The sequence below is a fragment of the Ictidomys tridecemlineatus genome, chromosome 10 (genome assembly GCF_052094955.1).
Source record: "Ictidomys tridecemlineatus isolate mIctTri1 chromosome 10, mIctTri1.hap1, whole genome shotgun sequence".
Taxonomy (NCBI): domain Eukaryota; kingdom Metazoa; phylum Chordata; class Mammalia; order Rodentia; family Sciuridae; genus Ictidomys; species Ictidomys tridecemlineatus.
Genome location: NC_135486.1, coordinates 57431796 through 57702680, shown reverse-complemented (window position 1 = coordinate 57702680; position 270885 = coordinate 57431796). Strand labels below are relative to the sequence as shown.

General features: G+C 35.8%; 3 protein-coding genes and 1 non-coding gene across 8 annotated transcripts; 3 read left to right on the top strand and 1 right to left on the bottom strand.

Moving 5' to 3' along the window:
- The first annotated feature begins 3598 nt into the window (after window positions 1-3598).
- Window positions 3599-53703, top strand: Kmo (kynurenine 3-monooxygenase). The gene is made up of 15 exons (XM_005326575.5): window positions 3599-3758; window positions 15740-15809; window positions 16114-16211; window positions 23426-23515; window positions 26740-26788; window positions 30911-30998; window positions 37905-38070; window positions 41327-41398; window positions 42157-42278; window positions 44347-44494; window positions 46535-46592; window positions 50111-50193; window positions 52148-52249; window positions 52339-52398; window positions 53358-53703. Exons 1-15 carry the CDS (start codon window positions 3705-3707, stop codon window positions 53466-53468), a joined length of 1371 nt encoding a protein of 456 aa, XP_005326632.2. The 5' UTR covers window positions 3599-3704; the 3' UTR covers window positions 53469-53703.
- Window positions 53704-54566: 863 nt separating this feature from the next.
- On the bottom strand, window positions 54567-97628 carry Opn3 (opsin 3). 5 transcript variants are annotated; one of them, XM_040278715.2, is made up of 5 exons: window positions 97123-97628; window positions 76000-76107; window positions 63592-63911; window positions 57714-57965; window positions 54567-56530 (listed from the first exon to the last, which is right to left on the bottom strand). In XM_040278715.2, exons 1-5 carry the CDS (start codon window positions 97493-97495, stop codon window positions 56267-56269), a joined length of 1317 nt encoding a protein of 438 aa, XP_040134649.1. In that variant the 5' UTR covers window positions 97496-97628; the 3' UTR covers window positions 54567-56266. The 5 variants fall into 5 exon arrangements, with proteins under 5 accessions (XP_040134649.1, XP_005326631.1, XP_040134650.1 ...); XM_040278716.2 differs by having other exon boundaries at window positions 56401-56525; XM_005326574.5 differs by lacking the exon at window positions 76000-76107.
- An 11502-nt stretch (window positions 97629-109130) lies between these two features.
- Window positions 109131-250324, top strand: Wdr64 (WD repeat domain 64). Its single transcript, XM_078022992.1, has 30 exons — window positions 109131-109294; window positions 115241-115371; window positions 130553-130652; window positions 133143-133246; window positions 136340-136369; window positions 138010-138120; window positions 142134-142348; window positions 145904-146038; window positions 168031-168110; window positions 178260-178399; window positions 192408-192534; window positions 195381-195529; window positions 198008-198131; window positions 202214-202389; window positions 203694-203870; window positions 211762-211892; window positions 215137-215238; window positions 216286-216355; window positions 217480-217516; window positions 218748-218884; window positions 220130-220235; window positions 224334-224392; window positions 228280-228389; window positions 231251-231439; window positions 233454-233559; window positions 235597-235677; window positions 236460-236564; window positions 241273-241397; window positions 242411-242748; window positions 248451-250324. Exons 1-28 carry the CDS (start codon window positions 109150-109152, stop codon window positions 241354-241356), a joined length of 3261 nt encoding a protein of 1086 aa, XP_077879118.1. The 5' UTR covers window positions 109131-109149; the 3' UTR covers window positions 241357-241397; window positions 242411-242748; window positions 248451-250324.
- LOC120887769 (U6 spliceosomal RNA) lies at window positions 214968-215074 on the top strand. Its single transcript, XR_005731095.1, has one exon. It is a non-coding gene; the product is annotated as a U6 spliceosomal RNA (small nuclear RNA).
- Window positions 250325-270885: the final 20561 nt, after the last annotated feature.

Genomic DNA, 270885 nt, shown 5'->3' with positions numbered 1-270885 from the left:
ATATGATGTTTTGGCCAATAACTATTCTCAAATGGGCCATAAACATTTCAAAGGAAAACTATTTCAGAGACAGATAAATTTCACTCATATACCTCACTGAATCACCCACAGGCATATGGCAAAAACAAAAATAAATCATTTCTAAAGCCATATACCAGTGTCTTAAGCTTCAAAGTACCTACAGGGTTTTGGTGTTTTTTTTTTTTTTTTGAAACGTGGTTTTTAAAAGATTCATTTAGACAAGAAAATGTTTTTTTGAGCACTGCACTTAAAATACTGACATGGAAAGTAGATAACATGAGTATCTACAAGAAGATAAATAACCATCAAACAAACCCACTATAGGAATTCTCAGACACAGATTATAAGGCAATCATGTTTTTTATTTTAAGTAACAAAACACAAGGTTGAGAATATTAGCAAGGATACAGAAAACTAAAAGCAATTTAGTATTTATAAAAAAAGAACCAAATAAAAGTTCCAGGATTAAAATTTCTAAAAATCAAAATGAAGAACTGGGTTGGGGATGTAACTCCATGGTAGAGCACTTGCCCTGCAGGTGAGAGGCCCTGAGTTTGATCCCCAGCACAGAGAGAAAAACAAAACACAACCAAAAAATCAATATATGAGTTTGTCAGCTAATAAGACACAGGAGAAAAGTGAATTGGTATATTAAGTAATACATTAAAAGAAACTAGCCATAATGAAGTGCAAAAGAACAAAGGATAAACATATGATAAAAGAATAAGATATATGGAACATTGAAGAATATTTAAAAAGGTGGTGGCTGAGAATATTCTAGCACTATTGAAAGAAACTGATCCATGTTTAAAAAAACCCACTGATTCTCTAATCAGATTCATATAAAGAAATCCTTACCTAGATACATCTTAGTGAAACTACAGAAAACCAAAGACTCAAGTTCAAAGATAAAGATAATAGACTTGATTTTAAAATATTTTATTTTAAAGCTATCATAATTAGGCTGTGGAATAGGCATTGATTTAGGTTAAGTATAGACTAGATGGAATGAAATGGAATAGAAACCTAGAACCAGACTTACACATATATGAACACTCTACCTGCAATAAAGGTATTTGTGAGAAGAGCGAAGCCTTTCATTTAGTAGTACTGGGAATATTGGGTATTCATTTAGACAAGAAAATAAAATTTTGGCTTCTATATCACAGCACGCACAAATACTAACTCCATGTTGATTATGGACCTAAAATGAAATGTAAATTAAAAATCTCTTAGAAGACAATATGGAAGAATATCTTCATGACCTCAAGACTATAAAAAAAGTAAAACATGACATTAAAACTATCATACAAAGGAAAAGACTGATAAACTTGAATACGTTTAAGTTAAGGGTATCTTTCAATCAAAAGACCCTGCTGAGAAGGCAAAAAGGCAAAACATAGCACACAAGAAAGTATTTGCAACATATATAAACAATAAATCTCATATCCAATGAGAATTTTTCAAAGACATCCTCCCACCAAAAAATGAGTACTAAACACAAAAGAAGAAAGCCAATTTAAAGAAAAAAAAAGTTCACAGGAGTTCAATTTCATTGATTATCAACTTTATTAATTATTATTGCAAATTAAAAGGAGCATGAGATACAGTCCACACCAACTAGACTATCCAAAACTAAAAATTCCAATAGTACACGTGTTGATGTAATGTAGCAGAAGGAAAACTTCTAAATACCTTGTCAAGTAAAAATTAGTATACTACTTTGGAATTTAACTTTGGTATATTTTGGAAGATCAAAAAAATGCATAACCAGCATATGAATCCCAAGGAGATGATACACACACACACACACATACACACACACACACTCACACAAAATAGCATTATTTGTGATATTAAAATTGAAAACATATAAGAATCCATCAACTATAAAATGAAAAAGTAGTATACAACAATGAACATGAATGAGCTAGAGCTACTTGTAACAATACAGATGTATTATTATTAGAAGCATAATATTCAGAAAAAGAAGCAAGTTGCAAAAATAAAAAACCAGTATGAGCTCATTTATAGCAAAGTTTTTTAAAAAAAGGCAAAACTAAACTATTTTAGAGACTAATGCACGCCACTACAATTATGAATAATAGTAAAGAAGTAATAAAGTAGGAATATTGGTAACATCTATGAACTATGAATGATAAGCAATGGACTTGTAGACTTCTGGGATTTGGGTGATATTCTTTCTGGACTGGAAAGGTAGTTACATAGGTGCTTGTTTGACAGAAAGTTGTTACTCTTTACATTTGTGCTTTATGTACTTTTTGTGCTAGAGTCTATAATTTTTAAAAGCTTTTAAAAAGAGTATTTTCTATATACTGATATTGAAGTATTCTTGAATTGCATGTTGTAAATTGAAAAAATAGAATGGGAAAAAGGTCTTAATTTTGCTACTCATTATATTTTTAAAAGAAAGGAGGGAAGAAAATGAGGGGTAGAGCAAGAGCAAGTGAGAAAGAAGCAAGAAAGAAAAGACAGAGAAGGGAGAGATAAAATAAGCTTGTAGAAGAGTAGGGAAAATCCACACACATAAACCACTGCCCATTGATTGTCTCTGGGCAGGGAAAGTAGGCTGCCAAAGAGACGGTGTTAGAATTACTTTTTTGCTGTATATCTTTTTTGGCCTTGACTTTCATACCGTGTAAACATATTACCTATTTAAAATTTTAAAAAAATTAAAATACCTAACAAAAAAATTTGTCAGTAATTCTCACTATACTTATCCACAAGGGGTCACTATTGAATGAATTTTAGGTCCTACAGAAGAAAAAATCATTTTGAATTTTTTGTACTCTCATCAAGAAGTGAGAAAGCATCTTCATTTAGGTTCTTAATTCATATAACATCATGTTCCAGAAAAAATTGCATCTTGCAAATATGCAAAAATAAATAAATAAATAATATGCATTTCACCTGAGGTGAAAAGGACAAAAGACTAGGTAGATTATAAGGTGTGAAGAACTAAAGTATGTCAATTATATAACTAAAAATCTTGTACAGGAATATATTAATTCCTGAAAAAATTTTCCCTGTTAGCTTCTGCTAAAGAATCCATAGTTCCCTTTAAGTGAAATTACTGATAAGTCTTCGTTATAAGAATAATTCATGGATAAATTTTTAAAAGTGCCATCTTATTTTTTTTATTTTTAAAAAAATCTGTGCTAGTTATACATGACAGTAGAATGCATTTTGACACATAGATGGAGTATAACTTCTCATTCTTCTGTTTGTACATGATGTAGAGTTACAGCGGTCATGTACTGTGTCTTCTTAAATACAACATGTTTAGAGGCTTCAAACGAGGGAAGTTCCATTCATAGTTAATTATGAATGAAAATGAAACTAACAAATGCATAGAAAAAGGGGAAGAACACAAGACTGTTTTAAAAACCCCATGTCTTATACATAAGATAGTGTCTTCACTTTGCCAGATTTTTCAAAATTTGGTTATTGCAACAAACCCTGCTTTTTCTCAAAGTTAAGTTGATTAGACTTTGGCTACTGATGGGTTAAGTGCTAGCAAGGGACCTTAGCCCTGACCAAACATTTTGGTTGGTTCACAGAGAACTGGGATTTCAGCAGTATAAAGACCAAGAAAAATCAGTGTATAGGACAGAGCTCCCTCAGTGACAGAAGCAACAATTGTGAAAAGTGCTTTGGCAGTTATGGACTCATCTGATATTCGAAGGAAAAAAGTAGCTGTCATCGGTGGTGGCTTGGTAAGAATCTATTCAGATGTTTTGTTATTGTTGGTGTTGTTATATTAACTGTTATTACTCTTAATAACTGCTATTCATCATTTGTACAGATTGTTAATTTTCTTATAAAACTTTTCTAATATTTAAATTTGCCTGTTTTAAATATACCATTGATTTTTAACTTGTTTTTTTCCAGGAAAGTTATTTTATATTCATTAAGTACAAAGATATCTATTTCCCTTCATCATTTTGGTGTAGAATTTAAATAAATGAATAAATAAATAAATAAATAAACCAAATTGAAGTTGATTTTCTTCCCAAATAAGCTATGTTTTAATAAACAGATATTAGTCTTAATAGTCATTTTAATTAAAGCATTGGCTTCACTTTGGTTAATAACACAGTTAATACTGTTTAATGAGAATTAGAATTAAGAAATGTGAAGCTAATGTTTTAAATCCTGTTGGATGGTCAGTAGTTATTTGAGTAATTGGGAACAATACTTATGTAGTTGCCTGACTTATTTGACTGCTCCAATGCTGCACCTAGCATAGAGGAGTGAGGTGCTCACTGGTTACCTGAGCAGGTGAGATAAAAGTGCTGGAACTTGGCCCACACCTAGAAAGAGAGAAGTGTTGATTTTTTTGTTTCCTTAGTTATAGGTCCAAAGCTGGTTCTCTATTGAATATGAAACAGCCTCCAGAAAACTAAATTTTTTCTTCCCTCAGCAGAGTACCTCTTTTAGAATAAAAATATTCCAACTAGTTAAAATTTAATCATTTTTGTTTTCACCTTTGGTCAAATCATTTGCAAGCCTTTAACTCATAGGTATTCATTCCTTCACTCATTTATTTACTCAACAAAAAGTTATTGAAGGCTTAACACCATATGAGACTATATGGAGATTGATAGATTTATGCCACACAATATCCAATGAACGCTAATTTTGGCTTTTGTTCTGCTTTCTTTATTGTCTTCTCCCCCAAGTGCTAGGACATTCCTTTCATATTTTGAAATTCAAATTTCAAAATGGTAAGGAATGTTGTCACATGCCGTATGGGTCACCGGTTGTGACATATGATTTTATTGCTTCATACCAGACTACTGTCTAGTTCTTTTCTATCAAAATACAAAATGAGAATCCATTAATTTAACAAAATCATATTGTGTATTTACTCTGTGTGAACATTGTTTTCAGGAGTAGGGATACAGGGGTGAACCAACAATGAAAACAATGGAAGAAAACACATAAGATAATTTCAGATAGGAATGAAAATCCAGACAGGATAATGTGGTTGTCCTGAGGGTACCTGTTTAGAGTGTGGTCAAGGATGGCCTCTCTAAGGAGGGGTTTTTTGTCCAGAAATATGAATGATGAGAAGGAACTAACCATGGAAGATCTAGAGAAAGAGCATTTGGGTGAGAGGAAACTGACAGAAGAGAAACCCTGGGACTTCAATGAGCTGCAACTGTTCCAAGAGCAGAACAAGACCAGAGGAGCAGCTGGTCAGGCTGGAGAAGCTGGCTCAGCCAGATCTTGTAGGATCTGGAAGGCCAGGTGAGAAGATCCAGATTTTATTCCAATTACAATGGAAAGCCATGGGAAGATTTTAGGGGGAAAAAATAGCTGACTTTAAAAAGTCCTTTAAGCTTTTACATAGAGAATGACTAGGGAAACTTTAAGAAGATAGACCAGTTAGAAAGCTGCTGATCCAAGACTTGAACGAGGGCAGCATTTAGAATGTCTCTTAAAATGTCTCTTAGAACTTCAAGGGGAGAGATAACAAATTTGTGATTGGATATATGATTTTGGAAGGCACAGATATGTGGGTGTCATCCTCATTATGGAATCACTTCATACATGTGCCATCGAAAGAGCTCAGCTTTCATTCTGAGAGTTTGTGTCTTACAGCTGTAGATGTTAGATTCTGTCATGGATTTACAGGCTAAATGGTATTGATGGCAAACTGGCCCCAAATGGTGTTTCTGTATTGTCCGCATGGCATTGCATTAAAAGAAGCAATTGTCCTTCAACTGAAGAGAAATTAGAAGCAGTTACAGTATTTAATGTGGTCTGTCTAAAACACTGAATCTGGAATCTAATCAAAACTCACTACAAAACCTTCTAAAAATAATCTTGCCCTCACCAGTTTGAATCTCTTTTTTACATGCTTTGCAACTACTCCAGGAGCAAAACAAAGGAAGATCAAGCAGGTTTCTTCTGCCCTAGGCTGTCACATTTCTCTTCTCAGCTCACATAAGACTCTCTTCTTTCTCCCTTCTCTTGCTTTCTCATTCCCTCTTATCCTTATTTCATTCCTATCTGGTAGGTAGCTAGGCCCAAGAGCCAATGGGGCAGGTAGAAAGATGGTGTGGATCAAGAGTTGCTGAGTTTTTGCCCCACTCATCAGATTTGACATTTGGTGGACTACTTCCTTACTAGGATTTTAGAAAAAGAAATCAATGTGCGCCATATAATTGTTCATAATGCTAAAAATAAAATAACTTGACTAGCCAAATAGAAGTGCATTGCATACAATTAAATGTAATGCGATTCTTATTTTTATTTAATATATTTTCTGACGCAGAAATATATTCACAATATACTATACACTTTTTAGGTAAAAAAAATGATGATAAGAAATATACAGACTGATACAATTTTAAAAGAAAATATCATAAACTTTATATATACATACAAAAATGTGACTACTTGACTCTGGTGGTAAGATTGTGGAAGAATGCCATCTTTTCTTTAGCAATTTTTTACCTTTTGATAGCACTTTATTTATTTATTATTTATTTATATGTGGTGCTGAGAATCAAACCCAGTTCCTCACACATGCCAGGCAAGTGCGCTACCACTGAGCGCCAGCCCCAGCCCACAAGAATACTATCTTTATTCATGTTTATCTGTACTTCCTAATTTTTATTAAAAATTTTGGGTTCTTACTATGTATCAGGTATTGTAGTTTGTGCCCCAAACAGAAAGATGGATGGAAATATCATTTCTGCTGGGGGAGTCGGATTAGAAATGCAAATAAATAATTCAACTCATTGTGAGAGATGTTACTACACATATTGCACATATGTGGAATTGCAGAAGAAAAGTCAAATAAGTAATTCATAGGAGGTGAGAAAAACTGCACAGAGAACATGAGTCTTGAAGGAAAGGTAAAAATTTTCCAAATACATAAAGCAGGAAAGAATAGTTCAGACAAAAGAAACGCTATATTTAAAGGCAAGAAATAAAAAAGTGCATGGCATATTTAGTTTCTAGTGAGGCAAATGACTTGAACAGGTAGAAACTGGGGAAGGAGAGGGTTAGTAGAACACCCCTGCAATAGCCCAGGCAAAAAGTAAGGACGCCCCATGTAAGAGGTGAGTAGGAAGAGATCTGTTTTGAAAAAGATTCAAGAGGAACAACTCATGGGCCTTATTGCCTAAGTATATTATAAGTAGAGAGGGTTGTTTGACATTACCTGAGCCATCCTGGTAGGTAAATTACTGTACGCTGTTGCCATTTCCAGAAGATAGAGAATTCAGAAGGAGAGGAAGGTTTATGAACACAGCATACAGGAGAAGGTTGAGGGACAAGAACAAGTGAAGTTTTAGTCATGTGGAGATGGAGATGTCTGTCAGCACCCTAGTACACAGATTCTATAGTCAGAAATCGAGCTCAAGAGAAAGATCAAGACTCTTAGTGAACCCCAGAATCCCCACAGAAAGAATGTAGGAGGTTCAAAAAAACAGATCATGAAGATCACTGCTTGGTTTTAGAGACCAAGTGCAGATGTTTTAGATCAGAAAGGTTTAAACAATAAAATAGACTTGGGCATAACAGATGCAATTCTAGCCAGGGCTATAGTTACTAACAAAGTAGGAAGATATTTTTATGTGCCTATTACATAATAAGTAGAATTATTCTGATTTTTTTCTCTAATATGTTCAAAGATCACTTTTTTTTTTTTTTTTTTGAGCGAGATCGGGTAACCAGGGATTGAACTCAAGGGCACTCAACTACTAAGCCACACCCCCCAGCCCTACTTAGTATTTTATTTAGAGACAGGGTCTCATTGAGTTGCTTAGTGCCTCACTTTTGCTAAGGCTGGCTTTGAACTTATGATCCTCCTGCCTCACCTCCAGAGCTGCTGGAATTAAAGACATGCACCACTGCACCTGGCTTAAAGATCACATCTTGAGAGACGAAATTATAGTTCCATGATACAACATGGATTTCAAGAGATATAAAACATGTTTTTAAAAACTTTGATAATAAACTTAGAAACACCTATGATCCTTAGGGAGATTTTTAACAGTAGTGACATGTGTTTAAAATCATATTATCAGATTAATTTAAAACATATTAGAGGGCTAGGGGTGTGGCTCAGTGTTAGGGCACTGCCTAGCATGTGTAAGGCCCTGGGTTCAATCCTCAGTACCACATACAAATAAAGAAAAGTATTGTGTCTATCTACGACCAAAAAAATTTTAAAAATATATTACAAAAAAAGGAATGAAATGCATGAATTTTAATAATCATTATTTCCCTTTCCCATTAGGGTCAACATTTGTAAATTAAAAGGTATGGTGTATTAGTTAGCTTTCTGCCACTATAACAAATACCTAAGATAAATCAACTTACAAAAAGAGAAGGTTTATTTTGCTTCGCAATTTGGGCCTGTGGTGAGGCAGGGCATCATGGTGGAGAGCCCATCGCAGAGGAAAACCTCTCATCTCCTAGCAGCTGGGAAGTGAAAAGAAGAAAAAGAAGGGGCTGGGTTCTATAACTCCAATGATCTAAAAACCTCCCACTCGGTCCCACCTCTTAAACATTCAACCACTTCCCAAAAATACCATGCTGGAAACAAAAACATTAATACATGGACGTTTGGGGGACATTCCAAATCCAAACAATATGTATAATGTTCCATCATCATTGGCAAGTTGAATAATCACTATTGGAGGGGTCACAGGCGAGTCAGTCGGAAAACCATACAGTGAAATACATGATGAATATACTTCCATGTTTACATAAAATAAATTTACAAATAATGTTTTTTTTAAATTGGTAAATGAGACATCCATACAACAGACTAAGATGGGTTCAAAGCACATGACCCATAAAGAGGGAAGTATAAGGAGTGAGAAAAAGAAAGGAGATAATGACAAATTGGGTAAATCCATAATTATGTAACCAAGGAATCTCCTTGAAGCTCATCTTATGCACAGATGTGCTAGATTGGGTTGTTAACAGAACCTTTAATTTACAAATTATTTTGTGATCAAAACAGTTCAGGCTTTGGTGCTTTAAAACAAATACAGAAACTCTTCATAATTGTTCATCTTCTTAATGGAAGCTGTTTTATTTCTCCTGGGTGTTTCATTCTGCCCAATTTCTTTCCCCCACCCCAACAACCTCTTCCCTATTTATGGTCAGGAACCCAGCTGTGCCTCAACCAAGAGTTTGTGGGGGCTTAGAATGGTTTACACACCACATTTCCATTTATATCTTTTTATCTTAGTCTATTTGCCAGTCTAAGAAGTAAACTGGTTTTGACAGTTTTTCCCAATTAAGCATATTTTACAGAAAGTGAGAAATAGAAACAGAGTTAGAGTCTAAAAGCTACATTATTAGTCACATTACTATCCCTTCCAACTAAACATATATAGCATATAGAAATATTTTTTTCCTCTTCAGTCATTTGAGTCTCAACTGCACAGAATAAGACTCATTAAAACCTTTGACACATTCTAATGACTAGCCTTGGAGAATACTTTTATTTACTGCTTTGTTTGTTTATTAAGTATACCACCGAACATCTGAAAACCCACATTCAACACAAAAATTAACACATTCCAACCTTTATGCTTCTTCTCCACCCTTTAGAAGCATAGTTTTGAAGTGTGTCATTCTTTTGTCTTTTTATTTATACTTTTATCATATGTATTATGTAGACATATACAAATAATACATATATTTTTTAAAAATTGGATGCATACATATACCTATGGTTCAGTTTTGTCTTTGTAAGAATATCATGCAGTTTGAAATCATCTGGGATTTACTCTTTTAACTTACAGTATTGCTGATATATTCATATTATTGCATTTCATCATGTGACTCTACCATACTTTATTCATTCATTCCTCTGTGTGGTGGTCATTTTGGCTGTGTACAATATATTTGCTTTTTCATTTAGTTATGAAAAGTGCTGTTATGAACATTCTGGCACATGTATCCTGATGAACAAACAGCAGAACTTTCTCTTGGCCTTATTCCATGAAGGGAAATTGCTGGTTTGTCAGACATGTGAAAATTCAACTTGACAAGATTTAATTATAAGCAAAGCATAAGAGATCTCGTTGGCCCTAATCCTCTCTAGCACTTGATATTTTCATGAACCAAACATCAGATTTAATTTTATTGTGTTTACACCACCTGAAGTTCCTTATTTTCTCCTTCTGTCATGAAGAATCATGAATACATGTTCAATTGCAAATACACAAAAAGGCTTTGCAGAGACATGCATCTACACTGTACTTGCCAGCCTGTCATCAGCGATCAACCTCTGGGCCACTTCTCTCCAATACTAAAGACTTCAGTATTGACACATTTTTCCCCCCTGTCTTCCAGCCCTGCCATTATCCTGAGTGACTATTGAAGTTCATAATGTTGACCCATCCAGATCCCCAGTCCCTCAGTTCCTTAACCTTCCCATCTCTCCCACTCTCATGACTTCAGACTCCATGTCCTACTGCTCCATATACTTGACTGTCACTCCACCAAATGGTCACATTTGTAGTAAGAGTGTCATATCTAAGACTGTCTGGTTAAAAATTCCCTAACATTCTAGCTTTCTCATTCAGGTACCATAACTGTTCTTGCTAAAGTCATCCTACTTCTCACTGTTCATTGGCCCTTCTCTATCTTCCTTCAGTCCTATTCAGCATGGTGGTGATGGTCTGTTAATTCAGCTAATATTCTCAACACATTTTCTTCATTGACCTTCCATCTGACCCAACTAGCTAATTCTCCTCCTACTTGATGTCATAAGTCTTCTTCCTCTGCATTAAAATCCAGGTTAGTGCTACAAGAAAAAGAAATTGCACAACCCTACACCTTGGTGCCATTTATAAATTCATGGTCTCTTTTGTAGTCAGCTTTTTCACTGCTGTGACCAAAAACCTGAAAAGAACAGTTAGAGAAAGATAATTTTATTTGGGGGTCTCATGGATTCAGAAGTCTCAGTCCACAGATGGCCAACTCCATTCCTGGGGGCCTGAGGCAAGGCAGAACATGATGGCAGAAAATTGTGATGAAGGAAAATGGTTCAGGACATCACACCAGGAAGCAGAGACTCCCCTCACACAGACAAAATATATACCCCAAAGGCATGCCCCCAATGACTCACTTCCTCCAGTCACACTCTACTGCCTACAGTTACCACCCCGTTAATTCCTATCAGGAGATTAATGCACTGATTAGGTTAAGGCTTTCCTAGTACAATCATTTCACCTCTAAACTTTCTTTCATCGTCTTACACATGAGCTTTTGCAGAATACCTCATATCTAAACCATAATAGTCTCTATCCTAAACTGAATCTCCAATACTATTCAGCTATACCTCTAGTTGATTAGGTCATGTCCTGGAATCAGATTGGATATGTCTGAATCTCAATGTCAACTCTATCACTCATTAGTGCTAATTTCTTTGTGCTCCAATTTTAATATCTCCAAAATAAGATAATAATAGTATTTAATTAGTAAGACTGCAGTGAAGTTTAAATGAGTTACAATAGTGAATGGTAAATTACAAAATATAATTTCATGAGTATTATATGTTATTATTATTATTTCTTTAATAAGATTTCATTATTTCATTCTTTCTAGTAGTTATTTTAAACCCATGTGATGTACTTCTCAGAGCCCTCTTTCTCTTGACCCTTATTTGGCTACCCTGCTACTCATCCTGCTAGGTTTCTAAGTTTGGCTTTCCTTTTTTTTTTTCTAATAAGTCATATCTTACCCCACTCCATACTCCTGAATTTGAGTTAAGGATTCTCCCTCTCTACTCTCAATGCTGCATTCCCCCATCATTCTATGTATCATGCTATTGGTATTAGTCTGTGATCTCCTTAAGAGGTCTAGGTGTAATCTTGTTCTCTGTTGTATCTCTAGCACCTAGCATGGAGGTGGCACACAGGAAAAAAAATCAATATATATGTGGTAAATAAATATATAAATAATAAGTAAAAAAAATGAAGACTCAAAAAAGACTTAAACTCCCTGAGAACAGCAATTGTATATTACTGTTGGATCACCTTAACACCTAGAAAGAAATTTTAAAATACTAAGGAATCAAGAAATATTTTGCAGGGCTGGGGATGTGGCTCAAGCGGTAGCGCACTCGCTTGGCATGCGTGCGGCCCGGGTTCGATCCTCAGCACCACATACCAACAAAGATGTTGTGTCTGCCGAGAACTAAAAAATAAATATTAAAATTCTCTCTCTCTCTCTCTCTCTCTCTCTCTCTCTCTCTCTCTCTCTCTCTCTCCTCTCGCACTCTCTCTAAAAAAAAAAAAAGAAATATTTTGCAGATGATCATTTTTTTTCCTCTCTTGAAAAATCACTTTTAAGTTTCCAAAATAATTCATATTCTTTGTCAGCTTCATCTCTACATGGCAAAAGAGTCTCATCTCTCAAAGATCAACCAAAAGTAACATTATCAACAAAGGTTTTCCAGTTTTCTTGTCCTAGTCATCTATTGCTGTACAACAAACAACCACAAAACTTAGTGGCCTAAAATGATAATCTATTATTATATCTCAGGTCTGTGGGTAGTCTGTCATATGGCTGGAACAGCAACCATCTATAAAGCTTCACCAATTTGGATATTCAATTTGACACTAGCAGTTGGTGCTGGCAATTGGTGGATGAGACTTTTGATTGGAATAACTACACATAGACTGTCCAGATGGCTTGGGTTTCTCATAAGACTTGGGCCTCCAAGTATTTACTATTCTTACGTGATAACTGGCTTCCAAAAACAGGAAGCAGAAGCTTCCGGACCAGCTAAACACTATGCTTAGAAATGACTCAAGTATCACTTCTTCTTTCCTTTTTTCTAGTACAGAGGATTGAACCCAGGGAGTACTCTACTACTGACCTATATCCCTAACACTTTTTAGTTTTTATTTTGAGACAGGATCTAGCTGAGTTACCCAGGTTGGTCTCAAATTTGCCATCCTCCTGCCTCAGGCTCCCCAGTAGCTGGGATTACAGGCATGTGCCACCATGCTTTGCTCAAGTGTGACTTCTGCAGCATCTTACATATTTATTTATTGCACTGCTGGGGATGGAACCTAGGGCCTTTTGCATGCTAGGCAAGCACTTTATCGCTGAGTTACACTGACAGCCTCTAATGAATTTTATTGGTCAAAGCTCTCACGAGCCCTCCTGAATTTAAAAGAGTGAAAAAATAATTTGTCTCTTGTTACATTACAGAGGATGATAAAAGGTATTGTTATGACCATCTTTGAAAAAATACAATCTGTTATATTTCTTAAGGAAAAATTAGTCCCCCCCCCTTTTTTTGGTGTGTGTTCATTAGGACTTATATTGCCTGCCTGCCTTTTTTACCCCCATTTATTTTTAACTGAGCCAAGAGTTCTTTGCAAGGAATTTCTGATGTTAACTTATATGCACACCAAACTTTGAATAAATGGAATAAAATCACAGTTCTCAAATATATATGTCTTTAAAAAATGTACTTAGAAGTTTGTGATGGATTTATTATGCATTTTTAAATAATCCATATTAGAAGTTTAAATATTCAATATTTAAGCATGGGAAATATTCAATTTTTATGTAAAAAGTGGGCTTTCATACTCAAAAATGGGCTATTAAGCATTAGTTCATACATTTTTCTCTTTTTAACTTAAATTGAGTGTTCACTGGGCACAAAAACTTGTTTTGGTAACCTTTAGATTCCTAAAGTTTAGCATAAGTTTTGCATAGCAATTATTCAATAAAGTTTGGTTGTGAATTTTACTTTAAAATATATGATAGAAGCTGGGAATTAAAATGGTGAGCAAAACTGGTCGATATAGCCTAGTGGGGTAAACATATTGATTATAGATTCACTTTAAAGACATAAACTTTCCATTGTGACAAGCTCTTTGTATTGGTTTGCTAGGGTTGCTAAAATTAAGTACCATAAACAGGGTGGCTTAAAGAATACAAATGTATTTTTAAACAATTTTGGAGGCTAGAATTCCAAGGTAAGGGCATCAGGATCTGCTCCAGGTATCTTTTCTTTGGCTTGTAGATGACCATCTTCTCCTTACGACTCTTCTTCTATTCATGTCTGTGTGAGACCACATTCCTCCTTTTATAAGAATGGTGGTAGTAATATTGGATTTGGGTCAACCCTAATGGTCTCATTTTAACCTGATTATCTCTGTCTACACTTTATCTCCAAATAAGGTACTGAGGGTTGGGACTCCAGTGTATGAGGTTGGAAGGATGCAATTTCGCTTATTACACTTCTCAGAGGAAAAGTCCACAGCACTCTGAGAATTCGTTAAGAGGGGAATCTGAGATGGAGAGACCAAGGAAATCTTCCCTGAGGAAGTGAAACGAGTAGAAACCTGGAGGTTGGGTGGGAGCTTATGAAACCAAGATGGAAGGGAATTTCTGATCATGGAAATAATATATGGTAAATTCCCCTGTGAGAGAAGGCATTGTGAATACAAGTGGCTGAAAGAAGTCTAGCAAGACTGAGGCAGAAGGGGACATGATTGAATCTGTATAATAAACAAATAGGAGAAAATCTGAGTCCTATTAGGGTGTAACTTTTTCCCCCCAGAGAGAATTTGTTTGCTTCTGTTAGTTGGCTGTAGTTACAAGCAATCCCAGACAAACAGAATCCTCTCAGGAACAGAGATCATTCCCAAACTTTGATCCCTTTGACCACTGGTTCCTTTCCAGTTTACCCTCCTTCTCTTTTGGGTCCTTACCCAATGGTGGGGGTTGGGGTGGTCTTAGTCATATATCTCAGAACTTGCCCTTCTCAACAGAAGTTTGTGTGTTCCAAACTCCAAATTTTGGGCTTCCAGCTTCATGAGTCTATCAAAAATGCTGCTGAAATTCTCAGCTTCTTCTACCATCAGCAGATGCCTATGATGCTTAGGCAGAGATTCCACTTCCATGTATAAAACCTTAGAGAAAAATTATCTGATTGGTAACAGAACACATGTACCAAAATGTTCTCTGAAACATGTGAGTCATATTCCCAGACTAGAAACAACTCAAATATCCACTGAGAGTAGGATGGATGAATCACATCTGTGATATTTCATGCAATGAAGAATCAGAGAGGACTAAAAATGGATGACTTGAAGCTAACACCTAATTATATGAATGGAATTCATAAATACAATGCTGTGTTAAAGAAGCAAAATGCAAAAAAAAAATACAGAATGATTTTAATTATATGGTTCAAAATTGGGCAAAAGTAAACTATATTGCTTAGTCACATATACATAAATGGTAGAATTATGAAGAAGCAAAGATAGTTATTACAAAAAATCAGAGTAATGTTTACACTAAGTAAGAGTATTGTAACTGGGTGGAGGTGGCAAGGGTGGTGTTAGAGGGGACTGGTAATTTTCTACTTCTTGATCTGAGTCATGATTTTAATATAAAAAATTTTTTTCCAATTATTCTATAAAGTGTACAATGTACATTGTTTCATGTTCTTTCCATATGAAAGTTATATTTCACCATAAAAAGTTAAAAAACAAAAACAAAAAAAGTACATCTAATACTACACCACTAAATCTTGAATTAATCTTACTATTTTTGCAACCAGTATTCTCTAGCAGTAACTGAGTGAAACAATATAACAATCGTGACACCAATATTTTGTTTTGCCAGTAAAAATTTTCTATGTGTGAGATTATATAAAATTTTAAAAATAAATTGTTTTGATTCTTAGGTTGGATCATTAAATGCATGCTTCCTTGCAAAGAGGAATTTCCAAGTTGATGTATATGAAGCTAGGGAGGGTAAGTCAATAGTGAAAAATGGGAGATGTGACCCTAATTCTTTGACCTCTTTTTTTTTTTTTTAGATTTTTCTGAATACAAAAATGTTTTTAATAAAATAAATTAAAAAATAAGAACAGTTGGATTATTTTTAAAGCCTCAGTGATCTACATTTAATATAATGCTCATTTGCTATTTGTAATTTTTAGAAGAGTTTAAGAGTCTTTGAGTTTAATTCTGAATGTAATAGTTTCAGGTGCAACAATATGCTCATCCTCTGCCTATATAGTGTAATTAACCATGGTGTCTGCTTCCAATGTCTTAGATATCCGAGTGGCTAACTTTGCACGTGGAAGAAGCATTAACTTGGCCCTTTCTTATAGAGGACGACAGGCGTTGAAAGCCATCGGCCTAGAAGAACAGGTACCTTGTTATTGTGTTTTCTTATAGAAGATAATATTTAACGTTTTTCAAAAAATTCTGTGGTCTTGTTTCTATCCTGGTTTGAAGAAACATTTAATGTCAAGGACCTCTGCATGAAAACTCATTCTACAAAAGTTTTCAAACTTCTAAATTTGACATTTTTGACAAACCTGGGGGATTTGAGATGACAGGAGTCACTACAACCTCACCTGATGACTGCTTCTGACACTGGGCTTTCATAGATTTTGGATCTTTGCCTAAGAAAAAAAGAGAGTGTGGAAATGGCATCCAGGATGAGAGGTGGCAGATAAAATTCAATTTTATTTTTATTACATGGGACCATAATCTCTTATTCTGAACTCTGCACCCCAACAGAGCTTAGAAAATAGAAAAGTTTTCATCACTTATTTAACCACAAAACTTGACCGGACACAAGCCTTTATGGTCTAATTTTAAGATTCTACTTAGTATAAATGTTGTTTTAATTAGCTTTTCTTCAATGTGACCAAAATACCTTACAAGAACAATTTAGAGGAGGAAAAGTTTATATTTGCTCACGATTTCAGAGGTTTAGTCCATGGTTGACTGACTCCATAGCTCTGGCCCCAAGGTGAGGTAGAACATCATGGCAGAAGGGTGTGGTAGAGGAAAGCACCTCAGTATGTAACAGCCAGGAAGCAGAGGGAGCTCAGCTCACTAGGGACAAATACCTATCCCAAAGGAAAATCAACAGTGACCTGCCTCCACCATCAACAACCTACCCGCCTATAGTTAAAACCCAGTAAATCTGTATCAGTGGGTGGGAGTCGAGACGCAGCCCAGACTGCCCACACCAGCCTGTGTAGGACTCAGGCTCACAGTAGGCAGGGTCTGCACCTTCACTGGCAGGGCAGAACCCACCAGAGCCTAGTCTCTGGCACAGGACTGCCACTTCCAACCAGCAGACTACCAGGGGAGGTCAAGCCCAGATCCACCCACATTGGTCTGTGCAGGGCCCAGGCTCACAGTAGACCTGGGTCTACCCCTCCACCAGCAGGCACCCATGGAGCCCAGCTTCTGGCACAGGACTGCCTCTCCTGACCAGCAGACTACCAAAGACATCCAGGTAAAGGGTTGGGAAAAATTATACCACCCACATGGACTGTGGAAGCAAGCAGGAGTTTCCATCCTCATATCAAATAAAATACGCTTCAAACTAAAGTCGATCAAAAAGGATAAAGAAGGACACTACGTACTGCTCAAGGGGACCATACACCAACAAGACTTAACAATCATAAATATATATGCCCCAAACAATGGTGCAGCTATGTTCATCAAACAAACTCTTCTCAAGTTCAAGAGTTAAATAGACCACAACACAATAATTTTGGGTGACTTTAACACAACTCTTTCATCACTAGATAGATCTTCGAAACAACAGCTGAACAAAGAAACTGTAGAACTCAGTGACACAATCAATAACTTAGACTTAACTGACATATATAGAATATTCCATCCTTCAACGAGAGAATACACTTTCTTCTCAGGAGCACATGGATCCTTCTCTAAAACAGACCATATACTATGCCACAAAGCAACTCTTAGCAAATATAAGAAAGTAAAGATACTACCCTGCATTCTATCAGATCATAAGGAATAAAATTAGAAATCAATAATAAAATGAGAAATAAAATCCACTCCAACACCTGGAGACTAAATAATATGCTACTAAATGAACCATGAGTTGCAGAAGACATCAAGGAGGAGATTAAAAAAATTTTAGAGATGAATGAGAACACAGATAAAACATATCAAAATCTCTGGGTCACTATAAAAGCAGTTCTAAGAGGAAAGTTTATTGCATGGATTTCATTCCTTAAAAGAAGAAAAAGTCAACAAATAAATGACAACATTACACCTCAAAGCCCTAGAAAAAGAACAAATCAACACCCAAAGCAGCAGAAGATAGTAAATAATTTAAATTGGAGCTGAAATCAATGAAATTGAAAAAATTGACAGAACAAAAAGTTCAAAAAAGTTGGTTCTTTGAAAAAATAAATAAAATTGACAGACCCTTAGCCATGCTAGTTAAGACAAGGAGAGAGAAAATTCAAATCACTAACATACGTGATGAGAAAGGGAATATCACAACAGACACTATAGAAATACAAAAGATAATTAGAAATTATTTTGAAAACTTGTACTCTAATAAAATAGAAAATATCGAAGGCATTGACAAATTTCTAGAATCATATAATTTTCCCAAATTGAATCAGGATGATATGCACAATTTAAACAGATCAATTTCAAGTGATAAAGTAACAGACGCCATCAAAAGTCTACCAATCAAGAAAATTCCAGGACCTGATGGATACACAGCCAAGTTCTACAAGACCTTTAAAGAAGAGCTAATACCAATACTCTTCAATTTATTTCATGAAATATAAAAAGAGGGAGCACTTCCAAACTCATTCTATGAGGCCAATATCACCCTGATTCCAAAACCAGGCAAAGACACATCAAATAAAGAAAACCTCAGACTAATATCTCTAATGAACATAGATGCAAAAATTCTCAATAAAATTCTGGCAATTCAAATATAAAAACATCAAAAAGATTATGCACCAAGATCTTGTGGGATTCATCCCAGCAATGCAAGTTTGGCTCAACATATGGAAATCAATAAATGTAATTCATCACATTAATAGATGTAAAGATAAGAATCATATGATCATCTCAATAAACATAGAAAAAGCATTTGACAAAATACAGCATCCCTTTATGTTCAAAACACTAGAAAAACTAGGGATAACAGGAACATATTTCAACATCATAAAGGCTGTCTATGCTTAGCCCCAGGCCAACATTCTAAATGGAGAAAAATTGAAGGCATTGCTGCTAAAAACTGGAGCAAGACCAGAATGTCTGCTTTCACCACTTCTATTTAACATAGTTATTGGAACACTGGCCAGAGCAATTAGAGAAACAAAAGAAATTAAAGGGATACACATAGAAAAAGAAGAATTCAAATTGGAACTATTTGCTGATGATATGATTCTATACCTGGAAGACTCTAAAAGTTTCACAGAAAACTTCTAGGAACTAGTAAATGAATTCAGTCAAGTAGCAGGATATAAAACCAACACCCATAAATCAAAGGCATTCTGTATATCAGTGACAAATCCTCAGAAAGGTAAACGAGGAAAACTATCCCATTTTCAATAGCCTCAAAAATAAAATAAAATACTTAGGCATCATTTTATGAAAGAGGTGAAAGATCTATATAATAAAAATTACAGAACCCTAAAGAAAGAAATCAAAGAAGACCTTAGAAGATGGAAAAACCTACCTTGCTCTTGGATAGGCAGAATTAATATTATCAAAATGACCATACCTCCAAAAGCATTATACAGATTTAGTGCAATTCCATCAAAATTCCAATGACATTCCTCATAGAGATAGAAAAAGCAATCATGAAATTTGTCTGGAAAAATAAGAGACCCAGAATAGCTAAAGCAATCCTTGGCAGGAAGAGTGAAGCAGGTGGCATCACTATATCAGACCTTAAACTATACTACAGAGCAATAGTAACAAAAACAGCATGGTATCGGCACCAAAACAGACTGGTAGACCAATGGTACAAAATAGAGGGCACAGAGACTAGCCTACAAATTTACAATCATCTTATATTAGACAAAGGTGCCAAAAACATGCATTGGAGAAAAGATAGCCTCTTCAATAAATGGTGCTGGGAAAACTGGAAATCTATATGCAACAAAATGAAATTAAACTCCTATCTCTCACCATGCACAAAACTCAACTCAAAATGGATCAAGAACTTAGGAATAAAAACAGACATCCTGCTTCTCATAGAAGAAAAAGTAGACCCTAATCTATCATGTGGTATTAAGCCCCAACTTCCTTAATAAGACTCCTTTGGCAAAATAATTAAAATCAAGAACAAATATATGGGGTGGACTCAAGTTAAAAAGTTTCTTCTCAGTAAAAGAAACAATGTGTGAAGTAAATATAGAGCCTACATCTTGGGAACAAATCTTTATCCCTCACACATCAGATAGAGCACTAATCTCTGGGGTAGATAAAGAACTCAAAAAATAAACACCAAAACCCCCCACAAATAACCCAATCAATAAATGGGCCAAGGGCCTGAACAGATACTTCTCAGAAGAGGATATACCTTCAATCAACATATATATGAAAAAAAATGTTCATTATATCTAGCAATTATAGAAATAAAAATCAAAACCACTCTAAGATATCATCTCACTCCAGTCGGAATGGCAGCGATTATAAAGACAAACAAAACAATAAGTGTTGGCAAGGATGTGGGGAAAAATATACACTCATACACTGCTGGTGGGACTGCAAATTGGTGCAATCAATATGAAAAGCAGTATGGAGATTTCTTGGAAAATTGGAAATGGAACCACCATTGACCCAGCAATCCCTCTCCTCAATCTATACCCAAAGGACTTAAAAACAGACACTACAGGGACACAGCCACATCAATGTTTGTAGCAGCACAATTCACAATAGCTAAACTGTGGAACCACCTAGATGCCCTTCAGTAGATGAATGGATAAAAAAATGTGGCATATATACACAATGGAATATTACTCAGCAATAAAAGAGAACAAAACCATGACATTTGCAGGTAAATGGGTGGAGTTAGAGAAGACAATGCTAAGTGAAGTTAGCCAATCCCAAAAAACCTAATACCGAATGTTTTCTTTGATATAAGGAGGCTGATTCATAGTGGGATAGGGAGTGGGAGCATGGGAGGAATAGACAAACTATAGATAGAGCAGAGAGGTTGGAAGACAAGGGAAGAGGCATGGGGTTAGAAATGATGGTGGAGTGTGATGATCATTATTATCCAAAGTACATGTATGAAGATACAAATTGTGAATATACTTTGTATACAACTAGAGATATGAAAAATTGTGCTCTATATGTGTAATAAGATTTGTAATGCATTCCTCTGTCACATATAAATTAAAAAATAAAGAAATTAACTGGGAATATGATGAGGGTTGTTCTGCCTTTTTGAGAGGCTGCCTACAGGGACACACGGTATTTTTTTGTTCCCTGCATGGTGAATACTGCCCTAGTCTCACACTGCTTAGGGGAAGGTAAGGTGCTTCTGGCTCCAACACAAGCCACATCCCTTAACACCCATTAGCAGTGATGAAGGTGATGTTTGGCCTCTCTCACCCTGTCACCTTGCCATTTTGTTCAGCATGTGGGTCGAGAAGAGGATGCTCTTTATTGAGCCAACATAAAGACTTCAGTAATAAACAACAGGAACACACTAAAGGTTTACCAATGGAGGGAATAAAAATTTTCCTAGCTATTGGGTAGAACCAGATGAGCTCATTAAACAAGTGTAATTACATGACGAAAGGTGTAATATACTGGACATACTATTTTCTGTCGTTTTAGCCAGGGGTTACAAACTTTCTGTAAATGGCCAAATAAAAACATTTTATGGTAACTGGACTATATATTGTCTTTATTACATTTTTTTTACCTATTGAAAATGTTTTTAAAATCCCTACCTTGCATTGAAGAATTTTTTAAAAAATTATATCCTTGCAAAAATTACTAAAAAATTCCAATAAACAAATATTAGCCAATTTCTTTCACTTGGTAAAATTGCTCAGTTTAAAACACTAAAGGCTTCGGTCCTTGCCTAGTAATAGAGTTAGTCTCTCAGCTATTGTTAATAAGACTTCTAGACACACATGGAGCCACATTGGTTATTGCTTAAAACAACCATTAAATCTGGAGGTTTGTGTAATGCTTTGCCAGGAAAGCCTCATGTTTACTTGATGACTAATGCTAACTAACCATCATTCTGTGTTGCATATGCTGCCAGAGAATTTTAGTGTACCTGCTGGTTCAAATTAAAATTTAAAAAGACTAAATACCATGTAAGAGATGATATAAATTTTATTGGTTTCTACATTCTTGTTATTTTCTTCTGTCAAGAAGGTCTTTGGTACAGATAAGACTGTTTTATGTCAAGCTGGATATAAACCATTCAATTCCTTATGCTTTCATTTACATAAATTTTCAAGAAGTCTCTCTTCTTGCACAAGTCTAGTCACTGAATGTAAACGGTTTTGTATAATAAGCATCAAGTAAACAACTTCTGCAAGGAGGAATTGTTTTTTCTTCAACAGAAGTCTTTCTAAGGGACTTGCATCCTACGAAATTGAATCTTTAACTGCAGTTATTTATGAGTGTTAAAATGCCCATGGGCTAAAACAAAACAAAAATCTGTATCAGTGGATTAATCCATTATTAAGTTACAGCTCTCAAAAACTAATCATTTCACCCCTGAACATTCTTGCACTGTCTTACACATGAGCTTTTGGGGGACATCTCATATCTAAATCATAACATGTTTTGCTACAAAAATAGTGTTTGATTTTGAGATGATGCACCAGACCCATGAAGTGTTAAATGATATGTAGCATTTGTGCCTTATACTACCTGATTAAAATTTGAAAACTCCTGAACTCTGAAACCAACAAGCCCCATGGTTTGAATAAGGGATTGTGAACCTATAGTAAAATTCCCCCACATGGACTTATTATTATGTAACCTCCCATTATCATGAAATTTGTAAATGTAAAGAGAAGTGGCATATTTTTTTCTTGATAATACTATTACTTCCACTGATAATATGTCTTTCTTTTTTCCTGTGGTGCTAGGAATCAAACTCAGGCCTTCACAGGTGCAAGGCAAGCATTCTATAATACCCACAGCTAGACAGTGTGTCTTAGAATTGATCATATAAATAAACATGAGTGCTATTTTGCATTCCTACAGTGGTTATCCAAATAGCAACAGCCTTGCATAAGAAAACCATTTGCAATAAACTTCAAGAGTCCCAAGTTTTACCCCTCAAGATGCCCCTTTATGTCATTATGAGGAAATCACTTACTCTCTTTAATTATAAAACTTTCTCCCTAATCTGTGATGTTTGGTTTGGATCAGATCAGTCAATTAAAAGATCTAAACTTGGAAAAAAAAAACAACTAAAAATTTCAGGAACAGTTTTCACTGCATGTGTTGTTATTTTGCTGGGTTTCAAGGGTCCTTTGTAGTTATTAATATTTGAAAATTACATTTTAAATTCAATGTTTATCTTATTTGCATGAGGTCATGTTATAGTAATTGAAATCACTATTTCTGGCTCATTTCAGGTTATATCCCAAGGTGTTCCCATGCGAGCAAGAATGATTCATTTTCTTTCAGGAAGAAAATCGGCAATTCCCTATGGGACAAAGTCTCAGGTGGGTTTACCCTGAAGATAATGATTTTCACATTGATCAAAACTAGGCCTAATATGAAACCTGCCATTTGCTGGTTGGCTCCTCCTTTTCCTCTCCAGCCCTACCTTTGACATTGCCCACTTCAGTCTAGACTCCAGAAACATATATACTAGTTAATAAGCTAATTCATAGGAGATGCTCAAAACATGACCCAGACCATAATGCACATTCAAAAAGAATTAGTTATGATTACTGTTAGGCCATTTCTTGCCTTTATGCTTTGCTCCTGCTGTTCAGCTGCCTGGGATACCCTTTCCCTCCCATGTTTCTTTACAATTAGAGAAAATTAGTATGTTATTTGTTGTCAGTCATAATGGACAAGAACAACTCTGGAGAGTTTTATAATGCTGTTGCCTTTCCCTAACTAACCTTCTTGCCCCAAAGTTGCTTATAATGGAATGTATAAAATGAACCATAAATGCTTTCAGTACTCCATAATTTCTAAAACAACAGAGGCCAGATGGTAATGAAGAGTTTATAAGTGAAAATTCATTTTCCTGCCTTGTGTTTTTCTTATTTTTCACATAGTAACAACAACAAAAAAAAAACTGGGGAAAATATATATTTTCATCTAATTATGCCTTCTGAGTTTGTTTTCTCAAGATAGAATGAATGCACTAAAACACACATCAGCAAGAGAAAAATTCCAACTTGCTTTATTGTTACCCAAGATTGTCTTATTAAGCACAGAGTGAGGTTCGTATTGTTCCAAGCAGAATTCCTGTTGCAGGTAGATCTCAGACTCACCTGGGACCTTGTTAAAATGCAGAGTCTGATTCAGCAGCGATGGAGTGGAGGCTGAGGTTCTGCAATTCTAAGAAACTGCCAGCTGGTGTTGATGTTGCTGGTCCACAAACCACGCTTTGAGTAGAGAGAAGTGTGTGTGTATTGGGTGGTGGGGAGGGGGCGGTAGAGGAAAAGAAAAAAGAGAACAATAAATCCACAAGAGGATAAAAGTGTTGGTGAAAGTTCCTGTATTGGAGGCCTTCACTGTATTATTAAGAAGGAGGAAATGTCCCTTCCCCCATCCTTCCAGCTACTTCTGGAATCGTAAGAACTGAGTTAATACTAAATTTACAGCCACCCCTCTCCCTGTAGTTTTTGCATCATTATATCTCATTCTAACATAGGAGCCTCCTTGGCTTGTAAGAACTACATAAAGTTGGTATTAACCCCTCAGTTGCACAACCTGTGAAAGTACAGAGCCATTTCCATGAACCCAGGATTTCTTCTCAGGGAACCTACCTTTCCTTGGCCTCCTCTGCCACTTGGCACCTCTCATGTGATATTGGCTGTGTACCACAATAATCCAGTCCTGAAATTCACCCTTTCACTTACTCAAAAGGCCTGTGAGTCTGCTGATTTATGTGTCGCGGAGGGACCACTTTGTTCAAGGAACACAAACAATTTAGAAATCTTCCATGTGCAAAATCTGACTTATAAAACCTTTCTGACCCCCTTCTCTGGCTTTCCTCCTCCATCTGTATTTTATTGTTTGTTCATTAGTCCTTTTCCCCATGAAGCATTCAGACTCTTCCTGTCTGACTGCATCTTGCTGTCTTCCTCCCAAATTGCCCTGGGAACTGTCAAAATACTGTCGAATATACAGAACAGATCAGAGCTCACTCCCAAATTTATATTTCTAAGCCCCTACCCTCAAAGTAGAGAAAGGGTACCCTGCACCTTATTATGAAGCGTTCTCTGTTGGAGGCATTGGGGATGGAGAAAGCAAACACTTTTTTTCCCTAACATATTTGAAATAGCACCACAACTGTTGTCATATAAATTCCCAAAGGAAACTTTTTTTTTTAACTTTTTCTAGGTTTTATTAGCAGTATCTTTTTGGTTGCAAAAAACCACCTTATACCTCTTGATTTAATTATTATTATTTGATCTTCAAAAATCAGCATTTCAGAATAGGTAGTTATAACACAATACTATTCAAAGATCTGAGGTAGACAGGACAGGAACATCCTGGTGTCCCTGCAGGACTGATGTGTCTGTCAGTTCTCAAATAATGCAAGAATCAACCAAACCTGACAACTAACATGGAAAGGATTTTTCCCCACATTAATGTAAATGAATCTTCATAATTTGAATGTTTCTTGACATACTTTGAACACATTTGGTTTAATGACATAAGAAGACCAGAAAACACAACCATACGGCAGAGAATGAAGAGGTTCATTTTAATTTACAGCAAAGACAGGAAGCTCCTCCATTATCATTACCACTGTGGTATGACAACAAGTTTAGATTCAGCTGTTAATGTTAATTTTTACTTTGGGATAAGCTACAGATACATAAATTAATATTTATGTGTTAAAAATATTGTGACATCTCAAGAAAAATTATATGCTTTAAATATTTAAAGCAATAGATTTACCTTGAATTCCAAGGATACATTGTAGTTAGCATAGGCTCTAAGTAGGTACTTCTATACAAAATAATAAATATTAAAAAATAGATTTTATAAGTGCATTATATAAAGATGAATATAAACCAAGATGAATTTGTTACTATATATTTATTATTGTACTTACTTTATTTTTTTCTTCTGTTTCTAAACTAATCTAAAATTAAAACACTTTAACAGTTGCCTTAAAGTGTTGAGGGTCCTAGACCTACCTTGTCTCATGGGACTGTCAATCCTGCTGAATTTTCCTATGAAATCAGAAATAACCAACATATGTCCCAGTGAGGTTTAATCCTGTCTCTGCCAACCTCCAGCCTCACCACAACTAAATCTAACACACACACACACACACACACACACACACACACACACACACACACACCCTTTTTATATTCAAATGAAAGCCTTAGGTAGTCTTTACATTTCTTCTAGTGATGCTATTATTACTAAATTTAGTTACCTAAGATGAAAATATTTCATTTATGACTCATTGTTAAAGTGAAATTACCTTAGTGAAATAATATTTCTTGTACCTACAAGAGAAGGATTTAGTTTTTAATCAAACTTTGAAAAAAATCCTAGTTAAAACTTGGGCATGTATTAGTACATGTATTTGGTTAAAGTGCTTTTTTTAAAAGATCACTTAACTCAATGACTATAAAACTAAGCTTGCAACCTATGCTAAATGATAAAGATTTCCTTTTGCTGAGTAACTTAGAATTATATTTTTTAGTCTGTAGAAACAGTTTCTACTCTGTTTCTCTTGCAGTATATTCTTTCCATAAGCAGAGAAAACTTAAACAAGGATCTACTGACTGGTAAGTCTGATGCTTTTATTTACCAGGTTGAGGACAGCACACTCATCTTGTCACATGATTTTGGGGAATTTTCTTACTCTTGCTTTTTATGGGTTATAAAGAGAAAGGTTATGTACATTTTAATGTCCTTGAAAAGTAGAAGTAATGCAGTGTCTCTTTTTGCTCTTATCAATTATTTAAAGAAAACTGTTTGTTCATTGTGCAAATTCCTGTTGTCTCTTAGGCACTAGCATGAATGAGTGCTCACTCTTGGTGAAGAACTCACAGTCAAAAGGGACAACAGGGGGCTGGGGTTGTGGCTCAGCGGTAGAATGCTTGCTTCACACGTGCAAGGCCCTGGGTTCAATCCTCAGCACCACATAAAAATAAATAAATAAAGGTATTATGTCCAAAAAATAAATACTTTTTTTTTTTTTAAAAAAAAAACAGGGACAACAGAATGGTCAGACAATTTTGCAAAATGACATGATTAGATGTGCATTTCAGAAAGACAAGAAGCAGTGTGGGGGCTGAGAGAGGGTTGCAATCTTGAGGGCGTTGCCATATCCCTGAATGAAAAAACAGGGCCTTGGTTAAGCAACATGTTTGGAGGGGAGGGTGTAGATTAATGATATCTGTAGGAAACCAAAAGAGATAAGGGATAGAGGAGGCTGAAAAAGAGGAACGTGTACAATATAACCCTGAGGTTTCTAATTTGAGTAACTAAAAAGGTTTGCTCATTAATGGAAAAGTCACTGGATTATAAATTAAATTTGTAGTTTGGATAACCAATCCAATCATACCCCACGTACCTTTTGGCCTTTACTAACTTTAAGCATAGATCATTATAGTTTCTTCTCTTCAGCATTTGTACTAAACGGATTCATCTCCAGAAACACATGACGCTTAAGTGTTTCTTTTCTTTTAAACCAATTCCTTTTGCTGTGGTCCAGCAACCTCCTATCTTCAGGGGGCAGAGGCTCAACATGATCTCTCTTTGTTTCCCCACAGTCCCCTCACAGAGAGTTTGTAACATGCCTGTCAGGATGAATTGAATTGAAATGAAATGAAATGAATGGAAGGATTGAACAGATTCAATTGAATGATTTGGGAGAATCATTCTAGCTAATTCATCAAGAACTTTGGAAACAGGGCATGGAATTCTTATTCCCATTCCTTTAGTTAAATTTAGCAGACTATCTTTCGGATAGATAGGTGAGTAAGGTGGAACTGCTTGGTGTGAGATGTATTCATAATGAACCTAAGAAAGCAAATAAACTACAAACCAGTTTTTAGCAGTATAGTAGACCTAAGACAACCTCTTTACAGAAACCTCTAGTTTTACTAAGATAAAAATAATAATAAACATTCTTCGAAGCATCAGGCTTATGTTCATTGATTTATATAACTCTGTCAACAACTATGTGAGATAGGAATTATTTTTTAATCTCAATTTTATACATGGTGAAATGGAGGCTTAGAGATATTAGGTCACGCTGTTAATAAGTAGTAGAATCTGGATTTGAACTTGAGTCTGTTTATTCCAAAGTCCATGCTTTTAATTACTCAGTTTCCGCCTCTAATATCAATGAAACACCTGCTAATACTAAGGTGCTAAAACATGGGGAAAGTACAATCTAGTGGTGCACAGGACATAATTTTATAAACACCACGAATATATTAATAAAATGAATGCTGATTCTCTTAACTCAATCTTCACTTGGCATATAAAATTCTGCATTTCTTTGCAAGGCATAAGATGTGTGAGCCATACGTATTCAGTCAATTATACATGCTCATTTCTCTAACTAAACAACCTCCTGTTGGAAAGGATTGCAGCTAACTGTATCCTTGCATCAACATTTCATGCAGGATTGTTTCATGGTTCACTGTTCTCTGGAATGTTATTAATTGTTAAGCAAAACAAGACAGAAAAAGAATGTGTGATCAGGAAGTGTGATTAAATCCTTCATCAAGCCTGTTGAAACTGGCTTTTCTTTATTTGCAGTATTTCTCAGGGCCTTTATTATACTAATTAGCACTGTGGAGTTTCTAAAGCAGCTGGGGTCACAAATATCAACCACAGGTGTAATTTGCAGCTTTACATAAACAACACTTAAAAAATATTAAAAATGAGTGAAATAAAATTTAATAAGACTTACTGTATATGTATTTTTTAATGCTAGGAATTGAAGCCAGGGTTTTGCATGCCACTGGGCAACACCCCCTGACCCTTAATAAAATATATTAACCTAATATGTTTAAAATATTTTCATTTCAATGTATAATCAATATAAATTATTCATGAGCTATTTTTATTGCTGTATGCATATGTATGTACATATATATTAAGTTGTCAAAATCCAAGGCATGCAATATATCTCAATTTGGACTAGCCACATTCCAAGCATATTTCATGTGACTGGGGACCAGCACAGGACAGCTCAAGGGTGTTCAGTAAGGGTGTTCAGCTAGAGTGTTCAGTATTTCTCTACGTCTTTGACTACAGAACCGTTTTTTTTTTTTTTTTTAAAGCATCATATCCAAAACCAGCATTTGGTGGAAAAATTTGAGTTGCACAATGCTATAAATGTATGTAGAAAATTAAATTAGTAAAAAAAAAAAGTTTATTCTATGAATACCCTTTATATTTGTAAAATGGCTTCTCGGCTATCAGGTAAACTCTGATTTCTGTCAAGTTATTTACCAAAAGATTTTTTTTTATACATAGATAAATTTCTTTGGTTTAGCAACTCTCATATTTAAATATTCAAAAACTTCCAATCTGATATTCAAGACTCCTAAAATCTTCAGACCTTAAATCAATCCAACAAAACACAGCGGAAGAAGACATATTGAGATGAAATGGAGAGACAAATTAGAAATATTGAGTTGGAAGTCAGAACCCGTATCTCATTTTCTCTAAGTTTTTTCAAATTCAGTATTTTTAATTTAATTTTTGACACTCAAAACCAGTACTAAATTAATGTATACAATTTGATGGACTTGTACTTAAATTTTTATTATGTGTGAACTCAAGGATTTTACCTTTTCTTCCAGGATTCTGAGTACTCTAAGATGAAGGGTTTTGAATAAGTCATCTCCAAGATTTATTCCAGCTCTAATACCTGTATTCTGATTTGTACTTTTAAAAACAACAAATAGCCTACTTATAGATCTTCTATTCATGAGCATTAATAGGGTCAAAAATCATTATTGGACTACTGTAATAAAATTTGATTGTTAGTTCAGAAAATAAAATTCACTCTGTTTTATAGATTATTACCAGGCAAAGAAAAAAGCAATAAAACAATTTATTTATTCAACCGTGTTTCATAACTTCTTACTCTTTCCCCCCCTTTCATGTTTCAAAGCTTCTTACTCTTTACTCCTTTTTCCCTTCTAACAATTCCAGTGGTTCCCACTGAACCCCAGCACTAGAGATTGAACTCACTATCACTAAATTATACCCCAACCTTTTTTCTTTTTTATTTTCAGACAAGGTCTTAATAAGTTGCTTACGCTGGCCTCAAACTTGGGATCCTTCTGCCTCAGTCTTCCAAGTCACTGGAATTAAAAGCATGTGCCACCAGGCCTGGCAATATGCCAGTGTTTGATTCCAAAAAGACTTAACAAATCAATAGTCTGTCTATACTTGTGACAATTTGAATTAGAAGTCCAGAGGACTTGCTAAAAAGAGATAGGAAGACATGTATAATATGAGGAAAGGAGTTTGGCTGAATATCTCTAATCATAATAAAACCTTAAATTGGAGCTAACTTTTGAAATATGATGCCTGTTTCGTTACAAGGGCACTAACAATTACTAGAATGCAAGAGTTTGCAGAAATGCAATTGTGTGTGTGTGTGTACATGTGTATGTGTGGGTGTTGTGCTGGGAATAGAACCCAGGACCTTGTGCGTGCTAGGCAAGCCCTCTACCACTGAGCTCCATATTTTTAAAAACTGTGAGCATAACTGATTTTTATTTTGAATTTGCCAAAATTTGTTGAACTACCACTTTAACAAATTTGTTTTACATTGTTAAGAATAAATATATTCTTCCCAGAAAATGATTAAGATTCAATTTGATCAAGTGAAACGATTGAAATGTCTGTTCAATTTCCCTTCTTTGTTTCCTCAGCTGTTGAGAAACACTCCAATGTGAAAGTGCATTTTGGCCACAAGCTGGTAAAGTGCAATCTCGAGGAAGGGATGGTCACAGTGCTTGGGTAATCAATGGGGCAAGTTCTTGACTGGTAGGAGGTGGAGGGGTGGAGGCCTGGAATGGAGAATTGTATCTGTAAACTTTGTTCTTTGTCTCTTTTGAAAGAGTTAAATGATTACTAAAAGGGTAATTCACACAGTTTCTAGACTCAAGAAATTTTAGATTGAAAATAGGCTCTGGGTGCCTACTGATTTGTCTTAATTTTCATTAAGATTTGTCTTAATTTTCATGCTCTCTCATCTTCCTATAGTCTTTGACACTGGAGACCACTCTGCTTCCAATTCGCTCTTTCCTGGAAATAGGTGGCCCTAGCTGCCCTGTTTCTTCTGTCCTCTTTCTGGGTACTCTTCCTCTGCCTCACCTTGGCTGATTGTATTTTTTCTACTGTTCTAAGCATGGTAGCTCATTCTTGGGATCCCCATTCATGACTTCCACAACAACTCATAAAACTATGTGGATTTAAAATGAGCATATCTAGTCTGGGCCTCTGTTTTCAAATTCTCAATCCTAATCAATGAATGTTAATTTCTCAACCACAGATTCATCTTGCCATTATTTCAAATAATCCATATCTTGATCATCTATTTCTCCCCAAACCTTTCCCATTCCCATCTTCCCTGGTATCATTACCAACATAATTAGAACTATTCTTTTTTTTTATTGTTGGTTGTTCAAAACATTACATAGTTGTTGATATATCATATTTCACATTTTGATTCAAGTGGGTTATGAACTCCCATTTTACTCTGTATACAGCTTGCAGAATCACATCAGTTACACTTCCATTGATTTACATATTGACATACTCATGTCTGTTGTATTCTGCTGCCTTTCCTATCCTCTACTATCCCCCCTCCCCTCCCCTCCCCTCCCCTCCCCTCTTCTCTCTCTACCCCCTCTACTGTGATTCATTCCTCCCCATTGTATTATTTTTCCCTTTCCCCTCACTTCCTCTTGTATGTAATTTTGTATAATCCTGAGGGTCTCCTTCTATTTCCATGCAATTTCCCTTCTCTCTCCCTTTCCCTCCCACCTCTCATCCTTGTTTAATGTTGGTCTTCTTCTCGTGCTCTTCTTCCCTAGTCTGTTCTTAGTTACTCTCCTTATATCAAAGAAGACATTTGGCATTTGTTTTTTAGGGCTTGGCTAGCTTCACTTAGCACAATCTGCTCTAATGCCATCCATTTCCCTCCAAATTCTATGATTTTGTCATTTCTTAATGCAGAGTAATACTCCATTGTGTATAAATGCCACATTTTTTTTATCCATTCGTCTATTGAAGGGCATCTAGGTTGGTTCCACAATCTTGTTATTGTGAATTGTGCTGCTATGAACATTGATGTAGCAATGTCCCTGTAGCATGCTCTTTTTAGGACTTTAGGGAATAGACCGAGAAGGGGAATAGCTGGGTCAAATGGTGGTTCCATTCCCAGCTTTCCAAGAAATCTCCATACTGCTTTCCAAATTGGCTGCACCAATTTGCAGTCCCACCAACAATGTACAAGTATACCCTTTTCCGCACATCCTCGCCAGCACTTGTTGTTGTTTGACTTCATAATGGCTGCCAATCTTACTGGAGTGAGATGGTATCTTAGGGTGGTTTTGATTTGCATTTCTCTGACTGCTAGAGATGGTGAGCATTTGTCCATGTACTTATTGATTGATTGTATGTCCTCCTCTGAGAAGTGTCTGTTCAGGTCCTTGGCCCATTTGTTGATTGGGTTATTTGTCATCTTATTGTCTAATTTTTTGAGTTCTTTATATACTCTGGATATTAGGGCTCTATCTGAAGTGTGAGGAGTAAAGATTTGTTCCCAGGATGTAGGCTCCCTATTTACCTCTCTTATTGTTTCTTTTGCTGAGAAAAAACTTTTTAGTTTGAGTAAGTCCCATTTGTTGATTCTAGATGTTAACTCTTGTGTTATGGGTGTTCTATTGAGGAATTTGGAGCCCGACCCCACAGTATGTAGGTCGTAGCCAACTTTTTCTTCTATCAGATGCCGTGTCTCTGATTTGATATCAAGCTCCTTGATCCATTTTGAGTTAACTTTTGTGCATGGCGAGAGAAAGGGATTCAGTTTCATTTTGTTGCATATGGATTTCCAGTTTTCCCAACACCATTTGTTGAAGATGCTATCCTTCCTCCATTGCATGCTTTTAGCCCCTTTATCAAATATAAGAAAGTTGTAGTTTTGTGGGTTGGTTTCTGTGTCCTCTATTCTGTACCATTGGTCCACCCGCCTGTTTTGGTACCAGTACCATGCTGTTTTTGTTACTATTGCTCTGTAGTATAGTTTGAAATCTGGTATCGCTATCCCACCTGATTCACACTTCCTGCTTAGTATTGTTTTTGCTATTCTGGGTCTTTTATTCTTCCGTATGAATTTCATGATTGCTTTATTTATTTCTACAAGAAATACCGTTGGGATTTTGATTGGCATTGCATTAAACCTATAGAGGACTTTTGGTAATATTGCCATTTTGATGATGTTAGTTCTGCCTATCCATGAACAGGGTATATTTTTCCATCTTCTAAGATCTTCTTCAATTTCTCTCTTTAGGGTTCTGTAGTTTTCATTGTATAAGTCTTTCACCTCTTTTGTTAGGTTGATTCCCAAGTATTTTATTATTTTTGAGGATATTGTGAACGGAGTGGTTGTCCTCATTTCCATTTCAGAGGATTTGTCGCTGATATACAGGAATGCATTTGATTTATGCGTGTTGATTTTATATCCTGCCACTTTGCTGAATTCATTTATTAGCTCTAATAGTTTCTTTGTAGACCCTTTTGGGTCTGCTAGGTATAGAATCATATCATCTGCAAATAGTAATAATTTAAGTTCTTCTTTTCCTATTTTTATGCTTTTAATTTCTTTCGTCTGTCTAATTGCTCTGGCCACTGTTTCGAGAACTATGTTGAACAGAAGTGGTGAGAGAGGGCATCCCTGTCTTGTTCCAGATTTTAGAAGAAATGCCTTCAATTTTTCTCCGTTCAGAATGATGCTAGCCTGAGGCTTAGCATAGATTGCTTTTACAATGTTGAGGTATGTTCCTGTTATCCCTAGTTTTTCGAGAGTTTTGAACATAAAGGGATGCTGTACTTTGTCGAATGCTTTTTCCGCATCTATTGATATGATCATATGGTTCTTATTTTTAAGTCTATTGATGTGGTGAATAACATTTATTGATTTCCGTATATTGAACCAGCCTTGCATACCAGGGATGAATCCTACTTGATCATGGTGCACAATTTTTTTGATATGTTTTTGTATCCAATTCGCCAGAATTTTATTGAGGATTTTTGCATCTAGGTTCATTAGAGATATTGGTTTGTAGTTTTCTTTCTTTGAAGTGTCTTTGTCTGGTTTCGGAATCAGGGTGATGTTGGCCTCGTAGAATGAATTTGGAAGTTCTCCCTCTTTTTCTATTTCCTGAAATAGCTTGAAAAGTATTGGTATTAGTTCCTCTTTAAAGGTTTTGTTGATCTCTGCTGTATACCCATCTGGTCCTGGGCTTTTCTTAGATGGTAATCTTTTGATGGTTTCTTCTATTTCCTCAATTGATATTGGTCTGTTTAGGTTGTCTATATCCTCCTGACTCAATCTGGGCAGATTATATGACTTAAGAAATTTATTGATGCCTTCACTATCTTCTATTTTATTGGAGTATAAGGATTCAAAATAATTTCTGATTATCTTCTGTATTTCTGAAGTGTGTTGAAGTCTCCCATGATTATTGTATGGTGATCTATTAGACTCTTGAACTTGAGAAGAGTTTCCTTGATGAACATAGCAGCACCGTTGTTTGGGGCATATATATTTATGATTGTTATGTCTTGTTGGTGTATGATTCCCTTGAGCAGTATGTAGTGTTCCTCTTTATCCATTTTGATTAACTTTGGCTTGAAATCTATTTTATTTGATATGAGTATGGACACTCCTGCTTGTTTCCACAGTCCATATGAGTGATATGATTTTTCCCAACTTTCACCTTCAGTCTATGTATATCTTTTCCTATCAAATGCGTCTCCTTTAGGCAGCATATTGTTGGGTCTTGTTTTGTGATCCATTCAACTAGCCTGTGTCTCTTAATTGGTGAGTTTAAGCCATTAACATTTAGGGTTATTATTGAGATATGGTTTGTTCTTCCAGCCATATTTGTTTATTAATGCTACTAAACCTGATTTGTTTTCCTCTTTGATTATTTTCCCCCCTTTACTGTCCTACCTCCCACTGTTGGTTTTCATTGTTGTTTTCCATTTCCTCTTCCTGTAATGTTTTGCCAAGGATTTTTTGAAGAGATGGTTTTCTAGCTGCAAATTCTTTTAACTTTTGTTTATCGTGGAAGGTTTTAATTTCATCTTCCATCCTGAAACTTAATTTCAGCGGATACATGATTCTTGGTTGGAACCCATTTTCTTTTAGTGTTTGAAATACGTTATTCCAGGATCTTCTAGCTTTCAGAGTCTGTGTTGAGAGATCAGCTGTTATTCTGATTGGTTTGCCCCTAAATGTAATCTGCTTCCTTTCTCTTGTAGCTTTTAAAATTCTCTCCTTATTCTGTATGTTGGACATCTTCATTATAATGTGTCTAGGTGTGGATCTCTTATGATTTTCCACATTCGGCGTCCTGTAGGCTTCTAGGATTTGGGATTCTGTCTCATTCTTCAAGTCTGGGAAGTTTTCTCATATTATTTCACTGAATAGATTGTTTATTCCTTTGGTTTGGAGCTCTGTGCCTTCTTGTATCCCAATGACTCTTAAGTTTGGTCTTTTAATATTATCCCATAATTCTTGGATGTTCTGGTCATGGTTTCTTAGCAGACTTGCTGAGCTGTCTATGTTCTTTTCAAGTTGAAATACTTTGTCTTCATTGTCTGATGTTCTATCTTCTAAGTGATCTACTCTGCTGGTAGTATTCTCAATTGAGTTTTTAAGTTGGTTTATTGCCTCCTGCATTTCTAGGATTTCTATTTGTTTGTTTTTTATTACCTCTATCTCCCTGTGAAATTGATCTTTTACTTCCTGGATTTGTTTATGTAGTTCCTTGTCAATGTGATCTTTCATTGTCTGATTTTGCTGTCTCATGTCTTCCTTGAGACTCCAGATCATCTGAAGCATGTATATCCTGAACTCTTTTATCTGACATTCCATCTGTTGCAGCTATTACCTCTTCTAAAGTTGAGTTGAACTGCATTGCTTGTGGTCCTTTCTTTCCTTGTCTTTTCATACTGCTCGCGTTTCTTTCTGCTTGGTGAAACTGTTGTGTTTTTGAAATTTTCCCTCTATTTATTTATATTGCTCTTGTATAGTTGAAAAATCTCCCTTGCAGGGCAGGTAGTGGCTGTGATCCTCCTCCAATTGGGGTGATCTGTCTACCACGCTGGCGGGCCACTAGGTCTGCTCTGCAGGTAGGTCGCAGGTCCGCCTACCCTGCAGGTGCGTGGAGCAGCTCTGTCACTTCGCAGGTTGCTGGGCCTGACCTGCCCGTGGGTCGCAGGACCGCCTTACCTTGCAGGTGCGGGGGGAGGGGCCGGCTCCGCCCCTCAGCAGGTTGCTGGGCCTGATCTACTGGTGGTCACAGACCCGCCTACCTTGCAGGCACTGGGGGAGGGGGCGGGCCTGCCCCTCAGCAGGCCGCTGGACCTCTCCTGCTGGTGGGTCACAGGTCTGCATACCTTGCAGGCGCTTGTGGCAGCTCTGTCACTCCTCAGGTTGCTGGGCCTGACCTGCCCGTGGGTCGCAGGTCCGCCTACCTTGCAGGTGCAGAGGGAGGGGGCGGCTCATAATTAGAACTATTCTTGATGTGACCTTTTTCCTACTTTTACCCATTAAAACTATAAACACACTGCAGTCTGTCTTGAACCCCACTGACTTACAGGTCTGAATTCCTTCTTCCTGCTGCCCAGCAGTGTCCTGCTCTCATCCTGCACATGTAAGCTATTGCTATTACCTGCATTTTGCCTCCACTTCAAATTTTCTTAAGTGAGTTTTCTTAAATTACCACTCTTAATACATTATCCTTTTACTGGAAAAAATTATTTTTCCCTCTGCAGTAAGTATTTAAACCTTTTATCTTTGCATCCTGATTTTTTTTTCTCCCCTCCACATATTTGACATTTTACAGATATCCCTACAAATCTATGGGCTCCTTATCCACAGATTCAGCCAATTTCAGATCAAAACTGAAAAAAAAATTGCATCTGTACTGAGCATGTACAGACATTTTTTTGGTTATGATTCCCTAAACAACATAAATCTTTACATAGAATTTACATTGTTTTAGGTTTTATAAGTAATCCAGAGATGAACTAAGAAGATGGGAGGATGTGCATCTGTCATATGTAAATCCCACCCTATTTTACATAAGGAAATCAGCAGATTTTGGTATCCTGGAACCAACACTGAGGAATAAAGAGGGACAACTGTATTCTAGTGTTAAGCTTATCTTCTGATACCCTTTGCTCAAGCCAAACTTGTTAATCCTAGAAATTCCTGATCACATCCATGCAGTTGTTCATACATTCATTTACACATCTGGAATGTATAAAAGTACTGTTCATTCATGCACTTGGAACACCTTACCCTTTTCTCAAGATTCTCTTCCTTCATGCAGAGAAACCAACTCCTTGTCACACTTTCATGGGCTAATAGGTCTTCAATAATCAGTACGTTTGTCTATTATTCTCATTCTCATAAGCAAAACCATTACTGGGATAAATGTTTTCACTTTAATTTTATATCTGCTAACTCAAAGCTCTACATTAGGCACATGAAAGTGAATTTTTTGATTTACCCATTGATCTACTACTTTTCATACCTTAAGAGAAGTACATCATCATTTTCACCAGATTATTTTTGTGGGTGGATGTGGGGGGGAGGGAATGGTGATGATTCATTCTGTTTTTCAGATCTGACAAAGTCCCCAAAGACATCACTTATGACCTCATTGTAGGATGTGATGGAGCATACTCAACGGTCAGAAATTACCTCATGAAGAAACCGTGCTTTGATTACAGTCAGCAATACATTCCTCATGGGTACATGGAGTTGACTATTCCACCAAAGAATGGGGATGTAAGTCCTTTCCCTTTCCACATCCCTCTCCCTAGGAGCGAAGGAGAGTATTCTAGTGTAGTGGCTCTTAGTGACATGTCTTGAGCAGTTTTGAGGTCTACCACAAGAACTTTGTAATCGATAGCAAATCAGATGTACAGGTATCACTTTAATAACATCATTATATCACTCTCACTCAATCTTTTGATATGCTTTCTTGAGTGAGAAAGAAAAGTGTGTAGTTTTAACCACTCTACTGGAAACACACATCGAATTTGTATGATTATGATAATGTCATTTGTCTATGTTCTCTTGGGAAAAGAAAACAGATTGGGACCCAATTCTCCAGTACACTGACAATCCAAGATATTTATAACCATGATTTAATTAAATTTTAAATAATAAATAAACTATTGTAAAGAGATTTTCATTGTGTTTTCTCATTCCCTAGTATTTCTGTTAAACAATAAGTGTCATCAGAGGCAAATAAGTGTATGCAAATTTTTACATAAAATTTGTTTTCATACATTTTATTTTTAAAAATAAAAATTTTATTTTAAAATATTTTAATATTTACATGTGAAATGAAATATGTCTTTAAAGTATAAAATTAAATTTAAAAAATTTAAAACATTCTAATATTTTAAATATATAATAAAAATTTAAATTTTATTTGCTTTGTCATTACCAAATAAAAATAGGAACCTGTTAAGGATAATTAAAATATTAACAAAAGCAATAAGAATTTTGACTTCTAAAAGGTGTCAGTAAATGCTTGATTTGCCTACAAAATAGTCATTATAAAGGTGCTGACTTAATCTATCCTAGCTAGTCAGTTTGGGACAGCTAGTCAGTTTGGGACAGCTAGTCAGTTTGGGACAGTGGTGTTGCATACCAGCCAACTGTATAGGTCAGTCAAATCCATATTTCAATGTTTTATTGCCTTTTTATTTCTTACTCCTGGTCAAAATATATTCATTAATTTTTCAGTGATTACTTTATGGTTTTCAGGTAGGTCCTATTCTGGATTTTTCAGGGTAACAGAATTCTGTTGAAAAATTGTCCTAAACTTAAGTAGAATAGTTCCTACCAAAGTAGATTTAAGACAGCCATTTATTTTCTAGCTGTAGATAATTAATAGCAATGATTAGTGCATCCTTTTTTTTCAAACACACTCTTTTATGAAAAAGTGCTTTTTCTCTTGTTTGTTTGCATTTGTTTTTGAGATGGGATCTTGCTGTGTGACCCAAGCTGTTTTTGATCTTCCTACCTCAGCCTTCCAGGTAGCTGGGACTACTTAGCCATTTAGAAAGTGCTTTGACATGGCAATATGACTCAGACATGGGAACATTTTTACATGAAACCCCCAAACCCATGAAAGTTTCTCACTTTTCCTCTCCCCTGCCCTTTTCTTTCTTTTATCTAATGTAATGTATACAACAGACATTTGTACTCTTATCTCTGGTGATTAGAGTGGGAATGAGAGATTGGTTAAAAAAAAAAAAGGTCTTTGGGTTCGTGTGTGTGTGTGTGTGTGTGTGTGTGTGTGTCTGTCTGTCTGTCTGTCTTTGGGTTCATGTGTGTGTGTGTGTGTGTGTGTGTGTGTGTGTGTCTGTGTGTGTCTGTGTGTGTCTGTGTTTTGTGGTGCTGGAGATGGAACCCAGAGCAAGTTCTCTAGCACTAAGCTATACCTCCAGCCCTGGAAGTTCATCTTAAAAGTTGTTTTTGTATAGATAACTATTTTGCCTTGTCCTTTTATGTTTGGAGGGACTTACCGTGAGTGGACTAATGGGATTTTTCTGAGTCTGACCTGGGAATTGCTATTCCTAAGGATATCTACTGAGATCATGATTTGGTAATATAGAGGCTGAATATTTAAAGGATTATTTTCTAGGATCATGGAGTATGTGTGAATATTAGTATGTTCTTGGCATCCTACCCTCTCTCTATCTCAATGACATAGAAACCATTTTCTGAGGAAAATAGAAAATATATATTATATTCCAAACTATTTCTAATTACTGTTGCAGTGAATGACAAATAAAATTGGTTTCAGTTGTTAATTCTCCTCACTCCTTAGCTTTTGGAGTTTTAATGGTAACATGGTCACAGATACAAAAGATAGCAGGAAGGGAAGGCAAGGATGTTTTCTTCTTGCAGGCTGGCCTCCTCAGGACCCTCCTCAAATGCTAGGCTCATTTATGCCCCCCTGTCTGGTTGTGCACAAAGCCACTGTCTTTTACTTCTTACCTAATCTATGTTTTCCCCTTTTATACAAATCCCTTCTTTTAACCACACCAGCCCCCAAGTACTTCCCTGCCTGGCAGGCACAGACCCTTCTCCTGAGACACAAAAACCTTAATACAGTGTGAAAATGCCAGGGTGGACACCTAGCCTGCCTGGACCCTAGCTGACCTAATCCAGTCATCTGCTTGCGTAAGAAATAAGCACAGGATGGAAAAAGGAAAAGTAAATTTTATGCACTTAAATCAAACTTGGAGAAGCAGCTAGATTGTTTCTCCACCAGTCCCACACAAATGGTTAAAGTTTATACAAATAAAAGTCAGGTGACACATGTAGATTTTGCAAGGCTGTTCTTAGCCAGAGAATGTGTCCGTTTTAATTTCCTTGGCATCTGTCCTCAGCATGAGGAAGATATTATTCTTCCTCAACTTTTGTTGAGGAAGTTTGGGAGCTCTCTGTTTCAATTACACTGTTCTTTTAGTATTTATTCCACTAAAGAGATAAGACTCCTTCCTACTATTTATGTTGTGGGAAACAAAATTTTGTTAGCCTTGTGAAATTTAAGCTTAAAATTTTCCTAGACAGTATAAAAAAGTACCAAAATAAGGTCTAAATTATTATGTATACATATATATATACACACACACCTATATATCTACCCTCATATATATTTTGTTTATTTGTATTATATATGTTTGTTTACACAAATATATGTGTATGTGTATATATATTATATATATATGCATATGTGTATGCATGTATATGGAAAAAGAGAAAGAGAGAAAACATTATAGCATGTTTTCAATCTTGAATTATACCTGGTATCAAAAACCTACCTAAGGTTGAGCTTATAAAGACAGAATGTAAAGTATTTTCTAACCAACTTCTATTTTGTGTAGCAGCAGATAAGTGTATCACAATGTATATTATATTGATTGAAATTACTGTGAAAACAATATAAAGCAGAGTCAGTTTTATAGATGTGTTATATCCAAGAACTAATCAAACATATATATGCTTTTTATTTCTGCAGTATGCCATGGAACCGAATTATCTGCATATTTGGCCTAGAAATACCTTCATGATGATTGCACTTCCTAACATGGTACCAATTCTCATTTTGCATCTATAATTAATGTTTTTTGTACCTAGTATGTGAACACCTAATTGATCTCTTCATTGTTTAATCAATTTAGTGATTATATCTGAAAGCTTAAGATTATTGCAGAAAAACCTGGGAAGGAAGTCCAATTATTTATTTTGGAAAGGAGGTTTAACTTAGTTTAATGAATAATGGGAGTTTATGTGTCATCTCCATCAAAAACAGTCTGGAAGAAAATGCCACCCCCAGTAAGGTGAAAGAGATTTAGGTTACATATTATGAAGAACCTCCAGCTTTCAAGGTCTGTAAGACATTGGAATATACATTATCAAAAAAGAGCTTGGGTTTTCTTTCATTAGACCCTGAGGCTTTTTTCCTATGTAGATGTCATCATCTGTTCTCTGGTTGGTCTTTTTCCTCCTGTTGCTGTCTATCCTGTGGTCCAGTGCCTTTGATACTATCTTAAAAACATGAAAAAGAAAAGAAATAAAATCAACCAATCTATTAGTAATCTAAGGAGTGTAGTGTTTGCTTAGTGAACATGGAAAGTTTAGATGGTAGAACTTCTGCTAATCAATAAGCAAGGAAGCCCAGAGCACCCCTGGAACTTAGCAGAGCTTTCATCTAGAGATGGGGACAAAGTGATGATGCCTTTTCTGTCTGATTGGACATTCCTTACGGGAGCTCCTTGGTCCTTAAAAGAAGCCCTGCAATTTAGGAATCTACTTGCCTTTCTCACTCTGTTTCTCTTCTTCTCACAGAACAAATCTTTCACATGCACTTTATTCATGCCCTTTGAAGAGTTTGAAAAACTTCTAACCAGGACAAATGTGCTGGATTTCTTCCAGAAGTACTTTCCGGACTCCATCCCTCTAATTGGAGAGTAAGTTTCAAAATGCACAGTTATGCCTTTTGCTTTATTGGTTTGAATTATTCCAAAGTCAAATAAAGGTTATGCAACTTATTTGTTTTGATTAAGCAAGACGGATTATGAAGTAACCTGGACAGAAGTCTACATAGAGCAAAAGTCTAAGTGAATGTTCTGCTGTGAGCAGGAATTCTGAAAAAGTTCATGCCATGTCCAGTTTCTCCTGGAAAGACAAGCCACCAGTGTCCTAGGGCTGTCATGTATCTGTGCAGGCTCCTCAGGTTCCTTGGGCTCCTTGGACTTGGCTGTGTTTCCTTCTACTAGGAGACACAGAACAGATACATCTAGCAACCTCAGTCTCAGATCCAACACTTACTGGTTATATCAGTTTTCCTGTCTTGGGTTCCTCATGGTAAAATGCTGATAAATAATAGTACCTAACCTGAAGCATTACTATGAGGAGCCAATAAGATCATGCTTACAAATCATTAGACAGGACCTGTAGACATTAGGTTATATACAATTGACAGCTGATTGTATTAGCTTTCTGGCTTTAGATCTGCTGCTACTCTTCCTTTATGTCTTAGTCATCATGTTGCATATAGGTCCAAAGGAAGGGTATGTCATTACCCTTCTTCATTACCCTTCCTTTGGACCAGGTTATGTACTATCGGAAGGGCCCCTCCTCCCACTGACTTTTCCTCCTGGAAACCAGCTCTGTTTGTGCACTAATGATATCTTTATGAAGGCAACCCAGTGCTGCCAGAAGAATATATGTTACTCTGTTCAGACTGCTGTAACAAAAACCCCTTGACTAGGTGGCTTATAAATGTCAGAAATCTATTTCTCAGAGTTCTGGAGGCCTGGAATGTCCAAGAATAAGGTGCCAACAGTTTCAGTGTCTGATGAGGGTCTGCTTCCTAGGTCATAGAAGGCAGTTTCTCCCTGTGAACACACACCGTAGAAGGAATGAGGGGTCTCTCTAGGGTCTCTTATGAGGGCATTAGTCACATCTCATGGTGGCTCTGCTATCATGATCTAATCACCTCTCAAAGGCCAAACACCATCACATTGAGGATTGGGATTTCAACATATGAATTTTACGGAAACATAAACATTCAGGCTATAATAGAGCAAGATTTTAATATTGCTTCAGCCCCTTATTTTCTCTAGTTTCACCTTTAAAATGGTATCATAATTCCTACTTTTTAGGGTAGTTAAGAAAATCCAATAAACAAGGAGAAAGGGATAGTTTACTGTTGGCCCTTAGTAAAAAGGATCTTTTTAAAAATTGCTAGTTTACCTTCTTTTCCTGTAGACAAAAATCAGTCTGTATTGATCTCTCCTCAAACATGGAATGTGTCTGCACATCACATTTAGCCCTTATTACTTTTAAATTTTTTCCATGGCTATTTCTTGCCTCTCCAGTCAGATTTAAGATACTTGAGGGTATGTACTGTTTCTCTATTTATAGTTTTCACAAAGCCCCTATAGATGCATTATAAATGCTAGAGTTTTGTTTGTTTTTGTTTTATGTCTTAGTCATCATGTTGCATAATAAATCTCTTGAATTTTTCCTTCTGAAATTTTGTGCCCTTTGATTAACATATTCCAGTCCCTCTAAATACTATTTTGGTTGCTATTGTTCATTTCCAAATACATAGGATTTATATTAATTTTAATTTTGGTTTGTTGTAGACTAATCAAATGCATAATAGTGTTTGTTCAATATTTCCATAGAATACTAAAGTATACCAATGCATTTAAAAATTCCATGACTTATGTGCATGATAATGTCTTCATGACATCACATGTGACACAGAAATATTTCAAATTGTTCAAATGTGGTCAAGCTTGTTCTTTTGGGATATGATTAATATTGTGGTAAATCAAGAAGTTAATTAGAACAATGGAATTTTAAGACTGGTAGAAATTTCACTTTTCCCTTTCCTATTTTCTTCTTGACATTCTTGTATGTTTTTCAGTAAAATCTTGTATTTAAAAAGCCAACAACTTTGAAAGAATCCAGCAGAATTTAATACTAAGTTTAAAGTCTTTTTATTCTGCTTACTTTCTTCTGAAGGCAAGCCCTGGTGGAAGATTTCTTTTTGTTGCCTGCCCAGCCCATGATATCTGTAAAGTGCTCTTCCTTTCACTTTAAATCCCATTGTGTGCTGATGGGAGATGCGGCTCATGCCATAGTCCCATTTTTTGGGCAAGGAATGAATGCGGTGAGTTTTTTGTTTTGTTTTGTTTTTCCCCTAGGTAGGTTCTAGAAATATTTCCAGGTTAGTCTCAACCTAATTGTCTTAAATAAAAGATAAATATAAGATTATCCCCATATGATAACCAAGAACATAGTCAATTAAACAATTGTACCAATTGCTTAATTAGATCAATTTCCTACTCTAGTCAGGATTTGGATTATTTGCTCCAATATCCAATGTAGAAAAAAAAAAGCATAATATAGTATTCTGTTCAGTTGAAAAAATATCAATAGCTCAACATTTGGAAACTTGGTTCTCAGTAATTGAAGATTTCATTTTTTTATTAAATTTTAATTTTTTAGTTGTTGATAAAACTTTATTTTTATTTATTTATATGTGATGCTGAGAATTGAACCCAATGCCTTACACATGCTAAGCAAGCACTCTGCCACTGAACTACAACCCCAGCCCTCAAGTCTTAATTTTTAAAATAAAGTTTGCATCTGTTTCTTCTCTACTTTTTCTTTCTAAAGGAAAGAGAAACATGATTGACAGGGTTAACTAAAATTCTGAAATGAATTAAATGTTGAATACAACTGCCATCATGGAAATTTTAATAATCTGACCAGAAAGAAATTTCTGAAAAAAATAGTGCTTAAATACTGAATGTTATTTACAAAATTCTAATTAATTTTCTGTATGTGTTTAAGTATGTATGTGCACACACATGCATGCTAATAGTTTATTAATCATTAGTCACGTTTTGTTTTAGTGATTAGAATATATTCTAAATTTTAAAAGAGCTTTTTTTGTGGGGGGGGGGAGAAAAAGCATTCATTCATTTATTTTTTAAAAAAAGAGCCTTTGAATGTAATCTACTGCATTTTCCACAGAGCAGTGGTAAACATTTTGTATTACTGAAATTTAAGAAGATATCAACTGATAATGGATTAAGCATCCAGGTATTAGAAAGTCTGTGTTCAAATCTTACCTCCAAGGTGTATTATAGTGTATTCTTGAACAACTAACTTACTTTATCTTTACTTTCTCATTTATAAAACTGGTACTTTAATAGTATCTACCTCAGAATTTTGTGGAGAGTAAATGCATTATTTGAAATGAGAAATTAAAACTGTTAGGTGAACCTTGTATGCTATCTTTCATTTCTAAATTCCTATGCCATTAAAATCCTGTATTCTGAACTGTAATTTATTTGACAAATAAATTTACTTACTTTAGATGTGATTTCTATAATGGATGTTAAGTATATTTTTAAATGTTTTTATATCTTCTCTAAAATTATAGTTTAATTTGAGCCATGCATAATGATGCAAACCTGTAATCCCAGCAACTCAGGAAGCTGAGGCAGGAGAATCTTCCTGTTTGAGTTCAAGTGCAGCCTGAACAACTGAGGGAAACCCTGCCTCACAATAAAAATAAAAAGGGTTGGGATGTAACTCAGTGGTAGGGTTCAATCCCTAGTACCACACACCAAAAAACAAACAACAACTACAACAACAAAAATCTTATAGTTTGAATTCCTGGAAAACAGGAAACAATTTTTTATTTTTCTTATTCCTCACTACATTTAGCATAGCACTTTATCAATTTTGATTTAAGAAATTTACTTTAATCTTGAGGTATAGGAACTCAATTAATTTTATCCTATCATTAAATTGTTCTAAATATGAATCTTAAAGAACTGAATGGTTTAAATATTAAATTCTAAACTTCATGGTAGAATAATATGGTTATTTGTTCTTTTCAAAGGAGAACTGGAACCCATTGACATTATAGTAGTATAATTTAAATATTTGGTCCTACTCTCTATCACTATAACCATATAAATATGAATTGAGCAAAGACAGCACCATCAAACATGCCGTTGATGGTCTTTTATCATCCTAATTCAGTGCCAGGTAATAACTGAAGTGCTATGTACTGGCTGAAGATAAACAGCTTATACATTATACTCACCGATGCACCTTCTGTTTGAAATTGAGCAGTTTGTAATTTTTAATTTATCATTTCATTTATTTTTTCTCATTGTTTTTCTTGTTTCAGGGATTTGAGGACTGCTTGGTATTTGATGAGCTAATGGATAAATTCAATAATGATATTAGTAAGTAAAATTTCTCAAATGGTCATGGACTAGCCCTACTGACTAATTGTAAGCCTAATTTTGATCCTCAGTGATCACAAACCCATGCTGTGTATTCCTCATTCAGGATCATAAACTGTTTAGTTAGCAATCTCTGCTATTATTGTTGCCCATATCAGACAATGGACACCCATCTCCATTTGTTCATGGAAGTCTATCTTAGTCAGTTTTCCATTACTATAAAATATACCTGAGATAATCAACTTATAAAGAGAAAAGCTTTATTTTGGCTCATAATTTTGGAGGTTTCAGTTCATAAGCAATTGGCTCTGTTGCTTTGGGCCTTTTGTCAGGCAGTATATCAAGGCAGGAGCACATGGCAGAGCAAAGACTGCTTACTTCATGGCTGGAGGACAAATAAGAGACTGGAGTCCCCAGGATCTCTTTGATGGGCAGGTTCCTAATGTCACAAAGATTCCCCACTAGCCCCACCTCTTAAAGGTTCAACCACTTTCCAATAGCGGCCTCTTTGCGGGCAAGGCTTTACTATGTGGACCTTTGAGGGATACTTAACAATCCAAACAGTACCAAGCTCATTGCAGCCATCTATGCAAAGATAAAAGTTCAGAATACCAAAACTAGATGGAGTCGTGTTCCTTTTTCTTCCTTTTCAACCTAAGTAAAACCCCCTGCCTGCAATCCCTTACAGAGCATCCTCAGAAACACTCCAGTGCTTTCTTGCTTTTTTCCCTATCAAAGTTTGCAGCAAATGAGTCATATCTAATGCTTTTCCTGATACGAGGCACTCTCCCTGGGACATTGGCAGCTCTAGTGGATTGGTTTTATATGATACTATGTGACATAATTGCACCAAGCCATGCCAAAACCAAGGGAAGGTTAGGACTACAGGCATAGATTTTTGTTACTGTTGTATCATTTCTTTCTCTAGCTGGGTGCCTAATTTCACCAGGAAATCTCCAGATTTTCCTCAAGTCTCAATTCTTTTATAGTTGTAAAACTCATGGTCCAAACAAAGTTGATCAAGACACCAAAAAGAAAGGAAGGTTGCAGCTGATACTTGCATTTGTCTTTTTTTTTTTTAAGTTGTCAATGGACTTTTATTTTACTTGTTTATTTATTTATATGTGGTACTGAGATCTGAACCCAGTATCTTACACATACTAGGCAAGTGCTCTACCACTGAGCTACATTCTTTTGATTAATTAGAAATTGATTCAGTCAATGTATTAATTTTACAAATATTGAAGTTGTAACTTTTTATGTAAAATTATGAAATTAAATGTATACATAAAAGGAATTGGAAACAATAGCCTAGGAACTGTACAAACTTTTCCTGCTTCCCAGCATCACGTGTTGTCAAAAGGTACCTCTGAATTTAAACCTGTTTCGGATAAGAGGTAGACTAGAAAACTGACCTTGAAGTTTATACCCATATTTGAATAGTAACTCATAATCTTAGCTGTGTGATCTTGAGCAAGTCACTTAATCTTTCTAAAACCATCATTATTTTTCACCCATAAAGTAGGAATAATAATATGAAGGAGTTGAAGAATAAATAGAAGAATCTATGTAAATCATTAAAAAGAAAAAAAAGAGAAATCATGGTATAAAGTAAGTTTATAGTAAATTGTTATAGTGTGAGTCATCAGACACTGCTGCATGGGTCTAAAGGAATTACAGGATGTTAGGGAAACCTTCTCCTTCTCTTCTTCCTCCTCCTCCTCCATTTCCATCTTTCTTTCCCAGTCAGCACACTCAGATGCTCAGGAACCAGAGGTATTTGGTTTCATTCCTTCTTAGCCCTTGTTTTGCATGCAATAATGAAGGTGGATGGAGAATTCATGGATCAGAACACACCATCATTACTGGTTTTGGATACTAGAGAACAAAGATAAAACAATAGTAATCAAGAATAATAATCCTAATTAACATTATTGAACATTTAACACACACACACACACACACACACATATATATAATCTTTTTTTTTTTAAAAAAGCATTCCCTTGTTTGATCCTCACAGAATACATGGAACATCAGTACTAGTCTTATCTCCATTTTACAACAGTGAAATTAAAGTTAAGTAACTTTCCCAAAAACATGTTATTAGGAAATGGTGAACTGGGACTTGAGCCCAGATTTCCTGACTTTGGAAGTGGCATCTCTAACAACTAGAGTCATTCAGCTATGTGAATGTAATCTCACTCATTCACCTTTCAAATATTTCAATATTTCTTCTATACCAGGTTAAGATTTTATATATGAAAACATGGAGCCTACCTTCTAGGAACTCACAGAAGAATGGGGGGCGTGGCTGGCGTTTAAGATAATAAGGAACAGTGAGACAAGTGTGCACAAGAGCCAAACAAACTAGAAGAAGAGAGTGGCAGGTTCTAAGCAGTGCTGAGGGCCATTTGTAACCACTTACATGGGCTGTTCTCCATTTTTTTTTTTAAAGAGAGAGTGAGAGAGGAGAGAGAGAGATAGAGAGAATTTTTTTAATATTTATTTATTTTTAGTTCTCGGTGGACACAACATCTTTGTTGGTATGTGGTGCTGAGGGTCGAACCCGTGCCGCACGCATGCCAGGCGAGCACGCTACCGCTTGAGCCACATTCCCAGCCCCATGTTCTCCACAACCCAGATGCCCTTCAATAGATGAATGGATTAAAAAATGTGGCATCTATACACAATGGAGTATTATGCAGCAATAAAAAAATGACAAAATCATAGAATTTGCAGGGAAATGGATGGCACTAGAGCAGATTATGCTTAGTGAAGCTAGTCAATCCCTAAAAAACAAATACCAAATGTCTTCTTTGATATAATGAGAGCAACTATGAACAGAGCAGGGAGGAAGAGCAGGAAGAAAAGACTAACATTAAACAGAGGCATGAGATGGGAGGGAAAGGGAGAGAAAAGGGAAATTGCATGGAAATGAAGGGAGACCCTCATTGCTATACAAAATTACATATAAGAGGTTGTGAGGGGAATGGGAAAATAAACAAGGAGAGTAATGAATTACAGTAGATGGGGTAGAGAGAGAAGATGGGAGGGGAGGGGAAGGGGGATAGTAGGGGATAGGAAAGGTAGCAGAATACAACAATTACTAATAGGGCATTATGTAAAATTGTGGATGTGTAACTGACGTGATTCTGCAATCTGCATTTGGGGTAAAATTGGGAGTCCATAACCCACTTCAATCTAATGTATGAAATATGATATGTCAAGAGCTTTGTAATGTTGTGAACAACCAATAAAAAAAATAATGACTTTACCAATAAAGAACTATAATATGTATTACCTTTATTGTAAGTCTTATTTAATCTCAACAAGAAATAATCTGTAGACATTTCTCAACAACCATAGACTGTTGATCATACAGAATTGTTATCCATAGTTTTAAAAGGTTAGAGAATATGTGGGTAGTGAATATACTATTTAATTTGACCTAGATAGAGTCTAGCATGTTTTTATAGACTGTTTTGAAAACATGTATTATTTAACTTGGTTTCTAGGTATGTGCCTTCCTGAATTCTCAAGGTTTAGAATTCCAGATGACCATGCAATTTCAGACCTGTCTATGTACAATTACATAGAGGTAAGCTTTGGCTCTAGTCCATAAAATGGCTCACTGATACACTAGCAATGATTTTATTTTTGTGTGTTCCAGCCCCATCTCATGCATCATGTCTAAAGATAGGTACAGACAAGAGCACACACAGTATTCCTTAGACATGGGTCAGTTGTGACTGTATTACTAGCAACAATGACCCACAAACATTTTCATCTGCACTTCAGGGACATTTAGGAGATAACAAATGAGAAAATCTCTAATAATCCATTCTCAAATATTAGACATTAGAGTTAGTAATAGGCTACTTTAATGAAAATATAATGTGGAGATGTACTAATTACAGAATATAATAAATGTTAGCTGAGCTTTCCAACCTTAATATTATGAACTGTATATTTAGAGTAGTACTGCATATACTTTAAAGCCTGTGTACTGAATAAAATGTATAATTATACCAAAGAAATTTCTGGTCAGAAAGACTAGTGCTTTGAAAAAATACACATTAATTCCATAAACCAATTGCATCATTGTTACACGGCTAGTGCCTTATGGGAAACTGAGGCAGCATGAAGGCCCCCCTCATCAAACCCCGATTATTACAATTGGATCAGAAAGATTTGAGACATGTCACTCAGAGTATCAGGCATGAATTTATTAAAAGGAATAGGAAAGGGGACATTCTCAAGGGAGAGGTAGGTGCTCTCAGAAAGAAAAGGGGTGGTATGCTTCTCGTGCCCTCCAGCTTTATTGAGGTTCCAGAGAAATTTCCAGAGAGCTGTACCCAAGTCCACCTCGTGACTTTTGACTGACAGCAGGATGACATCAGACTTTCAAGTCCCTACTTCCATGTCAACTTTGGGTCACTTTGGCCCAGGCTGACCAGTTCTAATTGAAACTTGTTCATACAGATTTTATGCATAGGGAGAATTATCCTTATCACTCTGAGTTCTGGGATCTGGTCTGTTAATGGTCACAAAAGTCTCCCATTCAGGGTAACTTGGGTTTTTTTGTTGGCTCTTGGGGGCCTGCATTTCTCCTGCAGTCTTCCTTTCTCAGGTAGTTTGCTGATGAATATAACATATCTTGTGGATTTGGGCTACGCATACCTGCATATGCATAGAATTTTATAGAATTAGTGCCATAACCTCACATCATCTACCTTTATCCTTCTCTATACCATGGTAAGGTCTGGATTTACATTGTTTTTTAAAAGTGAAAGCATATGGGGATCAGCACAGTGGGCCCATTTTATAGAATTAGTCCCATAACCTCACGTTCCCACTGCTCACATCTCTCTGTTCCCTATCAACATGAAAAGCTTATGACAAGTGATTGTGATTATAGTTTTCAAATAATGGAAAGAAAAATTTACAAGACAAATTGAAGGAAGAGTATTACTGTTTTCCACCTCTTCTGAAGACAAAAAGAAATAAAGGTACTTCACCTTGAGCCCAATTCCATATATGGTGAAGGAAGTTCTAGGAGATACTCGAATACTTCATTGATGTATCTTGCCTGAGTCTTTAAAAACAGATGGCTTTGACAACACAGTATTTGTCCTCTATAAGGAATAATAGATAGAGACAGACATAACTTTAAACAATCACTTGTTGCCATAAGCAATATTACAAATCAACCAATTGCAATTCAGAAGCAACCGAAATTGATTAATCTCTGAGTTCACAGATTACCCATAGGTCTGATTACCCAAGCCCTTTGCTGAAGTAGAGTTCCTATATTGACCCCTTACCAAACTAGACTTTCCTAATAGGTTTTGTGTGATCACTGTACATTTTCAAGATAATGTCTTGTACTACTGAAATTTCTTAAAAGAGATTGGGAATGACCACTATGAAAATGGGAATTTATTTGTGTCCAGCCTTGTGGTAAGTGGAATGAATAATAATAATAAATGTAGTAAGGAAAGACATTTTGTTCAATGTTTTTTTTTTAAAAAAAAAGACTTTTATCATTGCAGATGCGAGCACATGTCAACTCCAGGTGGTTCATTTTTCAAAAGAACATAGAGAGGTTTCTCCATGCAATTATGCCATCTACTTTTATCCCTCTCTATACCATGGTAAGGTCTGGATTTAAGACTTCCCCTCATTTTAAACTTCTGTTCAGCCATTAAAGAATCACAAGAATACTTTTAAAATTTCTCTACAGGTCACTTTCTCCAGGATAAGATACCATGAGGCAGTACTGCGCTGGCACTGGCAAAAAAAGGTGGGAACAAATTATACTATTAAAAAAAAATCCTGCTGATGTGTTGAAATGTCACAGTGTTATAGTTATCTTTATTTCATGAAAATACAGAAATGATGGGACAAGTACCAACTGTTTGCTTTCCAAACAAAAACTGTCCTGAGTACTCAGAGGGCAGAGTGCCAACTGAACAACATTACAGAGAGAGCTTTTGAAGGGAAGAAATTTGAAAAAGAAACTGAGACCAATACTTTTTGGCTTTTTACTTATTTTAATGATGTGATGTGCTCTTGACTTTTTCATCCTGCAATATTCCTATGGGTTTAATTTGTACAATTGGACAGAACTGAAGCACTTATAAAACACTATCAAATTCCAATGCAATGCTATGATACATGAGTTTTGGGCAATTCACCCAGAGATACCATTAAATGGAATTCAAATTCCTGATGATCTGTTTTGCATGGGTGAAATTATAAAAGTTCATAGTGTATTGAATACATAGATATGGAACTGGGCATGGTGATGAGGTTAGCAAGAGAACACAACTGGGCCAGAGAGGAGAAGCCTGGAGACACATGAGGAACACAGAATTGGGAATAGCAAGTATTTAAGTAGAGCCGGAAGGCAGCACATAGGTGTGAGAATGGCTACATGGCCACGGGGGAAGCTGGAGAGGTAAGCTTGAGAGAATCCGAGGGACCAAAGAAGGCTCATAGATTTGGATTTTAGAAAGATCACAAAGATAAATAAAATAGGATCTCTGACCTCAAAGAGATAGAAGTATGAAAGGGAGAAACAGCGACAGACTGTTAGAATGCAGGACAATAAGTACAGAGAGAAATCAGGTCATACAATTTAATTGATTCTTCGGGTTAAAGAACAAAAAGGAAACTGTACTCTTGTGGGGTGTGAATAAAGTCTATTTCATGATTTTAATTTCTAGATAAATGAATTAAGAGTTTTTGCTGTCCTTACAGGTGATAAACAAAGGACTCTTTATCTTTGGATCGCTGATAGCCATTGGTAGTACCTACCTACTCCTGAACTACATGTCACTGAGCCCTCTGGACTACCTGAGAAGACCATGAAACAAGAATAGCTTATTTCCAGAATATGGAGCAGGTTTACCTGCAAACTCTATGGAGTCACTAAAACAAATCCCTATTTCATTAGCCAGTAATGTAAAGGTCCAAAGGTAGCAAATGTTTGATTTCTTTGTGACCAAAATTCAGTATCGAAAAATATATCTCCGTTGTGTTGTCTTATTTAATTCACTATTGAAAGATAGTTGTTAGCATATAATTAAACTTAATGTTGAATCTCTCTGTGTTAGTTGCAATTGCTCAGGAATAGGGGAAACATTACTTTTTTAAAGTTGCAACATGTAGCTTCCCCATCATGTTTTACACCCTCAGATTGGGTCATTCTACATTTTAAAATTCAATGACAAAGATCTCTTTCACTTCTCAAAAAATAAGGCCCTGGAGGCCTCTGGGAAGGCACTCATTGTGTGTTTTTTTTTTTCTTTCTTTAAAGGACGTAGTAGGACTCACAATAAGATTGACAACACTTGAGACTAAAAAAAAATAAAAATTAAAAAAAAAAATCACAGCTTTGCCTAACATGTTAACTGAGCTTTTCCTCATCTGGATGGACCTTTTCTAATTGCAAGGCTCAGATTTACTTGATAAAACCGGAAGTATAAGTGAAGTATAAATGAAGTATAAATGATTCAGCGGAGTTCCAAAGAGTTACTGAATGAATCTATTTCATTTCCTGGTTTTCAATGCTACGTATGCCCTTCTGAAGATTAAAAAAAAAAAAAAAGGCCATTAATGCAATAATAAGTGAAGGATAAGAAAATATTTTATTTATAAAATAAACGCTTATATAAGAGAGTAAAAAGTAAACAAGGGGAGACAGCTTTTATAGAAATATGAAGCCATATTTTATTCAATTTCAGACCCTTAGAAACAGTTTAGTAACTTGTTCTTGAACTATATACTACAACAGAACCAGCATTGAACTCGATTTTTTTAAAACGCATTTAATGAAATATTTTCTTTGGTTTTTTCCTTCTTCAATAGGCCAACTGAGCCATTTAGAAGTCCTTCAAACACAATTAATTATAAAGCTGTAACACTAGAAGGAGAGTCATCTAGGAAATAAAAAAATAGGCAGTAAAATAAAATGATTCAGTATTTATTTTCTCTATTGTCAAAGACATTCTCAAGTTCTTGATACACTAATAATCCATATTTAGTATGTAGGGGAAGAAAGTAATAATTTTTCCTTTTACCTATGTTAGATCCATTGGCTGGGGCCCCTACAACAAAAGACAGATTAACAAGAGAAGAACAAACACAAACAGAATTTTATTAACATATATTTCATATATACAAGGGAGATGCCCAAAGAATGAGTACATCTCTAAAAGCTGGCTTAGAACTCCCTGGCTTATATGGCATCTTCAACAAACAGCAAACTGCTAGAGAAGTAACAAGACAAAAGAAAAAGACTGAGTCTCTAGGGGCAGTAATAGGCTACTTTAATGAGTATAGAGGTTAGTAAAGGGAATTTGTTATAGGAATTCTTCTGGTGTGTCTATAGGCTGGTAAGTGTCTAAGTTGTCTCTGTGATGGACCTTCTCCTTCCTGGTAGAAGAGAGGAGGATACCTCTGTAAAAGTATGTCCCAGTTTTAAGCAAATAGGTGGAAGCCAGAGAGCTTTTCTCTTCTTTCCTTTCCTTTTCTTTCTTTTTGTACCAGGGATTTACCCAGGGGTGCCTAACCACTGAGTCACATCCCCTTTTTTTCCCCCTTTTTATTTTGAGACTAAGTTGCTTAGGGCATCACTAAATTGCTGAGGGTGGGTTTGCAATCCTTTCACCTCAGATTCTAAGCCACTGGGATTACAGGTACCACACCTGGCTCCAAAGAGCTTTCCTTATATCACTTCTTCTCAACTGTCTTCAGGTCAAAGTAATGCTTATGCAAAATGGACATATGCTACCCAAGAGTAGCAGATTCTGGTATCCTATAAGTCTAAACAATGACCCATGGAAAAATGGCCCCTTCACTAACATTGACCATCAGTTATTCAGTGGAATAATTGATGGGCAATGATTATTAAATAATATATTTTATGGATACACTTAAACACTTATTTTCATCCTTATTCAAATGTAAGTTGTTTGCTTACTTGGAACTCCTTTTCTAAATACAGATCTCTTGGCAAATTGTGGGAAAGAATTAAATATATGGAGATACTTCTCTGCCATCAACATCATCTCCACCATGTGTGTTTCCTACTAGTGCATATTAACCCCACACCATGATTACCTTGAAGTCATCTTATTCTCTTTGCTATGATGCTTCCTAGTTGTATCTTCTGGCACTTACTATGGCAACATGTTAGTGCCATACTACATGTGTAACAGCAGTTTGTTTCAGATTGATTTTCATCCTAGAATTATTCCCTTGATAATTTAATTTTATCATATGACATGACTGAATAGAACCCAACACTACAGAGAATTCAAGAAGGTCTAGCTATTTCATACATATGTATGAGACAAAATTTACTTTTACAGTGTGCTTTGGCAAATATAGTCATTTAAAAATACATTTGAAATGAAAATTCTCAACACATTAGAAGATGATGGTGCCAGATGCCCATCTTGTGCCACAAACAGTTTTTCATTATGTAAAGCACCCATTGAATTAAAAGAATTTGTCTTGCTTGTTGAGGACAGAGAACATATGGGCAACTCAGATTTCCTGCTGTGTCACAGAAATTCCGTTGATATTACATAGAAAATGGGAATTCCAGAACAATCCTTATAAGTCCAAATGTGCTGACCCATCTAAGGCTCCATCTTTCATTTCTATAAAGGACGAACTTGGATTACATCGGCTTTGGACCCACTGGTTCTATTACTGTCATCAACTGATAGAGATTCGTCACTGGTGATGATAAAAACAATGGAAGAAGAATTAAAAGTCACTTTCTTCTTTGGCCTTTCCCCATCTTTCTGTGATATCACAATGGGTCTGATCTGCATTTCATTTCCAACTGCTGGTAGGTCTTTAGCGGGCTGCTGGCACCTCAGCAGTCGGGAACATAGGAGCTGCAAAAGGGATCTTCTAAACTGGGTAGAGGGGAAAAAAAAAAAGAAAAGAAAGTTGATTTAATAAATAAGGGCCAAATAAAAACTTGGCCTTTAATCTAGGTTAACATTCAAGAAAATTAGCTGAGCTTAATTTGTTGTTGTTGTTTGTTAGCGGATGCAGGGTAAGCCTCAGATCTACCTACAACATCCTAGAGTTCTATGTCTTTTATTTATTAAAATTCTTATTAAATAGACCACATAGGACTATTTAATACCATATAATCCTTACAAGTTCAATGTTTATGCACCTTCTGTGAGGGTGAATTTGTCTGTTTATTTAAGGGACTTTGAACATGAATTCAGTCCACAAACATTCAGTCAGCACCTTCTACTGTACTATAATCTACAAATAATATAAATAGAAAAGACAGAGCCCTTCCTGGTAGAATTAATAACCTAAATGATTCAAATATTCCTTTAACCTATTAAATCCTAAGTTTTCAATTCTGCAAACATAATAAACATTCTCAAATATTATTTCAAACTTACCATATGTGGTACACCTATTGCTTAATTTAAGTTTTTATGTGTTGCACATTTAGAACAATGGGTTAATTAGGTGGAGAGTTTTTTTAAAATAAAAATTACTAATCAGTAGGGTCACACACAGTATCTGTGCCAAAAAAAATGTTTTCTCATATAAAACATGGACAAGAACCATTGTCTTATTCATTCTTGTTTGTTGTACATTTAGACTTTCTGTTTAAAGCAAGTTCCCAGGAAACAGAAACAACATCAGGATCATTTGGGAGCTTATTAGAAATGCAGAATATTGGACACAGAGACATATTGAATCAGAAGATGCATTTTTTACAATATTTTGAGATGTAGTACACACATAAAAAAGTTTAAGAAGCACACATCTATAGTCCATTGGTTGAAAGAAAGGGTACAACAAGTAATTGTTAGTGAATGCATTTATAATTTGACTATTGAGATTGTGGTCCCTCATTTCATAACACATAAATAAAGTAAGGACTAAGACTAGAATTTATTACTTTCTTTGGAAATATTCAACATTTATTTTGGCAATATTCAACATTTCTTTCTATAAAATCCTTGATTTGGATTTTTTATCATTGAAGCTATTCTGAATTACCTCTATAAAAGTATTATATTTTTCCAACCCCTCCCCCATGGTAAAATCAATTACAAAGCTTACCTTTCTGATCATGAAGATATAAATAACTGGATTGTATACAGTGCTGGATTTAGCAAAGAGATTAGAAACAATAGATACTGTTGGAGTGACGCGTTGTCCATAACCATTAGCCACTAAGAAACAGACCACAATATAAGGCATCCAGCAGATCAGGAAGGTAAATACCATCACAAAGCACATTTTGGCCAATTTCTTTTCATATCTTAAAATCTTGATCACCTGAATTGTCTGAAGATCTTCAACACAGCGAAGCTACAGAAAGGAGAAAGAAAAGGGTTGAGAAATGAATCATCTTCTTTTGCTGCTTTTAATAAAATATGCAACTAGCATTACTGGCCCTGCCTTTATGGTGAGAACTAAATGGGATCCTGGGAGGCTGACTTGTGATCCAAGCCCTGCAGCTGGGCAAAGCCTTCATCTCTCTGGATCTCAGTCTCTTCAATAGTATCTTAGATTCTTTCATGGTTTTTAATACTTTTCTAATTTGTTCAGTGAGAATAAAATAAATTATCCTGCCTAGACCTTCGAAAGACAGCATGAAAGAGTCATGATAAAATGGAAACAATTTCTCCATGATTCTTAATGGAGCTTCCATTTAGAGCATTAATTGGCAAATTCTCAAAACAGGCAACAGACCCATGTCATGTCAGGAGCTCTGCACAGTTAAGCCCACAGCTGGTCTTGATGAGAACTTAATCCCCAATGAATTCTTGCTGGAAACTACTGTGCCTTTCAATTCACTGCTAATAACTATAAACTAATAAGTAGGATTTGGTGAGGAATTTCTTTATGGTTGGTTTCATCAGAAGCTTGTTTGCAGAGAATGGCATTTGATAAAACTCAGGGTGCCTCATTCCTCTAAAATCAGCACATTTACTAGCTTGTCCTCGTTAAAAGTATTGAGGAGTAATGATGTAAGTTAGAAAGTTCTTTGAGTTTCTTGGGTAACATTTTGTAGACCTTCTCTTATTGTTATGAGAAATGTGTTATTAAGGAGATTAAAAGAATATTTCTGCATTCCAAAAATATATTCTTAAGTGGTCACTGTAAGAAGTTATACTGATTTTGCTACAAAAATATAAGTACTTTATACATTGATTTTAAAAGAAAAGTATCTGGCATACTATCAATACTTCATAGAGATAGTTTTAAACTGGGAACTTTATTATATTTCAACAAACTCTTAAGTGAATCTTTTAATTCTAATATTATCATAAAAGCTAGAAGAAATTATAGAAATCATTAAGATGTGCTTATAGTATTAAAGCATATATTTGAAATTATATCCTTAAATTATTGATGTCATCTAAATTTTATTTAAGAAGCTATATTCACATTAAAGTCACATATTCAGATTGACACAGAATAGAGGGAAACACAAAAAATTAAAATGTTTGATTACTTATAATAGAATTCTATTATACCATCCTGTGTTAAAAGAAACTATTTTATTGAATGTGATAGGATATTTTTCTATTTTTCCTAATGCCACTCTTTGGAGGGAAGGCATGCTTCCTCCAGTTTACAGAAATGTTGTGAGGTTCTGGTAGAAGCTTTAGATTAGAATCAGACAATCTAATTTTGCTCCCAGTGTGATTTTGAACAAGTCAATTACATTCTCTAGGAATAAAGATGAAAAGAAGTTTAAAACAATCTATGAGAATTAACAGAAACAGAGTTTCAGTTTCATCACATGTATGTAGAACCAAATTGTGCAGTTGCCTTTGAGATTATTTATTTACATATGAAATATTATAGAAACTAATACATGCACTCTTATGTTTCTATAAAATATTTATAATCATCATTTTTTGATTCTTCAGAGTTTCAATTAGCTAGTTTATAAACATATCTGATTATCTTTTCTCCAAGCCCCCACTGTCTAGGTCCTAACAGTTTTATTTGTACTATTCTCTGGGCAAATTAGTTTTTCACCATTTATCAAAGCAGAGTAATTATTTATTATTTTGAAATTATATGCATGCAAGAGAAGTTAATTTAAGCAAAGGTCTGTATTTCCCCACACCCTCTTTAGTGTAAGGAGAAGGTCCTGACCAATATTTCAGATTATTAGGGTTTTTATTTGTGAAATTTCTATAATCATTTCTCAGTCTTTTTGACTTTTTTTTTTTAATTTCATCACTCTCATTATTCCTTGACTCAACTCATTCAACATTTTTCAAATTAACAGCTCTACTTCAGGTCTCACCTTCTTTATTCAACCATTTGTATGTATTTTTCAAAATTACTGTGGATGAAGCAAAAGCACATGTACAAATTTGTCCTAAAAAATAACCACTTAAGAAAAATTCTCCAGAATTTCCTCTAACAGTATTATGTTCCTAAGATGAACGGCTGATGCCTTGTGCCCATTGACCCAGACACCTGAATATCTTCAAAAACTTCACACAAGCTCTTATTCTCAATGAATAGCTATGTCACCACTACTATTATGAGTCACTTCTTTCCGAACAGGGGAATAGAGGAAAATTACATGTATGCACTGTGTTCTATGTTGAGGTAATATCACAATCTAAAATCAAATTTCTTTAAATTTTTATCACTTTCCCTGTCTTCCCTCTCTATGCCCTCCATAATTAATTTCAACAATAGTGATTGATCACTTGTTTCAGGCAGGTACAGTTTCAGTTTTAGAGATCTGGCCTTTGCTCTTTGTTAGAGTCTGTAAACAAGTCTGGATGGCACCTGGCATTTTGCCAGAGGGAGTGGTTTGTGAAAAAATGCCAGTGAGCCATTAAGTGTGGAGATTCTTGATTGGTTGACTGCTGTATCTAGTTTATGTTAATTAAGATAAGCTGTATGGAATGTATATATACCGCTCTGGTCCTACAATAAACGGCTCCCACTCCAGCTGTATCAATGTACACAAGTTGTTTGTCACCCACTGGTTATGGCGCCATCCAGACTTGTTTACAGACTCTAACATTCAGCTCTAGAGAATCTCACTATTGGGTTAGGGTGACAGGTGTACAAACACTTGCTTTAGTATAAAGGAGGGAAGCAAGGAGGGTTATGAGATGCACCAGGCTGGATAACCTGTCCTGAGGGTGAGTTAGAGCAAGAACACCCTGATTGCAGCCTTTTGGGGAGAGGAGAAACTGGCCAAGTAAGGAGGAGTGATGCTATAGAAGCTATAGAGGGAGGGAGGGAGAGGGGGAGAGAGAGAAAGAGAGAGAGAGAGAGAGAGAATGTGCTAAGGCAGAGAAGAAAACACCATGTGTCAGGTTCTGGGAACAAGAAATGCTGCAATTAGATGGAGGTGGCAAGGAGAGGAGTGTCAGGAAATAAGGCTGAACCAGTAGATAGGAGATGCCACCCAAGACCTGCTAGCCTTACTCAAAGGCTTCATTTTCAATCATGAAAGCAGTGGAACCCCTGAAGGTAATATTTAAGAACAAGTACTCTGTTGGCAGTGGGCAGAATACAGGTAAGAGGAAAGCAAGAATAAAAGAAAGAGAACTAAGATTCTTTTGAATTGAGTCTGTGGCAGTGAGAGAGGCAAAAATGGATATATGGGAAAATCTAAGTAGAATAGATAAGAATTGATTCACTAGTTGGGAGTAGGGGAAGAGATGAATGACAGATAGTCAAGAAAACTCCCTAATTTTGGGGTTAGGTAGCTAGGAATGGTGATCATTCAGTGAGAAAGAGAATGGAGGATAGGGGATTTGGTAGAAAAGATGGCAGATTAATCTCTGTATATGTTGAATTTGACAAGCCTGTGGACCATCGCAATGAAGGTGTTCAATTGAGTGTGAGGACTGAACAGAAATCAGAAGAAAGACCTACATTAGAGATACAAGTTTTGAAGTCATCAAACTTTTGTTAGAAAAAAATCTTGGCAGTACATGAATTTACCGAAAGCCATTGTGTAGCAACAGATGAGAACCAAGCAGAGAATGCTGGGGAGAAACAAGAAAGAGAAGCTCTTAAAGGAGCCATAAGAAGATGGGGCTGGAGAGTCAGGAATGAAGGTAGCAGAGAAAAGCATCCTTGAAACAATAAGGGGAGAAAGTCATAAGTAAGTAGACGTCATCAACAGTTTCATATACCACAGATGCCAGAAAACAATATAAATAAGAAATGTGCCCATTGGATTTAGGAGATAATCAGTGACTTTAAATGAGAGCTATTTCAGAGAGTGTGTTAGAGGAAGGAGGTACAAATTTGCAAAGAGTTGAGGAATAAATACTGTATGAATTTACTCAGCTACTGACTCCTTGAGCTACAATAGAAATTTATTTCTCACAGTTCTGAAGGGTAGGAAATCCAGGTTTAAGGTGCTGGCAAGGCAGGTTTCATTCTGAGGTCTCTTCTCTTGACTTGCAAGTGGCCGTCTTACTATTCGCTCACCCAGAAGGGGAGTGAGAGAAAGATCAGGCTTTTTGTTATCTCTTCTCACTCTCATGACTGGATCTAACCCTGGTTATTTTCCAAAGGTCCCACTTCACAGGGGGTTAAGTCTTTGACATCTGAATTTTGGAGGGCACAAGGCAGGAGAAGCACATTTTATATGCTCAATAAATAGAGGTTAAATAAATATTTATTGAGTTACAATATGGTACAAAAGTCACCAGTGGTTCTTTGAGTTAGAAGTGAAAAGAAAGAAATAAAGTAATAGGGAGAGGAAGCTGAGAGTAAATTTTGCTTTTATTTTAAGTTAGCATAGCTATATGCTAAAGAGAAAGAGATAAAAAGAATGGAGAGATTGAAAAGTTAAAAAATAAAATTATTACACTTGAGAAAAGACCCTAGGAAAGAGAATGTAATGGGAATTTAGAATTAGCTTTGTCCTGGGAGACTTCCCCTGTCACTCAACAACTAAAGAGAGACACTTAAGAAATAGTGTTAACATAGAGGTTTTGATAAAGGAAGGCAGGGAGAAGTCCTTGCTAATTGGCTTTATTTCTTCTAACAAATAACAAGCACAATTATTTAATGATAAGGGATAATCGGTAAAAAATTAAAATGAAAATTGGTGATTTTTAATAGCCATGGTGTGAGAGAGTGCACCTATAGGGATACAAAGATTGCTAGACAGGCCTCAGAGGACATCTAAGTACTTTCTTTTTTGTCTAGCAACTCTCTACATTTTGACTATAGCCTTGGAGAAAACAATTGGATTGGTCCAGGGATTTTTTTTTTTCCCCCAATGAAATGAGTGTAAATAAAGAAAGTAAAAATGTAGGACTTGAGGGTAATTAGTTAGGATTTACAGTGATGCCTGGAACTAGGTTTGGTTTAAAACAAAAGGTGAAAGTTAGAGGTGTTTGAAAGAGTGAGCAAGAGACTAGAGTGTTTTGATGAAAGAAGAGAGCAGATGGAGTAGGAAGAAGCAGTAGTTAAGGAAACCATCCATGGCTGAAGTGGGAGACTGGGACATGGAGCATGCCTAGACTGTTGGTTAGTTCAAATGTGCCTCTGCTGCCTTGCAACATGTAATCTATTTGTGGTCAGCTCTGGTCCTTTATGGCTCTCATGGGATTTCCAGTGTCATTCTGTAATAGTGATTCCATGGTGATCTTTGGGGGGGAAAAATCATGAAAAGCATGCAATTCTCTTTTTAGACTTTCTAAATTCTAAGAATGTCCCACAATGTAGGGCTGTGTTGTTGTTGAGTTTGTCTGTCCAGAATCCCTTTCTGTCCTTCTTTTGATGTGCAGAAAGTAAGTGTTATTCCTCATTTATCTTTTCATGGAGTGACTCAGAGTGCAAAATTCTGCCAAATGGAAAGTCTCCTAGAGTTTCTGCAACTCTGGGCAACTACCAATCATGTAGGAAGTGTTTGATTATTTTTTTCCATCCAAAATATTCTGGACATGTTTTTGAGGAAAGACATTTGTGGACTTCAACTCACCATTCGAATGGAATATAGAATATGGCCATAGCAGTGGGCTATGACACCCACAGGCACCACCAAGCAGCCAAGAAATAAGAAAAGCACAAAGGAGGAATCGTTGGCATCTTTGGATTTCCACTCCACAGTGCAGCCTAGTCCATGGACGTCTAGGATGTATCTGTTCCAGCCCAGGAGAGGTGCTCCTGCCCATGCCAATGAGTACAGCCAGATGTAGGTAATGGCCCTCCAGGCCCAGGAAAAATTGATCACTCTGGCATGGACCACACGAATATAACGTTCATAGGCCAGCACAGTTAGGGTGGTAATGGAAACAATGCCTGCAAGAAGAGAAAGTAGAAAAGTATAGCATACTGCAGGGGGAAATCAGACATAAGAGGAATAACACAGTCTTAACTGGAAATACCATATGGAATATCTGAGACCAATGGAGGGCTCTAGAAGTTAAAAGATCCAAGAGTACTAATGCCCCGGATTCCCCCAGGAAATTAAATCAGAAATGTATTTATTTCTAAAAGAAAATGTTGAATAGAAAATGGCCTGTGAATTGTAGTGGGACAAAAATAAAAGCCCTAAAAATCAGCCCTGTCCTAATGATGTCACTATTGTATCAAATTTTCTGCAAAAGAGAAACTAGAGTGAGACAGGATCAACTATATCTTTTAGTTCTGCCTTCTCTCTGCTATTAAAGTCAAAATGGGTTCCCCAAAGCTCAAAATGGCCAGTCAGGGTGAAATTGTTCAAAGGACTCCTCAACCTCCCCACTAACAGATGTCAGCAATAGGAAACTTTCACCTGCAAGGCTTGCTGACGAGGTGGGGGAAGTCTTTGCTCTCATGGTCTTCATTTATACCTCTGTTTTACAACAAATGCACTTTAACAATATTATTTATGTTTTTCTCTGTTGCTCCTCAGAGAGTGATTTATTTGCTCAACAAGAACCTATTGAGCATCTACTGTGTATCAGCTACTGCACCAACACTGGAGGTCCAAAGATGACTAAGAAGCAGAGCTCCAGATGTTTGAGGGGAATGTATGCTACAATTGTGAAACAACATATGGGAGTCACAAAAAAAGGAAAAATCTGTGCACAAGGCAGGAGAAGCACATTCCAGGAAGAATGAAGAATCAGGTACCAGAGAATGAAGGTGTAAAATAACAGGAAGAGTCCATTAAAGATGACAGTTTTCATAGATGTCCTAGATGAGAGGAGACAGAGAAATTAGAGAGGCAGAGGTGGCCACTCTGAAAAAGGCTCATAGTTTCTAGATGAGATTTTTTAAAAAAAAAAACAAAACTTTTCCTATATGAAATAGTCAATTATAAATCTGCTACTCTCAGTAGGAATGTTTGTACACTGTTTGGAGGGATAGAAATCAATAAAGGCATTGTTTCTACTGTTAAAAATAAATAAATCTGCTACTCTCTTGTCCTATTTAAGTATGAAAATAACAGTTAAATTCTCTTCCTTCTTGAGAAAAGATAAGAGAGGAGGGGAGGAGTAGGGAGGATAGGAAGGGCAGCAGAATAGAATAGACAATATGATTGATGTATGTACATTCCATGTATGTATTATATGTTAAAATACATTCTGCTGTCATGTATGACTAAAAAAATTTTTAAAATAAATTAAAAAAAATTCTCTTCCTTCTTTTGCTTCAGAAAGGATACTCATTCCAATAGTAGTGTAGAACTTGAAACTTAGCCCAAGGCTATGGGAACCAGCTTGAAGGCTATTGCCAAGTAGAGGCAGGATGTATGTGCCCCAGGGTATCATTAAAGGCAATCAAAGTGAAATCTGGGTTCCGGAGACATTTAGCAATTAGTATCAACCGAATCATCTGCTTATTAAATGAATGAAATGAAGGAGAGAGTAAAAAAATAACTTGAAAATTTCTAACCTGCCCAATGAGTAGAGAGTGATTATATTAACCAAGATAAAAGTTACAAGATATATGAACAGATATAGGGAAGAAAATAAAATTGTGAGTTCCCTAGAACACATCAACATAAGTGTTTGTTGGACAAGTGGATGGAGAAAAGTTGAAGAAAATTGGCTCTAATAGAGAATAAGACTGGTCTTCCAGAAGCAGGTAAGAGTATGTTGGGGGATGGGGTTGCTAAGAGGCCTGGAGCAAGTCCAGCTCCTAATAAGTAGCTCTGTAATTTCTGACAAATCATACAACCTCTTTAGGCCTTAGTTTTTATTTTCATAAAATTGAAGGTCCATTCCCATTATAAGATTTTGTGATTCTGCTATTATAAAAATATGAAATGAAGAGGCACTTGACTCAGAAAGAAACTGGTAAAACAGTTAATATTTCATTTATACATGATAGATTTGTTTGTTTTTGTTTTGGGGGTACAGAGAACAACATTATTCTCAGAGTTCAATATACATGTTATACCATAACTATTCATTAAAAAAATAAAAGAATGTTTACTAAATAGTGAATAGAAGAAGGTTGAGTTTTACAGCACAGTGAAAGAAACACTTTATAAAGTAGTGATAATAGCAAATAATGGACTTAAATTCAAATTATAGTAAGTAATTGTGAGGACAAGGAAAGCATCAAATTAGATGTTCTGCCTTTGGAAATATATTTTTACTTTATAAATTTTTTATCTAAATAGTGATATCCTTTCTTTATTTGTTCCTAGAAGGATATCTAGAAATCTAAAGTTGGTGACATAATGACTCTAATGAAACTTTTTTATTAAAATATAATGGCATTTACTTTTATAATTCACTTTAAATGCCCAAACATGGTTTGGCCTTCAACTTTAAGTTAATTTACAATGAATATTATTTAGTCCTTCATAAGCAAGAAAACATTGCAAATGATTGCACTATTGTACAATATTATATAATTTTAGTAAATCTCAGTGCATATTAAAGATAAATAAATGAATTCTTAGGGTTAGAGCAGTAAGCTGATATAATAAGCTTGTGTGAACTATAATTACACTAACTTATTCATTCATTCATTTAGTTATTAACTATTGCTTATCTACCTGTCAATTATTATTCTAGAAAATACATATAAAGAGATAAATAAATCCCTTAAGAAATTTGAAGTCTAGAAATAGAAAGATAATTTTGAAAACAAATAAATAATTAGTGAAATATTAATAAGAAAATATAATAAAGAGATAGAAAATAATTTAAGGCATGGCGGAAGAATACAAATTAAAGGATACAATAGTATTGTCAGGGTGCCAGAACTGAATAAGAAAAACTCAGCTTTGTGATGAGTTTTTTAGAATAGTTTTTGCCCATAATTATGTGCAACAAGCACAATAAATTTCAAGTGCCTGACTGAAATCACCTTTATTACTAATCATGACAAGTTAAAACCAAACTAAGAAGAATGAACCTTGAATTTCTGAGGCCCTTCTGATAGCATGGGTGTATAAATGAATGACAATGGGAGACTGATTTGGTTTTCAAGGGTTATCCATCTGAAATTATCTCAACTGCATCCTCCTTGTAAAATATGCAGCAGCTTCCCTCTCCTCTTGAACACTTTATTTGGGTCCTCAGTTAAAATTACTTGCTGTATTTTATTTAGTTTCCAGAACACAGCTTGGGAAGATGAGAATGAGTGGACTGTTTTACAGCAACTTTCTTCACACACACATTTTAGTCAGCCTGGGATCCCTTTTATTCCATGTGTACATCTGTTTCCCTTAACACTATGAGAAGAAAAAGGAAAGATGACCACTACAACAGGGCACTAATTGCATACCAGGCTCCAGGATAATCATTCTACATATGGTAACCCCCCTTCTGGAAAAAGAGGTCTGTGGTTCAAAAGGGCTAAGGAACTAATAGGTGGTGGAGACAGTTTTGAGAATCTGGTACTGATTTCAAAATTCATGATTTTGCCTTTACACCACCTTCTCCTTTCCCACTGATTTCACTAGGGGTGAAAGCAATGTTCCTATTCTTCTGAAAAAGCTGCAGAATAATCAGGTATTTATGAAGTGCCCATCACTGTGCTGAGTAGGTCCTGTAAAAGGAATTAGAGATGCATAGTCCCTACCCTGGAGGAGACTACAGTATTGTATTTTAATAAATCCAAGACTAACTCATACACAACATTAGAGGACAATGTAAGAGAATACATTGTTAAATGTCTGCTGACAGAACAAATCAGGAAAAGTAGATCCTGGTTACTGTGTTGTGGGGGTGGCTTCAGTAAGGGATGAAAGTTTAAAAGGGCCATAAAAATGACAGAATGGTTGTTATAACTAGAAAGGATAAGGCAATCATTTCTGGCTAGAAGAGCAACTTCTACAAAGGCAAAGTAAGTTGCCTTGAATTCTTGCAACAATGCCTTGGTATAGGCATGGAGCTAAGCCTGAGAGGTGAGAAGGGGTGGTGAGAAGCTGATCATATCTCCCATGGCTCTCAGTGGTCTACAGCAGGAATCTTCAAATTGTTTTCCTAGCATTTCCCCTAGTCAAATTTTGAAAAACAATGTACATACTAAGATATTTAAAGGGTGGCATCTATATTTTTAAAATATTAAATTTAAAGTATTATGTAATATAAATATCAGCATTTTAAGATAAAACTATTATCTGACTCTTATAATTATATCCAAATGCATCTAAGGATTCATAAATATATTAGTGATTTCATATACATATTTTATGTGTTTATAAATAAATATATATAACAATGACAAATCATTTAAACTTACATATTCATTCTAATTGTCTCCTCAAATTTTTATCTCAAAGAAACATATTGGTGTGGCTGAGAGATTTTAAATTATTTGTTGAATTCTGCAAAGTTGTACTTTGAAACTGAAATTTTAAAATTTCCTCTGCAGTATGGCAATATGTAAATCAATGGAAGTGTAACTGATGTGATTCTGCAATCTGTATACGGGGTAAAAATGGGAGTTCATAACCCACTTGAATCAAAGTGTGAAATATGATATATCAAGAATTATGTAATGTTTTGAACAACCAACAATAAAAAATAAACAAATAAATAAAAATAAAATAATAAAATAAAATTTCCTCTGCACAATAAGGTTCTAAGTCTTTAAAAAATTGTCTTTGGGCTGGAGGTGTGGCTCAACTGGTAGCACGCTGCCTGGCATGGGCGGGGCGCTGGGTTCGATCCTCAGCACCACATAAAAATAAAAATGTTGTGTCCATCCAAAACTGAAAAATAAATATTAAAAAATTCTCTCTTTAAAAAAAAATTGTCTTATAGATTAAGTTTTCAATTTATATAGCTAATTAAACTGAGTTATAATTTATATTACTATACAATTGATAAAAATATTTTGTTACATACTACAAGTAAAAAAAATTAGTCAGAAATATACTTCTTAGAGAGATCATTGTGGTTTCCCTCACTGCAAAGGCTATATCTATCCATGATTATAGTATTACTACTATCTAAATGGATGCAGGATCAATTCTACTTCTATGTTTTTCTGTTTGTAAAGTTAAAGAGAGATTTCTTGACACCACACACACACACCCTCCCCAAGGTAGTGTAAGGGGACAAACAGATAAGGATAGTGGGAACATGAGGTTAAGAGAATAATTTGATAAAATGCGCCCACTCTATTGACTCCCCACATGCTTTCTTTGTGAAAAAGCAATCTGCCTGTAGCCCCATCTAGCCTGAGAGACAGGAAATGTCACATTCCTGAACAAACTGAGGCAGGGAGGCCTAAAGTTCTGGCAGTCAGTGTAGGTAATGAATTATGGGGATTGGTTATCAAAGAAAAGACAATGGGTTGCTAACAGCTACCCTCCAGGATCATACTTCCCAGCATAAGGAGTTGATAAAGAATACCTGCTGTTGCTCCTACTCCTTCTGCCCTTAGGCATGTACATGGAAAAGAAAGAGAGACTGGGGGATTCTGGGGTCTATGAAAGAGCAAGATACATCTACTCCCACTGACACCCAGCCTTGGGCCCCCTTCTTTTTGGAGAAGTCTGTGGTCTCTGTCTCTTTCTTAAATAAAACTTGCTTTTTAGGCTTGCCTTGGTGTTTCTTGGGTGTTTAATCTTCAATGCTGGGGGAACAAGGACCTGTTCCTTATCTCTAAGACTGGTGTCAGTAGCAATGGAAGGAGTTTCTTTATATTCAATTCTTATTAATTATAGGAACATTCCTTCTATATTGGGTTAATTAAACTCTCTGAATTTATTTGCTAAAAATCATAGTGCTTATTGCTAAAATTATTTTTAATAATCTGTCATCTAACAACTTGCTCTTGTTAAAATCAAATAATTGGAAACCACCTGAGTGATCATTCATTCTTCCATATTTTCATCAATATTTAAAATGTTTCTTTTGTTTTTCAACTTGGAACTCCCCACACCCACTCATTGGCAATACTCCACAGAAAGATTTTATCTTATTTGAGAAGCCTGTGGAGTTTGCTTTTCTTTTTGGTGTAAAGTGGTAGGATGATTGAGGAAGTGCCTTGAAAACAGGTAACTGATCTCTTGGAAAACTCTGAATGGAAATTGAGAGTTAAAAACTGAGGATTGTAAAACTCTCCTTGCATAGCCATTGGAAAGAGTTTATATGCCTCCAAGCTGTTCTGAAGATAGTAGGCTCTAAAATCAAATCTCATCTTATTGTGTGCTCACATCAGGATGCATGCTGCACCTCAAACTGCCAGGTGTGTTCAGAGCTGGCTCCTTTGATACTGCTTTTTTCTCTGCCTGAAATGCTGACAAAGATCTCTTAGCCTGGAGAAGACAGCTGTGTAAACAAATAATTACAGGAATGTGATAATTGCTGAAACAGCTGTGTCCAGGGAGCTGGAGAATGCAATGGAGAAAGTACTTATTTCTGTCTGGGGAAATACCCGGGAGAAGGGTTTAAGAGAAATAATGTTTGAATTGATGAATGGAAGGAGTATATCAAGTTGATAAGGGTGAGGATACTTCAAGGTCAAGGATATGGTATTTTCAAAAGCAAAGATTGAAGAGGCATTCAAATTTATCTCCGTGCATCAATTTGAGTTAAATAATTCTGTGTGATATAATGTGATGGTTATGCATTAACATATATCGATGAACATAGATAATACACATATATCGTGGGAGGCACAATGCTAGACGTTGTGAAAACAAAAATGAGTAAAAAAACAGAAATAATTATGAAACAATATGATAAATTCTTTACTAGGGAGGGGAATATGTTTGAGGCCAAAGTCCTGGATTAAATTTCAGTTTCTTTAATCTTTACAAAATTACCATGTGACTCTAGGAAATTCTTTACATAATTATCATGTGACTTTAGGAAAATTACACACTTGATCCTCAATTTGCTCACCAGTATAATAGAGATAATAGAACCAAAATGGTGTTTCATCGTGTGTGTGTGTGTGTGTGTGTGTGTATGTGTGTATTAAATGAGAATGTGAACATGATTAGCAAATAGTAACGCTTATATAACATTACTTTATAGTTGGTTGGAAGCAAAATTGTTTTAAGTGGTAGAAAGTGGGCAAGAGGCATAGGAGTGGATAGAGCTCTAGAGCTTAAATATATGATGAGTCAATATGCAATATGTACAAATACCCAAGAATAAAGTCATTTTCTTACTTTGGCCACTGGGTGGCCATATTGAATAGCTTATTTATAGTTCAAATGTCTAGACTTCAGAAAAGCAAGTTAATACTAAATAGAATATGTGCTCAGAACAGGTAATGCTTGGTTCCTGACTCAGATCTCTGAATCCCAATCTGTTAAATTAAAAAGTTACCATAATTTGGCCCATCCTTCAAGGAGAAACACTTAGACCAGAGAAGTGAGTAGAAGGAGAGATTCCATCTAAGAGTGGTAGGAGGAATATCCAGCTCATGATAAGACATTTTGTGGGAAGCAGGTATATAACCAGAGTCTTAAAAAGTATATTTTAACCAGGCAGAGAAAAAAGGAAACAGCTTATGTTAACCCATGAACACCTGACAAAGTGTGCACCATTTGGGTTTCTGCCAAAAAAATTCAAAATGGTAGAAACAGAGAGTTCTAGAAACAGAAGTGATAGCCAAGACTCTCCCAGGAAGACATATCAGTATCATGTGAAGAGTTTGGAATGCATCTGCAAGGGCTCCCAGAAGCTATTCAACTGCTTTGTTCACTTCTATTGTTAGGCAATTCTAGAGAATTTTGTTTATCTCTGATTTTGTGTATTTTTCTTATAAAAAGTTCCCTCTGACTGCAATGAGGAAAAAGTATTGTAGGGAGGGACAAGTTTGGCTATAGGTAAACCTACTGGAGAAATGCAATTATTATGATGAGGAATGGGAAGTACTGCAGTGGCACTGGGGAAGGAGAGACAAGAGGACCCAATAAAGTTAAGGCAGTGAATCTTTGTTGTCTGTGGGAATGAATGAAGAAGAATCACAGGAAGTCTTGTGCTGTTGGCTTATATACACAAAGTAATGGTGTCACATTGAGTTGGAAAGCAAATGAGAGAAATAGATTTGGGGAAGATGATGATTAGGGAATAATTGACTTCATCATAGATTAGCTAGGTCATTTTGAACAAATGACTGAATGGACTGTTTCAAATTCTCTCCCTGCAAAATGAAGCAACTATAAGCCTACCTTGTGGTTTTTAAGAGTTGACCAGGTGATAATGTGTAAAGTCTAAACTGAGCATGTGCACATTTTCTCAAACTAGTCAAAATTCCAATTGTTCATCCCAGACATATATGATTGGTAGATAATTTAAGGATGCAGTTGAATCATGTTTATCCACATAGAATAATGGAAACAAAACTATTCAAGAGTTTTTTTTTAATAAAGATGCTACTTTATTATCAGTAGCCTCTACTCAACATTAAAGAAAAATGGTACATTTACTATGCTTGAAAAAGATCTTAGGTAAATAATTCTTTGAAATCTTTTTTGGTTGGTTTTTGCAAAGCTTCCTCACTTTTTTTTTCCTTTTTTTTAATGAGCAATGCCAATTCAAGCCCACCAACACATAGAGTGTACTTACAATGTGTCGGGCACTATTCCAAGCAGTTTCCCTGTGTGATCTCATTTAATCCTCACAAGAACTTTGTGAGATGAATAGTGGAAACTGAGGTAAAAGAGTTAAGAACCTTGTCAAAGTTATGAGCTAATTAACACAGTCAAGATTCAAATCCCATAGCTGCTTTCAATGTCCATGCTATGCTGATTGCTAATTCTCCTTTTGGAATTATGAAACATTTTGTACTAGTGAAGTAGTCTCTACAGAAAGAAGATTTATTTACCCATTTACTACATATTCTATAACTGTGTTTATCTTTGATATCAGAAATTATCACTCTATAAACACAAAATTTTATTAAGCTGAAGAATTTTGGGGGAAATTTGAGATGACCAACTTCATTTGATAATGTTTCCTGACTGCTGGAATGAGAGATTTCTATTTAATCAATAAAATAGTTCTGTAAAACACCAAAAAGATGGTTATATTTTAGCGTGTGTCTTTTAGTACTTGCTAGATGTCTATTCAGGCAGAAAAATTAGTTCTAGTTAACAATTTCATCTTTATTATTTGCTGCCTTCCCTTTATCAAATTCAATTTTTCAATGACTTATTTAAAAAACAAATTCTTTATGTTTGATATTCTTTAGTACACAAGGTTTCAGCTCCAACACAGCATGAAAGTTAAAACCTTCTCTATGGGTTAAAAATTATTATTTCAGGTTAGTTTGAATGGATTTATGGTTGCCATTTGCAAATACAGTCCCAAATACTTGTAGTACATCAAAAACTGAGAGCTCCCTTAACAAAAGGACCAATGAATTTCCAGAAGAGGATCAATGAGAGGCAGTCCTCATGGTAAATTGCTAAGAGCCATCGACAAGTAGTATGATGCATTTTTGGTTGAGGAGTGGCGCCAGCAAGCCATTGAGATGATACGATTATGTTAAAATCTGCATTTATATGGATATTGGACTCCTGCTGTCCATCTCGGCCTGCTAAGGGACTCCTGGAGAGTTCCCATTGGTTGGGGAGGTGCGGTAGGAGGGAATTCCGGAGGAGGGACTTCCTGTTCGGACAGCATGTGTCGGTAGGCAATTTTCCCGGGAGTGTATGGGGCATTGGCGGCAGTTTCAAAAATAAAGTTTGTTCCTGCTTGAGTGGCTCGTGATTTTGTGCCCAGCCAGACTGCAGCAGTAAATCTGTGGGCTAGCATCTCCTCATTCAAATGTCTCTATAGCTGACTCAATTGTTCTTACACTACCCTCCAATGGTATTTCTTGTGTATTTAAAAGGAAGTATCTTTTTTCTCATTAACTTTATTGATTTTTAAGTAGCAGGGGCAAGGCAACTACCTGTTGATGTAGCTGGTAAAGCACATGGTGTGGGCCTCCCTGGACACCAGTGCAGTGGCTCAGAAATCATTCTAGGCATCTCTTCCCTCTATTATCTTTATTTTTTGTAACCAGATCTCACAATCTGTGACCCCTCCAGCTTCTTGTCTTCCTATAGTCCCATTTGGACAGATATTATAGTTTTAAACTATTTATCTTGCCTCTGAATTGACACATTTTAGCCTCCTTTTTCTCTAATAATTGGCTAATTCCGAACACTCTAAACAAGGGAAAAGTTGGTCTCTTCTCGGGATGAGTTCCCATTAGAATCTATTCCTTATTTCTGACTCTGCTTATCAGAGAAGGATATTGAACAAGCATGCTCAAAATGGGGTAGAAGGAATGAGTAATTATTACACTAAGGGACATGTATTTTTTTCTGTTGCTATAACAAAATGCCTGAGTCTAGGTTCTTTATAAAGAAAAGAGGTTTATTTACTAGCTTCACAATTTTGAGGTTGCAAGTCCAAGCAACATGGCACCTGTTCTGGCAAGGGTCTCCATAGTTCTATCACATTATAGCAGATGGCATTTGTGATGGAAATGACACAGAGGGAGAGATTACTTGGCAATATAGGAAGCCAGAGTAGGGGGACAATCTTGTTCTTTTATAAAACAGTTTCTCTTGTGGGAACTAACTGGGGCCCCATGAGTACTGCCCTAGTAACCTAACTTTGTGCTAGGCTCTACCTCTTGAAGGTTCCACCACCTCCCCAACATTGCCACACTGAGAATGAAGTTTCTAACACATAAACCACTGGGGAACAAACTACATCCCAACCATAGGAGGACCCAAGGAATATCCATTGTACCAGAATCTGCAACTCTAGTAGGAAAGGGTGGTTTGAAAATAGAGCAAATTTTCTATGGTATTCCTTAGGTTTAGGAAGAATGGCACACATAGGCACAGAGAACCACTCTCAATTTTTTTTTTTAAAGTACCAATCGAGATCTTATGGTAATCAGAGAATGCTTTTCTAGCAGGACCTGGTCTCTGAACCACTTTAGGAACATGTTTGCTTCCTTAATTTTCCTTTTTGTCTATTTTCTATATCATGTTCGCATTTAAAACCAACAGGCTTTTCTTTTGAAATGTTCATCTCTATGCCTCAGACCATTCCCACTATTTTTAGTGCAGGCTCACATCCCATAAATGACTGCTATCATCCTATCCTTACTCCACCCCCCCTTATCTGACCTCTGTCATCCTCTTGTGCACTAAATGCTAGATTAATAATTGATGACTCAGTTTATCTCAGATCTCCTTGACCCAGTTCACAAACCCCCCCTCACCTCACTCCCAACTGTGGCCTTGAGCATTTGTCTCACTTCCCAGAAAATGATGGTTCTATGACTGTGATCACAAAGCTCCAGCTGCTATTCCTGTAACCATAACCACAGACTTACAGGTGGTTGGTTCCAACCTGTACCTGTACCCTCACTGGACTGGACCCAGCTTATTCAACTCAGAAGCAAAGGGATGTTGACCTCTTGGAGCCAACTGAGGTCAATGTGAGTCAGGAAACAGAAATACATTGCTTGCACTGCTCTCCCACCACTTGGGCTGTTTCAAGCTACACTGGTTTCACGTAGCCTTATTGAAGATAACCTGCAAGATCAAGCAATCCCTGTTTTTTTTTTTTGTTTTGTTTTTTTTGTTGTTGTTGTTTTGTTTTGTTTTTGTGTGTGAAGCTATGGCCAGATCAGGGGTGTAGCCTCTCACGTTTGGCCTCCTCTCTTCCTTGCCTCTTCCTCTATTCCCTCACTTTTGATTCCCTAGGATTATGCCCCCAAAATCATTAGTAGTATGCTTTATCTTAGGCTTTATTCTGGGTGACTTATGCTAAGATAATCATCTTATTTCCATAGGATTCTTCTGCAGAGTTCCCTCTTCTTAATGAGCTAGCTTTCAAGGAACTCTGCCTATTTCTTCCCCTACCTAGACAACCTTGTTTTATTTCTAAGTGCCTTAGTGCATGCAGTACTCTACTCATACATAAAACAGACTATATTTTCATGACTGCTGTTTCCTACTTACTATATTTTAGTATCATTCTATGTATTCTTGTCTTGTTGCTCCAAATAAATTGTAAATACCTGAGGGTTAAAAACCATGTCTTTTGTATTTTGACATTCTCCTTGGCACCTGGAATAGTTGAGAAAGGATTAGTTTATAACGGTTCATTATGAACTTATGTATGTGTAAACCATATTTCTATATACTGAGGTAAACATGGTCACCTCTGTAATCATACACTAAGGTGAAATGCTGCTTAGAAAAAGCCATCGTCAGATTTCAATGAAAAGGAAAAACAGTACCAATGGAAAATAGCAATATATTAGAAGAACATAAGACCAATTTCAATATTTTTCCTAAGGGATCCCTATTTCAACTAAAAATACTATTTCACAGTTATTACATTATAATTTTTGACTATTAAAAAATCTTTCCTCATTTTTATGGATGATATAAAAAATGTTTTTCCTATTAGATTTGTCATTTCTTATTCTCTAAACACAATAATACATTATAACACCTCATTTCATTTCTTTTAATTTTTTAAGTTCTATTTCATATATTTTTCTCATCAGATCTTTGTAGGCATGTGAGACAAAACAGCTCATTGTTCCCAGTTGATTATGATAGTTAACTAGCCAAAGGCTACAAGATTAATAAGGATCTGCTTGGATTTTCTGATTGCTGGTCCAAAGCTCTCCTAAAAAATTTTTCAAGAAAGATTAGACAAAGCAAATTAGTTGTGATCAATGGAGGAGCTTTAGGTCTTCTTAATTCCATGAAAAAAATTCAACATATGAATAAATTATGCAATAATCCTGTGACTACTTGCCTACGATAAGTCTATTTTCTAAGTATTCCTTCCTATATTATTATCTGGCACCAAGAGAAGAAAATTTGATAACACAGAAGAGCAAATTTTAAAATATTAGGAAGGGCTGGAGGTGTAGTTCAATGGAAGAATACTTGCCTAGCATGTGTCAGACCCTGAGTTCTATCCCCAGCACTGAAGGGGGGAAAAATGAACATGAGTGAATCTAAGAGATACCTAATTAAATTTTTGTTCAGTCATTTTATAATTTATAAAACTCTCAAGAGAACCCACAGCTTAGGTTGTACAGCAGGTGGTACCAACACCAATTTCATTTTAAGTCACTTTCTCTTACCATGCTGACTCAAGTGGAAAGTATTGAAACAGAGGATCAGTATTATTTCTTTCCCAAAGATGAAAAGCTTTTTGTGTGTGCATAAGCAACTAGAAAATATGATAAAAAGAGAGTGGAGATAAAAGGTAAGAAACTTGTGAGAAGATATAATTGCTAAATAACATGGAGAATGCAATACTGGAACAGAATGCTTGATGTTTATAAAACTAATTTGTCAGGTAGTTGTGCAAGAATAAAAATAAAACTTATCTTCTTGGTGACCATGGTTGGGTATTTTGAATGGATGAGAAAATATAATTTCCTTAAAAGGCTTAGTCATCTTGATCTGACAATGCCAAAGGAAGAACAAGAGAAAAATTCCAGGTTGGGGAGAGAGGTTTACAAAAAGTGAGGTCTATTGCCCAAGGCCAGAAAGCAAAACTTGTAGGTGTTAGAGTAAGGTGGATTCCTTGAACTACTAGCATTCTACTATTTCTAGCTTATTTTTCATGTTGTCTAATTTGGCTCAGTGTGGATTTAACTTTCTCTCAACCCTGAATTTAAAAACCTCTAGATCAGAGCAGTAGGTCTCTTTCTCTTGGTACAAATACTACTTCCAAAGGCTAGCTCTTGAAATAGCCAGGTACCAAATCTCCCAGGAGATTGTTAAAAATGCCAGTTTCAAGACTTGACCCTCCAAGACATTGATCCAGTAGGCCTGGGATGGAACTTGGGAATCTGTATATAAGACTCCATTTTTTCTTTTTTTTTAGTCAGTTCTGGGGATTGGACCTAAGGCCTCTTGCCTGCTAGCTGTACTACTGAGCCACATCCATAGGCACCATCTGATTTTAACTGACTTTGAGAATGATTGGTCAGATCTCCTAAGTATTATCTCATGGCTATTTGCTCATTTCCCAGCATTTTTCTCCAGTGCAGACATAAAAGTAATCACAACAGGTGTCTCAGAATCCTTCTACGTCAATACTTCCCCAAGATGCACTGCAGATTCCTTTTGATTGTGCAGTCAGCACCTAAACTAATCAACGTAGAGGGGTGGTCCCCCCCTCATCTCTGACAGCACATTTCTGTTCTATCCCCCCGGGAGTCTATGCATCATGACCTCTGTCCTTTGCAGTAGACCAACAACATTGCTATTCTCTGTTTGTATAGACAGTGCTATAGGACTAGAGACATTTAAGGACCTCATTATTCTATGGAATTATTCTCCTCAATAAAAAGGCTTTCACACATGTGGCAGTGTTTCAGTGGTTTAAAATTTCCTTATTTTCTCATTGTGACATTCTTTTCTTTGCACATTTGGGTGTTTTTTGTTTGTTTGTTTGTCTGTTTCTGTTTTGGCTTTTCTTTTTTATCCTAAGAAGTCTATAAAAGATACAAATTTGGGTATGGTGGTAATCCTAGCAGCTAGGGAGGGAGACTAGGGCAGGAGGATTACAAGTTCAAAGGCAGCCTTGGCAATTCAGCAAGGCCCTAAGCAACTTAGCAAAACCATGTCTCAAAGATAAAAAGAGCTGGGTATGTAGCTCAGCGGTAAATCTCCTCTAGGTTCAATCCCTGGCACCAAAACGGGGAGGGGGGGAGAAAGAAAGAAAAAAGAAAAATAGGAAAATAAAGGAATTTGCCTCAAGCCCCCAGAAGAGAGAACAGTGTCTATATATATATGTGTGTGTGTATATATACATTTTCATTTTCATATACAACTGGAGTTTACCCCCCAAGGCAAGGAAATAGCACCTATACTAAAAATCAGTGCTACCTGCCTTTTATGTATTAAATCTTTCATTATTTAGAGATCTTTCTAAATCAACATTTCCTTATCCCTTGGCACCTGAAGACTTTCAGGAAAAATGCTTGGTTGCCTCAGTCTGGGCTCTAAAAATTGCTTGCCTTTTTTCCTATCATGCTCAGGACCTGCCAACGAGGAGCTTGTAAACTGCCCCCACTTAAAAACCAAATTGAATGGTGGGTTTGAGGTAACATTTCATAAATAGTACTGCAGAGAGTGTCATGCACAAAGCTACCCAGTGAGAAAGCCAGTGAGGGTGACAAGATAAAGAGTAGTTTTCCAGTTTATGTAGGCAGCTCTGATTTTCACAAGATTTTACTTATTCAAAGCTTTCACTCCTATCTTTCCCCTTGTCTTTTGCAAAATCTTCTGTTTCTTACAATTCAACAAGCTATAATAATGCCACGTTTTTTGGCACTGGAGGCACAACATTTCAGTAAATGGCTGAAAGCAAGGTCATTTGAAAACAAGGTCTCAGAAATCTGAGAAGCCTTGTTTGCCCAGGAGTAGACAATTACTCCGACTCCAGAGCCCAGTGGGAAGTATTGGGCAGATAGTTTCATCACGAAAAAGGAGGCAAAGTGGAAACCTATGATACTTCTTCATTTTCTCCTATGATGGAGAGCAAATTGAAGCCTGATGCACATTAAACTTATGGCATTTTCTGCATGAATAAATGTTCTGGGACAAATCACAGCTTAAAAGCAGACAATCAACAAGTCAGAGGTGTCTAAATCTTTGTTAATTATTTGAGTAGTCCTAATGTGTAGGTCCCTGAGCTTAATGCTGTGAAAGCCAACTCATAATCTATCGTCCTTAATGTAGAGGGGGAAAAGCAACACAAAAAGACAAACCAGAATACAAAATTGGATAGTTGAAATGCCTAATGAGACATACAGATGGAACATCATAGGAACTCAGGGAGAGGGAAGGTCTGAGAACTGGAGAACTGGGAAAGCTTTACATAAAGGAGTAGGACTAAAGAAGGTAAAAAACAATTTAAAATTTTTCCCAGCATATATATGTCTAGTAATTCTATATTTACTACTTTGAGCAGTGCTGTTTAGAAAAATATGCTATGTACCAAATAGATTACTTAAATTCTACTAACAGCCACACTTAAAAAAATATAAAGAGGGCTGGGTTATGGCTCAGTGGTAGAGCACTTGCCTCACCTCACATGTGTGAGGCACTGGGTTCAAATCTCAGCACCACATATAAATAAATGAATAAAATAAAGGTCTATCAACAACTAAAAATATTTTAAAAAGTATAAAGAAATCTATTAATTCTAACAACATTTAACAGTTGCAGACAGCATGCTTGTGTCTTCGTCTTTCCCCAAATGCACATGTTGAAATCTCAACTTTCAGTGACATCTCAGTATAGACTGGCAATGTTTCAAGAGCTCCAGAGATCTGTGTGACTAATAGTTACTATATTGATCAGTATAGCCCTAGATCAATTCTGTACTTTGGGTAGGAAGAGATATTATAAGGATATGCTTTGAAACATTGATTATATTAGAGTGAAAACCAGGAAATAACCTGATGTTTGTCAAGAGAAGGAAATGGATAAAAAAAATTGAGCAAAAGGACTGAAGCACTGCTTGGACTCAAATTAAATTCATGTTTGTGGTGACTTCTGGGAAGGAAGTGAGATGAACTGAAAAAAGAAATACGTAGGCATGGATTTTATCTGTAATACTTTAATCCTTAAAAGATGGATTAGAACATATCTAAAAATATTAATACTTGTTCGTGTTGCAGGGTAGATATGTGGGTACTTGTATTATCATTTGCACTTTCCTGTATTTAAATAATTTATAAAACAAAACATTGAGGATATGGAAGTAGCAAGTAGAAGACAATTCGAAGGCTGGCTGTTTAAATAAAGAATAGAAAAAGGAGTCACAAGTCAAGGGACAGTTGGGGATGGTGATTAGATTTCCAACTGATGGAAATGATCCAACACTGAATGAGAGAAATGATAGCCAAAAAGCTTTTATATTCCTTGCATATCTGTGATAGTTCAACTTTGCAGCCTCATTATGGGGGAATGTTGATGAAGCAAAGGGTTTTATAGAACAAGGGAGTAATGCTTTGGAAACATCAATGATACTCAATGTGTACCTATTCTAGCATCTGGTCCTGGGGTATTTGGTGTGTTAAAAGAAAGACAAATGGGAGAGGTGGAGAGTTAGGATCCTGGGGGACATCCAGAGTTCAATTAAAGTAAGCAGGTAGAGAAAATGTTGAGATGTTGAAGATTTAGAAGAGTTTATAGTTTCTGAGGTGAGGCTCTAGAGGTTACATAGGAGGAGTTCAAGATTGGACCAGATCAAAATTGTGGATGTGTAACCGACGTGATTCTGCAATCTGCATTTGGGGTAAAATTGGGAGTTCATAACCCACTTCAATCTAATGTATGAAATATGATATGTCAAGAGCTTTGTAATGTTGTGAACAACCAATAAAAAAAATAAAAAATTTAAAAAAAAAAAGAAGTACATGAGCCATAAAAAAAAAAAAAAATGTGAGTCCAATCATGGCCGACTGGAGAGGTTTTCCCCTTTGCCAAGGAGGGACCTCAAGAAAGATGAGAGATATGATGGGATTCATTCTGACCATCTTCTAGAGAGCAAAGTGTTTGCAAGGTCTGAGTCCTGAATGAGTTGCTCAGTGGTATTTTGATTTCTAGAACATATGCTTTTTCTGATTTCACACCATGCACATTTGGATTTCTTTCAGTTTATCACTTTTCTAACAGTACTGTGAGGAGGGACAATAGAACATTATGATCATGGACATTACGTTCAGGTTCTATATCTACTTTTTGTGTGATTCCAAACAAGTAAATATCTTGGTATTTTAAGTTCCTTACTATAAAACAGGGTAATAATAATACTCAAGAACCCCACAAAGTTGGGATGAATACTGAGGTAACTGATATGCAATTACCTTATAATAGTACACTTATAATAGTACCTGCCATATAGCACTCTCTAAGTGTGGCAATGGATGTTATAATTCATTTATATACATCCTTGAGAGAATTCTTGGCAATATAATGCTAGGATGAGAAAGTACATAAAATTTTAGTACTTTCAATACAAAATTTTAGTACTTTCAAAATAGCCACCAGAACAGAAATTAAATCCCCAATCACATATTATTGGATATTCACTTCATTCCTTCTTATATATGTCACAGTATATGACAACTCATCTCTAGCCACTCTGCAACTGATTAAAGTTGTCCTCTATATACCTACTGACCCTGAATGCAACTGATAAATCATTAAAACATTAGTTCACTCCACCTCTTTGCAATATTATCACTTTGAACCTGACTCTTGTTGAAATTCCCTGTGGTTTCTATAACATTTTTCATATATATGTGATATGTGTGGTGTGTTTGTGTATATACATATATATCCCTTCTACCCCAGTACTAGGAATTGAATGAAGGTGCACTTTTTGAGACAGGATCTCTCTAAATTAGAGATTGGCCTTGAACTTGGGTTTCTCCTGCCTTAGCCTCCCAAGTCATTGGGATTACAGGCATGCACCACACAACTGGCTCTTCCTCCTATATTATATGCTATTTCTATTCTATATTTATTTTCCTTAAGGAAAAAAAATGAATTATCTATGTAACCAAAAGTTCAAAGTGGCAATTGTTTTAGCCATAGTTGCCCAATAGAAAAAAGATGTGAGGCACATAACTAGGGCCTGAAATAACGCCATCAGGACTTTGTATTCTTTCTTGCATCATTGGCTTTTTTTTTTTTTCCCCCTATTTGGACAGATCTTAAGACAGATTCTCTGGTAGTCAAGGTATTGGCAATACCTAATTCAAATCCTTGATTCTTCATAAGCCTAGGAGAAAATAAATAAATAGAGTGTACTTAGGAATTCTAGAAAAGGAATCTTTCTAACCCAGAACTAATCCAAAAGCAGGAGTTACTGTGTTAAATTCAGGCTGGGCACTATGTCTATATTCCCCCTAGGTCTATATCTACCAGCTCTTTTTAAATTTTCCTGCAGCATTCATGTGCGACCAACCATTGAGTCATGCTGAGTTAATCTTCTCAATAATTCTCAAACCTGTCCTTCGCTCTCCAACTATTGACCTAATTTAGATCCTCACCATCTCTTGCCAAACTACTATAATAGCCTTATGTCTAGACTCTCTGTCTGCAGTCATGCCTCCTTTGTAATCCTCCAAACATAGTGGGTGGGGGTGTGAGGATAGGGAAAAACACACACACACCCCTCAAATGCAACCAGTTCAATTCCTTGTTTAATAACATTGTTTCTCTACTAGGATAAAGTCAATAGTCCTTAGCTTGACATGCAGAGTACTCTAAGACCTTCCAAAACCATATACTGATTATCTTGTATGAGCAAACCCAAATCCTTTTGCTTTTCTTCAAAACCTGTTCCCAGTCTTGGTTAAATGTATCACTCAATCAAATACCAAAGATGAAATTTTAGTCATTTTCAACTTCCTATTCTCTCTCTCTTATGTGGGACATATAATCATTCTCCAGAAATTAGGTATGGAACCACCATTTGACCCAGCTATCCCTCTCCTCGGTCTATACCCAAAGGACTTAAAAAAGAATATTCTACAGGGACATAGTCCCATCAGTGTTTATAGCAGCACAATTCACAATAACTAAACTGTGGAACCAACCTAGATGCCCTTCAATAAATGAATGGATAAAAAAAATGTGGCATATATACACAATATGAATATTACTCAGCAATAAAAGAGAATAAAATCATGGCATTTGCAGGTAAATGGATGGAGTTAGAGAAGAGAATGCTAAGTGAAGTTAGTCAACCCCAAATAACCAAATGTTGAATGTTTTCTTTGATATAAAGAGGCTGATTCATAATGGGTTAGGGAGCAGGAGCATGGGAGGAATAGATGAACTCTAGATAGGAGGGGAAGGGAGGAGGCATGGGGTTAGAAATAATGGTGGAACATGATAATCAATCATTATTATTCAAAGTAAATGTATGAAGACACAAATTGGTGTGAATATACTTTGTATACAACCAGAAATATGAAAATTGTGCTCTATTTGTGTAATAAGAATTGTAAGCATTCTGCTGTCATATATAAATAAAAGTAAATAAATAAACAAAATAATCATTCTCCAGGTCCTGTATTTCTACCTCCGAATTGTTCTCTGCTTCTTTCATTTCTATTACCCTGCCCTACCCAGGTCTTATCACATGCTTCCCCCTTACCAATCACCTGCATCCAGTCTCTGTACCTTCTTCCCAGCCTCCTACACACAGCCACCAGGGTAGCCTCTGAAATACAGGTCTTAGGAAGAAAACACGTGCACAGTGTGTTATCCACTGAATAAAAGTCCCAATCTCGTTGGCCCCTATCCCATATGTCCTGCCTCTCCACATCAGTGCAGGCTCTCCTCAAGCATGGCTTGAGCCAGGCACGCCATGTCCATGATGCCTGTATGCTTTGTTTCTGCCATTCTTTTTGCACAGAATGTTTTCCCACACAGCAGTCTGTGGAAATCCTGTTCAGGGCCCTGTCCAAATACCTTTGCTTTTGTGAATCATCCCCAGATTTCCCTAGTCAGTCAAAAGTCATTTCTCTGTGCATCCATTAAAGTTTATCTACACCTATATTATAGTGATTACTACAGCCTGATTAAAACAGTGGTTACTTGTGCAACAATGTCAGTCCCAATAGATTGAAAGTTGCACTACTTAACTAATTCTGTAATTTTGAGAAGTATGTATTGAGTCATATTTTTCATTTTACATGAAAACATTACTACCCTTGTGGGGTTATTTGAAAACATGAAACAATATAGTGAAGAAATACCAGTTTCTGAAATATTGGACTTAATCTGATTGACAACCAGATTTGACAACTTTCTGAAAATACCACGTCATATCTCTGTCACATTTGGTTTATGGCATCAGACTGCCTGAATCTGAAGTCCCTTCTACCACTTACCAGCACAGCATGTGATCTTGGTCAAGTTCTTTGTCTTGTGTTTGTTTCTCCAACTGCAAAATGGGAATAAGTACCTACCAATTGGATTCTTATGAGGACCAAATAAAGATAACAAGAACTTATAGTTAATATGTAGCATATGGTAAGTGCTCTGTGTTATAATCACTATCTTGTATTCCCAAAACTGAACATAGAAACTAGGACATGGAACTGAGGATTTAACCCAAGTTGTTATGCACTCTTATATAAGCAATAATTCCCTCTCTTGTGATGGAGGCAAAATGGAATAGTAGCATTTCAAGTCTTACTAGTGGATCTAAAAACTAACTAGGAGTGAGTTCAGGCAAGTTACTTTGATTCTTCCAGGTCTCAGCTATAAAGTAAATATAAATACTTGCCCATTCTTACCTTCTGCAGTTATTCTTCGGATCACATAATAGAGTTGTCAGAAGAAAAGCATTCCTATACATGCTGAAGCAGAATTGTCGTCACAATATTCATGTCAGTCAAACTTTTAGGTGAACCATGTTCTGTATTATTAACGCCTGATAGAAAATTGGAGGAACTGCACCCCCTGCTGTTGCAATGTGAATACATAAGGTGGTTGGTTAAATGAAAAAGAACTCTGCTAGAAACAATGCCTCTTTATAATGAAGGTACACATTTAAAAATCTTCAGAGGGAACAACTCAAGGCAAATGGGAGCATGACTTGATCCATCCAGATAAAAGCAAATTAAACTAATCCTTACTAGAGGATTTCTTGGTATTAAAACTGATCTGCTTGTCTCACTTAGATTACTTTACACTTCGTACTCTCCAAACCCCCAATGATTTTTGAGTTTCTGGACCCAATTTCTTCTACCTTCTCTTTGCTCTTACCCCAAGCAGGACACAAAGCTTATAACTGCCATACTAATAAATAATTAGTAGCTGAAATAGATTTCAGAAAGTGCTAGCTGACCCAGATTTTAACCCTTTAACTACCTGTTTCCAAGGGTGTAACAAAAGATTTGGGCACCCTATAAAATAAATGCCATGCACTTTTTTCTTTGGTGAATTAAGGGAAGGGGAACAGTGGTATTTACAACTGAAATTGTGATGTATAGAAAAGGTATAAAGTACTCATTAAGGTAAAAGAGACTTTAAACTAAATATTCTAAACAAAATGTTTCTCAGGTAGAAAGAATTTATTCTATTCATTTTTATATTTCTGGATCTTAGAATCCAATTGGTGTTTAACCTGTTTGTTGAATTAAATCACCTTGATTTGGATCTCTAGGGACTGGGAGAAATGGTCTGCCCGCATCCTCAGTCCTGAAATCTGTCCTCAACCTAGGTCTCCCTGCAGACCCCACCCAGCCACTTCTATGAATCCAGCCTTCTTCTCTCCGCTCTGACACTCCCATATTATGTCTGTTCTTGGATTTGGGGCTATGAAAGTATGCAATTTCTAACTGCTAAGGTCCTGGAACGCATTACTATTATTTTTATTATCATTCTTTAATGCTGGGCAATTAAGTTACAAAAGATACAAAGTCCACTGTGACCAAGAATTCCTTTCCACCAAGACTTAGAAAACTTTCTGCCACACATTTCTGGAGATTAACTTTTTGAACCTTTATCACTTAGAATTTTTTAAAAAATTTTTAATTTAAAGTAGAATCTGAGGAGTTTCCAAAAAATCAGTAATTTTCTCAACAATTCAGAATTCCAACTTACAATAAATCTTTTATTCTTTATTTTACACATCAGTATTTTACAGAAAAAAGAACCCCTTATTAAACTGCAATTACTTAAATGTCTTCTGATTCTTTTCAACACAGATACATACAAATTTATACAAATATGTAAATATATGTTCTAATTAACATTTTTTGATCTCAGTTTTGCATACAATTTTACATATATCAATATTAACTAATGGCTATATGTTTATGATAGCAACAACAATACACCAAAATTTTTCCATTTCTGAATTAATAGGCTTTTTTTCTTTTAAATTTGTATGAAAGGAACTGCTACAGGTAGCTTTTTCTTTCTTTCTTTCTTTTAAGTATTTTCCCAGGCATACATGTGGTATTCAAAGTGATCTGGTATATTAAAAAAAAAAAAATCAGTTACAGAGCTCTTGTTAGTCTTGTTAGTTCTTTAAAATGACTACTAATATATAGTGCTATTGGTATAGACAAACACAAATTTAAAAGTTTTGCTTAATAGCAAGAACTAGGTCAAAGTCATTTAAATCTCCTTTTAAAATATTTAACTTGAACATCTTTCTAAAAATTTATTTTTACTTATATCTTCTCATTTGTAACCTATCCCTTACTAAATCTACCTAGTAAAGAGGACAAAGCCTTAAGGATTTCCATCTACTTTTAAAAACATTATTAAACCACTTATATAATGCAAACACCCTTTTTATTCCACCTTTTCTTTTTGTTCATTATAATTTTTCATCTTTTTATTTGTTGATCTACCTTGTCAATATTTCTCATTGCCATGAAGTTCCTTGGCACCAATATTGGAATGAAAATTGTAATATTTTCGTTTTTACTTTTATAGTTAACATTTTAATTCAACTGGCATAAATTGCATTATCATATGATGTTAATCTATGTCCAAAATGAAACAACTAGTCTTTCTACCAATAGTTATTAAATACTTTCTGTCAGTGGCTATTAAATACCTCTGTTTATTCATATTAGCTAAGCTTTCTGCTCAGCATCACAGAATTTTTAGATAAGTCACTCAAAGGCATGCTTCAAAGACTTAAAAGGCAAAGCTCCCACTTTTTCTCGTAATTTAAAAACATCTTTACCTGTTTACTTGCCTAGGTAATTTCTTTCAATTCTGTCAAGTTACATGAAACATCCAGTAGGAATGTTAAATGGTATTAAAATAAATCTACACATCCATGTTATATATTGACATTCCTTTGGACAATAATTTCATGTTCACTAACTCAATCCTCACAATAATTATTAATTCTAATATAGGTGGTAAAATGGAAGCTAAAAGTGTTTTTCCCTGAGACAACTAATAAGATGTGATGCTAGGATTCCACATGTACAACTTTTCCATTATATCAGGATGTCTCTCGTGAGAGTATGCACATATTTTAAATTTAGCTCCTTCAACCTGCTTCTATTTAAGCATTTTTCTTAAATTGTCTCAATATAGTTGCATAACATCCTTTATATGGTTCATATATATTAATACCCAAACACTGCAGTCACTGTTGGCATATAGAAATTAGATTTTTAACAATGATATATCCTGCAACTTCCTGAATTAGTCTCATTAATAGATTTATATGACAGTATAAGATTAGCTAGCTATAAAGCCATGTAAATAGAAAATAAAATTTGTGGTGTTTTCTTATCTTTCTTATTTTGTGAATTTCTTTTTCACAATGGCAAATTTCTTCAACCATATATAAAGAAAATGGTGCCAGCATAGTTTAATTTCAAACTGAGAAATATTTGTTTCCTCAATATGAATATTAATTATTAGTTTCAAGTAATTATCACACTAAAAAAATGAAATCATTACCAAAGATAATTAAAACAAAGATGAATGATAAATTTTTAAAGAGTTGAGACTACTAACTTTGGCAGTAGCTAATACTTTGAATTTTTTACCATTTTATTCTACTTATGTTGATATAATGGCTGCTTTGCTGAACATCAGCCTTCTGAGTCACAATAAATACTTTTGTTGATGTATTATTTGCCAACATTTTCCTTTTCATATTGCATTTGCTAAGAATGAGACCTTTTAAAGAATGTTTGAATTTTAATATTGAAGCCGTATGTACCTCAAAATGCAATTAATGTTAGTATATCATCTTTTTTGATACACATTTTCCTTAAACATTTAAAAAAGTTAATAAATCCATTGGGTCAAATTCTAATTTGTCAGAAAACTATACTAGATTATAATATCCTCTATATTTTTAAATGCTTTTTACAGTTTATAACTTGTCTTATTTCCAACTTGCTATTTTGTATTGATTTAAGAAAGTAAGATATTCATTGTTAGTTTTTTAAAACAATCTCTTTTGTGGCCTCATATAATACTTTTTATTTTTATTTCCATTATGTCTGTTGATACCATATTTTGCAACTTTTCACTGTTATTTTTCTGTATTTCTCATGAATAACCTGTGATACTGAAAAACTTTAGTAAGTCTGAATTACTTTCACTTTCATTTTATTTATCTTATAATTTTATTCATTTTAATTAGTATTTTGTAGTAATTAGGCATTTCAACTTTTTGATAGGTTTAAACTTTAGTATCTACTTACTAATATACCACTTTACTGTATTTTAAAAGTCAATATTAATATCAGCCCATGATTTTTATACTTCCAGTATGCTGTCAATTACTTAAATCTGTCTTACTTAAATCTGTCAATTACTTAAATCTGTGATGAAGGACTGAATTAGAACATATTTTGGTCTACTAACATTTTTTAGAACTTCAGACCAAAAGATGTCACCAAAGAGCATTATTTTGTTAAACTTAAGTCGAATTCTGCTTCAATGAGATTCATAGCTCTAATACATTTAATTAATCTTATTCACATTTCTCTGACTTAACAACAAGCTGCAAGACCAGGGTCTGTCTACTTTTCTTGCCCAGCAACATTAGATTTTGATTTTCATGGGCACCTTTTCATTCTCATTCTGTACCTATACGTTTCTAACAATGATTGCAGATGGAAAGATGAATGGTTTATGGAATCATGAAAGAATGGGTTCCAATACTGGCTCATCCACACATCAGAATGAGTAATGATTAATAACTGAGTTTCCATACTTCTTTGAAAATGTATGCAATAGTATCTGCCTTATATTATTGAGAAACTGTAGTGAGAAAGCACAGTATGCCCAGCACATAGTAAATGCTATTTTGAGAACAAACACGGTTATGAAATAGTTTGGGTTTCTATAGGATTATCATTCTCTCTGCCTAAGGATTGGAAATGGAATTAATCATGGAAATTCATCTCCTCTGACAGCTTCCCAAGCTTTCACCTTTATGAAGGCTGTTGTTACCTATTTGTGGGATGGGACACAACCATAGGGGCACAGTAAATCCTACTTTGACTCAGTATCTTGGTTACTATTGCTAATTAAAGTGACAGAGACAAAAAGGTGGTAGTTTCATCCTGAGAAAACTGGGATAAGAAAGTCTATTTAAGCAGAAAATTTTAAAATAATCTATAATCCTAGGTTAAAAGTGTCCCACTCAGTTTTTCCTTTGGATCCTTTTTAGGAATTTTGGAATGGTCATCCTGAAATATCTTTTTTCTGGGGTCATTTATCTTTTATTTTGGCCTGAGTTACTTGTTGGAAGATCTTTTGTTTTAGATGTCAAAGCAAGGTTTTACAGATTTTTTTTTTTAACTACTCTAACTTCTAAATTTCCTTGGAGTGTATCTCCCACAAATGAGCTCTTCAACTACAAACTCTTGACTCTTTAAAGTAGAAGGCTATAATGGTCTCACTGCCTCATGGGTTATAAGGGTCAAGTAGATAAATTCACCTGCAAAATGTATTGTTAACATCAGACTTAACAATTAGAAACAATTGTATTTTATCATATTGGTATTTGTACTATTGCTATTCCTACTACCAAGCCTACATGTTTATATTATTTACAAAAGACTCACAAAATTTATTATTTGTATGTGTTTCACTATTCAAGCAGAGGTGATAGCAATTTTAGTAGTTGCAATAGTAACTAGAGTGTTTCTTAAATGATATTAATTATTCTATAGATAAAGAAAATTTAAAGACCAGCAGTAGGCACAATATTACTTTTCTTTAGCAAAGCTGCTAACATGGAATCCTCACACAATACCCAATATTAAAATAAAGCTAATCCTTTTTTGATATTCTGGATCATGGAGCCGATTCTGAAATTTAAAAAAAAAAAAAAAGTCCAGTGACAAATAATAGGTTCACAAAGACACCCAGTGCCCAATGTCTCAAATCATGTTAAAAAAATCTGCATACCATTCTTTTATGTAGGAAGATGTCCTTCAAATAATAATATATCGATTCCAGGATGAAGAGCATTTTGAGTTCTTTTCTAATTCTGAAGATGCTTCCCCGGGCTTTCCAAGTTTTGGCTTTCCTCGGGGGATTCAAGCTTGGCCATTATTACGTTGGTTCCAGGAGCTTCTGGTTGCTTATCATCACCATCAAAGATAATGTCTTCTGGATTTGGAGGAGGAGGACAGAATTCTTCACCAGGAAACATCTCCTGAAACAGAGTTTCTGCTTGTTTGACTGCATGCTCATTTCCCAGTCCACAGTCAGGCCCAGAGCAGACATAAACATTTGAAGGTAAGCCATCATAGGAGCTTCTGCTGATTCCCGAGGAATCTCTCATATTAAAATATAGAGCCCACAAAAGTCTTGGCTTTCTAAGTTCTTCTTTTTCTTCTTTTGTTTCAGTAAAAGGAGTGAATAATTTCTTCACCACGGATTCTAAGTCTTCTCTTGCTGTTTTTGAAGATGCACAGATCAGATGTACTAGATAGGTGTCTTTCATGCATGTCATGGTTGATGAACATAATTCCGTGACCCGAACAGAACAGGTTCCTGATTCCATTGGAGGCACTATCAAAATGGAAATCTGTTGATCTGACTCTGTCTTTAGTACAGACTGATCTGTAATGAGTATTGCCCTTGAGATCTGTTTATACTGCACATTGGAGCATGTTTCCTGAGAAAGGTAACTATCCTCCACAATAAAATATTTAGCATTTATTCTTTGACCCAAGTGATCTATAATTGCTTTACATCTACCAGATTCTTTGTCAACTACAAGGCATTGTACTTTATGGCGAAGACAATAGATTCCACCAAAAACAGCACACATCCTGCAAAAACACTGGGGAATTTCTCCTTGGCCATATAAGGGAAATAAAAATGGAGTGTTGCCAAACCGTCCAAGACACTGAAGGAAGTTTTTTGTTGCTTTAAGGCCATCTAATGTGCTACATGATGATTCTGATGTCATTGCAATTGAGTGTAGTATAAAGTGTTGGAGGCTGGGGGTTAACTTTTTAGTTTTTAAGAACTCTGAAAATGAACATTGCTTGAAATCTTGGTATTCATCAGGTTGTTGTTCATAGTCTAAACAAAAGGTAAGAAATTTCATCAGCATCCTTTTTTCAACCATAGTGAGTTCTTTGCTATTAAACACATCTGCTCTGGAGCAAGGCACCTGTTCTACCTTTCCTTCCCGAAATGCAAGAATCCTAGTTACATTTTTAAATTCTGCATAACGACTAACATTTGATTTGATTAAAAGATCAATCAGTGATCCTTGGGAATATAGCAGCTTTGATACCAAATCAATATTAAATCTCCTGCCTTCTTCAACTATTAGAGGATAAGTAATCCTATTTCTCTTTGGCTGATCAATGTTATCTTCTATTGTAGGTTTGTTTTCACCTTTACTCCCACCTGAAATTGTGTGTATACAAGTTTTATCTTTCTCTAATGATTCTTGTATATCAGTTACTTCTAGTGAAATATCTTTATCACTTTTTTGGGTATGTTGGGCAGATATTTCAGAGCTAGTGAAGTATGAGGAGTCCCTTTCTTTGGGCAAGCACGCAGAATCCACAGATTCAATGAGGGTACTAGATGCCATTGAAGAGGGACTTTTCTGAAGAGCACCGATCTCTTGAACATTGTGCTCTTTATCTTGACTGGCATAGCAAAAAACTTCTATGTGTTGAATGGTTTCATCCTTCTTGCAAAGAGTGATGCCTTCCTCTGTTTCATGAATCAAGTCTTGCCAGGCAGTATTTTCTTCCTCAGTATCTCTGTTTTGCTGATACTCCTGCAACCAGGATAGCAATCCTGAAAAACTGAAACTAGCCCAATTCCCTCCATAGTAGCTTCTTGAATCAATATGTAGAACCCTCTGTCCACTTCTTGAGCATGCAGCAGCAAGGATGGATTCAGGCAGACCTGTCCCTATTATAACCACATCAAACTCTGTGGGGAGAATGTCTGCCATTCTAGGAGGCAAAGTGTCTTGTGACAGCTGCTGATGAAGGAAATGTGTATAAATCTAGGCTGAGGGCTCTGCTGAGGTCTGCTTATGCATAATAAAATCTCTCCTTGTGATGTTCCAGTTAATCCCAGAAGCATTGGGTTTGCAGGTCCTAGTTGTTTAACTGTTTCCCTTTTTTAATGTATTTTTTTTATAAGCCAGTAGCATAAAACCATGATAAAGTACATCTAATCACATTTGAGAATATTAAAACGGACGTGTGGTTTTCATTTCTGCATTTCGGCTTAGCAGTAAATGTCAAAATGCATCACATATGCATTTGTGACTGGAACTCTTCTCTGAAAGAAGAAAATTTAAGAAAGAATACAACTGTAAACAAATAAGAGAAGTAATTTCATGCAATACCAATTATAATCTACTGGAACCTGACTTAATATCTGGATACAAAACTCTACTAAAGCAAGTCATCAAATGCTTTCTCACATATTTTCTACTTTCTTGAAAATGAACAATACAGGCATATCCCCCTCCCCAAAATAACCAGAATAATAAAGAATGAAAACAGTGGCCCACAAAAACAAAAAAGAATTAGCATAACTTAATTTTGGCTTTTAAGAAACCACCTGAATAAAACTATATACAGCTGTGAGTTTAGACTAAATGAAACGTGTGGCTTCACTGTGCTTATGGAAACAGATCATGTTCTATACAAATACTGTCACAATTAGGAATATTTCTGTGCCCAAGAATCTACAGGTGATTTTGGTAAAGCCAAGCATAAGACTTTTTCTTGCCCCAACCACCCTTAGAATCTTGTGATAGCAACAAGCAACTATTTTGACTGAGTTATTAACCAGTCAGATTACTACATAAAAATTAATTCAATAAAACAGCTGGCATTTAAAAATATTTAGGCACAAAAGAACAGACCGAGGGGAAAAATGTACATATAATCAGTCTTTATATGAACGTACATATGCATGTGTGTATTTTATAATTTTAAAAAATCCTAGTTTCACATATTAAAATATCTTAACATAAATATCACCCATTTCTAACATTTGAATAAAATAATGGTTTGCATTTTTGCCAAACTCTAACCCTGAATCTCTGTGTCCCAAGAAAAAAGGTTTTTCTAAACATCCTCAGCTGAGGATAACAATAATATGTTATGTATTTAATTTTGAAGGTGTGGTGCAGGAAGTCTCCCCATTAACCTCCAGCATGATGCTGGTTATAGTCTATCTGTAGAGCAAATGTTTGATGCTAGGTGTGGCCAGAAGTGGCATAGCAACGGCCTAAAGACATACTCACCTGGAAGTCTTCAGGTTAAAGATATACCCTACAGTGCTCTTTTCTATCCATCCTGGTATAGTAGCAGTGAAAGTTCTTAGACCTTTAATTTTTACTACTATTAATTCTATCTAAATCTAGACTGGCACAAGCTGGACCTGCCAAGACCAGAAGGACTGATTATTATTATGGATACTGGTTAAAAAAAAAAAGCCATTCAATCAGAACTTAGATTAAATTGACTAGGTTACTGACCCATTGCTCAGTTTAACTGAAATGGTGATCCTAGCAGTCCTATTTAGTCAAAAGTTTCTGCCTCAAGAACATCAGATTTCACTTATATTCAGAATTCTCTGAGAAACAGGATCTGACAAAATAAAACAACTGCCTGATATATTCATGCATGCATATATATACCTGATTTACTCTAGTAAAAATATACTGATTTGCTTATTTGGTCTTCTTCTAGTGGGTTGTAAAGAGTAAGACAGAACCTATGGGGGTATTGAAGAATAACAACCATGGTATGTGCTTATTCGTGGCTTAGAAGGGAATAGGGCTGAGAGTAGGAGATGAGAATACAAGACATTAGCACCAATACCCAGCACCATCTAAACTACACATATCAAAGGAATCCTCAAAATACAAAGTAAGAGGATGATCTTAAAGAACATTAAGCTCAATTACTCCATAATAAAAATGAAAAAACTGATGGCAGGGGAGACTTGAGAAAGCCCACAGGATCAAAAGCAGGACCCATCTTTTTACCCTAAGGCCAGTGAATTTCCCACTGGATGGGAAAGTCTCTCCAAACCCTAAGGAACAAGCAGCTACTTACTTCTGGTATTTTTAAATTCCCTCTCCCTTCAAAACTTCATGGTCGATTAGTTCTTGCTCAGGGTAACAACAAGGGAAAACTTTCATCTGTAATCCTAATCTAGAAGCACAATTCAGGCAAAGAAATTCTTAATCTTTACTAAGAACTTTTAAAACCCCACAGTAATCTCACTCTTGTTTCCAGTGTTTAAGTCTGACTCTTTAATCTCAGAGCGTCCACCTCTAATTCTAAAATGAGGATATCATGGTTGAAAGCACTAACTAAACACCTTGAGAAGTAGAGCAGCCATCAGGTAAAATATTATGTGGCGAATGTTTCTAGCATCTTAGAAAAATCACTTCTGATTGATATGTGACCTGATCAGGAATGGTAAAAGAGAAAAAAGAGGCATACAAGAGTGTGGGGGCCAGCAAAGAAAATGGGTGAGGAAGCACAAATTAAAAACAAAAACAACCACCACAACAAAAAAACTAGATACATCCTTGTTTTCAAACTCCTTTGTGCACAATTTTCCAGCACAGAAAAGGCACTTCATGGAAATAAGAATTTTCATTTGTGTGAACCAACAACCGTTGCCCACCTTGGAGAGCTTTACTGATACCTTAAGCTTAGGCTTGAATCACCTTCTTCAAAGTTCAGTGGGGCCTACAAAACTGCCCAATAGATATCTTTAATTAACATAAAGAGTGTAATCACAGAGTCATCTGTACATTTACAGTACATTTGCAAGCTTCAAATTTTTGCATTAAGGAAATTCTCAGATTAATCCTTATTGGGGAGGAAGAGAATACTAAAATCATTGAGGCAATCAAATAAATGAAATCACGACTTCTCTGACATTTTCTTGTTTCTTTTGAAATATTAAGAAAATTAACCATGAAAAATAGCATAATATTTGGGTTTGCCACAGCATAGAGGGTTGGTGAATAAGAAAATATTTGTAATGGTGTTATAAAGACTTTTGATCTCTAATATCTGCCAAGATAATAGTAGTAATAAATCATCAATGGATTTCAAGACTTAGAAAAGAAACTTCAAGACCTCAAAAAATACACATTTCTATTTCAACTCTTTGTACAAATGAAATTCCTGGAACACACAAAGTAAGTTCTTTCCTAAGCTTAGAATATGTCTTGAATCATATACTGGGGTTGGGCATCCTTCAAAATGTCATCTCAATGAGACCTAAAAATCTTCCATAAGGATTAGGAATACTGTACAAATAAATCTTCAATCAATTGTCAAGTTCCACCTTTAATGAAATATATTGGCTACATAGCTAATTATTTGTTCACCTGTTTTGGGATTCTCTGAGCCGTTGATTTTGGTATGATGGAAAGTATAAAGGAGGAAAAATACAATATAAAATACCTGATAGGACACATGCCAATCTGCATTCTAAGAACCTGAATGAAACTTTCTCATTCCTTAGGAAACAAAGGTTTACAACTGCTAATGAGCAAAAGAAAAAATAATAGAAGCTGCCACAATTTTAGGTCGTCACTTCTCATTTTAGGAAAAAAACAATATATGAATTAAATGTCTTGTCTCTTCCTCCAACTTTCATGAGATAAGCCTTTTTTTCCCTCTTGGATCTCTTGACTCTACAGGCCCTCGTTTCCTCAAAATGTAAAACGTTGTGGTGAAATAAATGCCCTGTTGAGTTTTATCAAGAGGTGAAAACAGAGACCTGAGATGAAAGATGAGCTTGCCTGAAGCCAGAGACTTTATGCAAGGGCTGGAGCCTGAAAGAGCAGCTCAGGATGAAGCCGCTTTAGGGTCAGAGAGCGGGGGAAGAGGCGGGCCACGAGAGCGAAGTCGCGGCAGCGCGGGTGGAGGAGACTAGGGAAGGTGGCAGACACACCATGCACTGGGGGTCGCGGGGGGCGGCAGAAGGGGTGGTGAGGCTCTGCAGCCGTGCAGGAGCGAGGGAAGCCAAGCAGGAGGGAAGTGTCAGTGCTGGGAGTGGGGAGCTGAGGCGAGGATGCTTCCTCCTCGTGGTCCAACTCACCGAAGAGGCTGCTGCTGAACCCGTCCCACACGCAGCCCACGGTGTCCCACACCCAGCGGTTCCTTAGGCAGGACACGAAGGTAAAGGTGACCCCGAAGAGGGACATCAGCAGGTCGCCGAGGCTGATGTTGACTAAGAAGAGGTGAGTGGGTGTGCGGAGCCGCTGGAACTTGTAGTAGAGGACGAGCACCAGCAGGTTGCTGCCAGCGCCCAGCAGCCCCACGGAGCCGAACAGCAGAGCCAGGCGCTCATAAGTGCCGGGACTGAAGAGCGGTGTGGGGCTCAGCGTCCCCTCTGGCGCCGACCCCTCGGCGCCTGCAGGCCCGTCGCCCTCCCAGGAGCCCTGGCTGCCGCTGCGGTTCCCCGAGTACATGGCCCGGCGCCGGCGCGCTCGGCAGTCGGAGGCGCTCAGCGTCCGGGTGGGGCCGGGACACGGCAGTCGGCTTTGGCCATTGCGCCGAAGGCTGCGCCCAGCGCGCGCTAAGGCACGCCCTCCCCGCCCCTTCCGCCCGGCGCCCCTCCTAGCCCCGCCCCCCAAAGCGCGTCCCGCCCCTGGCGCGCACTCGTAGCCTCGCCCTCCTGCGGCGTGTCCTCGTAGTCCCGCCTCTACTCTCTGGTCCCCTCTTCACTCCTGCCCCCGCGTGGACGCGCATGGTAGGTGAGTCTGGAGGACTCGAAGGAGCACAGGGAGGCAAATCAACATCATTCAATGGTTCTGCACATTCCCATCTCCCCGCGCGCATTCAGCTTAAAAACATCATGTCCTCTCACCCATTCACTCACATACTTATGCATTCATTCATTCATAAATATTTATGAACGCCTCCATCCACCACGTGCCTGCAAAAGGTTTGGATTAAGTACATCCACACTAGGCTTCTCTCCCCCCCACCCTCCCTTCCACCCCCCCCCCCCAATGAAAGCAAAAGAAAACAAAATGTTGAAAAGATTGGTAAACGGTACCAGCCAAACAATCTTACAAATTGGGAAACTGAAGAAGGAAAAAAACGTTAAACTGATAGATAAATTGACAAATTTAACTGCCTGAGTGCTGGAGGACATATTCAAGGACTTTAAAGAATGTGCTGCAATGGCGAGGGATAGGAAGACAGAATCATGATAAAGAGGGAAATGGCATTAAAGTGAGACTGAGCTTAAGCACCAGGCTGTACCCCAAAACCTTTCTGTCCTGATATAAGTAGTGTAGCTGAAGCCCTTCAGTGAAGGTGACTGCCTGGGCTGTGCCCCATAGCTTCAACCTAAATCTAGCAGGTATAGAAAAGTAAGTGCTATATTTAGAACAGGACACATTTTCCACTGGGCCTTTTCCCTGGTAGCAATGAAAATATAGTACATTTCAAATATAGATTGTGAACATGGTTACATTCTTCAAGAGCTGCTTTTGCCTCTATTCCTGCAGGGTCTCTAACAAGACCTCACAGGAGGATGCACCCCACAGCCACACCCACAGGCTATCCTGGGCCCTGGTAAGTAGGCTGAGTTTGTAGAAGGGAAAGTAATTGCTCTACATGGAAGTGTTTATCCCTCTAGCTTCAAAAGATGAGTCAAGAATGGCTAGCTTCAAGGAATTCCTGTTCCAAATTTCCTAGAAATAGAATCTAATCTTCTGGATGGTCAGCTCTCCACCCTGGTGTGTTGAGCAACAATCAAGAGGCGGTGTGCTCTGTCCTCTGACCTTGATTTTCCTTTAAGGGTTCTAAACTGGACTTTCCATTTATGAGATTATCTAGCGCACCCACCCTTTAAAACTTTTTAATTTTATATTTCAATTTTATTATTTTATATTTTAGAACCTATTCAATTCTGTTTAAAATCCACTGTGTTTTCACCTTAGTGCCTTTTCTACTGTAAGTTCACAATAAATATTAGTTGAATGAATGAAAAAAGGACACACTATATTTTTTTTTCTAAAGCATTCATTCTTTGGTGCTGAATCCCTCCCTCAAAAAGCTTGCATTCCAGTGTTTGTTTAGAAAGTAGATGATAATCAAATTAGTACATATGTAGGATATCATATGCTAAATGCCATAAAGAATTATTAAGCAGAGAAAGGGTATGGAAGAGGGAGGAACCTGGTTATTATTTAGACACGGTGATTACAGATAGTACTTTAGGTGCAGGATGCATGTACTGAAGTGGGCCTGTGCTGGTGTATTTAAAGAACAACAATAAAGCTGAAGCCAGATTCACAGATAGGTAGTTAGTGTAGTTAGGTAAATAGGGTCTAAAATCGAGTAAGATAAATAAAATGGAGGCCATTATTGAGAATGGAGTCCAGGAAACAAGAGCAGCACTTGGGGAAATTGAAACGTGAATGTCCCCAAGGTCTGGAGCCCATCCTAAGGAAATGTTAATGAAGCAGCTCCCAGCAAACAGGGAGATGCTAATCTAAAAGCCAGGCCCTTCCTGACCAGATTATTCCTTCAGCCCACTTAGCCCCTATCTTTTGGGCCTTCCCATCTGCATTCTATCATTGTAAAATAACAGAAAACAAAGGACAGGGGTGTGGGAAAGCTGAAAGAAGACCTAGCTATAAAAAAGGGAAGACCTCCCCCTTCCACCGATTCTGCCTTTTGGGCCCCCTTCTTCCTCCAGGAGGAAGTCTTTTCTGCTGTCCTTTAATAAAGCCTTCCACTTTCCACTCTAAACTTGCCTGGCATGCTTCTCTGGTGTTATACTTCAGCATTCCGGGAAGCAAGGACTCCTCACTGGTAAACAGTGGTAACAAAGCCAATGTGAGTGGGGCAGAATGAAACTAGGAAATGTAAGACTGGAAGACACTGCACCACATGACACAGATCACCAAAGAGGTTCCACTTTATTACCAAAGACTGTGTGTTTATATAGGTCTAAGGAGAGTCGCAGGGCTGAGGTAGATAACAGGTCGCCTGTTTATTGGCAAGCTCTTCCATATGTCAGTTCTGGAGCCCAAGAAGTTAATTCTAATTGGGGCTAAGGCTTCCCACCAGCAGGATTTGAACATTGGTGCCAGAGGGAACCTTTCGCGCCAGTGAAAGAAACAAAGAGGAGAAAGAGGGTCGTTAGATGCCATGCTGGGGTTTTTCTCTGGGGTGCTGCTGCTGCCGTTATATGTTTTCCCAACAGGAAATGGGGGCAGAGAGGTGGGTGAGCACTGATTGGCCTGATCATTGCCGAGTCTTGGCTATTGTAATAAAAGAACTTTGGGTTTTATTTTATACAGAATAAAGCCCACGGAAATACCATGTTCTAGTCAGCTTTTTCACTGCTGTGACCAAAGAGCAACAAGAACAATTTTAGAGGAGGAAAGTTTATCTGGGGGTTCATAGTTTCAGAGGTCTTAGTCCATAGGCAATTGGCTCCATTCCTCCGAGTTTGAGGTGAAGCAGAACATCATGGCAGAAGAGTGTGGTGAAGGAAAGTGGCTCAGGGCATCACATCAGGAAGCAGAGAGAGAGAGACTCTACTCACCAGATACAAAATATATAATCCAAAGGCATGAACCCAATGACCTACCTCTTCCAGCCACACCCTACCTGCCTTCAGTTATCACTCAGATAATCGTTGTGATTACCACGACCCCCCCCCCTTGCCGGTTACAAGTTCTGCTCCCTCACATGTTGAAGTATAACATTAGAGAAGTATGCCAAAGCAAGCATATAAATAACATGCAGGGTTTATTTAAAAAGAGGTAACATAGATTTCTCCCAGGAGGGAGAAGGGGGCCATAGCTGGTATCCCAAGAAGCAAGGATGTTCTGCCTCTCTTATAGGTCTTAGGCTTCCTTTGTTCTCCTGCTCTCTCCCCCTTTTCTCCTTCCTGCATAGAGATGCTCTGTGGGATGGCCAAAAGGTAAGAAGCAGGTGGACTGGATAAGGGCTGGATACTTTTACAACTCCCTGTAGCTGGGGGGCAGGGGCAATTCCTGGAACAGGTTACTTTAGTAGGTTATCTTGATAGGGTGGAGGAAAGACTCTGAAGTCTTTTCAGTCCCTCAGGGGGCAGTCTCCAACTTCCTGGACTTACTCAAATTGGCTTCCTTGATCCGCCATGACTCAGTTTACCTATCTATACTGATTGCCTGTCTAATTCTGGCTTCATTTATCAGGGATTAGTACATTGATTGGGTCAAGGCTTTCCTAACCCAATCATTTCACCTCTAAGCCCTCTTGTACTGTCTCTCACACATGAGCTTTTGGGGACACCTAACATCTAAACCATACACTATGCAAGAGAAATATGCAGTGAATGAAAAGGAAGAGTAAGAGCCTTTGGCAAATGTTTAAGAATGTTGATTCTGTTATTTTTTACAGTACTGAACTTGACATAAATAGGCAAGATATCACACCTACAATTTTCTTTGTTAAACATAAAAATGTTTCTTTGTCAATTTCTGAATTATGTATTGATGGAATAATGACAAAGTATTACCACTTAAAAGTAAGCACAGTACTAGAATAAGAATAAACACAATGATCTGTTATAGTTAAAGCTTCGTCCTGGGTTTCATAAACTGACTTCCAGATCACTCACGTATAATCGAATCAAGACTTTATTGAAGCACACTGGTGACGGCTGACCAGAACATAAAGCTGTTCCCCTGATCAGCCCCGAATAATAGCAAGGACACTCCTTATAAGCCTGAAAACTGCAAAAGGGATGGGCCAGTGTGGGATACTTTACTCAGAGTCTAGCCAATGCAAGCAAGCCAGGAACAGAAGCGGGACAGTACAATCAAGCGGAGAGAAGTCTAACCAATTACAGTTAGCCCAGTCACCCCAGTTACAGAAACAATGTCCCATTAGGTAGTTCTGTGTTCTTTAAGGTTTCTATAGCAAAAGGAAAAGAACATCTTGCCCCAGTCAAGGGGCAAGATGTTCTTTTCCTTCTACTTGGCATGGTTGTTTTACAGGATGAAGTCATAAAACAAAATGGAGTCACATTTGCTCCTACTATCACAATCAATGGTATAAAGAGCCAAGATATGAACTCTCAAATATATGGTCAATTGATTTTCAACAAGGATGCTGATAGGAAAAAAATAGTCTTCAATGAATGTTGGAGAAACTATATATCGATACACCAAAGAATGAAGTTGGACCCTATGTCATATACAAAATTAACTCAAAATGGATCAGAGAAATAACACATGGATCAAAGACTCAAACAGATTATTTGTACAGCAGTGTTCATAGATATACTATTTGTGATGGCCTAAATAACCCAAATGTCCATCAATGGATAAATGATAAACAAAATGTGAGACACACATACAATGGAATGTTATTTAGCAACAGAAAGGAATAAAATTCTAGAACATGCAACAACATGGATGGACTTTTAAAATGTTATGCTTAAATGAAATAAATCAGACACAAAGGACAAATATGATATGATTCCACTTATATAACATACCTAAAATAGGCAATCATAGAGACAGAAAGTAGCATGGTGGTTTCCAGTGACAGGGAGTTAGAGGGAATGGGAAATTTACTGGGCACAGACGTTCTGTTTGGAATGATGCAAAAATTCTAGAAATGGATAGTGTTGATAATTGTACAACCTTATGGATGTCTTAATGCTATTGAATTATACAATTAAAATAGTTAAAGTTGTAAATTTTGTTTGGTGCATTATACTGCAATTTAAAAACAAAAGAAAAAAGGCGGGTGATGGGGGAGCATGTGTAAATCATGCTTGTGCCTCACTGTCTCAGAGTAGAAGTAAACTCATGTAACCAGTTGATCAAACAAGCTGGACTGGGTATGATGCAAACAAAAAGTAACTTTAGTCTTTTTTCTCCCATGATTCATTTCAGATATCTTTTTTCCACTTGCTTTATTTATTTATTTATTTGGTCTTTTGATTAAAGTTTGGCAGATCCCAAAGCTTTTATGACCATTTTCAATTAAGACAAGTCCTGGACATTATAATACTAAACCATTAAAATCTAGGTAAAACTCACTGTGCACCCTCCAAAATAGTTTGCTTGGAGAGCTTCTGTGAGGGTGAGATAGAAAAACAAGCTTAGCTTCTCCCATTTTCTTGACTCATGACCTACAGATGCTGCTGTTGGCCTGTCTGGGCTCAAGGGGAAAAAAAAATCTTAATTGGTAAAGTTGTCATCTCATGTTGGAGCCCTCTGATTTTATCAGATTTTAAATGCTGTGCTTTTCTCTTCTGGGATGATTTTTGGATTCTCCAGAGAACCTTAGGCCCCTGAGATTCTTCTTAAACACTTCCCTTGACAGAAGCAATGCCTTCATCTACCAGGTGCTTGGGTTTCCCTCTCAGGTGATGCTTAGGGTTCCCCAGATAAAAGAGGCTCCATCAATAGAGCCCCTCTGAAGATGGGCCAGTGTGGGATACTTGACTCAGAGTCTAGTATATCACTTTCTGCAAATATGGTATGCATCCTTTCACCATTAAATTCTGGAAGTGCCCTCTATCTCTCCCCATCAGTGCTCATTGGATGGAAAGAAACCAGGGAAAGTTAGTGGCCCCTCAAAGTGCTCATTGTCTCCGCAAACTCCTATTAAACATGTTGCCTTCTTGCAAATAGTTTGGAGGTGAGAACGTGCACATATATGCAGATCTGGCCCCTCCCCCACCTCCTGCATGGATGTCCTTTAAAACTGGGGAGTTCATCAAACCTTTTGTGGGGTTACTCCCAAGGCAAAAAGTAATTTAGTTTAATATTCTCCTGCATTGGAGCATCAGTCACAATCTCTTTATGTTTCAAGATTGTCCTTTGCAAAGTATTGGGGAAGAGAGACAGAGACATGTTTTATCTGACATTTCTGTTTGGAGTACTCAATAATCCCTAGCCTTCTATGTCATAAATGTGTCAGCTGAGAAGGAACTTTAACCTTTACCCAATCAAGTTATCTCCTTCCCAAAACTGGGAAGACATCCTTCCTTGGCCTCTCTAACCCTGGTCTCTAGTAAAAAGTAGAAGGGCCTTTGCAGAAAATCTTGCCAACCATATCTGTACCTTTTTCTGCCTTAGGAATGTAATTTTGTGAATATTACTGAACATTTTTTAAAAAAGAGAATCTAGTATGCCCTTCAGGTTCTGACTATAAAGTCTCTATATACATACAATTCCTCAGATGGGTGAGATATAAGATCACCTTAATGAATAAACTATGCAAGCTACCCATATTCCCCCAAAATATATACAATGATTTTTAAAACAAAATCTTATTTGTAACCTTGCTTTTTTTTATTAGTTAGCTTTCTATCACTATAACAAATGCTGGAGATAAGAGAAAAGGTTTATTTTGGCCAACAGTTTTGGAGGTTTCAGTCCATGATCAATTGCCCTTGTTGCTTTGGGGCCTGTGGCAAAGCAGCACATCAGGGTTTAGCATAACCACTCACCTCATGGCCAGGAGTGAAAACGATTAAGTGGAAGGGGCTAGGGTCCTTCTGTCCCCTTCAGGGGCATTCCCCAATGACCACAAGGCCTCCTACTGGGCCTGATCTCTTAAAGTTTCTACCACCTCTTGATAGTGCCTAACTGAGGACCAAGCCTTGAACACATGGGCCTTTGGGGATCAGTCCACATCTAATCTATAGCACTGTTAAAAACAGAGTTTAGGTGATGAAGGATTTAGGGAGAGGTAACTATTCAATTTCTTAAAGAAACTGGTTAGTGAAGTTGTGATTAATTAACAATATATATTTTTCCCATTAATATTCATCATAGTGAAAGTTTGGTAAGCAGGAAACAATATTTGTAAGCTTCTTAAAGGAAAAAAATTAAAAAGTTATGCATAAAGAATTAGGAATCAGAATAATTTAGCAACAGAAGCTGGTCAGAATGAACTCCTTAAAACAGTGTAATAATACCTTAACAAGTTTGAAAGAAAACAATTTCCAAACTAGAACTCTATACACAAATATCCTCAAAGGCAAGCAAAGATCAGGATATTTTTAGACCTGCAAATATCAAAAAATTTGTCTTGGTCTGGGATGTAATTCAGTGGTGGAATACTTGCTTGGCAAGCACAGGGCTCTGGGTTAAATCTCCCGAAACCCTTCCTCCTGCAAACATATCTTCCTGCTATTTCTGGATATGAGCCAACAAAATTAGGGTATAAATCATGGAAAAGAAAGACACAGGAAATAAGCCAAGGATAAAGGAATTCACAAAATGATGGTAAAGGGTTATGGCTGTAGGACACCTATGCCCCACTGTACCTAAAGTCCTGGCTTCAGGATTGTGACTCAAGAGATAGACCCATGGAGGAGTGTTGTTACCAAGATATGTCCCCCTCATGCGTTGTCTTTCTATTTTGAATCTGCCTGGCCCAGGTTCTTGGCAATCCCTGGTCAGCCATGGCCATACACTATTGAAGCTCCTGCCTCTCTCAGTGACCTGTCAAAGGAATCATCTGAGAACTTCCCTTTTATCCCAGAAGAGTTCTTCCTTGATGTAGCCTGAGAATTGGAGTTGGCCACAATGCATTAGGAACAGAGAACACAAAGCAACCTATTGTCCTAGCAGGATTTCTGTCAGAGGCTGCTACCTGGCCCAAAAGATAGACAGGCTGAGAATCCAGCCATGCACCTTATATCACAGTCTGACCTGCCAACTTCCACACATGGTTCTCATTAATACTCATGGAAGCTGAAGCCAAATTAGCTCAGAGAAACCATTCCCACCAATTATTTTGCTAGGGACTTACCTCTGACAGTGGCAATACCATTTCTTTTCTTGAATGGCTAAGGATGTGCTTGCTTCTAAATATTTTTCACCAATTCCTTTCACAGTCATTTACATGTAAAAAGTAATTGATAAAATAACACATTTGACAAAATAGATGAAAAAGAAAAAGGAATAACTATGCTAACAAAAGCTACTAGAATCCCAGAGACAGATTTATAGAATAATACATACATTGAAATTTAAATAATGTACATAATTATATTAAAACTATTAAAGTATCAAAGTGTAGCCTGATTTTCTAAAGTTAATAGCCTTGTAAGAGCAGGAGGCAAGGCATAGTGGCGCCCACCTAGAATCCCAATATGTTGGAAGGTTGAGGCAGGAGGATTACAAGTTCTAAGCTAGCCTCAGCAATTTAGCAAGACCCTAAACAACTTAGTGAGATCCTGTCTGAAAAAAATAAATAAATAAATAAACAAATAAAAAGGTGTAGGGATGTAGCTCCATGGTAAAGTGCCCCTGAGTTCAATCTCTAGTACAAAAAAAAAAAAAAAATGTGAGGAACATAATGGATTTCTTTTAATATTCTTTAAATTCTTTAAATTTAAAGAATATTAAAATATATCATCTTTGCAATAGAAAAAATACAAGTACAGATACATCCTGTATCTTTATAAATGGCCATAATAGTTGTAAAAAATGCTCTAGCAAACTCCTCTAAGATGTTCCCAAATGGCCTTGCCGTAATATGCATTTAGTATACATTTATACCTACGATCTCGGTGCCCACCCCCCATGATTCCACTGATGAAGCATTCCTCAAGATATAAGACACATTCCAGTGGTTACTTTTCAGTCCTTACTATGTATGGATGATCAATAGTACTTTGCACAAGTGACTGCTCCTTTAACTTCAATGCTTATCTGTAAATATTTCCATATGTAGCTCTAAAATATAACATTAAATAATAACAATGCTTTGATATTAACATTTCTGTCATGTGTTGACATCTAACCACCAAGGTGATGGTGTTAGGAGGATCTGCCTTTGGGAGATGACTAGGTCAGGAGGTCTCCATTCTCATGAATGGGATTAGTATCCTTATAAAAGAGGCTTGGAGGAAGCTGCCTTCTACCATGTGTGGAAACAGAGAAGATGCCACCTCTGAGGAATGGGGCACTCACAGATATTGGATTTGCTGGAGTTTTGGTATTGAGCTTCCTTCCCAGCCTCCAGAACTATAAGAAATAAATTTCTGATCTTTATAAATTATTCAGTCTAACACATTTTGTTATAACAGCACAAATGGAGAAAGACAAACAACATAAAATATAATTAGAATGTCTAATATAATGAACAACATTTTCTTAATATCATCAAATATCTAATCAGCATTTCAATTTCCAATTGCTTAGTAAGTATTATAATTACTTTCAGTGTGTTCATGGAGTCAGGCTATAAATATAGTCTACACACTAATTGAAGCTTCTGTCATCTCTTAACTTGGATTATTGAAATTGCTACCTAATGGATTTATCTATTTCTATCTATTCTTTCTCCCTTCTAGTTGTGATTCATAGAAAGCAACTAGAGCAATGCTTTTTAAATAGAATTCAGATCATGTAACTATTCTGCCAACTCCTGTATGTCTCAGGGTAAAAGTCTTTACAACAATAGACTATAGAATCCTCTATGATCTGCCCACCTCACCACCCTGAAACTGGCTCTTATCTCCCTTCCTCTCTCTCCCATCCCATATCATCTTAGACAAGCAACTCATTTCGCTTTTCTTCAGAAATGTCAAGCAAATGTGGATCTCAGAACATCATTCTTGCTCTTCCCTGGAACATCCTTCTACCATCTATCCATGTGCCATGCTACCTTTACTTCCTTCATATTTCTGCCCAAATGTCTTTTTATTAATGTAAAAATAATTACTTTCCCTGAACTCCCCTGCTCCAATACATACCTTTGTTCTTTCTTCATAACACTCACCATCTTCTGACATATAACTTGCTTGTTTATTTGTCTACCTGTCTTATTTTAATATTAGATTGTAAATTCAAGAAGCTAACTTGCTCATTGCTATATCCTAGTGCCTCTAGCATGATGTTGGTATTCAGTAAATATTAGCTGAATGTATAGATGGATGACTATAAGAATACATGCATTAGGATCATAGGAAAGGTGACTCTTCAGATGTTGCTGCATTGTATTTTGAAAGCTTTAAAGGAAAGAAAAGAAATAACATTTTTAGAGATCATAGAGAGTGAAATTAGAGCTAGGAGATTTTTCTTTATATATGATGTTAGAGATTTTCTTTCTCATAGATTGTAGCTAGAGATGGATGTCAAATAAACAGTATTGAAGCTGAAGGTGTTCCTCAATGTCATTTGCTTTATCTCTGCATTCTTGCAAGATGTTTTAAAAAATGGACTACCAAAGGGGTAGGAACCTCATCTAACTCACCTAAACCATAGGAAGCTAATGAGTTGTTGATAAACAGACAACATCTCCTTCCCATAAAAAATTGTGAAGACTGAAAAATTTGATTCGATAGCAATTGGACTAAATGGGATTGGAGATTGGAATTAGAGGGAAGGGAGCATACAGAAAGGTCTTTTATTCCACTGACATCTCGAAAAACTTCCCTAACAGGAGCTATTCCTGCCTTATCCTTAGTTCATTTTATTGTTTTAAATGAAGGTCCATGCATGAAGGAATAAGAGGCATTTTTTAAATTCTCTGTGATCTCTAAAAATGTCTTCACTTGAGGTAGAAATAACAGGTGCTGAAATACATTTTCATCTGTAGAAGTTCAAGCTTCCATATTCAGTGTAGCTACAAAAAATGAGCGTGAACTTCCTTCAAAGCACCATGAGGGAGACAAAAGGTATGAGGTGAGAAGAGAAGGGAGAAAGTAACACCTACTTTTCTTACTTGGTATTTACCCATTTATCTTCCCTCTAAAGAGTTATACACCCACATACAAAACCTGTAGGAGAAACAAATTTCAATATCCTCCTTGTGAAAAAAAGCAAAATGTTACAGAGACATTATGATGCAATGGGGACCATCTGAAGGACACTGCTAACATTATGAGGTCAGGAAGTTTTGCAGAAATGTTTGCCTGTAGGAAACGCGTTAGACCTAAGCCAGCCTTCCTCCCTACTAACATCCTATGGTAACTCTTACTCCTATCCATAGGCTGGAATTTTGAGATCAAAAGAATGAGACTTAGAGCAAGAATTGAGACAGCAGAGCAGCATTTCAGGAAACGGAAGGTTTTTCACATTGGCAAATAAAATAACTTTTTATTTCTCTACAGAAATAAAAGATTCCCTGTGTCCATATGGATATCAGAGACAAAAAGCATTTCAACCCTGCAGTTTTGATTAACAATTTCAGAATAGCCGTGAATGGGTTTCAAAAATTGGTTGAAGAGACAGCACTCCAGAAAAAAGGTGAAAGAGCAGGCTTGTTTTTCCCAAAAGAAGGTAAGAACAGTGATTATAGGGAAGTAGAGTTGGGGAGGTTGATAAGAACTGGGAAGTGTCTGAAGCCATCAGAGAAAACCAGTGTAGCTTAAGAGCAAGGACACCAAATGTGGGTCCTGAAGATCTGAGTTCTTGTTCTTTCTTTGTCTCTAAATAGCTAATTTGACTTGGGGAGATGTTTTTCCCAATTCTCTGAATCTTCATTGTCTCAATTTTAAAGTTAGAGGATTGGATTAAATGACATCTCGGGTTTTTTTGTAGGTACTACGATTTGATTGCTCACTGGTTGATCTGGGATTCACAGTAGTTAGAGTATAGTGACCATGTGGAAAGCCATATGCACTACTGTGTTAGCTTTCTGTCACTCTAACAAAATACCTGAGATGATCAGCATAAAAGGAGGAAAGGTTTATTTTTGGCTAAGAGTTTCAGAGGTTTCAATCCATGGCCAATTGGTCTGTTGCTTTGGGGCACACCATATGGGGAACACATAGTAGAGGAAGCTGTTTGCCTCTAGGCAACCAGTAGGTAAAGAAAGAGAGAGAAAGGAAGTTGGATGTGGTCCCAAAATCCCCTTTAAGGCATATCCCAATGACCTAACTTCCTCCCACTAGGTCACACCTCTTAGAGATTTCATTACTTCGAAATAACTCCACAGGCTCTTGACCAAGTTTTTAACACATGGGGCCTTGGGGGACAGTATTTAAACCACAGCAGCCATCCTTCTATATCTAAGGCTATCATGATACCATAAGGACTTTCATAAGCAATAAAAAATGTTCTGTTTCACTATCATTCCATTGTCTGGGACAGTCCTCATGTCTCTAGGCAGGAATGATTTGAGCATGCTAAGATAAGGTGAATGTAGTGGACAGTGGTCTGCCAAGAGTATGACTGGCAGAGAACCCAATGCAGAGCCATGGCCCTGTTCAAGGGGATTAGTATAGTATGCATTTGGGGGGGCCCAAGGACAGTCATAAAGAGTAAGGCTGAATAGCACAGTCAAAACCCAATAGAACAAACGCTCTTATTGAAATAAAAGGAACAAGGGTCAAATAATTGCTAAAGGGACAATGTGGCCTGCCTTATGTGTGCCAGGTTACATAATCATATGTAAGTAAAAAATATTCATTTTGGGTGTTTGAACCCAAACCAGTATTATTTGAATAGCATTTAATAATTTATGTTATTTTAATAAGTATGATTTTCTTGGCAATCTGAATAGACAAAGATTAGTAACATGTCCATTTTATTTCTGAAAAGACAGGAGGTAGAGATGAGTCACCTGCCTAAGTCACTCAACTTTTAAGTATTAGAGCTAGGTGGTGTAAGTCCTATTAGATATGCACTTTGGGTAGTTTTGTACTTGGCCAGGCTTTCTAAACATCTCAATAAAACTTAATTTCCCCCAGTCAGTTTATTTCGTTCTCTGTAATTGATTTTCCAAATTCTTACCATCTTTTCTGAATCTTCTATGGGATCTCTGCCCCTCCCAGCCAAGTTTCCTATATTATACGGGGAAAGCATGGCCCCAAGACATGAAGTCTCTCAAATTCCCTTTCTTTCACTTTCAAAGTACCTAAAGCAGCACCTGTCCTCCCTCCACCCTTCCAAGGCTGTCACTTTGCTACAACAGCCTCAAAAATCTCCTTTCACTGGCTTTGTCCTCTCAATCTAAAAATATACTCAAGTGCCCTGACCTTGACTTTCTCTTCCCTTTAGCTACCACTGTATATCTCTCCTTTGCTTTTCCACTAAATTTCCTTACAGCATTACCACTTCATTGTCAACCTTCTCCAGCCTGGCTTTCCTCATCACTTTGCTGAAAATGCTCTTACTAAGGTATTTGAGAACCTAACACAGTTGCCAAATTCAATAAATTGTTTTTCCCCTTTGCAGCCCACTTAGCCATTTTGCTGCATTGACACTGTTAGCTGCCTCTGCTTCAAGAAATGCCCTCCCACTACATCTTTTGTCATAATACTCTCTTCTGATTTTTCTCCTTTTCATTTTTTTCTGTGCTTCTTTTTCTCCTTGAGCTTTGCCTATTGTGTTCTCACTGGGTCTTATGGTGTAAACATCATTTGCCATGCCAGTTTATCTGGTATAACCTTTGACTGGGTCATCGTATTTTTCTCTTGGGTTATTACAACAGCCTGTTAATAATCTTCTTGACGAGAGTGATTCCTTCCTCTATACTTTTCAAAAAGCTTTTCCTTTTACAAAATTAGATCTGCCATATTCCTGGCTTATTAGCTGACCTCTGAAATTCAGGTATGTTAACTTGGCATGCAGGCCCATTAACAATCATGCCTCAACTTACCTTTCTGGTCTCTGTTCCTGGCACTTTCTTTCCGCACCTTCTGCCCTATCATAAACTTTTTAGCATTGCTAAGTATGTCATACTCTTAATCATTGATTTTGCTGCATCATTCCCCCAAAGTACAATTCCTTTCCTCCTTTTCCTTTTCTTTCTTTTTCTTTGATACCTGTAAAGTCCTGTTCATCTTTTAAGATCCAAATAAAATATCACTTCTTTGCAAAAAGTCCCAAACTTCCCCTAAGGAAAGGCATCTTCAGACTGCTAATGCACTTATTGCTGTCTTAAGGAATTTACCTGATGTATTTAGCCTGCTGAAATTTATATATATATTCCTGTCCCTTTTCCCCCACCATTGACCTATGAGTGTTTTGAAGGTTTTGCAACCCTAAGGCGAGCACAGTCTGATGTCCAGGAGGTTCTCCTTAAATGTGTGCTTCACAAATAAGTTAACCTTGCATCCACTGAGAGGCTTGTAATCACAAACCTGCATTGAATATGTCCTCCCTATATAGTTTTTTTAAGATTAGATAAAGAGTAATAACTGCTAGACAAATGACTGTGACCAAGGACTACTGTAACTGAGTCACCGGTCTGAAAGATTGAGAAGGAAAAGTATAATTGTAACATATCAGGATGCTAATACTGTCTGAAATAAATTCATAAACAATCATTAGAAAATTAGGCCTACTGTTTACTATAGGCAAGAAGCTAAGAATGAGAGAATGTTTTTAATGGAATAGTTGTCTATCTCAAAATTGATATTAGGTAGACTGCAGTAATTTGTCCCAGCAATATTTCTCTTAAATCTTGCCAATGACCTGATAGAATCCAGAACATCCCAGGACTGGAAAATCTGATCAAACTTATTACATGACATTTACAAAGAAACACATATGTTGTCCTAGTTAGTGTGAATTTAAAATAACTAAATAACTATTTGTGTGTCTCAGAGTAATTTCAAGTTTAATATGACCAAAATGGAATCTTTTATTTTTCCCAAGAAGCATAGTCCTTTCCCAGTTACCCGTTTGGTAAATAGTACCAACATTTGCTGAGTTCTGAAACCAGAAACCCGAATGTCACTCTAGAACAAGTTTCTCAACCTTAGCACTATTGAACTTTCGGTCAAATAATTTTTTTTTTTTTTTCTGTATACATGTACTTGAAGGTGGCATTGGGCTGTCCTATGCATTGTAGGATGTTTAGCAGCATCCCTGGACTCTATTCACTAAGTTCCAGTACCACACCCACCCCTAGTTTTGATAATCATAAATGTCTCCAGACATTACCAAATGGCTTTTGCACAGTTTTGCATGTGCATGTGTGTGTTGTGTATGTGTGTTGTGTATATATGTATGTGCGTGTGTTTGGGGGTGGGAGTGGTCACAATATCTCCTCTGGACAAGAATCAGTGCTCTCAACTCCTGCCTTTACTTTACTCACCACTTTTGTCCACAACAACTTTTATTCCATTGCAAGTCCTTGTAATTCTACTTCCAAACATATCTTACCATGTCCAATGGGATCTCTAGGGTACTCATATCACTTATCCTCCAACTAGGAACACTTTCAAGAGCAAAAGAGAAAGAGTATGTTATTGATAATTAAGTCGAGAAGAGAAGTATAAGTAAGACTCTCTATAGCAGTGAGACATGTACAGTCAACTGCAGTATCATCATGGCCCAAGCCTCTGAAGCCTGGACCAATGCAATTGCCCCTAGCTGGTTTTACAGCTTTCAGTGTCACCTCCTCACAGAGGTGACATTTAAAAAACAAAAATTAGCCAGAGAACATTTAAAAAACAAAAATTAAGTCAGATTATCCTTTCCTTCTGTGAAACTCTCCAGTGATAGCCTACCATAGTGCTTAGGATAAAAGACCAACTCTGACCCTAGTTTAACCCTCCGGCATCTCTGGTCTTAGCTCATAGCATTTTCCCAGTACCCACTAAACTATACTCACTCACCTTCCCAGAACACACAGAGTTCTTTCCAGCCTCAGGGCTTTGTGTTTATCAGCCTTTGTCTAAACATTCTTGTCTTCTTTACAAATGACTGACTCCTTTTTTCTTAGCTTGATATTAACTTTTCCTCAGCTTAATAGTCTTATCTTCCTCCTTAAAGAAGCCTTCCCCAAGGTCCTCAACATCATATAATTCTATCACAGGTCCCCACTGATTGCTTTCTCCAACTTATCTCATTCTATAATGCCATTTAGTTTTACTTTGCAACTGAGGTTGACATACCCATAAAGTCAACAATCCACAAACTGCAATTATAAGCTTAAGTATGGAGGTTCATAAATTTGAACATTGGTCAGTGTACCTATAGCACCAACCAGACCAAGACAAAGAACATTTCTAATCTCCCAGCAAGTTCCCTCATGCCCTTTTCCAGCAATACTACTTCCTACCTTATGAATAGATAACCGCTAACTTAATGTCTGTCTCTATTAATGAGCCTTGCCTGTCACCGTCTGTGAATTGTTTGTTCACTTTTTCATTTTCTGATCCTCTGCCTAGAATATAAGCTCCTTGAGAGCAGGAATCCTGCTTACTGAGTGTTCATTCTAAGTCACATGTCTAGCTCAGTTTTGACACACAATTCTCAATATAGTTGTGTGAACTAAATAAAAGAATCTGATCTCTGTGTACAGTTCGAGAAATCTTGCATCTAACTCTTTGGTGACCTTAGAGTCAAGAGTCTTACTGAAACAGACCTCCTATGGAATTGTTTTAGCATCCTGAACTTCCTCAAGCCGAGAAGGAAATTGAGAAAGTTTCCACAGACCCAGGAAGGCACTAAGGAAGCTGAAGCTGTGACACATTCTCTAACTAGAATAGCCTAGTTAAATCTACATATGTGTATCTCCTGGCTTTTGTTTCTATAAATTGTTACTCCTTTTAGTAAGACTGAAGGAGGAATAATCTAACTGCTTCTCCCCAGGGTGCTCAAACTGCATTAAATTCATTTTTCCTTTCTGTATCACTTCTTTATTTCCTACATGGGTGGGTGACTGAATCCAGACAGCTGGGATCCACACAGTTTTCCTAGCTTGGCTGCAGGTAACATAACCCCAGTAAATTAATATATTTGGCAAAATGAAGATTCAAAATGAAGATTCAAAAAATAACAAACAAAAAAGGATGTCTACTAAGGCTTTAAGGAACACATAATTCACAAGTTATATTGATTATTTTTATAGTCTGTGTGTGTGTGTGTGTGTGTGTGTGTGTGCAACCAATAATAGTTCTTTGCACACTCTACCTTTCATTTAAGATTAATTCTAGCAGAGACTACAGTTGGTGAAACTTTTCACAATAAGAAAGAAGTAATTCTTTTTCTTATTTTGGGGTTCCTGCCCCAAATTTCTAAGATAGCTGAAACAAAGGCTGTAGAGAAAGCACAATTTATCAAAAACAAGATATTTTCTACAGACTTTAGTATTATTTTAACCAAAGGCCTAGTTATGTTTCCAAAGACAAGATCTTTAAAATGCAGATAAATTTGGTTTTTATAGGTTGAAATAAGGAAATGGAAGGTTAGGAAATAGATAAAAAGTTGAAATGTGAAATATAGGCCTTGGAATTTGATGAAAATGTAATTGTGCTTTTTCCAATGCAGATGTCATTGATTATAACAAGTTTTATTCGTCGGTTCAGGAACTCTTTGGTTCAGAAGTGAAGACTCAAGATGTGAAATGCTTTTATAGGAAACTGTGCAACAATCCCGATGCATCTATAGACTGGTGTGAGGTAGTCATTTTTCATGTTTACAAGAAATTCAGTAGTTGTCTTTGTTCAGAATAAATAATTAAATTAAAGTGTTACTTCCAGAGAATTTAAATCTACAATATGTATGTATCATGTTTCAATATCTATAATCACACAATATAAAGTGAGTAAACTAAGTGCCAGTTTAACTGTAATACTGATGAGTAACTCTTAAATATTTTTAGGCCAACCAGTAAATTGGAAGAACTATAGCTGCCATTAACAACAATCAAGACTTTAATAGCCTTAATTGAAAATTTTTTTCCTTTCCATTTCTTTTTTTCTTTCCTTTCTTTCTTTCTTTTTTTTTGGGGGGGTAGGGGTGGGTGGAAGATTGAGCTCAGTCCTTTTTATTTTGTAATTTGAAAAGAGATCTTGCTAAATGCTAAGACTCCTTGAACTTGTAATCTTCCTGCCTCAATGTTTCATCACTGGGATTAAGGAATGTACCACCACACTTGGCAAAAATATTTCTTTTCAATAGCACCAATATATATAATTGTTCAGTGTGTCTACATTCTTATATATAAGAAGGTGATTGATTACCTCTGTCATTCCTTGAGTTTTCTGGTTGGTACAATATTAACTCTTGAAACACATGTATATAGAGTAATTAAATAATTTTTTTTAGAGAGAAAGAGAGAGAATTTTGTAAATATTTTTGTTTTTGGTGGACACAACATCTTTTTTTTTTTAAGATTGAGAGAGAAAGGGAGAGAGAGAGAGAGAGAGAGAATTTTTTAATATTTATTTTTTAGTTTTCAGTGGATACAGCATCTTTATTTTATTTTTATGTGGTGCTGAGGATCGAACCCAGCGCCCTGCACATGCCTGGCAAGCGCGCTACTGCTTGAGCCACATCCCCAGCCTCAGTAATTAAATAATTTAAAAAATTACTTATCTTTCAAAAGTCAGTAGATACAGCAGACCAAAGAAAAAGTAATAATTTAAAGAATTTGATGATCACATTTAACAAGCTGATGGATATGTATAAATGGAACTTTGAACCTAAGACATAATACTCAAACTACATATGTGACTATCACAAAATTGAACATCTGTTTGTCTAAAAAGAACACACCAACAAACTCCAATAGAACAAAATGAGAAACAAAATAAAAGATAGTCCAAATCCCAAAACCAACAAAATAAGATAAATAAAAAATTAACAATTAACTTTGGAGAAAAAAATAACAAAAAAGGATGTCTACTAAGGCTTTCAGGAACACAAAATTCACATGTTATATTGATTATTTTTATAGTCTAAGAACAGCAGAAAATCTATCCAACTCAACTTTAAGAGGCTAAATCAACACTGAATTGAACAAAGGAACTAAACTAATATTATTTGTGAATATAAATACTAAAGTCCTAAATAAAATGCTAACATGTTGACACCAGTTGTGCATTTAAAAATCATTTCCAAATAGAATTTACCCCAGAAAATGAAAAGGATAGTTCAATATTAGAAAAGCCACTAATATACTTCTTTTAATAGGTTAGGAGTAAAAAAAAATACAAAAATCTTAATCAGAGGTCAACAAACTAAGGCCTCAGGCCAAGTCTGGACAGCTACTAGTTTTTTCAAATAAAGTTTATTATAGCAGGGCACAGTAGTACATGCCTGTAATCCCAGCTAGTCTGGAGGCTAAAGCAGAAGGACTTCAAGTTTGAGACTGGCCTGGGCAACTTAGAGAGACCCTATCTCAAAAGAAAAAAGAAAAAAGGCTTGAGGGTAGAGCTCCCTGGGTTCCGTCCCTAGTACTTAAATATATATATACACACACATATACACACACATATATATATACTAGAACACAATAATACCAACTCATTTATGTATTCTCTAGAGCTGCTTCTGCCTGATAATACTAGGATTGAACAGTTCTGATAGAGACCGGATGGTATGCAAGTCAAACTGCATAGTCTTTTTCAGAAAAAGTTTGTTGACACCTGATCTTAAAGTAAAATAAGAATAAGGAAAATATTTGACAAAAGTTCAATAGCTATTCCTGCTCTTAAAAGAAAAAAGGGGCTTGGGGGATATAGCTCAGTGGAGTGCTTGCCTAACATGTAGGAAGCCCTCAGTTCCATCTCCAGTACTATGCCAAAAACGAAAACAAAAACAAAAAAACTTAACAGAATAAGACTAAGAGGACATTTCCTTAACTTGATGGTTTCTATTGCTACTGGAGCAAATTACTGAAAGTTTAGTAACTTAAAGAAATACGCATTATGTCAAAACTTCCATGGATCAGGAGTTTAGGAATAGCTTAACCCTTAACTAAGGGTCTTGAAAGACTGTGAGGTGTTGGATTATATTTTCATTTGGAGGTTCCAACTGAGAAGAATATGCTTTTAAAGCTCATTTTAAAGCTCATTCAGGTTAACAGAATTCTCGTTCTTGCTGTTATTAAACTGAGGGTCTCAGCCTTTGAGTGGCTGGAGGCTGGAAGCCACCCCCTCCTCCTAAGGACTGTGTGCAGTTCCCTGTCACATGGACCTTTACAGGGGCAGTTCACAACATTTCTTCCTTAAAAGCCAGCTTGAAAGCTAGCTTCTTTTATTGTAGGCTAAGACTAAGTCTTATGTAACATAACATTAGAGAAATAGTTTATTACATTTGCCATACTTTGTTGGTTAGAAGCAAATATCAGTTTTGAACATATGAAAGAGAGACATTATACAAAGTGTGAGTCATGTTTATGAGTAGAGGAGAGGCCCTTTTAAGAATGTGTCCACCATAGGAACTTTCCAGAAGTGTATTTAAGTAAATATTATATTTAATGGTGAAACACTAGTAACATTCCCATTAGAGTCAAGACCATGAAAAAGATGCTTCAACTTCAGTGTTTTGTTGAAGGTTACAATGCAAAAAAAAAAAAAAAAAGAAAAAGAAAAAGAAAAGGCTAAAAATATCCAAGAGAATCCTACAGAAAACTATTGGAAGTGAGATGAGAGCTGAAGAGAGTCCAAAGAAGATGAACATGTCAGAATCAATAACTTCCACAAACCACAATAACCACACCTCTGCTCCACTAAAACTATCAGGAAAAAAAATTCATTCAGAAGAGTAACAAATAGTACAGAATATCTTGGGATAAATCTATTAAGGAGTATGTAAGACTATGAAGCCCTACTGAAGGAGTAAGAACAGAAAAATAGAAAAGCTTAAATTGTCTCCAAATTATACATTTAATAGAATCTCAATAAAAAGCCATTTTATAATTAATGTGGCTAGAACTAATAGATACCTCAACATACTGGTAAATCAATTTTAGTACATCTTATGTCTATTTGATAATTCCTATAAATATTTCAGTTTGCATATAGAAATTGAAAACTATTCTCGCAAACTTCTGTGAGTACTAATAAAATTTAGATTATCTACAGATTAGTTTGGAGATTCTTCTATGGAGCATATATCTAAAACATGTTCATTTTTACAAGAAATGAAAGTAAACACAGGATTTTCACTTAAATTTTTGCTTGACTATGATATCTAATTGAAATCAGAATGTGCAATTTATATGAAAATATAAAATCTGGCAAAATAGAAATATACAAGTCATTAGAAGGATCATGTTTCAAAGGTAATGAATTCTGATTAACAAGCTTTACTCCCTTCCCTTCCATGAGCCTGTTGCTTACATACAAATGATGTTTTACCAGAGACTGCACTATAAATATTTTAGTCCTACATTCATGACTAATTTCCTAAGATGTCTTGGATTTTGAGTTGTAGTTTTCTGAGAGGTTTTCAGTTCTATAATAGAATTTTATACAGTGATGATCTATTTTTCTAGAACATATTAAGAGTTATTATTTATATTGTTAAAATTAGATTGAATTGTACTCAGGATACATTAAATAGAACTTCTAAGTATCTGCTAGATGTTACTAAGGAAGGGAGACCTGGTATACTGAACAAAGGTTGGGCTGGAATTTAGATATGAATTCCTGCTTAGATTGTTTAGGTAAAACCAGACAATCACAAACAGCTGAGAAAATCTGGATTTATCCTTAGTGAAGATAATATAACAAAACCTCATAAAAGCTTTTATAGGAAAGGTCATCATCATCCTTGAGGCTGAATTCTTATACACTAGAGACCTGCCCGAACCAAAGAGTTGCTATTAGTCATGTGAGGCTAACTGAATGCTGGAAATATGTCTAGTCAGAATTGAAATGTTCTGTAAGTGTAAAATACATATCAGATTTCAGAAGCATAGTATGAAAACAATGTTTAAGTATCTCAAAAACAACTTTTTGTGTTTACCTGCCAAAATTATATTTTGCACTGGCCATGGTGGTGCACCCCTGTAATCCCAAGTGGTTCGGGAGGCTGAGGCAGGAGGATCACATGTTCAAACCAACATCAGCAATTTAGTGAGACCCTGTCTCAAAATAAAAAATGGGAGAAAAAAAGTGGGCCGGGGAGTTTCTCGGTAGTTAAGCATCCCTGGGTTCAATTCCTGGTACAAAAAAATGAAAAATGAAAAATAAATGTGTGTATATGTGTGTGTGTGTGTGTGTGTGCGGGTGTGTGTATGTATTGAATCTATTAAGTTAAATAAAATTTATTAATAAAATTGATTTCATCTCCTTCTTTTCACATTTTTAATGTGGTTACTAGAATATGTAAAGCTTTATATGTGGCTCACATTTCCTTTCTATTGGATAACATAGAAAATGTCAGAAATAGAAGTAGAATGAATTCCTCTTGATCAGAAAGGACAAATTTTTGTGGGCAAACAATTGAAAAATTAAGAGACCTTGTCTGACCATATCTGATAGAAGGAGTCTAAAATTTTTAGTTTTTGGAATTGCCTCATTCTACATAATGACTTTTGTAAAATTCCCTTTCCTACGTAATTAATTGGGCTAACCATGAAGTACTCAAAATCAGTTTTAATATAAAAAGAATAATCAAGTCACCTATGAAAGAAGACATGTGACATTTTCTCTGAGAACACAAGCTTGAGAGAAAAAGTTAAGCTTTGCATTTTCATATATAATCAGGGAAAATGACACAATTAGCCCTGTGATTGGAAGTACCCATCTGAAGAATGTGATGTCAAAGACTTTTTAGTTTGACAGGGTGAACGTGCAGGCCCATCTCTTAAATTTGGGCAAGAGTACAAGTAGAGGTTCATATACCATACTTCCAAATATTTTAAAATTATAAATCCAGTAAATTGTTAAACAAATGGGTTCTGTCCTCCAATTTTGACAAATGTAACTTATCAGGCCCTGGAAGTCCAGATTAAAATTTAAAACTTGATCTCACTCCTTATAGTTTCACACTGAAACATAGAAACATGGTGACAGCTGGTCCTGGCCAGCCTCCCTTTATTATCACTACTGACTCTATCCCACATCTTAAGGGCTATGTGTGCACATATAAGAGCACCTGAGTCTACAAGACTAACTCTTCCATACCCTCACCTCCTCCAACTCTATTCCTTGGCCACCTCTCAGACCTAAGGTTTACTCAGCTATGATTTTCAGTCCCCCTTCCTGGAGATGGACTTGAGTGAAAGATTTCATGGGCTCTGGTAATAGAGTCTGGGCCCTTTGGCGGGGAATTCTGGGATCCCAGAATGTAGGGCATGATTTTAAAAGTATTGGAATAAACAATGGTCCTTAAACTTGCATGAAAGAACTAGACTAAAACTGTTCAGTCCCAACATGGTAGCCACAAGCCACATGTACTAAATGCATTTAAATTAAATATAAAGACAACTGCTCAGATGTGCTAATTACATTTCAAGTGTTCACTATTCATATGTGACTAATAACTATTTTATAGGACATGACAACTTAGAGAATATCCCCATCATCACAGAATGTTCAATCAGACAGTATTGATCTAAAAGTGTAGGTCCCAGGGTATGGGTCTAAAGGCAATCCTGCAAGTATAAGTATGACTGTTTTGATGCAACAAAGTAGAAAACCAATAAATAATCAGGGAAAACGATACAATTAGCCATGTGATTGGAAGTATCCATCTGAAGAATGTGATGTATTTGTTAACAAAAACTCTCATCCAAAGAAAAGTGAAACTGTCAGTGACTATACAACATCATATAGAAGCTTCCCCCCACTCCTTAATCACATAAGGGTGCAACATGAATGTATTTTTCCCCAGGATTTAGGCTTTATCACACTGTGCAAATCCTTTGGATATTCTTCTGTATATTGGTAACTTGAATTCAACTAAACGTTGAGTAATGTGATTTGAGAATCACATATCCTCAATGTTTTCTATTTTCTTGTAACTATTTCTCATACATCCAGTGGTTTATGTGCTTGAATATCTAATGTAATAGTTTTGGTCCATTGAAATAGAAAAAGGTGTGTATAACAAGTCTTTCATGCAGAGATCCTAGAAATTCATTGATACTATACACTTATATGGAGAAAGTCAGTGCTCTCAAGATGCCCCATAAATGCCAACAAGTGAGACATAGTGTTCACAAAAGGACACCTATGTATACAGGCCTAGAGTCTCCGTGTCAGAGTCTCTATGTGCTTGATGGTAAATCCATTTACTTGGAGTTCCACAATAACTGAGAATCTAGCTTCCAAATGCAGTGAAGTACTATTCTAAAGCAAGTCTGGATGATTTTGATTATAGTGATGAGGAAATTGAGTCTCATTCTCTCTGACAACTCCTTCTCTTTCTTTTTCTCATTCTCTTTCCATTTAGAAAATCAAAATCTTCTTACATTTGTAAAATGTCTTCTTTTTTTATATATACATCCCTTTCAGGTTTTATTTAATCTTTACAACAGTTTCATCATATAGGTTATAGAAAATAATGTTATTATAATAATAAGGATGAGGAAAACAAAACACAGAAAGCCACCTAGAAAGTCAGGTTTGGTCTTGGAGCTGAGATTTTCTCATCTAATAACTCATGACATTATCCTGTTCCTTCACTTGGGTTATAAATCATATTCAAGTTTAATAGGGGAATTGTGACCAGCCTTTGACAGACCTTATGTTTATGAAGAGTCACCTGAGGGTTGAGAAAATGATGCAAGAAGATTCTTCTTTTATTGTCCTGACATTTTTCTCACAAACTATCTGTGCCAATGCATTTCTCTTTTAACCCATGTGCCCTAATCTTTCTGAGTTTCAAATCTGTCATTTGTAAAATGGAAATTCAATGCTGGAAGACTAGCTTCATTTTAATATGGTTTGCCTGGTTTGTCTCTTTAATCTATTAGCTAATAATAATCTACCAAGTAATAAGAACTGAATTTATTCTTTGAAAGTCAGCCACAGACATATAAATCTTATTCCAAAAGATTTGTAGGAATATTGCTATTCATTGTAGCAATGCCACAAAAAAATTGCACTTTCGAGAATAATGAAATCTTAGAACTCAACTAAAACATTGTCTGGACCTTCCCTTTCAATTTCTAATGAGAAAAATTAGATGTAAAGGGAACTAAAGAAAGATGATGGCCTTAAGTTTACAAAGTGAATCAGCTTGGTACATCATGATCTACTTTCTCTAAAATACTACGTGAATCTGTGTTTCCAGGCAGCTTGTAAAAATTTTTTATAGGAGCACATTACAAATTTATTTGGAGTCATACAGTATCATTTGGATTGGCTATAACAATTATTATAAAGCTAAAATTATTTTTGCTAACTTCAAAAATGTTAACAGAATGTTCCAGGGTAGGTTAAAAAATAAGCCACATGCAGATTTTTGTATTATTCTGCCTGCTTTTCATTTTCTCTATATGTTCTACAATGAACATATATTCCTAATGTAATTTCAAAAACAAATCACTTAAAGCATGGAACAAAGCCTACAAATAGCACATTTGAAAGAAAATCAATACTCTAATAATGGTAATATATCTGATAGTCATAAAATGCTCAAACTATTTCACATTTTACAATGACTAGACTAATATTTGAAATGTTGAAAGAGAAATTTGAGATCCTCGAGGTAATAGGTTCATTATAGGAAAAAGAGATATGTTTTGTTCTTTAACATTATTTGCTTGAAACATTTCCTTTCAAAATGTAAAACTTCAGCTATCTCTCCTGAAGTACTTCTGCTGTTTCTTCTGAAGTTTATCTGGTATAATCTTAAAATTTTACTAAAATTTTTTTAATAATTTGATATTTTTAGTTTCCTTCAGAAGTTATTTTGAGAAGCATTGTGATACGGTGTTATTACCAGTCGAAGTAGCAAAAATGGATCATTTCCGTAAGAGCAGATGTTCTGCATGATGGCATCTACTTGCATGTAGAGCACATAGATACAACTGCAAGGTGCACTTATGACGAAGTGCATGGCTGATGTGTGTCTGGCAGGCAGCATGGGTGATTAGTGGACAGTTTTGAACCAGCAAGGAGGACACCTGAGTTCTGTTTTTTGTACTATATCTGGAAAAATTAGGAATTATATACCTCAAATGTTAACGATGGTGTCAGTAGCTTTTTGTTGCTATGACCAGAATCCTGACAAGAAACAACTTAGAGAAGGGAAAGTTTATTTTGGACTCAGGGTTTCAGAGAACATCATAGCTGAAGGACTTGATGAAGGATAACTGCTCACCTTCTGATACCAGGAAGGAGGGAGAGGGAGGAAGAGAGAAAGGAAGAGAGGGAAAGAGGGAGAGAGAGAGGGAGAGGGGGAGGGGGGAAGGAGGAGTGGGGAAGGGATAAGAGGGAGGAAGGAGGAAGAAATCAGGAATAAAATATAAACCCCAAAGATGCACGCCCCAGTGATCAACTTCCTCCATGCCACAACTGCCTATAGTTAAACATCTATTAGTCCATTTAAATTAAACAGATTAATCTACTGATTAGGTTACTGCTGTCATGATTGAATTATTTCACCTCTGAACATTCCTGCATTGTCCATCATGAGCTTTTGGAGGATACCTCACATCAAAACCATAACACTGATTGAACTCTTTCCTACCTGGTACTTGGTGTCATCTAAGTACTTCCTAACCTTTCTAATCACAAGTAATTTAATTATATATTTTATCATTTAATCTTTACATCAGTGCATCAGATGGAGGTTATTACTGATATCCTTAGTTTCCAGATGGAGAACACTCAAGCACAGAGAAATTAAGGAAAATCGCCCGAGGTTGTATGACCAGCTGATAGTAGAACTAAGAGTTGAACCCATTTCCAAGTCCTAAAACACCTTATACTACCTCACATGAGACATTGCTCATGGATTTCTTCCCATATCTGTTCTCAGAAACCTAACAGATATATTGTAATTATCTCCATGAAAATTAGAAATCAGATTAAATGACTGTCTGTAAACTGCTTTTTGAAATTAGGTATCATAGACATATGACATATTATTTCAAATTAAATGACAGCACAAACTGGAATTCTCTTATCCTGAGAAGCATTGGAATTCATTCGCATAGAAACAAAAAAGCATTTTTATTCCCATTGTCCTTTCACATTATCATCTGAAAATTATTATTTCATACTATAATCTAAGGTTAAATTGGCTGGCAAATGTTCACAATTTTAAAAAATTTGTAGTGAATTTAATTTATATTAATAATGTTTATATGTTTATATGAGGGTATCATAGGCAGAATTTTTTTGGGGGGGTGGGTACCAGGGATTGAACCTAGGGGTGCTTTACTACTGAACCACATCCCCAATCCTTTTTATTTTTTATTTTGAGACGGAGTCTCACTAAGTTGCTTAGAGCTTCATTAAGGTGCTGAGACTGGCCTTGAACTTGCAATCCTCCTGCCTTGGTCTTCTGAGTTGCTGGAATTATAGGCAAGTGTGATAAGCAGAATACTAAAGGTGCTCCCTTTCCTAAGATTCCTATTTCTGGTTATTCAGTCAAGCTCTAATCTGGGTAATGCTGTGAATGGACTTAATGGATTGATAAGGAACAAATCAGCTGAACTTAGGGAACTTGTTCAAATTATCTAGGTGGGTCCCCATCACACGAGTTCTTAAAAACAGGACAGGAAGGAAGGAGATTTCAAGCATAAAGGCGATTTGAAACTCCATTACTGTTGTTGTATATATGGCCAAAAACTTGAATGGATGTGAAGCCTAATCTTCACCCAAAGACTTCAGTAAAAATCATGTCTCTACTAGCTCTTTGATTTTGGTCCAGCAAGACCCCTCTTGGACCTATGGAAGTGTGAGTTAACACACAGTTGTTACTTTAAATCACTAGGTTTGTGGTCACTTGTTTTGGTAGCAATAGAAAAATACAAAAAGGAAGTTGCAAAGTTCAAAAGTAAACATCTGCTGTTACAACCAACAGAAAACAAAATGTCACTTTAAAAGGAATCCAAGCTCAACAGTAATGTAAGGAGGTGAGATACTTGGAGAAGGAAGCTGGACAAGAGACGAATGAAAAAATAGGACTGAGGATTATTATCTGTATTGTGGTTGACTTTAAAATGTTTTTTAGTGCTCTATTTGTGTTTTTACAATGGGAAATATTTGAATATGCTTGAATGTTAAAAAGTCAGTAGAAAGGGAGAGATTGAAGATGCAGGGGAAAGAAAAAAGGAGATAACTCTAAAAAGATGAAAGCAAATGGGATGCAGAGAACAGGTGACAGAGAAAGAGAGACATAGCTTCCTTTCAAAGGGAATGAAGGAAGGAAGAATGGGGACAAGAAGCTAGAGAAGCTCTTGTCTTTTGACCTCCATCTTTGAAGAAGAAGGTGAGGTCAGCTGTTGAGAGTGAGCCGGAGGTGCAAGGACTTAGACCCTTCAGTTTTCCCTGCATCTCTGCCTCCATTTGCTCCTGTCACCTTTGCTCTGAGTTAACCTTGGATTCCAGGAACAACAGGTCTGATCCATAAAAATCTTCTGATGTATTGAAACTGCCCACCAGACAACAGCAACTTTCTTATTGCTGACAAGTCCCCACCTGACCCATGCTGAGGTAAGAAATGGACCTGACCAGGTCTGATCAAGATCACCTGCTTTGACAGCTGTGCTAAGCCTTCAATTCTGCAAATCCCCAAACCTTACCCTCATTTCTCTTTCTACAAAACCTCAAGTCATTTTCAATCCCTTGATAACAGGGCTAAAAACACAAGACTCTTTTACTTCCTAGCATAGCTACACTGATTAAAGTTCTTTTCATGCTTTTCATCATTAACTTTTTCTGTTTGATTTTGGAGGCCATTAACTTGACCTGATTTGTTGGATTACCAGAGTCAGGCCTCTAGCCTAGGTCTCTGGTAACAGGTAGAGTCACATATTTAATGGGAGAGGAGAAGGTTTTCCATTGCTCCTGTGATCAATGCAAAAGATCACCGAAGGAGACGTGGAATGATAGCCAAGAGACTTTGAGACCCACCGAGGCTGGAGCTCCTAAGGAATTGTTTGTCCTGGCTGCAGGGCTGGAAGGCTTTCCCCAAGTTAATCAGCCATAGCAACATGACCGCAAGGAATGCAGCAGCTGGGATTCCCCCAGTGGTGAGGTTTCTTGCCTGGTCAATGCAGTGGTGAGAAAAGGACTGGAAATGTGTGGTTGAGAAGACAGACCACACACTCTACATAATATAAGAAAGGAAACAAAGGCTGCAGGGATCTGATGAATTTGGATAGGAAAAGAGCTGAATTTTCTTTCTGATTCTGGTTGACCATAAGAGTCATATAACTTTATCCCAGAGAGTTTCCATATATTATCAGTTTAAGTCTTTCTTATGGGAGAAACAAGTTCAATCCCAAAATAGACGTATGGTTTTAAAGTAAAACGAACCTTATTTTCTCACTAGTGGTTATAATCTTCATAGTATTTATAACTTTTTCTGTCCCTTCCATAATGCCTTCTAATCTAGGCTCTCTAATGATAATAACAGCTAATTAATTTTAAATAACATATGTGTCAGGTGCAATGCAAAATGCTTTACAGGAGCAATGTCATTAAAAAAAACGCATAAGTTTACCCTTTTATTCTAGTGAGGAAGAAACCAAAACTTAAAAAGGTGGGTATTTGTCCAACTAATTAAGCATCATAGTACAGGAACTCAAATACTGAGCCATCTGACTACACAGCACACACTCTTTTTGGTTTTGTTTTTTACAGTACTGAGGATTGAACCCAAGGCCTTGTACATGCTAGGCAAGGGTTCTACCTCTGAGCTACATCTCAGCCCATAGCACATGCTCTCTCCATAAGACTATGTTGTGATTCAATGAGACAGGGCAAAGGGGCAGATCAATACATGACCATTAACTGGATAATGCATCAGTAAGTGATGATAGAGAAATCACAGCAACACAGATTTTTTTTGGTGGGGGGAGAGTACTAGGGATTGAACTCAGAGGCATTCAACCACTGAACCACATCCCCAGCCCTATTTTTTTGGATTGTCTTTAGATACAGGGTATCATTGAGTTTCTTAGCATCTCACTGTTGCCGAGGTTGGCTTTGAACTCACAATACTCCTACTTCAGCCTTCTAAGCCACTGGGATTACAGGTGTGTGCCACTGCGCCTGGCTCAAAACATAGATCTATTAAATGCACTTTATTTCTCCTTCATCGGTCCTTCAGAGAGAATTAGATGTTAAACCCAGAGATTTTATGTTCATTGATGAACAATGGGGCTAGGGATGTAGCTCAAGCGGTAGTGCGCTTGCCTGGCATGTGTGCGGCCCGGGTTCGATCCTCAGCACCACATACAAAGAAAGATGTTGTGTCTGCCGAAAAACTAAAAAAATAAATAAATATTAAAAAAATCTCTCTCTCTCTCTCTCTCTCTCTCTCTCTATCTATCTATCTATCTATCTATCTATCTCCCTCTCTCTTTAAAAAAAAGATGAACAATGATTTCTGAAAAATAATAAATTAGTTATTTTTTTATTGAGCACTGGCTTTGCTGGTGGGAAGAAGGGAAAATATAAGAGGAAATCTTGATGATCGAAACTTTCCCACAGAGCGAAGTCTAGTGGTAAGAAGGGATTAGGGCAGTTGCCACCTGTTGTAAGATTTGGATGTGGGTATGTAAAGGTAGAAGTAGTTACATGTGAAGCAACTAATGATAAGATATATGATAAAATATAATGCTGAGCCATCCTTTAACATTGAAATAAATTGTTATTAAAACAAAATGATAATGGATTGGTTTCAGTCTACTCTCAACTGAGTCAGCTTACTCTCAAAGTTTGATCACCCATGGGCAGCTTGTTTCAAATGCAGCCTCTCAGACCCCACCCCAGACATGTGGAATCAGATCTGCTATTGAGCAGGATTCTGGAATGGCCGGTGATCAGAGTTCTCCCTAGTTTCTGCCATTCATTTATTAACAAGGATCAGCTAGTCTCAACTTTGTGAGAAATAGTGATATATTAGACATGTAAGAATCTAGTTTTAAGTAATTAAAAAAAATTTTAAATCCTATTTCTTTAAAAAAAAACTCATAAGTTTATGAGAATTTTGTTTCTGTTTTTTCATAAGACAATTGAAGAACAGTGTGTTTTGAGACAGGCGTCTTGCTAGGTTGTCCACGCTGACCCCAATCCTTTGGGTTCAAGTGATCTTTCTGCCTTAGTCTACTGAGTAGGTGGGACAGTAAGCATATGCCACCATACCAGGCCTATTCAAATTCCTTGCAGTTTAAAGTTGTCATAATTTGACAATTATTCATACATAAAGATTACTTTTCTTTCAAGATATTCTTTTTATAGAAATTTATTCTCATGCAATGCCTAGAGAGTAAGATTTAGAACACTTAAATAGATACAGTCTCTTAAATTCCCAGAAAGCCAGAATGAAAAATCTGGCCCAGAAAGATCCATAGAAAATGGGTATGAATAGTCATTTGAGAGTAACAAAGTTCAGTGTGAAGATTGCTAGCTGAGGACCTCCCAGATGAAGGCAATTGGATTTATAAAAATAAGTGCCAGATCTTAATAGATCTCTCATCTGAACAAGGACACTGGCCTGGGACATTGGTGGAAGCACAGGGGTTAAAAAAAATCAGTGATGACCCAAAAATCATGCATTATGAGCATACAATTTGTTGAATATATTAACAAATATTTTTTTTCATATGAGGAAACCCCTAGCTATTAATCTAAATTAAATTTTAGTCAATATCAATAACCAAATAAATGGGTCCTTGGCCCATTTATTGATTGGGTTATTTGTTTTTTGGTGGTTAGCTTTTTGAGTTCTTTATATACCCTAGAGATCAGTGCTCTATCTGATTGTTGTGTAAGAGTTAAAGATTTGCTCCCAAGTTGTAGGCTCTCTATTCACCTCACAGATTGTTTCTTTTGCTGGAAAGAAACTTTTTAGTTTGAGTCTATCCCATTTATTAATTCTTGTGCCACAGGAGTCTTATTAAGGAAGTTGGGGCCTAATCACACATGGAGATTAGGGCCTACTTTTTCTTCTATTAGATGTAGGGTCTCTGGTTTTATTCCTAAGTTCTTGATTCATTTTGAGTTGAGTTTTGTGCATGGTGAGAGATAGGGGTTTAATTTCGTTTTGTTGCATATGGATTTCCAGTTTTCCTAGCACCATTTGTTAAAAGAGGCTACTTTTCTCCAATGCATGTTCTAAACAGCATACTACAGGGACATAGCCACATCAGTGTTTATTATAGCAGCACAATTCACAATAGCTAAACTGTGGAACCAACCTAGATGCCCTTCAATAGATGAATGGATTAAAAAAATGTTCCTCAGCATTAAAAGATAATAAAATCATGGCATTTGCAGGTAAATGCAAATGAGTTAGAGAAGATAATACTAAGTGAAGTTAGCCAATCCCAAAAAATCAAATGCCGAATGTTTTCTTTGATATAAGGAGGCTAATTCATAGTGGGATAGGGAGCAGGAGCATGGGAGGAATGGACAAACTCTAGATAGGGCTGAGGGGTTGAAGAGGAAGGGAGGGGGCATGGGTTATTAATGATGGTGGAATGGGACAATCATTATTATCCAAAGTACAGGTGCGAAGACATGAATTGGTGTGAATATACTGTGTATATAACCAGAGATATGAAAATTGTGCTGTATATGTATAATAAGAACTGTAATGCATTCTGCTGTCATAAATAAAAAAATACATAAAATTTTAAAAATATATCAACTATGTTATTACTCTGCAGTTAATTCTAAAATATTATGCATGTCTATATGTGTTGTTTGGGATTTTTAGATCTTTGGATACTTCTCTGAAGATGATGCTCTTGCTTCCCACATGGATGAAGAAAATTTGGTTTTCCTTGTGTCTAGAAAACAGCGAATTATTATTTCAGGTGATATTTCTTAGTTTACCTTCTGGTATGAGCTGTAATATTTTTTTCAGTACATAAGTATTGGGAACTACTGTTTCCATTGAATCACCTTTCATTTTATTTTCTTGCTCATTTTTTCATAACTGGGGTTTGGAAGTGACAATTTCATATGAAGTTGTAGGAAGAAACTACACTTGCAGATAAAACTGAAATATCATTTCTCCAACAACATTAAGTATGTAAGGTGAAAAAAAAATATAAGTATTCTTGAATAGGCTCAGACCTCAAGTTAAACCTCTTTACATTAGCAGCTCAATAATGAGCTCAATAATGCATGCTCTAGTACCAAATGGAATCAGGTGTCTTTAAAATTAATTCTTGAAATTACGTTTTCAGTTTAGAAGTGCCCCCATACTTTTACTCTCAATTATCTTAGGGAGGTTTTCTGACATGTCCAAAACTGAGTTTGCCCAATCATGGAGAGAGATATTAATCCATTTAGAAAGTTACCAATTGACATGGGGCTTCATAGTTGAACCTGCGATTTGGGGATTTCCAATCCTCTCTGCTTTTGACATTTTGGGTTTTTTACCCTTTATTTCATCCAGGTTGGGAGAAGTTCAGGAAAAGATATACCCTTGAATATACTGTCTTCTAGCATTCCATCACATATTTAAAGATGAACTGGGTAGTCCAGGTTGAGTCTAAAGGTCCTTTACCAAAGCACCTGGATTTACTTCAGTCCTTTGTGAACAAAGCCTACTTTTGGCTTTTACCCTTCCTTAGCCCAGCCTCTACCCTGGGAACTATTGCCAAATAAACAGATGAAAAAGTTCTATTCTGGCCATCATTGCTCTTGAGCTGAGGAAGGGTCAAAGTGCAGAGAAGTGTTGCACATCCTTAGTAAGAACTTTGAAAGCATTTTTCTAGATGGCAGATGTAGTTCATTTATCCCTCAACCAATCTGTGTTAAGATCCACAAAGGTGCACTGGGTACCTCTTCAAGTGCTGGGGACACAGCAGTGACAGATACAAAGTCCCTGACCTCATAGAGATTACATTCTCATGGGGAGAGGCAGACAACAACAGAAAAATCAAAGTAACATATACAGTATGTCAGGTGGCAATAAGTGCCAGAGGAGAAAAAAATAATCATATTTTAGAGAAAAATAAAACAGGAATGTAGGAAGAAGAAACTGGGTTAGGGTTGGGAGCCAGAAAGGTGGTTGGGAAAGCCCCCACTGAGAAGTGGATAAAAAGAGAGAACAAGGAACATGTATTTCAGGCAGATATGAAGTGGAATGGTGTGACAAGGCAAGAATAGCGGATAGTGAGGTTGAAGAGGCAAGAGTGGACATTAGGATGGATGTACAGGAATCTGTGGACAATACACCACATTTAGTTGGAGAGCTCTATATATTCAGATCTATTTCTAAGTGAGAGGGAAAGCTATAAGAAAGCTGTAAATAGAGAAGAGGCATGATATGGGTTGTTCTTTAAATGCTTTTCTGCCTTCTATGTAGAAAATAGTCTACATCAGGGAAGGAGTAGAAGCAGAGAGAATCATAGGGGCATGGAATAGTGTGTTTTTCAATCTTTTTTTCATTAATGATCCTAAAGGAACCTGTTTATAAAATGATTTCTCTAATATCCTTTTCTCCCCCAGCAACTGTGCGACATGACATTTTTAATACCTTAGATATTAATTACTATGTATATCTGATTATATACTATATGTACACCTGTGCTTTGTACATAGAAATAGTACAATTTATTTACAACCCCCCAATGACCAATTTGCATCCCTGTGGGGGCTTCTCTGTGGATGCATGCATGATGTGGTAACACTGGAGCATGAGATTTGTTCATTTGCCTTTCCTAAGAGTTTAACAACTATAAAAGCTAAATCATCCAAAAGAGTCCAATATACATGGCTTTATCATTCAGTATGTGGCCATAGAAACCACATACTAGAGTATGTGAAGTTGGTTTGGTTTTTTCCCCAAAACGTACACAATTTTTAAAAAGACTTAATAATAGCACTGAAATAGTTTCATTCTTTTATACAAGAAATTCTGAAATAGTATTGAATATCCAGTCTGTAAATTTTCTTCTGTAAATCATGATGGTGACAGAAAAGATTCCTGAGATGTGAAAAATCTCAAAATAGAAGTGATTTCAAAAGATGTTTGGAAAACTCATTCTCTGTGAAATGTGCACACATAAGGGTATATATATATATGGTGTGTGGGTGTGTATCTTACATTTTCTCTGTGAATTCATGCACCACATTTAGTTGGGAAGCTCTATATATTTAGATCTATCTCTAAGGATAATTAAAAAGCTACAGTTGCTGGGGTTTATGGTTTTATTCTATTTTAGTTTTTAAGTAATTTAGGACTTCCTGGCAAAACATTGTTGTCTTTTCTTTCTCTTTTTAAGATTGATTTAACAAATGAATTTTAGCGTCTTCAGTGCTGGAAATTGAAATTAATATTATGCTATTGACAGGTAGTAGAAGACGGGATGTGATCAAGTGCATTGTCAAGGTTCCTCAACTGGATTTATTAATAACTGCTTCACAGAAAGGCCTAATAACTATCTTTAACAGCCAGGTAATTTGAAATCTTAGATTTTTCCCTCCATCCCTCTTTTCTCTCTTAGGCTTTGTCTATGCATTATGCAAATGTTTCAGGTAAAACAGAACCCAAAACTTTAGAGTTATTCCAAAAATAAAGCCAAATACTTAGTCATAAGGAGCACTTGGGCAATTTTTGAAGTTTTGATAATTACATTTGACATGGTTACTCAGGGTGTCATATTGAATCATGTGGCATCAACACAATTAAAGGTTGATCAGAAGCATTTCCAAGCCAATCAATTTTGTCATTACCTGACCAAGTAAAGTCCCATCAAAAACCTTGGTCATGGAGGAAATAAAATGGCTAAAATTCTGTCTCCTCTGTTTTATTAAACATAGGAAATTTAAAGAATAATTTTTATCTTTATATTCTATTTTTTGTTTCTATAAAATGAGGGAAATAGAACCAGTTCTTTTTCTCAGAGGACTATAGTGAAGATTAAATGAAATAGTGAGCATAGAAGTACTTTATGAATGATAAATTACTATACAAATGAAAGGCATTGCTATTATCAATGTTATTTCTTTCTAAATTTATAAATCTTAGACTTCTATTTTTAAAATAAGAGATTTTAAAAGAATGTATGATGATATATCCTATATAACATTTAACTATGAAAAAAGGTGAATTTTTGGTGTTAAATATATTTAAAAATCTATTAATTGATTTCCAATTAGTGACAAGCTGTATACAAGTAAAATACATTTAAAATAATCAATATATGACTAAAATTTTCACAATAATGTTCATATTTCGTTAACGCTCAACTCAAGGCACTTTTTTAAACATTGAAATCACAATCAGCCATATGATGATGATGAGTCTTCCTCCTCTTCTTCTTTTCCTCCTCCTCTTCCTATTTTTTGTTTGTTTGTTTGTTTGTTGCAGTACTAGGCATATCTCTGAGCTACATCCTCAGCCATTTTTATTTTGAAGCAACACTTCACTAAGTTACAATCTTCCTGCTTCAACCTCCTGAGCTGCTGAGATTGCAGGGGTATGCCACAACTCCCAGCCCAGGCAGTCAGTTTCTGTCAGAGGAAGGGGCCAGCTGGGCCCTGAAGCTGGTACACTGGGGATATGGAGTGGGTGTGAAATCTGGGTTCCAGCCTAGTGCAAAGCCAGATGTTCACAGTACTCCATATTTCCCTGCTCTGGTAGTTGTATTGGTTAGTTAGATGATTTAATATACACAAAGGGCTTAACATCATTATAAGCACACATTAAGTGATCTCTTTTTTTCTTTGTGCATTTTTTATGCTTTTTTTTTAGTTGTAGGTGGACACAATACCTTTATTTGGTTTATTTATTTTTATTTGGTACTGAGGATTGAACCCAGCGTCCCACACATGCAAGGCAAGTGCTCTACTGCTGAGCCACAACTCCAGGCCCTTCTTTGTGCATTTTTCCCTCTCATTTCTCCTTTATTTTCTCAAAAACAGAATGAAGAAGGTATCTAAAAAACAATTGAAGAGGAAAATAATGATCTGACTATGTGAAATAAGGTGGCATTATCATATTTCCAGAGATGCTTCATACATGCACAAAAGTGCACACACAAGCTTATAAGTGCACATATGCATACTCACAAACACACTCTCACATCAATTTCTTATAAGATAATGCAATCGGAATAAAATGCACCAGGAATAAAAATTATTTCCAGTGTTACATGCCTTATGAACAATATGTATATTGTGCAAATAAAGTAATCTGGAGGTATAGATTATGGGGACAATTTTGTAAAGTTAGCCATAAATATTCTTTATTAGGTTAAATGATAATTTGGACTGTAGCTTCAAATATCTTTTATTAGTTTAATTGATAATTTAGACTCTAGCTGAAATAGAACAAATATAGTTAAGAATGTTCTCGGTGATATAGACTGGAAATGTCATTAAGAAAAATTCTTGAAACCAAAGCTAGATTTTAAAAACTCAGAATATATAGGGCTGGGGTTGTGGCTCAGCAGCAGAGTGCTCTCCTCGAATGTGTAAAGGCACTGGGTTTAATCCTCAACATCACATAAAAATAAATAAAATGAAGACATTGTGTCCAACTACAACTAAAAAAAATTTTTAAAAAGCTCAAAAGATAGTCATAGGATTATGAGAATTTAAGAAAGGTGAGAGAGCTTTAAGCAGGTGACTTCCACTAAAGATGGATATAGATGAATAGGAGAGGAAAACACAGGGATTCTGTTCTGCTGCTCACCAGTTTCCTTTCAGCACTTTCTTTTTCCATCTAGAAATAAGTCCCTGGTTGGAAAATCCTTTTTTTAACTCTTCAGATGAAAGTCTCTGGATGGCTATGACAAACAGCTTTACAGCTCTCCATGACGCACTTTTCCTATTTCACATAATCTACTCCTTCTGAGAAGCCATATCCTAGATATTTCCTCCCCCTCAAAAAAACAAATAAAAAAAAAACTGGGTCATTAAGATACTTCAACTCCAAGTCCTCATCTTGGGAGCAGTTATCATCCCTCCAAGATATGGAGGAGTCTTATATCTACCACTTCTCTGTTTGGAACCAATCTATGATTCTCAGCCCCTGGGCATAATATTCACTCTGCAGATACTTACTGAATAAACAAGGAGGTCCCCTCAACAGAATGTTCTCTAAGTCTCTCAATAACTTGGAGAGAGATCTTCCAAATCAAACAGTGCTAGATTCTTCTATATAACCCTATGTTCCTATTGATCTCATTAGCATTATTTGAATTACTCTTGTCATTGCTGTTAGAATTTACATTTCCAACTTTTGGTATCAAATGTTGCTCTAAATAAATAAGAATGTGAGGTAGATTGCAGATAGAAGGAACAAAATAATTAGTCAAATGTAAGACTCTTAAGAGGACAGTCACCAGGCCTAAGGACAAGCCAAAGAAGTATAAGCCTAGCTCAATGCAAACTGAGCTACATTATTCAAGGTCAAACAGAGAGGTAACTCATGGCAGATAAAATAAGTGAGATTAATCCAAGGAGACTGTGTTTTCATAGACAGCATTCTCATTCTTAATTGTAGGGCCAACTAGGTTTCATTATTCTCTTTCTTCATTCACAGATGAGAGTTCAGACTAGCACCAGTGTTACAGTAAGTACATTTTAAAAATTTCTAATAAAGTCCAATTAGGGCTATAATGATGAATCCTTCATAATTAATCAATATCGCAGTGAAGTACCTAAACAGGCTGTGACTATGTTTTATAGATTGTTTTTTGACTAGGATCAAAACTAAACCTGGAAAGGTAGCAGAATACAACAATTACTAATTGGGCATTATGTAAAATTGTGGATGTGTAACCGACGTGATTCTGCAATCTGCATTTGGGGTAAAATTGGGAGTTCATAACCCACTTCAATCTAATGTATGAAATATGATATGTCAAGAGCTTTGTAATGTTGTGAACAACCAATAAAAAAATAAAAAATTAAAAAAAAATAAAATTTAGATTTCAATTAAAAAAAAAAAAAAAAACTAAACCTGGAGTCGAGTGTGGTGGTGCATTCCTGTAATCCCAGCTACTCTGGAGGCTGAGGCAGGAGGATGAGTTCAAAGCCAGCCTCAGCAACTTAGAGAGGCTTTAAGCAACTCAGTGTGACCCTGTCTCCAAGTTAAATCTAAAAAAGGGCTGGGAATGCATCTCAGTGATTAAGTGATAAACCCATGGGTTAAATCCCCAGTACCAAAAAAATTAAAATTGAAAAACCCTAAACCTGGAAAAATAACAAAGACAACTCAGGTCTTGCTTCCTTATCTGCAGAGAATTGCTTGGAAGCTGATTACTCCTTGGAAATTTCAATTTAAGAGGTTCTCCTGAGTTTTTCTGAGCACCTACTATGGAAGGAAATAAAAAATGATGCAACACAAATTATAAAAACAAGGAGGCAGCCAGTGGAAATAATTAGAGAGCACTTTATTTTAAATTTAAAAATAACATCAAAATTCTAGTGCAATTTTGTAATTATTTAATCCTTATCAGTGAACTAAACAGTAATCTTCAGCAGAAATAAAATACAGTGATTTGCTTTCTGAATCCTACTATAGGTTTATTAGAGACAGGGAAAAGCTCTGAATGAATGCACTGAACTATGGAAGCAGGGTGCCATGCCGTGTGGCAAAGGAGAATGGATTCTCTTTAAACCTCTGAGATTCCATTCCTTTAAACCTCTGAGCTTCCATTTCTTAAGTGGGATAAGCCCATTAGAATTCCTAACAGGTTTTACAGAATTCAAGGGCACATTTGAAACTCATGGAGCAGTTTCTGGCACACCAGGCATTCGTAAGTGGAAACTATTGCTTCTATTCCCCGGGGTGTTGGTGTTGATATTACAGATTCCAGCTATGCTAGCTTCGTGACTTTTAGCAAAACACAAGACAAACTCCTTGGCCTCAGCTTATCATTGTCCAGTGATCACTAGTTAATAGTCTGAGCATGCGCCAGGGCGAGAAAACCTGTGTAATCAGTGCCCCAAATCTAGCTCCCTGTGCTCACTGTGAAGAAGTCTCAAAAAAAAAAAAAAAAAAAAAAAAGTGAATAGCGCAAAAATTGGCAGCTCTTTCAGCTGCAGTGTTCTTCCAAGAACAGCACCTACACTAGCTGAATCACTCTCCAGCTGATGGCTTCTCTACAAATTGGGTTTTTTAAACATCAATAACTTACTCTTTAATATCTACCACCATGTCACAGGAGGAATTGCATTATGACCCCTAGTTCTGTGCTTTTCTATCAGGATACTTCCTGGATTACAGGATGCGATTACCTCTCCCAGCTGAAACGAATTGTTGCCACTACAGAAAGGACTATCATTGTCTGGGATTATAAAGCTCAAGGGAACAGCCAGGTACTGTGCCAAGAGAAATACTCAAAAGAAACGAGAATGTCAATTTGTATTGGTGAGGATATGAACAACACAGTTTCCGTAGTGAAGGTCACCTTCCTCATATACAAAATCAGAGGACTTAACTAAATAACCTCTCAGATCAAGTTCCATATTCACATTCTGTGATTAAAAGGAAATGTTCTTCCCATTAAGTGCATATTTAATTCAGGGGTTTTTGCCTAGTTTTGGTTTTGAGGAGAGGGTAATTCCTTTCCTCTTGTATGCCCATTCTCTTAATCTAAGCATTATTTTTCTGGTTATGCTTTCCAACACTTTTCTCTCCAGTCCAGCTTCATTAGGTTAAAAAAAAAATTACAAAAATCAAATTGCCTAATTCTGGAAAAAAGTCTAATGAAGCAGCTCTTTTGTGACTGAGCAATTTGCAGACATTTAGAAGTAATGAACATGTTCTCTGCCTTCAAAAACCACTCAGTCTTGAAGGACCTCATGAATAAACACAATGTATAACATAAAAGGACATCAAATTCTACAGTAAAAAAATAAAAAGATGCAACTACAATAGGGGCTCAGGGAGAAGTAAGATTGCTGAGCATTAGGACTATAAAATTTTTTTTTTCATGGTTCAGGCTGACTCTGAAGGACATGGAAGATGAAGTAGTTATTTAATCTTCTTCCATTCCTTACATTTTCCTAGCTTCAGTGAGATACTAAACTATTTTGTGCGATTTGTCCTGCTATTGTAACCAACTACTGATGCCAGAAGGCTGGGGCAGGGGCTGTAGCTCAGTGGCAGAGCCCTTGCCTAGCATGTATGATACGCTGGGTTCCTTCCTTAACAATGCATTAAAAAAAAAAAAACTAAACAAATAAAGTCATGCTGTCCATCTACAACTGTAAAAAAATTTAAAAATAAAATAAAAGGCTGCTGGTTGCTTAGTGTGCTTTGTCACATAGTATGTCACTCTCTCCAAGTTATAGACCTAACTTTGTTAATTTCTGAAATCCTGAACTTCAGTACCCTGGACTTGGGTCCTTTGAGCTTTCCTGTTTTCACTCTTTTTCCATCCCATAGAAGTTTCCAGTCCCTTTTGAAAGTTTCTTCTCCAGACTTCACTTCCTCTCACACTTCTCTTTTATTTCTGCCTGTGCCACTAGGAAGATCATCTGGGCTGGTCATCTTCGCCCTCCACTCTCTTTAGTGTCTGCCTATCAACGTGGATAAACGTTACATATTCTCTGTCCATTCACAGGAGCTAAGCATTGCTGTGGAAAAGCACAAACCACACTATTTGGCATCATTTGCAACTCAGGGTCTGCAGACATAGCTCTCAGCAGCCACTGTCTGATCTCGTTCTTGTCCTTTGTCAACTCACTCAACCATTCCTCACAAGTATTCCAAAATTTCATTATTTTCTCAGTCCCCTTCCCTCTCAGCAGATGGACTTGCTTTTACTTTCCTGAGTAAACTAAGTCTATGACTTGTTCTTTTTCAAATTCAAGCCCTTCCATACATAGATTTAACTGGAAACACACACCCCCTACTTCTTACTCTCTGAAGGCAAAAATCCTTGCATCCGGCACATCATCTCCCACTGTCTTGGCCAGGACAAGGTTCCACAGTTTCTTGCCTTTCTACTTTTTTGGCATTAATCTTCTTCGAGGGCTCCTTCCTCTCAACCTCTTCTTTACATTTCTCTCCATCAATTCTGGTCCTAAATCAAAGGTCATTTTTCTGACCCTGGGACTTATAGTGGGCTATTCACGCTGTGTGCAGAGCTATAATTCATTTCCTTAGGTGCAAGTCCTGTTGCGTGCTCTGTTGTACTCTGCTGTCTTCCTACTAGCCTGCCAGCTCCACAAAGTCAGAAACTTTGTTCTATTCATCACTGTAGACCCCATGCCTGGAATAATTCTTGGCACACAGGTGTCCAGTAAATATTTGTTTGTTTAATGACTGAAGGAGCCTCTGAACATGTTCCACTCTCATTCATTCTAAAGAAGATGGAACAAATAACAAAAATTTAAATTTTTTTTCTTCTCTCTTAGAGAGTTCTCTGGAAGAGCAATCGTAGCCTAGATTAGTGAACCTATTGGATAGTTCAAAGTCAGCTTAACTAATGTTTGTTGATTATTTCTGGATCAACTTGAATGTTAGGATATTTTCTTCTCCCGATGCTGGGGGCCAGCCCCGGCGGGGTCCAGGGAGTCCTGAAGGAGGAGTGGCATCGGCGAAATGATGAGACAGGAGTCGTTCCGTTTGAGCAATCTTCAGAGAGAGAGCTAAAGCTGCTTTCTCTGGGTCCCCTTTTTATTACAATTTTTCTCATCATTATAGATTCACAATACGTCATTGATTATATAATTTAAAACTTTGCCAAGACATGACATTTCCTTAACCATGATTGAGAGCACACTGATCTACATTCTTCCAGGATATGACCCCCAGCCATACAATCATCAAAAGTACAGAATCATCAATAAAACATGTCACCAATTTACTTCCTTCAGATTTTCCCAAGATTTACTATTTTTCTCAAGATATGTTATTTTCTTATTAACTAATGCCAAACTACGTAACCAGACTCTAAGTCTCCTAACTAATCATTAACCTAAAGTACACTTGTACTTTATTTTTAATCTAAAATTCCCATCTAAAAAAGTCCCTTTAAATCTTATATTTAAAATGTCCTAAAGTTTATGAATCATCCTTAAAGCATATCAGAAACCTATATAACTAAAGACTTAAGAATTTCTAAACTTAAAAATCTAAATAAAATAATATTTCTAACATTATTCTAAAACTTTGTCTTATAAAGCTATTTTAATTGATTCCTAAATTTATTCTCATAAAACTGGTTGAGCTGCTTTCTCGAAGAGTTTCTTTGTTTCTCAGTCAAGGTACACTAGTTCTCAAAGAATTTGTTTCTCAGTCAAGGTACACTAGTTCTCAAAGAGTTTGTTTTTCAGTCAATGTGCACTAGTTCTCAAAGAGTTTGTTTTTCAGAGGATGATTGTTGTCTGATATTAGGTTTGTCCACAATGTACTAAGATAGAAGAATAGCCTTTCTCTTTGTCCTTGATATGCTGAGGGGTGGGTAACAGAACAGCTTCCAAGGCATGAACTACCTGTTCTGTTCTAGCCATCTGAAATTTAATTTGTTTGGCATTTAACATACTCATGCTTCCTGTGAGAAACATAAGCATGAAAATGCAAAGTCCCAATTACATAAAAAAGGGTCTCATGGTTTCGGTTACCCACCAACCAGCGTGGCTTTGCCAGCATTCATCCTTACTGTGACCCTGTCAAGACAGTGGGAGAGCGGCTTTGCCAACACTTTTTCTCACTGTGACCCTGTCAAGACAGTGAGTGGGGGATCGCCTTCACCATCCCGATAACTCCTTATAAAATACATGGAACTTTGATATTTAGTTTTTCTGTTTTACTACCCAGTTTTATGTCAATGGTATGCAACCCAGGGTCCTGTTTTCACTCTTTTTTAAGTGCTTCTGGCCACTAAAACTTAGATACTTGAATGAATTGAAGAGTTAAATAAAACATTTAAATCAAGAAAAGATATATTTATAGAATTAGAATTATATGTACATGTATGACATTTTACTGAACCTTTTTATACTTCTTGTTAATATTTCCTTACAAATCCAGGAGAAGACTATTCACAGTAATGCATAATAAAATATCATTATGAGACACAGGTACCTCCACCTTTTTCCCCACAAAAACACCCAAAAGCACAATACTGGGCTCATGATAAGTGTTCATTAACTTCTATTTGGTGAACTTTTTTTTTTCTTTCAAATTCTTTTATCAGTGTGGGAGAATTTAAGATGAAAAATATCAGAAAATAAAACTTATCAAATACTAAGGATAATAGGAATTTTTGGGATGGGGGTGCTGGGGATTGAACAGTGTCTTATGCATGTTCACATATTCTCCCAGCCCTATTAGTATTTATTAATACTAATGCTCATTAAAAGCATTCGTTTGTTTATAGGAGAACTACTATGTCATAAAGCCCGTAGATCACTGCCTTCTGTGTGTGTGTGTGGCATCTCTGCCTGACCAGCTCTGCCGGGATGACATCCTTCTAGGAGATGATGGTGGTTTTGTGAACAGATTCACAATTAACAGTGATGACTTTGGACTAAAGCAGGCAAAAACCAAAAAGAAATTACAAACTCAGGTCTTGGACTCAAAGAACTTTAAAAGGTAACAAGTAGTCCATTTGTTTTAATAATTGTAGTCATTGTTCAATTATATGCACACACTTATAGTGAAAATAAGATACCGGCCCCATAAAAGAGATTTGAGATTCAAAGCTGAACAAAAAGCATTTCTTGGCTCAAGAATCTTCCAATATAATAGAGGAGAAAACAGGAAAATTAACCATTCAAATTCCCTGTTTAAAAAAAATAATTAATTAATTTGTTACACATGACAGTAGAATGCATTTCAGTTCACAGTACACAAAAGGAGCACAATTTTTCATTTCTCTTGTCATATACAAATTTGTGTCTTCATACATGTACTAGGGTAATGATGTGAAATTCCTATTTTAAGTGCTTCTGGCAACTGAAACTTACAGATACTTGAATGGATTGAAGAGTTAAATTAAAAATTTAAATCTAGAAAAGATATATTTATAGAAATTGAATTATATGTACATGTATGACTTTTTACTAGCTCTTCAAAGAAGATTCTAAACATAAAGCAATTAACTTAGAATTTAAAGAAAAAGTTTGATAGACTTGACTACCAAATAAAACCTCAAAGACATAAAAAATATCCTTTTAAAAGGTAAATAAAAACAAATAAATTCTGCCATAAATATTATAGACAATAAGTCAACGTTCTTTAATGTGTCTTAAAATTCAATTAAAAACAAAAATTCTCCAAGAGAATGAACAAAGGATATGAACAGATAATTCATGCATATGCACACATCTTACAAATAAACACTTCAAAGTGATTTTCATACTAAAATGCTAACAGTTATCACCAACTAGTAAGATAATGGTGATTATTATCATCTTCCTTACAATTACAATGTCCATGTTTTTGAGTAGGGCATATAATACTTTTATTAGTAGAAAAAGTTAAATTTTGAATTAAAATTTGCATTTCCTTTTTCATCAAGTGAGTACAACTTAAAATCTGATTCATTTTTTTCATTTTAAATTAGAAACTATTAAAAATGGGGAAGTGTGAATTAGATCAAATTTTCCAGAAAGCAGTTGGAAAGGATATATCAAATGCCTAATAAACATTTATACATTGGGACCTGAAATCCCTGGGAGTTCAGAATATCAATATAGTTTTCACAGCATAATTTCTAACATTAAATTATCTCATGTCTATTATAGGGAAATGATTAATTAAATTATTAATTTTCATAAATAATTCAGATATAAATGAACATTTATATTTTTAATAAAATGTTCATATGTATGTAATAAATTTATGTCAGACTCTCAAAAGCTTTTATGGTATCAAAGATGTCCACTACATCATGGGATAACTATATTCAAGAATGCCATGTACCCATTAAATTATATTTTGAAAAATGTTTATGATGTAATATTAAGTGAAAAACAATTTATCTGGGACTTAAGTTGTGGCTCAATAGTAGAGTGATTGCATTTATGTGATAACTCCTGGGGTCAGCTGGGGATATAGCTCAGTTAGTAGAGTGCTTGCCCTGCATGCACAAGGCCCTGGGTTCAATCCTCAGCATCACAAAAAAAAAAAAAAAAAAGAAAGAAAAAGAAAAAAAAATTGGGGGCTGGGGTTGTGGCTCAGTGGCAGAGTGCCTGCCTTGCACATGTGAGGCACTGGGTTCAGCCCTCAGCACCACATAAAAAAATAAACAAATAAACAAATAAAGATATTGTGTCCATCTATAACTAAAATATAAGAAAACTCCTGGGGTAAATATCCAGCATCATACCCACACACACAAAAATTATCTATGAATGCATCAATCCAGTTTTGTAAATACATTGCATATCTGTGTTCATGAATATGTATTTTTATTTAGACAAATATTAAGTGTAATTATCCAAAATATTAACAATGAGTCTCTATGATACTTCAGAGATATGATTTTTGTTTTCTGGTTTGTTTTTTGCTTCCTAATTTTTTTTTTATAAAACATCTTTTTTAAAAAAATATATATATATTTTTAGTTGTTGATGAACCTTTATTTTCTTGATTTATTTATATGCAGTGCTGAGAATTGAACACATGTGAGGCAAATGCTCTACCGATGAGCCACAATCCCAGCCCAAACATCTTTCTTTTATAATTGAAAAAAATTTAAAATGTGGGATCATACAAATAAGTAACAAATAGGGTTAATTTGTAGGGTTAGAATGTGCAATTTACCCTACTCAAAAACATGGACATTGTAATTGTAAGACTAACCCCATTGCTGTAACTGACAGAGAATGACAGAGTCATTAGGAAACTGGTTCCACTTTCTTCCCTTTATATCTGAGCAGTGTAAGCCTCACCAATGGTTCACCAAAAGCTGAGACATGAATCTTTACTGAGATCTATTCCACTTGTCAGAAAACCCATGACCCATTCTTCAGTTCCTATTTCCATTGGGCATAATCAGAAATGAAATTTGGGAATCTGGGGAATTTGAGGAATCTGGGTACAGTTAAATGAATGATAATAATTCACACTGGTTCTTGTGGATCATTATTTACATGTAGACAATCTAATCGTAGATTATCTAAATCTTTCAAAACTCAGATGTATATATAGGCTGAATGTTGAGACAGTTTCCCATACCAAGAGTTCCTGAAACTTGACAGAATGAAAAATATTAAGGCTTAAGATAGTTAAGTTCTAGAATCATCAAAAAAGCTTTCTTGTGGTTGACATCTACAAGAATTCATTCATGTCGAATGGGTGGGGACATAGTAGCAAACACTAATACACAAAATAAAGAGAGAAATAGCCAGCACCCTGAGTTCAGAATTAAACAAAATCTGGCACAGAAAAAGAAGTATCTCTCTCCTCTTCTTAATCCCATATTGTAGAGCTTTTATACCTTGAGTTGTAAACATGTCTGTTCAACTAGAATCTAAGCAACATGGTGAGAAGAATTTCATCTTCATCATCACTTTATGTCCTTGATACCTGGGATAAGTAGGTCATTAATATATGTGAATGAGGAAACAAATCATTACATGTGAATAACTATAACACCTAAGGATAGCTTATTCCTGGTTAAGACAACATGTTTGAGGCAGAGATTTAGACTTCTGATTTTAAGCAACGAAGGACAATCCTTGAACAAGAAATTGAATGGGTATTCTAGCCTCCCCTTCACCAATGGTTGGGATTTCAAATTTTCCATTTCTCCAATTGTGAAAATTAATGGAAAATACAGATGTATTTTTCAGCTGAATTGATTCATAAGCCATAAACCAATATGAAATGTACTGCACCACTTGGATGATCAGAATTTTTTCAGTGAAGTAAGGATGATATTGCCAATTAGAGACTGAGATCTTTCCAAACTGTTCCTTTAGTTCTGAGTTTATAGCTTAAAAGTTGATGAGAATCTTTTAATTTTTTTTTCATTTTAAATAGGCTAGAGTAGGAAATTTTAGTTAGTTAAAAGTGGCATAACCCATAGAACTGTATTCTTAGCATGGCTCAGAGTTGCAACTCAGTTACTCAAATTAAATGCTCAATTGAAATGTGTTTGTGTATCTAACATAATACTCTACCCTCTTTTTGCATTCCCAGTGTTAAAAGGAAGCTACATAATGACTGGGTTATGAAAATTAGATATATCCCATCCCTAAATTGCTTTGGATCCTGCTCCTTAGACAGTGTTCATTCATTAGTTTTGGAATCCTTGAAGAGACTTGAGGACAATTTGTAAGTACATGGTTTATATAAGTGAACATTTTGTGGCTTTCAAAAATTTTATCATGATAAAACATCACAGTCTTGGAACTTTCAAACTTGTTTTCCAAAAAATTGGATGTTAAATATTCCATTTGCTTGACAAGGTTAATCAGATTTTTCAGGAGGAAATTGAAGTTGCTCAAGCAAATCTGAATATGACGTGTTCTCTTCACAGCAGTTTTGCTCATTTGTCATTTATCACTGTGATCTACTGCAATAGATCAATACAGCTACATCTATAACTAAATTTGAAAAATGTTGGTCTGTTAATCAAACTTCATACTTTAAAAATTATTGTTTAAACTAACCAGTAGTTTGTATTGGCCATAGCACAACCATAACATTTTGTGTATAATACACCAGATGGCAATGTGAACTTGAATAATGGGGTGATTTATTTTCAATCTGGCTAAATGCTTGTTATTAACTAAAGAACAGTGATTGCATTTTAATTTTTAACTTTAAAAATTCATTGAGATCTGTGCTACAGCAGACAAACTTCAAAAACATTATGCTAAGTGACAAAAACTGGACAAAAACCCTTGCATATTTTATGATTCCATTTATATGAAATGTACAAAAGGGCAAATATATAGAGGCAGAACAGTGGTTGCCTAGGAGCTGGTGGTAGGATCAGGGATACCAAATGGGCACAGAGACTGATGAAACTGAGTGTTCTAAAACTTGTAGTGGTGATGGTTACATAAATGTATCATTGAATACATAAATGTATCGTTAGACACTTATACATGGTAAGTTTTATGGCACGTGAATTATACCCCATGAAAGATTCTTAGAAAAATATATCAAGACTTCTGGTTCCCAGTATGACAAAAAGGAGTTTGGAAGTTGTCATTCCATCCTAAAAACAATTTTTTTAAAAATTGAAAAAATTGAAAAGTCAATACTTGAGTTTTTCTTAGATATGTGAGGTCACAGGGTAATTCTGCCGCCTTCAAATTGGGGAGATAGGTAGGTAGATAATGAGAATCACAATATACTGAACTGAAATTCATATGCAGAAACATCCAGAGCACCTGATACCAAGGTAGAATGACCTAAACTTTCAGTAACAAATTTCTGGAGGCTCAGCATGGGTTACTGTGAGTGTTAAAACCCAAGGGCCCAGGCACAGGGGGAGTACCCTACATTGTGTAGATTTTGTCTCCAAGAGCTCACCAAGTTCTCAAGTAAAAATTAGAGAAAAATCCTCTCAGGCTTCTGGCAGGGAGAGGAAAAAGGGAATTATTGAAATATACCAGAGTATTCTGTTCTTAACAAGGCCTACTTTCCTGAGAAACTATAATACCAAGTCCTAAACTTCAGGGTTTTTTTTCAGAGATTAACCAACCTGAGAGAAGGGAAATATTCAATTTCAGTTCACTCTAGCCATCCAACCCCAACTAAGGGCAAAAGGAGAAGCCCTGTGAAGTTCACAGTTCAGAGACGTAGACTCACTAAAAGACTGACTCCTGATTTTAAGACTAACGGGCACATAGTCTTTCCCATAGCTTACCACCATATTACTAAAGCCCTATTTGCAGCAATTCTTTTTTTACCTCTGTTATCATGGCTGACATTCAAGAAAAAATTCAAAGGCATACTAAAAGACAGAAAATATGGCAGGGGTATTAGAATTATCATACTGGGAATTTAAAACTACTAGGATTAACATGCGAAAGGCTGTGACGGATAAAGTAAACAACAGGCAACAACAGATGTGTAATGTAAGCGGAAAGACAGACATTCTATGAAAGAACCAAAAAGAAACACTAGAGATCAAAACAATAGCAAAAATTAAAAAATACCTTTGATAGGCTCATTAGAAGACTGCACATGGTAGGAAAGAATCTATGAGCCAGGCACCGTGGCACACGGGAGGCTGAGATTATAGGCCAGCCTCAGCAATTTAGCAAGGCTGTAAACAAATCTAGTGAGACTCTGTCTCAAAATAAAAATGAAAAGGGCTGGGGATGTGGCTTAAATTAGGTTATGTGTGCCCTTAGGTTCAATCCCTAGTACAAAAAGTAAGAAAGAAAGAGAGAGAGAGAGAGAGAGAGAGAGAGAGAGAGAGAGAGAGAGAGAGAGAGAGAGAGAGAGAGGAAGAAAGAAAGAAAGAAAGAAAGAAAGAAAGAAAGAAAGAAAGAAAGAAAGAAAGAAAGAAAGAAAGAAAGAAAGAAAGAATCTATGTGTTTGAGGAAATGTGAGTAGAAACTTCTTCCAAGACAGAAAAGTAAAGAGCATACCCACGAACTGTGGCATAACTGCGGAAGTGGAACATTAATAATGGGCATGCAGGAAAAAAAAGGGGAAAAGGAGAGAAGAAATATTTGAAGTGACATTCATTAAGGATTTTCCCAAATGAATATAAGACAAAACAAACAAACAAACAAACAAAAAAATGAACTCTGGAATCTCTGAAAACAGGAACAATAAATACCACACACACACACACACACACACACACACACACACACACATCTATAGAAAATAATTACATCTGACTTTTAAGATACTCTGTAAGTAGGAAAGTAATGTGAAATATTTAGTGTTGGAGAAAAAGAAAGGAAATTAAAAACCGGTCTAAAATTCTGCACCTTGCAAAATTACTCTTCAAAAGGGCAGAAGAAAAAAAACTTTTTCAAGACAAGTAAAAATTGAAGGAATTTATTGTCAGTAGGTTTGTCTTGCAAGAAATACTAAGAGAAGTTCTTCAAAGAGAAGGAAAATCATATATGTGAGATATTTATTTTTACCTTAAAAAGAATCAAAGAAAGAAAAAGTAAAGATGAAATGACTTATTTTTCTTATTTGTAAATGATCCAACAATTAACATACTGTTCAAAATAATATCAATGGCATCTTTGATCCTGTGTAGATGTATGTGCATATTATGTATGCATATATGTAAGTAAAATAATAAAGCAATAAACAAGGGTAAGAATTAATAGTATCTTTTAACTATAAGCTATCACATTACTCATGATTTTGTTTTTTGTTATTTGAAAGTTTAGTTCAGATTAGTTGTAAATGTATATTATAAATTCTAGGGCAATCTCTAAAAGTAGTTGAAAAAGGAATGAGAAGGAAAAGGAGAGAAAGAAAAAGAAGGAGAAAGAGGAGGAGGAGGAGGAGGAAAGGAGAAGAAAAAGGAGGAGAAAAAATATATTTAAATAAAATGGAATTATAGAAAATGTTCAATTAAATCCATGAGAGCAGAAAAAGAGTGAAAAGACAAAAACAGGAACAAAGGGTAAGGGCAAAGAATAAAACCCAGTAATAAATATAGTAGATATCCAATTACATCAAAAAGCTCTTTAAATGTCAATAATCTAAATATACCAATTAAGAGAAAGAAATTGTCAGAGGGATAAAAAATAAGACCCAATTATACAGTTTATGAGAAATATATTTTATATATATATATATATAAAAGAAAGAGACAAAGAAAGTATAAATATGTCATATTATTAATCAGAAAAAAATTTTAGGGAAAAGGAAAGGAACTAGCAATTAGGATGTCAATTCTCCTACAAAACATAATAATTTTTGGTGTGTATGCACCTAATAACTCAGAGCATCAAACTACATGAGAAGAAGACTGATAGAACTTCAAGGACAAATAAATGAATCCATTTTTTATTCTAGTTGGAGACTTCACCACTTGTTTATTTTAAAAAAATGAGCAGATCTAGTAGGCAGAAAGTCAGTGTACACCGTTGAACTCAACTGAAGAAAATGGGCATCTATAGACTACTTCATCCAATGACAGGAGAACACATTCTTATGCTCATATGAAATAGTCACCAAAATAGACTACATTCTGGGTATAAAACATACTTAAACAAATTTAAGAATATAGGAATAATTTATTGTTCACTCTGAAGATTATACAGAATTAAGCTAAAATCTATAACATAAAGATTATGGAAAATCCCAAAATATGTGGAGATTACACAACACATTTCTGAATAATGCATGTTAAAGAAATCTGAAGAGAAATTAAAATATGTTTTGAACTAAATGAAAATGAAAATGTAACAAATTCATGCAATATTGAGAAATCAGTTCTTAAGAGGGAAATTTTTGGTGTTGAGTGCATATGTTAGAAGAAATAAAGATCTGAAATTAGTCAGCTAAGCTTTCAACTTGGGAAAGTAGAAAAACAATGTAAATGAAATCCAAGTAAGGAGAAAGTTAGGAATAATAAAATGTAGAGCAGAAATGAATGAAATTGAAAACAGGAAATTAATAGAGAAAACCAACAAAAAAACAATAGCCAGTATCATGAAAATATAAATAAAATCAATAAGCCAGTCTTAGAAAAAAGATAGGGCACAAATTACTAACATCAGAAATGAAAGGGAGAAACTTTGCTTCAGATCTCAGAGATGTTAAACAGATAATAAAGGAACATTATGAATAACTTTATGCCTACAAATTTGAAAACTTAGATGAAATGGACCAATTCTTTGAAAGATACCATCTACCAAAACACAAAAGAAGAAACAGACTATCTAAAAAGGCCATATCTACTAAAGAAATGGAATTAAAGACACTTCACAGAAGAAATATGATTTGTCAATAAATATATGGAAAAAATGTTCATCATCACTAGCAATTAGAGAAATGCAAATTAAAACCACACTGAGATTCCATCTCACTCTAGTCAGATGGCAATTATAAAGAATATCAGTAACAATAATGTTGGCAAGGATTTGGTAGGATTGCAAATTGGTACAACCACTCTGGAAAGCAGTATGCAGATTCCTCAGAAAATTTGGAATGGAACCATCATTCAACTCAGTTATTCCACTAATCAGTCTTTACTCACAGGACTTAAAATCAATATACTACAGTGATGCAGTCACATCAATGTTCATAGCAGCTCAATTCACAATAGCTAAACTATGGAACTAGGGTTCCCTTCAATAGATAAATGAATAAGGAAAATGTGATACATATTTCACAATGGAATATTACTTAGCCATAAAGAAGAATGGAATTATGGCATTTGCCAGTAAATGGATGGAAGAAGAGACTATCATGCTAAGTAAAAGAAGCCAATCCCCCCAAAAAACAAATGCCCAAATATTCTCTTTGATATGCAGATGCTAACTCATAATAGGGTGAGGAGTGGAAGTTCACCGGATTGGACAGGGAGGAGTTGGTGGAAGGATGGGGGATTGGGAATAGGAAAGAATAGAATGAATCTGACAAAACTTTCCTATGCTTATATATGAATATATAACCAGTGTAACTCTGCATCATGTACAACCACAAAAATGGGAAGTTATTCTTCATGTATATGTGATATATCAAAATACATTCTATTGTCCTGTATAATTAAAAAGAACAAATAAAAATAAAATTGATTTTATATAAGAAAAAATTAATTGACTTTTCACAGAAAACACCAAGCTCAATGGATTCACTGACGAATTTTATCAAATGTTTGAGAGAAATTATATCTATTCCCTTCAATCTCTTACAGAGAATGGAAGCAGAAGGAATACTTCTAAACTAGTTCTATAAGGCCAATGTACCCTAATACCCAAACCAGACAGACATTATGAGAAAATAAGGCTAACAACAAATATCTCTCCCGAACATGAAGGCAAAAAATCCTCAAAAATGGTGAATCAAATCCAAAAAGGTAGAAAAAGAATTACACATTATGACTATTACAGATGAATGTTTGTTTCCTTTGAAATTCATATTTTTAAATTCTACCTTAAGAAGGTAATTTAGATCATGAAGATAAAATACTCACCAAAGGGATTAGTGCCCTTATAAAATAGAGTCCAGGGAGCTCCCAAGTTCTCTTCCTGCCAAATAAGTATACAAGGAGACAACAGCTATCTACAACTTGGAAAAGGGACTTCACCGGAACATGGCAATGTTAACACTTGAATTTTGGATTCTTAAGTTTCCAAAAACTGTGAGAAATAAGTGTTTGTTGTTTATGCCACTCATCTATAGTACTTTGTTATAGCAGCCCGAGCTGACTGAGACAATGACCAAGTTGGATTTATTTCATGTATACAAAGCCAGGTCAACTTCAAAAATCAATTCAATGTAATCCATAATGTCAATAGGTCACAAAGAAAAATTACAATTACGTGGTCGTATAATAAATGCAGAAGAAGAACTTGACAAAATCCAACACCAGGATATAAACTCTCAGCAAGGTAGCAATAGAAGGAATATTTTCAATTTGATAAATGTCATCTACCAAGACCCTACAGCTAACTAAAATTCTACTTAATGTTAGTTAATGGCAAGAAACTAGAAGCTTTCTTACAAAGACCAGGAATAAGGCAAGGATATTCCTTCTCTTCACTTCTTTTCAACATCTGTACACTCTAGTTAATGGAATAGGATAAGAAAAAATAAAAATAAAAAAGGAAAGAAAGAAAGAATACCTACTTATTGGTAAAGAAGAAATAAAACTGTTCACAAATGATATACTTCTCTATGGAGAAAATCCGAAAGCATTAACCAAAAAACTGTTAGAATTAATAATCAATTAAAGCAAGTTTGCACAGTATAAAGTTAACATACAAAAGTTAGCCACTTTTTTCTATATCACAATAAAGAATAATTGGAATTTGAAATTAAAAATACAAAACTATTGACAGTAGCATTTAAAAGAACAAAATACCTAGATATAATTTAACAAAATAAATGCAAGATTTGAATGAGGAAAACTATAAAACTTTGATGAATTACATCAAATATAAATGGAGAGATATTTTGTGTTTAGAGACAGGAAAACTCAGTCTCATCAAGATGTCAATTTTTAACATCCTGGTCTCTATTTTCTTTTGGGGGGTGGGGCTGAACTGAGGGGCACTCAGCCACGGAGCCACATCCCCAGTCGTATTTTGTATTTTATTTAGAGACAGGGTCTCACTGAGTTGCTTAGCACCTCGCTATTGCGGAAGGCTGGCTTTGAAATCACGATTCTCCTGTCTCAGCCTCCTGAGCCGCTGGTATTACAGGCATGTACCACCATGCCTTTCTTGGTCTATATTTTCAATGGTATTTCAATCAAAGACCCAGTAAATTATTTTGTGGATCTCAAAAAACTTATGCTAAAGTTTATATAAAACTTATGCAAAAGACTTAGACTTCACAACACAATATTGAAGGAGAAGATCAAAGTCATAGGGCTGACATTACCTGACTTGAAGAATTACTATAGAGCTGTTGATATCAAGACAGTGTGGCACTGGCAAATGCATATGCAACTAGATTGGTGAAACAGAACAGAGAACCCAGGAATAGCCCCACACAAATAGAGTCAGCTGATCTTTGACAAAGAAGCAAAGGCAATTCATGGAGCACAGATATACTTCTGACAAATGGTGCTAGAACAAGTGGATATCTAGAAGCAAGAAGAATCTAGACACAGACTTCACTCATTTCATAAAAAACTAACTCTAACTGGAACATAGTTCTAAGTTTAAAATGCAAAAGTCTAAAATTCTTACAAGATAACAGAAGAACATCTAGGGGACTTGGGTATGGCAACTTTTTAGACAAAACACCAAAGTTTGGATCCATTAAAGGAATAATTGATAAGCTGGACTTTATTAAAATAAAAACCTTCTTTTCTTTTCTTTTCTTTTGTCAATAAATTATTTTTTATTTTATTTCTTCTATTTTGTCAATAAATTATTTTTTATTTTATTTTTTTAATTATATGGGATAGCAGAATGCATTATAATTCTTATTGCACATATATATCACAATTTTTCGTATCTCTGGTTGTGTACATAGTATATTTACACCAATTTGTGTCTTCATTCCTGCCGCAGTCTGGCTGGGCACAATTCAGGAGCCACTTGTCAAAAGAAACTAACTTTATTTTTAGAACTACAAACGCCAAACAAAACAGCTCCTCAGGAAAAAACCCTCGGAGCCCAACTGCCACCACCGGCTTCCCACAAGCCTCTCACCCCACTCAAGCCTCTCCACCTCCCACAATCCTCCTGCTCTTGAGGCTGATTGGCTGGGTTGCGTGGGTGGAGCCAAAGAAGTCCCCCAATGAGCAGCTCCATGGAGGAGCCAATCAGCTAAATGTTGCTGGGGCCGCTGTGAGCCAATCATCAGCTGGCAGTCTGAAGGGCGGGGAAATAGCCCAATGAACATCACTGCAGAGGAGCCAGTCAGCTAGATGTTGCTGGGGCCGCTGTGAGCCAATCATCAGCCAGCAGCTGGAAGTTTGCTGGCAGCTGGAAGTTTGCTGGGGCCCCTTTGGCTGTGGCTCTCAACACATTCCTGTACTTTGGATAATAATGATCGTCCCATCCTACCATCATTAATAACTCCATGCCCTCTCCTTTCTCCTTCAAATCCTCTGCCCTATCTAGAGTTCATCTATTCCTCCCATGCTCCCGCTCCCTATCCCACTATGAATCAGCCTCCTTATATAAAAAGAATTGGCATTTGGCTTTTTGGGGATTGGCTAACTCCACTTAGCATTATCTTCTCTAACTCCATCCATTTACCTGCAAATGCCATGATTTTATTCTCTTTCATTGCTGAGTAATATTCCATTGTGTATATATGCCACATTTTTTTATCCATTCATCCACTGAAGGGCATCTAAGTTGCTTCCACAGTTTAGCTATTGTGAATTGTTCTGCTATAAACATTGATGTGGCTGTGTTCCTGTAGTATGCTGTTTTTAAGTCCTTTGGGTATAGACCAAGGAGAGGGACAACTGGGTCAAATGTGGTTTCATTCCCAATTTTCCAAGAAATCTCCATACTGCTTTCTATATTGACTCACCACTTTGCAGCTCCAGCAATGTATGAGTGTGACTTTTCCCCCACATCCTCACCAATACTTATTGTTGTTTGTCTTCATAATAGCTGCCATCCCGACTGGAGTGAGAAGAAATCTCAGAGTGATACTGATTTGCATTTCTCTAATTGCTAGTGATGATGAACATTTTTAAAATGTATTTGTTGATCTACTGAGAATTGTCTCTTCAGGTCCTTGACCAAGTTATTGATTGAGTTATTTATTTATTTATTTATTGGTGGTTAGCTTTTTTAGTTCTTTATATACTCTAGAGATTAGTGTTGTATCTGATGTGTGAGGGCTAAAGATTTGCTCCCAAGATGTAGGTTCTCTATTCACCTCACAGATTGTTCCTTTTGTGAAGAAAAAACTGTTTTTGAGTTCATCCCATTTATTGATTCTTGATTTTAATTCTTTGGCAAAGGAGTCTTATTAAGGAAGTTGGGGCCTAATCCCACATGATGGAGATTAGGACCTACTTTTTCTTCTATTAGGCGCAGGGTCTCTGGTTTTATTCCTAAGTTCTTGATCCATTTTGAGTTGAGTTTTGTGCATAGTGAGAGATAGGGGTTTAATTTGATTTTGTTGCATATGGATTTCCAGTTTTCCTAGCACCATTTGTTGAAAAGGCTATCTTTTCTCCAATGCATGTTATTGGCACCTTTGTCTAATATATGATAATTGTAGTTTTGTGGGTTAGTCTCTGTGTTCTCTATTCTGTACCACTGGTCTACCAGCCTGTTTTGGTGCCAATACCATGCTGTTTTTGTTACTATTGCTCTGTAGTATAGTTTAAGTTCTGGTTTAGTGATGCCACCTGCTTCACTCTTCCTGCTAAGGATTGCTTTAGCTATTCTGGGTCTCTTATTTTTCCAGATGAATTTCATGATTGCCTTTTCTATCTCTATGAGGAATGTCATTGGAATTTTAATCAGAATTGCACTAAATCTGAATAGTGCTTTTGAAAGTATTGTCATTTTGATAATATTAATTCTGCCTATCCAAGAGCAAGGTAGATCTTTCCATCTTCTAAGGTCTTCTTTGAGTTCTTTCTTTAAGGTTCTGTAATTTTCATTACATAGATCTTTCACCTCTTTTGTTAGGTTGATTATTTTATTTCATTTTATTTTTGAGGCTATTGAAAATGGGGTAGTTTTCCTCATTTCCCTTTCTGAGGATTTGTCACTGATATACAGAAATGCCTTTGTTTTATGGGTATTGATTTTATATCCTGCTACTTTGCTGAATTCATTTACTAGTTCTAGAAGTTTTCTAGTGGAACTTTTAGGGTCTTCTAGGTATAGAATTATATCATCAGCATATAGTGCCAATTTGAATTCTTCTTTTTCTATGTGTATCACTTTAATTTCTTTTGTCTGTCTAATTGCTCTGGCCAGTGTTCCAAGAATTATGTTGAATAGAAGTGGTGAAAGAAGGCATCCCTCTCTTGTTTCACTTTTTAGAGGGAATGTCTTCAATTTTTTTCCATTTTTAGAATGATATTTGCCTGGGGCTTAGCATAGATAGCCTTTATGATGTTGAGATATGTTCCTGTTATCCCTAGTTTTTGCTTTGAACATGAAGGGGTGCTATATTTTGTCAAGTGCTTTTTCTGCATCTATTGAGATGATCATATGAGTCTTATCTTTAAGTCTATTGATGTGATGAATTACATTTATTGATTTCCATATGTTGACCCAAACTTGCATTGCTGGAATGAATCCCACATGATCATGGTGCACAATCTTTTTGATATGTTTTTATATTCAATTTTCCAGAATTTTATTGAGAATTTTTGCATCTATGTTCATTAGAGATATTGGTCTGAAGTTTTCTTTTTATGATGTGTCATTGCCTGGTTTGGGGATCAGGGTGATATTGGCCTCATAGAATGAGTTTGGAGTTGCTCCCTCTTTTTCTATTTCCTGAAATAAATTGGAGAGTATTGGTATTAGTTCTTCTTTAAAGGTCTTGTAGAACTTGGCTGTGTATCCATCGGGTCCTGGGCTTTTCTTGGTTGGTAGACTTTTGGTGGTGTCTGCTATTTCATCACTTGAAATTGATCTGTTTAAATTGTGTATTTCATCCTGATTCAATTTGGGCAAATTATATGACTCTAGGAATTTGTCAATGCCTTCAATATTTTCTATTTTATTAGAGGACAAGTTTTCAAAATAATTTCTAATTATCTTCTGTATTTCTGTAGTGTCTGTTGTGATATTCCCTTTCTCAACATGTATGTTAGTGATTTGAGTTTTCTCTCTCCTTCTCTTCATTAGCATGGCTAAGGGTCTGTCAATTTTATTTATTTTTTCAAAAAAACAACTTTTTGTATTTTTTTGTTCTGTCAATTTTTTCAATTGTTTCTTTTGTTTCAATTTCATTGATTTCAGCTCTGATTTTAATTATTACCTGTCTTCTGCTGCTTTTGGTGTTGATTTGTTCTTTTTCTAGGGCTTTGAGATGTAATATTAAGTCATTTATTTGTTGACTTTTTCTTCTTTTAAGGAATGAACTCTATGCAATGAGCTTTCCTCTTAGAACTGCTTTCATAGTGTCTCAAAGATTTTGATATGTTGTATCTGTGTTCTCATTCACCTGCAAAAATTTTTTAATCTCCTCCTTGATATCTTCTGCAACTCATTGTTCATTCAGTAGCATATTATTTAGTCTCCAGGTGTTGGAGTGGATTTTATTTCTTATTTTATAATTGATTTCTAATCCCATTCCATTATGATCTGATAGAATGCAGGATCTTATCTCTACTTTTTTGTACTTGCTAAGGATTGCTTTGTGGCATAGTATATAGTCTGTTTTAGACAAGGACCCATGTGCTCCTGAGAAGAAAGTATATTCTCTCATTGAAGGATGAAATATTCTATATATGTCAGTTAAGTCTAAGTTATTGATTGTATTATTGAGTTCTACAGTTTCTTTGTTTAGCTTTTGTTTGGGAGATCTAATTAGTGATGAAAAAGGTGTCTTAAAGTCACCCAAAATTATTTTGCTGTGGTCTATTTGACTCTTGAACTTGAGAAGAGTTTGTTTGATGAACATAGCTGCACCATTGTTTGGGGCATATATATTTTAGATTGTTAAGTCTTGTTGGTGTATGGTTCCCTTGAGCAGTATATAATGTCCATCTTTATCCTTTTTGGTTGACTTTAGTTTGAAGTCTACTTTATTTGATTTATTGATGGAAACCCCTGCTTGCTTCCACAGTCTATGTGAGTGGTATGATTTTTCCCAACACTTCACCTTCAGTCTCTGAATGTCTTTTTCTATAAGATGAGTCTCTTAGAGGCAGCATAGTGTTGGTTTTTTTTTTTTTTTTTTTTGATCCAGTCTGCTAGTCTATGTCTTTTGATTGGTGAGGTTAGGCCATTAACATTCAGGGTTATTATTGAGACATGATTTGTATTCCCAACCATTTTTGTTTATTTTTGGTATTTAATGTGACTTGGTTTCTTCTCTGATTAGATTTTCCTTTAGCGTAATCCCTCCTTCTGCTGATTTTCATCATTGTTTTTCATTTCCTCTTCTTGGAATATTTTGCTGAGGATGTTCTGTAGTGCTGGCTTTCTAGTTGTAAATTCTTTTATCTTTTGTTTATCACAGAAGGTTTTTATTTCAGCATTAGATCTAAAGCTTAGTTTTGCTGGATATAAGATTCTTGGTTGGCATGCATTTTCTTTCAGAGCTTGTTATATATACATTGTTCCACGATATCCTGGCTTTGAGAGTCTGGGTTGAAAAATCTGCTGAGATACAAATTGATCTCCCCCTATATATGATCTCATTCCTCTCTCTTGTAGCGTTTAAGATTCTATCCTTATTCTGTTTGCTAGGCATTTTCATCATAATGTGACTTGGCGTTTATGTGTTGTGATTTTGGTGTCCTGTAAGCCTCTTGTATTTGGTTTTCCAATTCATTCTTCATGCTTGGGAATTTTTCTGATATTATCTCATTGAAGGAATTGTGCATTCCTTTGGTTTGAACTCTGTGCCTTCTTCTATTCAAATAACTCTTATATTTGGTCTTTTGATGCTGTCCCTCTTCTGTTCATGGTTTCTAACTTTCTCCACTGTGTGATCAACTTTATTTTCCTGATTGTATACTTTTTCTTTATTATCTGATGTTCTTTCTTCCAAGTGATCTAGTATGTTGGTTATGCTTTCTGTTTGTTTGTTTTTTTCCCAGTGTCTCTATCTCTCTCTTGAAGTAATCTTTTGCTACCTGTATTTGCTCTCTTATCTCATTGTTGGAGTGATCCGTTTTTGCTTGTATTTGCTCATTTAGGTCATTCTTTAATTCACAGATTATTTTAATTATGAAACTTCTGAACTCCTTCTCTGACATTTCATCAACTCTGCTGTCCATGGGTTCTATTATTATAGTGTCCTGGTTTGTTTGGGGCACTTTCCTCTCTTGTTTTTTCATGTTGTCTATGTGTCTTCCTTTCTTGCAGTGTGGACCTAAAATATTACAGTTTCTTCCCTATATTCTTGTAGTAGCTCTGCAGATTGTCTGTACCTCACCTTGATGTTGGGCTTCCAGACCCTGCTGGTGTCCCTCAAGGAATGCTACTGCATCCTGAATCTGGGTCTTGCTTAAGTTGGAGTGGGTGAATCTGGGCCACTGGCTTGAAGTCCTGTGGTAGTTTGCTGGTAGGAAGGGGTGGTCCTGTGCCAGGGGCTAGGCTCTGGCAGGCCTACTGGATCCCATGGGCTGGAGTGGGTGGTCTGGGCTGGATCTGGGATCCCATGAGTAGTCCACTGGTCAGAAGAAGTGGTCCTGCACCAGAGTGTCTGCCCCTCCAGGAAAGGGCTATCAAGAAATTATTGTAACATTTATTTAAATAAAATAAAATTGCAAATCTTGTGAGATGAAAGACAGAGAGGTTTCCTTTTCAAAGTCATCATTTATTTAAATTACCATTTACACTGTTAGCAGTTCAGAGTCAGACAACAGAATGAGAGAATTAAATTAGAAATGTAAAACCATTGAAAATATATTATAATAACAGTAATGAACAAACACCTGGTAACACTTGTAATGTGACTCATGATTGACATGAAAAAAAAAAACTTTTTGTTTTTGAAAGATGCTGTCAGGAGAATGAGAAGACATGCCACCAACTGGGAAAAAATATTTGCAAATAACGTATCTGATAAAGAACTACTAAGCAAAATATACAAAGAACCTTAAAAATTGAACTTATTGTACCTTTTATATATGAACAGTGAATGTTGAAATTTAATTAAGATCCTAGGTAGATGACTTGGCTTCTTTACCCCTTCATACTAAGTATAAAGCAGTATATTAGGAAAAAATGGAAATAGTCATTTATACCCTTAACAAAATATAATGATGCCTTCTTGATCCTCTTGATCTATTTAACAACATTCACACACAAAAAGGAAAATATAGCATTTGCAGAATTTCTTTAAATTACAAGATTTTAATTTAAACAATGAAATAACCACTATCTATTTAATGGAAGAACAGACATCATATCTCTAAGGTGATTGACTACCTCAGATTTTTGGAAAATTGTACATTTTATACTCATTTAGAAAAAGCTGAAAATGTTTATGTTGGTATATAATACATTGCACTGAGAGATGAATTAAAAAATTTTCACAGTAAGTTAAAAATAGTTTCATTTCTTGACACCAAATCTGATTCCACAAATGTCATTTATATGGCATAATTAATTACAGAGTTTCAGTAATGTAATTAACTGCTAATGATTAACATGATGACATTTTAAAGAAGTGCATTTCTGAAACATTTAATTAAGAAATAGATGCAACTTTATATTCAGTTTGATTTTGTACTCTGAGGGCAATTCATGAAACATTTATAACCAAACCATTTGTTTGGTTATAGGGAAGCATTGTGAAAACATACAAGTACTGTGTGACCTCGGGTCCTATAAAAGACATAACTTCTACTTCAACATTTTCATTTCGAAGGGACTCTAACAAACAGCAATGATTTTACCAGTACAAATGTTTCCAGTACATATTTAGCAGGATAATTACAATGGATAATGTGGCAACTAGTAATGGATACTGGTCCTGTAGTTTAGCCTTTAATCCAGAAACATACCAATTAATAATAAATAATTAGTAAATATATTTAAGTCATGACCTTTGCCTCTAAGTGCATAAAATCTAAGTGTGAAAACAAATACAGACATAAAATCAGTGGTATGCTGAAATCAGGGTGTGTCGGCATATGAGAGCTGATTGCCAAGCCTGTTGTTAATCACTGCCATTAACAAAAAATAAATTTATAAATAAAAAATTTATTTATATTAAAAATATAGGCAGTAAATATCCTAAACCCATCATTTCACACCTATTTTACTTTAATTTACTATTATTTATCTTCTTGAGGTTTTTGTATCCTCCAGAACATAGAAATCCTGTCTAATGGTGTATAGCTATATATCTTTTCCCAAAACCATGTTCAAAGATATCAAATTGGCCAGTAGGAATAAATAACCCATGGAAAATAGCAAACACACCAGAGATGGTAGTGCACACCTGTAATCCTAACTTCTTGGAGGCTGAGGCAGGAGAGTCACAAGTTGAAGGTCAGCCTCGGCAACTTAGTGACACCCTGTCTCAAAGTAAAAAATTTTAAAAGGATCAAGGACTGATTTCAGCATACTACTGATTTTATGTCTGTATTTCTTGTTTTCCCACTTAGATTTTAAGTACTCAGAGGCAAAGTTCATATTTATTAGTTATTTGTTATTAATTGATATGTTTCTGGATTAAAGGCTCAATGCTTACCTTGCATGTCTGAGGCCCTAGGATCAGTCCCCAGTACCACAAAACAAACAAACAGACAGAAAGCAATGACCCTTTCCCCTTCTTGGCCCCCGATGAATATGAAACATTTACTAGCACTCTATCACATAGGATAATAATTAACAATGGAAATCATTGTATTAAAGGCCAACTGAATTTTTTATGCTTATAGGCATGGAATAAATTCAGAAAAGGTGGTGATAAGTGATAGCCCTCTGGCAAGTTCAAAAAGATAAGAATGAGTTTTACAGAAGGTACAAAAAAAAATAAAGTTGGCAATGATTTCATTAACAAGAAAAATTATAGCAGCCAAAACTTATAAACATGCCAAGTCTGAATTTCGATGGGTGAAATGTCTAATTTCTTCTTCCTTAGAGTATCTTTACATTGGTGTGTTAGTTGCCCTAGTATCAATGCAGACATTTTAAAATAGAAATAAAAGGATTAGTCCAACAGCATTGGCAGGTACTAACTCACAGCACTTGGAACTAATCTCTTCAGAAATTTCCAGTATCTCTGAGACTCTGTGCCTTACCTTTAGAGCTCTTGAATGCTCTAATTCCCACTAAACCTCCCAATGATCTCATTGAGTTCTCTCTTGATACTTGGTTCTCTCAATTGCATGCATCTCGTCAGTCTTGTCCTTGACCTTTCTCTCTTTCCTCCTTACTCACCTGTACCCAAGGCTTATCATCTGAGCTTTATGTCAGCATTCTTCATTGCCCTCAGTCCCTGTCTGCCTACTTACCAGCCAGAAACACCTCAATCCCTCTGCTGAGCAGAGCCTGAATTACACTCCTTTTACATACTTTTGGTTTATCTGCTCTTCCATGCCCCTTGGTAACTATTCCAGACTTCACCTCCTTCCATTCCCCACTGAAGTCTTCTCACCCACCGTCCTGTATGACACAAAACCTTGAGATTCCAAGAGGAATTCTCCAACACACCCTACCTTTCAAAATTATGTCTGGTCACACCTATCTTTACTGTTTTGTTTTTGTTCGGAGGTTGGGGTATCAAAACTTTCCATTGGTAACCTTGTGTTCAACTCTTTCTATTTTCCCCAGGATCTTGCTCTATCAGTTTCTCCCACTCTCCTTATTTTCAACCTATAATGCTTTAAGTCTCTTTAGATCTGAGTAATTCTTTCCTTGGACTACAATATCATCTTCCCAATGACTATGCTATACATTTTCTTGCCTTCTAACTTTTGGAAAGGACTCTGCATTAATTGCCTCCCCTTCCTTGATCTTGCTCATTTCCTCCATAATCCTTCCTAACACAGCTTCTCCCCACCTTGTTCTGTGGACAGGTTTGGCTTAGGGCATTCAGTCTTACTCATCTCACTCAGGCAGACACTTTTCTCCTGGCTTCTGCAAAGGTAGATTTTTCTCCTGGTATCTTACTGTTTATTCTTTTTCCTTCTGATTCTTCTTTTTGTGTCTGTCCTAAATAGTGGCATTTTCCGGAGTTCTTTCCTTAGTCAACATTTTGTCTCACTTTCTATGCTCTTCTTGGGTGATGTGCCTCTTCTTCAACACACCAATATCCATGTACTGGTGAAACCCAAGCTCTCTTGAAGTTTGAGTGTAAGTATACCTGTGCACCATGTCCACCTGGATATCGCATAGCCTCTCAAATTCACATGACCATATTTGAAATTAACTTCCCCTACTTCTCAATACATACATACAACAGCATATTATATTTTGTTTGGTGACAGCATGATCTATCACCCCAGCCAGAAATTTGGTGATCTCACATGACTTCACTCTCAACTCCCACAAACCATGGATCACCAATTTGTCTACATTGCTTCATAAACACTCATTGAATAGGTCTTATCTTCTTTATCTCTTTCCTTCCCACTCTCCAGTCTCTTACCTCCAATTGGTCTCTTGTTTCAGGTTTTTTTAAAAAAAAATTTATTTATTTTTAGTTTTAGGTGGACACAATATCTTTATTTTATTTTTTATGTGGTGCTGAGAATCAAACCCAGTGCCTCGCACATGCCAGGTGAGCACGCTACCATTTGAGCCACATCCCCAGCCCTCTTGCTTCAGTTTTATTGCTGTCAAAACTGTTGTCATCTTTCAGCATGTTTCCCTGAAGATGACATGGAGCTGTCTCAACATCTTTCACTTATCTCTATCCTCTGCAAAGAGCACATCTGTGGTCTGGCCCCTGCAACCCCCCCCCCCAATCTTATCTCTCCCTCTCTTGAAATTAGTTACTTAGATCTCTGAACTTGTTGCTGCTTCCTGGATACCCCATGATGGGACTTTGTATATGTTTGGGACCTGACACAGTCTCTTACCCTCTTTTTCCTATTCCCCCACCTCAACGACTGATTAAGGATCAGATAACACCTGTTCCAGGGAATTATTCTGACCTTTCTATAGCTTCTCCCTTTCATGACTAGGTAAGATATCCCTTACCTAGTCATGCTTCAATTTTTGTATTTATTGCAAGTTAATTATGTTTTAGGGTGTGTCACTACAAGGTACTAAATTTAGTAATGTATCCAACATTCTCTTTCTGATTGTTTCATAATTTGAACAAGTCTACATAGATGACTCCCAAATAAGTTCTAGAGCAAGAATCTGAATATTCATTGTTTGAGAAAATTCATATTGATGAGTTACTGTGTTTGGGGAACCACACTAGGTGCTGGAAATTTAAAGATGAGTAAGATGAGGTCTTTGATCTTTTGCCTAATGAGAGAGAAAACTAATAAATGATTCCCACAAAGGGTGATAGTGCCTTGATGGAGATGTAAGAGAGGAATGTGGGAGCAGAAGAGAATGCCAAGAGCATCTTCAGGTAGGCTGTGGGGGGAGAAAAATCAGGGAAGGCTTCCTGAAAGAGTTGTCACACATGCTGAGTAATAGAGAATTGGTGAGAGTTATCTAGGCAAAGCAATTAAATGGCAGTGGAGTAGATGAATAGACAAAATGGCCTTACAAAGTATGGAAGTAAAAAAGAAGAAGGTGAGTTGTGGAAATTGTCAATGGTTGATGTGATTGGAGCACTGAGAGAAGAAGAGTAGGGGAAGATAAGGCGAGACAAACCAAACTTGAAAATACCAGGCTAAAGAGTTGGAATCTAAAACCAAAAGCTATAGGAAGCCACTAAATACTTTAAATGGGGAGATGATAATGTATGTTTTTTAATAGCTTCTCCTAGCATCAAGGTTGGAAAAAATGGATTGGGAAAAGACAGATAAAAATGAGGGAGACCAATTAGTGACTCTATGGTATACTTCAGAAGACAAATGATGAGGATTTCAACTTAACCAGTGGAAATAAGAATGAAAAAAGAACAGATTCTTGCAAAATTTATAAGAATTGTAACCCACTGGATGAGAATAATTGGTTACCTACTGGATGAAAGGGAACTGCTTCATTTTTTTTATTCTCAACAATATTGATTGCATATTTATGAAAGACCAGAAACTAGCTATTCCAAGTAGGGATATAATGGTACAAAGGACACTAAATCTGTTCTCATGGAGCTCATGTTCTAGTGGGAAGCAGATAATAAACTAATAAATAACACAAATTTAGGTGATTGCATGATGGAATGGGGATGGAGAGATATTGGAGACAATATTTGATGTTGGAAGGCAGGAAAAACTGCTCTGAGGAAATAAAGTTTAAGTAGAGATAGCATGAGGAGAAGATAGACTCATGCAAAAACCCAGAGGAAAATATCCATGCTTCAGGTGACTGCCAGGCTTCTGATTGGGAAGACTGTTTACATGGTACTATTTACCAAGATAGAATATGCGTGAAGGAATAAATCTGTGAGATAGGAATTCTAATGTCATTTCTGCCATATATGGGTTGGGCACATTACTTGAGTTACTTGAACCTTAATACCCTCATTTAAATGGGAAATAGTCTTAACTTTCTTATCTCACATCTGTGGTGCTCAAATACTCTGAGATGGGTGATAGTGCTTTGAAAAGTATAAAATGCTGTAACAATTGAAAGTATTATTGTTTGCTTTTAGTTGTCTAAGCCTTTTCATGAAGAAAAGAATTTTTTTTAAAAAAACAACTTTGAATTCTATGTGCTGTCACAATCCATGAGAATAATAAATATTCAATACTGGAGGAAAAGGAAAGAACTCTCTGTTTTCCTTTGGAAACAAGTGATGATGGTTTCCATAGTCCCCTTTATCAAGCATTAGTATTTGTCAATCAGGTTGTGAATTTTTGTATTAAGTTTTAAATGAGGTAGAAACCTTTTTTAAAAAATTAGGTAGAAATTCATATACATTTTAATCACCTTCTCTTTTTGTATAGAAAATATGCCCTTCAACTAATGTGATTCCAGGCAAATCTAATTCATGGAGGGGTAGCTCAAGAGCAGAGTTAAGTTAATGATACTCTCACACTATTCCTATCTTATTTAACTCCTTTTTATTGTTTACTCCATTCCATTCATACTTGGGGCAGAGAGAGGAGTAACAGCCATTCTATTGGGTTTAATGCATCTTTTGGTTTATATGTTTCCTTCAAAGTGCATGTTTGAATGTATTTTTAATTTGTAATGGTATCGTAGGGCATTTAAATTCTTACTATTCATAGTATTCTATATATTTACTATTTAGTAGTTATGAACAATTAAAGTATCTAGAAGGTTTTAATTTTCTAACTAACCAGTATATTCTAGTCTTTGCTCCAAAAGAGCATCTATTTTGCAATAGTTTGGAGTCTGTCTTTGAAACCAATTCTAAGCTTCCTAGTATTTACCCTATCTTTTGGAATTTGTTGGTGACATAAGCAGCTGAGAGTCAGGAAACTGTGAGATAAAAATACTCAGACAACCTCAGCATACAGTGATCATTGAACTGATCAGCCGGATTCTGTCTGAGCTTTTCAATGACTTCCTCACTTAGATCACTCTCTTTCTAAATGTAGAAACTGAAGAGGTTTGTTGAGTGTTCAGCATAATCATGTTTTCCTGAACTGCCATGGCCACTGGAGAGTCATCGCAGTAGAATAAGAGTTGGGTTGCTTCCCTCTCCAGATTCAACATGTTCCCAGTTCTGCAGTTTCCTATAATGAGTTTCAAGTTGAATCAGATTAAACTGCATTTATACAAATACATAATTGGCCAGCTGTTAAAATCGAAGCCAGCACAACTCCCAAAAAGGCAGAAAAAAAAATTCAAAAAACAATTTCCATTTCAGAAACGATTACCATTCTGATTATAATTTTTCATGGAAATTTCAGAAATGGGATTTTGTACCAGAAAGAAAATGAACATCTGGAATGAATTACACTATATGGAACACATTGGCCTGTTGTAACACATAAGTTGAACTTTTTACCCTTTGATAGCTTGACCGTTTCTGAGAGATGAGCAACTAACCACTCAGCACTACTTTTCATTAGTCAGCCAACTCAGAGGCAGCTTATGTTGGAAAGATATAGTGTCCTTCCATAGAACTGCTGTGGAGCTAGACAGAACTGGCATCTGTCCCAGCATTCACTAGTTCTGTGACCACTAAATACATTACCATAACCTCTTCTTTAGCCCAAGCTTTCCCATTTGTGAAGTTAATTTGGGTTAACTCACATAAAGTGCCTGGTTTATTGCATGGCACAGTCACAGCTTATTTGTTCATTTCTTTTTCTTGTTCCCCTAAGAACTAAAAAATATGCTGAAAGCATTAGGGGCAAAAAAAAAAAAATGTCAGAATACTGAGGAGATGAGATGGAGCTATTTTAAGTCTGTACTTGTATCTCAGGCCCAGATTAGAAAATCCTGTCCTAAGGGCCAAATCCAATGAGCCACCAGTTTCTATAACATCAGTAAACTAAAAATGGTGTAACAAATATTTGAGGTAAATACACTTTAAAAGAAGTTTATTTGGGCTCACAATTTTGGAAGTTTCAGTCTATGGTCAGTTGACCATGGAGAGGCAGCGCCATGATAGTGAGAGCTTATAATGGAACAAACTGTTCACCTCATGGCACCTAGGAAGCAAAGAGAAGAAGAGGATGGGGATGGGTTTCTCCAAACCCCTTCAATCACACACCCCCTTGACCAAAAGACCTCCCATGAGGCTCCAACTCTTAAAGGTTTCAGCACTTCCCAATTGCACCAAGAGCTGGGGCCCAAACCCATGCCACGTGGACGTCTGCATGGAGTAAGTAGATCCTGTAGATCAGTAATGATTCAATCATTGTTTACATTTTCTGTGAGCAAATGGATTTACAATCCATTTAGTAATGAGTATGTTAAATAGAATTTATAAGTTGAAATTAGCTTTATAAAGAAAAATGTGGATATCTTATATCTGTTTTCCAGGCCTGTCAGAGAGTTTGCTATGCCAAGAGGAGCAAATACATTTTGCTACTGTATAAAAGCAAATGTGGTTGTCACTGGAGGTAAGAGGACAGTTCCCATCATAAAGAGATTTTCTGCCTTGCAAAGAGTGCTCTCCTATTTTACTGCTGGGAATAACCTTTTAGGGAGTTTATAAAATTTTATGAAGTCAAATCTGTATGTCGCATTCTGTGTGGCTTCTTGACTTGGGGACACACTTAGAAAAGCTTTCCTCAGCCTAGGCGTCGGTGAAACAAGATTTTCTAGATTTTATTTTAACTTGCTTTTATTATTTGGCTTTATGTTTTACTTTTAGAGCTTTAATCCATGTAAAAACCTATTTTTACAAATGAGGGCATCAGTTCCTAAATTTTAAAGCTTCCTAAAATATAACAAAGCTTGTATCTTTATTTGCGTATTTGGGGGGGGGGAGAAAGCCAAATTTGTCAAATTCTTAAAAGGATTCCATGACCAAAAAGGAAAAGAGCTAATGACTTTGAGTTAACAGAGAAGAGGACCAAGTTTAGAACCTTGAATACCAACTATCTAGGGGCAAGTAAGACGGGAAACAAGGTCATCTTCTGAGAGTAAGGGGAAAGATGACATCGTGAGAAGTTTTAGGGGAAAGATAGAGGACCAAAACACTCTTTTTTTTTTTTTTTCAGGGTTTAAACCCATGGGTGCTCACCCACTGAGTCACATCCTCAGCCCTTTTCATTTTTTATGTTTGAGACAGGGTCTCACTGAGTTGCTTAGTGTATCACTTTACTGAGGCTGGCTTTGAATTTGTAATCCTCCTGCCTCAGCCTCACAAGCGACTGGGATTTCAGGTGTACGCCACCATGCCCAACCTGAAACACTTTTTGAAATGCAAACTCCTCCTCTATAACACTGACTTTTTATTTTACTGCACTTTGGAGTCAGATTGTCTAGGTACGAATTCACTCACAAGCAGTGTGGTGGGCAGATTATTTATTTCCCTAAAATTTCAATCTCATCTGTAAGTAGAGTTGATTGTAGTATCTGCTCAAAAGAATTCAAGTAATTTAAATAAAGTACTTAGTACCATGTCTTCTGCACAATGAGTGCTCAATGTATGTTTGCTAATAATATCAATGGTAAGAAAAAACATATCATGTAGTGTTTGAGATTAATTGAGCCAATACATGCCTGGCACGTAGTAAGGTCTCAATAAATATCCATTTGGTCCACTTATAATACATAGGCAAAATTACTTTGGCAGATGTGTGAAGGTTTTGTTGAAATAAAGAAATCTGAAGTTGTGTTTAGAAGGCAGTTACCGCTGTCATGAATGAGATGGAGAGGGTCTAAATTATCATAGGTATCATGGAAAAAGAAAAGAAAAAGCAAATTTCAAGGACATTGAAAGTGGGGCTAGGGGTGTAGCTTAGTGGTAAAGTGCATGCTTAACATGAGTAAGATCCTAGGTTCAACCCTTCCCTCCCCCCGCCCCGCAAAAAAAAAAAATAAAAAAAAAACAAGCAAACAAAATAAAAATCCAAAACAAAGCAAAAAATAATTGGAAATGAATGATTCATAAGGCAATTCATGCAGAATGATATTGTAGATTAGAAAAGAAGGATCAGCCAACTACAATTTTGTAAGGTGGGAAATGGAAAAACATCATTGTGTTCATAGTGACACAGATATGAGGAAGAAGATGCTTAGGTAGATTTTCCATCTAAGCAAACAAAAGCTCAATTTTGAACCTAAAGTTCAAATGTTAATTAAACACCCAAGAGAACATTCCTTCTGTTGATGGGAAAATATCTAGTTAGAGAGGAAGGGTATTGGGGATCCCAGACTGCCTTCAGGAGGGGGTAGACAAACACACTTTATAGGTAAGGAGACTTATAGGTAAGATGCAAGTGAGCAAAGCAGAAATACAAACAAACATACATCAAGAAAATGTCCTGTATTGCAAAACCAAAGTTTAAAAAGAGTAAGAATAGAAAATTTAAAAAAACTCTTTCCTTAAAAAATAAAATAAAATTTAGTAAATATACCATTTGCCTAAAGACATTAGAGCAAAAATACCCATTAAAAGAACCAAGATGTTAAATGAGTGAGTGCTGTTGGCCCCTACCAGGTAAGATACCTTCAATTCTTATTCCTAAATACTCACAGCAGGCAATGCCTGACACCTCTTTAGAGTCAGTTACCTCACCCTAAAGTGCCTATTTTGCAAACTATGAAGTGTAAAGATAGCTATCTATCTGAGATATACCCTGAGAGCACAAAGCTAATTTTTTAAAGTATACTATGTATTCGAAGTTAATACTTAAATTAATGTTTTGTTTTCTTGAGTGAAAGCAATAACTATTTATTATAATAATACTTAATTAACAAACTGGTTCCCAGATTTTTCAAAATATATTTTTAGTTTACCTTCCTAAGAACAGGCAGTTCTTGGAAAATTGTAACCATAGTATTTTAGGTCAGGAGGATATCTGAAAGCATGTAGTTCAATTTCCTCATTGAGGAAAATAGAAGCAACAGGGAGAGATTAAATATTGAAAATTAAACAGTTTATTAGTAGCCAGGCTATGACTAAACTTATGAATAAGTTTATAACTAAATTTCTAATACATTGTTTTTACTTGTTTTGCTATCCACAAGAATGCTATATTTTTTTAAAATTATAATTTAACTATATGGTAATTTCAAGTAAATATTGTAGAAGCCCTAAAGTTGAGCACAAATTTAAATATTAAGTTCTAATGCATAGTATACTTGGAAAAAAAATTAGCTTTGTGCTCTCAGGAGAGTTATTCTTACCCCTGAAGTAGGAGTTTAGCTGTCTTTACACTTAATTGTCATAAGAAAGCAAGGAGCTGAAACTCCAAACCTCAGTTCTTGTGCTCTAGTGAAAGAAGATTTAAAGACAGACACCAAAAGTCATGCAGGAGAACTTTATTAGAAGTGAAAGTGAGATGAAAATAAAATAAAAGTGAGGTTTAAATAAAAAGCACTTTAAAGGGAGAGAGTAGACTGTCTCCAAGCACAGAACAACAAAGAAGAAAATGCTATTTTTTTCCCCAATTTTAATATTGTTTGGTGTTTACCAGAACTGGGGACCACCTTCTGTACTCTTCACCAATTAGATATTCAACTCCTTCACATCGGGCAGTGGAGTTTTTGACCTTAGTTGGTCCTCTCTGGAACTGTCATGGTGGCCATCCTATTTAGGGGGGCTTCATCTACAAGTCAATCCCATGTTAATATGGTCATTGGGGTCAATTGCTGGTCAGAAGTTACCTTAGTGCACCTAAGCTACAAAAAGAATCTTCCTTCCCAGATAAATAGAGACACCTTTAGCCATAATTCCTAGCTTCATGTCAATATCAATGGACCCTATCAAGAGTTAGTCCCATTAATCCTTTTCTTTTGACATATTTCCCAATTAGCTCCTTTTGTTTCTATTTCCTTTCTACAAATTAACTGTCACACTTTCTTGTTTACTTTGGACATAGTTTAAAGAAGAATCTAAAGTAATTTAAAAGAACACTTGTGACCTTGCCTGCATTTCACTGCTCATTGCTAATTATTACCCAACAAGATGTATGATCTATCATGGGCAATGGAAATGGACACATTTCCTGCCTGGACTACAAGACAAAGAAGTAGTGGGTGCCCCAAGAGATGAAAGAAGGATTGCACAGTGTGGTGGAAATGGAGCACCAAACATGACTGAATCAGTCAGCTTTCTATCACTGTGACAGAATACCCGAGAGAATCAACTTTAAAGGAGAATGGATTTATTGTGGCTATAGTTTCAGAGATTTCAGTCCATGGTCACTTGGCCTGTTGGTTTGGACTTGTAGGGCTCAGTATGCCATGGTGGGAATATGTGGCAGAGGAAGCTGTTCATCTCATGGCAACCAGGAACCAAAGAGAGAGACAGGAAGGGTCTAGGGACCCAATATCCTCTTCAATGGCATGATTCCAATGACCTAACTTCCTCCAACTAGGTTCCACCTACTAAAAGTCCCACCACCTCCCAATAGCATCACAAGCTGGGGACCAAGACTTTAGCACATGGGCCTTTGGGGAACATTCCAGATCCAAATGAAAGCAATGCCTAAGAATGAAACCACTAGATTCTGCCCCCATCACTGCAAGTCTTTTTATTAGGAAAAATTTTAATATTCTATATCAACCCAAATCTCTCCCCACCCCACAAAAACCCTTTGACAAAATAGTACTCAAATATGTGGCCAAATTGAGATTTAATTTTTAAAATATAATCATCATATGATGCTGTCACATTCATCTTAACCAGGTGCTTTGGACAGCCCTTTGTTCTCACTTAAAAGAAAGTAAAACTTTTTAAGAATACCAGCCTTGGCTACATACTTGTAATCCCAGTGCCTTGCAAGGCTGAGGCAGGAGGATTGCGAGTTCAAAGCCAGCCTCAGCAAAAGTGAGGGGCTAAGCAACTCTGTGAGACCCTGTCTCTAAATAAAATACAAAATAGGAGTGGGGATGTGGCTCAGTGGTCAAGTGCCCCTGAGTTCAATCACCAGTAGCCCCATACACACACACACACACACACACACACACACACACACACACACACAATACCAGCTTGAATATAATCTTAGCATTTTAATCATGTCTGGGGGAAACGTGTTTAGTAAAGTTCTGGAACTTAAATGATTTCATTAAACTCAGTGTTCATTATATTATAAAATCTTGCTCTACAGCTTTGAAAACTTATTAGTTATAGGTTTTCTAGCTTTCACAAAAGAAATCAAACATTTAACAGCATGACCAGCAAGAAACTAATACATTTCACCATGCATAATTTATTAAATTTCACAGTTTTGAAGCCTCTATTAGTAGAAAATGCAAATTCTCAATAACTGAAAACATGTTTTTCCCAGGAGAATACTCTTGTTGATTAGTGACTCAGCCAAGCACATGTTGAAGAGTACAGTACGTACTGGCCAATGACTCAAAATATACAATAAGAGCTGTTTTTCGAAGCATATTTGAGCAGGTTAAATATGCAGGGACACTTATAAACAATTTTCCACAATGGCACAACTAGTTAGCTCGTTGAGTCAGTTGTCTTTGCTCCCAGCCTTGCATTGTTCCTGGACCACTACCATCTGATTTGTTAGAGGTGCTCTCTCCTCTGTATTCATCTCTGAACTGAGCCAGCTCATTTCATGAAAAGCAATGTACTTGGATCAAGTGACTCACCAACTGAGATAAGAGCTTACTAAAAGAAAGAAAATCCTCTGGTGAGTGGCTTTATCTAAATTTTGGCTTAGTTAAAAAAAGAGAAGAAAAATAACAAAGAAACAGGACATTAGCTCCTTATGAGTCATAATATATTATTTGCAATATAAAATCCTATCTTCATATTTGACATTTTCTGTTAATACCTACTTTCCTTCTATATATTTTGTGTGCCTTACTGCTATTGTTGGATTATAAACACTCAAAAGCAGGGACCTTGCTTCATATATCTATAAGAGTTTCTCTCACTCTCTTCCAAAACATTTTATAGAATGCTCTGTTCAAGGCAGGGATTTAGAAAAACGATAATAATAGTGGTAATAACATTCAACTTATAGTCCAAGATCTTTTCAGTTGCATATATACAATCTCAATTAGTTTCATGATAAAATTATGACATAAGTTCATTTATCCCCATTATAAAAATAAGAAAATGCAGACACTTAGGTGAGGCAACTTACTCAATATCATAGAACTAGTGAATGATGGAGATAGGTTTCAAATCAAAACTGACTTACCCAGAGTATGCATTCTTAACCACTTCATAAGAGAATCTGCTATCCCACTCATTTTACTTAGCAAATAAGAATCAAGCACTTAATAGTTGTCAAGGATTGTCATAAACAGAAATACAGGACTATTATAGTTTGGATGTGAGGTGCCCCCCAAAAGCTCATGCTTTCAGTTATTGAGACAATGCAAGAAGGTTCAGAGAAGAAACGATTGGGTTGTGAGAGTCTTAACCCAATCCTCTGATAGGGATTAATTGAGTGGTAACTGAAGTGATGGGGTGTGGATTTAAGTATATATTTGTATCTGGCAAGTGGAGACCTCTCTCTCAGCTTCCTGATCACCATGTGAGCTGGTTCCTTATGCCACACTCTCCTACCATGATGTTCTGCCTCACCTTGAGCCCAGAGGAATGGAGCCAGCCTTCAATGGACTAGGACTTCTGAAACCTTGAGTCCTCAATGAAACTCTTCTTCCCTAAAATTGTTCTGGTCAGATCTTTTAGTCACAGCAGTGAAAAGGCTGACTAAAACAAAGACTCATTGGATAAACAATAAGCAAGTATGTAAACATAAAACTATAATCAATCAGGATTGGTGCTATAAAACAAGTCTGATGAAAACACTCTGAGAACACTGCATCACGGCCTGGAGAGAGTGACTAGGGAAGGTGCCAGAGAGGAAATATTAAAATTAAGTCTAAAAGGATTTTTTTTTGCAAAGTAGATTTTTTTAAAAAATATTTATTTTTTCTTAGTTTTTGGCGGACACAACATCTTTGTTTGTATGTGGTGCTGAGGATCGAACTCGGGGCCACACACATGCCAGGCGAGCGCGATACCGCTTGAGCCACATCCCCAGCCCACAAAGTAGATTTTTAACAGGGAATTTGTACCCTTAACATTTAGCAAAATAGCAAGTGTACAGTAATTTCTCAAGAAATTTTTATTCTTGCTATTAATAAGGATAACATGAAATTTTAAATTTGAGAAATATCCCACTTACTCATCTACCATAGTCCTTAAAATATCTGGATTGATATTTTGAGTCATCTTGGGCGGCTATAATGTAATAAGAGACTGGGTGTCTTAAACAACAGAAATTTATTTTCTTATAGTTCTGGAGGCTGAAGTCCAAGGTCAAGGTGCCAGAATGGTCAGTTCCTAGTGAGGGCTATTCACCTAGCTTATAGGTGGCCTTCCTCTGGCTGTGGCCCTCAAAAGGCAGAACAGTGGAGAGTTGTCTGGTTCCTCACATACGGACCATCATAAGGACTCCATCCTCATGAATTCATCCCAAAGGACTCATCTACAAATACCATCACAGTGAGGATTAGGGTTTCTACATATAAAATTTGAAGGAACATGATTCAGTCCATAGAAGTTACTTGAGAAACAGAAACTAAGATTCAGATGTGCCCTGCTTTTTTCAGCCTGTTTCTGATAATATTTCAGGATCCGAGAGTCTCTGAAATGAAAGCAGTTCACTTTCCCAGAGGAGTTAGACAAATGTTCAACAAAGATTCATTTTCAATTTACATGCATGTTTCCCCTGTCCTTTAGCCTTTGATAGTTAAAGCTTCTGATTTATATCCACACTGAAGTTACTGAAATTGTTCAATAGATATTAGTTGAACTCCTACTATATGTTACATACCAGAAATGCCAGAGTAAACAAGAAAAAGTTCTGGCCTCAAATCACTTAGAGTCTAGCAGCTGGAGTTGTGTTACTATACTAACACTGGAAGGATGAATAGAGAAGGAATAGGGTAGAAAATATACCATGCTTCTTTTTCATGGGACCCAACAAAATAATCCGAATTACGGAAGCATCTGAACCTATCACATTTGGCTGGCTTCTGAATATCTGACTATCTTGGTGTCCAATTGTTCCTCTACTGGCTCTTTCAACATGGAGAAGTCCATTTACATAAATAGCCCAATATAGCTCCTTTGCATGGTCAAACACATTACCAAATTAAATAAGATTACCATGTTGGATTTCAGGTGTTCATGTAAATTGTTATTCTTAATAACTTAAGTTTTATATATATATATATATATTATAATTATAATGCTATTATATAATCTTTTTGTCTAGTAGCCTAAAGGTCCTTGGTAATTTGTAAGATGCTCAGGAATGCAACACAATAATCCTAACTCAATTTCATTTTCTGCTGTGTGCTTCTGAGCAGATTATATTTGAATCACTAAATTAAATCATTTGATTAGAATAACTTAATCTTTAGGAGTCAGTTTCTTATAAGAAGTTTGGATTATATAATTTCTAGGATCCCAACTTGAAATTATTTGCTATTTTTATGACTCAACTTCCAGGATGACATTTAATGAGTTGTTGGTAAAATAGAAAATCCAATATCTTAAAAATATTTCATATTTTAGAAACTATTACACATAGATTAAGTTACTCTTTTTAAAGACATAAATGGAATACAATCATGTTAGTTCTGATAATGCAGGCTGCTGTAACAAACTCAAATTTTATTTTTCATACCATTGGAATTGTAATAGATCAATGGTAAAAAGATATGGTCAAACAATCTACAGAGTAAGGAGAAGATAATACTATCATAAATTAAGTTGAGATAAAAATAAGATATCATTTTAGATCTAGTAAAATACCAAACATTTTAAATCATGGTAATATTCATGTGCTGGCCAGAGTCTAACAAAACTGGTAGCCTTGAGATTTGGTACAACTATTTTGGAAAGTAACCCATCAGTATTTTAAAGTCATAACAATGTTTATAGCCCTTGATATAATGATCTCACTCTTGAGGATTTATCCTCAGTGAATAACCCAAAAGAAAAAAAAATATCATGCAAATAAGTGTACATTACAGTATAGCTGAAAAAAATTTAAAAACTAGAAAGATCTAAATAATTTAATGGTTAAGAATGGTGAAAGAATAAATGGTTAAGAAATTGTAAAATAGCAATGTAAGGTTGTGCAGCCATAAAAAAAGAATGGAATCCTGTGATTTGCAGTAACATAGATGTTCCTGGAGGCCATTGTAACTGAAATAGGTCAGGTACAGAAAGACAGATGCCACACATTCTCATTTATATTAGGAAGCTAAAATGTTAATCTCAAAGAAGTAGAAAGTAGAACTGTGCTTACCAAAGCCTGTGAAAGGTGTGTGAGGGGTGGGGTGGGGTGAATAAAAGATGGTTAATGGTTATGGAAATGCAGTTGGACAAGAGGAATAACTTTTAATGTTCTCTAGCACAGTAGGATAGTTTTGGTTGACAAGTAATTGAATATTTCAAAATAGTAGAGAGGATTTTGAATGTTTCCAACACACACAAAAAATATGTCTGAGGTGTAATATATGACAATTAGCCCAATCATTTCAAACTGTATATATATATACTAAAATGTGACAATGTAATATGTATATATACATATGTAGTCATATATATGTATATGTATATATATAATGTATGATTACTCTGGATCAGTTAAAATAAGAATAATTTTTGAAAAGCAGAACAAAATGGTACAATTGCAACTAAAATGATAATTATGAGGCCATGGACCCACAGTCGTCCATGAGCATAAAATAATACATAGTGACAGCTGGTCCTAGTAGTGTACACCTGTAGTCCTAGTCACTCAGGAGGGTGAGGCAGGAGTATCACTTGAGCCCAAGTTTTTCAGGCCAGCCTGGGCAATATAGTGAGATTTTTATCTTAAAAAAATTGGCATAAAAACATATCCAGAATCATATATGAACTTATATTTTTAAAGTTGACACTGATTTCCTAGAGGGAGTAGAACTACGGATTATGGTAATTATAGGGAAAAGACTTTATTTTGCAAAAATTATACTCTTTTCTACTATTTAACTCTTCTACCATGTACCCAGATCATAAAAAAAAAACTGTCTGTACCATGATAGTAATTACCTATAAATTATATGAGCTTATGGATGTGTGTTAGAAGGGAAGATGGAAAAATAAAAACAGTTGATTTGTTCTAGTGGTAGATATTATGTGTAGTTTTCCCATTCCCTTGATTTTTTCTTATTATTATAATGTTTGCATAATTTAAGAATGTGAAAATAAAAGAACAGCTGCCTTAAATACTTTTTGGAAATACATAAAGCATAAATAACACATTAATGCATGAAGGAGTAGGGAAGTATTGAATCAAGAAAAATTCTTATCAAATATTTATGAGAACTCACATTTGTATGTATAAATACAATTACAACAAAACAGCCTTGACAAGAAACAGCAGATACAGATCAAGGCTAGGCCCTTAGCAAGTCAATCACAGAATTTGTCCTGGAAGAAATGGGCTATGATTACTTATTAAAAGAAGGATAAGGATGTGATTGAATGGGAGAGATACTTTTTAAATTTTGACCACTTGAGAAAATAAATAATCTTTCACTATCCTCCTTTTTAGGAGATGATAAAGTCCTCCGGTTGTGGCACCCCAATATCAGCACCAAGCCTGTGGGGAAACTGGTGGGACACATGTTCAGCATCACCGAGATGGTAACCAATGAGAAAGAGCAACACCTCATCAGCCTTTCTTCTGCAAAGGTAACAAGAAGAAAATAGCGAAATCAAAATGAAATCTGTTTTTTTTTCTTTCTTTCTTGAAATCACCTCTTAGAAGACCTAGGGTGCATACAATATTTGATGAAATAATGGATAATCACTGAGAAAAATATTTAGTATGAAAATAGAATTAATGAGCTTCTATGTTATTTCTGTTGATTGTAGCCTAAGAAAGGGCAGGTTTAAAACAAGTGTAAAAGGAGACAATATTGGGAAGCCAATGTTATCTCAGTAGACAAAACAAAAGAGACTGTCATTAAAGAAGGGAACATCACCATCAAAGAAAGAAAAAAATAAACGTTTCTGTCACTGTCATCATGAAACTATTTTAAATGTTCTAGCCAATGTAATACAAGAAAAAAATGAAGTATAAATATTAGGTTTGAGAAGATCCAATTACTATATTTGTAAATGATGTGATTGCTTGAAAAAGAGTAAAATCAACTTAAAATTTTTAAAAATGAAAAGCTCAATAAGTTGTCTTGTTATAATAGCAATTTATAAAAAGATAAGTTTCTATATAAGACCAATAACTAGTTATGAAAAAATGGTCAAAGAAACAGTATTCTTAATTACAAAAAGTATGACATATTTTGGAATAATGTTAATAGGAAATATTCATGATTAATAATAAGATAACTATAAAGTTTTACTGATGTATTTAAGAACATGAATGTTTCTACATGGAAATATTATACAGTAAAAGAGAGTCTTCATCAAATTAATCTATGTACTTGATATTATTTGGTATTAGTTAATATATTAATATACAAGAATATCCTAGAAACTTTGAAAGATAAAACTAAAAGATGACACTTCTCAATTGGATATCAAAACATAAAGTCACAATGAATAAAACAGCAGTAGGTAGACAATGCAGGAATTATTAATTTCATCTCATGTATGAAAGAAAACAGAGATTTCAGGAATTAGTAAATATGGGTGTGGGAATTTGTATATGATAAAGATAACATTTCAAATATGTGAGCGATGAATGATTTATTCAATAAATGTTGGATAAACTGATTAACTATATAGCAAAAAAAATATGTAATCAGGTCCTCACTTCATAATAATGCAGCGAAATACATTCTATATGGGTTATGGATAAAACTAAAGATGTTCTAGAATTTTCCAGAAGAAAATATAGGTGAATATTTATATAGTTTGGGGGTAATTTCTAAGCATAGCATCTATAGCTAATGGGAGAATAAATTTAATTACATTAGTATCCAAGTTTTCTATAAATTATGATAATTATCAAATACCAAGTTCCATGTACTGTGCTAAGTATTTTGTAAGCCCAACTCATTTAATGCTAATAGTGACCTTAGAGGACTAGGGACTAATCCCTTGAGACCCTCAGAGGACTAGGCTTGCTTAGCCATGTAAGAGGCCCTGGGCTCAATCCCTAGCACCTATGTGCAAGTGCACATACACACAGAATCTATATGAAATGATTCTATCAATTTTACACAGCTGAAAGAAAATGAGACCTAAATAACTTGTACAAGGTCACATGGCTACATAGTAGCTAAGTGTAGCCAACCTGGCAGCAGCTTCTTCCTCAGACTGTCTTTCTACCTTCATAAACAAAGTTAAAGGCAAGCAGTAGAGAAGACAAAAGTGCAATTTAAAGGAAATATACTGGAATAATACCCATAAACAAAACAAAACCTTGATAAGTAGGAATTAAAAGGAGGAAACAGGAGTAGAAGGAAAGGCTTAAAAACAGACTGGCATGTTCACATAGTGCTGGGTAGGAGTAAAAAAGAACATTGAAAAGGGCAAAAGTAGGGCAAGTTCAATATCCTAACCTACTTCTCATGTATTTCTTAATATTTCATGTTTAAAATAAAACTTATTACACCATGTGACATGTTGCTCAATGTATATAGAGAAAATAGACAACTGTATTTTAAAAATAGGATGATTAAATGGACCCAAATGAAAATAAGGGTTCTGCACTTCATTCAAAGTGGTAAAAACACAGTCATCTAAACTGTGCATGATCCTATAAATGAAGTAATGCAGAGATTATAGTAGTGCTCCCTATCTTCAGGAATACAGTCCAAGGCTCCCAATGGATGCCTTCTCCATTGTATATACAAAAGACTGTGCTCTGTCCTTTTTGTTGCTTTTTTTTCCCTATAAGTAAACACCTAAGATAAAAAAATTAATTTGTAAATCTGGCACAGTAAGAGAAATAACAATAATAATACAATAGAACAATTATAGCAATGTACTGTAATAAAATTGCCAGCATCACTCTCTTGTGTTTTATTTATTCATTTGCAGTACTGGGAATTGAAACCAGGGATGCTTTATCATTGAGCTATATCTGCAACCCTTTGTTATGGTTTAGATGAGGTGTCTTCCAAAAAGCTCATGTGTGAGATAGTGCAAGAAAGTTTAAAGTAAAATGATTGGGTTAGAGAACAATCAATGCATTAATCCACTTGAATGGATTAATCCACTTGAATGGATTTACACCACTTGAATGGATTGATCCCCTTGAATGGATTAACACTCTGCCTAGGCAGGTAGGGTGTGTCTGGAGGAGGTAGGTCACTGAGGGCCTGACTTTGGGGTACATATTTTTGTTTCTGGTGAGTGGAGCTCTTTCTGCTTCCTTTCCATATCCTGAGCAGCTTTCTTCCACCATACCCTTCTGCTGTGCTGTTCTGCTTTACCTCAGGCCCAGAGCTATGGGGTTGTCCATCTGTGAACTGAGATCTCTGAAACTGTCAGCCCCAAATAAACTTTCTCTCCACTGTGTTGTTCTTGGTAGGTCTTTTGGTCACAGCGATGACAAAACTGACTGAAACAAGCTTTTAAAAATATTTATTTATTTATTTATTGATACCAGAGATTGAACCCAAGGGTACATAACCACTGAGCAACATCCCTAGCTCTTTGTATTTATTTATTTATTTATTTATTTATTTTTGAGACTAGTCTCATTAGGTTGCATACAGCCTTGCTGAGTTGCTGAGGCTTGCTTTGAAACTGTAATCCTCCTGCCTCAGTAGCTGAGATTATAGGTGTGCACCACCATGCCTGCCTATTCTCTTGTGTTTTAGAATCATTATAAGAAATAATGGTTCTAAAACATAATAATGTCAGCGTTGTGAACATAAGCAGTGTGCTACCACTACAATGGATCTGATAACTGATATAGCTAATCAGTGACTATGCAACTGGCAAAGGGATGATTCACCATCTGGGCAGGATAGAGGATGATGGAAGATATATTTCTGGCATTTTCCATTAAATAATTTTGTTGTGTTTCATATTTTTGGACCACAGTTGACTGCAGGTAACCAAAAGATCAGGTAACTGAAACTGGGCAGTAATACCTCATATAAAAGGGACTACTGCTCAGGTTCATCTTTTGTATATACAAGGTGCCTATTTCAAAGATTTTACTCGACTTTGTCCCCTTCTAAAAAGAGAATTAGAGGGCTGGGGTTGTAGTTCAGTGGTAGAACGCTTGCCTAGAACGTGTGAGACCCTGGGTTCGATCGTCAGCACCACATAAAGATAAATAAATAAAATAAATGTATTGTATCCATCTAAACTACAAAAAAATTCAAAAAGAGAGAGAGAATTAGAACTTTCTGGAACCATCTAAAACAGAATTACAATAATAGTGGCACAACTGTTTAAATGTAATAAAACTCATAGAAACTTACACTTAAAATGGATGACTTTTACAGCATGTGGATTACACCTCAATATTGTCGAAAACAGATAATTAATGTGACATGCCAAGAAAGTAAAAATTCAAGAGAAAAAAGGCTTTGATTTATGGTATCTCCTTTTGCATAACAGAAATTCCACTTACACATTTAACATTAATGAATACTGATATGAAAATATCTAAATAATATATGAGATACCATGAAAGAGGATATAATTAATCTATTTTAAAATATATATTTGTATATTTTACATTATCAGTAATGATTACCAGCAAGATGTTTGATGTTTTAGAGGTTATTACTATGAGACAAGGTTGTGAATGGATTACAAGTATTTTCTTTTGTTTTTTTGGGGTTTTTTTCCCTTTTATTTTCTGTTCTCTACAGTAAATATTCATTGCTTTTGTAATAATAAAAAATGAAAATTTTTAAATGGTACTGGAAAGACAGTGAAGGATTTTGAGAGTAAAACTAAAACATTATGGGAGTCTTCTCTAGAAAATTGAAAGGAAAATAAGATGTCTGCTAGCAGAAATTGAGGTCATTTGTGCTCAGTGTGAAGAGACAGAAAAGATAACCTTTCCAAAACCTTCTAAATGTAATGGGCACATTAAGATGATGCTCATTCACCATCCTGGCAACTCCATTCGAGCAAATTACTTAATATCTTTCCATTTGGTTTCTTCATTTATAAAACATAGGAGTGTTTAGCCTAGAGGGTTGTTATAAAGATGAGATGAGCTCATTCGTTTTATTATTTGGCCAACACTTATTTCTGGGTTATCTACTCAAGCATCAGGTTCTGTTCTGGGATCTAGAGATAGAACATCCAACAAGTAGGGCAAGGGTCATGTCCCTGGAAAATTTAGATCCTAGGGGAAGAAAAAACAAGAAAAATAATAATAAATGCATAAGAAAACTGTATGGTAATGTCTGTAAGAAATAGAAAAAACAGCGGGGTGAAGTGATTGAACATCACTGGTGTTTTCTTCTGTATTTATTATTTTGAAATGGGCATAAATTCACATAAAAGCAAAAGCCTGAGTGACCAGAGGATCCAACCCCATGAAAATCTGGCAAAAGAATAACTGAAGCAGAAAGGACACCCAGCAAGATATACACACGTCTTTGCTGAAGCTGTCTTTACAGCTTCACAGGAATAATTCACAGCAGCACCGGAATAAGATCTCCATCGTCATCATTGATTACAACACAAAACAACAGATAGTCTTTTCACATCTAACATTCCTTCAGATCAATTCACATAAGTCAGCTTTCATCAGACCAACCTGAAACAAATCACTGTGTTTAGCTGTGTGGAAACTACCTGCCTTCTCCTAAGCTTTTAAAACAGATTCCCATCTTTCCTCCTATTTTGCAGTATTTCCACAAGGATATTATATTCTCTTCCAACTGTTAAAAACTATTTCTCTGCCAACTGCTAAAATTACATGTCTAGTCGCAGAGCTCAAGTGCTGAACAGCTAGGCCACATCTACTGCTCCAGAAGAACTGACAAATGTTGGAAGATGTGAAGACAAATATAAAAGCCACTTACTTTCATTTCATTAGCAAAACCACAGGAATAAGGATTGGCAACCTTTTCTTGCACAGATCTAGCTATCAAAAAGCTGGGTTGTTTTTTTTTTTTTTTTTTTCCTATGAAGAGGAGAAATATACATGCTTTCGTGATTCGTAACAGATTGCAAATGGGCGTAGAAGTTGTTATTTTTCTTAAATTTTCACTTTGGAAGTGATATGTAGGAACCTGAGAAAAGGCAAAGCTTGACTAGACAGGGGTTTGCCTTAGAGAAAAAAAGCCCTGTTTGGAAATTAGGTATCAGGTGATTGAGGTCAGAGCAAACACAACGGATTGTCAACCTTGCCTGCATGTTGGCTTGGCTTCCATTTATCCACAATCACATCTAAGATATTCTCATAGATAAAGATAATGCTACAGTCTCCCTTCCAGGCAGCATGGCTAAATGAATCACCTCTAGAATCAGGTAAATCTGAATTTAACTCTTGCCTCTGAAAATAACTATTTTTGAATTTGGGCAAGTCCTTTGAGATCCTTAAGGAGCATAACACAGTATCTTCCTTAAAGAGAGAATTAAATGAGATAGTATGACAGACATCACAAGGCCAGAAAAAGAGCGGGGAACAATCTCATAGCAGCACAGGAATAATAACATTGTGCAAAAAGCCTGCACAGAAAATAAAGGAACAGCCCAAATGCAGTGTGTTAGAAGAAGTAAGAATGTCCTAAGGAGAATCTGAACACCAGCAAATGGAAGAGAATTTTAGGCAGAGGCTGCTTTGGTCTCTTAAAGACTTTAAAGAGGACATAGACTGTAGGCATGTTAAGGATGAGAAAATGATAAGAGAGAAAAGGAGTGAAAGGTGTTTGTAAGAGATAAAGGTGTCTGGGGGAAAAAAATAAGGCTCTGAGCATTCTTGGGACTTAATGCATTTGCCTCTGAATTCATTTATTTCCTGTCATTAATAATGCCAATTTATTTTTGTCTGCATTTTATTACTAAATATTTTCTATCATTTTACTCTAATCCTTCAAATTAGCTTAGATTTGCATACAACTCTTGTCTTGCATCTCATCTTTTGACCCGATCTTTTTATTAGTGAGTGCATTAATAAAAAGTCTCATTCATTTGCATGGGAAGATACTCATTATATATTACAAAGTGAAAATAACAAGTGGCATAGATACCTTTTATGTACATTTATACATGACATGATGCAAAGCAAAATGTCTGAACCATGATACACCAAAGAGAAAGAGTGAATCTCTGTTCTGAATTATTTATCTTGTGTATTGCCATCTTTTCCTTTTCGCAAACAAAGGAGAATGTAGGTTTGGGATGTATATTACTTGTGTCACACACTCAAAAAATTCTAAAATAGACACTTGAGATAATTTAAGTCAAGCATGCAACACAGCACCTGATATGGAGCCAGGCCTCAGTACACATTCACAATTATCTGGAAGGCTTGTGCTCCCTCTTCTCTCCAGTTGTGGTGGTAGGATTTTTGTGCTGATCTATCCACACTGGATCTGAACCATCTTGACCACTCAAGTAGAGATTATAGGTGTGGTCCATGGCATAGAATAAAGTGACACTTTCTAGAAAAATCCAGTGAGTCACATGGCATTGATGCCTAAACATCAAAACTATGTAAAAGTCAGACTTTTCCCTGCTGTCCTTGAGTGGCTGATACCACCCTCCTTTCTCTCTAAGCTACCTCATCTTCTACTGATTTTTTTTTTTTTTTGCATTACCAGGGAATGTACACAGTGGTGCTCTACCACTGAGCTCCATCCCCAGCCTTTATTATTTTATTTTTAATTTTGAGACATTGTCTTGATAAGTTACGTAGTTGGCCTCAAATGTATGGTCCTTCTGCCTTAGCCTTCGGAGTCACTGGGATTGCAGGCATGCACCACTGTGCCTGACTGATCAGTAGAAACTGATCATTTTGAGGTCATTGTGTTAACTTCCCTCTTGTCTATCTCAAAGTCTTTTGGTGTTTTTACCTTCTCTCTTTTTCTCTTGCCCCCAAACAAGCAGTTCTCTTCCTGCCTAAATCAAATTCCTCTTCTATGTTCTTAATCAGAGCCCTGAGCCATCAAGAACCTTGTTTCATCAACGATGCTTCTCTTCTTATGCCAAATATGTTGATCACCAAGGTTCCTTTTCCTCAGTTGTAAACAATTCAGTTCTAATTTATCTTTAAAATTTATTTTCTGCAGATCTACAGTTGAATTTCTCTTCATTTCATATCTCTTTTTTCTGACTTCTGATTTTCCTTTCATTGTTGTTTGTATCATTTGTTTCCCAGTGAACAGTGACCTACCTTCAAAGTCACTTTTGATCCTTCTTCTCCCCAACCCCTACCACCCATGGGTCAGTCTCTAAGACTGTGATAAATAACTCTTTTTTTTAAAAATTTTTTAATATTTATTTTTTTAGTTTTGGGCGGACACAACGTCTTTGTTTGTATGTGGTGCTGAGGATGGAACCCGGGCCGCACGCATGCCAGGCGAGCGCGCTACCGCTTGAGCCACACCCCCAGCCCTAAATAACTCTTTTTGATCTCTCATTCTCCATCCCACAGTCATGACCTTAATTCAGACCACCAAGGGGCTTCCAGTTGAAGGTGCATTTGAGAAAGGTATTGGTGGTCTCCTATCTTCAGTCCCTGCACCCCCCAAACCACCCAAATATTACACTGTCACATTAGCCCTCCTCAACCCCACTTCCAACCTTGCCACTGCTTTCTTTTGGATCAGAAAAGGTAGCTTACAAATTAAGTCCAAATCCTTTTTTTCCCCCCAGTTTTTAAGGTTCTCCATGGTTTGGGACCAGAATGCTTTTTATCTTTGCTTCTATTTATCCACCTTCAGACATACTAAGCTTCCCAAGACTCTTCCCCAAAGGCTTTGTGCTTTTTGACCTTTTGTCTAAAACCTGTTTTCTACTAGGCCCCATCTCTTCAAAGGTTTAATTTCTTCCTCCCAATAGCACCAAGCTGGAGACCAAGACTGTATCATTCCAAGATATTGCATTTATCTTTTAAATGTAAATGAAATATGTCCTGAGTGAAATATTACCATCTTAAAGATTTCCTTGGATCCCTTGCGCTTGCACGCACATGCACACACATTTACTACAGCCACTGCTGACATTAACCTTTATCTCTCACACAGCGGGGCCCTCCAAAAAGCCTCCATTGTTCCTTGGCTGTGGCTCATGGCTGTAGTAGGACTCCTGACTTCCTACTGTGCAAATATGGGCCAACCAATATATGAGACCTACTAAGTGCCTAATACTCAATAGAAAGGCCCTGTGTCTCTATATATATTGACATAATCTCTGACCAAAGGAGCTACAATCTAGTTGAGTAAATAAAGTATAACTGCCACAGATCTTTCATGACAAATCCTAAGAATGAAGAGAAACCAACTTCAATTTTTTTAGAATTGAATATAGAAAAATAGAATATTTGTGTCCAAAGATATGAACATTAAGTTCATATCTTTGGACACAAATATTCTATTTCTAAAAGTTTATCACACAATTATATTTAGACTGCTACCCAGAACAGTGTATTTTACAAAGTTACATGTACAGGACAGTCCACTATCACTTTAATAAAAGAAAATGGGGAAAATGAGTCTAATTTCCAATAATAAGGAGCTAGGTACAATAAATTATGAAACATATAATGGAATACTGTGTAGCCATTAGAAAGAATGAGGCAAATCTCAGTTGATTTATATATCCTAATAGAGATATAGGTTGTTTATATATGCAACCTCATTTAATGTTCATGAAAATTCTAAGAGATAAGTACTTCAGAGTCACTGGGATTGCAGGCATCCCAGATTGCAGTTTATCCCCCTTTAGAAATGTGAAAACTAAGGCTTAGAGAAGCTAAATGATTTTCCCAAAGTCACACAGATATTAAGTGATAAAGCAGGAGTCATTTGAGGCAATCTATCTCTAGAGCAGTATTGAGGATCCCAGAAGAAGTGACAGGTGGGAAGAGGGATTTGGTTTTTGTACCATGCATATTAGTTAACTTTCCATTACTATAACAAAAAACTTGAGATAATTAACTTATGAAGAGAAAGGTTTATTTTGGCTCATACTTTTAGAGATTTCAGTTCATGATCGATTGGCCCTGTTGCTTTGGGCCTGTGGAGAGGCAGTACGTTATAGTGGGAGCAAATAATACAGCAAAGCTGTTCCCTTTTTGATCAGGAAGTAAAAGAGAATGAGGAGTGGTCAGAGTCCTACAGTTTGTTTCAAGGGCACACCTCCAATAACCTGAAGACTTCCCACTAGGCCTCATCTCTTAAAGGTTTGATTTCCACCTCCCAATAGCACCAAGCTGGAAACCAAGCCGGTAGCACACGAGCCTTTGGAGATATTCAGGATGCAAGCTATAGCATACTACTTAAAACACATAGAATAATTTTGTCATTAAAAAGTTAATTTTTTCAATATTTTATGGATGCATTATAATTATATATAATGGTGGGATTTGCTATTACATATTCATACATGCACACAAGTTAATTTTTAAAAAACATGTTAGATATCCTCATCTCATTTTCCATTTGCTAATTATCACAGAGGAAAAATGTGAGAATAAGATTAAAAAATTAACAAGTTTAGTTTCATGTTGCTAAAATGTTTTCTCATTAAGTTACTTGGAAGAACTTAATAAATACATTTTTTTGCATTAAATTTACTAAACAGATAATGTTGAATGTCTTTTATTTCTCCTGCACTGTTAAAACCTTAATTTTCAAATATACCTTTTGTCTATAGTGTTAACTCTCAAACAAGTTTCATAATCTCATATATCTTCAAGTTTTTCTTGTGAAAAATCATGTAATCCATGGAATGACCTGATTTGATTCATTTGGGGACAAAAAAAAAACCCCAAAATAATCTTATTAACCTCTTGTAGCCATTTGGTAAAATTAGGAAGGCAGGTCAATTCCCAGCTTTCCCTGACAAATAAGAAAATGGAGAATTCTCCACTTCTCTCATTCTAACCTAAATGATAGAGAAATTCTAAAGATTTTATCTAAAGATGAAATCTAACAATGCATTTTCTTTCATCAAATGTTCATTTTACCATTCAAATAATTCTTTCAATGCTATCTAACTATTTGTCCTATACTAAGTCCTTTCGGAAATGACCTGCCTGCACATGGATTTTCCCACCATAAGAATATTGTCAGCCCCTGGTCAGGATAAGTGAATGAAGATGACTAGCATCCTCAGAACCTCATTAATAACATTACTTCCTTTTCTCCCAAAGGAACTAATATATTATAACCAACTAAGAATAAAATGGATTATGCTTTCTGCAAGTGTTCCATTGATTAATTAGATTAGTAAAAGGTATTGTGTGTCTCTGCAGTGCTGAGCCACTGTACAGTTCTCTTGGACCAAGACAGAATAAGCAAGTAACAGACCCAATACCCCATAACCAACCAACAATAAAGGAAATTCATAAGACAATCAATTAAGATGTGTTTTCTCCCTTAATTAACTTCTGCTCTAGAAGACAAGGCTACTCAGTAAGTCATCATATTATGATTGCTAATTGCTACTAATATAAACAAGAAATATGGGCATGCAATGGAAGAATGTGTGTGTGTGTGTGTGTGTGTGTGTGTGTGTATCCCCTATTAAAATCTCTTCTTTTTCTCCTCAACACTGTATTTTGAAGTTTATATGGTATTCTGCATTACATCTTGGCTTGCTAATGAATGTTTGAATGTTTTGTTTTATTTTACCCTTTGTGTCTTTGTGATTATTGCTTTGGTTGAACCGAGGTTAATTTAGTTAAATTCATCAATATTTTATGATTCATTATTTTGGGGATCATTTAGGAAATTCTTTGCTACTCTTAAATTCATAAGGATAATTTTTCTATTTTTCTAAATTGATAGTCTCCTTTTAATATTTATGTCTCTCCCTCTCTATCAGTCTCTGTATCTGTGTGTGTGTGTGTGTGTGTGTGTGCGCATGTGTGTATGAGTGCACCGGCACACACATCTGTATGATCACTCCTCCCAATCTACACTGTTTTACTTGGTCCGTTGGCCTTGGCTCCACGTCTCTGAGAGGCGGAAGTAGGTCTGGTCCCTGAACCACAGAGGTTTTCATGCTTTAATTCCTAGTCAGGCAGTGCTTTTCTCCCAACCCCCATCTGGAACTGGTATATCTTTTCCAAAAGGTACCTCCACATAAGAACAAAGCACAACTTACTGTTTCTCACCCTGTTCTCAGGAGTGGATGTGCAGTGTTTCTAGTGCTGTCTGTTCTTCTGCTTCTGCCTGCTCTCTCTGACTTGGCAATCTATGTATCCATCCATCAATCTATCTAGTTGAAATCTTTCTTTGGAGACTTTCCATTTCTTTCTGCTTTCTCTTTTTATAGTTGTACTGTGTTTAGAGAAGAAAAGATACACCAAACTTAAACTTCTAGCACTATTTCGACCTGGCATCTAACTCTTTTTCTTTATCAAAATTTATAGGAAGAGTAGACTTTGTTAGGTAGAGAAGGCTAATGAGAGAAGAATCTATGCGAATACACAGAGATGGGGAAAAGAGAGACATTTGGGGAATTGGAAGTACTTTTTTACAACAACAAGGGCATCTGGGGAGATGACAGCAGAAATGCCTAGAGGATAATGATATTCTTGGAGAGGAATGTCTTATCTTCCCACAGCCCCAGAAATTGCCACTCCCCTAACACACATGCAAAAGATCCAAAGATTTCACAAATGGTGTGGCCCTACTTCGTGTACAACCAGAGAAGTGAAAAATTGTGCCCTATTTGTGTACAATGAATCGAAGAGCATTCTGCTGTCATGTATAACTGATTAGTATGAATGAATGAATAAATTAGAATTACTCTATAGAGGACACCACAGATTTAAAAATGTATTTATATCGATTCAGTGAGGCAGAGGGTACTGGTATCTTTATGTTAATTCTAGAAACAAGAAAATTGAGACCCAAGAAGTTTAAATGATAGATTAGAATTAAAACCCAAATTCTTTTTTGCCTATTCTCTTGTTTCCAACAACTACAATTCAGAGTGTATGCACACACAGCAAAAAGATGCCCACTTTGGGCTATCTCACTTAAAGCAATAAAATCAGAAACAAAATGAAAAGAGAAAAGTTTCTTTGACACTCCTTGAATTTGCTTTTTTTTGCCTCTATCTCCTGCTGTTCTTCATTCTAGGTTCTGAACGTAAAATCATAGGTAGTCCTTTATACTTGCTTACTTTTTCATACAAAAGACTGAAAAGTTCAATGTTCTATCTTCTCTGTGTATTTGCATTATTTTACTATGACAAAGGAAATAAATCCTATTTTAGTAATATTAACATACAAAGGATACATATTTGGGTAAAATCTCCTTAAATCACCTGACTTCAACAATTTTGTGTTCTTACATATAAAGAACCAATCTGTTTTAGCAATAGATTTCAACTCAGTTAACTCAGTTTTAAGGGCCTCAAATTAGAAGTTAGTATCTTTGTTAACAAAATTAATTCTCAGAGTTAATACATAGTTCTGAGAATAATCACTCATTTACTCAACAAATATAAATGATCTCCAACTTACAATAGTTTATGATTTTTAAATTTTATGATTATATAAAAGCATACCTACTGTTGTGGTTTTCACTTTCTGTACAGTATTCAGTAAATTATATAAGATCTTCAACCACTCTATTATAAACCAGGATTTGTGTTAAATAGTTTTGTCCAATTGTAAGTATTCTGAGTATATTCAAGGTAGGCTAGGCCAAGCTGTGATATTCAGTAAATTAGGTGTATTAAATATATTTTTACTTGCAATATTTTCTACTTAAAATGGAAATACCCCCATATAAGTCCAAAACCATTTATTGTCTAATTTAATTAGTTAACAGCAATTGCTATGATATAAAAATTTTATTTAGAGCTAATGCATATCAAGGAATGTAATCCTTGATCAAAGCACACTTATTTCTGAAATTCTGTTACATTGTAACTTACTAGAAAAAAAATACAGCATAATGAAGAAGGCTAAGACCAGTTATTTCAGGTGACAAAATGTAAACTTGACATAGTTTTCTGAACTCAAGTTTTATTTGAATAATTGTATAGTTCCCTGTCCCCTCTCAAAGCAGAGCAATAAACCATTTCCCTATTTTCTTACTCTATTTATATCATCCCTAAAAACTACTTTCCATAATTCTTACATATCTGTACACAGAGAACGAGAGGTTCTTAGAAACCTCACTTAGTAAGATGTTCCCATCTTTATAAATCACGAAAGAACAATTTGAAGCCTCCCACCTAAACTATGAGTCTCCCTATTTTCTTATTCATGGCAAAAAGAGAAATGTGGCTTCAATTCAACAGTAAGTTATGATCCGTCTATTATTATTTCTCCACATTTTTAAATAGTAAAAATACTATTCTCCCCTCCCCACTATAACAATAGAAAAAGTCCCTTCCTCAGGTATAATTCTGAGCAGGGCTTTAATCACTGTTGTTGTTTTCCTCTGATATTAATGAACAATAAATGAGCCAAGAACCAAATTGGAGCTTTGTAAATGTGTGCTCATGAAATAAATTGAACTTCCCTGCAGACTTTACAGACTCTGAAAATGCTTTCCCTAAATGTCTTGAGTGAGAAAGACAAAGTATAAACAATGGTGAATTCTGTGCTTTATTCCCCCAGGTTTTCAGGGTGTGGGATATACAGACTCTCTCCTTGTTACAAGTCTTCCATGACAGCCAGGGAGGACCAGGAGACATGCAGATTTATTCTATGATATATGATACCAATCATGGCATGCTTATTGCAGGTAAGCATACCCAAACACAGGCAAATAAAACTCACCCCTTGATTTTTAACCTTTAAAAAAATTAATACTTGAGCACTTACTATGGAACAAAATGAGAAGGGGAAATAACCAAGCATCATTTACCACAGTAGATATTTCTTTTTATTCCATTCTTTCTTATTATTATATGGGTAGATGGATGAAATGTGTAACTGCACTTTTCTGAATATATCAGATTAGTTCTTTAAGTCCTCGAAGCTAAGAACACATAGCCTGTGTGAAGCAGCAAAGAGGACTGTAAACTGTTGCTACATCTAGGGGAAATCCAGTCCCATATGCAGCTCTGTTTTGACCTTGGATAACATGAATGTGATCCTGACTTAGAATGGTGACCCCAGCATGCACCAGCATTAGCCCCTTTTCCACAGTGAGACAATTTGGCCCCATGAATTCTGGTAGCACCCAGTTACTCAGAAACGATACAGACCCTCCCAGCTGCATTTGCTTCTAAACAAATTGCAGTGGAAAGAGAGACTAGGATCCAGTGCTGATGCCAACAGATTTGTTACCAATTTTTATTGTGCCCTCTTAGACACACTATATCGACAAGATACCCTGCTAGGCATTTAGTTGAACACTGTTCATTTGCGCATCCTTAGGCTTTAGAAGAAAAACTGAATGATATTAATAGTAGTCCTTCCTTCTGGAACACTAAGCCAGAATTACATTTCCTAAGCATATTCTCACTGACCACCTGCTCTGAGTTCCTGTGGGATTAATTAAAATAGGGAAATGACTAGTGCTATCTCTGATGGAGAAAATAATTATTTTTAACCTTTGTGTTGATTTTTCCTCTCTGGATTAGGAGTGACCTAGCACCTCAAGCTGGATAAGTAATTTTCCACCTCATAAAACAGAACTTATTTCCAGTTGTAAGCACCCTTCTTTTATATGACCTCCTCTAAAAACTGCTGGCAAATTTTCTTAGTGTCCCAACTTGCATGTTTGACTACTGGATTTGGCATTTCCATCTCACTTACTATCAGAGTAACTACTAAGTTTCAAATCAGAGTATAATATACCAACATAAAAGAAGGAATAAAAGAAAAATCAAGATTCTTCCTAATTTTATGTAATTTTGGTAGTATGTCTGCTTGTAAAAACAGAACTCTATGTGTATTGCTTAGCCACTAAAACTGCATGTGTTGACTATAGCCATGAACTTGACATAAGAATTACATGAAACTTATTAATTCATGCTTTATTCACATGAAGCTTCCCTATATAGTAGTCTTCTAAGCTACAATGACAGCAGTACCACATTCTGGAAATGCTTTGCAGAATATGTTGTTACTGGCACTGTCATTATCATTATCATTCTTATTAAGGCAATGACAACTGGTATACTCTTTTTTTTTTACTTTATGCAATTCCATATGAAATGGAAATTATTAACTTTTTATTTTGTAAATAGCAAGATAATCTCAAACAGTTCAGTTCAACTGATGAAGGCTAAAATATAGTACTATAATTTGATCTTAAAGCTTCTGACTCCTAAATCCATATTCATTCTCTGTACTGCATTGATTCCATAGTTGTAGTACAACCAACCAAAAAAGTAGAAAATTGCCCCATGTCCATAAGCATATATAGCTTTGTTGCTGTGAATTTTAAATAAAGTTAGTTATTGTCACTGTAATGTTAAGAAATCTACCAAGAAGTTCCAAATGTGGTTTGATTATCTGGTTACCAGATGCCTCTCACATTTCCATATTGAAGTATTCAAATTGAGAAATATTTCCAGTTGAACCATTTCAGTCTTTCTTCACACATAAACAGATTTTTTTCTTAAAATGTAAGCACCTTAGGAAAGTGTTTAGTAACTCCTGCTAAAACTTTTAAAGTGGAGATTTCTTTGGAAAGATTTGAAAAATTAAATGAAAAATAAGTCTGCTGATGATAACTTAATCTCCACCTCAATAAAATGGGGAAGAAGTTTTATATTTATCTTAATGACAGAATGCTTTGATATTGTTATTAATATTTCTATATATTACACTAAAACAGAACATAACATTAGTTGATTTTGAGAGTCAATACTTGAAATTTATAGTACAGCTATAAAACCAAACCAAATGCCCTCTTAAAAGTGCAAGAATCCCTGCTCTCTATCTCTTGGCCATACTAACTGCATCTGTCACTATGTCATTTTGGAAATTAACCTTTCTTACCGATATTGCAAGCACTGGCTTACAATTATTCCCATTCATTATATTTAGTAAGATGGCACTCACGGAGTGATTTATCATTTGTTGGTTGAAAAGGACTCTCTAACACTAATTTCAACCACTTATTAGAAGTTCACCTTCAGCAGAAAATTGGTCATTCCCATCACTGCATCAGTGCACCAAATGGAAGGACATTAATAGGCATGATAGAGAAAGGAAAAAGTGTACTATAAAACGCTAACTGTTCTGAATTCATAATTAAGGTGAGTACATATCGGCTCTTTTGAAAGATAAAGGCAGAGCAAACGTAATTTTCTCTTCTTTGTGTGATTACATAAATCATCGAATGACTAAGTAAATATGGTGCATATGATGAGACTGTACATTGGAACTCCTTTTAAGCTTTAATTGGGGATCACTAAAAAAGGTATGCCAGTGAAGTCCAAATGACCTGCACTTGAAAAAATAATGAAGTTCAAAATAAATGCTTTATTTGTCAAAAATGTTGTAGAGTAATTGGATATATTTTCACCTTCTTAAGTTTCCTGGGTGTTGATATTATTAATCTCACTGATTGTGGTTGGGTAAATTCCAAAGGTCTAATATTGAATACTTATGAGATGCTTACTTCTGTTTCAGGATCAAGTGTTATAGATATGTATCCTTTAACTAAGATGATACAGGATACAAAACAGGTTCCTCACACTCATGATCGAGAAATCAACGTCATACTTTATAACACATATTTTGCCCAAGTACTCACTATCTGTTCTGAATCCATAATTAAGGTGAGTACATATGGGCTTTTTCAATAGATAAAGGCAGAGCAAATGGAATTTTCTCTGCTTTGTGTGATTATATAAATCATTGCATGACTAAGTAAATGTTGTGGTGCATATGATGAGATTGCACATTGGAACTCCTTTTAAGCTTTAATGAATACATGAAAAACAAGCATTTTAAGCCAGCTCATATTTCTTGCTACCAAGTCACATGCTTATTTGAATAAATAAGGCTACTTTCACTATCATTTTAGAAATGTAAAAAGGAAATATAGCCCGATTCCATTTTTCCATTCACAATTGAACTGTGAGTAGACAGTGTATGCTGAGAAGGAGGGAAAGAAAATTGATATATGTTTGCTATGACCCCTATAGGAGGATGCCAAGAGCATATTGTCCGTGATTCATGAAAGTTCTCTGTGGACAGATGAAAACCCATTTTAATGAAGTTCAGCTCAGAGCTGAAGTGACTTCCCCCAGATAATATAGTTAGTAAACACGAGGACTGGGATATGAACCCAGGTTTACCTGCTGTAAATCCTCTTGACTTTTATGCTCCACCCCGGTAGCTCCACTGCTGCTGTGTGCAGAGGCTGGGATACCTGCCTGTGCTAACCATGTCTGTCAGTAATCACTGCTATTGCCTGGCATCAATAGCTAGAGTTTTTTGCAACAGGTATTTCACACATATTCTCTAAGAGGAGAGAGACACATGAACTGGTAAAATGCATTCCTCAAGAAACCCTTCAAATTCCCTCTCAATTTTTGATATTTTGTGCACATCTGCTGGAAATTTTCACACCAAATAAAGGAGCTCCTGAGCCCAGTTAGTTAATTATCACTTAAGATAATTTTAAAAGAAAGTAACTAGACAAAAAGTAAAACTAAGATCTATCCTGCTCTCCTACAATAATGGCCTCTTAAGGGGAAACTTTCCTCCCTGTGCAGTACAAAAGAGGGAAAAGGAATTCATCTAGGTAGTGTTTATACCTGATTGGGTGGAGAGGGACTGTACTTTAGGCTGGAGATGGATGACCTAAAAACCCATTCATGCAGTGACGGAGATTTCTCTTTTTCCTTTGAAGACCTTATCTATACCCAGGGACACTCAGAGGTCGAGAACATGAGCTGTAGGACCAGGGTGACTTTACTCAAATCCTGGCTGTACTACTTCTCAGCCAGCTGCCCTCCATTTTCTGGCTCTCAGATTATTTCATCAGTTACATCTCCTCGCATGGTCTCATCACTTAACTTTAACAGCTCTCTTTCCCTGGAGGAAAAATACAGTTTCCCATCTCTGACCTTTTGTACAGTTGCCCACCCCCCAAAAATCTCAAGTGTAATCACCTAGTAGTGCTAGCTAAATTTTGTAATTTAGTTGGAAGTCTAATTTACAAGGGGGAGAAATTCAGAAAGCAAGTCTACAAATATAGGTTTCTTGCTTCTTCTATGTTACCAAAGAGAGATAAAGATGAATTTTGACACATTTCTGGATTTTCTAATTACCTCCAGCCTAATTTCACAGATGGCCCCTTCTGAGTCTTGCCCTACCCTTCTCTCTCTTTGCTTCTCCCTCTAGGTTTGTGTCTCTAGTCAGAGAACTACTTAGAACAATTAGCGAGCTCTTGCCTTAGGACTCTCTCACATAGCAAGCTGTTCACATATTCTGTCCCATGATCCCTGGCTCATTTGTATGTATGTCATGGAAATACATTCAATTTGATCTTTTTGTCTGCCTTGCTTTTGTTACATCTTTATTTTGCTGCTAACCTTACTTCCCATTTACAGTAATGTGTCAATCAGCTATCTATCGCTATAACAAAATACCTGAAACAGCCAACTTATAAAGAGGGAAGGTTTATTTTGGCTCATGGTTTTGGAGGTTTCAGTACAATGGTAGGTTAGCCCCATTGCTTTTGGGACTGGGGTAAAGTAGCACAACATGGGAGGAGTGGAGTGCAAGGTAGAGTAAACTGCTCACCTCATGGACACCAAGAAGCAAAAGAGAGAACGAGGAGGATCCATGTCCTACAATCCATTTCAAGGCACATTCCCAAAGACTGAAAACCTCCCACTAGGGTCCTATTACCTCCCAATAACACCTAGCTGGGGACTAAGCCTTTAACAGATGGGCCTTTGGGGGAAACTGTAAACCCAAACTAAAGCAAGTAACAACTGACCACTTTCCCCACAGCCAGAGACTGCCTGGAATGGAAGCCGCTGGCTGCCTCTGCCACCTACATTTATAGCGGGCCTACTGCATGATAGCATAATAACATTTAAACAGCTCTGCGTTTATTCAGAGCAAACCAACGTCCTTTGATCAAACCAGCCCTTAGGGCAGAGGATTGGGAAAGGTTGGAGACAGGCAGAGTACAAATTTGGAGGCTGTCTTGAATATGGTAAAAATTTGTTAAGAATTGAAAAGCATATGTATTTATGTATGAGATTACTTGATTTTGTGGTTGTCATTATTTTCTGTAGGTATGGGAACTTGAGACTGGCCTCCAAATATACCAGATTCTAGACCCTCATGGCTTCAGTATTGAAGTGACTTCGGCAGCTGTTGACGAAAGTGGATATTTTTTTGCCACAGGAGCATATAATGGTCAGACTAATATCCAGAATATGGCCTCCCTGCTTAATGTCTTGAGAATTTGTGCTAGGAATGCAAGTTTGGGGGGGTTGAAGAAAGAACATGAATCAGGCTGGAACATGTAAACATGCCAGAGTTTGCTCTGCCTCAATGAACAATGATAGAGTGTCTTATGTGTAATAGACATGTCTTGATATTGATGTTAAAAATAATATTGCATTTGTATAGTGCTGTAACTAATTGCAAAAGTCTGTCACATACAGTATCTCATTTAATCTTTGGTAGGAAGTATCTGTGTTGCACTGACTCATTCTATCCTATTTTTGGGGTACCATCAGCTAAAAACCAGACATTAGATCCAATTTTTTGGACCAGAAAATATCCAGCTAACCTTGACATAGCATGCCTAGAATTTTATATTGAACTTGTTTCTATGTCTAAACTCCTTAAGGGCATATACCATGTCAAACTTAGGAAAATGTCAGGCTCCAGATGTGAAATTTTATTTTGTGTTTCTCAAGCTGTGGAGCACTGCATAGAATTTCTAGGAACTAGAAAGCTACTGACTGCCCAAACTTTCATCTTACCTTGTTCTGAATTCCCACAAAAGTGTGCTTTATGTGCATGGCCAACTGAATGTGCAACTCAGAATATGTTGATTCTAGGGATATATTTACTAAACAATTGCTTATTTACAAGCCAATTGATGGAATCTAAGTAAGTAATCTAATGGAAAAGTTTGATTTTTGAAAGTGAGCAGAAGATAATGCAGCATGAAATAACAATCATTAATACGGAGACAAAAGGTATGAATAAATGCAACTGGTTTTCATATGGAACAGTACATAAGAAAGCAGTGTGAATAAGCCATAAGCTTACCCTACATACATAGAAAACTTGGTAATAATAGAAATTCTGAATGACATACACAATTATTATCAGGTATAAGGATCAAGCAACTCAATATCTGATGGAGAGTCATAGTATTTTCATGCACCCACGTTCATTAGTCCTATAATGCCACCCCTGACCAGCATCTGAACTAGGATTGCGCCTGTGAATTTGCAGGGATATAAAATAAAGCACAGACACAATTTACCTTTACACAAGCTTCAGGACGGCTTCCCTAGCCCTCCTTCTAACCATAGTAGGGCAGAAGGGGAAGGACTACAAGGGAACAGGTTAGTGTAACTCAACCTTAGGGGCACACCCACAAAGAAGACCTCCTTGCTATCGAAGCCAGTCTCCGACCAAGCCACAAGAAATGTAGTGGTTGGTCAGAATCTGACACATCAGGACTGCAGGGCGTAGTCAATTCAGTGTGGCTCCCCACACTGTAATCTAAGATTCTTTTAAATATTGGCAATTTCTATTTCACAGAGGTATGTTAATTAAATTGACAAGGATTCTCCATCTAGGACAACTCAGAAAGTAGGATTCTTTGACTTTCTATGGACTTCTGCCCCCGAGCCATCAGTTGCTTCTCACTATTGCCCCAACCACCACTTAGGAAGAGTTGTACCTCTGCCTGCTCTCTGCATCCCTAAATCTGATGGCTCATATCCCAAAGTAGAAGGAAATCTGGGCCATAGGACTGGGGTCTGCCTAAGCCAGGAATGAAGGAGAACATGATAAGTCCTTAATTGTTTGTATGACCATTTTCCTATGAAACCATAAACTCCTCAAGGACAAGAACAACGACTATTCACTTTATATCCAAAGTTCCTGCCACAGTACAGGGCCTGTAGGGAAGCACTTAATCAGTGTTCAATGTTGTTAGTGAACAAATGATAGGGTTTGAGTATCACTGATTGGGGAAGGAAAATAGCACAGGGAAAACCTTCTGGATGTCCAAGAGGATTACAGCCGAGGGATAAGAGCTAGAGGGATAGGGAGAGGTGATAGGATTAAAGGAAGGGAGGAAAAGTGTTAAGAAGGCAAGTCCAATGGACTTTAAACTGTGGTGACCACCGTGAGAGCCCATTAGGAAGATAATTTGCTACTTGTAATAAATTAGAAATAGGCATTCAACACGACACTGATTATCATCCCTCTGGCTCCTTCATCCCTAAATCAAATGAACAAAGCTGATCATACAGAAACTGAGCTGATATAACAAAATCCCATAGAATGGCTTGTAAATATCAGAAATTTATTTCTCACAATTCCAAGATCAAGGTGAAGACCCACTTCCTGATTCATAGATGCTGCCTTTTTGTTACCAACATGGTGGAAGGGATGAGGGAGCTTTCTCTAAGATCCTTTTTTTTATAAGGGTACTAATCTCATTCTTGAGGACTCCACCTTCATGACCTAATCACCACCAAATACTATTACATTGAGAATTAGGTTTTAACCAAATGTATTTCAAATGTAAAGGGGAAAAAGTCAACGTTCCTTTTTTTTTTTATTTCCCATGTAACAAACAGATCTAAGCTCGATAGTTTCTTATCTGCTGGAATTCCCTCAAACCTTTTATTAATCAATAGGAACTAACATCCTAAAACATGTTAGTACCTTAGGAAATGTGACAGATTATTGTAATTCTCTAACTATTAATAATAATTGTGGTGTGATAGTTCAAATGCCTGTATGGGGGCCAGGGTAGCAAAAAGTCCTGGGAGATGGGCCCTGCCTGCCCTGCTTTGAGAGGCATAACAGCAGGGTTGGGTGAATTGGTATGACTGGAAAACAAGTACTTGCAAAATGGCAGCTGAATTAAAGTAAAAAAAAAAAAACTGGATATTTGTGGTGTCTGTCATTAACTGTCACTGGTTTGTAATTTTCTCCAATAAGATTTGGAAAATTGGATGTGACCTCCTTCTACGTGTTAATGTTGGAAATGAGTGACAGTTATAATTTCATAAGTGCAATGTTAACCCAAGGTTATTGGAGAAAATTTTATGATCAGTGCATACCATCTGATTGTATGCACAATAAAAAAAAATGTTTTCACCACACGTAGAACTATGAAAAATGACATGTATCCTAGCTGACACCAGATGTTTCAAAAAAAAAAAAAAACAAGGAGACTAAATTAGGCCATTGCTGTAATAACCCCTTTAATATGGTGTGGGGAAGAGGGTAGTTGTTAAAAAATTGCTTTCTAATATCTTTAGTATTCCATGGTTCCATTTACAGAAGTTCAAAAATAGGCAAAACTATTCTATGATGATAGAAAAAACTAATAGTAGCTGCCTACAAGGTAAGGATTAATTGCAAAGCATAGGGAATATTTTCCTTGGCAGATGGAATGTTCCATTTTATAGTTTAGACATTAGATTCATGAGGGATATATTTGTCAAAACTCCTAAAATTATATTTTTATGGTATGTGAATTTCATTGTATGTAAATTTTACCACAATGAAAAGTCATAACATAAAAAAAAAAGCACAGGGAGAATCAACAGAAAAGAAAGAAAACTCAACAGAAAGGAAACTCAAATATAAGAGTCTAAGGGTTTCCACAGAAAACAGCTTTCTGTTTCTGTAACAAACACCTGAAATAATTAACCTATATGGAGGAAAGTTTTGTTTTGGCTTGTAGTTTTGGAGACTTCAGTCCATGGTTGCTCGATTGGGACTGTGGTGAACGAGCTGACATCATGGCAGGAACATGTGTTAGAGGAAAGCTGTTCACCTCATGGCATCCAGGAAGAGAAAAAGAGAGATCAAAAGGGTCCAGAGTCCCACAGTCTCCCTCAATGGCATCCTTCAGTGACCTATCTTCCTTTCCCCAGATCCCATCTCCTGAAGGTTCCACCACTTCCCAGTAGCATAGTTGGAGATCAAGTCTTCAACACATGGGCCTTCGGGGCGGGGGGCACTTCTCCAAACCATAATAAAAACTGTCATAAATTTAGAGACTCTGCCATATCCTATTGGGGTTTTATCAGCCTGTGACAAATCAAGGCATACAGAAATATATTTCATACATAGCAAGCCTGGGGAGCTTCACTTATCAATCTTAGTAAGAAATAAATGTAGGATAAATTGTTGGCAGACAGCTTTCAATCAGATCAGCTTGCTCTGAGTTAAAAGCCAAGCTTTCCACAAATTATGTTATTCATGGAGTCTTTTCCTTGTGTGCTCAGGGACAGTTAAAATCTGGGACTTCGGCAGTGGGCAAGAGATGAAAGCGTTGCCAGAAGGGAAAGACTGGAAAGAGGAAGAGCATTGGATGAAACGCCTGATTTTTCTCAAAACTCAGGAAAAACGCCAGTACTTGATCCTTGCCTTGGAGCTCAGTGGAACTATCAAAATGATCCAGGTTTATAGTTATATTTTTGTATTTGTGCTATAGGTGATCTTCTTGGGAAAACCAAAGTACGTAGTGAATAATATCATGTAATTCCTCCCTGGTCAGCCAACTGAATATAGTGTTAATCCATCAGACTTTCTGTGAGACTGCTAATTAACTGTGTCCAGGTCCAAGCAAAAAAGCAGAAAGAACAGCTGTCCAGGCACAGCATCCTGTCCATCAAGCTTCTGCTGCAGAGTTAGTCATGGTCCTCTAAAGCCAGTATCAGGAAGGTTAAATTTACATACAGCTACCCACCTCTGACATTGCTTATATCCTCTTTTGGGAATAATTCATTGCTCCTGGAACTGCTCCTCAGCAGGCTGTGTCCCTTATAACCCATAATGCATTCAGAGATGCTCAAGTCACTTTTTCCATTTGTCACCAAAATTGCTTTGTTTATTTTAAGGTTAATGATGCAATCTGCTCAGGGCTGTTTTGGGAGAATTGAGATAGGCTAATTTATTTTTCCTGTGACTCTATTACCACCTAGGATTACTAATGCCTTCTTCACATTTAAAATGAAGGCTACATCATTTATCCTTGCTGAGTGGATCTTACCCTGTCAGTTAGAATTCAAGGACTCATTGCCTTTATTATTTTCTTTTTGGAAGCTAAGATCACACAAGTCTTGAATAGGAAAGCAATCATGCAGTAGCAACATTGATTAAGATGACTAATAATCTTTTGGCTGGGGCAAGGAATAAAGCAGTTCCCTGATTCAATACTCTTCCTTTGTCGTCTTCACAATCCAAAATGGTACTGTAGAAAGGAATTTCTTAGTAACATACTCTAAAGCACAAGGATATGTCAACTTTATTTTGAATAATACAGTTGATCAATTATTAAAACAAATAGTCTTCAGGATACTCTTCTCCTGCCTGTTGTCACAAAGATTCCCCTTTCAAGAGCTTCAAAATATATATAGTACTCTGCCCACATCAAAATTGTTTGGGGTTCTACTGTACCATTTTTCACTTTGATTATTCTGACTCTTCATTCAGAACCTATAGATTAAGCTTGATAAGGACTGAACATGTACATGTAGAAATATCAGGACATTTGACTAACACCATGTTCAGTTTACTGGTTATTCTTGGTTGGAGGGAGAAAAGAAAGAGGAACTATATTAGCAAGCGATACACAGGGCTTAATATTTGATAAAGCTGGATGATGGATATAGCAGTATATGTTTTATTTTTCATTATTTAAAGTAGCTCAAAGTAAAACCAATTAACTAAACTTTCTATGTCCTCCCTGAATTTCTACTAAAGGGTAGGGAAGATGATGTTTTCCTTGTGGTGATATGGGAGCTACCTGATCCTATGCCTCACCTACATGATGGAAACCACATTATACATCTGAAGACCTTATCTAAAAATAGAAACATGGATATTCCTTTCCCAGATGTTGAGTTAGTTGTTCAGAGAAAATTTTCTCAACATACTAAAGTAAGTTTCAAGTTTTAACATTTTTTTAGTTTTTACTTTTTGTTATGGAAAATCATAAATAGTATATATACAAAAGTCCATAAGATAATACAATGAACTTCTATGTACTATTGCTCAGCTCAAATATTTTCTGTGAATGGCCATTTTTTTCTTTAATCTTGCCAATCTTCCTATGATCATCACCTACAGATTTTAAAACCAATTCCAGACATTATGTCATTTTACCCCTAAATGTTTCAGTTATCTGTTTCTAAACAATGACTCTTTCAAAAATTACAATACCACTATTTTCTAAACTAATTTACAAAAGGTCTTTAAAATCTTCACATATTCTTTTGGTAATCAAATTTCCCACATGTCCTCATAAATTCTTTTTTATTTTACTTTGTTTTAAAGTAAACAAGGTTCAAAACAAGGCACCTCAGTTTCATTTGGTTGAGAATCTATTTAATAACTTTTTTTTTCCAGTACAGGGGATGGAACCCAGGGGTACTTACCCACTGACTACAATCCCCAGCTTTTTTCTTTATTTTTTATTTTGACACAGGGTCTTGATAAGTTGCTTAGGGCCTTTCTTGCTAAGTTAGTTGCTGGCTTTTAACTTTTTCTCATCCTGCCTTGACCTACCAAACTGCTGGGATTACAGGTGTGCACCACCACACCCAGTTTAAATATGTTTTAATATATAAATGCCTTTTGGTTTTTCTTTTTTCTCCCCTAATAATTTGTTTTCATATTTTCTCACTTTCTGGTTTTTTCTGGTTGCATCCTTATGATATTGTTTTAAGTTCTGAACTTCCTGCAATCTGGGAATTAAAATTGGTTAATTTCATATGACTTTGTTTTTTTTTTCTTTAACAAATCTCTATGGAGTATGTTGTGATGATGATATTATTCCATCAAGATTGACAGAACTACTGGTTGTCTTTGTGTCAGAATCCATTGATGATCATTACCTAGGGCTATTATCTCATTTCCAGTTGCCTCTCTGCCCTTAGGCTTTCTTTATTACTGAAATGTGTATTTAAAGAAAAACCCTCCCTCATCACATATTTGATTATAGTGAAGATGCAATTCATACAGGAAAGCAAATTAACTCTTTCTCTGTATTTTTTTAGTATTCAAAATAAGGAGTGGGTTTCCTAGCATCTTCTGAAGTTGGCCAGTGAATTTTATTTGCTTAATATCATTGTCAGCTCACAAGTTTAAATGTTTTTGATGTGTTTCAGTTAGACACACTTACTATTATTAATGCCCAGATTGTCCTATTTCAACATGGTTGGAGCTTTGGATCATGTCTGGATTTCTTTTGACATGATCCCAGAAGTTCTGGATAGCTTCCAGGTATGAGAAGATAATCCAGGCTCATCCGTGTATCTCTTGTTCCAGATCTATAAGCTACTCCAAGAAGCCTTTCTTCTTTTTTAGTGGGAAATAGTATTAAAAAATCATAGTCTGGAATTAGAGATGTCTTTTACCACTAGTCTGATTCTTGCTTTTATAACTTTTCAAAGGTCTTCAGCTTTTTATTGGACAGAGCAAAGAAAAACCTTTTAAGAGAAAATACATCATGAGCTCAAACTGATCTTTCCAATTCAAGTTGAAGAATAGATTGTTTTGGCTATTTTTATTTTATATCTCTGTTACACTGGAAATCTTTGTTGCTAATGACATTCATGTAATTACATATTTGCTTTATCCTATTGTTTATATACCATACTTTATATACTATATAATGCTTTTTATGTCATATTTCATTGTTATTGTATTTTGTGTTACATTTTAGTTTCAGAAAAGCAATAAAATTATTAGAAATTTGATAGATTGAAAAATTTAAGATCTTCCTTTTTGAGTTCTTTTTGTCCTAAGGGTAGATATAATTTGAAATGTACTGTGTTTTTAAATTATTTGAAATGATTCCTTGTGCTACTAACACTGCAAACAGTTAAATTTACTTTTCTCGTTTCTTTTTAATGTATTGCTTTATTTTTTCAGTATTGAAAATTGAACCCAGGAGCACTCTGTCACTCAGTTATATCCTCAGTTCTTTCGATTTAATTTTTTAAAATTTGAAACAGGATCTTGGGACATTGCTAAGTTGTTAAGGTTCTTGGTAAATTGCTGAAGCTGACTTCAACTTGCAGTACTCCTTCCTCAGACTCCCAAGTTGCTTTTTAAAGTTAACTTTTCTTATTATTATGTAAAACATTTAAATAGTTCCAAAATCAAATCTATGAAACAACTTGTATTCCAAGATAAAAAACAAGGTCTGATCTAACTTCTATGTCCTTCCACCCTACTATTCCCTCCCTAACCTATATTATTAGCTTTTTGTTTTTAATTTAATGTTATTTTTTTAATATAACCAATATTTATCCATACTTGGTTCTCTACCATCCTTTATTAGGAAAATAATAGAACAATATATATATATATATATTCATATTCCTTTGTTTTAGTTTATTAGTTTATTTTATTTAGTTTTATTTTATTTTGGAGATTATTATAAACTCTATTTAGGAATCTTGGTCTTTGTTTTTTTAAAAAATTATGGTAAAATGCATATAACATGAAATATAACATGAAGAAAAATCACATCTTGACATATTTTATATGCACTTATTTTGTATATAGTGAGTAAACTTTATATATATATATATTTATAAAATAATCTGATATTTTTTCCTTATTTATAATTTAAAATAGCATTAAAAAGGGCAACAACATATATATGTGTGTGTGTGTGTGTACACACACACACACACATACATGGACCAATTGTTTATATCTTCTGCCCATTTTTCTATCTAAATTGCTTCTTTTCTTCTGATGTAAAAGCTTTTCATTTAATAGAAATTATATATAACATGTGTGTGTATGTATGTGTATTATCCCATGTATAAATCATTAGGGATATATATTATGGATACTAGTCCTTTGCAATGTAAGTTCCAAATGTCTTTCCAGTTTCTTATTAGAGTGTATGTTTTGTGTATGATAATTTTTGCCAAGGCAATACTAACTTTTAGGAAGCTAGGTAAAGATGAGTTTCTTGTATCAGGAAGTACTTAAAACAATTGTAAGTGTTCTTCACTATAGAATCCTGTCTGTGTGTCTGTCTGTCTATCTATCTCTCAATCTATCATTTCCATCATGTATATCATCTGTCTGTTTATCTACCTATTTAAACTAATCTTTCTAAAAGTAGCAAGGTCATGGAAAGAATGGATGAATTCTAGATAGGATAGAGGGGTGGGAGGGAAAGAGAGGGGGCAGGGGGTTAGCAAGGATGGTGGAATGTGATAGACATAACTATCCAAAGTATATGTATAAAGACATGAATAGGTGTCAAAATACTTTATATACAACCAGAGATATGAAAAATTGCGCTGTATATGTGAAATAATTGTAATGCATTCCACTGTCATTTATTTTGTTAAAAAATCAATAAAAAATAAAAATAGCAAAGTCTTTTAAATTCTCCTGGATTTTAATAGGAAGTAAGTTTGGGACCATATCAAAAGATCATGAAATGGTAATTCACTTTTTTTGGCCAATTATTATTTTTATACCATATATTTTCATCTAGATTTTTTTCAATTTTGACAAAACTTTATTTTTATACTTTTCAAAAGTTTCATTCCTTTTAAACTTCTCATCCTGCTCTGTGGCATCATATGGTTAATTATAAAGGCCCTGTTTTGTTTTGTTGCCCTTTTTAATGCTGTTTTAAAATATAAATAAGAAAAGAATATCATCAGACTGTTTTTCTCAAGATAGTCTAATACCAAAATTGTAAGCATAATGAAAGGAACCAGTCTTATTTTCCCTAACCCAGGAGGAAAAAACATGTTTATCCTAACATGTACTTAATGATAGACCTTCAAGTTATAGAGCCAGAATGCTTACCCTGGGATTCAGGAGCTTCCTGGCCATGGGTAGACTTCTGGGAGTCTAAAAAGCCTGTGAAATTGTCTGCAAATTCTTTTCTCAGGAGTGCAAGGTTCATAGCTGTTTTCCCCCAACATTTTAATACAAAAAATTTCAAATATAAAATCATCTCAGTGAACACCTCTATATTATTTCACTTAAATTTAACCATTAACATTTTACAATATCCGTGATTCCTTCAGGCCATCTTATTTTAAAAATATATTTTGAAGAAAAGATGAAGGCAAAGGTACATATAACCCCTAAACACTTTGGCATGTGCATCATTAGCTGGAGTTCACTATTTACACATTTGTTTTTAGTGAAATTTACCTAAGAGAAAATGCACAAAATTTAAGCATCTATTCAATAAGTTTAAAGAGAAATACGTACAACCCAAATCCTTATCAAGATAAAGAACATTACTACTATCCCATAAAGCTCCTCCATGTCCCTGCCTACTCAGAATCTGCCTCTCACCCTGAGGAAACCACTGCTCCAATTTTTTTCACCATAAATCTGTTTTTCCAAATGCAACGTAAGCATAATCCTATAGTTTATATGTAAGGTTTCTTTCATTTAGCATAATGTTTTTGAGGTATGCCTGTATCACTGCATGTATCAGTAACTCTTCCCTTTTTATGGTGAGTAAAATTCCACCTTGACTTTTTAAGATTCTTGAAGTGTTGTGATCAAGAAAAGGTTTATAACTACTAACTAGAGTTCAAATGCATTTCAAAATATCTCAGAAGTGGATGAATGTATTGAATTTGACAACTTCTTAAAATCCCTTTAGAAAGAGATTTTATGAGGTGTTTGTATCTCCTCAAACAGGCAGATGCATATGTGCATACCTGAGCTATGAAGTGTCCAGGGCAGATGCTGGAGGTTGATGGATGGAGAAGCAAGAAAACTGTCCCTTTGTTTCTATAAAAATTTAGACCAGAGGGGAGAAATGCTGGGGAGCAATATTGGCCAAATTCTATTGTTATATTGTGTGCATGTACAAATATGTAACACCAAATCTCACCGTTCTGTGCATCTATAATGCACCAATAAAAATGTAGGGAAGATAGAAAAAGAATCAAAATTTTTAAAATTGATTTTTTTAAAGTAAGAATCTTAATTAGCCTCATTTATTTAATATTAGCTGAAGCCACTCATATTTTTCAGCTTTTACAGGGATAAATGGTCAGTCAATAAAAACTGCATGCTATAAAATAAGAAATTGATGGTAATCATAAGTTTTCCCTGCTACCATTAGTGAATAAACTGTAACATAATTTAAGAGAGAATAATATATCTTGTTTTATAGAACTGAAATATTATAGGACAAAAAGATATGATTTTTCTTCATAATGAAATAAAAGTCAGGATAGTACTGCAATTTGAATTCCAGCCATTGCTCGTTTAAATAACTAGGTTTTGTTATCTAAAAGGTCTTTGAAATTAATACATATAGTGCCTAGATCATAATATCATTATCAAAAAATGTGTGCAAAAAAAATAGAACAAAATGTGCCTCCACATAAAGTAATTTTATCCCACTTCTTCTTCCAATGCTATGGATCACTGAAAACACTAGGTTCAATCATATGTAATTGATGTATGAGACATTGTTTATAGCTAATAAAAACACAATGAAGATCAATGTACAATAAGTCAGAACCAAAGGAGATGGCAAGTAATTGCATAGGTAAAGAAAACAATTACCTTGAAAAAAGTATTGTATTGTATAAATTATATAATAAATTGTTGAAGTACAATGGAAGTACCTCCTAGGATTTTATGCAAGTGTCAGTATCTCTGATTTTGAATTCTTACTTTGGGTATGTATCAAATTAACATTATAGTACCTCCTTTTTGCAGTGTATTTTAAAATTACTCTTTAGAGAAAGTGCAAAAGTCACCTCGGAAAAAAATTGGAGTCTATGTGGAAATTCTTTCCAAAAAACTCTTTCACTTATAAAGCATGTTTTTACTGAGCACTTACCATGTATCATGTGGTTCTCTTAACACTGGAGATATCAAGATTAATGAGATATAGTACCTGGGCTATGGGAGTACAGCAGAAATCTTGGAGGGCTGTGGTGAGAGAGGAGCTTCTGAAGAAGATAATTGCCAAGTTAGATATAAAGAATTATTGGGAGTTAGCTTGGCCCAGATAGGGGTTTCTAAAGGGATGTGAAAAGATAGAGTGAATCCCAAGTGAAGTAGATAACATGATCAATTTATGGAGGTACAATATTGCTTAGTCAGAGAAAGATAACTACAAATATCTCAGTGTGGCTGAAGCAAGACTGGAGTGGTAGAAGATGAAGATTTAAAAAGAAAAAAGTGGATATGGACTGGATGGTGCTCATGATGGTAAAACGCTTGAATATCTTTTAAGAGATGAAAAGCCACTAAAGGATTGTATGTGGGAAATGGCAGGATCACATACATTTGTGTTGTGGATTGCTCACATTTGATGCTGCTTAGGTGGCAGATTTGAATGACAATTAAACTACAAAAATTCAGGCAATAGGCTATTGTTTGACTTGAAAGTTACAAAATCATGATAGCATGGTAAGAAAGGGAAGGTTTCAAAAAATATTTAGTCAATAAAAGTAGCAGAATTGGCCATCAATTAATTAGTGATGAATGCCAAATAATTGGGAGAGGGGCTGGGGATGTGGCTCAAGCGGTAGCACGCTCGCCTGGCATGCGTGCGGCCGGGGTTCAATCCGCAGCACCACATATAAACAAAGATGTTGTGTCCGCCGAAAACTAAAAAATAAATATTAAAAAAAAAATTCTCTCTCTCTCTCTCTCTCTCTCTCTCTCTCTCAAAAAAAAAATGGGAGAGGACTCAAGGACAGCGTCAGGAATATGCTTAAATCGGGCAATAACTTAGATGTATTAACTTTGAGATATCTGTAAAGGTTCAAATTGGTAATTAAATATTCAAGCCTGAAGCTTGTAGGTCATTAACATGGTGATAATGATTCAAACATAAGGTAATAAGATTGCCCAGAAAGAGTTGGATGTATTGGAGGAAAACCTTAATGATATTGACATTTAAAAAGTTGGCAGACTAAGAGGATACCAAGAAGAAAACAGAAAAAGAAGGACCATAGAGACACAAACTGTATTAGTCAGCTTTTCATTGTTGTGATAAAGTACTTGAGAAAATCAACTTCAGGGAGGAAGGTTTATTTTTAACTCGTGATTTGAGAGGTTTCAGTTCATCCTTGATTGGCACTGTTGCACCAGAATATCATGGTGGAAGCACATGGAGAAGGAAACTGCTCACCTCATGGCAGGAAGTAAAAGAGAGAGGAAGGGGCCAGGGTCCCAATATTCCCTTAACCATCAAGTATTATGCATGTCTCTGGTAGAGTGCTTTAAAATTATGTGGTAATCAATACTTCATCTGAATACATTATTATGCACTTCTCCAATCACCTATTTGACTTCATATTCTATGAACATAAGATGCCCAACAAATACTCAAAACAAGATAATTGAGAAGTATCACAGAGAAATGGAAATAATGGTAAATCAAAAGGGCCACACAATGGTATGGAACAGAAGCCAATTAGGGTTGCTGAGTGAAAGAAAGGTCAGTCAAGTGAAAAATAGCTAGTGCAGAGTATTCTTTCAAGATGTTTGAAGAGAAGAGAAAGATAGAAAGGTAATCTAATGTTTGGTAAAGAAGAATAAATCAAGGCTGAGAGAAAGGAACCAGCATGAAGGAGAGCATATTTGGTTGTTTTAATGAGTTTTTCAACTTAAAAATTTCAGATTGAACATCGAACTTTAGATTAGATTATACTAAATTTCATTAGATTTTACTTAAACAGTTTTAAGAAGACATTTTGTTTTAACTTGACGCCAATTACAACTTGTTCACACGGAATTCATACTACACTTAGATATTGTATTCTTAACTATGAGTCCATTTTTCTTCTTTCTTTAGAATCCTGCTATCAAAACTGAGGTGAGCTGCATGGATTTATTACAAAGAGAAGGATATAATTTGATAGTTACTGGTACCTTAAATGGTATAATCATCCTATGGAATTTTGTAGCATCTACTGTCAAAGAAGTGTAAGTTGCATTTTTGCCTTAAATAATATAAAAGGTTTACTAAATAATAATAGTCAAAATAACTGGAAATGCTTAACAAATCAAAACAAAACAAAACAAAACATAATGGATAAAAGTGGTGATGACTCTTAAGGGAGGCTTTCCTGGAGATTATGGTCATGAAAAGACTATGTTCCTTACGTTCCAATTCTAGAAGGATATATACACAGTAAACCTTAAGTATCTATATTCTAAGAACTTTGACCTATGCTCTCCTCACATGCCTATATGATCTTTTCACGTGTGATCTTGTCCAAACTTGTCACCTTGACAAATACTTAAAATACATAATAACTCCAAACACAAATATCCCCAGAATTTCAAACACACGTCTAATTGTCAACTGGTGATTTCCAAAGTCAAATGGTGAGAGGTATGTATTCCTCGGGCTTTTATTTCTCATTCAGCATCCCAACACATCCAATTTATTATGGAATGGTGCTAACAAAGGCCCATGAGTCAGGTGTAATTTTCCATTGCAAGCACTTAGGTTGAGATGCTCTATATCATGACCAAAATCTTCCCCTGCCATTCATATCTAAATTTTCTTGCCATTGGTTATAAAGAAACCAATATAATATTGTATTATCTGTACAGATGGATTGTAAATAATAATTCCCCAGTTGTGCATTTAGGACTCTTACAAGGACCATGGACACTCTATGTCAAGGGGGTTTGTAACATTTTATTTTATTAAAGGTACAAGATGGCCAAGAATTTTAATGATAAATTAAAATAAAATAAAGATTATTTAATTCCTTAGGGAAAGAAAGATGAATGAAGGATAGGAGAGAAGAAAGCTGGAACAGATGAGGCAGAAGAGAAAAATTCACAAGCAATCTCTGCCTCTCTATAGTACCTTACATAGTACTGGCCTACCTGGACTTAATGTTCTTTTTCTGACCAAATTTGAATCATTGCTTTTAGCCAACTTTTGAAAGGAAAACAATTCTCATTGGGACTCTGGATTTATTCTCTTTTGAAGCTTTAACTGAAATAGTCAATATTTGAGGTTCAGACCCTACACTCTGCACCTCAGTCCATGTTCTCCTGGACCGTCCCTACAATTTCTGCCATCCTCTGGTCCTTCTGGTTCTCTTCAACCTTGCCCTGGGGCTTTTCTTGCAGACTGTCATTTGATATCTATATCTCTGTGCATAGCACACTTCCTCATCTTTTTAATATTAATATATTTATTGCACTGCAAATGACTTATTGCCAAGAAGGGAAAGCAGATAAGACTTAAAAGACTAGTATTGATGCCACAGATGAAAGGGTGGGCAACTCTCCTGAGAACATTCTTAATTTAAAGGTAGAGATCCTCTTTGTTGAAGTTCCTGGTATTTTGTCAAGAGATACATGCAATTCCAACACCCAATTGGAAAGAAAAGCAACTCATTTTTGTGGTTTCTATACGGTGACCCTTTCTAATAGGCAGATAATTATAGAAAAACAATTGATAGAGAATCACTGGAGTATTTTTCAAAACATATAATTAAGGTAATTTGCTTTTAAATTGAAAATAGTTTCCATATTCATGGTGAAGGCCATTTCTTCTTCTACCTTAAACTTTGCCTAAGACCTCTCCTCCTTTAAATTAGGAATATTCTCAGGAGAAATAAGCCCTCTCTCTCTCTGCTCCCAAATCCATGTTTTGGGGAGGCCCAAATTCAATTTTTTTTTGTGCCAGGGATTTAGCCCAGGGGTGCTTAACCACTGAGCCATGTCCCTAACCCGCTTTATGTTTTATTTAGAGATAGTCTCACTGAGTTGCTTAGGGCCTTGCTAAATTGCTGAGGCTGGCTTTGAACTTGTGATCCTCCTGCCTCAGCCTCCCAAGCTGCTGGAATTACAGGCATGCACTACTGCATTGGGCTTCAATATTGTTTTTTGATAATTTTAATGTATTTCAGCTTAAGGATGATTTTAATGTGTTTAATGCATTCAGCTTATCTGTAAAGCAGAAATACCTAAGAAGTTCAAGCCCAACAAGTCATTAAGCCCAAATCCTTTATTTTTTGAACTTGGTTACTTCATCACTCTTAGTTTTCCCTTACTTTAACAAATACTTGTCACAATCGGTAAGAGAAAAGTTTTATTTGGGTTCACAGTTTCAGAGGTTTCAGTTTATAATCGTTTGACCATTTTGCTTGAAGCAAAACCATCTTCTGGCAAGGAAGCAAAAACGAAGGCCAGGAAGGAGTGGGATCCCATTGGCCCTTCAAGAGCATGCCCCACTGACCAGAAAATTCTCATTAGGCCTTACCTAGTCAAATTTCCACCAGCTCCCAATAGCATCAAGCCAAGGACCAAACCTTTAACATATGGCCTTTGAAGGACATCTCAGATCCTACTCCCTCACTGGCTCAAATTAGCAGAAGGCATTTCCGGAAAAGGGGATTTTGCTAAAGGGCCTATTTGTTATAAGGAATTAAAAGTGTTACTTTTAGAACCAAGCATGAAGTGCCAGTGTAGGCAGTTAGGGACAGTTGCTCTTACTCACTCAGGCCACTACCTAGGTGTATCATTCCTTGCAATCTGGAGAGACAAGGGACTTGAAAAACAGGAGCAAAATTGTAAGCTCCCAGAGGGTAGTAGCTACATTTAATTCTAATTTGTCACTCCACTTATTCAGAGAGTAGAATTCTATTATTTAAACAGTATGATACTTCCAGTAACTTCCACCACAGGATTATACAAACTGACACTCTGACCTATAATTAGGAGAACCTGTCCAATTAACTGAATTAAGACTTTTAAACTATTAAGGGATAATATGGTTATGCAGAACCTTATTAAAGAAAACATTCAAACCCTAAAATTTCTGGATTTTCTTTTTTTTCAATACCTTTATTTTATTTATTTATTTTTATGTGGTGCTGAGGATCGAACCCAGGGCCTTGCACGTGCTAGGAGAGCACTCTACCTCTGTACCACAACCCTAGCCCCTGGATTTTCTTTATATTCAAAGTCATCAACATTTTGGGAGTTGGTCATATTTGCATGGAAAATATGGTACAAATAATACAAGTTATTGTACTTGCTTCGGCAGCACATATACTAAAATTGGAACGATGCAGAGAAGATTAGCATGTCCACTGCTCAAGGATGACATGCAAATTCATGAAGCATTCCATATTAAAAAATAATAATACAAGTTATCTACTTTGTGAAATTTATCATGTAAATGCATGCTGATTTTCAGGTATCGACCTGAAGGTTGTTTCAATATGGACCCTGACTTGGATCCCAAGCGCTTTAGGATTAATGACATACTGTTCCTCTTTCGTACTCCTGAATGTGCAAGGTAATTCAGTATTTATGGATCAAGTAGTGTGATCTGGGACTTATGTCGATGACATTAAAAAAGAGTTCTCATCATTCCAATATTAAAGAAGGGACAACTGGAGGAAGACATAAGTTGAGTTGACTTCTCAGCTTCAATGATTGTTTTCCTGTCACTGCCTTTATGTAGTTAGAGTGGTCCTCAGGGACCTAATGTGCTGTGTGGTCCCCTCACCATATCAACTTCACAGCCTCCTTTACATCATTCAGCTACATTGTGAGCCAACATCTAACACTGACACCGCTGATGTGAAGCTAAAGTTAGAACTTTCCAGGCAGGGATAGAAGATCAAACTGCAGGTTTCACATTCAATTCAAAATCACGGGAGCAACCTCCATTCATTTCTGAAAGAACAAAGACTTGTTTTATAAGTATTTAAGGGAAAGTATATTGGCTTGAGAATTCTGGTTTGGGGGCAATAAACTATGTTAAACACATCTCCAGAGAAGAAATAAAAAGTCTCTGTGTTAGTTTGAGGTCACTCACTGGTGAGCCAGAATACAACACCTTCCCTACCTCTTGGCTTGAAATTTCATCAAAACAATTTGGACAATATTTCAAAGACTTCCACTGTGTTCATCTGCACCAGCACCAGCACCCTAAGCCACTTTTCAGTCCATGCTAGCAAACCACTGCAGAGACAGAATCAAGCCAGCCCTGGCCATTATAGTGCAAGAAGTTATCCAGGCTTGCCAGACCCTACCCAAAACCACCCCATCCCCAGCCATTTCAGTGCCAAAGCCTCTGGGAGTAAATCCAGCTTTCGTAAGTAGTAGGACAGATCAGACTTCGTTTTTCCAGACTCAGGCAGCAATTTACCTTAGCTGCTAAAGGCTCCCCAGAAGTCTCCACCACACTACTGAATGTCTATCACACAAAATTTCATAATTGAAGGGCCTGGTATCCACAGCTGATACAAGAAGCAATCAATGGAAAGTTAAGCAGAAGATACTCTTGGAGTATGATATAGTACCTCTTCATCCTGGGGTTTCCTTCCTTCCATTATAGGAAATCAAGCCAGGATTCCATATGCTCTTCATCCCAGTGTGAGTCTAGCAAGGGTCTACAGAGTAGCAAGGTAAGCCACGAGTAGAGAGTATCTTCTTGTTCTACTTGTGTTGGTTCAAAAATAGTGATGTTGAGCATCTGAGCCCTTCCTTCCTTTAAAGGAAAGTAAAGGTGGAAAAATTTGATGTGTACATGTCAAAACAATGTTTTTCATAATAATATCTACACCATTTTCAATTTTAATTCTTTTTCAAAGCTTTTCCATCTGCAAATAATCAATATATGACCATTAACAAAGTAAGTTATCTGATTACTTTTGCATTAATAAAATAATAAAGTAATTTTAAGAGTGTCTCATTTGCTAAAAAGTATTACAATTTACAGGAAGAAGAGATTACATGATATAATGATAACATAATGTAATGTAGTGGTTTTTAATTTCAATGTATGTATTTTTATATATTATATTTTATTTGTTTATTTTGGTTTTGGAGATTGAACCCAGGAGCATTTGACCACTGAGCCACATCCTCAGCCCTTTTTTTATTTTTCATTTTGAGACAGGGTCTCACTAAATGCTTAGGGCCTCTCTAAGTTGCTAAGGCTGGCGTCAAACTTGTAATCCTCCTGCCTCAGCCTCCAGAGTCACTGGGATGACAGGCAAGCACCACCACGCTTGGTTTACACATTGTATTTCCAAGTAGGATTTTGTACAAAGGAAAGTTTTCGAAGCATAAATTATTTTAAAATAGCTGGCATGGTGAAAGAATAAATGTATTCAAATAGATATAAAAGCCAGACAGACTTGTACAAGAATCCAAGTCCTCCAGTTAGTAACTGGATAGCTGTAGAGATGTCACATGCTCTGAGTTTCTGTTTGTTCATCATTAAAAAGAGAATAATAAAGATTAAACTATTTGGTTGTCAATAGAATTACAGATAATATATACCAAGAACTGGACATGGCATGTTTTGGGGTGTTTAATTATTCTCATTATTATGCTACTCCTGAACCCGCTAGGAAATGTTGGGTTATGGATTCCCTATTTATGAACATGAAAATCTCTGCAATACAGTTTTTCAAAGAACTAATTTTAAAATTAATGCTTAAGGAAATAAATCTGCTCATCTATTGTGTCCTATTTCCTTACAATGTCAAGAAATATTTTATCTTGCTCTTTTCCCCTCATTCAGGGAAGCAAGCAAAGCGTACACGATGGTGACTTGAAAGGTCAGTGTTTCTTCTCTTCTTCTTAATAAAACAGTACCTTCTTTTCTTTTATTTTTTTTTTAAGTTTTTGCTGTGCTTCAGATTAAACCTAGAGCCTTCCCCATGCTAAGCAAGTGCTCTACCACTGAGCCACATCCCCAGCCCTGGCTACTGCTTTGTAGCAGGGACTTTACCTGACAGAATACTCTTAATGAATATTGTGCTCAAATGTTGAGATGCTGTGGGATTTGGTAGTCCAACAGGTAGAATTTGTTATGATAATACCTTTTAAAATACGAATTCTAGGTTTTAAAAAATCTAAAACATTACTGAGCTTCTTAATCTCCAGCCCATTTTCCTCAAACCTCTACGTAAGCCATTCTGGATGTGTTAGGATTTACACTAGATGAATATCTTGGTTTTAGTTGGCACATACGGTAAATAGAGGCTTTTGCTATAGGATAAAAAATATAAACCTTTTAAAGTTTTTCAGTGATCCAGGATTCCATTTTTTTTATTTTTAAAAATGTTTTTATTATTGAATTATATATATATACATAATAGTTGGGCTTATTTTGACAAAATCATACATGAATGGAATTTAATTTGCTCCATTTGGTCCCCAGAACATTTCCTTTCCTCATTCCCTCCCCCATCTCTCCTCCTTCTACTCTACTGGTTTTTCTTTTATATATTTACTTATTTTTAAGTGATTATATATATATATATATTTAAGGTAATAAATCTTATTTCATTAAAATATATATATATATAATTTTATATATAAAATTATATACATATAATTCACTGTAATATATATGTAAATAGCATAATTCTGTTAAATGCATTCTTCATTTTCTCCCCTTTCCCATCCCTCCTCCCTCCCCCTTGATTTCTTTCTCCTACTCCACAGATCTTCCCTCTATCCTTATGAAATGTTACCTCCTTTCCCTTCCTTACTTTGCTCTAGCTTCCATGTATGAGGGGAAACATTCAACCCTTGATTTTCAAAGTCTGGCATATTTCCCTTAGTGTAAGGATTTTATTTTTTAACACTTTTTTATTCCCTGCCCTGGGTTGTTCTCTTGAGTTAAAAAAAAAAAAAAGAAAAAAAAGAAAGAAAGAAAGAAAGGAAAAATTCTGGGGAAAAGTGTGATATTTTGCTATTTTCCTGCCTCCTCTTTACATTTCATAAAATGTAGAATTCCAAGTATTGCAAATACCATTTATAGCTCATTAATATCTTCAATAGGTGAGAAAACAAATGTGGAGAGAGAGCAACTGTCAGTGGACAAAAACCAACCTGAATCTGCCAATTTAACACAAGCTCAGCCTCCTATCCTTGTTACTGCTCATGAGGATGGACACCTCCGCTTATGGACTATGGAGGTAATGGAGGTTAGCGTTTCCTGGAAATAGGAAAAATGGGAAAGATAAATAAAATAATTAAATAAATCTTAGTCTTCTTCCATATGGCATCCAACTCTAAAGTTTTTCATCCTTCTAGCCAACTGGATGTTTTTATAGCCTGCTATGATCATATTATTTGAACTTTACAATAAGCCAGTTTTGTAATTCAAGAGACCAAATCATCAAAACTATTAATATTTCACTCTTTCTTTTATTATTATAAAAAATAATTTTTATTCACCAAAAGATTTTAAACTATTGGAGTTGAGGGTGGGCATTTCAAATTAAGAGGGCAAATTAAGAGGCGTTAGGAAGACAACAGATTAACAAAGGATCTTTAGCAGTCTGGGGATCATGGTAGTGAATCCCTGAGAGAGACGAGGGAGTAAACCCACTGTGGTAATAAGGTTCTTTGCTTTAGGGAGACTCAGGAAGTAGCAAGAGTGTTATGTGACACATGGGGGATCCAACAACAGAACAGCATGGCTGCCTCCTAGATCAACTCCAAGTCTGTTCGTGGATTCTAGCTTATTAGTGAAAATACAAAATATATCAGAGATGACCCTAAAAAAAAAAGGTCATCTCAGATATATAAAAAGTCTAAGAGGTATGCTCAAGAATGAAAGAGTGAGAGAAACATGAGAAAGATATTATATTTAAGTCAAGTCTCAGGAAATAAAGAACTGGTTCAAACTTTTTGTTTTCAAGCTTAGATGTTTATTCCCAAAGCAAGTTAACATGTGTAAAAGTCCTTCCCAGAGCTGGTTTATACTAAGCACTGAAAAACAGTCTGTGTGAATCTGAATCTCTCACAATCCCTTATCTTGCATCAATATTGAAAAAATAGATATTTCTGAAAAGGCAAGTATTCATGTGAAAACCAGTGGAGATACACTTCAACCTAAAATTAACATTTAAGTGACTATGTAACTGAAAATACTATCTGAGGAACAGGATGAAGAATTATAGGAAACCCCAAATTTAGAGGCAGTCTATAATAATCAGAGTCTACATACATAATTAATAGCTGTCTATAACTTTAGAGTATTTAATTTCAAAGAACTAAGTCCTTGTGGAAAGTTTCAAACTATTTTTATTAAAAGAAGAAGAGAATCATGTTTAAGTACTAGAGATGAAGAGATATATTACATAGAGAGAAATTCAACTTGTTAAAATTTAGTTGTAGAATTTATAAAAACCTTACTTGCATTATCCTTTATTCAGGGGAAACTACTAAAAGACATGCTCCCTTTCACAAAACATGCAGCCATTTCTCTGACATCGCTGTATACTGATTCATGTTCCAGGGTTCTATTAGCTGGAAATGTGGGTAAGTCATCACTTTTATATCAGCCACAGATATCTTAGCAATCATTCACCAAAATGACTACAGGAAAAATGTGTAATGTTTAGTGAGATAAAAAAAAAAAGTCTAACAGGTATGCTCAAGCATGAGAAAGTTATGGATAGCATGTTGAAGAAATGAAAAATAAACAAATGTCAGGAGAACCAATTTTTTTCCTAATTCTTCAAGCAAGCCATTCTATTTCTTCCACCTATAAAAGGGGTATATGGGTACCAATCACTTTACCTTACTTTATTGGGAATAATGTAAAATTTTACCTTCTAAAATTGAAGATTTATGTTGTATTAATTTTCTTTGTGTTTGTGTGTGTGTTCTTTGTTGTTGTTGTTCTTTTTAGTTATACATGACAATGGGATGTATTTTGGCATATCATATGTACATGGAGTATTATAAACTTATTCTAATTAGGATCCTGTTCTTGTGGTTGTACATGATGCAGAGTTACCCTGGTCATATATTCAAATACATGGCTAGAAGAGTTATGTCAGATTAATTCTAGAGTCCTTCCTATTCCCTTCTCCACTCTCTTCCCTTCATTTCCCTTTGTCTGATCCAATGGACTTCTATTTTTCCCCCTCCAACCCTGTCTTGTAGTGTGTTAGCATCCATGTATCAGAGAGAACATTTGGCATTTGATTTTTGGGGATTGGCTTATTTCACTTAGCATGATAGTCTCGAGTTCCATCCATTTACCGGCAAATGCCATAATTTCATTCTTCTTTATGGCTGAGTATTATTTCATTGTGTATATATACCACATTTTCTTTATCCATTCATCTGCTGAAGGACACATCGGTTGGTTCCATAGCTTAGCTTAGCTATTGTGAATTGAGCTGCTATAAACATTGATGTGGTTGCATCACTGTAGTATGCTGATGTTAAGTCCTTTGAGTATAGACCAAGCAGTGAGGGATAACTGGGTCAAATGGTGGTTCCATTCCAACTTTTGTAAGGAATCTCCATACTGCTTTCCATAGTGGTTGCACCATTTTGCAGTCCTACCAGCAATGTATTCTGAGAGTAGCTTTCTCCTCACATCCTCACCAACATTTATTGTTACTTGTATTCTTTATAATTTCCATTCTGACTGGAGTGAGATGGAATTTCAGTGTAGTTTTAATTTGTATTTCTCTAATTGCTAGAGATGTTGGACAATTTTTTTTATATATTTTTTGACCATTTGTATTTCTTCTTCCATGAGGTGCCTGGTCAGTTCCTTTGCCCATTTGTTTTTGTTTGTTTGTTTTGGTGTATTTTATTTTCTTGGTGTATTTTTGTTATTTGGGGGGGGGTGTTGTTTTTTGGTTTTTTTTTTTTTTGTGGTTTTTTTTTTTTTTGGTATATTTTGAGTTCTTATCAGAGCTATAGTAACAAACCTGGCATGGGATTGGGAAAAAAAAAAAAGAAAGAAGACCAAGAGAACAGAATAGAAGACACACCCACGTAAATACAGTTGCCTCATCCTAGACAAAGGCACCATAAATATACATTGGAGAAAAGATAGCCTCTTTAACAAATGATGCTGGGAAAACTGGAAATCCATATGTAGAAGAATGAAATTGAACCCCTATCTCTCACCCTTCCCAATATACAACTCAAAGTGGATCAAGGACCTAGGTACTAAACCAGAAACCCTGCATTTACTAGAAGAAAAAGTAGGCTCAATTCTCTGTCTTGTCAGCTTAGGAACTGACTTCCTCAACAAGACTCCTAAAGTGCAAGAAGTACAATCAAGAATCAATAAATGGGATCGTAAACTAAAATGTTTCTTCACTGCATTAATCTTTATTGCAAAACGGAGTAGTGACATACATTAGAGAAGAATATGGCTATTGGTTCTCAATAAAGGGCTTTTTAATATAAGTTAATATTAATATAGTTGCTCTTAATTCTTCCATCTAATAATATTTTTTTATTCTTCCTTTTTATTTCTCCTCTTCTGTCTTTTGAATTAATCCTAAATTTCCTTTGTTATCATTTTTTTCTGTGCTTTGAAAGATTATGTGTGCATTAATGCAGATTCATATGTTAAACAGTCTTTAATTGTTTTAGTGTTTACCTTTAAGTTTTTAAAAATGGTTAATCAGTTTGTGAAAATTAGAATGAAACAGTGTCTTTTCAGTTAAAGCAGCAAATTAGAAACTGACAAACTCTGGCCCTACCATTATTCATTCCTACCAGCAATGAAAGGCAGTTCCTGCTATTCCACATCCTCACCAGCACATGCTATTTTCTGTGTTCTGAATTTGCGCCATTTTAGTGGATGTGTAGTAGTATCTCACTGTTGTTTTAATTTTCATTTCCCTAATGACGTATTCTATAGATCATTTTTTAATATGCTTTGTGAGGTTTCCGTTTGGATCGTTTGCCCATTTTTTAAATTGGTTTGTTCATTTCCTATTGTTGAGTTGTTTTTTGGTTTTTTTTTAATTTTTTTTTATTGGTTGTTCACAACATTACACAGCTCTTGACATATCATATTTCATACATAAGATTGAAGTGGGTTATGAACTCCCAATTTTACCCCAAATGCAGATTGCAGAATCACGTCGGTTACACATCCACAATTTTACATAATGCCCTATTAGTAATTGTTGTATTCTGCTACCTTTCCTATCCCCTACTATCCCCCCTCCCCTTCCCTCACATCTTCTCTCTCTACCCCATCTACTGTAATTCATTTCTCTCCTTGTTTATTTTCCCATTCCCCTCACAACCTCTTATATGTAATTTTATATAGAAATGAGGGTCTTCCTTCATTTCCATGCAATTTCCCTTTTCTCTCCCTTTCCCTCCCATCTCATGTCTCTGTTTAATGTTAATCTTTTCTTCCTGCTCTTCCTCCCTGCTCTGTTCATAGTTGCTCTCATTATATCAAAGAAGACATTTGGTATTTGTTTTTTAGGGATTGGCTAGCTTCACTAAGCATAATCTGCTCTGGTGCCATCCATTTCCCTGCAAATTCCATGATTTTGTCATTTTTAGTGCTGCGTAATATTCCATGGTGTATAAATGCCACATTTTTTTTATCCATTCATCTATTGAAGGGCATCTGGGTTGGTTCCACAGTCTAGCTATTGTGAATTGTGCTGCTATGAACATCGATGTGGCTGTATCCCTGTAGCATGCTCTTTTAAGGTCTTCAGGGAAGAGAAGGGCAAGAGAAGGGCAATAGCAGGGTCAAATGGTGGTTCCATTCCCAGCTTTCCCAGGAATCTCCATACTGCTTTCCAAATTGGCCTCACCAATTTGTTGAGTTTTAAGGGTTTTTTTTTAATTAAATAACCTTTTTCTCCCTGATAATTTCTATTTCTCTGAAGTCTGCTCAGTCTGAAATATCTATTCCTTCTTTCTTTTGGTTAGTGTTACTACAGTACATCTCTCGCCGTCTCTTTACTTTTAATCTGTGTCTATATTTAACGTGTGTTTTTGTAGACAACTTCTGTCATTTAATTGGTGTACCTAGACCATTTACATTTTAAGTTGGATTAATACCGCCAATATTTGTCATTGTTTCAAATCTGTTCTTTGTTTCTATCTTTGTGTCTGTCTTTCACTCATTTTCTGACTTTTGTGGTTTTAATTGAGCATTTTGTGTAATTTCCTTTTCTTTCCTTTCTGAGATTATCAGTTGTATTTCTTTTTCTTAAATAGTTATGGTATAGAATTTACAATGTGTATTTACAATTAATCCATGTTCACTTTCAAATAACATTATACCACTTTCATTTGGATTACAGAATAAATATCTCTGTAACTCATTGGACTCAATTCAGTAGTGGTATATTCATTCTATCATCATCTACCTTGATCTCTAGAAAAAAATCTCTAGAAAAAAAATTGAGTAGATAAGACAACTTTATTAAGGCATACTAATTCAGAAACCAAATAATAGCGTCATAGAAAAACTTAAGTAAAAAATTTTTACTTATCCGGTTTCTCAGATTCTCTTTATTTACCAATATAAATGCCTACATCAAAATAATTTGACTTTCTGCATAGTATTTATTTAGATAATGTGGTATATGATTAAGGATTCCAATATTTAATTTTTTTTTACAGAAGGACATGTTATCCTTTGTAGTATTAGTTCCTTCCTGGATCCACCTCATGATGAAAAGGTATGAAATTTAGTTTTCCACTCTCATAAATGAATTTGCACATATTTATTGAGCTTTTCTCTGGGTAAGACTCCAAAAAAGATAGAACTGCAAGACTCCCTACTTTTAAGGCACATATACTATTGCAATTTAAGCTACATGACAAAGAACTGCTGGTGAGAAGAGGGGATGAATGAGTGGGGGGTGGGAGGTCGAGTAAGCCAGCCACTGGTCACTTTACATCTTCCTCATGTTTTGACTTATTTGTGAGGATCTATGTAAAAAATCAGCATTTAAAAGGGTTCATAGATCATCTAATCATCCCCATAATGTTTCCTTGCAAGCCTAATACAGAACCATTATTTTCAAGAAAAATTTTCTATTCTCTAATGTAAATCTTCTTCTAATTCAAGAATATTTTAATTTATTTTAGATTTAAGTGATGTAAATGTCCCATTCTTATTTTATAAACACTTAAGTATGCACTTTTTGTGTGAATGTAAATATCTAATATAGTACATATATTATAGGTAAAGAACCAAAATTAACTGAATTGCACTAAGGAAGAACTGTTTTTAACAAAGTCTTCTTTATCTTTAAGTTAATACTTCAAATCCAAAAGCTAAATATTAGCTTAAATAAGCACTATTTTTTTAATCCTACGTAGTAATACATAGTTGTACTGAATGTGATTGGTTCCTTGCAGAGTGTCTTAGAACGGTTATTCTTTAAAATATTAATCCACTTGATCAATGAGATATTCCTTTTGCTTAAAAAATCCAGTGTAGTTTTTATGAAGTTTGAATATTCAGCTTTAGTATGATGTTCTCCACCTTGCAGAAGGTAAATCAGAATGATTTGCTGAGATCACACTGGCAGTTAATGATGAAGTCAGGGCCAGGAACAGGGTTCTTGTTCACTAGTTTAATGACCCTTCCACCCGTAACATTTAGTGCTACCAAATGACAATCAATAAGGTTCAAATATCTTATGAAATACCAAGTTTCATTTACAGTAACCACAGATTGCTTATAATCAAATCAGGCTATAAACTGAACAAAATCAAATTGTGTACTTGAATCATTTATAGCAAAAGACTTTCTACTTGTTTTCTCCTACAAGTAATAATTATCAATATTGTATGAGTTCAAAACATTATCACCAATTTAAAAGAAAATAATTTATTTTGATGATATTTTAAATTCTACCATGTTCAATCTCATTTTAGCCTTTTCTGTTCTTGGACAATGTGATTATCCAGTTTGTATATGGAAGCCTATTTGTAAATATACAGCAGAACCTGATTATAAAATGTCTCATCATTACATAGACAAACATATACCAATGTGTGAAATAAGCCAGATCCAGCTATAGGTTACAACTGTAATAAAAATCTATAAATCACAGGTTAATGTTGCTTATTCCTAATATTACTATTAAAAAGAAGTTCTGTGGAATACGGAAATTCTAAAAGATGGGATAGTCAGGTCTCTCCTACATACATATGGTTATATACACACGCTTCAGGAAAAGATAGTTCTGCTTTCTAATTGTAGGTTATAATCCACTAAGAGGTCATTGAAATAAACTTAATGAGTTGCAACCATTTAGTTTTGTAAAAATGGAAGAAAATGGAATGCAAAGCAATGGCATAGACAATATTAGTATACGTTTTACATAGGCTAAGAATCCTTCTGTGAAAATTGTTTCAGATACATGAAATGCACATGTTTACTTCATTGTAAAGTCAAATGTCTGTCTTACTATATCTAGGGTCCCTGTTTGAGAAACACTTGCCTTAGATGGCATTTAGAGAAAGAAATCTTGAATGATGAGATATTCGTGGACAGCTTTGAAACAATGGGAAGTAGAAGAATGCAGATTTTACCCTAGTTCTCTAAGAAAAGCCAGAGAAAATTGAATCAGTAGGTCATGGAATTTAGGAAGAATTGTCCCTAACCCTTATTAAAGTCTAAATGAATAGGAGGCTCATAGGAGAACTCTAAACTACCAAAACTGTGGTCACACAAATGTTCCTAAATGGGTGACCCAGGAAGCAGTATGGTCTTACTGTGGGTTCATCAGTGATAGGGACATATTCAAAAAAGCGTATTACTGCAGAGCAAGCCCCGTAGTTAATAATTCTAGTTCACATAATTTAGAAATGTCTTGAGGCTCATCAGGGGCTCCAAACTTGAGGATAAACCTGAAGGGACATACCAACGAAGCCTCATGAATGTTTCTAAAAGAGAATGTGGTAGGCCCATTCTTTTTGTTAATCCTGTGTAGTATATACCTCCTATCCCACACTCCAAATGAAGAACAAAGTAGCCAGTGCTTTCTCTGGATGGACTTTGCAAACAAAATTCTTTATTCCGGACTTACCTTTGACCTTCCCCTCCCAGCTCTGTGTCATCTCGTCCCTGATAATATTCTCTGCCATTCTCCCCCATGCCCTCTCCCAAGGCAATTCTTTCATGTAGTCATCTATTGCCCATCAGCTAAAAGAACTGTGAATCTTCAATTCCATGATCAGTTGCTGAAGACAAATACTTCCTCTTCCAGGGGTATTTGCACTTAATAAATTGCTAATGATGGAAATTTGGGTACCTCCATAAGCAAGAGACCAGGGACTTAACCACTTAGTGCAGATGTTTATACCATCCACTCAAACATTGCTCTTTAAATATGTTTTTTTTTTTCTGGGGTGGGGGGAGTACTGGCGATTGAACTCAGGGCCACTCAACCACTAAGCTACATCCTCAGCCCTCTTTTGTATTTTATTTAGAGATAGGGTCTAAAGAGATGGGTCTTAGAGATAGGGCAAAATTGTGACGTATGCAGTTGAGGGGAGAAATAAAGATTGTCCACTCATTTTTGCCCCTTTCAATGCTTTATTCACTCCAATTACTCAGTTCAATTTCACTCTATAGGTTCTTAATCCAGAAAATAACAATTCTTAATGCTAGGCACTGCAATAGACATAATCAATTCATAGCAACAATTCTAGATTAATTAATTCATAGAAAACAATTCTAGATTCATTCTAAGCACTGCAAAACACACTTAATCATGACAAGCTAATGACAGACAATCCCTCTGCATGCTAAGTTCAAAAGTTTTAAGCCTTAGGCTTTATGTTCAGCAGATGCACACTCACTTAGACCTGGAACCAAGGCAGGCTTTTCCTGGCATGGAGTGGACGACCGGTTGAGGAGAGGGTTGTAGGGAGAAGTTGTGGCTCTCACCAAGGTTCAGTCGAGGTGATAGAGTTTGAGAGTGGTGAGGATCAGGCAGAGGATCAGGAACGATGACAAGTGATGGCATGTCAGTGTAGGTCCTCATCAGGCTCTCCAGCTCGAGGACATCCTTGTTTCCGCTGGCTGACTCCCTGTTCATCAGCTCTATTATTTATACTAAATTTGGGGGCTTTTGACCCCCCTTTCAATCCTTATCAGCTACCACTGGATTCTCAGTGACATCATTTACCCTGGGGTCAGAACATCTGGTCTGGTGGTCTCCACCCTTTCCCTCTTATCAGGCGAGGGTAGCCTGCCAGGGGCTTCACTCTGTTGATCAGGGTGAGGGGAAGTACCTTGTCTGAGGCCATACTGAAGGCCTCTGTGGGTGCGCCTAGTGAGACTGCAGGTTTCAAACTGGAGTTTTTAAAATGGAGTTGCTTAGGCTCATGCCTAAGGCCATCCTCACAGAGTCTCACTGAGTTGCTTAGCTCCTCACTTTTGCTGAGACTGGCTTTGAACTCACAATCCTTCTGCCTCAGCCTCCCAAGCCTCTGGGATTCCAGGTGTGTGACACCCAGCCCAACCAACACTGCTCCTTAAAAGAACAATTTTAACAGTGTATTTCTTGACTTATTCCAAGAGACATGTCTTGTTGTTGCTATCTAGAAATTCAGGCAGCTGCTCTCCTGGCGGGCTCATTCTTTAGAAATTGTTCAAGTGATCTATGTGGAAGACAAGCAAGTGGTGCTTACTGCTTCCGTTGATGGCTCAATAAGGTAGGCCAAGATGGTTTCCTACTGTGAATTCAGGGTTTTTGAGTATGAGAAGTGAAAAAAAGGATTTATGCTAATGTTGAAGTATTTGATTAAAATAAAATCTTGGTAAGCCGAATAGAAAAATAAATTAATAAAAAATGAAAGGGTGGGACACAAAAGGGCTTTGAGAAGACTCACTGATTTAGAATTTTTTTTTCTGTATCCAAGGAAACGAAATGTTATGCTCATCTACATTTAAAAGTAATAATAAATGTTTTCAATCCAACTCTTTGTAGAATTATTTCAAAGAATTAAACCAGATAGGCAGCTCAGAGAGCTCAACCCAAGCCTAGGAAAGGCCACAAAAGGAGGCTTAGGATTAGAAGTTATAAAACAACTATAGAAAGACCATTTGAGTGCAATGATGTGCACTAGTAGTCCCAGCTACTTGAGAAGTGAGACGGGGGATTGCTTGAGCCCAGGAGTTCTAAGTTAGCCTGGGCAACACAGAAAGATCCCTTCTCAAAATAATAAACAGTACAAAAAAAAAATCTAACAAATCATCTAATACTGGGAAAATAAGTTATGAGCCAATTAATTCACTAATAATGTGATTAATTTAGCAAAACCTACTTGTTTTTAATTACCTATAAAATGCTAAGTACATACACACAAAATACTAAAAACATACACACATATTTCAGAGAAAAAGGGAAATATCATAACATTTCTAGAGATAAATTGGTGTTTATATTTTACTTTCAACTTTTGTGGTACTGAGGATTTAACCCAGGTTGCTCTATCATTGAGCTAAATCCCCCTCCCTTTTTTAATTTTATCTGGAGACAGATCTTGTTAAGTTGTTAAGGTCTGAGAACTTGAAATCCTCCTGCCTCAGCCTCCTGAGCCACTGGACTTTAAGACATGCTAGTCTATTTGAATTATCTTAAAATCATGGTAATTAGCTCTTAAAATAATTGAAGTTAGAACAAGAGGAGTAGTATTCACACCATAGCACTATTCAAACTAGCTATCCATGCCATGGATAAATTACTTTGATGATTCCTTTAAGTAGAAATCTCTCTAGAAACTCAGTTCAAAGAGCCTGGCCTTATTAATAGCAATCTGAGACTACAGCTCTCTTCATAACTAAGTCACATCTTTTTGCTCGTATGAGCTGCCACTCTCTAAAAATCTTGTCAGAAAGATTTTTATTTTTAATAGGAAATAAACATAAACTGAGGCTTAAGCCTGGGACATAGAATAGGAGTTTAGAGTAAAGAAAAAAATTCAGTGTGGTTCAAGTTTGCTGAGTCCACAATAGAGGAAATAAAGCTGAGGTGGGAACAGTTCCTTGGGAAAGCACCACATGAAGGAGGAAACACCAAGAAACAAGGAGACTAAAAGTTACTCAGTCAAGGTCTAAAGCAGAATAAATTTAGAGTTATTCTAAACCTTCTAATTTCTGTGTTTAACCCGTTTGGGTCCACTATCACAGATGTGGTACACCTATAAAAACTTAAATTGAGCAACAAACATACCACTATAGTAGGTATTAATTTGTTATGTTAATTTGAGCTAATTATTATGTATTTAGAGTTCTATTCTTTTGAAAAAAGTAGGTGAATTATTAGAGCATTTGAATATACATATAGAGGATAACATATGTTATATAATACATATACTATATATTATATATAATATATAGTATATACTATATATTATATATACACACATATATGTATTTTAATACACATATTTCCACATATATATGAAAAATATATAAAGGATATATAAGCTTTAAGTTATGAATTTCAACCTATTTTAAAGCAATTGTATCAATTTCATTGAAATATTCACAGAATTGCCAACTTGGGACTTATTGGGTTAAAGGACCATCTCATTCCCTTTAGTGCTAGGGAACTAAAATATGTAAGGGATGTGAGATGTTCATGTGAAGTCCTCAGGACACTGTCACATCTGAGGAGTCCAGACTGACACCTCCACTTCTGTCTTCTCAGCATCTACTCTTTAGCCTTTGTAGAATCTACTTACTTTTAGTTCCTTTAGCTTGTCCACTTTCTGAGTCATTGCAGCAGGGCAAATGATTGTTATCTCTGTCATTTCCTGCTCTAAGGTTGAAATCAAGATATAAAAGGAAAATCTTTTTGATAATATTTTGTTTTTCCACAAGATATAAGGCACATATTCTACTAATGATATTCTATATCATTTTAAGTCACGTGGAGTGAAATGATATTGAAATAATGCATACGGGTAGAAACCTACTTCTTTTGCCATCCTATATCAGAACTCATCTATAAAAATTGATATGGTTTTTCCATGAGAGTAGGAATTGTGGAAGGAGTTTGAAAGGAATTTGTTATTGCTAAAAGCATCTCTAGGTCTCTCCTCTCACTAGTTTAGTGCTGATTTTATAAGTAGGCAGCTGAGATATAGTCCATTTTAAGGCCTAATTTAACAAAGAGACAGTCAATGTGGATACTGATTAGCTTGAAGGGGAGAACAGCGTTGTTGGGGAAAAATGTGTTCTTTGTTTTCTAACTTTGATGAATGAGTATCAAATATAGATTCAAACTGACATTCCCTAAAATGTTGTGGGTTAGAGTTAACTGATAAAAATGTTTACATTAAGGGCTGGGTATGTAGCTCAATGACAGAGCACTTGCCTAGCATGCTTGAGGCCCTAGGTTGAAGAAAAGTTGACACAATGATCAGCTCCCACAGTATTTGTAGGAAGAGACTTGGACTTGAGTTTAAATCCTTAGTAGACCACCAAAAACTATATAGGTGATCTATGAACAGAATCACTTCCCCTGATTCCCCAATTACTTTCCCTCCCTTCCTTGGTCTTCTCTCAGGCTCTGGCAGGCCCTCAATGGTCACTATTGTGGATATTTTGGACAGCGAAGATTCTTTGAATTATCCCAAACAAGTGATTTCATTTTGCCTTGTGATGTTACTGAAGCTCCCATAGAAATAAAAGAAGAAAGCAAGTTGGCAGACAAGAGGAAAAAATATGAATATCCTCTAATATTTGACCGGGAAAGGTGAGATAGTTGGTTTTGTTGTTGTTGTTTGTTGGTTTGTTCTTTAGATGAACAGACAAGAATTAACCTATGGTGATACTGTGACACTGCTGGACATGAAGAATTGACAGGTGAAAAGTCCACAACTTTTCAATAATTTTGCAACCCAGTAGAAGGGAGAAAGATGTGAACAAAAAGCTCTAATTCCATGAAATAGTGCTTTTAAGAACATCCAATTCTTTTTTTTTTGGTAGGGGTGGGGCAGGGCAGGAGAAAGCTTTACCACTGAACTACACCCCCATTACTTTTTATTTTGCATTTTGAGATAGGATCTTGCTAAGTTTATTAGGCCTTTGCTAAATTGCCAAGGCTGATCTCAAACTTGAAATCCTCCTGCCCCAGCCTCCTGGGGGACTGGGATTGCAGGTGTGCTCCACTGCACTCAACTAGGAACATCCCATTTTTAATAACAGAAGGGTAAATAGAATTTAACCAAAGACCAAATAGGCAATTGCCTAAAGAAAGGCACCAAATAATGAGAAACTGTGCTATAGTTTTTAAGCTTAGCTTTTAGCGGGTATGTGGGAAGACATGATAGAAGATAAAGCTTGAAAAGTCTATAGGGAAAATGGACTTCTTTATGGGTCAGTTTAAAATTTTTAAGCTTTAACAGTATTCAGTGTAACAGAATATAGAAGAGAAAAAGCAAGTGTAAAAAAAAGAGAAGGGTTTGGTTTGGAACGTCCAGGTGCTTGTGGTATATCCAGATGGAGGTATTTATTGAGCACCCAGATAAATCTGTATATTCTCAAAGAGGTCAAAGCGGTAAACACAGATTTTGAAGTCCTTAACATAGCAGTATTTTCAGTGTAGATAAGTCATGAAGGTCTTGTGTATTGATTGAGAAAAAGCAGAAAACTATGCGATAAACAAGAAACAGTCTCTAAAGAGTAGACCAAGAGAGAGACACTAGTGAAAACCTTGAGAAGGAACAGCTATGATGTTGAAAGCAAAAATATAGGTAAATAGTATAGTAGAAATCAAGGAAGGAGATAAGTGTTCTGTGAAGAAGTAGAGAAGGACGCATTTATGGAATAAAGTAAATGCTGGGTGTGGCATAAAAAGATCACTTATGACTCTAGAGGGTAACTTCAGTAAAGTGATTGGTGAAAATCACATAGCAATGGTTGAGAAAAAGGAGATATGAGAAGATAATATAGAGTATTTTCAAAATTTTAGTTGTACAAATTTATGGGGTATAATGTCATAACTTAAGACATATTAAACAATGTTTTCTAATATGTGAATATGGGTCTTCATCATTATACCGTGAGGTCTTGGAGCATAGAATCCTTGTTTTATAAATCCCTAGTTCTTATCTCTGAGCCAGCACCCAGCAGGAGCTCAAAAGATATTTGTGAAACAAAGAATGGAAACCATTACAAAGAGTGGGCATAAATGTAAATGGTAGATAAAGAAGTATGAAAAGGTACAGTGTATTTAGGTAAGCTAAATATGGGATCTGTGTGTACACTGTGTTTACTATGAAATAATTTTGCTTGCCTGTAGCAAAATTGGCCTTATCTGTAGAATAACTCCATCTCAGGATGTATTATTTATTGTCTTTTAAAAAATGTTTTTAATGCCTAGCTGTGAATTTCTAAATGTCTCCATAAGTTAGTTCTAACTCTAGGGGAACCTTCAGGTCACATAGAACTCAAGCACAGGATTTACACAAGAGGTTTTCCAGCCCTGCTATACAGGTCCCCCCCCCCCACTCCTCATGATTATTTATAAACTTAATTACATGGAATGTTCAGGCAGAAAAGAAGTCAATGTGGTTTCCCTAGAGGGAAATCTAAAAAGCTAAATGGAATAAGAATCAGGTGCAGACATAGTGTCATTAGTACTGGTGCCATGAAAACCTAGAAATTTGGGGACTGAAGAGGAAAGACATAACTGGTATTTGTTTAGTTGACAGGACATATAAGGGACAGGTATGATTAACTTTCTTTTTTTGTATCTTTGTATGCAGATGGAGAAAGATGAGCTCAATGTCATTACTTTTCAAACGCACACCTCCCAAGCCCTTTGAAGTGGAACAGGATTTTAAGTTTTTCAAGGCTCTTTCTTCTCCAAAGGTAGCTAAAAACAAAACAAAACAAAACAAAACAAAACAAACAAACAAACAAACAAAACACACACACAACAAAGCAAAAAAAAAAAAAAAAACAGAAAACTTTAACTGAAAAAAATTACTTTCCAGAATTTATAAAGATCTAAAAATGAATGAGAAAAAACAGTCCAATTAAAAATGGTTGAAAACTTGAATAAATTCTTTACAAAATAAAAAAAAATCCAATAAACATGAAAATATGCTCACTCTTATTAGTAATCATGGGAGTGCACATCAATAATATTATGGGATACCACTTAGACCTACCAGGTTGACAAAAATAAAAAAGTCTCATGATACTCACTATAATCAGAACACTAATCTGCCGATGGTGATGGTGTTATTTGATAGAACCACATGGAAGAACAACATGGCATTTTTAAATGTGGTTAAAGTTGAAAATAGTCATGCCCTATTAAATATATTCCCTGGGGAAATTTTTGAATATGTGCTTGGGGACAGGAATAAGTACAGCTCAGAGGAATATTCTTTGTATCTGAAAGAAATTTAAATAGTTGTCAACAGAGCAATGGGCAAATAAGTTATAGCATATTCGTAAATCATTTTAGTATACAACAGTGAAAGTAAATGTACTAGCTTAACACTTACCTTCATGGATGAGTGAAACACTACTGAATGAGAGAAGTTTTATATGAGTATTTACATATTGATTCAGTTTATGTAAAAAGAAAAGAAAGAGTAAAACTAAAAAATATTGGTATGGAAAAAGCAATAAGGTGCCAAACATGGTGGTACACATCTGGGATCTCAACAACTCAGGTGAAGCAGGGGAATCACAAGTTTAAGGCCAGCCTCAGCAACTTAGTGAGGCCCTAAGTGACTTTGTAAGACCCTGTCTCAAAATAAAAAAATAAAAAGGGCTGGGGATGTGGCTCAGTGGTTAAGCACCTCTGGATTCAATATCCAGTATATTCCCCCACTCCGAAATAAAGCATATAAGGTAAAATTATATAAAAATAAAAACAAGTAAATCAAACACATGAAATTCAAGATAATCATTAATGTCTGAAATGTAGATCAGGAAAGAGGCCAGGGAACTGCAGTCTGAAGATTTCAAAGTTGAGGGTATAATTCCAATTTGTAGAGCAGGCCAGTGGGTTTATTATATCAATATTCTTTTACACTATCTACTTCATACTTAATAAATATTTAATACCTTTCATTTTTTTTTCTAAAACCCTACCTTTCTGTTCAAATAGGACTCAGATTTTTTTTTCCATGAAGACAGAGTGATAGGTAGGGTTAGTTAGCATGTTCTACATTGAATTACAATTATTTATATCCTTGTCTTTACTTCCCACTTCTACTACTAACTCATAAGCTCTTTATGGGCATAACATGTAACAGATACTCAGTTTTGTGGAATAGGATTGAAATAGTGCAACCTAGAAATAGAGGCAATATTCATCCAATATAGAAATACATATTTTAAAAAAAACAGTTAACAACTGAGACATTGAATAAATTTGGGGAAATTTTTAAAAGGGCTTAATAGAGCCCTTGAAATAATAATAGAGCCCTTGAAATACTCACGTTCAACATGAAAATTTTGACCACATTCTCACCAATATTATGAGCCTTGCCAACTTCTTACTTGATTAGGTAGTAAAATAAAAAAGAATCAATGCTAAATTTGAGTTGAAATGCATTTCACTTAGGATTCTCTGATTGTCATCAGCAATCTTGTTTTGCCCATTTCTTTTCATTCTTAGTTATGTAATATTAATCTATTCACTATTTTCAGTCAATTCCCTTTTGTCTTGTTGTTACTAGTATTAAGAATATAATGGTACTAAATCTTATATTTGCTAACACCTGGCTATCTATATGATCTCCTTTGATTCTTGCAATCAGTGGACAAGGAAAGAACTTGCTAAAATCATGCAGCTAGTAAGAGGGAAGGAGTCAGGGTCTGAACCAGGTGTTTTGCTACTATTGGAATGCACCCTTTTCACAAAACATTCATTCCTTTGTTTTACAGATTCACAAACATGCCTTAGAAGGTTTCATGACTGAGAACAGAGAGGCCGGAATTGTTTTTGGTTCTCTTCCTATATACAGGGTGAGTTGGGGCATTTTGTAGAGCTGGAGAAGTAACAAAACAATAAAAAGCTGACTTCTTGTTCCTCACCCTGCACTATCAAGCAAGGTTGGGGGAAATCACATCCCTAAACCCACTTATGTTTCCATCAACAGCTGATGTCCAGTCCCAGAAACCTTGAGTTTTGGGTGTCAACAGCTTGAATCACTTATCTCTACCATTCCACATGGTAGCTATTTTGAATTTTACCTTAGTGGCTCTTCATCATCCACAGGATAAAATCTTGGCATCTAGACTTATGATCCAGTCTCTGCCAGAATTATTTGCCCTCATTTTGATAACATTCTCATCATACTCTGCAGGCTAGAGCCTGCCAAATAACTTTCTATGCATTAAGCATCACTGATCTATCACCTCTATCACACTGTGCCTGTACTGTCCTCTAAGATTTACCCAACCCTTTTCTTTCAAATCTCTACTTTCAAGTGTCCACCTCAGGTTACCTGTGTTAAAGAACTAATTAATGAACCTAAGAAATAATAAACCAAAGAACAAATATTTCAACTTAATATCAACTTGAATCTTAAATGCTATTTATCTTTTCCAAGGATATGTTCGTTTTAATAGGTGTCAAAGATTTAAGCAATACATGATGCTAATAGTAAACCATTAAGAATTAACAGTGGGCAATTGGGAGAGGGGTCTTGTTGAAGTGTGGTTCTCCCCCTCACTTCCCACTCGAGAATTCACATTAGGGAATTTATCACATTAAGTACGTCTGACTCTTTGTTTATGACTTACAGGTAACAAGCCCCACTAGTTTAAGATTCCTTCCACTCATTGGTTCAGAAGCACAAAAGGAATCCTCAGACGGAAAGAAGAAGGGAATTCACGTTCAACATGAAAAAGTAAGTTAGTACTAACTCCACAGCTGATTCTACTTCTACAGTTTATCCCCTTTGTTTGGTTTTTAATTATTATTTTTCTGTTCCTAGAAACATATCTTCTGGGCCTAAAATTATTTCTGTTCATACTTTTTTACTGAATATTGCAGATCTATGTGTCTTAGATCAGTGCAATGGAAATCATGATTTTTTTGGATAGAGAGGACAAAAAATCAAATAGAACCTGGGAGCTTGAGTGAATGAAGCTCTGCTAGTGCTTCAAAACTGAAATTATTCACTGAGCTGTTTTAGAAGCTAGGCAACTTGATACAATAGTCAAACATTGCACATCCATCATTGCTTCATTTTATTCATTTTTATTTTCTGCAGTGCTGGGAAAGGTACCCAGAGCCTTGTGCATGCTACATACTTTGCTTCTTAATCTTATTGCACCTATAAGATGGAGCCATGGCTTCAGTCAGTTTCTGGCTCTCCAGCAAGAAATTTTCCCATGTATTAACAGGAAAAACATAAAATGCTTCACAGTTTACAATGTATCTTTATATATGATTTTAAATATTTTCACAATAAGTTCAAAGAAAATGTTAGTTCCATCCTAGAGCTGGGGAAGAAAACAGGATCCTAAAGCAAGATTAAGTGACTTGCCAACTATCACATGCTAATAAAGTGATAAGCTGAGGTTTTTTTTCACTCTAAATGTCATGCTCATTTTTAGTAGATTAATGGTCTGTACAAATCAAACCTTATTCCTTATCCACTAGTTCTAGAAGCTTGCGTGGGTCTGACTTAATCTGTTGTGATTTATATTTAGTGATTCAAATATATCAAACACTAAGAGGAAGATCTAACAGCACATGGTGGTTTTTATACAGCCCTTGCCATGAAGTCAGATTAAAAACAGAAAGAAAATAATTTTTATTATCCACACCTAATTCAATAACAGATAACAAACAGAATGACAACAACACAACAGTTTTTAAAAGCAGTAAACATGTTTAAAATTAAGTAAAATTAATTAACATGGAAAATTTTACCATAATTTTGTTAGCTTGTGTGTACTTAAGGATATTAGGAGTGCTTCCTAGTAATTATTAATTCTGCCAATTTTTCCAGTGAGAGCTTTCGGCAATAGAAGAGTTTTCTATAAAAATAGTACTATTACTTGGAATTGTCTTAAGTAATGGGTGAAACATCATCATATAAATAATCTAAAACTAAAAGACAAAAAAAAACCCATTATTTGTGCTGGGCATGGTGACCCACACCTGTAACCCAGTTAATCAGGAAGCTGAGACAGGAGGATTGCAAGTTTCAGGCCAGCCTGGGCAGTTTAGTGAGACCATATCTCAAAATAAAAATAAAAAGATTGGATGTAGCTTAGTGGTAGAGCTCTTGCCTAGTATGTGCAAGGTCATGGGTTCAATCCATAGAACTGAAAACAAAGCAGAACAAAACTGTTCTGGCTTAAATGAAGAAAAGAATTAAGCATGGTTAATAGGTTGAAATTAGTTTCCAAAATAAAATTAAGCTTGTTTTCAGAAAATTGTGTACTTAGAAGAGGACAACAAAATCTGAAAACCAAAACAGATTAAAGCCACCAGTGTGTTGATTTTCTGCAACTTGAGGAAGCCAAACAGCCTAAGTATGAAAATGGTGGATGAAATCAAATCAATAAATAAACACCCAATGCCTAGTCTCATAAGAAGCATTTCTAGGAAGGTGGGCATAAAGTGCCCTCAGAAAGTTTGGATTCAAGATTTCAATTTAGTGAAATAAACATTTATGGAATACCCTAAAAATTCTATCATGTGCTTGGCAGTGTTACAGCCACCAGAAATCTATTCACAGATCAGGAAGCTCACAGCACAGAGCAGAGAAAGTACTATGAAAAAAGTCCAATAACAGACATCCTCATCTCTTTTGACTTCCTATTTTAAAATATAGAAATGCTGGCTCCAAGTACTAACTTCTGTAAATGGTTTATAAATCTCCTGCAAATGAAACTACAAAATTATAAAATACTAATCATAATATAGGAAAACAAATTAGAACACATGTTATATTCCTTTTCAAAAAGTTTAAATGTGGAAACAGAGAGGAAGAATGTGAACTTTGTGAAATGCAACCCATTTCCAAAATTGTAGGCACATATCCAATCATAGAAAAATTATTTAAGTGAAAGATGGTATATATATATATTATAGCATATTCATAGTTTTTCCAAAGAATATATAATGACAGAGAATTTCTCATGATTTTATTTTAGGTGAAAAATTATAACTCAGTAATATTTTCAACTATAATGGCTAATATTTATTTTCAAATTAGTATGCCAGGTACAATACTGTGCACTTGACATGTAGTCTTTCACATAATCTTTGCAACAACTCTTTGAAGTAGTTACAATTATCAGATTCATTTTACAATTAAGAGAACTGAAGCACAGAACATAAGTAATTTATCTAAAATCCCCAAAGAACCCAATAATTGAGCTGGGGTTTAAACCCAGAAGTTTGATTTTAGAGCCTGGATATTTAAATATAATACAATACAATTCAGAGATAGATGAGCTGCTAGTCTCTCCTGACCAGAATACTCTTCTTAGAGTGTACAAATAATGTACATTAAGAATCCCTTCCCATCACTCTCTTTCCCTTCTCCCAGCTTGATTTTTCTCTGTTGCTCTGATGAATTTTTTTAAGACATTTTCCATGGCATCTTCTTCTTTTTTTCCTAAAAAAATCATTCATTTTTTTTCTCACTGGAATGAAAATTCCATGAAGGCAGAAACTTGGTCTTACTTGTTCTGTCCTGTAAAACATCTAGAATAGACTTGACACATAAGAGACACCGAAAAAAGTTGCTGAATATAATAATGAGTTTTTATTAACCCCAAATTCCTAACAAGAGGAATTCACAAATTCCCATCACTAGAAATGTACACATTAGGATCTTCAAAAGTCTAAACTATAAAAATATATTCTTTGGAGGCAACATTCTAATCCTCTTATCTATTATTAACAAACGCCTTAAAGAGCTACTGGGAATAGGAGCAAGAATTCATTTGGGAAAGTCAGAGTGGTCAGGCACTAGGAATGTCTGAAAGAGGAGTTTGGGGCACCGTGGGCACACTGCATCCCTCCAGGTCTCTTAAGGCTAACTCTGCTGGACAGTATGTACTAACTGAGTGGCAGGTCAGGGAGGGCTTGCCTCATTATTCTCCTATTTTCCTCATTCCCCATGAAAATCAAAAGTTGCCTTGAGCTGGAAGTGGTGGCCCACACCTGTAATCCCAGTGACTCCAGATACAGAGGCAGGAGGATCAGTTGGAGGCCAGCCTCAACCACTTAGCAAAACTCTCGGTAACTTAGCAAGAACCTGTCTCAAAATTAAAAGGTCTGGGGATGTAGCTCAGTGGCAAAGAGCTTCGGGATTCAATTTCCAGTGAGAAGGGAGGTGCGAGTTGGAGACATAAGGAAACAGAGATGCCAGGACTTCATAAACCTGAATCAAGGTTCTAAAGTGATGTATTATATCTAATTTAAGAACTGTGTCCTTTACTGAAGGGAAATTTGTATATCAAAACACTTTTTAAACCAAATGTTGTTTTTTTTCTTTAGCAAATCTACTTCCAAAAATTAAGTCTAAAGAAATAAGGGCAGGGGCTGTAGCTCAGTAGCAGAGCGCTTACCTTGCATGTCTGAGGCACTGGGTTCGATCCTCAGCACCATATAGAAATAAACAAATAAAATAAAGGCATGCTGTCCATCTACAACTACCAAAAATAATTAAAGAAAGAAGGAAGTTGTAGCAGGCGTATGTTTTAGTTAGTAAACTTTATTTTAAAAAGATAAAAGAAATACAAAAAGGAAAATATAAGAAGGACCCATGCAGCTTGGGAAGTTCCTTTACAAGATCACAGTAGAGTGATCTTGGGTACTAAGCCTCCTAACCTTGTCTCTGGGGAGCAAGAAGAGCAGACATAAGACCTACTAGTGTCTAAGCCTAAAGAATCTTTGAGTGATTGAATCTGGACTTTAGTAGTTTATTGTTTTTGTTTTACCTTATAATTCACCTCTTTTTTTTCCTTCTGTCTTCTTTAAAATAGATCATAACATCAAATTGATGTGTGTTGCAAAATCATATAACCAAGCCTTTCAAAATTTCTATATGGTGTCAATTTTAAATGCTGGTTGGACATTACTGATAAAATTAGATATTTCTTAATACAAACTAAATTAAACTACATGAATTTAAAGTTTCATCTTTTTTTCTTCCAAAAATATGCAATTCAAAACCAACTCATTTTTCTCATTTGTGTGATCATCACTTGATTTTATTTTCCTACTGGTCAGCAGAATCTGATGTTACTAAGATTAATTATTAATTAGCTAAGTTTGTTTTAACTAACCCTTCCCATGTTTCTCAGTTGAGCCCTAGAGTGGATAACTGTCCGGTTAAAGTAGGTTTAAAACTTCTCACTTCTATTCTTCTACTATACCCTTGTTCTACTTCCTACTTGTAGCATTCTTTTGTCTGGAGACACATTGGAATGTGAAGTAAATGACTACACACACACACACACACACACAGACACACACACACACCAGGAGGATTAAAAACTTTCTGTAGTGATGAAACTTGAACTTGACTCTGGAAAATCGTTTGTTTTGTAATCTAGTTATTAAATCACATGCCCTTTATTTCACAGGGAGGACGGAAGAGAAGTTTGAAAAAAAATTTAGTGCCACAAATCAATCTGGCTTCTTCCTTCTTCCCAGCCATGCCCAAGTAAAGAGGAAATTCAGAATTGGCTGCTGCACATGAAATGACAAGGTCTGGATGATACCCTGGTCTTATTTCAGGATAAGAATGAAAGTCCACCAGAGTCACTGGTCTCTGGATCCTCAGACCATCCAGTTGCTGACGATTGCTTTGGGAGCTTTAGTGACCTCAGCTCTGAGTATCAAGCAGGTGACAAGCAGCCAGTTCACCGATGTCTTTCATACATCGAAATCCATTTAAGGAATAGGAGATGCTTCCTGTTTAGTATTAACAAAATTAAATACACAGAAACAAATGAAAGCAATAGCATAGAGAGATCTAAAATAATATAGTTATCTATGATTCGCTTTATACCTTCTACCATATGCACCATAGTTCATAAACAAGAATTATTATCAGAATGCATGCAGGCAGAGGCAAATAATATGTCACATTTTATGGTATATGAAGAGAATTATTATTAAAAAGAAAAATGTGACAATCAAGCCTCTAGTTATTTGTCTTCTTCATTTAGAGAAATGTTATCTGATAGAAAATATTCAGTTTCTAAGGTAAAGACAAATTATTTACATTTAGTTTGGAAATTAGTACAGATAAAGAGAACTTAAATGGTATCTAAACTTTCTGGGGTTCGTCTTTTACTACTTTCTTTTATTAATTAATTGATTTTGGTATTTGGACTAAATGATCAATGTTACTCGTCGGTATGCATAAAGAAAGAAAACATCAAAACTTTATCAGAAATGAATCAGATTTTAAATAAGTCAAAATCATGAACAAAGTATCAGAATTTTGAAGGCTGAGAATTAGCTGACCTCTTCAGAAAAAAAAAAAAGATTCTGAGAGCTAAATAAAAAAAAGTAGCCTAACAGTCTGCTTTTCCCAAAGCACCAGACCACTTGGGTAAGAAAAAAATTGTGGTCTGTTCCTTGGTAATATCAAGTTTCAAATTTATAACAGATTTTATAATTCTTAAAATCCCAAAGTGTTTGGAAAACTAAAGAAATTTGTTATTCACATAAATTCTATGTTTATAAACATTTCTTTTTGTTTGTGAACTGAAGTTCTCTGAAGAAGCCACATCTATGTTGAAAAGCCTGCAGACTGTGTGACCTTGGCTGACCAGAACATTGTGATTGTGAGAGATGGGATGTTGCAGATCAAGAGCCAAAGTTATCTTGGACTGTCTTTGGTCCCTTCTAACACCATTTACTATCAACCTTTGTATCTGACCTAGCATCATGTGACCATTAGATTAAACTCTTAGAATGTATAGCTAAGCTTGACAGACCTCTAGTCTCCACCAAACTCTAAAGCTAAAATTCCAGTAACACTTGAAACCCATGGAAGAGATTGCTTGCCTTGCTGTAGCTTGTCCCTGAGGCTCCTACCAATGTGATTGGTAAGTGCATTGATTTATGGCTTTCTTTTTTTTGTTGTTGTTATATGACTATAAAATTTAATGTAACCTCTTCCCTGGTAGAATATAGCATTCAGAGAAACTTGCATTTGTATTATTGGGCCATGGTCACTCTAATTAGGCTCAGCATAAAGTATTTTTGCTGGTGTGGTAGCCCACTCCATCAATCTCAATGACTCAGGAGGCTGACACCAGAGGATCACAAGTTCGAGACCAAACTAGGGAAAGCAGCCAAGACCCTGTCTCAAAATAAAAAAATAAAAAGAATGGGGATGTAGTTCAATAGTAAAGCTCAATTCCCAGTACTAAATAAATGCATAAAGTACTTTCTTATTTCCTTTAAATCAGAGTTGTTCTGATTTATTTAGATGTGTTCATTTAGACATTTAATTTTTTTGCTAATAAGAATGTGGTGATTTCTCCAACTGTTTTTCTTTATCTTCTAGCTTTTTTCTTTATATATTTTAATTTCACTAGAAACTTAAGTACCAAGAGAAAATTCTGAACATTAACATTTTAAAGTTTTGTTTTGGGGGGTTTTATTTTGTTTTTTTTCTAGTATAGGGGTACTCCATCACTGACTTACATCCCAGCCCTTTTTATTTTGAGACAGGATCTCGCTAAGTTGCCAAGGCTAACCTCAAACATGTGATCCTCCTGCCTCAACCTCTTAAGTAGTTAGGATTACAGGTGTATGCCAACACAGCAGGCTAAAATTTGTTTAAAAAATTTGTTGATGTGTATAATTTACTCAAATACAAAGATACTCTAGAAAAAGAGTACTAGTTAGAGAACATCAACTACCCTTAACACCTAAGTAAACCAATTTAAAAAAAAAAAAACTAAAACTTAAACTTCTAAGAAGTTAATAGAGATGATTTATTTTCTTTCTTTTAGTTTCAGTAGTAAAAAAGGATACTTTATTTACTAAAACAAGACAAAGTTAACTACTTTGCCAAGAACTTAATCCGTTTAAGATGACATTCAAGGGCCCAAATTAATATCTTCCACCCATTTTTGCCAGAGGAATTCACTCGCAAAATCCCTTTAACAGAAATAAACAATTTCTTGATCCCTTTAAGATTTAAAAACCTTTCAACATTTTTTGTTATATAAGTGATTTACTTTCAAAAATGATATTATACATAATTATGTAGCTAGAATTTTTAATGATACACATAATATAGAGAAAAATTTGCCCTTTCTTTCTTCTCTAAAATTGTAGACTGATTAACCATTGTTAAAGGGCATGATTTTTTGACATCAGATTTAAAATATTTTATCACATCGTACTTAGGGTGGAGTTAGAATGTTCACTAAAATATAGGATAATGAGTTCTGCATCAGGTAATGGTGAAGTAGGTAATTTGGACAAATCACACCCCCTGAGGACAACTAGAATTGTGAAACATTTCTTTGAAAGCATTTGAGAGTAAATACATTGACAAAGTATGAACATGACAGATTCTGGGGGAAGACTTAGGCTGAGGATTGTCACCCCAACTTTTGAAGCCAGTTTTCAGCAATGCAAGTATGTACTGGCTCCAGAAGAGAAGATTAAGAAGCTGAGAAGCTGAAATGGTAATTAGGGCAAAGGGCTGAGTCCCTCTTACTTTGCATTGGGTTCCAAAGAACTTCATCCTAGAAATATGGGTGAAACATAGGCAAACAGATATTTGCTAGGGACTATATAGTTCAGCTTCCAATCGTTGCAAACCCTGAAATTGGATGAAGGTAATTCTAGATTGATGGAGCCCCCAAATGCCTGCAGAAGCAAAGATAAATATGAGGAAAGATGAAGATAATTTAGTCCTCAAGTTATCTTCATTCCAAATGTACATTTGACCCACTATAAAATATTACTTGGTGCATGAGGAGACAAGACAGTGAAAATCAGAACTAAGGAAAAAAAAACAGTTCACAAGATTTACCAGATAGATAGACTTTAAAACAACTAGCACTGAAAAAGATAAGCAAAAATTAAACTATGCTCAGCATATTGGAGTATATAAAAACAAGAATTAGAATTTCAACAGAGAATTAGAAATTATTGATAAGAACTAAATGGAAATCCTAAAACAACAAAAAATGAGACAAACTTACTCCAAGGATATAACAATAGTCTGATAAAAGAGAAAATCAGTGAACTGAAAAATATTTTAGAAGGAAATATCCATAATGAATCATTAAGAGATGAAAAATAGGAGTTAAAAAAAAACAGAGGTGAGATAGTAAGAGTAATACATCTCAGAAGAAAATGAAAGCATAGGGTTTTAGCAATATACCAACTGTTTTTAATACCTAATAAATGGGGCTGGGGTTATGGCTCAGTAGTAGAGCACTTGTCTATCATGCGAGAGGCACTGGGTTCGATTCTCAGCACCACATAAAAATAAATAAATAAAGGTTCATCCTCAACTTAAAAAAAAAAAAAACTAATAAAAGCCACTAGTTCACGAATTCAGAAAGTATCATAAGCTTTAGGTAGAGTAAATAAAATTAGTAAAAATGAATGTACATCTACATACTTCATAGTAAAGTTATTGAAACATTATGGAAGAAATAAGAGAGGATTTGCCTTTAGAGGCAAATTGTCTTCCTGAATAATGCAAGTAAAGTAGAAATGGGAAGAGGACCAGGAAACAGAGTGATATACTCATACTTCAGAAATAAAATAAAAGCTAACCAATTGTTAATCAAAACAAAGGACAGTTAAATGTCATATGAGGTTTTGACAAACAAAAACCAAGAGAATCAATCATAGTATATGCACATTAAAGCACTGAAGAATATTCTTTAGCAGGAGGGAAACAACTGGGGAGTTCAGAGATATAAAAAAGATGGAAAGCAATAAGAGTGGAAGATCTGTGGATAAACTGAACACAGATGATAAAATTGATACAAAAGAGATATAAAAGTGGAGAGGAAAATAAACACAGTTCTCTAAGGCTCTTCATTGCTTGGGAGAAGGTAAAAGAAATAATAATCCAACTCTAATAAGTCAGGGATATGTATTATAATATCTGTGTTAACCACTAAAGATAACAATATATATGACTATATATATTGTGGCTATGGCTCAGCAGTAGCACACTTGCCTGGCACGTGTAAAGCACTGGTTTAGAACTCAGCACCACATATAAATAAATAAAATAAAGATCTATCAACAATTAAGAAAAAAACTTGATCTAAAAGAAAACATGACAAGGTGGGACGAATAGAAAATACATAGAAACTTGGTAGATTTAATTCTAAATATATCATAAATATGAAACATTTGATAGGTCTTCAAATTAAAAGACATAAAATTGCGCTGTCAGAATGGATAAAATAATGCAAAACCCAACAATATATCGTAACAATCCTAATATATAAGGACACCAAACTATTGGAGATAAAATGATGGAAAAACATTTATAATACAAAAGCTCACCAGGGAAAAGGTGGCATGTATAATACAAAAGCTACAGAAATATTAAAGTATACGTTAAGAAAATAAGAATCTTCACACTAGTTTTATTCATAATAACTCAAAACTGGAAAAAAGTCTACTTCCCATCAACAGAAGGATTACTAAACAAACTGTAATAATTGTGACACAACAGACTACCCCCTACAATTATAAGGAATAAAATACTAATTAATGTGTATATTAACGTGGATATGTAACTGGCCTAAGGGCAAGGGTCCCCAGGGAGTTCTAGGTCCAGGTTCTTGGCATGCTGAGCAAAGAACTGAGCAAGAGTTTGGCTGAAAAGCCAGAGGTTTGTTGAAAGCAAAAGAAAACACTCTTGGAGAACAGAATGTGCCTAGCTGAGAAGAAGATCAAGGCCCTGTCTACACAGTGAAACTGACTTTTGTTGGGCTCTGCTAGTTCGCCCCTTTCTCCTGTGAAGATCTAGGTTTGATTGGCACCTTTATTGACAGCTGAATTTGACATAATTTCTTCTCTACTGCCCAGGCATTTCCTTTTCCCCTAGAAAATGCACAGAGGGAGAGCAAACTGCAATGCTGATAACCTTAAGTAGCGACAAGTTTACTTTGAGTCAGTCCCTCTGGCTCTGCACATGCCCAAGATCTGGGACTTTTCCTTTAGGGTCTTAAACTCCCCTTGTTGTCATCTATCTTACTCCCTTTAACCACAAGAGGCCCAAGTTTCCCCTCACAGGAAGATGCTGGGTGAGGATGAGGGGCCCTAGCCCTTCCCATGCCCTCTCTTACCTAACAGATCCATCGTAAGAGCATAAGTCATAGAAGTTTTGAGAAAGAGATGAGTATTTTATTATTCCATTCTTATGAAATTCCATAACAGGTAAAGTGAATCTTTGGTTACAAATTAAAACAATGGCCTCTCACACCTACTCCCTCCATTGTGATACTCTCTGCCATGAGGTCCTCATCAGAGCTGACCTGAAGCCAGCACCAGGTCTTTGAACCTACAGAACTAAGAAAAGTCAGATGAATTATCTGGTGAATGACAGGAAAAATTCTATAAATCTGACATTATTTCTTTTTCTTCTGAGGAAAGCCTGGTTCTGTGTACTTATTGAGCTACAATGTGAAGGGAACACAAGCTGTACATTGGCAAGAAACTCTTTTAAATCTGATCTTGATACTGGTGTAAGTGATGCTGGTGATGGATAGGGTTAAGATTCAGTTTCAGATCAATTTAGTTGAGAATTTGAAGTTGGATTTTTCAACTCAGAAGACTATAGCCTCAGTGAAGGACACGAACTCTCAGATAAAGATGATGAGATATATTGAGTTTCTGTCTAGCTGGTATGAAGAAGATCCTGAGGTTTCCTTAGTTGACTAATAGAAACATACCTCAGGTGGTGAAATGAAAATCCCCTTCCACACATTGCCACAGATATTGGGTTTTTCTTGAGAAATGGCTTCCCTAAAATAGAGGGGAAAAATAAATTCCCCAGAAGGCAAATTAGAAAACAGCACATGAAAGAAGTTGAGTGCCCCTGAATTCAATCCCTGGTACCAAATAAATAAATAAAAATAAATAAATTCCCCAGTACCCCCCCCTTTTCCTCCCCCTCTTCCCTCCTGCTGAACCTCTTCCTCTACTTTAGTCTTCTCGCTTCCAGTTTTCAAGAGATCCTCTCCCACCTTTCTTTTTTCTTTCTTCTCTCTTAACTTTCACTTATGAGAGAAAATATGATGACTCTTGATTATCTGTGTCATAATGCTCTCAAGTTCCATTCATTTTTCTGCAAATGACATAATTATTATTCTTTAAGGCTGAATAAAAATGTATTATGTATATGCCACATTTTATTTATCCTTTATCTGTTTACAGACACCTAAGCTGGTTTCAGAGGTTGACTATTGTGCATTGAGCCATTATAAACTTGGTTTTGCATGTATTACTATAGTAAGCTGACTTTAATTCTTTGGGGTAAATATGAAGGAGCATAGCTAGAATATATAGTGTTTCTATTTCTAGTTTTGGAGGCAACCTCCATACTGATTTCCATAGTGATTATACTAATTTACAATCCCACCAACAATGTATAAGTGTTCCTTTTCCCCGACAGTCTCTCAGTCATTTATTTTTATTTGTATTCTTGATGACTACCATTCTAACTGGAGAAGAAATTCCAGTATAGTTTTGATTTGTGTTTTCCTAGTTGCTAAAGATACTGAACATTTTTTTCATGTATTTGTTGTAGGTCATGACTCTTCTCAGGATGAACTCAGGATTCCAAGAAGGCAAGAACAGAAACCATATGATCTCTTGAAGTTTAGGCTGAGAGCTCACCCAACATCTTATCTGCTGTACTATATTAGCCAAATTAAGCTACAAGTCAAATTCCTACTCAAGGAAGTAGGAAAATAGTCATAATACAAAGTTGAGTATGCATACAAAAATAGAAGGAATTTATGGCTGTTTTTCTATTACTTACCACACTCCTTGTGATATGGTTTGTTCCCCAAAGGTTCGTGTGCTATAAGCTTGGTCCCCTATATGTGGTATTGAGGTGGTGGCACAGTAAGAGGTGGGGCCTAATGGGAGGTATCTAGGTCATGGGGACTCTAAGCTATCTCCTGGGAGTGGATCTGGTCTAATGGGCCTAGATTCGTTGTAAGAATGAGTTTTTATAAGGAAACCCCATGCTTCCCATGAGTCTCTCCTCTATATTGAGTGATTTCCCTTTTTGCTTTTTGCTTCCTTGCCACTCTCACCAGATGTGAAGCTGTTTGGACTTTTTAACAACTAAAATAGTTAGGCAAATAAGTTGTATTTTTTAAAAGAAAGCACCTAGCCTCAGATATTTTGTGATTGTAACAAAAAAATTGACTAAGATACTCCTCAAATATTTCTTTAAATTCATTGTAATCCTAATGACAATCTCACTATTTTTTCCTTTAATTTGACTTGGCAGGTTGATTATAAAGTTTACTTAAGAGTATAAAAAGTTTTCATATATTAGCTAGGATACTCTTGAAGATGAAGAAGGATAGACTTGCTTAGTTATATATCAAGATAATAGAAAGCTACAGTATGATAATTGGCATAAGTATAGATAGAGCCATGGAATAGAGTAGGAAGCACAGAAAGCAACCCTCACATATCTCGATGTTTGATTTATAGCCTAGGCAGCACTGCAGCACAATATAAAATGGGTTATCTCTTCTGTCTATGGTACTGAGAGAATTGATTATCTATATTTAGAATATTCGCTACCTTACACCATGCATAAAAATGACATATAATTCTAAATGTAAAAGGAAAAAATATGAAGTAATTTTAAAATAAATCAGGGCCTGGGGAATGTGGCTCGATGGTAAAGCACTTGCCTAGCATGTGTGAGGCCCTGAATGCAATCCCCAGAACAGCCAAAAAAAAAAAAAAAAAAAGTTAAAATAAAACAAAGATATATTTCTTCATGAACAGAGAAATAATTCTTCAACGGTGTATAAAAAGCCCTGAGCACAAAATAATAGGTAAATTGAATTATATTACCGTTTGAAAATTTCTATTCATCAAAGACACAATTAAGAAAGTGAAAAAGAAAATAAATGCATGAAAAAGAAAGCTATATAAAGGCAAAGGTTTTTATAACTTATAACTAGGATTTAGATCCACAATAAATGAAGAATCCCAACAAAGCAATAATAAAAATAAAGATAATCCAGTAGAATAGGCAAGAGACTCGAATTGATATTTCACAAAGGAGGATATTCAAATAACCAGTACATCTATGAAAAGGTACTAAATCTCTTTATTAGTCAGGATAATGCTAATTAAAACTACATTAAGGCTGGTGTTGTAGCTCAGTGGTACAGCATGTGCCTAGTAAGTGTGAGGCACTGGGTTCGATCCTCAGCACCACATAAAAATAAATTGGAAAAAAGGTATTATGTCCAACTACAACTATTTAAAATTTTTAAAACTACATTAGATGAAAGAATCAATGAAAAAGTTTCTTGGACTAATAAGTGATTATATCAATGTTGTAGAACACAAGGTTAACATATACTTCCAGTGGCTCAGGAGGCTGAGGCAGGAAGAGTGCAATTTCAAAGCCAGCAATTTAGCAAAGTCCTAAGCAATTTAGTGTGAGACTCTGTCTCAAAATAAAAATTAAAAAGGGCTGGAAATGTGGCTCAGTGATTAAGCGCCCCTGGGTTTAATCCCCAGTACCAAGGGGAAAAACACACACACACACACACATACACAAAGTTAACATACAAAAGTCAATTGCTTTCCTATACATCAGTAATAAACAAGTGAGACTGAAATTAAAAACTCAATACCACCTAACATTAGCCCTCTCCAAAATGAAATCGGTATAAATCTAACAAAAATATATACAAGACCTACATGAGGAAAACTACAAAACTGTGACAAAAGAAATCAAAGGAAGACTAAATAAATGGAGAGAGATTCTGTGTTCCTGATGTCAAAACCTTGAAACTACATATTTTGGTATCAAAAAATAGACCTCAAACTGCTGTTATAATCTGATATTTAGAATTATTACATGTTGCGCCTTAAAAAAAACTAGTTTCTTTTAATACTTTTTTTGTTTTGTTTCTGGATAATGAGCTATGACTAAAAGGTTCAAGCTGTTAATTACAGGTTCTTCTCTGAAACTAACACATTGTAGGTGTGTATCATCTTATTTCCAACATGTGAAAAGCAAAATTAGTTATACCTATCATCAAAATTTTTCTTGTTTAAATCTATTTTGAAATGCTAGAAACATTGATGTGCTATTTAAGAATTTTGATCAGATGGATATAATGCATGAATCTAATTATGATTTTGAGGACATTTACTAAATTAAAATTTAACATCCTCATTGCCTTGTTGCTTTTAGACATCAATATTTCTTTTGATTCCTATCTTCAAACAATGTCTATTATGAGTTACAATATGAAATATGGCTGAAACAAAAGCTGAGTTGCTTGGGGCCTCACTACGTGGCTGCGGTTAGCTTTGAACTTTCAATCCATCTGCCTCAACCTCCAGAGTAACTGAGATTATAGGTGTGCTCTTCAGTCTAGAGTTGCACTTGTGATGTTTTCACTCAACTCTTTTGTGGCTCTGAGGATATTGAGACATATAGTCTGTTTTTCTCTTACAAAAAAAAAAATAACATTTGGGGCTGTGAAAGTAGGAGACCTAGATATACAGAAAGGTGAAGGAATACTTTCAAGATAGGATGAGCTTAAACATGTTTAAAGACTTTGAGACATGTAACAGGAGAGGAAGGAACCAGAATGAAGATAGAATTTGCCTTGTTGCTTTTGGTGGAGTCAGATCTGCCTTAAGCGGGAGCAAATCTCACCTTCTATTGTGGCTTTAAGCAATAAGGAAGTGGGTACAGATAAGGATAATTTCATAGTTGCAATGGGAGGATGTTGAAGATGTTTCCACCACTTTGCCTCAGTTTCTCTCATAAATAACAACTAATATGTATTAGTATTTAATTTTTATTTTATGACATCAAAAGGTTTATTTTGGCTCAAGTATTTATTATTTATAAGGCCCGTATTAAGCACTAGACATAGATTTTTCTCAATGAATGTTCATAATGCAACCATGCTATTATTATCTCCTTTTACATTTAAGTTTTGTTTTGGGGGTATTTTTGTTTGTTCAATGCTTGGGATCAAACCCAGGGCCTCATGCATGTTAGGAGAGTACATATGTACTACTGAGTTACAACCTCACTTTCCTTTCCCATTTGAAAACAGAGAGTTCAAAAGTTAAATAATTTGTCCAAATTTAGATCTTTAGGAAGTAGAGGAGCTAAGAACTAAATCCATGTCTATTTGATTCTTGAGCCCACATTATGAACAAGTACATTTGTTCATAAGGTCAGCCAAACCCTAATACTACAAATAAAAAAAAAAAAGTAAAAGTGATGCACAAGTAGTAGATTGTGGTCTGTGTGAGTTATTGAAATTAAAAATTTTGGAAGTTGGAAGTATAGCTGTAATTTAAAGGTAGCTTAATGCTTAGCATACAAAAGGTCCTGGGTTTTAATCCCCATTTCAGAATCATAAATGAGATTTTGGTAGATGTTTGAAAAGGGATGAGAAGATTTTAATATTCTTTTTTTAATAATATTTATTTATTTATTTTTAGTTGTAGTTGGACACAATACTTTTATTTTATTTATTTTTATGTGGTGCTGAGAATCAGACTCAGGGCCTTGCACATGCTAGGCGAGCATTCTACCTCTGAGCCACAACCCCAGCTCCTTTAATATTCTTGAAGACTGAAAAGAGAATTTTCTAGACATAACAAGACCTCGACGCAGCAATTAAGGTTCTGCTGAGTTTTAATAACCATGAGTTTGCAATGGCTTCAGTCTAGAGTTGTGGAATCTTCTCTGTGGCTCTTGCAGAAATGAGAAGCTCCACAATCTGCCTGAGATTTGGCAGAATGAAACTGATGGGGAACAAGGGGGCAAGTGGTTCAATAGCACAGCAAGAACCACAGGATGTAGGCTGGTAAGGAGGAAAACAAAGCTAGAAGGGTACCGATTCACTGGTCAAAAGTGAGTGGCCATCAATACTGTCAAAGGTGTATTGAAAAGTGTGATCCGGGCTAGGGGTGTAATTTGATGTTAGAGTGTATACTAACACCAATTATCCAAGTGTAAAGCCCTGGGTTCCATCCCCAACTGTGGAGAGCGGTGACTTAACCATGGTTTCTGATTCCCTCGTGGCCTGTGTTTGCACTGGGAACTGCCTTTGCAAAGGTGCAGATCAAGATGGCCCAATTGCTACAGTGATGCCCAGCCAGAGGAGGCTATTTGCAAAGGTGTGCAGCTGTATCAGTTGGAACCTTGAGTTCAGTCACCAACTCCCAGGGGGTACAGAATTCTGAGCGTAACAAGATGACCCTGATGTCTTGCAAGTTTCGCAGCATCCTTCAGATTGCTTGCTTTGCTGAAACTTTACCACAAATAACCTTTTGATGAAACCTATATAATAAATATGCTGAGTTATTGAATATTTCATTATATATAATAATATTTTATTATATAGGTGGTCAGCCAAACCCTAAGACTACACAAAAAAAAAAATAGTAAAAGTGATGCACAAGTGGTAGATTGTGGTCTGTGTGAGTTAATGAAACTAAAAATTTTGGAAGTTGGAAGTATAGCTGTAACTTAAAGGTAGCTCAATGCTTAGCATACAAAAGGTCCTGGGTTTAATCCCCAATAGAAATACAAGAAGGAAAGAAGAAAGGAAGGAAGGAAAGGAAAAAAATAGAAGAGGAATAATTCTAGGAGATAACAAAGTACGTTAAGGGACAGTTAAGGGTGGCAGTAAAAGATTTCTGGGAAAATTTTTGAAAGGTGAAAATTTCTGGAGGTGAAATTTAATAAAACTGAGACCAGAGAACTCTAATGTTGTGAGTAAAATGAATTATCCACAGATATCAAAGATAGTGTGACTGAGTTTGATTGAAAACACCTTGGACCTGAACTTCACAGTAAATGTGGAGGAGGCAGGCCAGAAGTTTGGTAAGCAACACTACTAGGAAGAGAAAAGATATTATAGTAACAGGGTCCTTGTACATGAGGGTAGTAGAATCATGATTTTGAAAGAACAATAGGGGGAAAGTGCTAAAATGAGGAGGGTGAAGGAGAAGATAAAATGTTTTGAGACCAATGGAACTGAACATTATCCCACTGCTCCATCTAATAGCACAATTCGAAATTGTAATGAAAGGGATGTAACATTTGATGTTAGGGAAAAATAAGAAAGAAATATTAACCAGAGCCCCTCAGGAGTGCCCAACATTCCAAACAAAGCCAACCTCAGGTATATGACATTTGCTATTTAATTCATTCATAAATGTGTTTTGTTTGCTTTGTTCTTTTATTCATTTTTCGCCAGCTAAACTATTAAAGTTTTTGAGGATAAGGAAATTTCATACTTTAAAAAATATGAATTGAATTACTGAATTAAATCTAGTGAAGGATATAAATGCTAGCCATAACACTCTGGCTATCTTTATTTTATAATATCCTGAAACCCCATCTGCTACTGAAATCAGCCCAGATTTGAGGACAAGCCCACCCATCTTTCTGTGTGTGGCCAGGATATTTTTTGCCATGTTTTGTCACATTTTAGGATGACATAATTAGATCTATTCTAGTCTAGCAGACTTTACTCCCACTAAGCTGAGAACAGATCATAATAATTACCAATGTGATAATAATCACCAATGGCAATTTTTACATGAGACAAAAAAATAAACTGTTTGAAAATATATAGACCAAAGTGAATCTTTTCAATATAAGACTCAAAAAAGAGAGTTATATACTTTGATCAACAAATCTGTTGAACATTTTCCCCCAGGGCACTTCTCCCACTTTCTTCAGCTCTCTGCTCAAATGTCACCTTATAATTGAAATATTTTCCCACCATGTCCATTTGAAATAGTCCCTTCCCACCTGCTTCTCACCTCTACCCTGGACTATCTTCCTTCCCTGTTCTTTATAGCACTTATGGCAAGTTGATCAAGTTCCTTTGCTTGTTTCAATGTTGTTGTTTGTTTGTTTGTGTTTTTTTTATCTGTTACTCCTCCCTAGGAGGTAAGTTCCTTTCTTCCTTCCTCCCGCCCCCCCCCAGCTGGAACTCTAGTTGGATTGTGTGCTCTGTCAGTACCTATAATAGTACCTGTAATAGTACCTGGTACAAAGGAGGCATCTGTAAGGATTTGCTGAATGGCAGTTTTTTATACATGATATAGTCAAAAAAGCACAGAACTTGGAATTAGAATTCCACTGCTGAGTCCAGCTGTGCTAACTCATAAGCTGTGTGACCTAAGATAAGTTACTAAATCTTCCTGATCTTTAAATTTCTTATCTATAAAATAAGAGTGTTACCTATCACTGTTTTAAAAGCTATAGAGTAGTGTACTGATATTTATATGTGCTTAGCATGGCGTGGCGGCTCAGTAAGAGCTGGTGTGTTTCGTGACTTTTGACCTATAGCCACCATGTCCTAATTGAAGAAACAATTTGTCTCTCCCTAGTTGGCCCATTTCACTGCACTGGTAGGAGGAGTAAGGCTGTGTAAATTGAAAAATAGAGAGAGAATCATGAGTCGCAATCTATTAATTCACAGTACCACCAGGAACAAGGTCTCCTGAACTCCCAGCCTCTTCAGTTCCTCTTGCTTAGCCTAAACTATGAATTCAGAAACAAGATATGCTACCTTCAAAGAGCCATTATTATTAGCAGCAAAATGGGTCAGCATATATTGGTAACAGAAAAAATGTAAAATATTGGGCTTGTGGGGTTTTGGTGCCTATGGCTGGCTCCTCATTATAGAAAACAAGAAAAAATTTTTAAGGACAAATTACCTCCTCAATGCCTTCTGCTTTCTTCCAGGAATGTCTAAATTATCTCAGCCCCAGAAGGACTAAAACAAAGCTATCAAATTTTATACAGCATAAAGGAAGATATTCTTTTCATTTTTAAGTCATTTGTATAACTTTCTATCATAACTTGATTTTTCTCATCTTATTCTTTAATAGAACAACTCATTATGTGAGAAATGCAATCTAACGTGTTTTGACTCCTATATTATGTTTGAAAGCTGAATACTGGGACTACTTTATTTTTGTAACTTATTGAATTACTTTTACTGAACTGTGCTTTGGTTTTGTTGGATGCTATAATATACAGCCAAAGACCCACTGCTGCACTTACTCCAGGGTTATGATGATAATAGCAACATCCTTAGGTCATGTAGAGTCTTTAACAAGGAAGGACTCAGGAGCTAACTCTCCTTCAGGTCCCTGGGTTAAGAAAGGATGTATTTTTGTCCAGAGGCCTGATCTGCTCGGATCTCACAAACACACAGTGGTTTCCTCTTCTCTCTGACAATTTGGTAAGTGTAGAGCCAAATTTGTATAGTTCCCTCAGCAACTATCTTAGACTATGATTATATTTTACATTTTTATGCAAATATTCCTCTAGTCCAGGTTGCCCAAGTAATTTATTTGAGATTTTTTAAATTAATATAGTTCTGTTGTGGGATAAGATCTATGAATGATTACATAGATATGCATACACATAGAAAATATGAGCAGAGAATGTACAGAGATCCTCTATATTCCTCATGCCTCACCATATGTACAGACTCCTCCCCATTGTCAATTTTTTCTACCAGGGCGGTACATGTGTTATAGTTGATGAACATGCATGACACATCATTATTATTTAGAATCCATAGTTTACATTAACTTTCATTCTTAAGTGTTGTACAGTCTTTGTGCTTGGACAAATATATAATGCCATGTATCTACCATTGTAGAGTCATACAGAGTAGTTGCACCCTTTATATACCGATATTTTGCTGTCCAGTTTTAAAGAATAAAAAAGTACAAAATTTGTTCTCAACTTTTTTTTCTAAGTTTCTACTGGTTTTTCATGGATGATCTTGTCTGTATGATGTATTTGCAGTGGGTAATAATTTCCTTCTCTCAAAACTGACCCATTTTTCATCAAGAATAACCAAAATAAACCAAATCTACCTGCAAATCTAAATTTCAGTAGAAATGTTTGCACAAAAGCTTATTGTATAGAGTAACTTTTCACAAAATGGAACTCATAAAGCCTCAAGAGTTTTAAGCAATAAACTTAGACCTTTAATCATAAATAGGCATGAAGAGTAAAGACAGAAGGAATAAACATTCAGAACCTTTGCTCTTTTTCATTACTAAAATTATAAGCCCCCTCCCAAAATAACTTGGGGAATGAATGACATTTGTCATAACTAATAATGAATTATTTTTGTTAATATAATTCTTCTAAATTTTTAAAATGATAGGTAATTAAAGAAGAATATATTATTAATGAATCACTTAGAAGAGCTATAAGAAATATGCAGCCATTGGAAAATATTTTCAAACAATATTTTCATTATGTCCATATGTAAAATGTCCCTTTAGGTTGTTTACATGAGAAATTTCGGGACCTGGGCCACTATACTGAAAACCTAACCATATAGACATGTAGGAAGAATTGTCTTAACTTCTAAAATGTTTTCAAATGAAATTTCAGAACAGTCTTTTAAGTGGTTCTGAAGAAAGAAAAAGTTAAATCTGTCTTCAAACATTTATAATAGCACGTGGGAAGCCACTCCTGAGCTATTTAGCATCTTCAATCGGCCTTGAGCCACGGAGATTTGGGTTTGGCATTGCAAGTCATTCTGTGGCTCCTCCCACTTAATGCATTACACTATACAGGTGACTTCAGTCTTCGCTCTGCTAGGAAGGCTGCTCTCATAGCTTGGAATTGGGCATGACCCATTGGGCCTGGATAGCCCACCTGCTACCTTATTTGGCAGAAGAACATTCTATGGAAAACCATTGAAGTTTCCCCCTTATATAGTTAGCAAACGCAGGCTCTCACTCTCAGTCTTCCCAGTGTGAAGCTTGACCCCTAAGGTCAAAGAACTGTCCCACCCCCGCTTTTCAAAATTACTGTGTAGTGTGATTTTTTTCCGCTGCTTTCTTTACTTAGCTTTATTTTGCAGCCAGCCCGCCTCACACAAAGGAAACCCAAATTCCACCACCCACATAGGATGTGGGTAAGAATAGCAGATATTAATCAGACTCCAGTCTCTCCCTGCATCTACTTCAAAGAATCTCACATCTTTCTAGCTTCCAGAATATCAGTGCACTGTGCCATCATGAATCCTAAACATCATTTCCTTCTACCTTCCTTTGAAGACATTTCTCCCATTTCCGTACACCCATACAGTTCCAAAAATCAACCTCATTTATTTCTCTCTTTTTTTCCTCTCTCTTTCCTTTCCCTATACCTCATTCCCTGCCATGATCTGTCTTCTGCAAGCTGGGCTCAGGAAAACCAACAGTTAATTCTAGTACAAGTCCAAGGGCCTGGGAACCAGGGGACCAATGATATAAGTCCCAATCCAAACATGAAAACCAAAGAATTAGAAGCACTAATGTCTGAGAGCCAGAGAAGCTGAAAATCCCTGATGAATCCACCCTTCCTCTCCCTTGTCTTTCTATTCTGGACCTCAAATGGTTGGATGGTGCCATTAATATTTGAACTTCTTTAATCAGTCCACCAATTTAAATGCTGATCTCCAGAAAAACTCTCATGGAAACACTCAGTTTTCTAGCTATATGGGCATCTCTTAGCCCAATAAAGTTGACACATAAAATTAGCCATCACATTGAGTATTAGGAACTAATAAATACCCTGTTAAGTACTTGCAATATTAGAAGATGCTTGAAGTCCACTTTGATGAATATTAAAGATATGAAACTTCTGGGAGCCTGGTGCATGCCTGTAATCCCAGGAGCTCTGGAGGCTGAGGCAGGAGGATCAGAGTTCAAACCCAGCCTCACCAAAAGCGAAGGGCTAAGCAACTCAGTGAGACCCTGTCTCCAAATAAAATACAAAATAAAGATGGGGATTTGGCTCAGTGGTTGGGTGCCCCTGAATTCAGTCCCTGTACAAAAAATAACGACCAACATCAATGATATTAATTTAAATATTGCAGTTTAATTTGTTCTTATTATGATAATCCTCCATATTATGTTAGTACTTATAAATCACTGTTACTTCCATATTTTTGCTTATTTAATAGCTCATTTCCTCAAATTTAAAATATTTTGGTGATCTGTAAACTATTCCTAGTATATAGGAGGCACTCAATATTTGTTGTTTGACTTTAATTTTGTCATTGCCATAATAAATTCTATTCTAATATGCCAGATGCTCTTCATATTAGCACCTACTAGCAAAGCAGAATCATGAACCATTCCAGCATGACAAGCAAATTGCATAAACATTACATAAGAAAAAATAAGCAGATTTTGATGTAGGTTACAAAAAAAAAGTGCTTAAACTTTTCTTTGAGCTTTCACTTTATAAAATTGCAAGCAACAAATTTGATTAAATTTCTCAAAATTGTATCTTTAAAAATTTAGAGAAGAAATGACACTGGTCAAATTATATTGCTTTATTGTGTGCACAAACAATTCCACCATTACAGCTATAATGCACTAATTTAAATATATGGAAAAATTCAATGAAGTTAATATGGCTCTTTAAGTTTTGTCATATCCATATAACTCAACTGGGTTTTACTTAGGCTAAATCTCTACCAATAGCTCCCCAAACTAACCCAATGACTGGATTAGTATAGCTGAGAAGTGGTTTTAGTTTAGGGAGCTTTTTTGTCTGGTAAAATGCAATACAGATTATTAGGCTCCATCCCCTAACTGCTGATTCAGCTATGTCTGGTGTGGGGCCAAGACATCTATATTATTTTAAAGACACTAAGGTTATTGTGATGCACAAATGATTTCAGGTTTGGAATGGCTCAGGTCATTACATGACAAATGATCATTTTCTAAACGAATTAGCACACAAACATCTTTAAAAACAGGAATCACCTTTTTTCCTCATCTCAAAGCCAAGATGATATAACACTACATTGAGATAGCTATTGAGACCAACTCCTTCTAAAAATTGGGAAGTATTCTTCAGTGACAAGCTTAGAATATGCAACAGAAGTATCCCATCTATATTTTCATCTCAGAAATTCAGGTTATCTGTATGGATCACAAAACTGAGATGAATTATTTTTGTGGATATCTGCATGGATCAGAAAATTGATCCATAAAGGCGGGTTTCATTATTGTGCATCCAAATTTGTTGCAGAACAATTTACCTGAGCTTGTAAATCATATCTATGATCTTAGTCATTCATTTAGTAAACATTTTCTTAGTTCCTATTTTAGGCCAGAAACTATATTGAAATGGAAGAAGCTATTAACTATGAAAGGCTTACCCAAAGTAAACCTTTCATAGTTAATCAACCTCAGAAGAAATGGACACAAAAATAAAATAATTGTAATACTTTCAGTGAATCTAAAGGTATTACATTATCATCAAATACAGGGAAAGCAACCAACTGTTTGGGTGGAGAAACTGGCCAGTTGTGCTTGTAGTGTCATGAGCCACACGTTGGAAGATGTTCTGAACATACTTTCAAATGAAAGTCTAGAACTGGAGACACGTTCAGGCAGCTGTGGCAATGAATAAGACTTTACAGGGAAAATAAATTGAATGAAAAGGAAAAAAGGAGAAGTGGGGGAATAAAAAGAGCAGAGAACGCTAAGGAATAACAGACATTCAAGGAACAGGTATAACTAGAAATGGTAGTGAAAGAGCCCAGGATGAGTCAGGGAAAGTAAAAGTGTCAGGCAGAAAAGAATTGGAAGAAATAGCAACTCACAGGAAGAAGGTTAGAGAGGGTTTTGAGAAGGAAAAATTGGTCAACACTTTTAATTTTCAAAGGTCAAATAACAAGAGCAGGATGGTGTACTTATTATAAGTTCTGAGAACTCAGAGGAATTTAGTGACCTTAAGAAGCCATGGTTGCGGGGGCAGGCAGCACCAAGCAACAAGTAGAGGTGAGTAAGAAGAGACAAGGGAATAATGGCAACTCCTTTAGGCTGCTTTGCCAGAAAGAGAAAGAAATGGGATCACAAGAGGCAGACAAGAAAGAGACGGGTTCTTTTTTCTTTCTTTTGCTTTAAAAGAAAACAAAAGAAAGAAAAAAGGTGGGTAAGGGCAGCAGCCTTAACTCATCTTATTGAAAGAATTGCTAAACAGAGATCCCTGCAAAATCTGGGTACTGTGGAAATGGTAAATAGAAGTCAGGAGCTAAGAGAGGAAGCAGCAGACAGTGGAGACAGCAGAGCTGGAAAGACCTGGCTTCAAATTTGCTACATCCCTGAGCAAATTACTCAGCCTATGCAAGATTGTTTTCTAGTTATTTGTATTCAGAAAGAATATCCTTTCAAGTTTGTATAGAAGATGAAATAAAGTACATAGAGTACACACCTCAGTACCGGCCAGTAACATGCCCCCTTCCCCTTTCTGTCATCCTAAGCAAAAATCAAAAAGAATTTAATAAAAACATATTTTGTTAACCTTGAAACACACACACACACACACACACACACACACACACAGAGCATTTAAAATTTGCATAAGTACCTAACCAATGAATTTAATCTAATGAGTAATTTTAGACTTTTAATGTAATAATGAAAAACATAAATGTTATATCCAGTAAACTATATGAATTAATAGAAATATATACAAAGTTGATGAAGTCATAAAATAATATAACCATAACTTTTACATGACATGTTAGTCCACAAACAAGGCCTATGACAGTAAACTTGTTAATGCTTATTCTGACCAACTTTTGTCTCAGCCATAAAATCAATTTCATAGGAAAGCAGTTATTCATTAAGCTCTGTATTAGCTAAAATAAAATATTTCTTGCTGATATATTCTGGGCTCTGCATGTTAGGTTACTAGTGTTCAAGAAGAAGGGTTGTAGAGGTGACTCCATGTGGAGTATGGCTTCTGTTGTATGATATAAGGTGAATTCCAAGCCTAAGGCTCTATGCTAGGGCAAATTTAGGGGTCTGAATTCAGACCTTCGTCAGTCTTCTCTACCAAGAAGGAAGGATGATGACTGACACATCATGGGTAATTAAGAATATTGTCCTTGTCATCAAAAATCACCTGTTAAAATGATTATTCAGATTCCTGGTCAGGATATGGTCAAGATGAGGATTCAGTCAGGATGCATGTGAATGGTGCCACAGTGAGCACAGTTCTCATCAATTAAGTAAACTGATGTTCCTAATTGTAAAGGTAAACAGTATTACTGCAGACAATTAGGCTTCTAGTATCTAATCAATCATGTCATTCCTGAGTCTAGATATTCATCCCTACCAACAGCATAAGAAGATAATCCTCTAGTAAGTGACATTTGAGGTATTCCTCCACCAGAATGTTATCTGAAATGTTCATTGATGCCTAAATATTGAAACTGATATGTGCTCTTTTGAATTTTTTTGCATTTTTGTTTTTTGGGTATTGGGGATTGAATTTTGAGGCAGGGTCTTTCTAAATTACCGAAGAACTCACTAAATTACAGAGGCTAGCCTTGAATTTGTAATCCTTCTGCCTCAGCCTCCAAGTCACTGGTATTATAGGCATGTACTACCCACCATGACAGATATGTGCCCTTCCATAAGATCTTCATCCCTCTCCTGTGAATGCATCCAGGAATATTAACAGGACCAACTATCTGACACTACAAAAAGTTGAAAAGAAAGGATGAGGAAGGAAGAGTGGGGAGAAGACAGAGTATGTATACATGAGGGAAGAGCTGAAGAAACACACACACACACACACACACACACACACACACACACACACATACGGGGTGAGAGGGCAGACATAACAATTAGTGAGGGCAAGGAAAGACAAACCAAGAATTCAAATTGGACTGTAATTAGGGAAACTCTCATGATAAGTATGGCAGAGAGAGATAATCTGATATGCCACACATGATTTTTATTTGACTCTGAAATACATAGGATATTTTTGTAATGAATATACCTGCTGAATTGTGTTATAGATTAACAGTGAAGTGACATCCTCTGAACCTATACCAGCTGGGTGAATGGGGGATAAAATGGCTAGCAGTTTGCTAGGTATCAGTAAAAACTTTGGCTAAGATCCAAAATATCTCAAGGATAATGTGTGATACAAGTTTTGCCTACCTAGACATTAATTAAATGGTCTATATTTACGTGCTTGCATTTGTATATGTACAGGATTACTGTACTCAATTTGATAACATACTTGTACATTTTATGTGTTTTTGTACCCTCTATTAATCTATAAGTACTTTTTAAAAAGGTACTATGTATCTAGTATTTTCTTTCTACCATCATAAACTATCTAGTTCAGATATTATTTTATTGTTGGTACCCAAAATGTAATTTACCTATTCATGGACTACCTCCATTTCCGTTTTTCTTAGAGACAACAGTTTTTTATTTGTTTGTTTGTCTTTACTAGATGTGTGAATAAGTAGGTAAAGAATGGAATGAAACGTTAATTTGTTTAAACAAGTTAATATTGTATTAGAAAAACAAAAGTTACCTAGGAAAATAAGATGACCTCTGCCCTTGAGGTACTTATCATCTGGGAGATGAAACAGGGATGGAATCATTTGAACAACAAAGTAGGAGAGACACAATGTGGAGGTCATTACAGGTGCCACGTGGACATAGGAAGCTACCATTCTGAAAAATGCATACCTCTTCTCAATAGTGTCAGGCCTCATCTCTGTAGGGCTCAGAAAGAAGGAAGAAGGAAATGCATATCACCTTAAAAGCAGAAAGACACAAACAATATATACAAAGGTAGCAAGATTCAGAAAACAGGTAGAGATGAAAGGGATTAGCTCAAGGGACTAATATTTATACTACCAGTCCCCATTTTTGTAATTATGAAATTATAGATGAATGCATCCAAGTTAAAATAAACTTTAATTTATAGCTACATACCATCTGTATTATGTACTATTCTTATTGTGGCAACATCTTTGAAGAAGGCATTTGATTTTAAAAAGAATGTCATATCTAGTTTTAGATGTTTTTTTCCTATAAAAAGAGGCCATAGACTGGAGGAAAGCACAGAGGCACAGGTGGCTAAATAAAATTTTTCAATGAATAGAAATGAGCTAAGAGTCCCTAACATTTCTCAAAATGTCTTATGAAGTCAGAACAATTTGAATGAATTTATGTATTGCTCATGCATATACATTATTTATGATTTAATGAATCAGAAGCAGTATTTGATGAATAGATTCAGCTACTGCATTTCTGTGCATTGCCTGTAAATATTTTTCTGCCATTCTAACTTAATCATTGGTGAATTAAAAAGAAATGAACACATTTGGAAGAAGAAAAAATAAAAATATTTGTACCACATGGAACATGCAATTTTTTTTTCCGATTATTGAAACACTCCTTCAGATAGCTGGCCACATGTGGGGGAAATGATTTACTGAAGAAATAATTAAGATAAGGGTTACATCAGTTTTACTATTTATGCCCTCCTGAAGATAATACACAGTGGTAGGGAATACTAGTACATGCAGGCATTCACAAAAATGGGTCAGAAGTCAGACCAATAGGAGAAAAAAAAATGCATCAAATTATCCTGTGAATTGTATGGTATCCACAAAAATAGTTCAATGAATAGAATCTTTCTTTCTTTTCCTCAAATTTCCAGGCCAATTCCTTTCAGACCAGAATATATTTTAAACCCAGGGTTCCAGGCCTATCTCAGTTCTTCCCTAGGTTCTTCTGGAAGGGACTGACCAGCTGGATCAACTCTAGTGTGAAGCTGACACTAAATACCCACACTTTCTTTAAGTGGTACTGAATCCTCATGAAACTCCTTAACTCTCAGTCTTCACAATTTACAGAGCAAAATCATACCTACTTTATGGCAGAGAACACAGATTTTGCAATTACCCTCTCTAGTTTAAAAATCTGGCTCCCCAGATATATGGTTTGGGAAAAGTAATTTATTTTATGTTCTCTGTGCACAAGTTAACTCATTTGCAATGTGAAAATTTTAGTACATGTACATCATAAAGTTTTATGAAGATTAAATTAAATGGTAAAGGTAAAACTATTTAGCAAAATATATTACACATATTTATTTATTTAATATGTATCTATGTAGATCCATAAATATAATTATATATGCACATATTTTTCAGTTTCTTTTCACCTAGGCATTCACCTTACTTTGTTCTTATCTTGTAAATGTGACATACAAAAAATTTTTTTGACATTTTCCCCATCTTTATTTTTCCTTCTATGTTGCCCTTTGCCAAATGAACGCAGCTAACCTAACCAGAGAGAGAAAAAACAAATCTCACATCCTAGCAACTGTCAAGTTTTTAATCCATGTCAGTTCTGATATTTCCTTCATTGCTTGCAACAGCAAAAATAAAAATAAAAAGATGTCTTGGGTAATTGATAATGTGCTTTTTTCCATCACCAATTAGAATCCTGAGACTCTCGGTCCTGGGAGGAGCAGCTTCAGATATGTTTTCAGATAGAAAGAAACCAACATTGCTTTCTGCCTGGAGAGAAAAGCCTTCCTCCTATGAATACTGATTCAGTTCAAAGGCAAACCTAAATCTTATCCAAAGCAGAATAGGATGGAAAGTTCTTAATTAGAATCTAAGCATAAGATTGGAGGAGTAAGGGGACAGTCACAGTAAGTTTGTTCTTGCATAATAAATTCTAACACCTCCCTGAGACATACTATTTGTGCATCAGAGCTGAAGGAATGAAAAAAAAAATCACTAAGTTGAACAGCAAAGATAGAAGTACAGCTGAAGCTTAAGCCTCTTAATTTGCCTCCAGTTAATTCAGTTCCACAATAACTTATTTCCTGTATCATCAAAGACCACAGTAGGATTGAAGACCCTGAGCAGGCAGAACTTACAATGTGATGTTTCAAGTGGGGGCAAGATTGCTGATTGCTTGGTTATACTCCAAGAATTACACTAGTACTTGCTGTCTTGGGGCTGATTTCTGGTTCCAATGCTAAGACATTCCCTTCAGGGCAGTTGGGAAAGAAGAGCTTTCCCTCTTCCCAGCATAGTTTTTTGCACCGGGAAGCCAATCACCCAGATGATTTGAGGTATTCCAGGAATAGAGACTAGGGAGACTGTGAGGGATGACTTTGAATGCTGCACATCCAAAGCTGCTCAAATTGTCATCCTGCAAATCGTCAAGGATTGTGCTCCCTGGATTGCTTTTTAGGATTTCTAGATAAAGAAGCTTTCATGAATTCCAAAAAGTAAATCAAGAGAAAAAAAAAAAAAAACTTCTGACTTAAAAGTGCTGTCGAAAATTGGGATCTCCAATGGCAGAATTTAACACAGATGGGAAAAGATACTCCCTATCTTCTTCCCAGCACTTACCATGACTGCAACATGAAAATTTGGAATGGTAGATTGTGCCTGGAAGTGTGCCATCAGAGGATACTTCAAGGAAACAGTGGAAGAGAAGTGATGGCACTTCACGTGAAAAAGAAATCACTTATTCTTGTGTCTTTGTCTCTTCCTTACTGGGGCTGATGGTGAACCAGTGATGCCAAGAGCTGGAATCTGAAGAATCAAAACAAAGATGTGACCTTCCTGAAAGAGCAGAATCAGGAAAGTTTAGAAAGACAAGTGCTAGTTGTTGTGCCTTTGAAAGAGTGAGAACCCAGCTCAGGGGGCTAGAGGCATTACTAGAGCCATCCAAAGATGGGGCGAGAACAAAATAAGATAATACCAAACGAGGGCTAGGCACAGTGATTGCTGGAGAGTAGCCAAGCTCCCTTTCCCAGCAAACAAGCCACCAAGGCTCCCATGCCCAATAAAAGCGTGACGACTAGAGGAATGTTGTGTTATATGTTTTGCCATGTTAAGAGTTTTGTGAATCTGAGTCAACTGCTATTTTAATTATTATTAACATAGTTAAAACATTTAATTTCGACTATGCTTTGACAACACTTACTCCATTTTGAGCTACCTCTTGTCACACAAGCTGTAACTGAGCCAAGTGGCCGGCTGATTGTCACCCTTGACAGAAGGCTGAAGGATGAACAACTGTGCTGATACGCAAATGTGATTGTTGATATCTGGGACCTTTCGCTATAAAAAAATTGACATCTGGAAGCTGAGATAATACACCTTCTGGGAATATAAATACCAGTGCCTTTGGATTTCCATTTGACACTGATCTCACAGTGACTCTGGTCTGCAAAGTATCCACCTTGAAAAGGCAATAGCCACTGCAGGCCCTGCCTGGGTAAACAAGTGCTTTTCACTACCGATGACTTAGCAGCAATTCAAACCCTTGAAGGGACTGCTCTCCTATACCATTTGGGCAATTCCTTCCATGAATGCAGTGTTCTGTTTATTATAAGCATTCTGTACCTACATTTGTCTACATTTTGATGTACTCCTTTTGGTTATTTTTACCTCTTCTGCTTTGGTGTGTCTTGCAATAAACCTTTTTTTCCTTTGGAATCTATCTATGTTTCACTTGACTTGTTATTTGATTAAAGGATAAAAAGACCTGCCTCCTTGGAGAAAGCACAAGCCTTGAGGTGAAACTGTCACCAAGTACTGGAGAACCAGGTCATCTGGGCTGGTCCTGTGTGACAGGGGATAAGAATGAGAATATGGGGGAGGTGTAGGTCCTATGCTCAGTCACAGAGTATAAAACCAACCAGAAATCAAAGACAATTCAAACTGAAAGTCAAAGTGTCCATTGATACAATACCTGGAGTTTGTGTTAAAATAACGGTGCATAGATGAAACAAAACTGTGTTTTAAAAATGCAAACAGTGCAATATAAAAGCTATTTTTGATTCAGAGCACTTAATTCTGAATATAGAAAACAATGACTGGAAATTGAAAATGATATGTATGAGGAGTACCAACTAATATAGTATTGAAGAAGGAAGCTTCTCATCTTGCAGCTCAAAGAAATTCCTCTTAATTCATATGTAAATAAGAGTGGAGGAACATTCAAGAAAGAGGGCTGTGGTAGAGTAGATTCTTTTACATAATGTTTTAAGAGCAAAATCAAAATATAGTTGCTTTTGCCAATAACAAAAGGTTTAAATAAAAGATAATTGTATTCTCAGAGCCTAACATCACATTTTTGCAGCTTTTCGTATTGGTGTTTTATTTATATTATCTTATAACAGCCCTGTAACAGAAGCTGACAAATATTAATATGCTTATTGTATTAAAAAAGAAAGTAAGGCCCAACAAGAAAAAAAAGTGGCCCAAACTCCAACAGCTTCAGTAAATGAAAGAGTCAGTTCTCAGAGTCTTCTGACTCCTAACCAGTCTCTCATCACACTGTCCCTCATCCCCATTTCTTGGCTTGCCTCCAGTTGCTAGGTAGGTATCCCATTCTGGTACTTTGCCTATTAAGTCTTTCCAGCCTTGACCTAACAAATGGTTGAAATACAGTTTTACAGCATTCTAATATTCCAGAATATCTTCCTTTTTTTTTTTAAGAACCAAGTGTGTTAGTTGTCTCTTAGTGTAAGACATACCTGAGATAATCAACTTATTTTGGCTTACAGTTTTGGAAGTTCTACTCCATGACTGATTGACTCTGGAGTGGCACATCATGGCAGGTATGCGTGGAAGAGGAAAATCATTCACCTCATGGCTGGGAAGAGAAAAAGAAGAAGAGACAAAGATCCCACAATCCCCCAAAAGACATGCTCCCAATGGCCTTAAGACCTCCTACTAGGCCTCAACTTTCAAAGTTTCTTCCACCTCCAAACAGCACCACTTTATAACTCAAAGGCTTCTTTTGGAGGACATTGTAGATTCAAACCGTAGCACCAAGTATTTTCTGTTTTTGTTTTTTTTTTTGGTGTAGTACTATTATTTCAAAACTCTAAACTCTGAATTAGTGAAATATGAGATATAATTACTATATATATTTAAATTTCATATCAAATATGAACCAGAACCTAGAAAGTTCTCTGATTACATTAAAATCTCTTCTGAATGATTTTACTGTAATATTTACAATTTCCTAAAATACAAGTAAGGCTGATCTAATTTTTTCTTATAGTTTTTTTTTTTTTTCTCTCAGGTAGTTTTAGCCCAGTTTCCAAAAATCTCTAATGGAATTTAAATGAAGTGGGGGTGGTATGTTAGGAAAGTACTCTAAGAAAATGGGGTAAGAAGAGAAGAAAAAACAGTATACGAAGAAGTTCCTAAATTAGTGGTTCTTTTTCTTTTTCTTTTTCTTTTTTTTTTTCCTGAGAGGACCAAATCCATTTTCTTAGAAATAGGTTTCTTTCCCATAGGATAATTTATTTAAAATTATTCCCTGATTTATACTTTCTAGAGAGATTTAGGCTGGCAAGGTAAAAGAAAACAGTCCTTAACCCAGCTCTCTCAAGTTATTTTCTCAAGACAAAGAATAGACGATGACGGTACTGTGATGATGGTACTGTGATGATGTCATCCCTTTATCAAACATTGCCAAGAATAGCATTGATGTCAGCACTTCAAGATTATGAAAATAAATATGATCGGTCTTTTGTCACTTGGTTCCAACGTTGAAGTTGTGAAGCCTGACTGTTTGAAGTGGCAAGTCACCTACTGTGGCAGCTCTTGTGGCCTCTTCACCACAGTCAGCAAAGCATAACATCAATGGCCCTCATCACAGGTCCCCATCGTTGGCTGCTGTCTTCTGACCCTAACTGCTACTGGTAAATTCTGTTCTACTAACAAATGTTCTTCCTCTGGGTGAAACTTGGATTCTAGTGTTACTATCCTCATTCTCAACTCTAGCTATAAACCATGAGCTAAAGGGAGCTAAATATAATGCAATGCAATTTGTGTGTGTGTGTGTGTGTGTGTGTGTGTGTGTGTGTTAACTCAGGATTGAACCCAGGACCTGAAGCATGCTAAATATACACTCTACCACTCAGTTGTGTCTCCCTATACCCAGTGAAATATTTTTGTCAGAACTACCCAAATTCCTATTAATAAAGAAAGAATTGATTGATGGAGGGATTAAATTTTGGTGCAGCCATATGGTGTCATTCCAAGACACACAAAAAAGTGAGTTCCATCTACGTGTACTCATGCCAAAAGTCAAGATGAGATGATAAAGTGACAGGGACAAGTTTGGACAATACTCATTGTAAGAACTGTAATTATGGAATGAAACCCTGTGACCAGTATGTGTCTATTTTCTATCCCTCCATCTAGTTGGTTATCTCTATGCCTATATAAAAATGAATAAGAAGAGTTCTAGAGAGTTTTTTGGCCTGCTTAACGGAAATGCTTGAATGCACATAGAATGAATTTAGCACACAAAGAGACATAGTTTGTATCCAATTTTTTAAGTGTAAAAATAAATTTCAAAGCAAAATGTGAACTGAATGCAAAATACTTTTTGGCAGGGGAGAAGCAGGCAGCCTGCCAATACACAATGCCAACTTCCAGCAAGCTGGCCAGGCTAAGAGCGGCCTCTAAAAGGGTGAAACAACTGCCCAACCCATAAGAAGGTGATTCTTCTTAATGGTGATAAGATATGCGACACTGTCCATCCTGATGATAACAGAAGAGTTGCCATCTTTGCTGACAGTCCATCTGTTACTGAGTCATATTCACTTGAATCCCCAGTGATGCTCTCATTTTTCCCCCTATTACCCCCCCCACTTCCTTTTAAGAATCACTGAGAGCTCTTTCATCTCTGGCTGAGGAGAAATAAGACACAGCCAGAGTGATCACTGAGCATTAGCCACAGCTCTTGCTATTAGAACAGGGGACAGAGGTCCTCTTTTTTCATTAGCTGCCACTGCAGCAAGCTTAAAGGGTGTTCCCACTTGACCATGTTGGCTGCAATTTTAAGAATAATTAAGCCTAAAAGATGAATGTAAATGCCACAATACAAAAGACTTAACTGATATTAATGTAGTCATGTTTGTTGTATGTATTGGACTATTAACTAGATTTTTGAATTTTTCTCGTAACTGTCAAGAGCTCATCTTTTTATTTTTTTCTGGTAAATTCTGTCTCTCATTAATTTAAATACACTCAACCCCTGGTGTGTAAGTATAACAAAATAAGTCGTACAACTTTACTTTTTTTAGTATATTCTTAGTTTACTCCTTAAAAATGAAGAACAACAACAAC

Bases quoted from the DNA above. Each gene is read 5' to 3' on its own strand.
- Kmo (XM_005326575.5), top strand. From the start codon at position 3,705: ATGGACTCATCTGATATTCGAAGGAAAAAAGTAGCTGTCATCGGTGGT. The intron at 23,516-26,739 runs GTGGGTTTACCC...TTTCTCTTGCAG, and splicing joins CCTATGGGACAAAGTCTCAG to TATATTCTTTCCATAAGCAG. The intron at 52,250-52,338 runs GTAAGGTCTGGA...ATTTCTCTACAG, and splicing joins TTATCCCTCTCTATACCATG to GTCACTTTCTCCAGGATAAG.
- Wdr64 (XM_078022992.1), top strand. From the start codon at position 109,150: ATGGATATCAGAGACAAAAAGCATTTCAACCCTGCAGTTTTGATTAAC. The intron at 146,039-168,030 runs GTAAGTACATGG...TCTGTTTTCCAG, and splicing joins AAGAGACTTGAGGACAATTT to GCCTGTCAGAGAGTTTGCTA. The intron at 224,393-228,279 runs GTATGAAATTTA...GTTGCTATCTAG, and splicing joins ATCCACCTCATGATGAAAAG to AAATTCAGGCAGCTGCTCTC.
- Opn3 (XM_078022993.1), bottom strand. From the start codon at position 97,495: ATGTACTCGGGGAACCGCAGCGGCAGCCAGGGCTCCTGGGAGGGCGAC. The intron at 92,089-97,122 runs GTGAGTTGGACC...CCTTTTGTTTAG, and splicing joins GTTCAGCAGCAGCCTCTTCG to ACTATGAACAACAACCTGAT.